We start from the raw sequence: 288,358 nt of genomic DNA on the forward strand, positions 1-288,358 counted from the left end.
GAAATTAAAGCAGGAGTTCCTCGGGGAAGTATTTTAGGTCCACTTTTGTACATTCTGTATACAAAAGACTGTCATGCTGTTTGGTGCTAATGGCCAAACAGCATGACTGATACTTTTGCTGATGACTCCGCAATACTATGCGTCGAAAAAACAGCTGAAAAAGCTGCACTTAACTTGCCACATGCAATAAACTCTGTAGTAAATTGGACTCAAAAATGGCGAATAAAACTAAACGGTGGCAAGTCCGTTTGTAAATTTTACAATTTTGCTGGTCGAGTAGTTTCGGAGATATGGATTTTGAACCATAAGTTTGCGGAACCACTCCCATTTCAAATTTTGTATACCATTTTGAGTGCAGCACTTCTGTACCATCTTTATAATGAATTAAAGCATTTTTAGTAATGTTCAAGACAACATTTGTATATTACGTGGGCGTGATTATAATCCGATTTACTTTTGTTTATACTGTATATTATATACTGTATATTTATACTGTATTAGTACACAAGGGAAAGTACGCTATGTATGGTCGGCAAAAACGAATCTCTTAGATATGTATTATGTGAAACTTTTTTTTAAACACATGAAATGTGTACCTGCACCTCATACAAATATTTATATGTGCATTTCTGCTTTTGTTTATATTTATCGGTAAATGTGGAATAAAAGGTTTATATATTGCCGTTACTATGCAACGAAAATGCATACTTTTCTCGTTCGTTGTACCGTTACATTAAGAATGTGCTTGTGAATTGGGTATTGCATAGTACATATTTATATGTGCAAAATCAATCTAGCTGATCTCTCTTACTGATAGTGTCGCACAATGCATGAAAGCGGTTCCAAAATGTGTGTAGACCAAGGCGACATCGACACTGTCTGTCAAATTTCTTCAGTAAAATGACATATAAATAATATTAAATTCTGTTTTATAGTTTAAAGAAAAGTTTGATATTTTTCGTTTTTTATATCATATATATTAATAACTAGCAGACCCGGCCACACGTTTTTGTGGCTAAGGTATACATTAAATTAAGTTGTTCCTATCTTGGCTTCGGCGACGATATTGATTACTCGAGGTTGATTTATGTTACCCAGCATGATGACAACTCACACTACTTTTAATTGTAAAGTGAGTGGTGATAGTACAGGCAATTTAAAATAGTTTGGGATAATTGACTACGTCATCCTGGTTTGTAGCTGTGTCAACTCTCTTGGACCGAAATTCTAAATTGTCGCATTAAGATCATCGATATCTTTTTTTTACCACCAATAAAGGACATTCAATCAGTCATTTATGGTTATCATATTGAGGTTTCATGTCAGGAAAACTTCTCTTTCGAGTCAATGAAGTGACGGAAGTCTGTTGGAAATGCTATTAATCTATCGAGGTGTTAACTGCGACCCTACCATTTCCAACTGATTCTACAATCGTAATTTGATATTGTTGCAAAAACACTCATGTGTTATTGTTAATCGGATTCTTTATGTGTCGACACCAATTAAATGATTTTAGGCATGCGATCAGGCCGTCAGTAACAGTTGATCCAGGAATAATTGGAAGAGTCTGGCGTAAATCACCCGCTAACAGAATCCTGGCTCCACCAAAAACGTTCATCGACAATCAAGATCTTTTAAAGTCCTGTACAGGCGATTTTGCCGACTGGTGTTTCGTTAATTTGCCATTTAGGAGTGATTTCAAGGCCGAATGTGTCGTTTGTTTGCTTACTAACAGGTGCCAAATTGGTGGTGAAAATGAGTGAAATTGGTTCTGGAATTACATCAGCCCTCATATACTATATATGATGATTTTCTATTGGACTTTATGCCGAATATATATGTAGGTCAAATTGTGTGATATCTTAATAAAATTACATCAATAAATTGCGAGAGTATAAAATGTTCGGTTGGTCCCGAACTTAGCCTTTCCTTATTTGTTACAAATTGTTTTGGGCTATCGACAAACCTTATACAATTGAACAATAACAAAAATATTTTAACAAAGCAACAATGACTACCTTCAAAATATTATTATTTTTTGTTTTCTATTTTTTTTTATTTTGTTGTCAACTCATATAAAGTTCTGTTATTGCAATCTTCCTCGCAATTTTCCATACTTACTCACTTTCTAATCTTTTTCTGGCCTTCCACGAATATTTCAAGACTAAAATTAGCCAGATCGTTTTGGCCGTTTTCGTTTTTTTGCGGGACAAACGAACAGAAATTCATTTTTAAATTATATATTATCAAGCGACAATTTTTTTTAATTCCGCACACGACCATTCAGTAAGGAGCCGACCGCGCGAGTTGTGTTTATGAACCCCGAGTTCATAAATTTAATATTTTATCCGTATATTGAACTTCGGTTCAATAATTCTTTTTCTATATGCAAAGACGTGACTTTCCTGATTGATAGTCAAAATTCTTCTGATCTTTTATTTCCCATATTTTCTTAAGCTAAGTTCTATTTTCTAATACAAAATATATTATTTCTTTTCTTATTATTATTTTGGCGCAACCACTTGTAGTTGCGACGATATTTGTCAAGTGGCCTACTTCTCACATTACATCAAGTGCATTCCCTCAAATGTTTATGTTGCACTATTTATTGTGACGTTAATTGCTATTTGTATTTGGTTATCGCAATATTCGATTGAACATATTAAATGTGCAGCGGAAATGCAATGTGATTCAATGTAAGTGCCTTGGTTTGTTTCGAGATATGATATGCATATTTCGTGTGGTCGCAACATTGTTGCGGTAACAAAAAAAGGGAAAATACTTAGGTAGACCAATTGACTTTAAGTGTTTTGGGGTAGGTGGTTAACGTTGACGTCGGCATTATTTCTTTGTTGCAGTTCTTATGAATTGCAGTTGCATTCATATCGGTCATGCCGATAGTGGTTGGCATCGACGTCGACGAAACTCGCGAGCGATCTTAACCCCCCTCCGCCTACAACTCTACAACGCATAGTTAGCCGCCGAGCGGATATTTTTCAAAATTTTTAACTCGTGATATCTTTTGAATGGAATGTCAGAATCTAATAATTCAAAAAGTTATATAAAGGTTTTGAAGCGATCTTAAATAATAAATCATTTATTATTGTAAAATACCGATAATCCCATTTTCACATTACAATTTAACAAGTGCGTCTCAACAGACAGGAAAATTCGAGAATTGTAAGTAAAAATTAGAAAAAAAGACTTAATAATATAATATAAAAATACCTTATTTAGGGAAAATAAGGCCATAATGGAACCTCTGGCTGAGCAAAAAGTATTCCAGCAGAAATTAATTCGTCAAAAGACAGTGAGTGCCCCCATAGCAATTTTTTCCCGCTGCATATTTGTATGGAAATTCGTGAAATTTTAATTTTAATTAATATTGACGAAACGTAATTTTTTCTTTATTTTGTTTAACATCCTGAGCGATAGTATAGTTTTAAGCCGCAATGTAGATGGGACACATGAAAAAAAAGGTTAAAGCTCTATGAAAAGTTTTATGCTGCCCTACTAGGTAAGTAATATTAGTTTTAAATCAATTAAATCTGCATATATAATTAATGCATTCTCTCCATACAATACATAGATTCGATTTCACAATTACCCAATGTAATTGATGCGGAGGATCACCTACGGAAGGTTATTAGGATGCAGAAAAAGAGAAATTTCAAAATGGTGTCCCTTTCAAAAACTCCATAATTTGATTTTCATTTTCATTCATTTTCATAAAAACATGTACACTTGTTCAACTGAAGTCATGTTATCTTTTTCATATAAAACATGTACTTATTAAATTGAACAAATGTGAACCTTTTTGACACAAAACAATAAATGTGTACCAGCATGTATAAATATATATACGACGTTTTTTCGTAAATAAATAAATTCCAAAATTAATTCAAAATTAATGTTTTTAATGAGGATTATTTTAGTTTTTAATTCACTAGTTTGAGACTATCTTAAAAATGTATACCGTAGGATACCTCACAACTGTCCACTGCGGAACCGGTGAAAGTCGAGTAGTGGGCGATAATTGCCACCGCCAATGACATCTCCTTGTTAAAGTGGACATTTGAACGCATTGCCTAGGTATTAAGCTAGAACTGGTACTGTCGTTAAAATAGGTAGTTCTTTCTTGGATCTAGGGTAGTCCTATTTTCTGCAGGGATGTTTATTCTTTTCTTCAATCATAAAATGTTTTACACCGCAATTGTGTAAAGCTACTGGCGAATAATCGCCATTGTAGTAGCCTTGGCTACTGAGTCTAGATTTTTTATTAGGATAAGCTATTTGTCTCAGTTGCCAAGAATACGCAGATAACAGCCCTGAGTTTACATTTTTCGCAATTATTTTGAAAGTATTTGGCAGCATTGTTCAAATGTGAGTGACAATTTTTGTAGTTAAAAATACAAATACTTAAACAAAAATATTTTATTTGAATCAAAATATAAAAAAGAACTATAATGAGTAGTTATTAATTATTTTTCCTAAGTCGGGAAGAAAACTTGAATGTCGCATTAATTCGACGGCTAATTAGAGATCGTTCCAGTCCTTTGGATATTTCACTTATGAAGTACGCTATGGATTAAAATGTTGTTACATGTTATGTTTACTATATTTTGTATATTTTCAAATAGATCAAACAAAGCATTTTCATACTTGTTGGCCGCATTTTAAATCCATCAACCGATCAACTGCCGTCTCAACAATTCTGAAGATTTGATACGATTCTTTGCTGAAGGTAGCTATCAGAAAGGTCAAGGGAATGACTTCGAAATTTCACAACTTAAATACAATGGCTGACTTCATAAACGCAGTTTGCAATGCAACATTGAAATGCCTAGTGTTCATAAACGTCATTAGCATATTTTTGGCATTGCCGTGTGTTCACTATCGCCTGGCAACCCTTTCTGATGCGCAACAGTTGTCAAATTTGTGCATCTGTTTTATTTTGGATGCTTTTTGGATTTTTGCGGTAATTGAAATGGCTGAGACATCGTAAGTAAAAACTTTTTCGCATTTTCTTTCTGTTATATGATTTCTTCGTTCTTATAGTGAAAAGAAGTGGAGCCATGAAAGGAAAAAGCTCCTTTTGGAAGTGCGTCTACGCCATGAACCGGATTTTTGTGCCAAAAAAAAGAAAAGGAGTGCTATTTGGGAGCAAATAATGCGGGAGATTAAGGAGGTCGAGGGCACATTTCCCTTTTCAAGAGATGAAGCAACCAGATGTTTTATAAATCTAATGGGCACATACAAAAGAATTAAGAAACGCAATAACACATCTGGCGAGAGTTCCACGAACTGGGAATTTTTCGATGTCATGGATGAGGTGTTTGGCAGCCGTAGTAGCGTTCAGGTGCCCAGTGAAATGCTTGAAAGTTCTCTAGAATCCTTGGTGGAAGATTTGACAAGCGATAGCCCGTTGGCACCCACCGATTCCCACGCGCCAATGAACTTAGATGCTACACCTTCAGAAAACACTACTCAAAGGTTTGCTATAAAACGAAAACGATGCGAAGTTCTGGAGTTTTTAAGTAAAGAGTCTGAGGCAGATGCCAAAGTGATGAAAAAACTCTTGGACATCGAAGCAGAAAAAATTGCGGTGGAGAAGGAGAAAGTAGCTGAGCTGAAGGAAATCCGTGCCTTATTTCAGAGAATTGTAGACAGGTCTCAATAAGTTTTCCATTTCTTGTTCACCTTAACAGATTAAAATCTTTTTAGATAAATACAAACAAAATAGAATACAAACAAAATACATATGTATTTATTGTTGTAATTGATCTCATGAAAAAGCGATATAATAAAAAAGTATTATTTATAAAAAGTATTTTTAATTGAAAAAGCAAAAGCAAAGAGAGATGCATTAGGCTGATAACAAAGTTGCCAATGCATCTCTCTTTGCTTTTGCCTCTCTTTGTCCTGGTAAAGTGACTTCCTCGAGTGTTTCAGAAGTGATGGCATTTGTTTCTGCGATTAAATCATCGGCGTTGTTCCCTTCATTTATAATAATAATATTGTGAATAATCATACAAGCCATTGTTATTAATTTTGGCAAACTTGGATTTTTAACTTCGATATACTTTAGAATTCTAAATTTCTTCTTCAAAACGCCAAATGCCTGTTCTACAACAACCCGAGTTGAACTTAAAATTGCATTGTACTTCGATTGCATTGGTGTCAGGAATCCATTATCGCGATAAGGAACCATAACACACATCTCCAAAGGATAACCTCCATCGCCCAAAAAATGGTAGTTGGGATAAATATTTATTTCTTTGTTAATTATGGCCTTCTTGATAGGGCCCTTTTGCCAAATTGAAGCATCATGGCATGCTCCCGGACACCCTATGAACACATCTATGAATTTCATACGGCTGTCGACAATAGCCTGGCAAAAAATGTTAACCAAAATTTAAAAATAATAATTTTTTCATAAAACAAAAGAAATATTTACTTGAGCAATGATTGAGTACGTCCCCTTTCGATTCCGGTAACTGATTTCATCTCTGATTGGCTGCGAAATGGGAATATGTGTACCATCGACGCACCCGAGTACAAAAGGAAAAGGATTGAAACGTAGAGTTGAAAATGCTTCGCTGGTTTGCTTTTGTTCAGCTTCACTTCTTGGAAATTTGATGACGTCTTTCTTTAAACGGCAGATCATCTTTATTATTTTTACAAAGACTTTATATGCGAGACCAACAGCTACTCCAAAACGATCGCTGACATCTCTAAAAGAACAATTATTGCTCAGCTTCCAAATTGCAATTTGCAAGACCTTTTCCAAAGAAATTCCAATTCGTCCAGTTGTGCGCGGAGGCCACCACAGCATTAACATGGTCTGCAAATTCTTTAAACCATATATGTTAATTATTTTATATTAAACATAAATTAAAAAATAAATACCTTGAATGTGCTCTTTTTCATACGAAAATGAGCATAAAAAACGTCATCCTGCATACATTTTATCGTTTTGCAGAAGTTGGACGTTTTTGGAATTTTCCTTTTTGGGCCACCACCGGTTAAAAAAACACGCCGGCGCTTTCGCTTATTTAATATTTTTTTAATGAACACCACGTTACTTGAATTTCTTTTTTCGCCAAATTCTAGGGCGTTTTCAAAAACAAAAGTGCACAATTGGTCAAGATTCATTTTTACCACACAAAGAAACACGACAAAGCAATATTGCGTTCACAAACGTTAATAAATGTCATTGCATTATTTGACAAATCAGTGTTACCATGCAGTGTTGCTTTGCATCGGTATCGCATCTGTTTGCAGTGTTGCATTGCAAACTGCGTTTATGAAGTCAGCCAATGTCAGCGATTCTTACAGAAGTGGCCACATTTATGTAACAGAAAATATGCCAAAAACATATAAAATTTAGCATAAGTGTATAAGAGCAAAATACATATAAAATAATGAATAATAAGCAATCAAACAGAATTTCCTGATGTATGAATGGAACATATGTTCACATTCCAGCACCTTAAAAAGTACTGCAACATCTGTATATTAATATCTATACCTCAGAAGTAAATAAAAATTTTCAAATTGCTCAAAAAAAACTATTATTATGAAAATATTAGCTTCTGCTATTCTTCTCCAGTCCTATGATGTGACCTGAATCGGCTTCAAAGCCATTCCATAGTTTTGCATTTTTTTAAATAATAGTTAAAAAGCAACTCATTCAATTATATATTAATATAAATACATTTTTTATTTGTATTTACAATTTCTTCGCACTCTGAATATATTATACTGCTTTACTCAAAACTACAATCTATAATGAAGAAACTGGTCTTGATCAGTAGCCTGCTTTTGACATATTTGGATACTATAATGAGGGTTGCTAGTAATAGATAATATGCAAAAAATGGCGAGGTGATCATATTCGCCAGTAGCCTCTCTTAATGTATTTTTCGGGCTACGATAGCCTGAAGGGGACTGAACTCAAGCTATTATCAATACATAATATGGATGTTAATTTTAGGTCAAAATGTTTGATATACATGTGTATATCAGTGATCGGCAGTCCATTGCCCGCGGAGCGCACACTGAGTGTACGTGTGAAACACACGTACTTGCAATCATTATTACACCATAGAACAAGAATGATAAAAGACAAGATTACGACATAGTGACGCTCTCACGACCCCCGAATGGGAATAGGCAACATAATAATTGTCAAATGGAAAACGGAAATGTAAAACATTGTGAACCAAATTGAATAATGTGCAGATAAAATATCACAATGAACGTGATTCTTAAAATCGGTATCTATAAAATGACCCAATATAATGATGCATATTTAAAATTAAAATTATATGTTTTGTTACAAAAAGTTCGACATTTTGCCAACTTTTTGGTTGGTTGGAAAGTGAAAACTTTATATACATATACCAATTTGTACTATTGTTGTTTAATTCCGCCATTGCGGACTTCTTTTTCAAGTTAATACATTTTTCACTTTAAATAATAATTAAGCACTTGCCTTGACTTCAGCTCTTTGTTTTGGTTTTATTGTTTTGTACTACCGTGCAATTTGTTAGTTTTTCTTTCGTTTTTTGTTTTGCTCCCGTGTTTGGGGGTCGTGAGTGCGTCACTCAACAGTTAAACTCAAGAATGATAGAAGACAAGATTACGACAGGCTGAAGCGTTCACGACCCACGAATGGGAATAGGCAACAGAAGAATTGTCAAATGGAAAACGGAAATGTGAAACATAGCGAACCAAATTGAATAATGTGCAGATAAAATATCACAATGAACGTAATTCTTAAAATCTTCATTTATAAAATGATCCAATATAATAATGTATATTTATAATTAAAATTATATGTTTTGTTACAAAAAATTCGCCATTTTGCCAACTTTTTTGTTGTTTGGAAAAGTGAAAAAAATTCTTTATAAACGACTGTTTTGTACTATTGTTGTTTAATTCCGCCATTGCGGACTTCTTTTTCAAGTTAATACATTTTGCACTTAGAATTTTAAATAATAATTAATCACTAGCCTTGACTACAGCTCTTTGTTTTGGTTTCATTGTTTTGTACCACTGTGCAATTTTGTTTTGCTCGCGTGTTCGGGGTCGTGAAAGTTGTCACTCAACAGGAACTAAAAACCCAAAAAAACTAACTGTAAACGCCTGTCGTAATCTTGTCTTCTATCATTCTTGGTTAAACTCAAAAAAGCTAACTGTATACGTAATCTTGTCTTCCATCATTCTTGACCATAGAAGCGATGTAAGGTCAGTTACTTGCTGACTTCACAGCGAGCAAGACGTATGGTGGGATTATACGTATGCATGTATGAACACAAAATATAATGCTTTTATATATATGTATTAGTATACTCTCGCAACAAATGTTGCTAAAGAGAGTATTATAGTTTTGTTCACATAACGGTTGTTTGTAACAACCAAAAGTAAACGAGTTAGATATAGGGTTATATATACCAAAGTGATCAGGGTGAAGAGTGGAGTTCAAATCCGAGTGTCTGTCTGTCCGTCCGTCCGTCCGTCTGTGCAAGCTGTAACTTGAGTAAAAATTAAGATATCTTGATGAAACTTCACACACTTATTTCTTGGCACCATAGGAAGGTTGCTTTCGAAAATGAGCAAAATCGGACCACTGCCACGTCCACAAAATGGCGAAAACCGAAAACACATAAAGTGCCATAACTAAGCCATAAATAAAGCTATGGAAATAAAATTTGGTATGAAGGATCGCACTATGAAGAGGCGTGTTTGGATGTAATTTTTTTGGGGAAGTGGGCGTGGCCCCGCCCCCTACTAAGTTTTTTGAACGGTTTGCGAGATATACCAATAGAGCTATATAAACCAAACTTTCTGTAGTCGTTTTTTTAGCCTTTTCCTAATACAGTCCAAAAATAAAAGAAATCGGATCATAACCACGCCCACCTCCCATACAAAAGTTAGGTTGAAAATTACTAAAAGTGGGTTAACTCATTAACGAAAAACGTCAGAAACACCAAATTTCACATAAGAATTGGCAGATGGAAGCTGCACTTAGATTTTTTTACAAAATGGAAAATGGGCGTGGCGTCGCCCACTTATGGGTCAAAAACCATATCTCAGGAACTACTCGACCGATTTCAATGAAACTTGGTTTGTAATAGTTTCCTTGCAGCCCAATGATATGTTGTGAAAATAGGCCAAATCGCTTCACAACCACGCCTACTTCCTATATACCAAAACTTTGAAGACATTCTGAATCTTTTACTTTACAATATATAAAGTAAGCACTAGTGAAGATATCGGTGTAGAACTTTGCACAAATACTATGATAATACTGTGGCAGCCCCATTCGAAAAATCGCCGAAATCGGATTACAGGTTTTTAAGGCCCCATATATCGAACACGAGGACCTCGGTGCTTCTAACCTAATATTATGGTTTCCAACTTTCAATGGACTTTATACAATATATATGACGAATATGTGGGTCAAATTGTGTATTCTATAATATTAATAAAGTTAAATAAATAAATTGCGAGAGTATAAAATGTTCGGTTACACCCGAATTTAGCCCTTCATTACTTGTTTTATTTCTATTTTGATTATTAATTTGTTTTATTATTTTTGCAGTTCATAAAAGCACAACTATTAGTTTTCCAAATTCATTCGCTATTTTAAATGTTAGTAATATAATTAATAATTGTGTGTTTAATACGAAGTGTACTATTGATTTTTTGTGCAAAAAATTTAAATTACATAAAGTTTACTGCTTTATAATTTTTTAAATTAAAATACCCAACATTTACTACGATTAATAATTTGTATATACTTAACGATTCTTCTCGACATGTTTCACGCAGCTCACGACTTCCGGTTTTAGACCAAGTATCCTCTGGGTAGCTAACAAACATCCGTTTGAAGGCGAGCTAAAGTGAGAAGGCGAGCTAAAGTGAGAAGGCGAACCCGCTTCTTCGGTTGTGCGTGGGGTTTGGGACCCACCACATAAAAACGGAGTACCAATGAAAAATCGAAAAAGAAAGCCTCGGATGAGACACCCCCCTTTTGATGACGACCCCTGCAAACGTTTTAAGGATAATTATATAAGGGTCTTTGATCTTGATCTTTTATGTATCTTTTTAATATTTCCTTGCTTTCTTCTTCATCATCCATTGGGTTTATTTCAATTATTTTTCTTCCATGGAGTATTTGCATTTGAGCTTTAGAGCTATATGTCAATATAATTTGAATTTTGTATATATTTACAATTTATTCTTTAATTGTAAAATGTTCAAGCAGTTCTTCCTCTGCTGAATGAATTGTTTCTGATAATTCCAGGTTTAATTCATTGTCGTTACCTTCTTTTATTTTTGGTGAGTTCTTAAGAAATCAGATACCACATTATTTTTTCCATTTACATATTCTATTTCAAAATTGTATTTCTGTAATAATAACCACCTCTGCTGGCATTGAGAGAAATCCTTTCCGTTATATTTATTAACTAAATATTTTATTGGACAATGATCTGGTATTATTTTAACTTTATTGCCATATATATATGGTCGAAAACAGAGATGTACAACTCTCATCTCACTAGAAGTGAGAGCGCAACATCAACCGTCAAAACAACGAAAACTTTGACAGTTTGTCGAGATGGGGAGGTTTTGACGTTTCGCAATTGGAAAAAAAGGGACGGCCAGATTGAAATGTTGCCAAAAAATAATGCGACGGAGAAATTAATAACCGCCGTGCAAGATCACTTATAAGAAAAAAATAAAAAGTATTATTTGCAAGTTGATACATATTAATTCACTTTATTTACCGCAGAAAGCCGGTTGGCGAGCTAAAGTGAGAAGGCAAAGCCGTTTCTGCGGTTGTGCGTAGGGTTTGGGACCTACCACATAAAAACGAAGTACCAATGAAAATCGACGAAAGCCTCGGTTAAGACACCCCTTTTTGATGACGACCTTGCAAACGTTTTAAGAATAATGATTTAAGACATGCACTTGGAATTTCCGGACCCTTAATTGGGAAAGTGCCTCTGCCCAGCTGGTTGATATCTTCATACGACTAAAGACTGAAATCACCGCCATCCAAGAAGTGCGTTGGACGGAAAGGAAGAAATTGGGTCCTTGTGACATCTACTACTGCGGCCATATAAAGCAGCGCAAATTTGGTGTTGGATTTGTGGTGGGAGAGAGACTCCGTCGCCGAGTCCTGGCACCCCGGTGGATGAACGTCTAGCCACAATCCGCATAAAAGCGAAGTTCTTCAACATATCGCTTATTTGCGTCCACGCCCCAACGGAAGAGAAGGACGATGTGACCAAAGATACTTTCTATGAGCGCCTGGAACGTACCTACGAGCGCTGCCCCCGCCACGATATCAAAATCGTTCTTGGCGATTTCAACGCTAAGGTGGGTAAAGAAGGTGTCTTTGGCACAACAATCGGAAAATACAGCCTCCATGACGAAACATCGCCAAACGGCCTTGTCTGATTGACTTCGCTGGGGCCCGAAATATGGTTGTCTGAAACAGCCACGAAATACTCTACTCGACTTACACTCCTGCTCTCTTAGAGCACTCATCAGCATCTTGGTATAATGGAACTATGGAACGGCATCTCAAACTCACTGCGTACCGCTGCAGCCGAGCAATTGGATTTCGGCAACGACAAAAAACGAGCTGGTACAAAACAGACTGCCTACCTCGCAACATTGCAAACGACCACAACATGTGCGGGATGGGATAGGTACCGAGAGCTGAAGAGGCAAGCGATACGCATTTGCAGACAAAAAAAAGAAAGAGGCCGAAATGCGTGAGTATGAAGAGCTTGAGAAGCTGGCAGGCAGAGGTAATGCTCGAAAATTGTATGCAAAAATGAAGCGACTTAACGAAGGTTTCAAGACCGGAGCATCCTCATGTAGAGACCAAGGTGGTAATCTGGTAACCAATGTCCAGGGCATACTGGGATTATGGAGGGAACACTTCTCCGACCTGCTGAATGGAAGTGAAAGTACAACACCAGGAGAAGGCGAACCCTATTCCCCAATCGAAGACGGACATCTGTTCCCATTACCCGACCATGAAGAAATTCGAATAGCAATTACCCGGCTGAAGAACAATAAAGCAGCGGGCGCCGATAGATTACTGGCCGAGCTATTCAAATACGGCGGCGAAGAACTGATAAGGTGCATTCATCAGCTTCTTTGCAGAATATGGTCGGAAGAAAGCATGCCTGACGATTGGAATCTCAGTGTGCTCTGCCCAATCCATAAAAAAGGAGATACCACAATCTGTCGCATATTACCGTGGGATAAGTCTCCACAATATCGCCCATAAGATTCTATCGAGCGTATTGTATGAAAGACTAAAACCCACCGTCAACAAACTGATTGGACCTTATCCGTGTGGCTTTAGACCTGGAAAATCCACAACTGACAGATATTCACCATGCGCCAAATCTTGGAGAAGACTCGTGAAAAGAGGATCGACACACACCATCTTTTTTCGATTTTAAAGCTGCTTTCGACAGCACGAAAAGGAGCTGCCTTTATGCCGCGATGTCTGAATTTGGTATCCCCGCAAAACTAATACGGCTGTGTAAGTTGACGTTGAGCAACACCAAAAGCTCCGTCATGATTGGGAAGGACCTCTCCGAGCCGTTCGATACCAAACGAGGTTTCAGACAAGGTGACTCACTATCGTGCGACTTCTTTAACCTGATGCTGGAAAAATTTATAAGAGCTGCAGAGCTAAATAGAGAAGGTACAATCTTCTACAAGAGTGTACAGCTCCTGGCGTACGCCGATAATATTGATATCATCGGAAGCAACAACCGCGCCGTTTGTTCTGCTTTTTCCCGCATGGATAAGGAGGCGAAGCGAATGGGTCTGGAGGTGAATGAGGACAAGACGAAATATCTCCTGACATCAAGCAAACAGTCGGCGCATTCGCGCCTCGGCTCCCACGTCACTGTTGACAGTCATAACTTCGAGGTCTTAGATAATTTCGTATACCTGGGAACCAGCATCAACAACACGAACAATGTCAGCCTCGAAATCCAGCGCAGAAAAACTCTTGCCAACAGGTGCTACTTTGGACTGAGTAAGCAATTGAACAGTTAAGTCCTCTCTCGACGAACCAAAATCAAGCTCTACAAGTCGCTTATCATTCCCGTCCTGCTTTACGGTGCAGAAGCTTGGACGATGTCAACATCAGATGAGACGACACTAGGAGTTTTCGAGAGGAAAATTTTTCGCAAGATTTATGGTCCTCAGAACATTGGCAACGGCGAATACCGCAGACGATGGAACGTTGAGCTGTACGAGTTATACGACGATATTGACATAGTTCAGCGAATAAAAAGACAGCGGCTTCGCTGGCTAGGTCATGTTGTCCGAATGCACGAAAACGCTCCAGCCCTGAAAGTGTTCGATGCAGTACCCGCCCGAGGAAGCCGAGGAAGGGGAAGGCCTCCACTCCATTGGAGGGACCAGGTGGAGAGCGACCTGGTTACATTTGCGATCTCCAGCTGGCGCCGAAATGCGAAGGAGAGAGAGAGGTGGCGCACTATCGTCGATTCGGCTATAACCGGCTAAACGGTTGCAACGCCAATCACATACATACATCCTGGTTTGTAGCTGTGTCAACTCTCTTGGACCGAAATTCTAAATTTTCGCATTAAGATCATCGAATATCGTTTTTTTTTTTCACCAATAAAAGATATTCAATCAGTCATTTATGGTTATCATATTGAGGTTTCATGTCAGGAAAACTTCTCTTTCGAGTCAATGAAGTGACGGAAATCTGTTGGAAATGCTATTAATCCATCGAGGTGTCAACTGCGACCCTACCATTTCCAACTGAATCTACAATCGTAATTTGATATTGTTGCAAAAACACTCATATGTTAGTTGTTAATTGGCGATTCTTTATGTGTCGAAACCAATTAAATGATTTTAGGCATGCGATTAGGCCGTCAGTAACAGTTGATCCAGGAATAATTGGAAGAGTCTGGCGTAAATCACCCGCTAAAAGAATCCTGGCTCCACCAAAAACGTTCATCGACAATCAAGATCTTTTAAAGTCCTGTACAGGCGATTTTGCCGACTGGTGTTTCGTTCATTTGCCATTTAGGAGTAATTTCAAGGCCGAATGTGTCATTTGTTTGCTTGAATTAAATTGCTACTATATATGATGATTTTCTATTGGACTTTATGCCGAATATATAGGTCAAATTGTGTGATATCTTAATAAAATTACATCAATAAATTGCGAGAGTATAAAATGTTCGGTTGATCCTGAACTTAGCCTTTCCTTATTTGTTACAAATTGTTTTGGGCTATCGACAAACCTTATACAATTGAACAATAAGAAAAATATTTTAACAAAGCAACAATGACTACCTTCAAAATATTATTATTTTTTGTTTTCTATTTTTTTTTTATTTTGTTGTCAACTCATAGAAAGTTCTGTTATTGCAATCTTCCTCGCAATTTTCCATACTTTCACTTTCTAATCTTTTTCTGGCCTTCCACGAATATTTCAAGACTAAAATTAGCCAGATCGTTTTGGCCGTTCTCGTGTTTTGCGGGACAAACGAACAGCAATTTATTTTTATATTATATTATTATCAAGCGACAATTTTTTTTAATTCCGACCGCGCGAGTTGTGTTTATGAACCCCGAGTTCATAAATTTAATATTTTATCCGTATATTGAACTTCGGTTCAATATGAGTTAAATTTATATTTAACTTAATATTTTATTCGTATATTGAACTTCGGTTCAATAATTCTTTTTCTATATGAAAAGATGTGACTTTCCTGATTGATAGTCCTAATTCGTCTGATCTTTTATTTCCAATATTTTCTTAAGCTAAGTTCTATTTTCTAATACAAAATATATTATTTCTTTTCTTATTATTATGTTGGCGCAACCACTTGTAGTTGCGACGATATTTGTCAAGTGGCCTACTTCTCACATTACATCTAGTGCATTGCCTCAAATGTTTATGTTGCACTATTTATTGTGACGTTAATTGCTATTTGTATTTGGTTATCGCAATATTCGATTGAACATATTAAATGTGCAGCGGAAATGCAATGTGATCCAATGTAAGTGCCCTGGTTTGTTTCGAAATATGATATGCATCTCAACAGACAGGAAAATTCGAGAATTGTAAGTAAAAATAGAAAAAAAGACTTAATAATATAATATAAAAATACCTTATTTAGGCAAAATAAGGCCATAATGGAACCTCTGGCTGAGCAAAAAGTATTGCACCAGAAATTAATTCGTCAAAAGACAGTGAGTGCCCCCATTGCAATTTTTTCCCGCTGCAGACAGAAGGAAATTTGAGGGCTGTGGAGGAACATATTTGTATGGAAAATCGCGAAATTTTAATTTCTATGAGCGCCTAGAACGTACCTACGAGCGCTGCCCCCGCCACGATGTCAAAATCGTGCTTGGCGATTTTAACGCCAGGGTGGGTAAAGAGTGTGTCTTTGGTACAACAGTCGGAAAATTCAGCCTCCATGACGAAACATCGCCAAACGGCCTGAGGCTGATCGACTTCGCAGGGGGCCCGAAATATGGTCGTCTGTAGTATCAGATTCCAGCATAAGAAAATACATCAAGCTACTTGGCTGTGTCCTGATCGAAACACGCGGAACCAAATCGATCACGTTGTGATAGACGGAAGACATGTCTCCTGTGTTTTAGATGTGCGTACGCTCCGAGGACCAAATATAGACTCGGACTATTATCTAGTAGCAGCAAAGATACGCACTCGCCTCTGTGCAGCAAAAAACGCCCGTCAACAAACACAAGGAAGGTTCGACGTCGAAAAGCTGCAATCGCAACAGACAGCCACGAAATACTCTTCTCGACTTGCACTTCTGCTCTCTGAGAGCACTCATAAGCATCTCGGTATAAGGGAACTGTGGAACGGCATCTCAAACTCACTACGTACAGCTGCAGCCGAAACAATTGGATTTCGGCAACGACAAAAAACAGCTGGTTCGATGAGGATTGCTGTCTCGCAGCGGAGAGAAAACAGACTGCCTACATCGCAACGTTGAAAACGACCACAACACGTGCGGGATGGGAAGATACCGAGAGCTGAAGAGGGAAGCGAGACTCATTTGCAGACAAAAAAAGAAAGATGCCGAAATGCGTGAGTATGAAGAGCTTGACAAGCTGGCCGACAGGGGTAATGCTCAAAAATTTTACGAAATGATCCGGCGACTAACTGAAGGTTTCAAGACCGGAGCACACCCATGTAGGACCCCCAGAGGTGAGCTAGTTATTGATGACCAGAGCATTCTGAATTTGTGGAGGGAACACTTCTCCAGCCTGCTGAATGGCAGTGAAAGTACAACACCAGGAGATGGCGAACCCGATTCCCCAATCGACGACGATGGAGCAGATGTTCCATTGCCCGACCGTGAAAAAATTCGAATAGCAATTACCCGCTTGAAGAACAATAAGGCGGTGGGGGCCGATGGATTACCGGCCGAGCTATTCAAATACGGCGGCAAAGAGCTGATAAGGTGCATGCATCAGCTTCTTTGCAGAATATGGTCGGAACAACGATTCCTGACGATTGGAATCTCAGTGTACTCTGCCCAATCCACAAAAAGGTGGACCCCACAATCTGCGCCAACTATCGTGGGATAAGCCTCCTAAATATCGCCTATATGGTTCTATCGAGCGTACTGTGTGAAAGACTAAAGCCCACCGTCAACAAACTGATTGGACCTTATCAGTGTGGCTTTAGACCTGGAAAATCAACAACAGACCAGATATGCACCATGCGCCAAATCTTGGAGAAAATCCGTGAAAAGAGAATCGACACACACCATCTATTTGTCGACTTTAAAGCTGCTTTAGACAGCACGAAAAGGAGCTGCTTTTATGCCGCGATGCCTGAATTTGGTATCCCCGCAAAACTAATACGGCTGTGTAAGCTGACGTTGAGCAACACCAAAAGCTCCGTCAGGATCGGGAAGGACCTCTCCGAGCCGTTCGATACCAGACGAGGTTTCAGACAAGGTGACTCACTCTCGTGTGATTTCTTTAACCTGATGCTGGAGAAAATAATACGATCTGCAGAGCTAAATAGAGAAGGTACAATCTTCTATAAGAGTGTACAGCTACTGGCGTACGCCGATGATATCGATATCATTGGAAACAACACCCGCGCCGTTAGTTCTGCTTTTTCCAGACTGGATAAGGAAGCGAAGCGTATGAGTTTAGTGGTGAACGAGGACAAGACGAAATATCTCCTCAACAAACAGTCAGCGCATTCGCGTCTTGGCTCCCACGACACTGTTGACAGTCATAACTTTGAAGTTGTAGATAATTTCGTCTACCTGGGAACCAGCATTAATAGCAAAAACAATGTCAACCTGGAAATCCAACGTAGAATCACTCTTGTCAACAGGTGCTACTATGGACTAAGGAGGCAATTGAAAAGTAAAGTCCTCTCTCCACGAACAAAAACCAAACTCTACAAGTCTCTCATCATTCCCGTCCTACTTTACGGTGCAGAAGCGTGGACGATGTCAACATCCGATGAGACGGCACTAGGAGTTTTCGAGAGAAGGGTTCTGCGGAAGATTTATGGTCCCTTAACATTGGCAACGGCGAATACCGCAGACGATGGGACGATGAGCTGTATGTGTTATTCGACGACATAGACATAGTCCAGCGAATAAAAAGACAACGGCTACGCTGGCTATAATCTATAATATATATAATTCTATAATATACCAAAAGAATAAAGAATTGATAACGAAGTGAATTTATGCCAAATATATAGGTCAAATTGTGTGATATCTTAATAAAATTACATCAATAAATTGCGAGAGTATAAAATGTTCGGTTGATCCTGAACTTAGCCTTTCCTTATTTGTTACAAATTGTTTTGGGCTATCGACAAACCTTATACAATTGAACAATAAGAAAAATATTTTAACAAAGCAACAATGACTACCTTCAAAATATTATTATTTTTTGTTTTCTATTTTTTTTTTATTTTGTTGTCAACTCATAGAAAGTTCTGTTATTGCAATCTTCCTCGCAATTTTCCATACTTTCACTTTCTAATCTTTTTCTGGCCTTCCACGAATATTTCAAGACTAAAATTAGCCAGATCGTTTTGGCCGTTCTCGTGTTTTGCGGGACAAACGAACAGCAATTTATTTTTATATTATATTATTATCAAGCGACAATTTTTTTTAATTCCGACCGCGCGAGTTGTGTTTATGAACCCCGAGTTCATAAATTTAATATTTTATCCGTATATTGAACTTCGGTTCAATATGAGTTAAATTTATATTTAACTTAATATTTTATTCGTATATTGAACTTCGGTTCAATAATTCTTTTTCTATATGAAAAGATGTGACTTTAGTGATTGATAGTCCTAATTCGTCTGATCTTTTATTTCCAATATTTTCTTAAGCTAAGTTCTATTTTCTAATACAAAATATATTATTTCTTTTCTTATTATTATGTTGGCGCAACCACTTGTAGTTGCGACGATATTTGTCAAGTGGCCTACTTCTCACATTACATCTAGTGCATTGCCTCAAATGTTTATGTTGCACTATTTATTGTGACGTTAATTGCTATTTGTATTTGGTTATCGCAATATTCGATTGAACATATTAAATGTGCAGCGGAAATGCAATGTGATCCAATGTAAGTGCCCTGGTTTGTTTCGAAATATGATATGCATCTCAACAGACAGGAAAATTCGAGAATTGTAAGTAAAAATAGAAAAAAAGACTTAATAATATAATATAAAAATACCTTATTTAGGCAAAATAAGGCCATAATGGAACCTCTGGCTGAGCAAAAAGTATTGCACCAGAAATTAATTCGTCAAAAGACAGTGAGTGCCCCCATTGCAATTTTTTCCCGCTGCAGACAGAAGGAAATTTGAGGGCTGTGGAGGAACATATTTGTATGGAAAATCGCGAAATTTTAATTTCTATGAGCGCCTAGAACGTACCTACGAGCGCTGCCCCCGCCACGATGTCAAAATCGTGCTTGGCGATTTTAACGCCAGGGTGGGTAAAGAGTGTGTCTTTGGTACAACAGTCGGAAAATTCAGCCTCCATGACGAAACATCGCCAAACGGCCTGAGGCTGATCGACTTCGCAGGGGGCCCGAAATATGGTCGTCTGTAGTATCAGATTCCAGCATAAGAAAATACATCAAGCTACTTGGCTGTGTCCTGATCGAAACACGCGTAACCACATCGATCACGTTGTGATAGACGGAAGACATGTCTCCTGTGTTTTAGATGTGCGTACGCTCCGAGGACCAAATATAGACTCGGACTATTATCTAGTAGCAGCAAAGATACGCACTCGCCTCTGTGCAGCAAAAAACGCCCGTCAACAAACACAAGGAAGGTTCGACGTCGAAAAGCTGCAATCGCAACAGACAGCCACGAAATACTCTTCTCGACTTGCACTTCTGCTCTCTGAGAGCACTCATAAGCATCTCGGTATAAGGGAACTGTGGAACGGCATCTCAAACTCACTACGTACAGCTGCAGCCGAAACAATTGGATTTCGGCAACGACAAAAAACAGCTGGTTCGATGAGGACTGCTGTCTCGCAGCGGAGAGAAAACAGACTGCCTACCTCGCAACGTTGAAAACGACCACAACACGTGCGGGATGGGAAGATACCGAGAGCTGAAGAGGGAAGCGAGACTCATTTGCAGACAAAAAAAGAAAGATGCCGAAATGCGTGAGTATGAAGAGCTTGACAAGCTGGCCGACAGGGGTAATGCTCAAAAATTTTACGAAATGATCCGGCGACTAACTGAAGGTTTCAAGACCGGAGCACACCCATGTAGGACCCCCAGAGGTGAGCTAGTTATTGATGACCAGAGCATTCTGAATTTGTGGAGGGAACACTTCTCCAGCCTGCTGAATGGCAGTGAAAGTACAACACCAGGAGATGGCGAACCCGATTCCCCAATCGACGACGATGGAGCAGATGTTCCATTGCCCGACCGTGAAAAAATTCGAATAGCAATTACCCGCTTGAAGAACAATAAGGCGGTGGGGGCCGATGGATTACCGGCCGAGCTATTCAAATACGGCGGCGAAGAGCTGATAAGGTGCATGCATCAGCTTCTTTGCAGAATATGGTCGGAACAACGATTCCTGACGATTGGAATCTCAGTGTACTCTGCCCAATCCACAAAAAGGTGGACCCCACAATCTGCGCCAACTATCGTGGGATAAGCCTCCTAAATATCGCCTATATGGTTCTATCGAGCGTACTGTGTGAAAGACTAAAGCCCACCGTCAACAAACTGATTGGACCTTATCAGTGTGGCTTTAGACCTGGAAAATCAACAACAGACCAGATATGCACCATGCGCCAAATCTTGGAGAAAACCCGTGAAAAGAGGATCGACACACACCATCTATTTGTCGACTTTAAAGCTGCTTTAGACAGCACGAAAAGGAGCTGCTTTTATGCCGCGATGCCTGAATTTGGTATCCCCGCAAAACTAATACGGCTGTGTAAGCTGACGTTGAGCAACACCAAAAGCTCCGTCAGGATCGGGAAGGACCTCTCCGAGCCGTTCGATACCAGACGAGGTTTCAGACAAGGTGACTCACTCTCGTGTGATTTCTTTAACCTGATGCTGGAGAAAATAATACGATCTGCAGAGCTAAATAGAGAAGGTACAATCTTCTATAAGAGTGTACAGCTACTGGCGTACGCCGATGATATCGATATCATTGGAAACAACACCCGCGCCGTTAGTTCTGCTTTTTCCAGACTGGATAAGGAAGCGAAGCGTATGAGTTTAGTGGTGAACGAGGACAAGACGAAATATCTCCTCAACAAACAGTCAGCGCATTCGCGTCTTGGCTCCCACGACACTGTTGACAGTCATAACTTTGAAGTTGTAGATAATTTCGTCTACCTGGGAACCAGCATTAATAGCAAAAACAATGTCAACCTGGAAATCCAACGTAGAATCACTCTTGTCAACAGGTGCTACTATGGACTAAGGAGGCAATTGAAAAGTAAAGTCCTCTCTCCACGAACAAAAACCAAACTCTACAAGTCTCTCATCATTCCCGTCCTACTTTACGGTGCAGAAGCGTGGACGATGTCAACATCCGATGAGACGGCACTAGGAGTTTTCGAGAGAAGGGTTCTGCGGAAGATTTATGGTCCCTTAACATTGGCAACGGCGAATACCGCAGACGATGGGACGATGAGCTGTATGTGTTATTCGACGACATAGACATAGTCCAGCGAATAAAAAGACAACGGCTACGCTGGCTATAATCTATAATATATATAATTCTATAATATACCAAAAGAATAAAGAATTGATAACGAAGTGAATTTATGCCAAATATATAGGTCAAATTGTGTGATATCTTAATAAAATTACATCAATAAATTGCGAGAGTATAAAATGTTCGGTTGATCCTGAACTTAGCCTTTCCTTATTTGTTACAAATTGTTTTGGGCTATCGACAAACCTTATCCAATTGAACAATAAGAAAAATATTTTAACAAAGCAACAATGACTACCTTCAAAATATTATTATTTTTTGTTTTCTATTTTTTTTTTATTTTGTTGTCAACTCATAGAAAGTTCTGTTATTGCAATCTTCCTCGCAATTTTCCATACTTTCACTTTCTAATCTTTTTCTGGCCTTCCACGAATATTTCAAGACTAAAATTAGCCAGATCGTTTTGGCCGTTCTCGTGTTTTGCGGGACAAACGAACAGCAATTTATTTTTATATTATATTATTATCAAGCGACAATTTTTTTTAATTCCGACCGCGCGAGTTGTGTTTATGAACCCCGAGTTCATAAATTTAATATTTTATCCGTATATTGAACTTCGGTTCAATATGAGTTAAATTTATATTTAACTTAATATTTTATTCGTATATTGAACTTCGGTTCAATAATTCTTTTTCTATATGAAAAGATGTGACTTTCCTGATTGATAGTCCTAATTCGTCTGATCTTTTATTTCCAATATTTTCTTAAGCTAAGTTCTATTTTCTAATACAAAATATATTATTTCTTTTCTTATTATTATGTTGGCGCAACCACTTGTAGTTGCGACGATATTTGTCAAGTGGCCTACTTCTCACATTACATCTAGTGCATTGCCTCAAATGTTTATGTTGCACTATTTATTGTGACGTTAATTGCTATTTGTATTTGGTTATCGCAATATTCGATTGAACATATTAAATGTGCAGCGGAAATGCAATGTGATCCAATGTAAGTGCCCTGGTTTGTTTCGAAATATGATATGCATCTCAACAGACAGGAAAATTCGAGAATTGTAAGTAAAAATAGAAAAAAAGACTTAATAATATAATATAAAAATACCTTATTTAGGCAAAATAAGGCCATAATGGAACCTCTGGCTGAGCAAAAAGTATTGCACCAGAAATTAATTCGTCAAAAGACAGTGAGTGCCCCCATTGCAATTTTTTCCCGCTGCAGACAGAAGGAAATTTGAGGGCTGTGGAGGAACATATTTGTATGGAAAATCGCGAAATTTTAATTTCTATGAGCGCCTAGAACGTACCTACGAGCGCTGCCCCCGCCACGATGTCAAAATCGTGCTTGGCGATTTTAACGCCAGGGTGGGTAAAGAGTGTGTCTTTGGTACAACAGTCGGAAAATTCAGCCTCCATGACGAAACATCGCCAAACGGCCTGAGGCTGATCGACTTCGCAGGGGGCCCGAAATATGGTCGTCTGTAGTATCAGATTCCAGCATAAGAAAATACATCAAGCTACTTGGCTGTGTCCTGATCGAAACACGCGTAACCACATCGATCACGTTGTGATAGACGGAAGACATGTCTCCTGTGTTTTAGATGTGCGTACGCTCCGAGGACCAAATATAGACTCGGACTATTATCTAGTAGCAGCAAAGATACGCACTCGCCTCTGTGCAGCAAAAAACGCCCGTCAACAAACACAAGGAAGGTTCGACGTCGAAAAGCTGCAATCGCAACAGACAGCCACGAAATACTCTTCTCGACTTGCACTTCTGCTCTCTGAGAGCACTCATAAGCATCTCGGTATAAGGGAACTGTGGAACGGCATCTCAAACTCACTACGTACAGCTGCAGCCGAAACAATTGGATTTCGGCAACGACAAAAAACAGCTGGTTCGATGAGGACTGCTGTCTCGCAGCGGAGAGAAAACAGACTGCCTACCTCGCAACGTTGAAAACGACCACAACACGTGCGGGATGGGAAGATACCGAGAGCTGAAGAGGGAAGCGAGACTCATTTGCAGACAAAAAAAGAAAGATGCCGAAATGCGTGAGTATGAAGAGCTTGACAAGCTGGCCGACAGGGGTAATGCTCAAAAATTTTACGAAATGATCCGGCGACTAACTGAAGGTTTCAAGACCGGAGCACACCCATGTAGGACCCCCAGAGGTGAGCTAGTTATTGATGACCAGAGCATTCTGAATTTGTGGAGGGAACACTTCTCCAGCCTGCTGAATGGCAGTGAAAGTACAACACCAGGAGATGGCGAACCCGATTCCCCAATCGACGACGATGGAGCAGATGTTCCATTGCCCGACCGTGAAAAAATTCGAATAGCAATTACCCGCTTGAAGAACAATAAGGCGGTGGGGGCCGATGGATTACCGGCCGAGCTATTCAAATACGGCGGCGAAGAGCTGATAAGGTGCATGCATCAGCTTCTTTGCAGAATATGGTCGGAACAACGATTCCTGACGATTGGAATCTCAGTGTACTCTGCCCAATCCACAAAAAGGTGGACCCCACAATCTGCGCCAACTATCGTGGGATAAGCCTCCTAAATATCGCCTATATGGTTCTATCGAGCGTACTGTGTGAAAGACTAAAGCCCACCGTCAACAAACTGATTGGACCTTATCAGTGTGGCTTTAGACCTGGAAAATCAACAACAGACCAGATATGCACCATGCGCCAAATCTTGGAGAAAACCCGTGAAAAGAGGATCGACACACACCATCTATTTGTCGACTTTAAAGCTGCTTTAGACAGCACGAAAAGGAGCTGCTTTTATGCCGCGATGCCTGAATTTGGTATCCCCGCAAAACTAATACGGCTGTGTAAGCTGACGTTGAGCAACACCAAAAGCTCCGTCAGGATCGGGAAGGACCTCTCCGAGCCGTTCGATACCAGACGAGGTTTCAGACAAGGTGACTCACTCTCGTGTGATTTCTTTAACCTGATGCTGGAGAAAATAATACGATCTGCAGAGCTAAATAGAGAAGGTACAATCTTCTATAAGAGTGTACAGCTACTGGCGTACGCCGATGATATCGATATCATTGGAAACAACACCCGCGCCGTTAGTTCTGCTTTTTCCAGACTGGATAAGGAAGCGAAGCGTATGAGTTTAGTGGTGAACGAGGACAAGACGAAATATCTCCTCAACAAACAGTCAGCGCATTCGCGTCTTGGCTCCCACGACACTGTTGACAGTCATAACTTTGAAGTTGTAGATAATTTCGTCTACCTGGGAACCAGCATTAATAGCAAAAACAATGTCAACCTGGAAATCCAACGTAGAATCACTCTTGTCAACAGGTGCTACTATGGACTAAGGAGGCAATTGAAAAGTAAAGTCCTCTCTCCACGAACAAAAACCAAACTCTACAAGTCTCTCATCATTCCCGTCCTACTTTACGGTGCAGAAGCGTGGACGATGTCAACATCCGATGAGACGGCACTAGGAGTTTTCGAGAGAAGGGTTCTGCGGAAGATTTATGGTCCCTTAACATTGGCAACGGCGAATACCGCAGACGATGGGACGATGAGCTGTATGTGTTATTCGACGACATAGACATAGTCCAGCGAATAAAAAGACAACGGCTACGCTGGCTATAATCTATAATATATATAATTCTATAATATACCAAAAGAATAAAGAATTGATAACGAAGTGAATTTCAAATTTTTAGATGCGATCGACTGAACAGAGTCGGGGGGGTGTACTATTTGCTGTGCATTTGCATACGAATTTGTATTATTAATTGTTCTATTTACCTAACTTTGTCTTATATACCGCCTCAATCGGACTTATCTGTATATATGCAGCATGCTTCTTTAATAAATAATGTTTTTTCAATTGCTAAGAATACTGATTACATAATTGTTCTAGGCGATTTCAATTTACCGTGTGTATCTTGGAAATCTGTTGACGATTGCATTACCCCTTTTTGCACTCGTTTAAGCTTTAATGAGTTTTTGGAAGAAATGTCTGAGATGGGTCTTAACCAAATTAACTTAATTCCGAACAAGTTTGTTAAATTCTTAGATTTGGTCTATGTTGATAATACTTCAACAGTTTCTGTGGTCCGATCTGATCCTTTAGTTTTGCCAGAGAACTCTTATCACCCTGCCTTGGAAATTAATATCGAAATCATAGACGAATTACTTGTATACAACAAACAGGACCTTTGTTCTCGGTTCAACTTTGCGAAAGCTAACTTCAAAAAGATTAATTGTGAACTTTCTAAATTGACTTGGTCTGATTACAGTGGTAATATTGAATTAAATGTATCACATTTTAATGAAACAATTTTTAATATTTTTGAAAGATTTGTTCCGAAATGTTTTATTACCAAAAGAAAAAGTTCAAATTTGTGGTATTCGAATGAGCTATGTAAATTAAAAAATAAAAAAGCTCGTGCTTTTAAACTTTATAAAAAAACTGGAGCTCTTGTTGACTATTTAAAATATTCTAAATTGCGTCGACAGTTTGAGGAACTTAACAAAAAATGTTATAAAAACTGCATAATCAAAGTAAAAAATAACATTATTCGTAATCCGAAATTGTTTTATGGTTTCGTTAACTCCAAACGCAGGATTTCCAATTTTCCGTCCACGATGAAATATAAATCAACAATGTCATGTGACAATTATATTATTTCTAACATGTTTGCAGAATTCTTCAAATCCAATTATTGTTCAAACTACCCTATTAATGTGCCATATCATCAAGTGTTATGTCCGAGTACTATAATTAATACACCAATTCTTTCTGAAACAGATGTCTTAAATTATTTAGTTACGTTAAAAAATTCGTTTAAATATGGCCCTGAGTTGCAAAACATCTCTCATTGAGAACGGTCATAGATCAGTGTATATTTATCTTCTTCATTACAACCAAAAAAAAAACGCGAAAACGAAAGTGAAAAAAAAACAATTCTTAAGTGTGACATCTGTTCATTACAACCAAAACAAAAACCTGTTTGGCTCGACAAAAACAATAGCTACAATAACACGTACCAGCTTTGCGATCGCTGGAAAGTACAACAACATGAGTGACGACGATGATGATGCTGGTATGGAATGGTAAAAAGTAAGAAAACGGCCCGCGAAAAGATCATTACAGAATTCACCAAATGTGACTAGAAAACAACCGGCACTGGATTATGGCGCATGCACTTCCAATAATTTTAACCAATTCAATATCTTAAATAACGATGTTGGAGAAACATTTATGAAGGATACAAACCCTGATGGCATAATAAATGATAAAAATACAACTGAACAAGAACGTGAGAGAATGGAAATTTTGGAAACTCCAAAACCTCCACCAATTTTTATCGGTGACGTCTGTGAAATGAGTGGTCTATTAAACTACCTTAAAACTAAAATTAAAGCCAAGGAATTCACGTATAAAGCACAACGCGATGGTAATGTCCGAATCATGGTTAAAACCGTCGATAAATATAGAGAACTCATCAAAATTATGAGAAATGATAATGTTAAATTTCATACTTTTCAACTAAAGCAAGACAGAGCTTTTCGTGTCGTAATCAAAAATCTCCATTACACTACGCCGTTGGAAACAATTAAAGCCGAAGTTGAGCTGCTTGGGCATGCTGTTCGAGGTCTTAATAATATAAAAAGTCGCATTACTAAGATGCCACTAAATATGTTTTTTTTAAGATCTTGAGCCAGATAATAATAACGCGGAAATTTACAACTTAAAATATATTGGAAACGCTGTTGTTAATATAGAATCACCAAAGAAGGTAAGCGATATCGTGCAATGTTTTCGTTGCCAGGAGTTCGGCCACACAAAATTATTTTGCAATAAAAAATTTAAATGTGTTAAATGTTCACTACAACCTCCAAGTGACAACTGCCCAAAAGACAAAAATATTCCAGCTAAATGTGCTAATTGTTTTGAGAACCATGCTGCCAGTTATAAAGGCTGCATAATTTATCAAAAAATTATGTCCAACAAAAAGTCTGCTACTAATGTTTTGAATAAGAGTCAATCTCAAAATAACCGAGCCAATTACAGCCAGCCAAATTTCATAAGTCCTAGTAATCAATTAAAAAACATTAACAACAACAACAACCAGCCAACTTATGCTCAGGTAGTGGGAAATGATAATATAAACAATCAAGGTGATGTATTGTCCAGAATTGAAAAACTTCTAGAAAGACAAGCTGAACAAATAAGTAATTTACTGAATATGATAATGCTACTTGTAAATAAATTATGTATGTAGATATTCGTATAGCCATATGGAATGCTAACGGACTTTCCAATCACTATAATGAAATAAATTTATTCCTAAAATCTCATAACATTGACATTATGTTAATTTCTGAGACTCACTTTACCAGGAAATCATATCTATATATTAAAGGATATGAAGTTATAAATGCTAATCATCCGTCTGATAAAGCACATGGAGGTGCAGCAGTGATTGTTAAAAACACGCCTAAATTTAAAAAACTAGATAACGTTAATTTAGTGAATATACAAGCTGCAGCTGTTCAAATTAAATGTATGCATATTGATGTATCTATAGCGGCGGTGTACCTACCTCCACGGTTTGCGTTTAAATTAGATGATTACAAAATATTTTTTCAAAGCCTTGGTAACCACTTTATTGCTGGAGGGGACTATAACGCTAAGCATCCTTGGTGGGGATCTAGACTGACTAACCCTAAAGGAACTGAGCTATTTAAATGTATAACAAAGTTTAATTACTCAACTATTTCTACTGGAAAACCTACATACTGGCCTAGTGATCCTCGAAAAAGACCGGACTTGTTAGGTTTTGTTGTGTACAACGGCATATCACAACACCAACTCCACATTAAGGAGAGCTTTGATTTAAACTCTGACCACTCACCAATGATAGTAACTTTTGGGACTACTGTGTCGAGTATTGAAAAACCATACAAGATTATTACGCAAAATACTGATATAGCAGCATTTAGAAACTGGCTGGAGAATCGAACTAATTTAGATGTACCCTTAAAATCTAGCGATGAGATTGACTTAGCAGTTGAAAAGCTTACAATTGCTATTCATGAAGCGGGATTTCTTTTCACTTCACAATCAAACGCTAATGAAGTTAAAAAACCATTTCTTCCTATTGAATTAAGACGGTTAATAAAAGAGAAAAGATTACTCAGGAAAAGATGGCAAATTAGTCGGAGTCCTCTTGACAAACAAATTTTAAACAAAGCAACCAACGACTTGAAGTCAAAACTGCGGGAAATAAAAGATCAAGAAACATCAGAGTATCTAAGGAATCTAGATCCCCATGCAAACAACCCAGATCATAACCTGTGGAAGGCAACTAAATATCTGAAGAGACCCACTATGAGAAATACGATTATTGAAAATAGTTATGGTCACAGGTGCAGAGATTATCAAGAGAAAGCTCAAGCTTTTGCTCACCATTTGCATTCAGTTTTTACACCAAACGTACTTCCAGATAATGAAAACACTGCTAAAAATAAAGAAATGGCTTCCAGCGCCTTACTATCTACTTATAAAATCATTTTTAAGCAATCGTAAGTTCTATGTCCAAGAAAAAGGTGCATCTTCTGAATTATATTTGATTGGCGCTGGAGTTCCCCAAGGAAGCGTCTTAGGACCTGTGTTATATACAATATTTACAGCTGATCTGCCGATCGCTAGTGGATTAGAGGTAGCAACTTATGCTGATGATACGGCCTTTATTGCCACAAGTTTTAATCCTAGTGATGCCTCACTTCACTTACAAGAACAACTTAATGTTGTCGAAAAATGGTTAAAGGATTGGAAGATAGAGGTAAATACACAGAAATCCGTTCAGATAACGTTTACATTAAGGACTGGGAAATGTCCCCCTGTAACATTAAATGGCTCTACAATACCTGAAAGTGAAACTGTCAAATACCTTGGTCTTTATTTGTACAGACGACTCACTTGGAAGACACATATAAAAGAGAAAACGAAGCAACTAAAATTTAACACTAAAAAAATGTTTTGGCTTTTAGGTCATCGATCACAACTGAGCCTTGAAAATAAAGTACGACTTTACAAGTCAATTCTGAAACCAGTATGGACATATGCAATGCAGTTATGGGGCACGGCGAGTACATCGAACATTGAAATCCTCCAAAGATATCAATCGAAAACTTTAAGAAGCATTGTAAGTGCTCCTTGGTATATAAGCAACTTCACAATGACTTAAATATACCTTTTGTTTAAGACGAAATTGGCAAAGCCTGTCGAAGATACCTAGATAGACTGTCTAATCATGAAAATTCATTGGCAATAAATTTACTGGACAACAGTATGGCTGTTCCCATATAGATTTTAGGTAGTTTTAAGAATATTTTTAGAAAATAATGTAATTGAAGAATATATTGATTAGTCTCATTGGTGAATAATCAATCCTGTTACTATTACTGTATTTAAAAAATTTGCTGATTGTCAATTGATAGATTGCAAATAAATTTTATACAAAAAAAAAAAAAAATAAAATATGGCGCTGATATGATTCCCTCAAGCTTTCTTAAAAATTGTGCAAAATATATCTATCTGCCCTTAACTAAGCTTTTTAACCTATCTCTTAAACAAGGTATTTTTCCATCAATGCGGAAAAACTCTTTTATATTACCTTTGCATAAAAGTGGAGTTAGATCATCTGTTGAGAACTATAGGGGGATAGCTAAAATGTCAGCTATACCCAAACTTTTTGAAGCTATTGTCACTGACCAAAGAACTTTCTTAATCTCTCCTTTAATTTCATTTTCTCAGCATGGATTTTGTAAAGGGAAATCTACAGTAACAAACTTGCTTGAATTTGTAAACATGTCAATGGGTTTTAGGGATAATAAGAATACTGATGTTATATATACAGACTTTAGTAAAGCATTCGATAGAGTAAACCACTCAATTCTTTTGCAAAAACTGGATCTTCTTGGTTTTCAACCAAGACTTCTTGAATGGGTATCCTCATATCTTACTAACAGAAAACAGAAAAAAAAAGTTTTATTTAATAATACATTATCCGATTCAATCAGTGTCACTTCAGGGGTTCATCTCGGCCCGATTCTGTTCTTGTTGTTCATCAATGATATACCTTCTGTAATTAAGTTTTCAGAAATTTTATTATATGCGGATGATGTAAAACTTTATAAGCCATATACTTCTCATAACGAAAGGACTGAGTTGCAATCGGATTTAAATAATTTAGTTACTTGGTGTCACAAAAATGATATGCCACTGAATCTTAAAATATGTAAAACGATGTGCTTTTCCCGTAGAACTGTTGATCTTTCTCCCTATGTAATAAATAACTTCGGTTTAGAGCAAGTTTTTAGCTTTGTTGATTTAGGAGTTACTATGGACCCTAAACTAAATTTTAATTCTCATGTAAATTCAATTGTCTGAAAAGCTAAAGGTGCTCTTAGCTTTGTTAAACGTTGGTCTAAAGAATTTAGTGATCCGTATATTACTAAAATTCTTTTTACAACATTGCTAAGACCTATATTTGAGTATGGTTCTGTGGTATGGAATCCTAGCTATCAATCCCATTCTGATAAGCTTGAGTCCGTTCAAAAACAATTTTTACTTTTTGCTTTAGGCCACTTACATTGAGATTCAAGATTGCATCTTCGTTAGTCGTTTAAAACTTATAAATCTTCCCACACTCACTAGTCGTAGAGAAATGCTAGGTATAATATTCCTAGTAAAACTTCTGAATGGTTTAGTTTGTAGTTCATTTCTTTTGTCTGATATTAAATTTAATGTCCCATTGCGTTCATCCAGGCAGTTTAGACCATTATTTCTAAAATCTACTAGAACAAATTTTGAGTTAAATGAACCGTCCCGCCGAATATGTCATGATTTTAATTCACATTCCAGCACATTTGATCCATCTGACTCAATATTTAGCATCAAAAAAATTATTTTGTCTTCTCTTAATAAGTAATATTCAGAAATTTTTAACTTTTTGTTTTTATAAATTTTTAAATCTCAGCTGTTGAAATGTTTCTTTCTGTAGCTGAGCAGTTTGAGAACCGGACGCTTAAAAATCTCTTGCCTTTCTAGACTCGGCAAATTCCGCTCGTATGCGGACTGCGCCCCACACGTCGGTTTCTGATTGCCATTCACTTGGGAGTGGCCAGGAACGATTCTTTTGCATATGACTCAAGCAGCTCACGACTTCCGATTTTAGACCAAGTATCCCCTGGGTAGCTAACAGACATCCGTTTGGAGGCGAGCTAAAGTGAGAAGGCGAAGCCCGCTTCTGCGGTTGTGCGTAGGGCTTGGGACCCACCACATAAAAAAATCTCCCCAATGAAAACAAACACCGAGCCTCGGATGAGAAACCCCCCTTTTGATGACGACCCCTGCAAACGTACTAAGGATCATGATTTGAGGGCATGCACCTGGAATGTCCGGACTATTAATTGGGAAGGTGCCTCAGCCCAGCAGGTTGATGTCCTCATACAACTAAAGGCTGACATCACCGCCGTCCAAGAAGTGCTATGGACGGGACAAGGACGGAAGAAGGTGGGTCCTTGTGACATCTACTACAGCGGCCATATAAAGGAGCGCAAATTTGGTGTTGGATTTTTGGTGGGAGAGAGACTACGTCGCCGAGTCCTGGCATTCACCCCGGTGGATGAACGTCTTGCCACAATCCGCATCAAAGCGAGGTTCTTCAACATATCGCTGATTTGCGCCCACGCCCCAACGGAAGAGAAGGACGATGTGACCAAAGATGCTTTCTATGAGCGCCTAGAACACACCTATGAGCGCTGCCCCCGCCACGATGTAAAAGTCGTGCTTGGCGATTTTAACGCCAGGGTGGGTAAAGGGGTAAAGAAGGTGTCTTTGGCACAACAGTCGGAAATTTCAGCCTCCATAACGAAACATCGCCAAACGGCCTGATGCTGATCGACTTCGCTGGGGCCCGAAATATGGTTGTCTGTAGTACCAGATTCCAGCATAAAAAAATTCATCAAGCAACATGGCTGTCCCCTGATCGAAACACGCGCAATCAAATCGATCACGTTGTGATAGACGGAAGACATGTCTCCAGTGTTTTAGACGTGCGTACGCTCCGAGGACCAAACATTGACTCGGACCATTATATAGTAGCAGCAAAGATACGCACTCGCCTCTGTGCAGCAAAGAACGCCCGTCAACAAACACAAGGAAGGTTCGACGTCGAAAAGCTGCAATCACAACCGACAGCCGAACGATTTTCTACTCGACGTAAAAAGAAAGAGGCCGAAATGCGTGAGTATGAAAAGCTTGAAAAGCTGGCCGACATGGGTAATGCTCGAAAATTTTATGAAAAGATGAGGCGATTTACAGAAGGTTTCAAGACCGGAGCATTATTATGTAGAGACCGAGGAGGTAATCTGGTAACGGATGTCCAGAGCATACTGGGATTATGGAGGGAACACTTCTCCGACCTGCTCAATGGCAGTGAAAGTACAACACCAGGAGATGGCGAACCCGATTCCCCAATCGATGACGATGGAATAGATGTTCCACTACCCGACCATGAAGAAATTCGAATAGCAATTACCCGCTTGAAGAACAACAAAGCGGCGGGGGCCGATGGATTACCGGCCGAGCTATTCAAATACGGCGGCGAAGAACTGATAAGGTGCATGCATCAGCTTCTGTGTAGAATATGGTGGGAAGAAAACATGCCTGACGATTGGAATCTTAGTGTGCTGTGCCCAACTCAGAACATGATGAAAAATCATTGATTTATGCACTATTATTATCAGAATTTAACGTAACCCAAGATTAACGACGTGGACGTAGCAGACATTTAATCCCTTTTTGTTTTTTTTTTATTTTTTAATTTTTTTGTATTTTTCAAATTTTTAATTTTTTTTGTTTGTTTGGTTTTTTATTTGTAGCTCATACAAATATTGCTGTCCCAAAATTCCCTTTGGGGGGTAAAAAGGTGATGAAATAAGGTGATGAAAAAAATCAAAGGGGGCATAAGTTGTTAAAAATTCCAAAAAAAAAAAATTTTTTTTCATTTTTTGCTATGAAATATTAATTTTAAAAATGTTTACGATATACAGTTTCAAAGTTTGAGAAATTCTGTACAAAAAATTCACATGGTGTTTTAGAATCTGTTCATTAGTTTTAAAGATATGGCGGTTCGAAAATTTTTTTACAAAAAACTTTGGCCCCTTATAATATGGCAACCCCGCGTTACACAGACCTAAAACCATATGTTTTATTTTAGGTTTTACATGTACTATAGATATATCATTGCCAAAGAAAATAAAGAACTTTTTTTTTCAAGTGGCTTTTTTTTCAGAGAATGCCCCATCTGTATAAGCATGCAAACATATCGACATAAATTTTGGCGAGCCTTAGATCAGAATTTGTGCTGAAAAATATTTTAAATCGACACAAGGGCTATGTTGCCATTTTTGTACCTAGGTTTTTGCGGTGTTGCAACTTTTCTTCTGGAGGGAATATTAGAAAAATCTTCAATTTATGATTTTTGTCATCATCGCGAAAAAGACGTTTGTTGGCATGGTATGTGCGTGGAGATGTGTATGGTGTTGATTTTATGAATGAAGCAAGTTTGCCATGTTGAATATGTTGTTGTTTTTGTAGAACAATGCTTTCGATTTTTATACTCTCGCAACAAAGTTGCTAGAGAGTATTATAGTTTTGCTCACATTACGGTTGTTTGTATCACCCAAAACCAAGCGAGTTAGATATAGGGTTATATATACCAAAGTGATCAGGGTGAAGACTGGAGTTCAAATCCGAATGTCTGTCTGTCCGTCCGTCCGTCCGTCCGTCCGTCCGTCCGTCTGTGCAAGCTGTAACTTGAGTAAAAATTAAGATATCTTGATGAAACTAGGCACACTTATTTCTTGGCACCATAGGAAGGTTGCTTTCGATGAGCAAAATCGGACCACTGCCACGCCCACAAAATGGCGAAAACCGAAAACAAATAAAGTGCCATAACTAAGCCATAAATTAAGCAATGGAAATAAAATTTGGTATGAAGGATCGTACTATTAAGGGGCATATTGGGATGTAATTTTTTTGAGGAAGTGGGCGTGGCCCCGCCCCCTACTAAGTTTTTTGTACATCTCGCAAACCAATAGAGCAAAAAAATTAAATTACATAAAGTTTACTGCTTTATAATTTTTTAAATTAAAATACCCAACATTTACTACGGTCGATCCTTTTTTCACGGGTCTTCTCCAAGATTTGGCGCATGGTGAATATCTGGTCAGTTGTTGATTTTCCAGGTCTAAAGCCACACTGATAAGGTCCAATCAGTTTGTTGACGGTGGGCTTTAGTCTTTCACACAGTACGCTCGATAGAACCTTATAAGCGATGTTAAGGAGGCTTATCCCACGATAGTTGGCGCAGATTGTGGGGTCTCCCTTTTTGTGGATTGGGCAGAGTACACTGAGATTCCAATCGTCGGGCATGCTTTCTTCCGACCATATTTCGCAAAGAAGCTGATGCATGCACCTTATCAGCTCTTCGCCGCCGTATTTGAATAGCTCGGCCGGCAATCCATCGGCCCCCGCCGCCTTGTTGTTCTTCAAGCGGGTAATTGCTATTCTAATTTCTTCACGGTCGGGCAATGGAACATCTGTTCCATCGTTGTCGATTGGGGAATCAGGTTCGCCATCTCCTGGTGTTGTACTTTCACTGCCATTCAGCAGGCTGGAGAAGTGTTCCCTCCACAAACACAGTATACTCTGGTCATCAACCACTAGATCACCGCTGGGGGCCTACAGGAGTGTGCTCCGGTCTTGAAACCTTCAGTTAGTCGCCGGATCTTTTCGTAAAATTTTCGAGCATTACCCCTGTCGGCCAGCTTGTCAAGCTCTTCATACTCACGCATTTCTGCCTCTTTCTTTCTTTTTCTGCAAATGCGTCTCGCTTCCCTCTTCAGCTCTCGGTATCTTTCCCATCCCGCTCGTGTTGCGGTCGATCGCAACATTGCGAGGTAGGCAGTCTGTTTTCTCTCCACTGCGAGACGACAATCCTCATCATACCAGCTGATTTTTTGGCTTTTCCGAAAGCCAATGGTTTCGGTTGCAGCTGTACGTAAGGAGTTTGATATGCCGTCCCACAGCTTCCTTATGCCGAGATGCTGATGAGTGCTCTCAGAGAGCAGGAGTGCGAGTAGAAAATCGTTCGGCTGTCGGTTGTGATTGCAGCTTCTCGATGTCGAACCTTCCTTGTGTTTGTTGACGTGTGCGCTTTTCTACACAGAGGCGGGTGCGTATCTTAGCTGCTACAAGATAGTGGTCCGAGTCGATGTTGGGACCACGAAGCGTACGCACATCAAAAACACTGGAGACATGTCGTCCATCTATCACAACATGATCGATCTGGTTGCGAGTGATTCGATACGGGGACAGCCAAGTAGCTTGATGGATTTTCTTATGCTGGAATCTAGTACTACAGATGACCATATTTCGGGCCCCGGCGAAGTCGATCAGCCTCAGGCCGTTTGGTGATGTTTCGTCATGGAGGCTGAATTTTCCGACTGTTGTGCCAAAGACACCTTCTTTACCCACCCTAGCGTTGAAATCGCCAAGCACGATTTTGACATCGTGGCGGGGGCAGCGCTCATAGGTACGTTCTAGGCGCTCATAGAAGGTATCTTTGATCACTTCGTCTTTCTCTTCCGTCGGGGCGTGGGCGCAAATCAGCGATATGTTGAAGAACCTCGCTTTGATGCGGATTGTGCCTAGACGTTCATCCACCGGAGTGAATGCCAGGACTCGACGACGGAGTCTCTCTCCCACCACGAATCCCACACCGAATTTGCGCTCCTTTATATGGCCGCTGTAGTAGATGTCACAAGGACCCACCTTCTTCCGTCCTTGTCCCGTCCATCGCATTTCTTGGATTGCGGTGATGTCAGCCTTTACTCTTACGAGGACATCAACCAGCTGGGCAGAGGCACCTTCCCAAATAAGGGTCCGGACATTCCAGGTGCATGCCCTTAAATCATAGTCCTTTATACGTTTGCCGTGGTCGTCATCAAAAGGGGGGTTTCTCATCCGAGGCCTGTGTTTCTTATTCACTGGTTATTCGTTTTTATGTGGTGGGTCCCAAGCCCTACGCACAACCGCATAAGCGGGATTCGCCTTCTCACTTTAGCTCGCTTCCAGACGGATGTCTGTTGGCTACCCAGAGGATACTTGGTCTAAGACCGGAAGTCGTGAGCTGCTTGAGCCACATGAAAAAGAATCGTTCCTGGCCACTCCCAAGTGAATGGCAGTCAGAAACTTTCCTCACTTACGTGAACTTCTACATATGACTCCATCCTCCACTTTCCTCACTTACGTGAACTTCTACATATGACTCCATCCTCCGCAATTGGACCTTCTCAATATTACACGTTCTCTGCACAAAGACAAACATTTTCAAAATACAAATAGCAATTACAACAAAATATGAAATGAGCATTAACTATCAAACAGTGCAATAGAGAAAACATAAAACTCCGTATTATTGTCCGACCGATACCCATTTTTGGCCGATGTCGATTAATCGGCCTGTTGGCAAAGATTCTTTCATCAACAACTTTATTTAGTAAATTAGTATAGTAACAAAAGAAAGACAATGATTTAAAAAAAAAGAATCTCAAAAACTTAGTGGGTTTGCACTCCGGGAGTGCAGGCAGAAGTGAGAACTTGAACTTGGGCACTTTTTTGAGTGAGCATTTTTAGGTGCGCTCGCGACATGTCCATTTTTGAATGGACATGAAGTATAATAATATAGAAACTATATTCGAAGGAAGTGGTTTTATTTAAATGAGTAAATATTAGTAAATAGTAAATACAAAATTTATCAATTCTCATCCATAATGTCAATGAGAATTGAGGTATATAAGGCAGGTCTCTGGTAGATGGACCAGCGATTTGAGGAGGTACACATTGTTGTACAAACGTTTGGTCAGTTGATAATTAATTTAACGTTCTTCGTTTATCTCTGTATCGTTTACAGTAATCTTTGTTCGCTTGTTTCGCCAAGTCTGACTTATGTGGGTGTTTCTCTCTGTAGCGATTCACATATTCTTTTCTTTTTTCCCCTTCATCCTCATAAGGTGAGTCATCTATCGAGTTTTTTCTTTTTCGCGCATCATTTCAATCATCCGCATCAATTTTCAAGACAAATCTATAATCAAAAATAAAAATGTAGCTTTAAAATATAATCGTAGCATATATATTTTTACGGGTTTTCCTACTTTCTCGCTTTCCCATAATTTTTAGCGATTTTCCGACCGTCCATTCACGTCCTTAATGAAATTCTCTACTAAATTGAGTATATTTTCGATTTTTCGGGTTTCCTACTTTTCCGGCTTTCCCATAATTTTTAGCGATTTTCCGACCATCGAAACACGTCCCTAGTGAAATTCTCTAATAAAATGAGTATATTTTCGATTTTTCGGGGTTTCCTACTTTTTCGGCTTTCCGATAATTTTTAATTCTTAGTAATTTAATTAATTCCTAATAATTCTGAAATGAGCATAGAGTTAATTTTCCTAATTTCCGAAAATTTCGTGATTTTCTGTAATTTTGTAAAAAATTATGAACTTCAAACTTTAAATGCAGCGCCTTTTAAAACGCTAGCGCCAAACTGAGCGTATTCTTGTAATGTAACTGTTGGTAAAACAGGAAGTTGTCTCCCTAGCCGAAGAAAGAGACAGCTGATATATGCCTATGCGTATACTAATAGTATTGTACAGTATTGTAAACTTATATGTACCCCACGTGTTTCTCATTTTTTAGATAATTTTATTTAATAACGTGTTGCATTTGTTTATGTACGTATCATATACGTAACAAAATTTAGCAAATAAAATAATAATTTACTTACGTGATGGCGAGTAGCAGTTCTAAAAATGTATACAGAATATAGTAACACTATAGTATACAAAAGCACTACAACAATGTTTTTATAAATTCTATTAACACTTTACATTTGTTTTTTTTTTTAACACAATACCATAGCAGCAACACAAGTCAAATGAAATATTTAAATAAATAAATTTGCCATTTAATATTCATTTATAAAATAAATATAAACAAGTTCTAAGTTCGCGTGTAACCGAACATTTTATACTCTCGCAATTTATTTATTTAACTTTATTTATATTATATAATACACAATTTGACCCACATATTCGTTATATATATTCTATAAAGTCCATTGAAAGTTGGAAACCATAATATTAGGTTAGAAGCACCGAGGTCCTCATGTTTTGGGGACCCAAACTGCAAAATTAAAGAATCAATTGTTAGGGGGTTCGAAGTTTTTTGGTATCAGTTTTCTATTATGCCTGGGTGGACTATAGAGAGATATAGAATATTGACCGATATCGCATTTTAACTGCAATTGTTACAACTTGAATTTTTTCAGTCTTCATCTGAGCTTCTTCGTAGTGTAAAATATTGCTTCTTTTTAATTATTACCACTATTTGTCACTCTTAAAAGCTGGGGAAGTATTACCATTTTATGAGAATCGCTTCTTTTTTAGTATCTACTCAGTTGTTTAGATAGAACATCAACTTCAACTACTTAACTTCAACTTCAATTACTTAATCTTCACGACTTAATAAATATAATAGGGGGATTCTCTTGCGCTTGCAATATTGCACGATTGCACGGAAATCAAAAATACTACACCAAAATATACAACAGCACGAGAACACCCCATAGCAGAAAACAAATTATTAGCGAAATGTTGCAATTATTTTGCTACAACTCATTGCAGGTTTTGGTGTAGCATATATTTCAGTCATTGCAAATTTTATTTTCAGTGTATTTTGTTGTTGTGGATTGGAAAACTTTGAAATCCGTGCACCGTGCAAGGATTTTGCAAGGGCAAGAGAATCAATCCTAATGTTTTAGTTCGATTCACACATGCTTACTTTCAGATTTCAGTTCCTCGTTTTTCTTATTAGCATCATGATTTTTTTTAATCTAAAGATCTAAGCCTTTCATTTATAAATAAGAATTTTTTCAATTCTCTATTGCAGAGGATTAGTAATTTTTATAGTTTAAAAACATGTAGTAATAATGATTTGTTGTAACTAACCAAGATCTTGAAACTTATGACTAGTCACTATTGGAACAGAATCTGGGGATTCCAACCCATATATCCCAAATAATATTCCATGTTTCCTTTTACATATTTTTGCACGATGATTGAAACGAGTCGATTGAAATGAATATAAACTAAAGAAATGGGACCTTCGGGCTCGGCACTACAGTGCTACAACATAATTTTAAAGGTATGTATGATTTTTATTTATAATTACACGTACATATTTGGTAATATGTGGGACTACAGATATTTGAAGTTTAAATCATTTTGCTTAATAACTAATAGATAATGATCCAGTTTGTCCGATACAACGTCCTTCTTCATCAAATGTCGCTAATGTTAGTCTCCATAACTTATTGCAAAGAATTCCGTTTCCATTGTTTTGAATAGGATAGGGCTCTGTAATGAAATAATTAAAACATTTTAATAATATGTTATTGCACAGAGTATAATAATTGTGTTTACCCAACTTTTGTTTGTAACACCTAATGACGAGCTAGACGAAATGGGCTGTTACCAAGACTATAAGATCTGGTTAAGTAACTCTATAAAGTAGTCGGCGAAAATCCCATGCTTAACCTTCCTGAAGGTGCCTACTGGTAATAGATGCCACAGTGTCGGGATAGTAGCAGGGCGAACTAGAAATTGCTCGCCATGCTGCAGTCGGGATGTTTCTAGCTAAGGTTTGACTCTATGGTTGGGTGTTCGTTGTTCCTAAATAACACAGTTAAGGCATGGTAGGTTTAACTCCCGATGATCAACGTGGCTGGGGACCCTCAAATAGCCCAGTCTCGAACGGAGCTTACGGATACCTGGCGCCCTCCGTAATAATATATCAAAAAAGCCGGAACAGTAATACCAAGAAGAGGGCAGCGTTTATAACGGACTCTAGTTAAAGTCTAAAAGTTAAAGACAGGAAAAGAGTTTGGTCTAGATAAAAACCCAGCACTAGTACAGGAAGTGCCGGCTAAACCAACTTCCAGGAAGCCAGCGACAACATCGAAACCAAGCCTAGTGTCCAAAACCAGGCTACTAAGGCCTAAGGTGAATTTGTTGGTAGTACTTTTGCTAAAGAATGGCCTATGTTACAGGTCGAAGACCCGAAAAAAGCTAAGTATGCAGATAAGCGCCGTGCTGCCTACCTACTTAGAAGGGTACATACGAAACCGTCAACCAGAGAGGAGCTCACAAAAGAGCTCCAGGAGTCAATCGTCTGCATGAAGGCGGTGTTGCCAAATTTTAGAATGGAATCACCAGCAACAGTGGTAAAGAGACAAAGAGTGGCTCTTTATCATCTACTAGGCACTAAGCTTTTGAAATAGAGAATACACAATAAGTATTAGACATAATCAGTGATGGGGACCATAACAATCAAACCAGAGCATCACAAAATGAGATGGTGTTAGTGGGCTTACTGTAGAACCAAACGAATCAGCGATCAATAATATTCAGTCTACTTGCAAAGATTGAGCGAGTAGGTCTATGCCGAACGATTGCACAATACGAATGTGTGCACGTGCTAATGAATGTAACAATTAATAATAATTTATATTTAATATAAATAATAGTTAAATTGGACAATGTAATAATTTAAAAAAAGTTATTTAATGTTACGTAACAATGAAATAATTATTTTCAATTCATATGTAAAATATATAACTTCGTCCGCATAAACCTGCTCAATCAACTGCTGATTGCAGACTGAAGTGCTGAACAAAAAGATGACGACACGACATGACGTAGCGACGGTCGACTACAAATGTCGCTGTGAAGCCAGCGTTTTGAACCTTTTGAAGACGGCAGCGACATATCAAACAGCAATTTCATTGATGCCGCACTGAAACCTCTTACTTCAATAAAATTTACATATTTAGTTCAAACTGAAATTTTTTGTGCACAAAATGTTTAAATATGTCGATTTATTTGTTTTAAATAATCGATTGTTATTACAAATGATATCATGTGTAGAAGTTCACGCAAGTGAAGAAAGTTTTTGATTGGCATTCACTTGGGAGTGGCCAGAAACGATTCTTCTCCACATGGTTCAAGCAGCTCACGACTTCCGGTTTTAGACCAAGTATCCTCTGGGTAGCCAACAGACATCCGTTTGAAGGCGAGCTAAAGTGAGAAGGCGAAGCCCGCTGCGTATGGTTTGGGACCCACCACATAAATACGAAGTACTATGAGCGCTGCCACCGCCACGATGTAAAAGTCGTGCTTGGCGATTTTAACGCCAGGGTGGGTAAAGAAGGTGTCTTTGGCACAACAGTCGGAAAATTCAGCCTACATGACGAAACATCGCCAAACGGCCTGAGGCTGATCGACTTCGCTGGGGCTCGAAATATGGTCGTCTGTAGTACCAGATTCCAGCATAAGAAAATACATCAAGCTACTTGGCTGTCTCCTGATCGAAACACGCGGAACCAAATCGATCACGTTGTGATAGACGGAAGACATGTCTCCTGTGTTTTAGACGTGCGTACGCTCTGAGGACTAAATATAGACTTGGACCATTATCTGGTCGCAGCGAAGATACACACCCGGCTCTTTGCAGCAAAGAACGCCCGTCAACAAACACAAGGAAGGTTCGACGTCGAAAAGCTGCAATCGCAACAGACAGCCACGAAATACTCTACTCGACTTGCACTCCTGCTCTCTGAGAGCACTCATCAGCATCTCGGTATAAGGGAATTGCGGAACGGCATCTCAAACTCACTGCGTACCGCTGCAGCCAAAACAATTGGTGTTCGGCAACGACAAAAAAAAAGCTGGTACGAAGCTCGCTGCGGAGAGAAAACAGACTGCCTACCTCGCAACGTTGCAAACGACCACAACACGTGCGGGATGGGATAGATACCGCGAGCTGAAGAGGGAAGCGAGACGCATTTGCAGACAAACAAAGAAAGACGCCGAAATGCGTGAGTATGAAGAGCTTGGAAGCTGGCAGACAGAGGTAATGCTCGAAAATTTTACGACAAAATGAAGCGACTTAACGAAGGTTTCAAGACCGGAGCATCCTCATGTAGAGACCAAGGTGGTAACCGATGTCCAGGGCATACTGGGATTATGGAGGGAACACTTCTCCGACCTGCTGAAAGGCAGTGAGAGTACAACTCCAGGAGATGGCGAACCCGATCCCCCAATCGATGACGATGGAACAGATGTTCCATTACCCGACCATGAAGAAATTCGAATAGCAATTACCCGCTTGAAGAACAACAAAGCAGCGGGTGCCGATAGAATACCGGACGAGCTATTCAAATACGGCGGCGAAGAACTGATAAGGTGCATGCATCAGCTTCTTTGCAGAATATGGTCGGAAAAAATCATGCCTGACGATTGGAATCTCAGTGTGCTCTGCCCAATCCATAAAAAGGGAGATCCCACAATCTGTGCCAATTACCGTGGGATCAGCCTCCCAAATATCGCATACAAGGTTCTATCGAGCGTACTGTGTGAAAGACTAAAGCCCACCGCCAACAAACTGATTGGGCCCTATCAGTGTAGCTTTAGATCTGCAAAAGCGACAACTGACCAGATATTCACCATGCGGCAAATCTTAGAGAAGACCCGTGAAAAGAGGGTCGACACACACCACGAAAAGGAGCTGCCTTTAGGCCGCGATGTCTGAATTTGGTATCCCCGCAAAACTAATACGGCTGTGTAAATTGACGTTGAGCAAAACCAAAAGCTCCGTCATGATTGGGAAGGGGCTCTCCGAGCTGTTCGATACCAAACGAGGTTTAAGACAAGGTGACTCATTATCGTGCGACTACTTTAACCTGATGCTGGAAAAAATTATAAGAGCTGAAGAGCTAAGTAGAGAAGGTACAATCTTCTACAAGAGTGTACAGCTCCTGGCATACGCCGATGATATTGATATCATCGGAAGCAACAACCGCGCCGTTTGTTCTGCTTTTTCCCGCATGGATAAGGAGGCGAAGCGAATGGGTTTGGAGGTGAATGAGGACATGACGAAATATCTTCTGTCATCAGGCAAACAGTCGGCGCATTCGCGTCTTGGCTCCCACGTCACTGTTGACAGTCATAACTTCGAGGTCGTAGATAATTTCGTATACTTGGGAACCAGCATCAACAACACGAACAATGTCAGCCTCGAAATCCAGCGCAGAATAACTCTTGCCAACAGGTGCTACTTTGGACTGAGTAGGCAGTTGAACAGTAAAGTCCTCTCTCGACGAACCAAAATCAAGCTCTACAAGTCGCTTATCATTCCCGTCCTGCTTTACGGTGCTGAAGCTTGGACGATATCAACATCAGATAAACGGACACTAGGAGTTTTCGAGAGGAAAATTTTGCGCAAGATTTATGGTCTTCAGAACATTGGCCACGGCGAATACCGCAGACGATGGAACGATGAGCTGTACGAGTTATACGACGACTTTGACATAGTTCAGCGAATAAAAAGACAGCGGCTACGCTGGCTAGGTCATGTTGTCCGAATGGACGAAAACACTCCAACCCTGAAAGTGTTCGATGCAGTACCCGGCGGAGGAAGCCGAGGAAGGGGAAGGCCTCCACTCCGTTGGAGGGACCAGGTGGAGAGCGACCTGGTTACACTTGGGATCTTCAACTGGCGCCGGACTGCGAAGGAGATAGAGAGGTGGCGCACTATCGTCGATTCGGCTATAACCGGCTAAACGGTTTCAACGCTCATCACATACATACATATCTATGTACAGTACTTTTCGTTTAATTGACCCTATGGTTAATTGGTTTCCCCGTATAATTGAACAGTGTTATGGGACATAAAATATAACATATGAAAGCACACGTAAATTTTCTCGGTTATTTGGTTTTCCCGCTTAGTTGGTTCAAAATATATGTCATCAAAATAAATTTCCTTGGTTAATTCCACCAAATAATATTGTTGAAAAAAACTAATCTTAAAGATAAAAAATTCAAATATTTGAAAAAATTTAAGTGCACATACATATGCATTATCCTTTAAGGGGTTAGGTGAGTTTCAGGGGTTGAAAACATGAGTATATTTACAATTTTTGGTTAATGTATACAATCATATATTAGGTTGCCAGGGAGATACATCCTAATATTTTATTCAGCATATTAAAGATACATATTGTGAAATTCAAATTCAAATTTTGAAATTCAAAAGAAAAAAATTTCAAACCAAAAAAAAATATTTTTTAAATGAATAATAGAAAATGCCGAATACTTTCTGCTTATGCAAAACAACTCATGGAAGCAATTTACTAATGATTTGTGCTCCAACTGACAAATTGCAAACAATTTTATCAATATATATTATATTGTTCAAGATAAAAAAGACGGGTTAATAAATACATGAATTGTTTACTATTTTATTGTCAAAAACGGGTATGTCAAATACTTAGTTCACTTTGTTGAATACACTTTGGTGAAATTAATATTTTCAAATTCAGAAAGCTCAGCCGTTGGTACCTCATTTTCCATGAAATCAACAAACCAAAAATATTTCTTGTTAATGAACGAAGGAAAAAATTAAATATTAAAAATTGAATTTTTGATAGATTTTGAACAAAAAAACTAACTTTTGTGGTCAAATTTACGCCATACACTGACTCAAAAAAATAGTTGTAATAAAGATGTTTAGAAATTTTTCAACAGAATCGCTTCATAACTTTTCAAGAAATTATGTACACTAACTTCAAAATTTGAGATAAACCCGATTAAAGTTTTACATTCATATTGATGTGGTCTGATGGTAGGATTTTCCTTCTATCTCTTGAAATTTTAATCGTATCTATTTCATGATTTTGGATAATATTTTAATATTGTACAATTTAATAAGACAAAAAAATTTCAAATTTTGAATCCCTAATCCCTTAATTCACCAGGTGGTCCAAATAAGAGTAATTCCTGTAATTGAGCAAACTGTTCATTTATACGGGATTCTTTTAATTGAACAAATTGTTCAATTAAGCGGGTATCTGTTAATTGATTCCATCGTCCATATGTTCAGCACTTGATTTTATCGTCGTTTATTTATCGTATTGTCCCATCGTAAGTGCTCGTTTTACGCTCTTCGTTCGTGCGTGTTAGTGACAATCGGTGTGTGTACGTAAACGATCACTTACTCTCTTTTAGCACATGGTTAGACTTTGCCCATGCTTGGACATAACGCTTATGTCGAAAGAACTCTTAAATAAGGTATCCCAATGGAGGTTTCTCGAAGAGCACTCCTTTTTGGATCACCGATATATTGAATACCAGTGAAGAATCCTTGAGTCTCCTGTTGGATACTCACTATAAACAGAATATAGTAATGGAGAGCAAGGTATGTTGGGCAATAAATAGTTTCAAACCTTTCAAATCCCCGGGGCCTGGCGTTACATACCCGGCACAGTTGCAGCAATCCCTGAACCACATAATGGAATGGTTGATAACTTTTTTCAAAGGTGCGTTGCATTTAAAATATAGAAAGGCCAAGGTAATATATTTATCAAAAGCGGGCAATAGCTCTCATACAAAAACAAATGTCAATAGGCCAATTAGTCTATCTTCTCTCTTTCTGAAGACTCTAGAAAGATTGATAGAAATACATGTAAGAAACAAGTTGTCACCGAAGGCAAATCCACAGAAAAAGCTCTTAACTCTGTAGTAGTGGAGATCGAAGTGGAAGTGAAAGAATACGCCCTCATAGCTCTCTTGGATATAGAAGAACATTCAGCCTGCAGCCATAGTGAGCGCGCTTAAAGATCTGGGCATCTCTGAATATGTTATTGAATTTATAGATCAGATGCTTTAAGCAGGGCATTATTTAAATGCTGAGAGCTTCAAGTGGTAAGGCCGATTATGGTGGTTTATTGGTCTGGTGGCTAATTGTTGATAAGAAATGTGGAGTAAAATGTTTGGGAAATTTACAAAGAGCAGCAGTATATGCATCAGCGGAGCTTTTAGAATTACGCCAAGTCAGGCACTGGACATTATTCTATACCTACAGCCTATAAATTTGTTCTGTAAGCAACCGGCCGCGAAGGCGGCAATCTAAGGAAATCCTCCATTTTAATCACTCATAATAAGGGACACTCTAATATATTCAGTAAGCTCCCATTCCTACCAAACGTCACTGATTTCCGTAAAATTCGTCCCTCAATATTGCGTTTCTCACTAGAGAGTAGTGAGACATGGGCGAGGTTGATGGATCCAAACTAGAGGAACGTTTGGGAAGTGGTGCCTTTTCAGAAAAATTAGATATCAAAGACGCCTTCCGACTTCCAGACTCATTGCAGTGTTTTTCATGCAGAGATTACTGCAATCAAAGAGGCCCTACTCCTTCTAACAAAGCGAATGCTAACAACACGAAATATATTTCATTTTACAGATTAGTATAAAAAATATAAATGGGGCGTGGTGTTACCTGTGAACGAATGTTCAAGACAAGTGTACCAATATAACAATAAAAATCGGTAATGGAATGTACTAAGCCGGTAAATTTGAAAATTCAATATACAATTTTTAAATGGTTTACTGAATAATTTATATAATGTTGCGTATAATGAACAAATCTTTTAGATCTATTCGATCTTTATCTATTAGAATAATGTTAATTTCCCATTTCCGTATGACGAGGTTAATAAGGTTTTAGTGCTTTGTGAGATATATAAAAATACTTATTAAGGGACACCCCCAAAGCAACAAAACAATTATCCCTGCGTATTTGGACTAAATTTTACATTTATATTTTCGTTTTAGTTCAGATAGCGAAGTTTATAGTGTAGGAAGGTAGGTATGCAAAGTAGAGGTCTCACGATGCACTTAGGTCTTTAGGCGGCTCATTGTGACTCCTCTCTGAACCATCCTGTGGTCTTGATAAACTTGTTCAATTTAACATGTTTTGATAACTGCAACCTCGGAGACATCGTCAAGAAAATCATGTACGATTATTGTTTTCTCTTCCGGTGCGAGGCCTTGCATCCACGTAGAAGATGTTCTACTGTCTTCTACTTCTTGGCAGCCTACCAATCAGATAATGTCCTATTAACTCCTACTAGAGTTCTTAAGTCGGTTTGTTTCCTAAAACCTAAAAGTAACCAGAGGCATGTATATTCACTCTTTATCGTAAATTATTTGTCAGGTGATACCTAGTCTGGCTGGTTCATCCGATACACAGTTTCCCGGAATGTCACTGTGTCCGGGAACTCATTGCAGGTTTGAACATTCATTCACAGGTAACACCACGCCCAATTTATATTTTTATACTAATCTGAGTGCAGCCCTCTTGTACCATCCTTTTAAAACTTAGTGCTTCTGTTTTTGAGTGAACGCCTTTTTAGTAATTTTGAACATAACCTTTCTATGGGATATGGGCGCAATTATTTATCGATACCTTCCATTTTCAAAATGAGGCTAGGAACTGATTATCCCATTATAGCCGAGTTGATAAAAGCGCGCCATTCTTCTCTTTCCCTCGCAATTCGGCGCCAGTTTGAAACCCCATGTGTAAACAGATCCCTCTCCACCTGGTTTTTCCAACGGAGTGGAGGCCTTCCTCTTCCTCTGCTTCCACCAGCGGGTACTGCATCGACCACTTTCAAAGCAGGAGTGTTTTCGTCCATGCGGACAAAATGACCAAGCCAGCGTAGCCGCTGTCTTTTTATTCACTGAACTATGTCAATGCCATCGTTTAACTCGTCTGCGATATTCGCCGTTGCCAATGTTCAGAGGACCATAAATCTTGCGCAAAACTTTTCACTCGAAAATTTCTGGCAGAACGGGAATAATGATCGAATTGAAGAGTTTGTTTTTGGTACGTCGAAAGAGGACTTTACTTCTCAATTGCCTACTCAGTCCAAAGTAGCACCTGTTAGCAAGAGTGATCCTGTGCTGGATGTCGAGGCTGACATTGTGTTGTTTATGCTGGTTCTCAGGTAAACGAAATTATCTACAACTTCAAAGTTATGACTGTCAAGTACGCTGATTGTTTGTTTGATGACAGGAGATATTTCGTCTTGTCCGCATTCACCATCAGACCCATTCACTTCGCTTCCTTATCCTGTCTGGAAAAAGCAGATTTAACGGCGCGCTTGTTGCTTCCAACTATATCAATATGATCGACGTACCCCAGCAGCAGTTGTCCCGTCAAACCCATTTCTAGGATGGCGGTGGTGCCAGCCTTTAGTCGCATGAGAACATCAACCTGTTGGGCACCTTCACAATTAAGGGTCCAGACATTTCAGGTGCATGTCCTCAAATCAAGATCATTAAAACGTTTGCAGGTTCGAAGTGGGATTTCCAGCCGAGGCCTTAATCGATTTTTCATTGTGGGATTCGTTTTTATATGGGGGTATTCGTTTTTGTATTAAGTATTATCATCTGCACCACATTTTACTTTTATAGCTACATTTATGGCTTAGTTATAACATTTTACAGCTTTTCTTTTACCGTCATTTTGTGGACGTGGCAAAGTTCCGCCCATCTGCAATCCCAACCGTATAATGGTGTCAAGGAATACGTGTACCAAGTTTAATCATGATATTTTAATTATTACTCAATTTATCGGTTGCACAGGCAGACAGACATCCCGATTTCAACACTACTTGCCACCCTGATCACTTTGGTATATATGACTCTTTATCTAACTCATTTAGTTTTAGGTGTTACAATGACCCATTATCTGAAATATAATATTACACTCTGTGCAACATGTTGCGATAGTTTACAAATTAATACGTAGCTTTATAACCTGCCGCGTGAAACTATCGCTTGTTTTTACCATATTAAATATATAGGTTAAATTTAAATCGTGTTCACTAGTTTAGACAATTAAAGTCGTTTTTCGGACAAATTTTATCAGATATGTAGTTGACTTTGGTGTACCCATTTTATATATATATAAACCCAAACGATTCCCTCCTCCCGCCCAACCGACGCGTGGGGCGCAATCCGCATACGAGCGGAATTTGCCGAGTCTAGAAAGGCAAAGCGTCCAGTTCTCAAACTGCTCTTCAGAAAGAAACATTTTAAAAGCTGAGATTTGAAAATTTATAAAAACAAAAAGTTAAAAATTTCTGAAAATTACTTATTAAGAGAAGACAAAATAGATAGAGTCAGATGGATCAAATGTGCTCTAGTGAGAATTAAAATCCTGACATAATCGGCGGAATGGTTCGTTTAACTCAAAATTTGTTCTAGAAGATTTTAGAAGTAATGGTCTAAACTGCCTAGATGAACGCAATGGGAATTAAACTTAATATCAGACAAAAGGAATGAACTCCAAACTAAACCATTCAGAAGTTTTACTAGGAATATTATACCTAGCATTTCTCTACGACTAGTGAGTGTGGGAAGATTTATAAGTTTTAAACGACATTATACGGGGAAGATTCAATCGTGAATCCCAACGAAAGTTGCCTAAAGCAAAAAGTAAAAATTGTTTTTGAATGGACTCTGGCTTATCAGAATGGGATTGGTAACTAGGATTACATACCACAGAACCATACTCCAATATAGGCCTTACCAATGTTGTAAAAACATTTTTAGTAATATACGGATCACTAAATTCTTTGGACCAACGTTTAACAAAGCTAAGAGCACCTTTAGCTTTTAAGACTATTGAATTTACATGAGAATTAAAATTTAGTTTAGGGTCCATAGTAAATCCTAAATCAACAAAGCTAAAAACTTGCTCTAAACTAAAGTTATTTATTACATAGGGAGAAGGATCAACAGTTCTACGGGAAAGGCACATCGTTTTAAATTTTTTAAGATTCAGGGGCATATCGTTTTTGTGACACCAAGTAACTAAATTATTTTAATCCGATTTCAACTAAGTATATGATTTAAAAAGTTTTACATCATCCGCATATAATAAAATTTCTGAAAACTTAATTACGGAAGGTATATCATTGATGAACAACAAGAACAGAATCGGGTTGAGATGACTACCTTGTGGAACGCCTGAAGTGACACTAATTGAATCGGATAATGTATTATTAAATAAAACTAGTTTGAGTTAACGAAACCATAAAACAATTTCGGATTACGAATAATATTATTTTTAACTTTGATTATGTAGTTTTTATAACATTTTTTGTTAAGTTCCATTTTTGTTAAGAGCTCCAGTTTTTTTATAAAGTTTAAATACTCAAGCTTTTTTATTTTTTAATTTATATAGCTCATTCGAATACCATAAATTTGAGATTTTTCTTTTGGTAATAAAACATTTCGGAACAAATCTTTCAAAAATATTAAAAAAATGTTTCATTAAAAAATGATACATTTAATTCAATATTACTACTGTAATCAGGCCAAGTCAATTTAGAAAGTTCACAATTGATCTTTTTGGAAGTTAGCTTTCGCAAAGTTGAACCGAGAACAAAGGTCCTGTTTATTGTAAACTAGTAATTCGCCTATGATTTCGATATTAATTTCCAAGGCAAATTTTGAAGTATTATCAATATAGACCAAATCTAAGATTTTACCAAACTTGTTCGGAATTAAGTTAATTTGGGTAAGATCCGTCTCAGACATTTCTTCCAAAAACTCATTAAAGCTTAAGCGAGTGCAAACAGGGGTAATGCAATCGTCAACAGATTTCCAAGATACACACGGTCAATTGAAATCGCCTAGAACAATTATTATCAGTATTCTTAGCAATTGAAACAACATTATTTATTAAAGAAGCGTGCTGCATATATACAGATAAGTCCGATTGAGGCGGTATATAAGACAAAGTTAGGTAAATAGAACATTTATTTATACAAATTCGTATGCACTTAAATTCAATTATTTCTGTATGAGGAACTTCTACTTCTTCGGAAGGAATTGAAGAATGGACAGCAAATAGTCCAAAATAAAAAGAAATCAATAATATTTCAAATATGTAGATATTATTTGCGAAGATCAAACGAGTAATATTTTGTTATATTTGAAGGCTAACAACAAAAATAGATAGAGAATGTTTTAATTATGACTTAATTTTCCACTTCAAATTTTAAACAAACGTTTGTTTTCGGTTGTTTGGTTTTCTCAAGTGTTTATCTCATATGTGACGACTCAGTACGGCGGAAACGAAAACACAAAATATAATCAGTTTTCAAAACTAATTGACTGAAAAAATATATTTTTGAATTACATGAAATTGCAAATTATTAATTTACACAAAAGGCCATTGACTGAGTCGTGCGAAATAAGCCATTAATTCGAATTTAGGGGATTTGTTGAAGAGGAAACAACAATGCAAACTATAAAGAATTGCGGAAAAATTCACCGAAACTCATCGGACGATTTAAATAGTAAACTGGGTATTTATTTGTTATGCTTTTGGTTTCTGTTTAACAATGTGCAGAAAGGAAAATAGGCTAAGTTCTTTTAACTTCACATTGTTATTCGTCACTTCATATTCAAGAACTTTGCTGCAAGTTTAAACTACAATCCAATCACAAATTTATTACGAAATCTACCTGCATCATATTGATCGCCCGTTTTTCCGCTCGCTCTAAGTTTTCGAATTTGTTCAGTAAAATGTGAGATGAGGGCGTCAATCATACTCGCTTGTTTAGAAAATATTTGCATCAGCTTGGACACATGAATTCCGTTTTCCATGGCATCGAACTGTAAGAAAAAAACGCAATGTAAATAGTCGGTTTGAAATTTGATCAACTATTCTATAAATTTTAGGTTTGAGAAAAGGTCGTATGCTATTTTATATAACTCCTAAGTGTCTTTCCTTGTTTAATATTTTTTACTTTCATAAACAAGATTAATCAAAGGCTATGATTCGCCTACAGATTCACGACGAAGATCGATGAATTAAAATCATTGCTGACACTCCATTCCATTTAATTTTTTAAAGAAACAAATTTGATATTGATAAACTTTAAACAACAAGATGCTGGCACAGGTACTATATTAACTACAAAAATTTTTTGACAGCCAAATAAATTGATCAATTTAAATTTAAATCGAGAAACGCATTTTTGCCGTTTATACTGCCGGTTACTCGATTTACGATCAGCTGTTATACATTTTTGTTTTTGCTTTTCATAAGACGTTGGTAATTCCATCAGCTGATTATTATTTTTCAGCAGCGCCATCTGCCGTCTAGTAGTATTAATGCTATTTTATAAAAAAAATTCAGCCAATCACAGACAAAGAACGTATATCGTACTTGTCGCAGTTGCTTTTGATTTTCAAGTCGATTTAAATTCAATTTAAAATAAATGGAGATTTTATTTTGTATGGTAAATCGACATCAATAAGCGTTTAAATCGAGCAGAGGCCGGTAAATTGATCTATTTGCTTCTGTCTAAAAACGCTATTACGCTTTAATAATCAAAAACTTTTCGTTCTTCATTCGCCAGAATGAAGTAAAAAAGACTCGAGTTAGCGTTTTTAGACAGCCAAATAAATTGATCAATTTAAATTTAAATCGATAAACCCATTTTTGCCGTTTATACTGCCGGTTACTCGATTTACGATCAGCTGTTATACATTTTTGTTTTTGCTTTTCATAAGAAGTTGATAATTTCATCAGCTGATTATGATTTTTCAGCAGCGCCATCTACCGTCTAGTAGTATTATGCTATTTTATCAAAAAATTCAGCCAATCACAGACAAAAAGCGTATATCGTACTTGTCACAGAGTTGCTTTTGATTTTCAAGTCGATTTAAATTCAATTTAAAATAAATGGAGATTTTATTTTGTATGGTAAATCGATATCAATAAGCGTTTAAATCCAGCAGATGCCGGTAAATTGATCAATTTGCTTCTGTCTTAAATGTTTTGATGACCGATCAATTTATAAGTTAATCAAACACTAACTTCCAGAATTACATATTTCTGTTCCAAAGTTAAAAAAAATTATAATAACTAAAAAACTTTATTGTTATAAAAGGGAAGATTTTCAAGAGTGCTCTCAACAAATATGATTGTCCCCACAATAACAAAACATTATTGTTTCATTACAAATGAGTCAATAAATTGTATATGGTTTGCTTTACATAGACTTTTAGTTAAAGCATCTGATGGCATATGTAAATTGTTAAATTTGTCGTTACAGGAAGATACCTTAGTATATGGAATATACATACTTATACATATTTACAATATAAGGATCGCAATTTCTTTGCTTTTCTGACTGAATGTAAGGTGTCTGGTCGTTACTGCCAAATAGCTCTCTATTGAGGTACGCTGATGATACATCCAGTTGATGCATATGCAGTCCTATTTCAGCTACCAATGTGAAAAAGTTTTCGTATGGTGGCATAACGTGCAACAGGTGAAAATCCTTCTTTGTAGTCAACGCCATACTGCTGACACCCTATAGCAATTATCCTCACTTTGTATCACTGAAGATACAAAAAGATTTTAGTTATTTTTTTTTTATTAAAGCATAAAAGCCCTAACTTTAGTGTCTTTAAACAGCCTTAATCCATAAATATAATACGTAACATCAAACGACATTCATAACAGTAAAGCATTTCGCTTAGGAGCACTTATATTTTTAAATCGCCGTATTCGGCACAAATATAACATGTGTATATTTATACTCTCGAAACAACATTGCTAATATAGTTAATAGTTTTGTCAAAGAAAGGTTGTTTGTAAGTCAAAACACTAAGCGAGCTAGATATAGGGTTATATATATCCAGGGTTCTCATTTACTACTCTGTAGCAGCAAAATATCTGGAATTATTGCTATGCTATCGCTACCGCTCTCACTTTCACTATAGCTGGAGCGGGAGCAAAAAATTATTCTGCGCTATGCTCTGGCGTAGCGGTAGCACAGCAGAGCTAATGAAAATTTTCATGTGCTACAGCTATCGCATGTGTTTGTTGTTTTTTTCTTTTTCTTCAGAAATCTTTTCGAAGCATTGCACAGAGCTGTGCAATATACATACATTGAAGTTCAGTAGTTTTCCGAAACAACGAACACATTAATTGTCAGGCCTGTTCGTATTATCGAATTTTTCGTTAATTCGAGTACTCACTTAGAGGTATGTTTTACAATAAAAATGGGTTAAATATCCGTAAATTGCAGTTTAATAAATTGTTTTATTAATTATTTGTTAAAAAATGAAAAATCATAACAAAACAATTGAAATCCAATAAATTCTTCACTTATACTTCCATTTGGAACTGATCAATAATTTTAAGCTTTTTTATAAAATTCAATTTGCACATTTCTTTAAATTTTTTTTCAAGTTTTATTTTTAATTCTGGTTCGATGTTATTTGATTTTTTCTCTTTCTTCATATGTCTTCTTCATGTTGTTCGTTAAACCGAGTACTTACAAATTTCCGATGTTCGTTATTTAAGGTACTCAATGTAACAAATTTGCTTGTTCGTTATAAGCGGTTTTCGTTAAAACGAATATTCGTTATTTCGGAAAACTACTGTACTTCAATATATATTGCACAGCGCTGTGCAAAGCTTCGAAAAGATTTCTGAAGAAAAAGAAAAAAAACAACAAACACATGCGAGAGCTGTACCACATGAAAATTTTCATTAGCTCTGCTGTGCTACCGTTCTCAATTTTTTGCTACCGCTATGCCAGAGAATAGCGCAAAATAATTTTTTGCTCCCGCTCCAGCTATAGTTTTTTACCTAACAAAACTCGGAGCAGAGTAGAGCACATACTTTTACAAATTAGAATATCTTGACGAAACTTGGTACACATGTTCCGTGAGAAGGTTGCTATTGAAAATGGAAGAAACACTGAAAACCGAAACTGTGTACTGTGTGTTGCTGCCAGTCTTGCAGCCCTTATATAGTCGATTGCTAGCAAGTTATCGTCACTCGAACATTCTGGCAACTACGAATATCGATGCTAGATACATCTGGCAAGTTATCGATTTCGAGTGTCAAATCTAGTTTGTTCTGGTACCATTTTCGTTACAATATGTTATGAAAATAGGCTAAATCGGTTCACAACCACGTTTACTTCCCATATACCAGAACTTTGATGTCAATTTGAATCGTTTACCTTACAATAAGTATATAATGTAAGCACTAGTGACGATATCGGAACAGAACTTTGCATTTATAGTCTGGCATCGACCTTCTAAAACATCGGACTATAAGTATTCAAGGCCTCATATAACGAACATGAGGACCTCAGAGCTTCGAATAATTATTTTTCCGACAATATAGGTAAGTCTCTTAGATACTTTGAAGAAATTTATAGGAAATGTTTTTCTTCTAAAAATATGTCTCCTTTCGAAAAATAAGTGAAATCGGGTCATAACTTCTGCCAACTCACATATACCTATTATTGGGGTTTCCAACTTTTAATGAACGTTATACCATATACATATATGATATATATCCTTATTTGTTTTTTATTTACCGCACCCAAAATTATCGAAATCGCAACTAAAATTGTTACTGTGATCTTGAACAGTTATTGCTACTGAACTGTGATTGGTACTTTTCGAACTGCTATTGCTACTGAACTGTGATTGGTAATTTTCGAACTGCAACTTCTACTCAACTGCTATTGCTACAGTGATCAAATTAGAATCACTGAACTGCTACCGGGAGCTGACGAAGGAAGCGAGATTTGCAGACAAAAAAAAAGAGGTCGAAATGCGTGAGTATGAAGAGCTTGACAAGCTTGCCGACAGGGGTAATGCTCGAAAATTCTACGAAAAGATCCGGCGACTAACTGAAGGTTTCAAAATCGGAGCACACTTCTGTAGGACTCACAGAGGTGATCTAGTCATTGATGACCAGAGTATACTGAGTTTGTGGAGGGAACACTGAACGAGGTTTCAGATAAGGTAACTCACTATCGCGTGATTTCCTTAACCTGATGCTGGAGAAAATAATACGAGCTAAATAAAGAAGATACCATCTTCTATAAGAGTGTACAGCTGCTAGCGTACGCCGGTGATATTGATATCATTGGAAACAACACCCGTACCGTTAGTTCTGTTTTTTCCACCCTGGATAAAGAAGCGAAGCGTATGGGTCTAGTGGTGAACGAGGACATGATGAAATATCTCCTGTCATCAAACAAACAGTCAGCGCATTCGCGTCTTGGCTCCCACGTCACTGTTGACAGTCATAACTTCGAAGTCGTAGATTATTTCGTATTCCTGGGAACCAGCCTCGGAATCCAGCGCAGAATCACTCTTGCCAACAGGTGCTACTTTGGACTGAGTAGACAATTGAAAAGTAAAGTCCTCTCTCGACGAACAAAAATTAAACTCTACAAGTCGCTTATCATTCCCGTCCTGATTTATGGTGCAGAAGCGTGAACGATGTCAACATCAGATGAGACGACACTAGGAGTTTTCGAGAGGATAATTTTGCGGAAGATTTACGGTCCCTTACACAATAAACGGCGAATACCGCAGACGGTGGAGTGATGAGCTGTACGTGTTATTTGACGACATAGACATAGTTCAGCGAATAAAAATACAGCGGCTGCGCTGACTAGGTCATGTTGTTCGAATGGGCGAAAGTGCTCCAGCTCTGAAAGTGTTCGATGCAGTACCCGCTGGTGGAAGCCGAGGAAGAGGAAGACCTCCACGCCGTTGGAAGGACCAGGTGGAGAAGGACTCGGCTTCGCTTGATATTACCAATTGACGCCAAACTGTCAAAAGGAGAGATGCGTGGCGCACTGTTGTGGACTAAGCTATAACTGCGTAAACGATGTCTACGCTAGTCAAGAAGAAAAAGAAGAAGACCTGCCAATGCTACAGCTATCGAATTAGAATCGAACTGTTATTGCTACAGTGATCGAATTAGAATTACTGAGCTCCTATAGGTACTGTGATCAAACAAAAACACTGAACTTATCTATAGCTACTGTGATAGAACTCAAATTATTGCGACTGTAATTCACTATTTACTATTATTGATCGCAGTTGCTACATGCGATTTTTCAATCACAGTGAAAAAATCACTAGCAGTAAAATATATCTCATGACTAGATGAAATCGGTCCAGGAAATATGCCAGCCTCCATATCTATATATAATTATTTTCATTATTCTATTGGACTTATTACCATTATATACGTAAGTGAAATTATGTATTCTTATATTAAAATTACATAAATAAATTGTGTGAATATAAAGTGTTCGTATACAGCCGAGCGATTTGAATGAAATTATTTGTGTGTCTACAGCTGTATTCGAGAATCTAATTGAACAAATTTTCTTTAGTATTGATTGGGAAGCGTTTCATAATTGATGTCACTACTGTTGGTGCACCAAATACTTTGTTTAATATCCTAATAGCGTGAAATATGGAAATATAGTCACTAGTAAATAATATGATAATAATTTTATACATAATTATAAATACGTATTCAAAAGATTGATTTAGTAGACATACTCACTTGAATAAATATGCAAGTTTGACAGTCGGGATCATTATTCACGCTAGGCTTGGCAAAGTCCCATGAAAAATCCTCATAACGTAGTCCGAGTAGTAAAGTCTTTTAATTAATTCAGAAATTAGTTACACATTACTGATTTGCGTTTTTTATGTATTAAATATATCATATATATAAATGGAGGTCTTGTACCATAAATAAAAATTATTATTATTATTTATTTTTAGCGTAATTATAATGATCCGCTTTAAATCATTGAGGTGGGTTTGTGGCGAAGTGCACTACCATACCAAGTTGATCCAATATAATTTCGTGCATAATATTAGATTGACATCTATTCATTCATGTTCGTAATTCCGTCTTCTTTAACTTAAACCAAGCAAACCATTACCGTGATGAAGAAAAAAACTCGAATTTGATCCATATTCCGTTTTTGACATTGTCAATACAAACTTTCAATTGTTGATCATATTGTGAAAAAGCGGTGAACATGATTGAGAACTATTTGCTGCACATTTTCTAAGTAGATTGCTAAATAAACAACTGTTGAAATAATTCGATGTAAGCAGACATAGCATGTATAGCAGAGAACTGCAAAAATCACTATTTTCTTGATTTACTCATACGCGAACTTTTTCATTCAACTCAACTCACTGAAAAAAAACAGAGTGATGAGTAAAAATCAACTCAATTTGCCGTACACATCATTCTTTGGATTTTGAGTCCTCGGTTCAAAATTTCTCACTCAATTCAACTCACTGAACAAAAGTCAGCGTTCAATAAAATGAGCCTGTGTTGACGAAAGCATCATTCGGTTCAATTTGAGTTGATCGATTATGAGTAAACAATTAGCGACAAGACGACACGATGTGAGCGTTACGACTGCATGACTGCATGTACCGTAACAATTTCTATGCAGTTTGTTGTTGTAGCTTGTCTTGTTCTTCTTCTCACATTTCATCTGTGCAGAAAAAGTGCCGCTTGCTGCGCGCATGAGTAAAATCATACGAGTTGATTTTTGAGAGTTGAGTGTTGTTCTTGTTCAAAACAATGATTGTTGAATCGAATGAGCAAGCGCCCGAAATCATTATATTGAACACGAGCCGAACAAACTCGGAGTGAAACAAAAAATCGCACACACACGAGTGAATTTAAAATCAACAACGAAAATGTGAGCTCAGGCAAGTTTGATCGGCTGATCCGAACAGTGTGATTATTCGGCTGTTGAGAGCGTACGAATGTTTTTCATTCAGCAAATGCCGTTCTCTGATGTATAGTATGTTGGTATTTTGGTGCAACGTCGATCTAATGGCTAAGAATCTTAACAAATCTAAAGTAATATACTTCTTGTGGCGAAGTTCTCATCCTGTCACATAGTTTTGAAAACTTGTTAAAGAATTTTGGAATTAAGTTTATCAAGTAGTAGTCACATATTTCACGATATAGTTTACATATATAACTGAAGTCATTACATTCAGTATACCGAACATCACATGAGTATGATAACTAAATAAAATAAGAATCGCAATCCCAATATTTATATAAAATATTAAGACAATACAAAATCTTTACAGGCAATACTTACGCACTCTAATGGATCTATAATAAATATTCCGCGTTCATTGACTGCTACTAGAACTCGTACATCTTTATGACTAACCAAACTCATTAGGCCACGGACAGGTTGCTCCACTTGGCCGTGGAAAATTGCAGCTCTATAAACAAACGGAAATTTTACTTAAAATTTAGTTATCATGAATTGTATACATACCCATAAAAAGGAAGTGCCCAGCAAAATTCCAAATACTTGCGCATAAGTTTTTTTGTCGTGGCAGTTAAAGGTACACGTTTGAATTGATCTAAAAGCTTAACCTCCGCCGAATTCTTTCGACTGACTGGTAACCAAGTCCAGCTTGTACTCCTTGCAATATGTTGTGGTAGAAATCTTAATTGGTTTTCTCTGAAAGTTTGGTATTTCATTGGTTAAAGATATGATAATATACATAAAGATAAGTAAGGTATGCTGCCTTAATGTACCTTAGATAACCAATTGTATGGGTATGGGAATTGTACGGACCCAACTCGATTCTTGCTTGTATACCGCCTAGCATTAAAGCATGCGATGCTTCCATTACATATCGACCAGTTAAAACATTATATTTGGCTTCTTCGTATAACAACTCTAAAATGCGATGGTCCCTACATAAAAATAAATAGCAATAAATTACTTATTAAAATGAATTTGAAAAAATAATCTTACTTAATTTTCTCTTCGTCACGTTTTGAGAAAAATACATTTCGTTTAAGCATTATCATTGGATCATCAAATTTTTTTTCAATAGGATTTCCGGTGCTGAATTTATCAAGTAGGGATTGCCATACTACTCTTACCGCAAAAGGTCGGTGATGTGATTTCAACTGGATATCTAAAAGTCCACTCGTCATCCATAATCCGAAAATACTTTGCGCTAATAGCTTGTTTGCAATTCCTAACTCTTCACATCCTAAAGCTGCAGCCAACATTACTTGCGTAGGACATTGAGATGTTCCTTCGATTTCCATATGTACAGCAATGCGAGACATCAAATATACGCACGTTGGTATTACCTAAATTTATTGTAATCTTAACATTGTTATTAAATTCGTGAATAGAATATATAATGTAGAGAAAGTATGACTATTCAGCAGTTATTGGTGACTGGCAGAAAGTAATAACATTTTTACTAGTTTCTTTAGGTAAGTTAACACAACTAAAGCTCCAGTTACCGATACTTGACTTGACCTAGAGAGACTTGATAACTGTCACATAAAAGATCCGTTTAATGGGCCTTGCATGTATTTGATTACCGAACGCATGACTTGACTTGAAAGTCTATTGAATTTAGAATTTCAAGTTAAGTTGACATTTCAGAGAGTGGCATCTTTGCTCTCTCCCTTTATTTTGACATTTCAGAGAGTGACAGCTCAGTTATTTCGCTCGCTTTTTTGATAGCACGCTTCATTTCATTTTCATCATTTCATTTTCATAATCTCATTTAATTTTCTATATTTAATTTGCCATTTGATAAATAATCCGAATAAACACAATGAATGATGAAAAATTAATAGAAGAAGTGCGGGCGCGTGAAATTTTATATAACAAGGCCTGCGTAGGCTACCGAGTGCCGAGCCGGAAGAGGGACGCGTGGGTAAGCTTGGTAAATGATTGAAACAACACTTCATAATGCTTAAATTTTTCTGTAAGGTTTTGAAGTTCTCGACCGATTTCTTTAAAATTATTGCGCGCCTGTTTAAAAACTTTAAATAATTCAATATCTGTCGGTCTACACTTTAAGCACGACCAGCGCAGACCCTTTCCATCGAGAATAGAATCTAAGATTCTACCTGTCAATCCAGCACATTTAAGATGGGCAAGCCCGTCACAAAGCCAACAAGAAACAAAACGATCAGAATCGCCTTTAATAGTACAATTCGGAAAATTGCAAGTCATTATGAAAAAAAAAATTTAAATTGAAGGAAAAAACAGAATAGTAAATAATAATAAAAATTAAAATATGATATAATAGTAAATAGAAAAACAATAATAGTTATACTGAATTAGCCGAGATCACAACCAATATAATAGTGAGCAGTTTGAGAAGCACTGAGCCACTTAAAAATAACACGCAAACAGCTGTGAGCAAAAATGAAAGAAAAAAAGACGAATCAAAAGAAAAAGAGCAAATTAAAACAAAAACAATATGCAATCGCACAAACAATTGCAAAGTAGGAAATAAAATTGATAATTGATAACAACAACAAATGATTTAAAAGACTCGGCACCAGAATTTAAGAAAATAGTTAAAATACAATTAAAATTTAAATATAACACAAAAGCAAATTAGCACAAATATTTAGCTTTAGATTACACTTATTAAAAGTAAACTTTCTTTAATTATATTAATAAATTTAAGCACAAATTCAAGAACCGAGAAAAAATTAAACTTCACAGTTTGACGTGTTAGTTTTGAATGTTCTCAGACTAATTTATCGTCGCCTTCGGAGTTGTCGTTTTCAACTCCGATCCGGAAAAGAGTAAAGAAAACAAACAGCGATGACGACGGCTGCTTCAAAGAAGCGTGCGAGCTATACAAAAGCATGTGTGCATGAGAGCAAAGGCTGCGAGGCGGTGAGGTCGTTTGGTGTTATGTTGACCTCTATCATGAACGATAATAACATAAAACAAATGAAAGCAATACAAGTTTTAACAAATTCATTATTTGCTATTAAATCCGAACCCGAATAATTTTTTTTTTAATTTTTAAATCATTTGTTTGATGTTTTATACATATATTGAATTAATATGTAAAAATGTTTAAAAGGCTTGTTACCTAGACGTAAGAAACAACGATGTATCTCATTTTTCAAAAATAGTTTTAAAATGTTTAAAACGCTTGTTACCTAGACGTAAGAAACAACAATGTACCTCATTTTTCAAAAATATTTTTAAGAATGTATTTGAAAAAAAATAAAACAATTTGTTTTTATAACTCTTTAATTTTGTGTCTTTGTCTTTTATTTTTTGTGTGTTATGTAGTTATGTTGGTAGTGATTAGTGATTGGAAGGTTGTTGTCATTGTGTAGTTGCAGAAAACATTCACAAATTTTTTTAAAGAATCATGGCGTTTTGATAGGGAAAAATTATCTTATTTTGTATGTACATTTATTTGATTATACAGCCTATGTCTTATTTACTAATTAGATACCGTCATAATTATGATTTTGTCGGTAAATAAAATATATACATATATAGAATTCATATGCCTGTGTAATCTTCCTAATACAGATAATTACCATCTTTTTCAGTAAATAAAACAATATTTATAGATATATCTATGGTGTATACGTATGACACAGGTATACTTACGTGCGGAATTATAACCAGTATATGAAAGGGGCAAACACACGATATTTGTAAAACGTTATAAAAATTATTATTAGGTTTATTAAATGGAAATTCTCTTTGATGAAATACAATTGGTTTGTTACAAGTTTAATAAAATTAATGAGGGTTACTAAGATTCACCACACACATACAAAGCGCGGAAAAATATGTTACTAAGTCATGTAAACATATGGTTTAATAAAATATCATAAAAAAGTTAACGTAACAAAAAGTATAGTACTTCATACTTGGATTACAATTTTACACATTAAATACGATATAAATAAATATAAATATAAATAAAATAAATATACACTAAATACGATTATCTTGAAATGAAACTGCTCCCTGGTTAATAAAATATTCTGCCAAAAAATCCCTTACACGGAATGCGATACAAGATGCATTGCCTCGAGTTGAACTTATTGAATGTAATGCACCTCCAACACTCTCTAAATCTTCACGCCATTCTCCCTCCCTTACTGCCCACCTCGTTTTAAAATTACAGATAGCGAATTTAAAGACTTCTTTGGAACGCTAGGTCATAGATTTCTAGCAGGTGGAGATTATAATGCAAAACACATGTACTGGGGGTCACGTCTTAATAATCCGAAAGGACGCCAGTTGTACCAAACCATTATGAACCACAATAACCTTGATATAATATCTCCTGGTAAGCCTACATATTGGCCCAGTGATCGTAACAAAATACCAGATTTAATTGATTTCGCTGTAACCAAAAATATAGATAGATCACTTGTGACAGTTGATACATGTACAGACTTATCTTCAGATCATTCACCTGTACTAATAAAGTTGTGTGAAGAACCCATATTCGTTGAGCCAAAGGTGGGTCTAACATCTCACAAAACGAACTGGTTAAAATACAAAAAATATGTGAGTAGCCACATTAATATTGATGTAAAAATAGATACAGAAAGAGATATTGATGAAGGTATAAGAGAATTTAATGATGTAATATCAAATGCAGCTGTCATAGCAACACCAAACATAAGCAATAAACCGATTATCCGCAGAAAACTCACTAATAATGAAATAGAAAAGCTTGTAAATGAAAAAAGGCGAGCTAGACGTGAATGGCAGTTAAATCGCTCCCCTTCTACTCAGCTGCAACTAAAATATGCTGTACGAAAACTAAAAACAGCGCTTAAACATGAGGAAGAATACCACACTCACAATTATATAAAGAAACTGTGTCCAAATTCAAACAAAGGAAATTCTCTTTGGAAAGCCCAAAAGTCAATGAAGCCTCCAGTCGACTCCAACTTGCCTATAAGAGGCTTGGGTGGAAACTGGGCAAGAAGTGACGAGGATAAGGCAAATTGTTTCGCAAATCACCTAGAAAAGGTATTTCAACCTAATTGCCCAAAGAACAGCTTTAAGCTGCCAATCATCTCCAATAGCGCTAACGAGTCGCTTGGGTCTATTCAAACGTCATCTTCTGAAATTATTAAAATCATAAAAGAGCTGAATCCTAAAAAGTCGGCAGGACACGATAAAATTACTCCAAAAATGCTAATTGAGTTACCAAATATTGCTTTAACAGTACTCTCCTTGCTCTTTAACGCTATTCTCAGTTTCGGGTACTATCCAAGTTCATGGAAAAAGTCGCAGATCATCATGATAGAGAAAACAGGTAAAGACTTGACACAGCCGTCTTCATACAGACCAATCAGTCTTCTACCCTGTCTTTCTAAAATATTTGAAAAAGTGTTACTATCAAAGATGTCTCCTTTCCTCCTTGAAAATAATGTAATACCAACGCACCAATTCGGTTTTCGTGCAAAACATGGCACTGTAGAACAAGTAAATAGAATTACTAACGAAATCAGAAGGGCGTTCGAGTATAGAGAGTACTGTTCTGCTATATTTCTAGATGTGGCTCAGGCGTTCGATAAAGTGTGGCATGACGGGCTTTTATATAAGATTAAAAAAAGCTTACCTCTCGAAATGCATAAAACCTTGGAGTCTTATTTAAAAAATAGAAAGTTTACTGTCAAAGTAGGAGACTTCATATCTGAAGAACGACCAATAAAAGCTGGTGTACCTCAGGGCAGTGTTTTAGGGCCAACTCTATACATAATATATACAGCAGACCTTCCAACAGCTAGTAATATTTTGACATCAACTTTTGCGGATGACACAGCTTTAGTGAGCCGAAACAAATGCCCAATTATAGCATCAAAAGTATTAGGAGCGCATTTGATTTTTGTCGAAGAATGGCTAGCAAACTGGCGTATAAATGTAAACGAACAGAAGTGCAAGCATGTTACATTTTCTCTAAGACCAAAAACGTGTCCGGCAGTTAAAATGAACAATATTTTAGTACCCCAAGCGACTGAAGTAATATATCTTGGTATTCACTTGGATAGAAGGCTCACGTGGAGAAAACACATATCGTGCAAAATAACCTGCATGAAGATAAGAGCAGCACATTTAAATTGGCTTTTAAATAAAAATTCAAAACTTAGCCTAGACAACAAAGTGCTATTATACAACGCGGTCATAAAGCCGATTTGGGTGTACGGCATCCAACTGTGGGGTACGACCTGTGCAACCAATATCGATATAATTCAGAGATTCCAATCAAAAATGCTTAGAACAATCACGTGCTCACCATGGTATATGCGTAATGAAAATATCCATAAAGATCTTGGTATTCTCATGGTAAAGAAAGAAGTAGAGAACAGCAGAAATAAATATTTGTCCAAACTCCGCGATCACCCAAACCCATTGGCTAATGCTTTATTACATTCTTGTAATCAATCATGTCTAAAAAGAAGAGATATGCCAGCACACTGAGGAGCAACGTTTCACCAAAACAACTCAATCAATTGGTTGAGCTTGTCTAGTTTTAATTAGAATTAAGATTTTATAACTTATTGTTAGGCTCCAAAGAGCAGATTCAATAAATAAAGAATTATATGAAAAAAAAAAAAAAATTCTCCCTCCAATATTCCATGGTCTGCGGTGTCTGTGTCTACAAATGTATCTGGACAATACCAACGATCATGGTCATTCAACATTACAAAATTGTGAAGAACCAAGCAGGTTAACACAATTGTTTCGCAGTTCTTTGGGCTAAAGTCTATGACCTTTCGTAGAACACGCCATCGAGCGGTTAAAATACCAAAGCTATTTTCGATTACTCTACGAGCTCGCGATAACCGGTAATTGAAAATTGCTTTGTTTCGTGGCAGCTGTGCACCGGGGTAAGGTCGCATTAAGTTTTCCTTCAACGGAAACGCTGCGTCGGCCGCAAAAAAATGTGGAAAATCTGTTGAGGATTCATTCCATAATGGAGCTCTTGGTGGTAGTGGCAATTTGTTTTCCAAGAGCGCTTTACCAAATTTAGATTGCTGAAAGACACCTTGAAATAAAATAAAAATAAGTAAATATCTATATATTGCAAATCTTTTAATGTACCTCCGTCACTTTGTCCTCCATAGCTACCAATGCTGGCAGAGGTAAACGTATACCTAGCGTCGCAGGATGCCATTAAAACTATACTATAAAACTTTTTATAGTTATAAAATAACGAGCCTGAATTTTGTGGACGAACAATAGCTACTTATATGCTTCCCGTCAATTGCTCCGACACAGTTGGGTATATTCCACAGTTTTAAAAAATCTGCAGCAATATCTTTATATTGTGCGGTACTTGGCTCGCTAAGGTATATCGGGGACAGATGTAACCAAAGTATTTCACACGTTTCAAGTACGATATTCCGCACTGTTGTTTTGCCTAACTTATGCATCGAGGCTATGACCTCAAAAGGTGTTCCATAAGCGAGGTACCTAAAAAATATTTGAGAATACAATTAAATGAATATGTTTCAAGGATTGTTTAACTTACATTAATGTTATAACCACTCGCTCCTCGACGCCAACTTGTTGTTTTGGTTTTTTTAAAAACGGACTAATTATATTCAAAAGAATATTGTACACTGTCCGATTCATCCGTGTTAAAAGAAATAGTTTTTGGTCGTCTTCTTTTAATTTTAAAAAGTTCTTCTAGAAGAAACCATTTGGGTTTCTATCCCGATTAGCTGGATGAACGGACCAGCGGCGTTTACGTCTTCTCAAAACTTTTCTTCTTTGAAGGCGAAGAATATTTAAATAAACAAGTTCTTGGAATAAATCACTATCCATTATTAAAATTTATTATTATTATTAATGTATTCGGCAAAACAATTTGTTTTATTATTTATTAAATTTTCACAAACTTCACAAATCAATTAAAATGTCACATTTGTGTGCTCTCTCAACATTCAAAAACAGCTGATTTCTACGTGTGTTTAGTATAACTGCATCTAAGTTTTCCAAGTCAAATTTTTCGAAGCTGAGTCAAGTCAAGTATCGGTAACTGGAGCTTAACCCAAACTCTTGTGTACGAGATTCCATTCCTACTTACACATAGCTCTCAGTCTATTCATTGCCACAATGAAGTAATATTCATTTCAAGATTATTAAAGTTCAATGCCAGAAATACATTTTATTAAAAAACAAAAACCGCTACAACTCTCGGAATCGATCGATATCTACAAAACATAAATTGTAAATTCTGTTAAATATATGTACAATATTTGTTAAACTTAGCCGCCAAAAATTCCGACGCCGCTGTAACTGCCCCCAAAGCTAATATACGAAGAAACTGGTTTACCGATTAACCGTGATGGGCAAAGATCTGTCTATTGTTTTTGTTTCCAATGTTTTCAAATTGTTTGCTTCGATTAACCATGATTACCTCTATTATCCGGGATGGCAGAATTGGTTTTGCCTCATGTATTCAGTAGAAAATTTAATGTATACATATACATATTTATATGTACACCAATGTTCACTTGTTAAATAATAAAAATATTAAACAACAAATATAATCAAAATTGTTATTCGATTACCCGTGAAAATCGATTAGAAGCAAAACGGATAAACCATCACGGATAGTCGACCATTCGACCGATCGACTGTATATAAATGATCAGGCTTACGTCAGTGCAAGCGTTAACTTGAGTAAAAATTGCGATATCTTAATGAAACTAGGTACACATATTCCTTAGCAGCCTGATGGGCGAAATCCAATGGTCCACGTCCACAAACCTTAAATTTCATGGTAGAGATGGTACAGAAGAGCTGCACTGAAATTGATATACAATGTTTGAAATGGGCCCACATATGGGTCGGTTTACAACCACGCCTACTTCCCATATACCAGAACAATGAAGTCGATCTGAATCGTTTCCTTTCCAATATATAAAGTAAGTAACCAGAGAAGATATCGGAACACAAATGCACAAATACTGCAATTAAAGTGTGGCATCGCCCTACTAAAAATCGCCGATATCGGACAATAAGCACATACATCGAAGAGCTTCGAATACATTTTTAACCGAAAATATAGGTAAATCTCTCAGATATTTTGAAGAAATACAGAGGGAATATTTTTCTTCTAATAAATATGCCTCCAAAAATTAGTGAAATCAGGGCATTACTTCCCCTAGCTCCCATATATCTAATATTAAGGTTTTGAAACTTTCAATGGACCATATACATATATGCTGAATATGGAGTCAAATTGTGTAATATATTAATAAAATACATCCGAACTTAGCCCTTAAGCATGTTCTGCAAATAGTTTTCGGGAAATATTTTCGCATTTTCCGTTTTCAAATCGTTTGACATGTTCTGTAAATCGTTCGGTTTTTGTTTTTTTCGAACATCATCAAATCGTTTTGTCGCACTGTTCTGCAAATCTGAATCGTTACAATTTTCCGATTTCATATTCGGCAAGATAACTATAGCGATTTTGAATCCAACTTAAATTTTTGTTGATAACAAGTAAGGAAAGGCTAAGTTCGGGTGCAATCGAACATTTTATACTCTCACAATTTATTGATGTAATTTTATAAAGATAACACAATTCGACTCATATATTCGGCATAAACTCCAATAGAATAACGAAAATCATCATATATAGTATATGAGGGCTGAGGTAATTCCTGAACCGATTATACTCATTTTCACCAACATGATAAAATATATCGAAGACTATACACTCACTTAATTTTGCTAAGATATATCGCATATTGAAGGATTTATAAATCCCAACGTATTTTTGAAAAACCTATAATTAGGAATATGGGATCTAGGAAAATGTATGACCCGATTTTTGGTACAGGGACAAACAATTATAAGAAAAAGATTATCTCTGAATTACATTAAAATATCTGAGAGATTTACCTATATTTTCGTTGAAATTTTACTCTTATTCACTGAGCTCTTCATGATCGATATCAGGGCCTTGAAAAGTTATAGTTGTGGACAATTTTTCCACAAGTTAAGCCACAGATGATATACAGTATTTATGTAGAGTTTAATTCCCCTATCTTCATTGGTTCCTGTAAAATCTTGGTACGTACATCGAGACACTTAAGCGGTATTTATTTAAGTGCCTTTCCCGCTTAAGTTTCTCAAAAGCCTTGCATGTTAAGAAGGGCACTTAAGCGGGGATTACTGTATTATAAAGTGAACGAATCAGATGAATTATAAGGGAAGTGGCGTGCTTGTGAACCGGTTTCGCCAATTTTATATACCGAATTTCATTGAAATTGGTCGAGAAGTTCCTAAGATATGGTTTTTGACCCATAAGTGGGCGACGCCACGCCCATTTTCCATTTTGTAAAAAAATCTGAGTACAGCTTCTTTCTGCCATTTCATCTGTAAAATTTAGTGTTTCTGACGTTTTTCGTTAGTGAGTAAAGTCACTTTTAGTAATTTTCAACATACCCTTTGTATGGGAGGTGGGCCATAACCATATTATCCGATTTCTTTCATTTTTGAACTGTTTTAAGAAGTTGCCAAACTAAACGACTGCAGAAAGTTTGGGTTATATAGCTTTATTCTTTTTTCTTTTTCGGTGAACTCCAAGAAATTTGCGTCTCTGCAAATTCTTAATATAACAATTTTTTTTAAGTGAAAACTTCTTATGGCGCGTTAGGCACTTGTGGGTGAGCATTTTCAGCCGTTTTCGCGACAGATGAGATTTTACACAGATATACATTGATTTGATAAACTTGATTTTTTATGTACAATTTCTCATGACGCGAACGCACCTAAAAATGCTTACCCTAAATAGTGCCCAACGCGCCAAAAGTTCAAGTTTTCACTTCTGCCTGCACTCCCGGAGTGCAACCCCACTCGGTTTTTAAATTATTAATTTATAACCGTTTTAACATTTTTGATAAGTTTTTCATAAGCTTTATAAATTAACTAATAATCGTTTTTAACATTTTTGAATAGTTTTTCTTAAGTTCAACCACATAACTACCGTTACGCTCATATTTATTTAATTGTTATACTCTCGCAACAAAAGTTGCTAAGAGAGTATTATAGTTTTGTTCACATAGCGGTTGTTTGTAAGTCATAAAACTAAACGAGTTAGATATACGGTTATATATATCAAAATGATCAGGATGACGAGACGAGTTGAAATCCGGATGTCTGTCTGTCCGTGCAACGGATAACTTGAGTAAAAATTGAGATGTCTTAACGAAACTTGGAACACGTATTCCTTGGCACCCTGAGGAGGTCGCTTTCGAAAATGGGTAAATTCGGACCACTGACACGCCCACAAAATGGCGAAAACCAAAAACCTATAAAGTGTCATAACTAAGCCATAAATAAAGTTATAAAAGTAAAATGTGAAATAAAGATTCGCTCTAAGGAGCGGCATATTTGGATGGCATTTTTTTAGGGGAAGTGGGCGTGGTCCCGCCTCCAAATCGGTTATTTGTATATATAACGCAAACCAATAAATCTATATAAACCAAACTTTCTGCAGTCGGTTCTCTTACGTACCCCACCATACACCATGAAAATAGTTGAAATCGGATAATAACCACGCTCACCTCCCATACAAAGGCTATGTTGAAAATTACTAAAAGTGGGTTAACTCACTAACGAAAAACGTCAGAAAAACTAAATTTCACAGATACGGGTATAATAGCAGAAAGAAGCTGAGCTCAGATTTCTTACAAAATGATAAATGGGAGTGGCATCGCCCACTTATGGGTCAAAAACCATATCTCAGGAACTACTCTACAGATTTCAATGAATTTCGGTATATAATATTTTCTTGACCCCTGATAACACGGACAAAAATCACTGCGAAATCGGTTCACAACCACGACTACTTTCCTTATAACTCAATTTTGAATTCTGATTCTTTCTTCAGATTCTTTCAATTTATACTGTATATAAAGGGAACCAATGAAGTTAGCGGAATAAAACTTTACACAAATAGTGCATACCATCTCTGGCTTCACTTGTGAAAAAGGCCCCAGATATCGAACATGTTGAACTCAGCGCCTAAGGGTAAATTTTAACAGAAGGAAAAGCTAAGTTCGGGGGCAACCGAACATTTTATACCCTCGCAATTTATTGCTATATTTTTAATAAGAAAACACACTGATACCTGAGAGTTTTACCGAAATTGAAATGGCATTGAAAAGTTATAGTCCGATTTCGACAATTTCCATACGTGTCATCAGGGCGTAAAGAAAATATTGTATACCGAATTTCATTCGAATCGGTCGAGTAGTTCCTGAGATATGGTTTTGACCCATAAGTGGGCGATAGCACGCCCATTTTACATTTCCTTCTACTATTATTTCTGTAAAATTTAGTATTTCTGACGTTTTACGTTAGTGAGTTAACCCACTTTAAGTAATTTTCAACCTAATATGGGAGGTGGGCGTGGTTATTATCCGATTTCAACTATTTTCATAGTGTGTGGTGGGGTACGTAGGAGAACCGATGCAGAAAGCTTGCTTTATATAGCTTTATTGGTTTGCGAGATATATACAAATAACCGATTTGGGGGCAGGGTCACGCCCACTTCCCCAAAAAAGTTACATCCAAATATGCCCCTTCCTAGTGCGATCATTTATTCCAAATTTTATTTCCAAATTTTTATAACTTTATTTATGGCTTAGTAATGACACTTTATAGGTTTTTGGTTTTCGCCAGTTTGTGGGCGTGTCAATGGTCCGATTTTGCCCATGTTTCGTTAAGATATCTCAATTTTTACTCAAGTTATCCGTTGCACGGACAGACGGACGGACGGATAGACAGGATTTCAACTCGTCTCGTCATCCTGATCATTTTGGTATATATAACCCTATATCTAACTCGTTTAGTTTTATGACTTACAAACAACTGTTATGTGAACAAAACTATAATACTCTCTTAGCAACTTTTGTTGCGAGAGTATAAAAATGGTTAAATCTCTCAGATCATTTAATATAATTCAGAGGAAATTGTTTTCTTCTAATAGTGTTCTGTTCCAAAAATTATTAAAATCGGGTCGTAACATCCCCTAGCTCCCATATACCAAATTATAGGTTTTTCAAAAATACGGTGGGCTTTATTCCGCATATATGTATTGTTTAATATGTGAGATATCTTAGCAAAATTAAGTGAGCATATAGTCTTGGATGTAGTGGACCTTGCTGTGAAAATGAATGAAATCGGTTCAGGAATTACCTCAGCCCTCATGTACTATATATGACGATTTTCGTTATTCTTTTAAACTTTATGCCGAATTTATGGGTAAATTTATGTGTTATGTAAATAAAATTTCTTCAATAATAGGCTTTCCTTAATTGTTTTATTTATTTTAAATAGTTCTTAATATATGCTGACAAAAATAATTAACGAAACATATTTGTTTTTTTGGTTAAAAAGCGTGGGTGCTTTGTATTATATTTTTCAAATATTGAGAAACTCACGATATTAACAATTATTTTTAATTTTTTAGTTTGATGTGGTTTAGAAGCGTTTTTTTTTTTTTTGGTTTTTAAACTGTATTTAATTTTTATCGAACTAATTTAATAATATTTATCAAAATTTACTTTTGATTTGCTATTTTTTCATTAGCAAGCACTTCAAAATTTACTTTTGAATTCGCGAGACTAGTTGTTTACCGACTGCGCCAAATATAATATGTTCTTTATACGGTGAATTCCAAATAAGAACTCTTCTTTACTGTTACATGAAAAGCTTACATTCTAGAATCTAGATCATACAAGCGAATGGAGGATGGAATTGGAGAAAAATAAGTGTAGACTTAAGGATTAAGTGTTGTAAAACGTATGGAATATGATAATAAGATGTGGAAACGTAAGTAATATAAAAATAAGATGTGTTGAATATCTTGATACGTAACAATATAAACAACTTTTTCTTTAAAACATTAGCCACTAAAGGGGCTGGTGTAGTATATAGTAGTATTCCGAAATAACGAACACATGAATTGTTAGGTCAGTTCGGTATATTGACTTTTTCGTTAAAATTGTTTGCTAGGTGCAGTGATCCTCATCAACATTGGGGTCTCTTATGCGAGGCTGTTGTTACTTTTTCATTGGGGCAAGTTTTTGTTTAAGAGATGGGTCCCAAGCTTCGCCTTCACATTTTAGCTACCCAGAGGATACTTGGTCTAAGACAAGAAGTCGAGAACTGCTTGAGCCATATGCAAAAGAATCGTTCCTAACCGTTTAAAGTTGAATAAATAAATTGCGACTGTTTAAGCTGTTTATGCAGTTAAGTCCCCTGAATAGCGGATAGCTGCCAATTTCAATTTGTTTAGAGCTTATACTTGCATGTAAAGTTGAGTTGACAATACTAACACATATTTGTCTACTTTGTCTACCAGGAAGCCAAATAATCTGTTCAGTGGAAAGTGCACATTTTCCTCTTACACGCAGTGTACCGACGACAGCAAATCCTTTTTGCAAGAGACATTTTGTTTAAACGCAAATTTTCAGAACCATACTTTTACCCAAGAATGATAGAATACAAGATTACGACATTAGTAACGTAACCAGGACAGTTATTGAAGAAGAATTGTCAAATCGAAAACTTTCACCTTGGTTAATTTCTTATTAGTGCCTTCTTTTCAAACTTTATGAAATAGAAAACCTGCAGAATGTGATCCCCAGTGCCAAGTTTTGTAACTTAGTTACATCAGTTTGTAATTTCTCCAAATAGCACAAAGGAAATGGGACTGGCGTTAATCTAAAGCCAAAAAATATTATTTTGCCAACAAAATATTAACCTATTCACGGCTTACACTACAATGTTTGTTAGAATAGAACAAAAGAGAGAGGATAACTGGGTTTTTTATTTCCAGATGTATGTACATAGTATATATAGTATGTATAAATCTCCTTACATATCTCTCTATGTTATTTGCAAAGCGATAACTTTAGTAAAATCTGCCAGATATATAATATAATTAGTCCACGTGCTCTATGGCACTGCAGATGTTGCTATTATGCTGTTAGTCGAAAAATTTACAATAATTAAGCAGATCGTGTGATTAAATTTTTTTTTAATACACTACATATTTTATAAACTGCTAAACTTGAGAGAAGTGGATATCGGGTAATAATTACGTTTTTTTATGATAAAGAGTTTGGATTACAGTGATCATGCTAAACGAACACTGATCAGAAACTTAACGCAACTGACAACTTGTCATGTATTACATTTAATATTGTAAGTTATGTAAAGACACTGAAGTTAAAGTCTTATATATAATATTTCGTTTAGTAAATGAATTAAAATTATAAAAAAACAACTAAATAAGTACAAAAATTCCAGTTTAATGTACTCACTTTCGCGCTCACCTTCACAGTCACAGTTCCTCTCATGCCAACCAATCGATAGTACACTTCGAATTAAACACACAATTATTAATTATATTACTAACATTTAAAATAGCGAATGAAGTTGGAAAATTAATAGTTGTGTTTTAAAATAATAAAAAAATTAATAATAACAAGAAAGGAAAGGCTAAGTTCGGTTGTGACCGAACATTTTATACTCTCGCAATTTATTTATTCAATATTATATAATAGACAATTTGACCCACATATTCTTCATATTTATGGTATAAAGTCCATGGAAAGTTGGAAACCCTAATATTAGGTTAGAAACACCGGGGTCCTCATGTTCGATATATGGGGCCTTGAAAACCGATTTCGACGATTTTTAGAAGGGCGATGCCACTCTTTAAATGCAGTATATTTGCAAAGTTCTGTTCCGATATCTTCACTAGTGCTTACTTTACATATTGTAAAGTAAACTATTCAGGCCGACTTCAAAGTTCTCGTATATATGAAATAGGCATGGTTGTGAATCGATTTGGAATATTTTCACAACATATCATTGGGAAGCTAGGAAGATATTATGCACCGAATTTCATTGAAATTGGTCGAGTAGTTTCGGAGATATGGATTTTGAACCATAAGTTGGCGGAACCACGCCATTTCAAATTTTGTATACCATTTTGAGTGCAGCACTTCTGTACCATCTTTATAATGAATTAAAGCATTTTTAGTAATGTTCAAGACAACATTTGTATATTAGGTGGGCGTGGTTATAATCCGATTTACTTTTGTTTATACTGTATATAATAGTAATCTGGATTGTAATGAACTAGTACACAATTTGAAGTACGTTATGTATGGTCAGCAAAAAGAATCTCTTATATATGTATTATGTGTAAACTTTTTTTTAAACACATGAAATGTGTACCTGCACCTCATACAAATATTTATATGTGCATTTCTGCTTTTGTTTATATTTGTCGGTAAATGTGGAATAAAAGGTTCATATGTTGCCGTTACTATGCAACGAAAATGCATACTTTTCTCGTTCGTTGTTCGTTACATTAAGAATGTGCTTGTGAATTGGGTATTGCATAGCACATATTTATATATGCAAAATCAATGTAGCTGATCTTTCTTACTGATAGTGTCACACAATGCATGAAAGCGGTTCCAAAATGTGTCTAGACCAATGCGATATCGACACTGTCTGTTAAATTTCTTCAAAACCCTCCTAATTATAGTACGGTGCGACGCACCGGACGAAAAACATCATTGATGATCGGTGCAAAAGGATGATTCGACGGCTAGCTGTTGCGGACTCGATAAGTAGCGGTCAAATAAGGACCAATTTAATACTGCAAATAACAAGAAATATAATTTTTCCAATTATACATAAAAATAAGTTTCTCAAACACACTTCCATGGTACCTAAACCAACACTAAAGAAAGGGGCAATAAAGCACATTTGAGGTTTGCAAATAAATATTAATTCTCTGACGAGTGATAGAATATAGTTTTTATTGACGAAAACAAAATTAAATTTGGCCTTGATTTCATAGGCTGCAATTTGCTGCAGTGGAAAGTAAGTGTTTTATATCCACTCAAATAAATGCTAATATTTATGTAGACCTTTTGAGCAGCGAGTTAATACAATTTGCTGGCAATATTTATGACACATAACTTGACATATCAGAAGAATAACGCTCAATCCACTCGAAGAACATATTTAAAGACCGGAAAATTCCCGTATTACAATGTGCACCACTGAGTTCGATCCTAAATCCTATTAAGGATCTCTGGGGGATCCTCCGTGCTCCTGCTTTGCAAAACGGAAAGCAGACGGAGACAGTAAGTCACCTAAATTACCCATAAAGCAAGAATTGGTCAATATTTACATAACTATTCCACAGTCATTCGTTTATTCAATGAAATTAAGCCACTTAGTTTTCAATTTAGTTTCAAAATATAAGGGCAATGCTACTGACTATTAAAAAAAAAACATTTCTTTCAGTTAAACTCAAATGTATAGGATTTACTGGTAAAAATAGTAAAATGACATATAAATAATATTAAATTCTGTTTTATAGTTTAAAAAAAAGTTTGAAATTTTTCGTTTTTTATATCATATATATTAATAACTAGCAGACCCGGCCACACGTTTTTGTGGCTAAGGTATACATTAAATTAAGTTCTTCCAATCTTGGCTTCGGCGACGATATTGATTACTCGAGGTTGATTTATGTTACCCAGCATGATGACAACTCACACTACTTTTAATTGCAAAGTGAGTGGTGATAGTACAGGCAATTTAAAATAGTTTGGGATAATTGACTACGTCATCCTGGTTTGTAGCTGTGTCAACTCTCTTGGACCGAAATTCTAAATTGTCGCATTAAGATCATCGATATCTTTTTTTTACCACCAATAAAGGACATTCAATCAGTCATTTATGGTTATCATATTGAGGTTTCATGTCAGGAAAACTTCTCTTTCGAGTCAATGAAGTGACGGAAATCTGTTGGAAATGCTATTAATTTATCGAGGTGTTAACTGCGACCCTACCATTTCCAACTGATTCTACAATCGTAATTTGATATTGTTGCAAAAACACTCATGTGTTAGTTGTTAATTGGCGATTCTTTATGTGTCGACACCAATTAAATGATTTTAGGCATGCGATCAGGCCGTCAGTAACAGTTGATCCAGGAATAATTGGAAGAGTCTGGCGTAAATCACCCGCTAACAGAATCCTGGCTCCACCAAAAACGTTCATCGACAATCAAGATCTTTTAAAGTCCTGTACAGGCGATTTTGCCGACTGGTGTTTCGTTAATTTGCCATTTAGGAGTGATTTCAAGGCCGAATGTGTCGTTTGTTTGCTTACTAACAGGTGCCAAATTGGTGGTGAAAATGAGTGAAATTGGTTCTGGAATTACATCAGCCCTCATATACTATATATGATGATTTTCTATTGGACTTTATGCCGAATATATATGTAGGTCAAATTGTGTGATATCTTAATAAAATTACATCAATAAATTGCGAGAGTATAAAATGTTCGGTTGGTCCCGAACTTAGCCTTTCCTTATTTGTTACAAATTGTTTTGGGCTATCGACAAACCTTATACAATTGAACAATAACAAAAATATTTTAACAAAGCAACAATGACTACCTTCAAAATATTATTATTTTTTGTTTTCTATTTTTTTTTATTTTGTTGTCAACTCATATAAAGTTCTGTTATTGCAATCTTCCTCGCAATTTTCCATACTTACTCACTTTCTAATCTTTTTCTGGCCTTCCACGAATATTTCAAGACTAAAATTAGCCAGATCGTTTTGGCCGTTTTCGTTTTTTTGCGGGACAAACGAACAGAAATTCATTTTTAAATTATATATTATCAAGCGACAATTTTTTTTAATTCCGCACACGACCATTCAGTAAGGAGCCGACCGCGCGAGTTGTGTTTATGAACCCCGAGTTCATAAATTTAATATTTTATCCGTATATTGAACTTCGGTTCAATAATTCTTTTTCTATATGCAAAGACGTGACTTTCCTGATTGATAGTCAAAATTCTTCTGATCTTTTATTTCCCATATTTTCTTAAGCTAAGTTCTATTTTCTAATACAAAATATATTATTTCTTTTCTTATTATTATTTTGGCGCAACCACTTGTAGTTGCGACGATATTTGTCAAGTGGCCTACTTCTCACATTACATCAAGTGCATTCCCTCAAATGTTTATGTTGCACTATTTATTGTGACGTTAATTGCTATTTGTATTTGGTTATCGCAATATTCGATTGAACATATTAAATGTGCAGCGGAAATGCAATGTGATTCAATGTAAGTGCCTTGGTTTGTTTCGAGATATGATATGCATATTTCGTGTGGTCGCAACATTGTTGCGGTAACAAAAAAAGGGAAAATACTTAGGTAGACCAATTGACTTTAAGTGTTTTGGGGTAGGTGGTTAACGTTGACGTCGGCATTATTTCTTTGTTGCAGTTCTTATGAATTGCAGTTGCATTCATATCGGTCATGCCGATAGTGGTTGGCATCGACGTCGACGAAACTCGCGAGCGATCTTAACCCCCCTCCGCCTACAACTCTACAACGCATAGTTAGCCGCCGAGCGGATATTTTTCAAAATTTTTAACTCGTGATATCTTTTGAATGGAATGTCAGAATCTAATAATTCAAAAAGTTATATAAAGGTTTTGAAGCGATCTTAAATAATAAATCATTTATTATTGTAAAATACCGATAATCCCATTTTCACATTACAATTTAACAAGTGCGTCTCAACAGACAGGAAAATTCGAGAATTGTAAGTAAAAATTAGAAAAAAAGACTTAATAATATAATATAAAAATACCTTATTTAGGGAAAATAAGGCCATAATGGAACCTCTGGCTGAGCAAAAAGTATTCCAGCAGAAATTAATTCGTCAAAAGACAGTGAGTGCCCCCATAGCAATTTTTTCCCGCTGCATATTTGTATGGAAATTCGTGAAATTTTAATTTTAATTAATATTGACGAAACGTAATTTTTTCTTTATTTTGTTTAACATCCTGAGCGATAGTATAGTTTTAAGCCGCAATGTAGATGGGACACATGAAAAAAAAGGTTAAAGCTCTATGAAAAGTTTTATGCTGCCCTACTAGGTAAGTAATATTAGTTTTAAATCAATTAAATCTGCATATATAATTAATGCATTCTCTCCATACAATACATAGATTCGATTTCACAATTACCCAATGTATTTGATGCGGAGGATCACCTACGGAAGGTTATTAGGATGCAGAAAAAGAGAAATTTCAAAATGGTGTCCCTTTCAAAAACTCCATAATTTGATTTTCATTTTCATTCATTTTCATAAAAACATGTACACTTGTTCAACTGAAGTCATGTTATCTTTTTCATATAAAACATGTACTTATTAAATTGAACAAATGTGAACCTTTTTGACACAAAACAATAAATGTGTACCAGCATGTATAAATATATATACGACGTTTTTTCGTAAATAAATAAATTCCAAAATTAATTCAAAATTAATGTTTTTAATGAGGATTATTTTAGTTTTTAATTCACTAGTTTGAGACTATCTTAAAAATGTATACCGTAGGATACCTCACAACTGTCCACTGCGGAACCGGTGAAAGTCGAGTAGTGGGCGATAATTGCCACCGCCAATGACATCTCCTTGTTAAAGTGGACATTTGAACGCATTGCCTAGGTATTAAGCTAGAACTAGTACTGTCGTTAAAATAGGTAGTTCTTTCTTGGATCTAGGGTAGTCCTATTTTCTGCAGGGATGTTTATTCTTTTCTTCAATCATAAAATGTTTTACACCGCAATTGTGTAAAGCTACTGGCGAATAATCGCCATTGTAGTAGCCTTGGCTACTGAGTCTAGATTTTTTATTAGGATAAGCTATTTGTCTCAGTTGCCAAGAATACGCAGATAACAGCCCTGAGTTTACATTTTTCGCAATTATTTTGAAAGTATTTGGCAGCATTGTTCAAATGTGAGTGACAATTTTTGTAGTTAAAAATACAAATACTTAAACAAAAATATTTTATTTGAATCAAAATATAAAAAAGAACTATAATGAGTAGTTATTAATTATTTTTCATGAGTCGGGAAGAAAACTTGAATGTCGCATTAATTCGACGGCTAATTAGAGATCGTTCCAGTCCTTTGGATATTTCACTTATGAAGTACGCTATGGATTAAAATGTTGTTACATGTTATGTTTACTATATTTTGTATATTTTCAAATAGATCAAACAAAGCATTTTCATACTTGTTGGCCGCATTTTAAATCCATCAACCGATCAACTGCCGTCTCAACAATTCTGAAGATTTGATACGATTCTTTGCTGAAGGTAGCTATCAGAAAGGTCAAGGGAATGACTTCGAAATTTCACAACTTAAATACAATGTCAGTGATTCTTACAGAAGTGGCCACATTTATGTAACAGAAAATATGCCAAAAACATATAAAATTTAGCATAAGTGTATAAGAGCAAAATACATATAAAATAATGAATAATAAGCAATCAAACAGAATTTCCTGATGTATGAATGGAACATATGTGCACATTCCAGCACCTTAAAAAGTACTGCAACATCTGTATATTAATATCTATACCTCAGAAGTAAATAAAATTTTACAAATTGCTCAAAAAAAACTATTATTATGAAAATATTAGCTTCTGCTATTCTTCTCCAGTCCTATGATGTGACCTGAATCGGCTTCAAAGCCATTCCATAGTTTTGCATTTTTTTAAATAATATTTAAAAAGCAACTCATTCAATTATATATTAATATAAATACATTTTTTATTTGTATTTACAATTTCTTCGCACTCTGAATATATTATACTGCTTTACTCAAAACTACAATCTATAATGAAGAAACTGGTCTTGATCAGTAGCCTGCTTTTGACATATTTGAATACTATAATGAGGGTTGCTAGTAATAGATAATATGCAAAAAATGGCGAGGTGATCATATTCGCCAGTAGCCTCTCTTAGCCTGAAGGCGACTGAACTCAAGCTTTTATCGATACATAATATGGATGTTAATTTTAGGTCAAAATGTTTGATATACATGTGTATATCAGTGATCGGCAGTCCATTGCCCGCGGAGCGCACACTGAGTGTACGTGTGAAACACACGTACTTGCAATCATTATTACACCATAGAACAAGAATGATAAAAGACAAGATTACGACATAGTGACGCTCTCACGACCCCCGAATGGGAATAGGCAACAGAATAATTGTCAAATGGAAAACGGAAATGTAAAACATTGTGAACCAAATTGAATAATGTACAGATAAAATATCACAATGAACGTGATTCTTAAAATCGGTATCTATAAAATGACCCAATATAATAATGCATATTTATAATTAAAATTATATGTTTTGTTACAAAAAGTTCGACATTTTGCCAACTTTTTGGTTGGTTGGAAAGTGAAAACTTTATATACATATACCAATTTGTACTATTGTTGTTTAATTCCGCCATTGCGGACTTCTTTTTCAAGTTAATACATTTTTCACTTTAAATAATAATTAAGCACTTGCCTTGACTTCAGCTCTATGTTTTGGTTTTATTGTTTTGTACTACCGTGCAATTTGTTAGTTTTTCTTTCGTTTTTTGTTTTGCTCCCGTGTTTGGGGGTCGTGAGTGCGTCACTCAACAGTTAAACTCAAGAATGATAGAAGACAAGATTACGACAGGCTGAAGCGTTCACGACCCACGAATGGGAATAGGCAACAGAAGAATTGTCAAATGGAAAACGGAAATGTGAAACATAGCGAACCAAATTGAATAATGTGCAGATAAAATATCACAATGAACGTAATTCTTAAAATCTTCATTTATAAAATGATCCAATATAATAATGTATATTTATAATTAAAATTATATGTTTTGTTACAAAAAATTCGCCATTTTGCCAACTTTTTTGTTGTTTGGAAAAGTGAAAAAAAATTTTTATAAACGACTGTTTTGTACTATTGTTGTTTAATTCCGCCATTGCGGACTTCTTTTTCAAGTTAATACATTTTGCACTTAGAATTTTAAATAATAATTAATCACTAGCCTTGACTACAGCTCTTTGTTTTGGTTTCATTGTTTTGTACCACTGTGCAATTTTGTTTTGCTCGCGTGTTCGGGGTCGTGAAAGTTGTCACTCAATAGGAACTAAAAACCCAAAAAAACTAACTGTAAACGCCTGTCGTAATCTTGTCTTCTATCATTCTTGGTTAAACTCAAAAAAGCTAACTGTATACGTAATCTTGTCTTCCATCATTCTTGACCATAGAAGCGATGTAAGGTCAGTTGCTTGCTGACTTCACAGCGAGCAAGACGTATGGTGGGATTATACGTATGCATGTATGAACACAAAATATAATGCTTTTATATATATGTATTATTATACTCTCGCAACAAATGTTGCTAAAGAGAGTATTATAGTTTTGTTCACATAACGGTTGTTTGTAACAACCAAAAGTAAACGAGTTAGATATAGGGTTATATATACGAAAGTGATCAGGGTGAAGAGTGGAGTTCAAATCCGAATGTCTGTCTGTCCGTCCGTCCGTCCGTCTGTGCAAGCTGTAACTTGAGTAAAAATTAAGATATCTTGATGAAACTTGGCACACTTATTTCTTGGCACCATAGGAAGGTTGCTTTCGAAAATGAACAAAATCGGAACACTGCCACGCCCACAAAATGGCGAAAACCGAAAACACATAAAGTGCCATAACTAAGCCATAAATAAAACTATGGAAATAAAATTTGGTATGAAGGATCACACTATGAAGGGGCATATTTGGATAAATTTTTTTGGGGAAGTGGGCGTGGCCCCGCCCCCTACTAAGTTTTTTGTACATATCTCGCAAACCAATAGAGCAAAAAAATTAAATTACATAAAGTTTACTGCTTTATAATTTTTTAAATTAAAATACCCAACATTTACTACGATTAATAATTTGTATATACTTAACGATTCTTCTCGACATGTTTCACGCAGCTCACGACTTCCGGTTTTAGACCAAGTATCCTCTGGGTAGCTAACAAACATCCGTTTGAAGGCGAGCTAAAGTGAGAAGGCGAACCCGCTTCTTCGGTTGTGCGTGGGGTTTGGGACCCACCACATAAAAACGGAGTACCAATGAAAAATCGAAAAAGAAAGCCTCGGATGAGACACCCCCCTTTTGATGACGACCCCTGCAAACGTTTTAAGGATAATTATATAAGGGTCTTTGATCTTGATCTTTTATGTATCTTTTTAATATTTCCTTGCTTTCTTCTTCATCATCCATTGGGTTTATTTCAATTATTTTTCTTCCATGGAGTATTTGCATTTGAGCTTTAGAGCTATATGTCAATATTATTTGAATTTTGTTTATATTTACAATTTATTCTTTAATTGTAAAATGTTCAAGCAGTTCTTCCTCTGCTGAATGAATTGTTTCTGATAATTCCAGGTTTAATTCATTGTCGTTACATTCTTTTATTTTTGGTGAGTTCTTAAGAAATCAGATACAACATTATTTTTCCCATTTACATATTCTATTTCAAAATTGTATTTCTGTAATAATAACCACCTCTGATGGCGGTGAGAGAAATCCTTTCCGTTATATTTATTAACTAAATATTTTATTGGACAATTATCTGGTATTATTTTAACTTTATTGCCATATATATATGGTCGAAAACAGAGATGTACAACTCTCATCTCACTAGAAGTGAGAGCGCAACATCAAACGTCAAAACAACGTAAACTTTGACAGTTTGTCGAGATGGGGAGGTTTTGACGTTTCGCAATTGGAAAAAAAGGGACGGCCAGATTGAAATGTTGCCAAAAAATAATGCGACGGAGAAATTTATAACCGCCGTGCAAGATCACTTATAAGAAAAAAAATAAAAAGTATTATTTGCAAGTTGATACATATTAATTCACTTTATTTACCGCAGAAAGCCGGTTGGCGAGCTAAAGTGAGAAGGCAAAGCCGTTTCTGCGGTTGTGCGTAGGGTTTGGGACCTACCACATAAAAACGAAGTACCAATGAAAAATCGACGAAAGCCTCGGTTAAGACACCCCTTTTTGATGACGACCCTGCAAACGTTTTAAGAATAATGATTTAAGACATGCACTTGGAATTTCCGGACCCTCAATTGGGAAAGTGCCTCTGCCCAGCTGGTTGATATCTTCATACGACTAAAGACTGAAATCACCGCCATCCAAGAAGTGCGTTGGACGGAAAGGAAGAAAGTGGGTCCTTGTGACATCTACTACTGCGGCCATATAAAGCAGCGCAAATTTGGTGTTGGATTTGTGGTGGGAGAGAGACTCCGTCGCCGAGTCCTAGCACCCCGGTGGATGAACGTCTAGCCACAATCCGCATAAAAGCGAAGTTCTTCAACATATCGCTTATTTGCGTCCACGCCCCAACGGAAGAGAAGGACGATGTGACCAAAGATACTTTCTATGAGCGCCTAGAACGCACCTACGAGCGCTGCCCCCGCCACGATATCAAAATCGTTCTTGGCGATTTCAACGCTAAGGTGGGTAAAGAAGGTGTCTTTGGCACAACAATCGGAAAATACAGCCTCCATGACGAAACATCGCCAAACGGCCTTGTCTGATTGACTTCGCTGGGGCCCGAAATATGGTTGTCTGTAGTACCAGATTTTAGCACAAGAAATACAGCCACGAAATACTCTACTCGATTTACACTCCTGCTCTCTTAGAGCACTCATCAGCATCTTGGTATAATGGAACTATGGAACGGCATCTCAAACTCACTGCGTACCGCTGCAGCCGAACAATTGGATTTCGGCAACGACAAAAAACGAGCTGGTACAAAACAGACTGCCTACTAAGCATGCCTGACGATTGGAATCTCAGTGTGCTCTGCCCAATCCATAAAAAAGGAGATACCACAATCTGTCGCATATTACCGTGGAATAAGTCTCCACAATATCGCCCATAAGGTTCTATCGAGCGTATTGTATGAAAGACTAAAACCCACCGTCAACAAACTGATTGGACCTTATCCGTGTGGCTGTAGACCTGGAAAATCCACAACTGACCAGATATTCACCATGCGCCAAATCTTGGAGAAGACCCCTGAAAAGAGGATCGACACACACCATCTTTTTTTCGATTTTATAGCTGCTTTCGACAGCACGAAAAGGAGCTGCCTTTATGCCGCGATGTCTGAATTTGGTATCCCCGCAAAACTAATACGGCTGTGTAAGTTGACGTTGAGCAACACCAAAAGCTCCGGCATGATTGGGAAGGACCTCTCCGAGCCGTTCGATACCAAACGAGGTTTCAGACAAGGTGACTCACTATCGCGCGACTTCTTTAACCTGATGCTGGAAAAAATTATAAGAGCTGCAGAGCTAAATAGAGAAGGTACAATCTTCTACAAGAGTGTGCAGCTCCTGGCGTACGCCGATGATATTGATATCATCGGAAGCAACAACCGCGCCGTTTGTTCTGCTTTTTCCAGCATGGATAAGGAGGCGAAGCGAATGGGTCTGGAGGTGAATGAGGATAAGACGAAATATCTCCTGTCATCAAGCAAACAGTCGGCGCATTCGCGCCTCGGCTCCCACGTCACTGTTGACCGTCATAACTTCGAAGTCGTAGATAATTTCGTATACCTGGGAACCAGCATCAACAGCACGAACAATGTCAACCTCGAAATCCAGCGCAGAATCACTCTTGCCAACAGGTGCTACTTTGGAGAGAGTAGGCAATTGAAAAGTAAAATCCTCTCTCGACCAACCAAAATCAAACTCTACAGGTCGCTTATTATTCCCGTCCTGATGTATGGCGCTGAAGCTTGGACGATGACAACATCCGATGAGACGACTCTTGGGGTTTTCGAGGGAAAGGTTCTTCGGAAGATTTATGGTCCTCTTAACATTGGCAACGGCAAATACCGCAGACGATGGAACGATGATCTGTACGAGTTATAAGACGACATTGACATAGTTCAGCGAATAAAAATACAGCGGCTATGCTGGCTAGGTCATGTTGTCCGAATGGACGAAAACACTCCAGCTCTGAAAGTGTTCGATGCAATACCCGCCGGAGGAAGCCGAGGAAGGGGAAGGCCTCCACTCCGTTGGAGAGACCAGGTGGAGAGCGACCTGGTTACACTTGGAATCTCCAACTGGCGCCGAACTGCGAAGGAAAGAGAGGAGTGGCGCGCTCTCATCGATTCGGCAATAACCGGCTAAACGGTTGAACGCCAATCACATACATACAACCGGTTTTCGAACTTTCAGTGCTAAATAATTATACATTAATTCAATTAATACATTCTTTTATTATTTTCCCTATTTCCCGAAATTTCTTCAAATACTTTAAAATTTCGTGTTTCCATTTGTATTTATTGTTTTAAGTTCTTATAAGTGATCTTCCACGGCTGATAAAAATGCCTCTTTCGTATAATTTTTTTGGCAACATTTCAATCTGGCCCTTCCAGTTTCCCAATTGCGAAACGTCAAAACCTACTAATCTTTTGACAGTTGGAATAGTATTGCGTATCTTTATCTCTGGCCATACGCGATGTTCATTCATTGCTGGTTCGACAACGACTGAATGATAGAGTGTAATGTACTGAACACAAAGACGACGGCTGATTGCAAATGTCGCTTTGAAGCCAGCGTCTTGAACATTTTGAAGACGGCAGCGACATATCAAACAGCAATTTCATTGTTGCCGTACTAAAATCTTTCACATCAATAAAATTTACATATTTAGTTTAAAGTGAAATTATTTGTGCAAAAATTGTAAAAATTGGCGATTTATTTGTTTTAAATAACTTTGAATAATTTTACATTTCACATATTAGTGGCAGCTCTACAGCGACCATTGTCGTCGGCAAAATTAGAAACATTTCTAATTTGGCGACAGCGAAGACTTCAACCCTTTTGTGGTGAAGTCGTGCTGTTGTCTAAAAATCAGTGCCGATAAGAACGCGTGTGTTTTAATATTTGACAGATGTCGCTCGTCGCTTGTCGTCGTCTATGTGTTCAGCACTTAAAGGTCCAGACCAGTGGTCGGCACGAGAGGAATTGTGACTATGTAGGTGAGCATGAAAGGAAAGATACTCAGTGAGAACTCTGGAACATTACATTTTGAGAATGTCGTCCATTTTTTCATAAAATATGCATTTTGGTGCTCATTTCTTCATTTTAATTATTTTATTATTAAACAAATATATTAAATCATAAAAGCCTAAACTTTACCAAAGAACGTATAATAATAAGAAGGAGCAAATGTTAGCTGTGCTAAAATGTTATTTGACATTAGGGAACATCGAAAAAATTTCGAACACTATAAAGGAACACACCATTCAAAAGGGGAAGCAAGCCAATGTTTACCACTCTATAAGGGAACTGAGCAATTGTGTACACCACAATATAAAGAAACATGGGAATAGAAAATGTATGCATCAGAGAAACTACACCACGCTATAAGGGAACTACTCTATAAAAATTGCCCACGCAGATGTTCTTTGATATGCGCATAAGGGAAATTAGTATAATGTGTATTGCAAACAAATAATTATTAATCGCACACGATTTACGAATTTGCCACTTCATCAACCATAAATTCGCACACAATTCTGTGATTTCTAATTAGATATTTTTCATTTTCTCTATTTTCTCTATTAATGAGGTGTAGTTTGTCGTGTTCCTTCATAAAGTGGTGGAGAAATTGCGTAGAGGATATCACAATAAATGCGTTGGTTGAAAATTGACTTTGGCGCTGTGTGCTTAGCAACCCAACATTTTGAAACTCCAAATATTTTGTTCGAGTTCAAATCCTGCATGAAATATGAATATATTTTTTGACTTTGTTTTTTTTTATTATATTTTATTTTATTTCCAATTAATTATTATTCATTTGATTATTGGTAATTTCGTCCTATAGATAATTATTATTTTTGCAATTTTTTTTTATTTAAAATGTATTTACATAAATTTGTTTATTTTAATTTAAATATTTTCTCTATTTATATATATATTTTTTTACTCCTATGATAAATAAATGAGAAATTTAATAATAAATAAATAAATGAAAAATAATAAAAAAATAAAACTGTCCTTCATATTCCGCATAATTGAAGTTATAATAGTATGCAATTTTTCACTTTTCTTCCACCTCATTTTGCTTACACGTAGCAGCGAAAAATAAAAATACAAACATATACCATAAGTCGATATACATATATTCATATGTATCAATCGTATGTATGTAGCATCATACACGTACGCGTTCTACTAAGTTCTTACATTTATACTTCTATATTCATTCATTCATAAGTACATATATTTGTATAAACACATAACCCAGGAATACCTTCATTTGCGCAATAGCAAACGCATCGGTCAGACTGACAAAAAACAAACCAACGCATATACAAACATACATACAAGTTAACACCACCGATAAGATTTGAACCACTAAACAAATGTGTCGAATATGTCATTGGCACATCTACTATTACACAGGGCTTAGCTTAGGCTACTGTGGGGGTCAGCACGGTGGTGGATAGCTGAACGGCCTACAGATATGCAGGTTAGCTGCGAATATTTAATAAGCAGTCCCCAACCAAAAGCGGCAGATATGGAGGGTATAGCTCAAAAGGCTGTAAATGCCCAGTGAAATTCTGTGACAGGGCGAATTAACACCGCCCTCAAACTAAGTGTTTTCAAAAAAAACCAAAAGCGTCTGTTTCGAAACGAGCGGCTTATTGGTCAGCGTCTGTCTCCAAGTTAGGAGCGGTGCAGGGTATAAAAAGCCCAGTGCCGGCGGTTTTAGGGAGTGAGCAAGCAGGCTCCCGGCCGTCGAGATCCAATGACTGCAATGATACGGTGGTGGCACACTTGGCCAGCGTATCAGATAATGCCACAAGCATGATTGAAAACGTAGCAGTAGACCCCTTTAAGCGAGGATCGAAATTAGCTCGGACACCCGAAAAGGCAATCTTTATGGGTAGGCCTGCACGAGCAAGATCGTCGCCACCTTCGTTACAACTAGGTAGTACGCCACCTGTGGAAACAGTCCAAATTGTTAGGGACTATATGGCAGATCTAGGAGAAAATATAAATAAGCTTATAAGTTTGATGCGTCCACCTCAACGGTAAATAAATAATAGCATGAGGGAGCTTCTAAGCGAAATTTCGAGAATGTATACTCGTGCGAAAGAGCAAAATACCAACTCCAAGAAAGCTGATCAAACTCCTACCCTTGCTAAAGGTGCTGCAGAGGCGACACCCAAAAGAATGCGGGCAGAAAAACAAACCCGAAAAACACCCCCAAAGAAAAGTAGAACCTCTCATGAAGTAGAGTCAAGCAATGTGGATGAAATCGTACACGGGAAAAACTCGAGCTTGAGCCCCTCTCGGGTTAAAAGAAAGGAAACTCCTAAAGATGGAAATTGGGTTACAGTTAAGTACAATAAGAAGACAACGAAAGAAAAGAGAAAGAGTATCCACAGGCCCCCTCCAAAACCGGATGCCCTGGTTATCGCAAAAACAGGTGACATGTCGTATAGTGATATACTTAAAGCGGTTAAGAAAGATATCACGCTACAACAATTGGGTGAGAACGTGTCTCGAATTAGGAAAACAGCTAAAGGCGAAATCCTTCTAGAGCTAATGAGAGCGCAAAAAGGAAGTGCTAAGGACTACAAGGAAGAAATATGCAAAGTTCTGGGCAATAAAGCGGAAATAAAAGTCTTGACACAGGAGAAAGTGGTTGAAATTCGTGACTTAGATGAAGTTACGACAAAAGAAGACATAACCCAAGCTATCTGTTCACATTTTGAACAGCTCAATTTTGTTGAAGGTTCGATTAAGAATATTGGGAAAGCATATGCAGGAACACAAACCGCAGTTTTAAGTCTTCCTGAACGAGAAGTGTTCAAATATCATTGAACATGCATTTTTTTATGCCTTAGCAAATCCGAGGAGCTACATATAAAACATAAATTTGTATACATAAATAAACACATAAACATATATGAATTAATATGCAATAAACATACATTATATGTTGCACGCATACATGCAACACACATACATTTCCCTGTAGTTCGGCTGGTGTCAAGCGATTACCAGAGCGCGAATTCTACTAGCGATTTCATGAATTACCGGTAGTTAGTCTTTTCGCTAATGATTTGTAATACAACGAGGCATCGAATCCGAAAAAACCCACCCCTAAAAAACGAAACTCAATGCGTATATGAAATTGCAATAACAACATTATTCCGATTGAACGGAAAGTGTGCGATTTACTGATAATATACAGTATATCCCCGGTTAAATGCCTGTAATATTTATTGAATGCGATGAGTATTGTCAAAGGGAAGTTTTGTAATATTTTTTTTTCATGTTTATTGTTATTGATAAGTATTTTTGTTATTAATAAGAAATAAATGTGACTTTCATTCTAAAAGAAAAAATATTAGATCGAAGTATTTGAGAAAAAGCTTGGTAAGTACCTCGAGGCACTTAAGCGGGATTCATTTAAATGCCTTCGTTTTAAGTGTCTCAAAGGCTCAAAGGTCTTGCATGTTAAGAAGGTGCACTTAAGCGGGGATTACTGTACAAGTGGACGACTAAATCTCTTAATTTTCAAATTTACAAGAAATTTTGCAATTGCCCGCAACAATGTGCGAGCAGATCAAAATTCAACAGAAATATAGTGTCCCGTCCTTTTCCTGCAGAAATTCGCAGGAATTGTAGTTCGATCGATCGCTCAGTCTGCCTTTGTTATTTTTACACTAAATTGTTTAGATCTTTAGTGTCAATTGTAGTTGAAGAACAGTCGAAAAAGGTCAATAAAGAACAGACATTCCTTAAATAAAAAAAATTAGTTTAGTGTTGTTATTGTGAAAAAATTAAAGTCGAATAAAAAATTAAAAAAGTGAAGTGTAAAGTAAATTATCAAAGATACATTAATACTATAATAATCAATCAATATAATATTAGCGTTAAAAAGTTTGCAAGTGAAATAAAACAAATAATAATAATAAAGAAGTTATAATAATAAAAAATAAAGACAAATGAAGATAACAAAAAAATTTTAGGTAAGAGACATCTGCGTCGTTAAAAGTTTAGAAGTGCTACTTTGCAGGATTTTATCGGAAAGAAGAACTACGTAAGTAATATTTTTTCTTTCGATTTCCTTATTAAAAATACGTTTCAGTAAATTTCGATTTTTTTTTTTAATTTTTACCGTTTCAACCCCTTTACTTTCTTGCAGATCAAATGTATGACTCAAATTGTCCAGGGTTCTGGGGTGGTGAAAAACCTGAAGAATATTATAACGGACGAATTGGCCATGCAGTACAATATTGATGGAGTGTTGGGCAAAAATTCGCTCAAAAGCTTTAAAATTTTTTTCGACGCCCTTATTGGTAAGAACAGGACAAGCTTTTTAATTAAAACAGTTAATAACAAATATATTTTAATTTATTTTAGAGTCCATTCCTACCGGGATAGACGCTGGATCGCCAGAGAATCAACCGCGCCAAGCCCTTCAGCCAAGCCTTTCGAATTAACGAAATCACTAACGATTTGGAGTCAGTCAAATCACTAGCCATTTTGAAGTAATGAAAACGCTAGCGATTCTGTATTAGCGATTTACTAACGATTTTGGAACTAGTCATTTCACCAATGACTGGTAATGCAGCGTCGCACCGCTCGATTACTCTCGTAGGACATTGCAATGTAAAAATCGTTAGTCAAATAACATTGCGAGTAATCGGGATGGAACTGGTTCTAATGATTAGGAATTAGTCATATCGTTAGCTCTTCCCCAATGGTACCGAACTACAGGGTTATATGAGGCACGCATGCATCTATATGCAACACGCATGCACTCAACTACTAATAAATAAACATATTTATATGTATGCACAAGATAACCTATTGGTTATAAAAATACATTGGGGCAATTGCTTGTGTGCATTTGAAATAACCCCTTATCGTGCAACATATAAAATATACAAATAGACATACTCACATACACTTATAATTAGTTCTTAAGATAATTCTAAAATTTTTATAGAAGTAAGTAAAAAACCCAAATAAAACTAGAATGAAATAATTTCTCAATAAGGCTAGACTATCACTTATTTTCCCCCACCAGCGGTAAGAAATATTTGACACAGCTAGTTTTAACATTTGAGAATGAATTAAATTCTCACTCAATGCAAGTCTTTCATTGCCCCCACCAGCGGTAAGGTTTGTTAGAAACTACATTGTTTTATAAATATTGGTAGGCCGGATGTTTTTTTACATTTGGTCCTATCGAGCCTATGAAAGAGCTCAGCCAAAACAAAAGCCCTGAATTTAATACATGCAAAATATAAGCCCAGTTAGTCATACAGGCAAAATAAAAAGTCCTGTTATTTATACAGGCACCATAAAATGCCCTGTTAGTTAGACAGGCAAAATAAAAAGTCCTGTTATTTACACAGGCAACATAAAAAGCCCTGTTAGTAATTCAGGCAAAATAAAATAATAATTGTAAGACGGGTGCATATTCCCGCATATTAACAATATACAAACAAGAATTTTTGTTGCGAGAGTATAAAAATAAGGTTCTCCAAAATGTGAAAGACTGAACCTAAATACCAAGATCTGGATCGAAAAACGTCCATGATTATGCGGAAAATTGAAATCTTTAAAAATAAAATGGAAAATCTAAGTTTAGAATTAACGATAAAGAAGTATCAACTAAGCTATTTGCAATCATTATACAATGATATTCAGAAGATGAAAAACAAATTAGATTTCAATGAAGAAATTGAAATCATATATGACCAAATAGGTGATGAATTTTTTCAAGAGCTTTGTTATTTTAATCGACAATTACAACAAGAAGAGCCAAAAAATACTTGTAGAAGTAATTTGGATAAAGAAGAATTTATAATAATTCCAAAATTCTCTTCATCTACCACAACAAAGCTGGTTAAAACAAAACCAATACAAAAAGAAAAAGAGGAATTGATAAATATTCCAAATTTAAAAAATAAATTAAACCTATCTCCAAACCTATCTTCTGAAGTTGAACGAACTAAATTTGATAAAACAAGTGATTCAGAAGAAGAAGAATTTATAATCGTTCCAAATCTCAATCTATTTTCTAAAACTAAGAAGAGACCAACTAAATTAGTTGAAGATAAGAAAGTAGAAGAAGAAGATTTTATAATAATTCCAAAATTCTCTCTATTTTCTGCAAATGAATTAGTTAAAAATATTAAAGTAGAAGAAGAAGAAGAGAAAGAAAGGAACGAAAACAAAATTACAGAATTACAAGAAGAAGCAAATAAAATTGAAAAGGAAGAGACTACTGAACACCCTACTTCTGAGGAAAAATCAACTGATGCGGTTGAAACCTCAGATGTAGACATACATAAAATTAAAAATGAAAAGGCTGAAACTGGAGATCAAGAAGTCGAGAGCAATATTCTCGCCAATGAGCAAATAACCTGGCATTTTTCTCCACCGGCAGACCCACATTTTGGAGAAATGTGGGAAGCTGGCGTTACCGATCAAACATGCAAACTTTCAACGTTATTAAAATGCGGGGACACCAACTACTGTACTACAACATTCGAAGACATCACTTCAATCGACATACAAATATATAAAATGCAAAGCGACATCAATCCGAAGCTGGACCCGATCGTGAAAGCCATAAAGGAAATTGCAGAAGACCAACTAACTACTCTTCAAGTAAGCAAAATAGACGACAAAGAAAAGCAGAAAAAGCTGCGAGAAGGCATTGAGAAGATCAGCAACAACGTACTAAAATTAATATTATTCAATATTTATAAAATTTATACAGTCCACTAATTTTATATAATAATTTCTTTCCCTCGGCAATATGTTCAAATATCATTGAACATGCATTCTTTTATGCCTTAGCAAATCCGAGGAGCTACATATAAAACATAAATTTGTATACATAAATAAACACATAAACATATATGCATTAATATGCAACAAACATACATTATATGTTGCACGCATACATGCAACACACATACATTTATATGAGGCACGCATGCACTCAACTACTAATAAATAAACATATTTATATGTATGCACAAGATAACCTATTGGTTATAAAAATACATTGGGGCAATTGCTTGTGTGCATTTGAAATAACCCCTTATCGTGCAACATATAAAATATACATATAGACATACACACATACACATATAATTAGTTCTTAAGATAATTCTAAAATTTGTATATAAGTAAGTAAAAAACCAAAATAAAACTGGAATGAAATAATTTCTCAATAAGGCTAGACTATCACTTATTTTCCCCCACCAGCGGTAAGAAATATTTGACACAGCTAGTTTTAACATTTGAGAATGAATTAAATTCTCACTCAATGCAAGTCTTTCATTGCCCCCCACCAGCGGTAAGGTTTGTTAGAAACTACATTGTTTTATAAATATTGGTAGGCCGGATGTTTTTTTACAAGAAGCAAAGCATCTTTTGGATGCAGGAAAAATTAAGATTGGATGGGTTGTCTGTAGAATCCGGGAAAGGACAAATTTAAAAAAATGTTACAGATGCCTGGAATATGGTCACGTGGCGAACAAATGCACTAACCCAGAAGACAGAAGCGAGAATTGTATTAAATGCGGTGAAAAAGGCCACTTTGCCAAAACCTGCACTAAAGAACCTTTTTGTGTATTCTGCAAAAACGCTGGAAAGGACAATACAAACAACCAAATAGGTAGCAAAAGATGCCCAGTATACATAGCAGCATGTAAAAATGGAAAATGAAACTTCTTCAAATTAACTTAAACCATTGTGAAGTAGCGCAAAAAATACTAAAACAAACGATATACATATGAGAAGAAAATTGATGTGGTATTAATCTCGGAGCAATATAAAAGCCTAAATGCAGGAACCTGGTTCTCTGATTGCACTGAAAAAGTGGCAATATGGCTCTGCTCCGACAAAGCGGTCCAGGATAGACCATTGGTCAATAAATCTTATTACGTAAGAGTAAAGGTTTGTGGCATTCATATCTACAGTTGCTACTTGCCACCTAGCTTATCGATTGTAGAATATGAAAAAATTCTTGACGACCTTGTTAGGGATGTACAAACCACAACGCCGAATCTAATTGCAGGTGATTTTAATGCCTGGGCTCTAGAATGGGGAAGTAGGCCCACAAAACAACGTGGGAATGCTTTGCTTAAAGCATTCTCAATACTTGACGTGGTACTGCTAAACACGGGAACCAAGAACACGTTTGAAAAGAATGGCTATGGCTCCATAATTGACATATCGTTTGTCAGTAGGTCATTAGCAGGAAAGACAGAGTGGCAGATATGTGAGTTATATACTCATAGCGACCACCAAGCCATCATGTTAGACATTGGCTTGAGTAACAAATGGAAAGGGAGAGGTATACGGGCGAAAAAATCGCAAACTAAAGGTTGGAAAGATGAAACCTTGGACGAGGATTTGTTTATGTTTATGATGGACGCAGAACTGAGCAACTTATATGACGCGAATGAACAAGCAAAACTATTGACTAATCTGGTTAGTAGAGCCTGCGATGCTGCAATGATTAGAAAAAAGTGCAACGGCTGCCGGAAGCCAGTATACTGGTGGAGTAGTGAAATCGCAGTTTTGAGAAACAGTTGCCATAAAGCCAGGCGGACATATCAAAGCAATAGAAATTCCGGAGAAAATGAGTTTCTAGAACTCAAAGTGGCTATCAGAAATAGTAAAGCAGCATGCTTTAAAGAACTGTGCGACAAAGCGGATGAAAATCCATGGGGTGGAGCTTATAAAGCAGTAATGGCAAAAGTCAGGAGTAATAAAGTACAAATGCCGACTTGTCCAAAACTATTAAAAAAAGTTGTAGAAACTTTGTTCCCAACACAGGATGTGCAACCAGAGGGAGACGTATGCACCAGTAGCATAGATATTCCCGTTTTTCTACCGAGAGATGACAACGAGGTAGTGCAAGCAGCTGAACCCTTCGGAAATACAAAAGTACCTGGGCTAGATGGCATCCCAAATAGGGCCCTAAAAATTGCTGTAAAAAACAAAACTGAACACTTTGTGGAATTGTTCAATAAATGTCTGCGGGAAGGAATTTTCCCAAAATATGGAAAAGACAGCGGCTGGTTATCTTATCCAAACCAAATAAACCGCCAGGTGAACCAAGCTCTTACAGGCCATTATGTATGATCGATACTACTGGCAAAATCTTCGAGCGAATAATATGTGATCGGATAGAAAAGCACCTTGAAGAAGTGAAAGGCTTATCAGACAACCAATATGGTTTTCGCAGGAGACGCTCGACAATTGACGCAATTAAGAAACTAACCGATATTGCAGACAAAGCCATCGAGGGCACTAGGTGGATGTACGGTTCTAAGGAATACTGCGCAGTTGTTACGTTGGATGTACAAAATGCTTTCAATTCTGCGTGTTGGACCCACATACTTCAAGCACTACATACGCTTAAAACGCCTATGTACCTCCTGTGTATTATAAAAAGTTACTTATCCAATAGAGTGCTGCTGTATGATACGGACGAAGGAGTCAAGCAATACAAAGTGACCGGTGGAGTACCACAAGGATCTGTCTTAGGCCCACTCTTGTGGAATATATTATATGATGGAATCCTTCGCCTTCCCACGCCTAAAGAAGTACAAATTATTGGCTATGCAGACGACATTGCAGTGACAATTGTGGCAAAAGAACTACAGCAACTTGAGACTATATGCACAACTGTCGCTATGAGACAGATAAAAAATTGGCTAACAGCAGCGAAGTTGAAACTGGCTGGACAAAAAACAGAAGCAGTTTTAATAACCAGTAGAAAGAAAACTGAAGTAATTACACTTAACATAGACGGGTATAACATTACGACACAGACATCTTTAAAATATTTAGGCATAATAATTGACTCAAGGCTTAACTTTAAATCAAATATTGACAAAGCCTGCGAAAAAGCTGCACGAGTGAACGCTGCTTTAACCCGTATAATGGCAAATATTGGTGGACCTAGTCAGAAAAGACGACTGTTATTAGCAAAAGTTACATTATCAAATGTAATGTATGCGGCACCGGTATGGGCAAACGCACTTATGCATAAAACGTATGTCAAGCCGATTAAATCTCTGTTTCGGCTTAGTGCACTTCGAGTTGCTAGCGCTTTCCGCACAGTGTCACACGAAGCCGCTGCAGTCATATCCGGCATAATGCCACCTGATCTAATGGCTCATGAGTTTAAGAGAAACTACGACAAAATCAAACATTTCGCAAGCAGTCTAACAGTTAAAGAGCGTGAAGAAGAAAGATGTCAGAGAATACATGAGTGGCAAATACAATGGGACACAGCGCCCAAAGGACGATGGACGCACAGGTTGATAAGAAATGTCGAAACCTGGTGTAACAGAATACATGGTGACGTTGACTTTTACTTGACGCAGTTCTTAAGCGGACATGGCTGTTTTAGAGAATATCTCTATAAATATGGCCACGATGATGCAGAAACGTGTACATTCTGCTTTAGCGGAAAAGAAAATGCTGAACATGTATTTTTTTAATGCCCAAAATATGAGGCAGAGAGAGTGTTTTTAGAATATGAAATTTCAGAGAAATTAACTCCAGAAAATGTAGTAACACACATGCTGAAGTCGAACCATGTGTGGAACTTAGTAAAACAATGGGCCGCAAATGTCCTCCTGGAGCAGAGAAGAGTAGAGCGAATACGAAATAGCGAGGCATGACGCCATATTTAGAATATAAATCCTAGAGAAGTACGTGCCAATAGGCTTGCTTGCTCTGCGATGTAATACCTAACGGTAGTTCCGCAGGGCAAATTCAAAAGTTATGATCTGAGATGTTTTTTTAGTGGGTTAAAGTCTCACACTACTGTTGATAGGGCAACAGTGTCTTTCGATGATTTTTTTCATCTCAAAAAAAAAAAAAAACATCTACTATTAAGAATCGTGTTACACACTCGTTGTACACATTAGATTGTAAGATGATCTTTTCAATTACCACACGTGGTCTTAAGTGGACATTCGTCACACACATTAAATTGTAAGATGAACCTTTCATTTACCACATGTAGCGCGTCTAAAGTGGAACATATGTTTATAAGATGAATATTAGATTGTAAGAGTATTTTTATTTAGTCTTAACATTTATGTCAACAGCAGAACTTTTTACGCACGTCAACAGCAACACACCCGGGTATGTACATACGTTTTGTATGGCAAATGGCATGCCGTTATAACCCGGCAGGTACACATTCAACTAATCGCTTGCGATTCAGATTTTTTTACTAATATACTCACACATTTGCGTTATATTGATAATATACGTATGCATGTGTTAAAAATGGTCATGGTTAAAAAAACCCTGGCCTACATTTCTACATAGGCAACCTTGATATAGTTTAACAAATATACATACATACAAGTGAACATATTTTCTGGATTATTAAGGGTCGCTGATGATGTGGTTAGTACTTATTGTTTTGTGTTTATAAGGATTACTTTAGGTTGCAAACATAAAAACTCAGGCATAAAATCGCTGACCGCTGCTGGATCAGCAAACAAGTGTGAAATTGCTAACCAAGCAAGCAAAAGCTCTAAACATTCGGAGGAGCCAAATAATTCGGAGACTGCGCATATTTTTAGCCAACTAGGTGGTAAAATAAAGGAGCTAGAATTAATGATGGCTGGTCAAAGGCACGTTAATCAGGCAATGCGCGACCTAGTCAGCGGTATTATGAGCTTACATGAAAGATGTGAGAAAATCGATAATAATTCGAAAAAGACTATGGTTGGGAGAGCTACTCAAGTATCCCCAATTTTTAAAGATAAAATTACCCCAAAAAGGCTGCGGGAGATGCCAGGCAATTTACCTCCAACAAAAAAATCAAAAAATGTGGTTGAAAAAGTGCAACCAAATTATAACGAGGTTGTGAAAATGATATCAGGAGATACTACGGCTAAACCCAGCGCAAATGAAAAATGGGTAGATGTTGTGAAAAAAAAGAGACCAAACGTAAATAAAATAAGATCGAAACCAGACGCCATCATACTAACGAAAAGGGATGGTGCGTCCTATGCAGATATTTTACGTAAAATAAAAAGTGACAGTGGCCTTGAGGAATTGGGTTCAAATGTAACTCACATTCGAAAAACTCTCAAAGGAGATTTGTTAATCGAACTAAAAAATCAGGACAAAAGAGCTGAAACTTTCAAAAGTGCCCTAGAAGGAGTGGTAGGAGAAATGGCAGTGATACAGCCAAAATCTCATAATGTCACTATCGTATGCAAAGACCTCGACGAAATAACGACCCCAGAGGAAATTTCCGAGGCCATGAAAAAAGAGTGTGGAATCCACGATATGGGGAAAGCCAACATCAAAAATATACGAAAGACCCGTAGTGGTACACAAATAGCTCTTGTGTGCCTGCGTGCTCAAGATGCTAAGGCGGCACTTAAGCTAGGCAAGATAAAGATCGGGTGGTCGGTCTGTCGCCTCCGGGAATATTGCCCTATTTCCCGTTGCTTCAGATGTTTCCAACTGGGCCACATGGCACGAAATTGCTGCAACCCGATCGACAGGTCTTCTTTATGCACACGGTGCGGAAGCACGGGACATGTAGCGAAGGTGTGCACTGCTACTCCTTGTTGCATGCTTTGTAAAGGGGAACACTCTGCCTTGAGTACGACTTGCCCCAAATATCAGGAGATGGTGAAGTCACTGAAAATATGAGAATATTGCAGCTAAATTTAAATCACTGCGCTGCAGCACAAGAACTGCTGAAACAAACCTTAGTAGAAGAGAACATCGACGTTGCCTTACTAAGTGAGCAATATTCACAGCGTTCGGAAAGCACTTGGGTCACAGACAAAACAGGCAAGGCAGCAATATGGTCTTGTAAAGGACAACCGTTTATGTCCTGCGCTAAAACATCATCAAATGGTTTCACATGGGCAAAGTTGAAAGGTATATATTTCGTAAGTTGCTACGCTCGTCCCAGCGCTTCAATTACACAATTCGAGGACTCCACGAGGCAGCAGAAGAACAAACCATCGTGGGCGTTTAATAATGGAATTCCTCAGCCAAGCAAACCTTACGATTATGAACAGTGGCACGAAAAATACCTTTCAAAAAGGAAATAAAGGTTCAATAATTGACCTAATGTTTGCCAACGAGGCACTTGGCCGACGCATTAAATGGAGTGTTGCGGACATATACACAAATAGCGACCACATGGCTATTCTGGCCGAAGTTTCGTTACACGGAGAGACGGAACTCCTCAGTAGGAACAGGTCTAAGAAAAGAGGCTGGAAACAAAAAGAGTTCGACCCGGACCTTTTTACGGCAGCCTGGCGCGCAGCAAATGTTCGATGCGAAGACGCAGCCCACCTGGTATCCGCAGTTCAGAAAGAACTGGTAGCAGCATGTGACGCAACTATGCGCAGGACAACTAACCACACCAAACGAAGGCCAGTATACTGGTCGAATGAAGAAATAGCCACGCTCAGAAAGCTATGTCACTTATCTAGACGTCGCCTACAGCGCAATCAGGGTGGAGAAAATGAAAACAGTCTCAGAGAAGCGTTTAAAAACCATAAGAAACTCCTGAAGTCAGCTATTACCCGCAGCAAACGAAATTGTTTTGAAAAGCTCTGTGAAGAGGCAAACGTAGACCCCTGGGGAACAGCATATAAAATTTGTATGACAAAATTCAAAAATAAGTCACAGGAAACCAAAAGTGCATCATTTATGAAGAAAGTCGTCGAAACACTATTTCCGACGCATGACCCGATCTCATACGCTGAACGACATGACGAAACGGCTGAGTCACCGCTATTAGTTACGGAAGAAGAGCTATTGGCCATAGTAAAAAAAATTAAAAACAACAAAGCGCCTGGAATAGATGGTATACCAAACAGAGCCTTAAAGGAAGCTATAACTTTGAAACCCACCCTGTTCACTAATATGTACAAAGCATGCATAAAAGAAGGAGTGTTCCCCGACCCCTGGAAAGTCCAACGCTTAGTTCTCCTTCCAAAACAAGAGAAACCACCGGAGGAACCTTCATCGTATCGACCCTTGTGTATGCTCGACACAATGGGTAAAGTATACGAAAACATTATACGAAACCGCTTGGAAGTTGCAATCCAGGAAGCCGGCGGATTATCTGAGAGACAATACGGCTTCATAAAACGCAGATCCACTATCGACGCACTAAAGGAAGTCGTTGACACTGCAAAAGATGCAGTCAGTGGAAAAAGATGGAAAGGTGGTACAAAAAAATACTGCGCACTGATTACCCTGGATGTTAAAAACGCGTTCAACTCCGCAAAATGGGCAAACATTATCAACATCTTATATGTAATGCGCGCCCCCCAATACCTCATTAACATAATAATAAGTTATTTTAAAAACAGAAAACTAATATTTGACACGGACGAAGGCACCAAGAGCTATTTTATTTCGAGTGGAGTACCGCAAGGATCGGTCTTAGGCCCCCTCTTATGGAACTTGATGTATGACGGGGTTCTAAGAATACAACAACCAAAGAGCGTGAAATTAATAGCATATGCTGACGACCTTATAGTGGTAGCAGTGGCCAAGCACCTCGATGACCTCAGGAGAAAATGCAATGAATGCATCAACGGTTTACGCCAATGGTTTTCTTCCATGAGTCTGGAACTAGCAGAGCATAAAATTGAAGTGTTGCTCATAAGCACAAGGAAAATTGAGGAAAGATTAACTCTTACTATTGGGGAGTGTGAGATTATCTCGCAGCCACAGCTGAAGTACCTGGGGGTAATATTAGACTCAAGGTTAAAATTCAAGGAGCACTTGGCGTACTCGTCGAACAAAGCAAACAAAATCTATAACGCCTTATCAAGAATGATGGCAAATACGGGCTGCGTGCGTTCCAGCCGAAGATTTTTAATTGCAAAGGCTATGAGCTCTGTAATTTTGTATGCGGCGCCAATATGGATTCAGGCGGTAGATGTTAAAGCGTATGCGAGACCAATAAACGCAATACATAGACTAACGACAATAAGAGTAATAAGTACTTTCCGAACCATATCTAGCGATGCTGCTGAAGTGTTGGCCAGCATTCCGCCTATTGACATCCAGGGAGATGAATTCGTGCGACTGCATATGGTAGCAGCGCCCCCCTCAGAGAATAAAAAGTTAGACGAGAGGAAAATGAGCATCTTGAAGTGGCAGCAACGGTGGGAAGCCTCAACTAAAGGACGGTGGACACACAGACTAATACCAGACATCCATTCGTGGATATATAGAAAGCATGGTGACCTTGATTTCCACCTGACCCAAATTTTAAGTGGTCACGGGTGCTTCAGAAGTTACCTATACAAATTCCGTAATGACGTTAGTCCGTACTGTCCGGTGTGTGCAGAGTCCGTAGAAGACTCTGAGCACGTATTTTTCTATTGCCCTCGATTTTTAGATATAAGGGAAAAGTTGATAACAACCATGGGTGGTAACTTGACGGTGGAAAATTTGACTGCACTTATGTGTCAGTCCTCTGATAATTGGAAAGCTGTTAGCGAAGCGGCAGCCATAATAATGACAGAATTGAGACATCTACAACAGGCTAGGCGTCAGTCAGTCCGCGCTATAGAGGAGACTTAAATTGTCTTGACACTCCCATGAAGTAATACTTAATCCGGTGGTTCCGTGGGAGTGTTTTGTGCTGGGAGTTGGTTAGGTTTAGCGGATTAAAGTTCCGCACTTCGGCTTTCGATGCTTCCCCCTACTATAAAAAAAAAAAAAAAAAAAGGCATAAAATCGCTAATACCTGCGTTAATCACTTGCGCTAAAAAGTATAAAATAGGGTTTACCAGTATTACGGATTTTATCATGCACATATGATTCGAAGTGAAAGGACGTTTCTGTTTATTTTGTGGAAATAAAAAAATAAAATCAAAGTGAAATGGCAGATGGTGAATGGCTTACCCCACGACAACTAAGCGCACTTTCGTACGAAGAACAGCAAGCATATATTCGTCAAACGATTGAAGAGAGCAAAGAAGAAATAAGTGACCACGATTCAGTAGTTGGTGACGAGGCTTTAGATGAATGTGTAGGTGATATTGGTGGTGATGACTCAGACTTAGAAGAGCCCACGTTACCAGAATATGACCCAGAGGACGACAGTGATTCTGATGAAGAACTTGAAGATGCACCAATTGAAACTGGGGAATATTTTACTGCCAGAGATGGTAATGTTTGGTCTTCGATACAACCACAACTTGTAAGATTCCGTACGCACAACATTCTAAGAAGTGCACAATCTACCAGTACGGGCAACGCAAGGTTTGACCATTTCAGAAACGTTCAAATTGATAATGTCGGACGAAATATGCGACATAATTATTCGTGAATCAAATCGAAAGGCAAGGCAATTCTTTGATGATCACAATGCAAAACATCCAACAAGAGAACCGAGATCATGGATTCCCATAACAGAAAGTGAATTTGATGCATATTTGGGAGTAATTTTGCTAAGTGGCGTTACACATTCTGGTTACGTGCATACGAAAGATTTGTGGAATACTAAATCCACGACGATTTTGGGAAATTAGCCGCTTCATTCGTTTTGATAATGGAAACACACGCCAGCAACGCAAACGAACTGACAAAGCAGCAGTAATATCGGACGTTTTTTTATGCTAAACAGCTGTCTTCGTAGATATTACGTAGCAGGAGCCAACGTCACCATAGATGAACAATTATATGCTTATCGTGGTGGAACTGGCTTCACGCAATACATACCATCAAAATCTGCCAAATATGGGATAAAAGTGTGGTGGGTGTGCGACTCCATTTCGTCCTATCCATTGCAGGTACTATAAATATTGTTGAAAGTATAAATAACTAAATTTAATTTAATTTTTCAATGCAGGGACAAATCTATACAGGAATGGCACCGTCTGGTGAACGTGAAAGAAACGTTGGTGAAAGAATAGTCAAAGATTTATGTATCAACCTTTTTGATGGAAGTGGAAGAAATATTGTATATGACAACTTTTTCACTTTGATGATAGACAATAATTTATCTAAATTGCGTACTTGCAACAAAAGGCGTACATTCAAGCCAGCAGCATTTGCCAACCCCAAAGGGACGTGAGGCTGAATTGTCAGTTTGGGTTCTATAATCACGTTACGATGTGCTCGCACGTGCCCAAGAAAAACAAGGCATTATTGTCCACTTCTCATTATACAACAGAAACGTCCGGTCCTAAGAAGAAGCCATTGCTTATATTGGACTACAACAAAACCAAAGGTGGAGTTGATAGCATGGACATGTGCTTGTCCAAATATAGTACCAAGCGGCGCACAAATAGTTGGCCTTTGGCTTTCTTTTATAATATTGTGGACGTTGCTGCGTTTGCTGCATACATAATATACGTTGACAACAACACTCACCTGAAGTCATATACAAGCCAGAAATAGAGAGAAGGGCGAATAACAGCAGAATATCCAGAGTTTTTTCAACGCGCAACGCCATCGAAGCCATTATAGGTAGGCCCATCCGAGTTGTGGATGCTGGAGCACATGAAGCGGAGGAGCGTGATAGTACGGGACGCCTAAAAGTAAAGGGGAATTGCTACATCTGCTCCAAACGACGCCCTACTCGTAAAGCATGCACATTATGCAACAACCCAGTGTGCGCAGAGCATTCCAAAGACTTGCCGCAATGCGATAAATGTAATTGAATTTCAATAATTTTAAATTTTTTCGTAGTTGTTTTAATATTTTTTTCATAAGTATTTTATAGTTTATAATAATTTTTATGCCATAAGTATTTTTTTCACTCAAAATAAACTATACTTTTCAAATATTATCATGCGTTTGTAGTAATGCGTTTTGCATGCGTTGTATAGTAACATATGGTATGGTATACCCAGGTATGTATGCTGTTCATGTAAGGGTGCAACTTTGTAAATGGGCTTTATCTACCAAACGGATGATCCAATCCTAATTTTATAATATTTGGGACTATTGCGTAAAACAGTTTTCGCTAGGATATCACGAAATTTCAAGTCGATCCGATTATCTAGTTCAGTGCTACAGCGTTTTGAAAACGTAAAACATACCCAGGTATGTTGCCGTTGACATAAGGGTTAAGATAGTCAGTCAGTTTGGATGACTCAACCATAACACCCAAAAAATGTAGTTTCTACTACACGACATTCCGGTCGAGTTCGGGAAGTTAATTGGTAATTCTGCCAAGAGACTTCCCCGAGCAAAGCACGATGGATTAATTGGCGATCCTGCCAGGAGGAGATGAATAATCTCCAGGAGAGAGAAAACTCTCCAGGAGCTGAAATAATCTCCGCTGGACCAAAAATCAAACAAAATAAAATATCATCGTAAATGATGTTATTTTTATAATAAATTCCTTTATAACCAGAAAAGGAGACAAAAATCTCCGGTTATTAAACAAAAACTTTCAAGTATCCGTGAAATCGGAGAAAAGATATAAAAACCCATAATAAGAGATGAAAACTCTTAAAAAAAAGAAAAAACTCAGTATGCAAAACCTTATGCGAAGGACTTACTGGAGTTTAGTAAATAAGAAAAAAATCCGTAAAAACGGAAGTAAATTATAAAATAACTCGAAAGGAGACAAAAATCTCCATGTTACTAAAGAAAAAAACTTAGTTCAAATGAAAAGATCCCTATAGTGGACAAAAACAAAACAAAATAAAAACATCATCATGAGAGATGATCGTTATAAATTTAATTCGGAGATATGAAATCTTCACATATTACCTAAATAACGTAATAAACAAGTATGCGTTAAAACGAAAAAAATAAATAAAAAAGTAACTAGAAATGAACACAAAAATATCCGAGTTACTAAAAATAAATAGAATAATTGCAAGCTAATCTGAAGCGCTGCCAACGAAGGACTCTGCAGTAAAGTATAGCACACGAGGGAAGTCGATCAGCAATGAAAGGATCAAGGACAATACAGCAAGGTACAGCACACGAGTGAAGTTACTCACGTCAATGAGCACAAACAAAAAAAATCAAGGAATATATTTCATTGAATCGGGACGAGATTTAAAAATTTATAAAAACAAAAAGTTAAACATTTCTGAATATTACTTATTAAGAGAAGACAAAATAGTTTTTTTGATGCTAAATATTGAGTCAGATGGATCAAATGTGCTGGAATGAGAATTAAAATCATGACATATTCGGCGGAATGGTTCATTTAACTCAAAATTTGTTCTAGAAGATTTTAGAAGTAATGGTCTAAACTGCCTATATGAACGAAATGGGACATTAAACTTAATATCAGACAAAAGGGATGAACTACAAACTAAACCATTCAGAAGTTTTACTAGGAATATTATACCCATACCATGTTGTAAAAAAAATTTTAGTAATATACGGATCACTAAATTCTTTAGACCAAAGTTTAACAAAGCTAAGAGCACCTTTAGCTTTTAAGACAATTGAATTTACATGAGAATTAAAATTAAGTTTAGGGTCTATAGTAACTCCTAAATCAACAAAGCTAAAAACTTGCTCTAAACCGAAGTTATTTATTACATAGGGGGAAAGATCAACAGTTCTACGGGAAAAGCACATCGTTTTACATTTTTTAAGATTCAGTGGCATATCATTTTTGTGACACCAAGTAACTAAATTATTTAAATCCGATTGCAACTCCGTCCTTTCGTTATGAGAAGTATATGGCTTATAAAGTTTTACATCATCCGCATATAATAAAATTTCTGAAAACTTAATTACAGAAGGTATATCATTGATGAACAACAAGAACAGTATCGGGCCGAGATGACTACCCTGTGGAACCCCTGAAGTGACACAAATTGAATCGGATAATGTATTATTGTTGTTTTCTGTTAGTAAGATATGAAGAAACCCATTCAAGAAGTCTTGGTTGAAAAGAAGATCCAGTTTTTGCAAAAGAATTGAGTGGTTTACTCTATCGAATGCTTTACTAAAGTCTGTATATATAACATCAGTATTCTTATTATCCCTAAAACCCATTGACACATGGTTTACGAATTCAAGCAAGTTTGTTACTGTAGATTTCCCTTTACCAAATCCATGCTGAGAAAATTAAATTAAAGGAGAGATTAAGAAAGTTATTTGGTCAGTGACAATAGCTTCAAAAAGTTTGGGTATAGCTGACATTTTAGCTATCCCCCTATAGTTCTCAACAGATGATCTAACTCCACTTTTATGCAAAGGTATTAAAAAAGAGTTTTTCCACATTGACGGAAAAATACCTTGTTTAAGAGATAGGTTGAAAAGCTTAGTTAAGGGCAGATAGATATATTTTGCACAATTTTTAAAAAAGGTTAAGGGAATCATATCAGGGTCATATTTATACGAATTTTTTAACGCAACTAAATAATTGGAGGATGGAGTCATGTGTAGAAGTTCACGTAAGTGAGGAAAGTTTCTGACTGTCATTCACTTGGGAGTGGCCAGGAACGATTCTTTTACATGTGGCTCAAGCAGTTCACGACTTCCGGTCTTTGACCAAGTATCCTCTGGGTAGCCAACAGACATCCGTTTGGAGGCGAGCTAAAGTGAGAAGGCGAAACCCGCTTATGCGGTTGTGCGTAGGGTTTGGGACCCACCACATAAAAACACCCCCTAATGAAAAGAAAAAAACAGCCTCGGATGAGAGACCTCAATTTTGATGACGACCACATCAAACGTTTAAAGGACTACGAATTAAGGGCATGCACCTGGAATGTCCGGTCCCTTAATTGGGAAGGTGCCTCTGCCCAGCTGGTTGATGTCCTCGTGAGAGTAAAGGCTGACATCACCGCAATCCAAGAAATGCGATGGACGGGACAAGGACGGAAGAAGGTGGGTCCTTGTGACATCTACTACAGCGGTCATATAAAGGAGCGCAAATTCGGTGTGGGATTCGTGGTGGGAGAGAGACTCCATCGTCGAGTCCTGGCACCCCGGTGGATGAACGTCTAGCCACAATCCGCATCAAAGCGAGGTTCTTCAACATATCGCTGATTTGCGCCCACGCCCCGACGGAAGAGAAGGACGAAGTGAACAAAAATACCTTCTATGAGCGCCTAGAACGTACCAATGAGCGCTGCCCCCGCAACGATGTCAAAATCGTGCTTGGCGATTTTAACGCCAGGGTGGGTAAAGAAGGTGTCTTTGGCACAACAGTCGGAAAATTCAGCCTCCATGACGAAACATCGACTTCGCCGGGGCCCGAAATATGGTCGTCTGTAGTACTAGATTCCAGCATAAGTAAATCCATCAAGCTACTTGGCTGTCCCCGGATCGAATAACTCGCAACCAGATCGATCATGTTGTGATAGATGGACGACATGTCTCCAGTGTTTTTGATGTGCGTATGCTTCGTGGTCCCAACATCGACTCGGACCACTATCTTGTAGCAGCTAAGATACGCACCTGTGCCTCTGTGTAGAAAAGCGCCCACGTCAACAAACACAAGGAAGGTTCGACATCGAGAAGCTGCAATCACAACCAACAGCCGAACGATTTTCTACTCGACTTGCACTCCTGCTCTCTGAAAGCACTCATCAGCATCTCGGTATAAGGGAGCTGTGGGATGGCATATCAAACTCCTTACGTACAGCTGCAACCGAATCCATTGGTTTTCGGAAAAGTCAAAAAAACAGCTGGTATGATGAGGATTGTCGTCCCGCAGTGGAGAGAAAACAGACTACCTACCTCGCAATGTTGCGATCGACCGCAACACGAGCGGGATGGGAAAGATACCGAGAGCTGAAGAGGGAAGCGACTGACGGAAGGTTTCAAGTCCGGAGCACACTCCTGTAGGACCCCCAGAGGTGATCTAGTTATTGGTGACCAGAGTATATTGAGTTTGTGGAGGGAACACTTCTCCAGCCTGCTGAATAGCAGTGAAAGTACAACACCAGGAGATAGCGAACCCGATTCCCCAATCGACGACGATGGAGCAGATGTTCCACTGCCCGACCATGAAGAAATTCGAATAGCAATTACCCGCTTGAAGAATAATAAGGCGGCGGGGGCCAATGGATTACCGGCCAAGCTATTCAAATACGGCGGCGAAGAGCTGATAAGGTGCATGCATCAGCATCTCTTTGTCGACTTTAAAGCTGCTTTCGACATCACGAAAAGGAGCTGCCTTTATGCCGCGATGTCTGAATTTAGTATCCCCGCAAAACTACTACGGCTGTGTAAGCTGACGTTGCGCAACACCAAAAGCTCCGTCAGGATCGGGAAGGACCTCTCCGAGCCGTTCGATACCAGACGACGTTTCAGATAAGGTAACTCACTATCGTGTGATTTCCTTAACCTGATCCTGGAGAAAATAATACGAGCTAAATAAAGAAGATACCATCTTCCATAAGAGTGTACAGCTGCTAGCGTACGCCGGTGATATTGTTATCATTGGAAACAACACCCGTACCGTTAGTTCTGTTTTTTCCACCCTGGATAGAGAAGCGAAGCGTATGGGTCTGGTGGTGAACGAGGACAAGACGAAATATCTCCTGTTGTCAAACAAACAGTCAGCGCATTCGCGTCTTGGCTCCCACGTCACTGTTGACCGTCATAACTTTGAAGTTGTAGATAATTTCATCTACCATTAACAGCAATAACAATGCTCTGAAAGTATTCGATGCAGTACCCGCTGGTGGAAGCCGGGGAAGAGGGAGACCTCCACTCCGATGGACGGACCAGGTGGAGAGGGACCTCGCTTGGCTTGGTATAACCAATTGGCGCCAAACTGCCAGAAGGAGGGATACGTGGCGCGCTGATTTGGACTCGGCTATAACCGCGTAAGCGTTGTCTACGCCAGTCAAGAAGAAGAAAAAATAATTTAAGACATCTTTTTCAGAAATAATTGGTGTATTAATTACAGTACTCGGACATAAGACTTGATGATATGGCACATTCATATGGGTCACATGACATTGTTGATTTATCGCGGACGGAAAATTAGATATCATACGTTTGGAGTTAACGAAACCATAGAACAATTTCGGATTACGAATAATATTATTTTTTACTTTGATTATGTAGTTTTTATAACATTTTTTGTTAAGTTCCGCAAACTGTCGACGCAATTTAGAATATTTCAAATAGTCATTTTTTTTATAAAGTTTAAAAGCTCGAGCTTTTTTATTTTTAATTTACATAGCTCATTCGAATACCACAAATTTGAACGAGTGCAAACAGGGGTAATGCAATCGACAACAGATTTCCAAGATACACTCGGTAAATTGAAATCGCATAGAACAATTATGTAATCAGTATTCTTAGCAATTGAAAAAAACATTATTTATTAAAGAAGCATGCTGAATATATACAGATAAGTCCGCACAAATTGAAAATTAACATCTGATACGCTAATCTTAAGAGAAGATATATTTCTTTCGTATTTAAAGTAAAATTTTCTGACATCAATATCGTTCGTTTTTAATTTCGACGAGATGTAAAACTTTATATCTTCGATTGTAGTATTCGAAGCAAATATCGAAACGAAAATTGATTTTCGTTGTGGTATTACTACCAAATTTTTTGCCATAAACTCAGAATTAATAGGAGGCGGATCCTGAATAGTTTTCTGCTTAAGGTTATCGGTAATTATTTTCGGAGGATTATGCACTTTTGAAGAGGAAGGCTTCTCTCCTTGAGGGCAAGGAGATGAGAGATTAATAAGGTCTATTTTCACTAGTCTATTTTCGGAAGAATGCAATAACAGAACTTTATATGAGTTGACAACAAAATAAAAGTAAAAATAGAAAACAAAAAATAATAATATATTGAAGGTAGTCATTGTTGCTTTGTTAAAATATTTTTGTTATTGTTCAATTGTATAAGGTTTGTCGATAGCCCAAAACAATTTGTAAAAAATAAGGAAAGGCTAAGTTCGGGTCCAACGGAACATTTTATACTCTCGCAATTTATTGATGTAATTTTATTAAGATATCACACAATTTGACCTATATATTCGGCATAAAGTCCAATAGAAAATCATCATATATAGTATATGAGGGCTGATGTAATTCCAGAACCAATTTCACTCATTTTCACCACCAAGGTAACGGGTATAGGGGCAACTTGGCACCTGTTAGTAGGCAAACAAACGGTACATTCGGTCCTAAATTGCAAATGAACGAAACACCAGTCGGCAAAATCGCCAAAAATAGCGCTATAATTTTCCAAATATTCAAGAAGTCGCTGGAGGTACTGCACAGGACTTTAAAAGCGCCAGACTCTTCCAATTATTCCTGGATCAACTGTTACTGACGGGCTAATCGCATGCCTAAAATCATTTAATTTGTGGCGACACATAAAGAATCGCCAATTAAAAACTAACATATGAGTGTTTTTGCAACAATATCAAATTGCGATTGTAGAAGCAGTTGGCAGTTGACACCTCGATGGATTAATAGCATTTCCAACAGATTTCCGTCACTTCATTGACTCGAAAGAGAAGTTTTCCTGATATGAAACCTCAATATGATAACCATAAATGACTGATTGAATGTCCTTTATTGGTGAAAAAAAAGATATCGATGATCTTAATGCGACAATTTAGAATTTTGGTCCAAGAGAGTTGACACAGCTACAAACCAGGATGACGTAGTCAATTATCCCAAACTATTTAAAATTGCCACTACTATCACCACTCACTTTGCAATTAAGAGTAGTGTGAGTTGTCATCATGCTGGGTAACATAAATCAACCTCGAGTAATCATTATCGTCACCGAAGCCAAGATTGGACCAACTTAATTTAATGTATACCTTAGCCACAAAAACGTGTGGCCGGGTCTGCTAGTTTATTTATATTTTATAAACAAGTATACACCTTAATATGTTCCCTAAAAGTTTAAGAGAAAATTTGTACCCAAATATGTATTTTCGTCAAATCCTTAAGCTCCAGTTATCCATGCTTGACTCAACTTCGTTTAGAAAATTTTGACTTGGAAAACTTAGATGCAGTTATACTTCACCTCAGCTGTTATTATTATAGTTTCTGGTTAGAGTTGCCGGATGTGCTGATTTATCTTTAAAATTAAGTTTTTTTAATTAAAATATCAACAAGATTGAAAATTTTAAAACTAGTATCCAAAAAATCTTCACTATCAAGAAATCGGAGAACATGTGAAGATTTTTTGGTTGAAAGAAAGCTTTTTAATAAATATATGAATATAGCTTTGAGCAGAGTAGCACAAAAGAAACGAGCACGCGTAGTTCAGTTTTTCGAGATTTAGAATTATTAGAAGATGTAATAAATTGGAGCCAGCCAAGCGTATAAATGATAGGTGAATAAATAATTTATTCAAATTGTATTTGAACATTTGTAATAAATTATTTATTGTATTTGAACATTTGTAATAAATTATTTATTACATAAATTCGCAAGATAGTTTTTTTCTGAGCAGATCACCACAAAGTCTGGCAGAGATTTGTAATAGTTAAGTTTCACATCGTACCAATTTGATTTGATTTGTTTATTGCACTTAAACTTGAACCAGTTTTTACGATATAAATAAAATAAAAGATTTTTTATTAAACCCTTTAAAAAAATAATTGTTGTAAAAAAAAGTATTTTTTTCTGAATTATCTTGACTTTTTTCTATATTTGAAGATTTATAAATATTAAATATAAGAATTTTAACATATTTAATTTTAACCGAAAACATTCAGACAACACTGGAATAGTGTCATAATGAGAATGAAAAGAGAAACAGTGAGAGAGAGAGCAGTTCAAATGTCAACGCAACTTAGAGTTCTAAATTCAAAATTCTTTCAAGTCAAGTCAAGCATTCGGTAATCAAATACATGCAAAGCCATTAAACAGATTTCCTATGCGACAGTTCTCACGTCCGGCTAGGTCAAGTTAAGTATGCATGGAGCTTTATTCTTTATAACATTTGTCAATGATGCCACTACCGAAAAAATTAGATTGGCCATTTTAGAAATAACTTTTGGGAATTTTACATTTTAGACATTATTATACTCTCGCAACAAAAGTTGCTACGAGAGTATTATAGTTTTGTTCACCTAACGGTTGTTTGTAACACCTAAAACTAAAAGAGTTAGATATAGGGTTATATATACCAAAGTGATCAGGGTGACGAGTAGATTTGAAATCCGGATGTCTGTCCGTCCGTCCGTCTGTCCGTCTGTCCGTCTGTGCAAGCAGTAACTTGAGCAAAAATTAAGATATCTTGACGAAACTTGGCACAAATATTCCTTGGCACCATAAGAAGATCAAGTTCGAAAATGGGCGGAATCGGACCATTGCCACGCCCACAAAATGACGAAAACCAAAAAAACACAAAGTGTCATAACTAAGCCATAAATGAAGATATAAAAGTAAAATTTGGAACAAAGGATCTCACTAGGAAGGGGCATATTTGAATGTAATTTTTTTGGGGAAGTGGGCCCCGCCCACAAATCGGTTATTTGTATTTAACTCGCAAACTAATAAAGCTATACAAACCAAACTTTCTGCAGTCGGTTCTCTTACATACCCCACCACACAGCATGAAAAGAGTTGAAATCGGATAATAACCACGCCCACCTCCCATACAAAGATTAGGTTGAAAATTACTAAAAGTGGGTTAACTCACTAACGAAAAACGTCAGAAACACTAAATTTTGCAGAAGAAATAGCAGAAGGGAGCTGTACTCAGATTTTTTTTTACAAAATTCAAAATGGGCGTGGCATCGCCCACTTATGGGTCAAAAACCATATCTCAGGAACTACTGGACAGATTTCAATGAAATTCGGTATATAATATTTTCTTGACACCCTGATGACACGTGTGGAAAATAGATGAAATCGGTTCACAACCACGACAACTTCCCATGCAACTCAATTTTGAAATCCATCTTATTTTTTCACTTTATAATGTAAACATAAGGAACCAATGAAGATAACGGAATAAAACTTTACACAATTAGTGCATATCATCTCTGGCTTCACTTGTGAAAAAATTGTCGAAAACGGACAATAACTCTTCAAGGCCCCAGATATCGAACATGTTGAATTCAGCGCCTAAGGATAAATTTTAACCGAAAATATGGGTAAATCTCTCAGATATCTCAATTTAATTCAGAGGAAATTGTTTTCTTCTAATAGTGTGTCTCTGTTCCAAAAATTATTAAAATCGGGTCATAACATTTCCATATACCTCATTGTAGGTTTTTCAAAAGTATCTTCTCCTAGCACCCATTTACCTAATTACAGGTTTTTCAAAAATACGGTCCGCATATATGTATTGGTTAAATTTCTTCAATAAATTGCGAGAGTATAAAATGTTTGGTTGCACCCGAACTTAACCTTTCCTTACTTGTTTTTAAATGCACTGTTCCCCATTAGGCATATATCATATATATACTACATTAAATATACTTATATAGTGAGTATAAATAAATAAGAAAACATAATTTTTATATTATACATTCATGCAACAAAATATATTAGCTGCCATCGATTGATCACTTCTCTACTCGCCTGTCAAAAATTTTACATGTGAAAGCAATTAAATTTGTTGCAGAAAACGTAAGACATGGACGGTGGTAGAAACCAAGGCGCTACTAAAATGCTACTTAGTCAAAGAAGTTGAAGAAGACAGTCCAAACAAATTAGCAAGCTGCCGAAAAGTGACAGTGATATACAACTTTTTTCTAGGTTGTACAATTTCTTCTCCACCAGTATTTGTTTCGAACGCCGCAATCTCATGTGCGATTTGAATTCATTCTCGCCATAGTCTTCAATGACTTCGCAAAAGTTTTGGCATTTATTGGTCTCCTCCCTATCCGATTCCTCAGAGCTTGATGAAGATTCCGAGCTGGAGCTAGATGGCATTTCATCTAAAAATGCTAGTATACCAGCACTCCCAATCATAAGATCTTCTTCATTTTGTTAATACTCAATAATAAACTCAATACATTACATATGTATGTTTAAACAACTTTCTTACCAAATTAAGATACTCATTGTTTTCCATTTTCGTTTTTAACATAAAATTATTCGATTTTTCAACTTTGAAAATTAAATTGTTTTTTAGCGAACTGTCAAAGAGTTCAGTGCGATAGCGTGCATGTACGATATACCACGATAATGTAAACTCACAATTTGACGTTTCGCAATACGAAGGCTGCTATATATATTTCTGGCCTAATAATGAAAATACGAATATTTATCAACGAAAATGGTTTTATTGTTTTTCAAAATATTCTCCATCAAGATTTATACACTTTTGCATGCGCTCAAACCAATTTTCGAAGCACTTTTTTTGAGCGATTGTCAGATTGTGCGGGATCCAACGAGAACAAACCCTTTTTACGGCCAGGTGTTCATACAATATCGAATGTATGCTGGTGGGAGAAATGCATAGGCATGCCTCTATCTGAAGGTATGTAACATACGGTCTTGCATTATCAGTTCACGTATGGCATCGATGTTTTCTGGTACAACGGCTGCTTTTGGACGACCTTCACGGAATGCGTCTTTGAGCGAGCGTCGGCCACGATTGAATTCGTTGTACCAGTTTTTCACAGTGCTATAGGATGGTGCTTCATAGCCATACAAAGATTTTAGTTCATCGATGCACTCCTGCCGCGATAATCCACGTCGAAAGTTGTTCACGAGTTAATTCCATTTTTTTGACCGAGAAGATTTTTTTATTTCCCTGTAAATAACACAATTCACGATTAAATGACAAAACGTTCTGAGTGATGTTATGCTAAAAAATGTCAAACTTTCCAATGGAAATGTCAGATTGCACCTGGCAACACTAAGTGTTGCCTAGGTCAGAAATATATATAGCAGCTCTCGTACAATCAGCAGAGACAATTCAATACATCACAGTACCAAAACTCAAGCAGAAGACATTACGAGAAACCACAAAGGTACAGACCTAACGTACAGGTGCAATACAATCAGACTGCACCCAGGCAACAGCACCAACCAATGGATGTAGATTCATCACAACAATACACGAGATCCGCACATCCCAATAGGAATCATTCCAAACCACAACAAAACAGCTATAACCGTCAATTACAATGACTACCTCAAAATAATCAATTTCGCGGAGACCCTCAAAAAAGAGAACGAAATCATCTCATAATTTCAACGTACAGCAGAAATTTCAACGTGTAAACCAGACACGCGACGAAGAACTACAATCGCTTACACCAGAATACGAGAACGACGATTACGAAACAGGCTGCGCTTCTTTAGGCGCATGAACGATTTGCGTGTCTGCAACGCCACTGCATGGATACTGGCAATTTTATTAACATCCTGATTGAGCAAAAAACAATTATATAAGTACAAAATGTAACTTAGGTAAGTCTATTCAAATTAAACCTGTAAAATTGAAAACTCTTCATGGTTACTCAATAACCAAATCAAAAAAAAATAATAATTACATTGTTAGAACATAATTTCACATTTTTTGAAACAGATGCATTAGAAGAATTTGACATGCTTCTGGGTGAACAGGGTCAAGAAAGAAAGGGCCAAGAAAGAAAGTGAATCAGTGCAAAAAAATAAATTATACGGTTAATAATGAAAAATATAGAGCAGAAATCGAAAAAATTATTCAAAGAAATGAAGACACAAATGAAGTGCTACCATATACTACCACGGTACAAGGTACCATTAGAACGAAATCCGAAGATCCTATTTGGACCAAGCAATATCCGTACCCTATGTCGGATAGCGATTTCATTAACAAACTTTTAGAAAATGAAATAATTCAACCCAGCAAAAGTCCGTATAACTCTCCCATTTGGACAGTCGCAAAAAAGGTACCGATGAATAAGGGAAACCTAAGCTCAGAATGGTCGTAGACTTTCAGAAGCTAAACACTTAAACTGGTACAGATAGATACCCCATACCTGTTGTGACTATGGCCATACAGAATTTAGGAAACGCAAAAGTATTTTCAACTCTAGACTTAGAGTCCGGCTTCCATCAGATACTTATTAATAAACCAGACAGTGAAAAAACGGCTTTTAGTGTAAATGGAGCTAAGTACGAATTTCTTCGTATGCCGTTCGGCCTGAAAAATGCCCCATATATTTTTCAAAGATGTGTGGATGATATCCTTAGACCATATATCGGGAAGTTCGCGTACGTCTATATAGACGATGTTCTCATTTATTCTTCCTCTCCTTTGGAATACTTAGGGCATATCATTAAATACAACAAGATTACAGTTGAACCAACAAAAATACTACTATTAAAAATTTCCCTATTCCTACAACACTGAAGGAACTCAGATCCTTTCTAGGTCTCGCAAGTTACTATAGAAAATTTATAAAGAATTTTGCAGCCATCGTCAAACCACTCACTACGTTCCCCAGAGGAGAGAACGGTGGTTTATCAAAGAATCAAAGTGCAAAAATAAAAATCACTTCAGACGAACCTGCACTAGAAGCACTGAACATAATAAAAGAAGAACTGCAAGCCCAGGTTAAACTCTTCCAAACAAATTTTAACAAACCTTTCGAATTAACCACAGATGCTAGCAATTACGGTATAGGAGCCGTATTATGTCAAAACCAAAAACCCATATCATTTATTTCACGAACGCTCAGTGAAACAGAACAGAATTACTCCGCAAATGAGAAAGAGTTACTCGCTTGTATGGTATAGCAGATTTAACAATATACACCGACCATCAATCTATAATATTCTCCATATCAGAAAAAACCCCAATACAAAATTAAAAAGATTGAAAAATTTCATTGAAGAAAGAATATGGTGCAAACAACAAACCCGGTCATCAGAACGTGGTCGCTGATGCACTTTCTCGTTAGCAAATAAACAACACTTTAAATTCTTATGACTCCCAACATTCAGCACAAAGCTCACCAACACTAAGACTCAAACGAGTAAAAAAACCAGTAAAGGAGTTTAGGAGAAACCAAATCATTGTAAAACGGTCAGATCAGAACCCCGTCGAAATATTCTCACAAAACATATTTTCCAACAGCCGGCACACGAAATACTTTAATACGAAAACTGAATTACTAGATAGACTAAAAAATGTAATTAGACCAAAGATAACTAATGCTCTGCAAATAGACGAGCAAATGTTATTTTACGTCGACGTTAAAATGACATTATCGACACATTTCAAACTGTATCGATTGTACTAGCGCAAAAATTGGTGGACGATATTACCGAAACCGAACAACAAGAACAGATAATACAAGACACACACAGACGTGCTCACAGAAACTACAAAAATAACGCACAGGAAATATCGCTGAGATACTACTGGCCAAACATACCATACAAACAGACTGCGAAATCTGCCTCACAAACAAGTATGAACGCCGACCAAATAGACAACCAATAGAATCAGCACCGATACCGAACAAAGTAGGCGAATGCATACACTTAGACTTATTTTTTATGAGTACATTAATTCAACCGACAAATACTCCAAATTCTGCCATTTCAGACAAATACCATCAAAGAAAGACACATACAAATATGTTGACGAGATACTGTCACAAATATACCCAAACGCAAAGTTTGTAATGACTGATAACGAGTCAACATTTACTGGCATATGTGCACAATAAATATACAATCGATTACAAATAACGCATACCAAAACTCCAGCCTATCATTCGACAACAAACGGTCAAGTTGAAAGGACGCATAGCACAATTATCGAACTCGCAAAAGTTTTAGCGAATCAACACAGTTCGGCTCCTGACGAACAGATATTTAAAGCAATCCGACAATACAACAAAACAATCCATTCGGTAACCAACCACAAACTCGAGGACGTGTTTTTCAATCAAAGGGAATATCCTGGCATCAAAGAGCGTCTTCAACAAAACGAACAGAGAGTTTTGCGATACCATAACCGCAATCGCAAACAGCTCAAATACAAATAAGGAGAGGTAATATATTCAAAAACGCATAGACGAAACAAAAACGGAAAAAATACGCGAAACATATAGTAAAAAAGACAGCGGAGAAACAATAACGACCAATAAAAGATTAATTATCCTTAAAGACAATATCAGAGCAAAAGCATGTACGGAATAGTATTTACCTTACTTTTCTCTATCGCATTTTACGTCAATATTATACATTTAAGCCATAGGAAATATGTACTAGTAGATACTGACCCTGCTTACATTTATCAATATTCAGCTTTCTTGTATCACATATCCAATCTCTCAAAAATATTGGCAGCATACGAAAGTATAATGAAATCATCATTCAATCTAGAAGACCAACCCCAAACTAAAATTTTAGAAAACAAAATCTAAACTCTGAAAACTCAACTCATTCCCAATATTTATAGCCCCAAAAGATCACTTAATCACCAGACCACGATGACTTTGTGGAAATCAAAACTTCACTTAATTTGCTAATAGAAAATAATAATAAGCAAAAATTAATTAATTCACAGTTCGAAAGAATACTCGAAAGCCTTGATCCTAAAGCAATAACCGAAAACATTGTTAAATCAGAAGTTTATAATGAACCCAAATCAATAACTAACACTATACATTTTGCAAAAACTAATAATTTCTACTCTGGCACATTAAATTTGAAAGACGTGAACAATTTAATAAACCATGAAAAGTTAGATCTTCCAATTATTAATATATTAGAATATGCGACATTCATATATGTTACCTACAGCAAACAATTATAACAATATACAAATATCCTATCCTTGAAACTAAACGTAGCTTATTTAATGTATATCCTTTAGCACATAAGCATGGTAAAATTAATTTAGACCTTAAGATCGCAAAGTGTAACGATTATCAAAGAATATCTAAATATATAAATTATATGGTTAACTTTATTTGTAAATCAGAACCCGCTGACAATCGCATCCTAGAGAATGGATACATTTTGATAGATTACCATATATGTGTACCATCTCGCAATTAACACTTTTTTTATTATTTTCCATGGAAAATTAAAATCCCATTTCCCGAAATTTCCTTTATTTACTTTAAAATTTCGCGTTTCCATTTATATTAAGTTCTTATAATATGTAGAATATAATGATTTGGGTTAATTAGGTTACACTTAACTTTAATCTTCTTAATTTGTTTAAATTGGTTGTATTTGTTTCCAAATATTTCACAACTTTTAATCCCACACAAATACTCAGTATACTGTCTTTGTCTCCATTGTGTAAAAGGTCACATTTTAAATTTCTCGTTGAGCTGTCAATAAGCTTCTGTAGTTACAAAGGCTCAGTTTTTCTAGAAGGCCTTTAACATCATTGCAATATACAAAATAGTTTTATTGAAAAAAAGGTAGAAAATCCTTTAGTCTAGTGCAGTAAAAAGTAATCTTAGTTCCTTGTTCGAGTAAATTCTTCTCCTTTCACCTAGAAGCTCAGAAGCTTCCTTTGAAATGTTGAGGTTTCTATTGAGGTCGTTTAACTAATTTTGATTAAAACGTTGATGTCGTCCCCAAATAATCACAGACACATTTATAACTTTCAGAAGAATGACAAGGAAAAATTCTCGTCGTGGCCAAGCTCTGGTAGCTGATGAAATGTGGGGTCCTGTACTTCTGAGCGAGCGACTGGGCGCCTTGTGAAGTCTAAATCTGGATAATTCCACTAGCTACCATTGTTTCGATTTATTAAATTCAGATTTATTAGGTAGACGTAACAGTCATTAAATTGATTTTTGAGTTCCCTCCAAGCCATGGGTACGTCAAATTTGAAACATTTTCTTTTTGCAGCAATCCCTTATCGTAAATATTCAGCACACGTTTTACAGACCATGTGTAGTGCCCAGGTTTTATCCTGTTCACCAAGTTTAACACCAACGTATGCACTATAAGCTCTTTAGAACCCAATAAAATGCAAATGAGCCCTAGTGTTTGATATTAGGGGTATAGTTCAGCACTGGGTTATTGTTAAAAAAAATCTAGTATTTTTTTTAATTTAAAGCTGTTTAAATAAATACATAGACTATTTAATGTTTTTTAAATTATTAATTGTATACTATACCAATATAAACAAGTAAGGAAAGACTAAGTTCGGGTGTATCCGAACATTTTATACTCTCGCAATTTATTGATTTAATTTTATTAATATAATACACAATTTGACTCAAATATTCGTTATATACGGTATTTAAGTCCATTGAATGTTGGAAATCCTAATATTAAATATATGGCAGATAGGGGAAGCTATGACGCGATTTAACTCATTTTTCGCACGGAGACATATTATTAGAAGAAACATATGCCCTCTGAATTTCTTCTAAATATCTGAGAGACTTAACTATATTTTCGGAAAAAAATTTGTTAGAAGCACTGAGGTCCTCATTTTCGGTATATAGGGTCTTGAAAACTTATGGACCGATTTCGACGATTTTTAGAAGGGCGATACCACTCTTTAAATGCAGTATTTTTGCAAAGTTCTGTTCCGATATCTTCACTAATGCTTACTTTATATATTATAAAGTACACGATTCAGATCGACTTCAAAGTTCTGATATGTGGGAAGTAGGCGTGGTTGTGATCCGATTTGGACTATCATTGAACCACGCTCATTTAAAATTTTGTATACCATTTTGAGTGCAGCTCTTCTGTACTATCTTTATAATGAAATTAAAGATTTCTTCTAAGTGGGTTTCCTTACTGAATTAAAGCATTCTTTAGTAGTTTTCAACATAATCTTTATATGGGAGGTGGGCGTGGTTATGATCCGATTTCCTTCATTTTTGGACTGTATAAGGTAGTACCAAAAAGAAACGACTCTAGAAAGTTTCCTTGATATAGCTTTAGTAGTTTACGACATATGTACAAAAAACTTAGTAGGGGGCGGGTCCACCCCCACTTTTCCAAAAAAAATACATCCGAATATGCCCCTTCATAGTACGATCCTTTGTACCAAATTTTACTTCCATAGCTTTATTTATGGCTTAGTTGTGGCACTTTACGTGTTTTCGGTTTTCGCAATTTTGTGGGCGTGGCAGTGGTTCGATTACGCCCATCTTCGAACTGAACCTTCTTATGGTGCCAAGAAATACGTCTTCCAAGTATATCTGATATTATCGAGGTAGAATCGAAATGAGCCATTTGAGGGATCATTCGAATCCCTTGTCTGCACCGGATTCAATGCGAGTTTTGCTAAAACGTTTCCACTTGTCGACTTGAGATGATTTATTTTTGTTTCAGGTTTGTTTCCATATGTCGGTTAAGTAAGCATGCATTTTCAGAAATACTTAACGAAATTATACCTTTGAGAAGAGACGCCAAGGCTTGGGTTTTTCATTGAATCTTCATATCAACGTTCAGTTGGGAAGGATATCGATATTGCTATGGGTAGAAGCACAATATCCAAAATTTTATCCGAAGTGATTAATGTTTTAGAAAATATTTTGTGTCCAAAATGGATTAAGTTTCAAATGTCTGAAGTGGATTCCAAAAAACCAAAACTTAATTTTTTCAGCTACGGTAAAATGATTTGTAAACGAACATCTTTTTTTTAACCGAAAAGGTTTTTTCAGTATAGATGCGATGATTCTATGAGTGATTTCTTATTCTGTTTCTAAACACCTTCTTGAGTTTCGGAAAAATGTAGTGGGCTTGCTGCTCTTAGGGTAACCACGGTTTCCTTGCTTGTCTGTGGACGTTCTTCCACCGATACACTAACTTTCTACCCCAAAACATCGAGAATCTTAAATGCTCTCAACGGCCGCGAAAATTCCACTAATCCTGGCAAAACAAATTACTGTATGTAAATATATGCTTATTGATATTTAATAGTATTATTTTTATTTTTATCGTTTATCTTGCCGAATATGATATCGGAATATTGTAACGATTCCGATTTACAGAACATGTCAAATGGTTTGAAAACGGAAAATGTGCCCTAAAACGATTTGCAGAACATGCATGTATATTTGGGTGTTGATTTAAATATAGTTAAAATCAAAAACCATGGGCACAAAAAAAATATTTTTTTATTGGCTTGTGTAATATATCATATAAATTAATGAATAATTAAAAATAATTGTTACAAATCCCATTATTTATTTTCCCCACTTACATTTTGCAAGGGCCTTGGTATCAATGATGTTGATTTGGATCCATTTATACCATTCATAATAATTGAATTATTACATGATGCACTTTGCAATCTAGAGTGATCTGATGTTATGTTTAATTTCTGGGCACCTTTTGCCAAAAGACCAGCACCTGCAAAAATCATCTGAATTAAAATATGGAAACAATATTTTAATACGTATTAATAATTTCATTATAATATACAAAGTAAGGAAGAGCAAAGAACGGATGTAATCAAATATTTTATACTTTCGCAAATTGTAAAGACCAGAGACCAAGAAATATATTCAGGTTTTAGCAAACCATTATTTAAAAAATAATCGTTGTTGGACGTAGTCGTGAACAATGTGAACAAAGAAATCACCTATCTTCTTTACTATATTTTGTTTCACTTCCAAAAAACTAGTTTCATTTCGAAGTAATTTCAACATATTTGAATTTGCTATAAGAGAAATGGATTCGTTTCTGCGATGTACAATAAGAGGTGGAGTTAAGATGTGTGAACGTTCCTTTGGAGGAGCAGTCACGCATACAAGGCGAGGTGTTGTACAGCACAGCTAAAGCCAACATAAAACGTCTGTGCGCAGCCAAAAGCATGAAAACTACTATTATTCATATGAAGGCAAACTTGTCAGACGGACAAAAATTATATTGTCTAAGTAACTGTTTGGGCGGAGAAGAATTGAATTTGATGGGAAACTTAGCGGTATACAGTAGAAACAAGTAAGGAAAGGCTAAGTTCGGGTGCAACCGAACAGTTTATACTCTCGCAATTTATTCAAGAAATTTTATTAAGATAGCATACAAATTAACCAATAAATTCGGCATAAAGTTTAATAGAATAACGAAAATCGTCATATATAGTATATGAGGGCTAAGGTAATTCCTGAACCGATTTCATTCATTTTCACCAGCAAGGTACACTTTATCCTATACGCTCAATTAATTTGGCTAAAATATCTCACCAACCAATTCATATATGCAGAATAAAACCCACCGTATTTTTGAAAAACCTATAATTAGGTTTATGGGAGCTAGGATATCTTATGACCCGATTTTAATAATTTTTGGAACAGAGACACACTTTTAGAAGAAAACATTTTCCTCTGAATTACATTAAATTATCTAGGAGATTTACCCATATTTTCGGTTAAAATTTATCCTTCGGCGCTGAGTTCAACATGTTCGATATCTGGGGCCTTGAAAAGTTATAGTCCGTTTTCGACAATTTTTACACAAGTGAAGCCAGATATGATATGCACTATTTGTGTAAAGTTTTATTCCGTTATCTTCATTGGTTCCTTATGTTTATATTATAAAGTGAAGGAATAAGATGGAATTCAAAATTGAGTTATAAGGAATGTAGTCGTGGTTGTGAACCGATTTCGCCCATTTATCCGTGTTATCAGGGTGTCAAGAAAATATTATATACCGATTTCATTGAAATCTGTCCATTAGTTCCTGATGTATGGTTTTTGACCCATAAGTGGGCGATGCCACGCCCATTTTTAATTTTGACTCTATATCTCACTCTTTTAGTTTTAGGTGTTACAAACAACCGTTATGTGAACAAAACTATAACACTCTCTTAGCAACTTTTGTTGCGAGAGTATAAAAATTATGCTTAAACTTGGGCTTATTTACCACCTTCTGGATTGACCTTGTACCTAGGACTTGCGAGGTATAGTAGACAGACATATCAAAATTCAAATATCAAATATTCGGATGAGTACTATTTGGCACGCAGTTTCTACTTTAAATAACGGCACTCAATTAAATCAAATTATCAGTAATTTTGGGGAATTTTTAGAGTTACCCACCGGCAAATCCTGTTCACCTAAATAATCTCTAACTATTCTACGCAACAACTGAAAGATAATCGGATAGCAGTTACATCGTACATTTACCATTAAAAAACAGGTTTGATTGGTGAATCATGAACAACAGCTATTCAAGCATTAACTGAGACGACAATGGACAAAGTGTTTTATATACCACATCGCAGGAGTATAAAGGTCACAAGTCAAATAACGAAACTATACGTCTTTTTCAACGCATCCATGAAGTCCTCATGTCCACGACGCTCTCATTGTTGGCCTGCAACTACAACACAATCTTTATTTCCTATTTTCGAAGTCATTGCATCAAGCCGCTGTCAACGTCTCTACTGAAAGCAAGGATGATATAGAAATCATAAATTCAGATCTATAGTATATAGATAGCTCAGCCACTGGTTCAGTTACGTTTCACGATCTCGCATTACTTCAAAATGGTGTTTCCACCGTTCCCTCTGAAAATAGTTTCGAACTACACAACAAGAACAAATTTTCAACGCCTGAAAGAACTAAAATTTTCTGGTTTTTTTCTTACTGAATTAAAGCATTTTTAGTAGTTTTCAATATAATATTTATATGGAGGATGAACGCGGTTATAATCGAATTTTTCATTTTCTTGTAGAGGGAATTATTATACTCAAGAAAGTTTGGTTGTTATAACTTTAGTGGTTCACGAGAGATGTACAAAAAACACTTTTCCAAACAAATTCATTATAATAGGCCCCTCATTTATGTGATCCTCTAAACCAAGCCCTAGCTTCATTTATGACTTAGTTATAGCGCTTTATAGATTTTTGGTTAACGCTGATTTGTGGGTGTGACAATGGTCCGATTTCGCACGGTTGGCAATACCAACCCTTTTATGATGCTACGGAATATGTGTACCAGGTTTTATCAAGAAACAAAATACGGTCCGTATGGAAATTTTAATTGAGCTAAAATATTCATCCCAGAAAAAAATTTTAAATGAGAAATTGTTTGTATTTGAAATAGGAGATAAACTAAATTATTAGCAAAACAAATATTAATGTTAAAAATGAATAAAATGAACTTTTTTAATTTGGTCACATTCTTAAAATTATAAATACAGTACTTTTCGTTTAATTGACCCTATGATTAATTGGTTTCCCCGTTTAATTGAACGGTGTTATTGGGCAAAAAATATAGCATATGAAAGCACATGTAAATTTTCTCGGATAATTGGACTCGGTTAATTAATTTTCCCGCTTAGTTGGTTCATAATATATGTCATCAAATATAATTTTCCTTTTAAATATCCCCGGTTAATTTCACCAAATAATATTGTTGAAAAAACTAATCTTCTAATCAACACTGTATAATTTTTTAATAATAAATTTTAATAACAAATATATGTACCTAAATACATATATTCATAGATACCTATGTTAGTACATAAAGTTGTTATTGCATTTTTTCCTAGAATGGTAAAAAATATTCAAATATTTGAAAAACGTTAAGTGCACATATGTATGCAGTTTCCTTTAAGGGGTTAGGTGGGTTTAAGAGGTTGAAAACATGAGTATATTTACAATTTTTTTATTTTTATACAATCATATATTTCATTCAGCATATTAAATATACATATTTAAACACTTACTTCAAAATTCGAGTTTTGAGATAAACCCGCTTAATGTTTTACATTCTTGAAATTTTAATCATATCGATTTCATAATTGTGGATAATATTTTAATATTGTACTATTTATTAAGACAAAAAACTTTCAAATTTTGATTCCCCCGTAATCGCTTAATTCACCAAATGGTCCAAATAAGCCTGTAATTGAACAAACTGTTCATTTAAAGGGGATTCTTTTAATTAAACAAATTGCTCAATTAAGCGAGTATCTGTTAATTGATTCCCCGGTTAATTGAAACGCAAATTTTGATGTGTAATTAAGCAAAAAGTACTGTATTCAACAAAATTTATAAAAAAGGTATTTTTTTTTAATTTTAGTCTATCTGATGGGAAATATCTCAATGAATACTTTGTTGCACTTTTCTTTTTTGCCTTAATTACCGCCCTAATCCTTCCTGGTATGATCGAAATGACCTTTTGCAATAATCCTGGAGGATTATAGGCCATCATACTACCTATTCTACAGGACGGAATGCAGTTTTTTGGTTCCTCGTCTTCTGTGCGGCTAACTTCTTCATAATCGACCACAGATTTTTGATCGTGATTAAATCGGGGCTGGTCCCAAGCCATGTCAACTGATTTATTCCCATATCAGACATAATATCGCGTACTTCCAAAAAAAAAAAAAACAAGAAAGGAGGTCAATCTTCTTTTGCACCAATCAGCTGTGAATTAATGGTTTGCAACAAAGGTTGCAAAGAAACCGCCATTCACAGTTGTTGGGCAATATTAGCAATTGCACAATATTGTCAGATGCACAATATTCTGAATTTCCCTATTCTACAAATACTTAACATGCGACAAATGCTATTTGCACAAGAAGAAATGAGCCGATAATTTTAAGCATTTTCAAATTAAAACTCTAAATGGTCTCACGAAAAAAAAATTGTATCGGTTAATAATGAGATTTCTGTCGGTAAAGCATTAAAATATTTGCTTAAATCCTTACAATTTATACCAAATATCTATATTGATATGTCCACAAGGATGAAATAATACATATAATGATGATTGTCATTCTAATTGAATCTGATAACATGTATATGGATCAATGTATGAGATATTTTAATGGAAAGATGATAACATGTTTAAAGGTTTCCGTCATAGCATGACTCAAACTTTACCTTCGGATTGTTGGGAATCAGATATACCTGCTGCGTTTATTATAAGGCTGTTTCTTGCATTAGAATTATCATCGATTTTGCTGAAAATATTACCAGAAATTCCGACAATACCGTTTCCAGGTATAGTTGTCAAACTTGTAGACATACTCGTAGGAGTTGACAAATTGTCGTTTTCATTTCGAAGAGCACTAACAACGCTAGAAACACTGGAAGAAGAAGCATAAGTGTTGCCAAGAGCGGTTTGAATTTGTGCTGTTGTAACCACTCGATGTACTGTGTACATCATTTGACCAGAAGCGACTGTAGTAGCCAAGGCTCCTCCACTGGAATCAATTGTTACAGCTGAAGACAAAGCAGTAATTGCATCGCAATTATTAATGGTCTGGTTTTCATAATATTGAGTTTGAGTAGATGCTGCAATCAGCCGCTCATTACTCTCATTTCTTTCGCCACAATTAAGTGTTTCCTCGTTACAGTCAAAGACACTATTCGACATACAAACCGATTTTTGATTGAGCTGCACTGAATTTCGTAAAGGGTGTATTTGTTGATGCCGCACTGGTTGCTGTTGGTGTTGCATCTGTTGACCAACACTTGTGAAATATGGCTGACTTTCTAACTGTGATGATGATAAAATAGATGCAGATCCAATTCGTCCATTTGTAGCTGCTGTAAAAATATCATCTTGACACCGGTAGTCCGATGTGTTGCAAACCATTCGAGACCTATAAAAAGAAGAATCGTAATAAAGATAATGTTATCAATAAGATAAACCAAAACTGTTAGAGCTTTTTTTGAGTATTAATAATATATTATACAGCTACTTGGTCCATTTTCAAGTAGTGTTTGAAAGTGTTAGAAAACTTACTATACTATACTATATAATATTGGTAGATATGTATGTATGTTCCTTGGCGCCTTGAGTAGGTTGGCATTATAGATTACCTAAATCGGACCATTGCCACGTCCACAAACTGGCGTTAAGTGTAAAACTATAATGTTCTAAACCAAAGCCACAAATGAATCTATTGAAATGAAATACCTATATCAACCAAACCTTTTTAAAATATGCCCATTTGTATAGTTTGACAATTGGTGAAAACTAATGAAAACTAATCCCACCCCCACACAAAGGATATGTTTAAAACTGCTGAAAGATAACTTAGAACGCACCTACGAGTGCTGCCCCCGCCACGATGTCACAATCGTGCTTGGCGATTTCAACGCTAGGGTGGGTAAAGAAGGTGTCTTTGGCGCAATAGTCGGAAAATTCAGCCTCCATGACGAAACATCGCCAAACGGCCTGAGACTGCTCAAAATATGGTCGTCTGTAGTACCAGATTCCAGCACAAGAAATTTATCAAGCTACTTGGCTGTCCCCTGATCGAAACACGCGTAACCAAATCGATAATGTTGGGATAGACGGAAGACATGTCTCCTGTGTTTTAGATGTACGTACGCTCCGAGGACTAAATATAGACTCTGACCATTATCTGGATGCAGCGAAGATACGCACCCGCCACTGCCCAGCAAAGAACGCAATGCTTGAAAGTTTTATGAAAAAATTATGCAACTTAATGAAGGTTTCAAGACCGGAGCATTCTCATGTAGAGACCAAGGTGGTAATCTGGTAACCGAGTCCAGGGCATACTGGGATTAGTGAAAGTCAACACCAGGAGTAGGCGAACCCTATTCCCCAATCAAAGACGATGGAACATTACCCGACCATGAAGAAATTCGAATAGCAAATACCCGCCTGAAGAACAATAAAGCAGCGGGGGCCGATAGATTACCGGCAGAGCTATTCAAATACGGCGGCGAAGAACTGATAAGGTGCATGCATCAGCTTCTTTGCAGAATATGGTCGGAAGAAAGCATGCATGACGATTGGAATCTCAGTGTGCTCTGCCCAATCCATAAAAAGGGAGATCCCACAATCTGCGCCAATTACCGTGGGATCAGCCTCCTAAATATCGTTCTATCGAGCGTACTGTGTGAAAGACTAAAGCCCACCGTCGACAAACTGTCAACGTATCTTAACACACAGTGTCACACCTTCAATTAGTATTTGTGTAAATTGATATTACAATATCTTCATTGGTTCTTGCTATAAATATTGTTATGAGAACGAATAAGAGGAATCTTAAATTATTTTATATGGAAAATAGTCAGTGATGGATTACCGTCTAGGCCCGGCACAATTTGGGGGGCGGCAAATTTTTCAGAATATCAAAATTTGTAATCTGATATAATGTAACGACAATACATTTTAAGGATTTATTCTGATTTTTATACTCTCGCAACCTGTTGCACACAATATAATAGTTTTGTTCACATAACGGCTGTTTGTGTCACCAAGAAATATAAGAGTTAGATATGGGGTTATATATACATAAATGATCAGGATGACGAGTGGATTTGAAATCCGGATGTCTGTCCGTCCGTCTGTCCGTCTGTCCGTGCAAGCGATAATTTGAGTAAAAATTAAGATATCTTAATTAAACTTGGTACACATGTTCCTTAACACCCTGAGGAGGTTGCTTTCGGCAATGGGCAAAATCGGTTCACTGCCACGCCCACAAAATGGCGGAAACCGAAAACCTATGCAGTGTCATAACTAAGCCATAAATAAAGTTATGAAAATGAAATTTGAAACATAGGATCCTATTAGGGAGGGGCACATTTGGATGTAATTTTTTTGGGGAGGTGGACGTGGTCCCGCCCTTAAATTGGTTTTTTGTACATATATCGGAAACCAATAGAGCTATATAAACCAAACTTTCTGCAGTCATTTTGTTTAGCCACTTCTTAGTACAGTCCAAAAATGAAAGAAATCGGATAATAACCACGCCCACCTCCCATACAAAGGTTAGGTTGAAAATTACTAAAAGTAGGTTAACTCACTAACGAAAAACGGAAGAAACACTAAATTTCACATATGAATTGGCAGAGCTGCACTCAGATTTTTCTACAAAATGGAAAATGGGCGTGGCGTCGCCCACTTATGGGTCAAAATATATCTCAGGAACTACTCGACCGATTTCAATGAAACTTGGTTTGTAATAGTTTCCTTACATCTCAATGATATGTTGTGAAAATAGGCCAAATCGGTTCACAACCACGCCTACTTCCTATATACCAGAACTTTGAAGTGGATCTGAATCGTTTACATTACAATATATAAAGTAAGCACTAGTGAAGATATCGGTGGAGAACTTTGCACAAATACTATGTTTATAGTGTGGCAGCCCCATTCTAAAAATCGCCGAAATCGGATCATAGGTTTTTTAGACCCCATATATCGAACACGAGGACCTCGGTGCTTCTAGTCTAATATTATGGTTTCCAACTTTCAATGGACTTTATACAATATATATGACGAATATGTGGGTCAAATTGTGTATTACATAATATAAATAAAGTCAAATAAATAAATTGCGAGAGTATAAATTGTTCGGTTACACCCGAACTTAGCCCTTCCTTACTTGTTTTATTTAAATTTACAAATAAATTTCTATGAAATAAAATGTAATTCATTTTCTGATTAACTTTTTTATTCGTGAGTGCAATACTGATAAAAAATGTTTTATAACAGAAATAATTGAATATTGATACGCTTTTCTGACGAATTTTCAAAGCTCTGTTGCCTTGATGTATCTTTAGTAAAGTTAATCTTACAAGTGAGCCGCTTCTAAAATTAATTATAACTATAAACGGTTTATCACAAAATAATGTAACGGATTTTAAAAATTCACGAAATTTTTATAATGATAAAACGAGGTTTTGATCCGTTTTTATCAGAACATTTAAAATTATATGCGCACCCTGGCCGTGGAAATGTGTATGTATGTGATTGGCGTTGCAACCGTTTAGCCGGTTATAGCCGAATCGAAGATAGTGCGCCACCTCTCTCTCTCCTTCGCAGTTCGGCGCCAGTTGGAGATCGCAAGTATAACCAGGTCGCTCTCCACCTGGTCCCTCCAACGGAGTGGAGGCCTTCCCCTTCCTCGGCTTCCTCCGGCGGGTACTGCATCGAACACTTTCAGGGCTGGAGCGTTTTCGTCCATTCGGACAACATGACCTAGCAGCGTAGCCGCTGTCTTTTTATTCGCTGAACTATGTCAATGTCGTCGTATAACTCGTACAGCTCATCGTTCCATCGTCTGCGGTGTTCGCCGTTGCCAATGTTCTGAGGACCATAAATCTTGCGCAAAATTTTCATCTTGAAAACTCCTAGTGTCGTCTCATCTGATGTTGACCTCGTCCGAGCTTCTGCACCGTAAAGCAGGACGGGAATGATAAGCGACTTGTAGAGCTTGATTTTGGTTCGTCGAGAGAGGACTTTACTATTCAATTGCTTACTCAGTCCAAAGTAGCACCTGTTGGCAAGAGTTATTCTGCGCTGGATTTCGAGGCTGACATTGTTCGTGTTGTTGATGCTGGTTCCCAGGTATACGAAATTATCTACGACCTCGAAGTTATGACTGTCAACAGTGACGTGGGAGCCAAGACGCGAATGCGCCGACTGTTTGCTTGATGACAGGAGATATTTCGTCTTGTCCTCATTCACCTCCAGACCCATTCGCTTCGCCTCCTTATCCATGCGGGAAAAAGCAGAACAAACGGCACGTTGTTGTTGCTTCCGATGATATCAATATCATCGGCGTACGCCAGGAGCTGTACGCTCTTGTAGAAGATTGTACCTTCTCTATTTAGCTCTGCAGCTCTTATAATTTTTTCCAGCATCAGGTTAAAGAAGTCGCACGATAGTGAGTCACCTTGTCTGAAACCTCGTTTGGTATCGAACGGCTCGGAGAGGTCCTTCCCAATCATGACGGAGCTTTTGGTGTTGCTCAACGTCAACTTACACAGCCGTATTAGTTTTGCGGGGATACCAAATTCAGACATCGCGGCATAAAGGCAGCTCCTTTTCGTGCTGTCGAAAGCAGCTTTGAAATCGACAAAAAGGTGGTGTGTGTCGATCCTCTTTTCACGGGTCTTCTCCAAGATTGGGCGCATGGTGGTCCAATCAGTTTGTTGACGGTGAGCTTTAGTCTTTCACACAGTACGCTCGATAGAACGATATTTAGGAGGCTGATCCCACGGTAATTGGCGCAGATTGTGGGATCTCCCTTTTTATGGATTGGGCAGAGCACACTGAGATTCCAATCGTCAGGCATGCTTTCCTCCGACCATATTCTGCAAAGAAGCTGATGCATGCACCTTATCAGTTCTTCGCCGCCGTATTTGAATAGCTCTGCCGGTAATCTATCGGCCCCCGCTGCTTTATTGTTCTTCAGGCGGGTAATTGCTATTCGAATTTCTTCATGGTCGGGTAATGGAACATCTGTTCCATCGTCATCGATTGTGGGATCGGGTTCGCCATCTCCTGGTGTTGTACTCTCACTGCCATTCAGCAGGTCGGAGAAGTGTTCCCTCCATAATCCCAGTATGCCCTGGACATCGGTTACCAGATTACCACCTTGGTCTCTACATGAGAATGCTCCGGTCTTGAAACCTTCGCTAAGTCGCTTCATTTTTTCATAAAATTTTCGAGCATTACCTCTGTCTGGAGCAACTGCACATCTCTGTTGTGATCGATCGTTATTTGTAACATACGAAGAGAGAACTGAGCAAATAGAACTCGCTGGAGAAAAATATGTAGAAGCTGAAGGAATTGGTGAAGTACACATTGAAAGTGATAAATTTTTGTTAAAGCTAAAACACGTTTTGTATGTCCCTCAGTTGCGATGCAATTTTATTTCTGTAAGCAAAGCTTGCGAACGTCGATATACTGTAGTATTCGAAGAAAAACAAACTTTTGTAAAAGATAGAAAAGGAGAAATAATAATTAGAGCGCAAAAAGAAGGTGGTTTGTTTATAGTGAATTTACAAACAAACAAGTGCATGTTTACAAATAGCAGAGACAGTGAAGCATGTATATGGCACAATCGTTACGGACATCTAAATTACGATAGTTTAAATGAAATTGTGAATAAAAAACTGGTATATGGACTAAAAATGAATACAATAACTAAAAACATTGATTGTGTAACGTGCGCTAAAAGAAAAAATTTGTGTAAAGCCATTTGCTCGTGCTTCTCAAAATCGTTCTGATAAAGTGTTGCAAATTGTGCACTCAGATGTATGTGGGCCAATGAATAAAAATTCAATTGGTGGGTCCAAATACTTTGTGACATTTATTGACGACAAGTCCCGATACATAAGTGTATATTTTTTAAAATCAAAAAGTGAGGTTTTTGCAACATTTAAGACTTATAAAGAAATGAGTGAAAAACAGACTGATAATAAAATAAAAAATCTTAGAAGCGATAATGGTCGTGAGTACCTAAGTGATGAATTTGAAAAATATTTGCGTGAACATGGTATTCAGCGGCAATTGACAGTGCCGCATACACCACAACAAAACGGTGTGGCAGAGCGTGCCAATCGCACGTTGATTGAGATGGCACGTAGTATGATTGTGCATAGTGGGTTAGACGAGTCTTTTTGGGCTGAGGCAGTGTCAACTGCGGCATATCTACGCAATAGAGCTGCAACAAAAACACTCGTAGATAAAACGCCCTATGAAGAGTTTGTGGGTAAGAAACCAAGTGTTGCACATCTTAAAATATTTGGTTCTTTAGCGATTGCCCTAAATAAGACAATTTCTAAAAAGTTTCGCGCAAAAGGCAAAGAAATGATAATGGTTGGTTATTCAGATACGGCTAAAGCGTATAGATTAATGGATCCAGATACACGTAAAGTGATAGTGAGCAGAGACGTCAAATTCTTAGAAAATAAATATATAGGCAGTAATGAAACCAGTTCTGACATTGTTGAGTTTGATGTTTGTGACATTTTGCCAGATGCAGACGAAGCGAGCAGTAATAGTGAAATCGGTGAAGATGAGCAAAGCGACGTTAACGTTGAAGTAAGCAGCGATAAGGAGTCAATAACGTATGGTCGGGGTAGACCCAGCGTGGTTCGCAGTGGTAATAACGGACGTCCTCGAAAAGAGCGACATGTATTGAATTTCACTAAAAGCATCGACGACAAGATCCCACAATCAGTAAATGAGGCGCTTACTGATGACTACGCGAAACATTGGCGGGCATCTATGCAGAAGGAGTACGACGCATTGGTCAAGAACAAAACTTGGTCATTAGTAGAGTTACCATTAAACGAGAAGGCAATCAATTGCAAGTGGGTTTTCAATATTAAGCGAAACGCAGATGGCAGTGTTGAACGATTCAAGAGTCGTTAGTGGCAAAAGGTTGTAGCCAGCATTACGGTATTAATTTCACCGAAACGTTCTCTCCAGTTGTAAGATATGCGACAGTGCGTATGTTGTTAGTACTAGGATGCGAGTATAAGCTATATTTGCATCAAATGGACGTATCTACGGCTTATATAAATAGCGATTTGCACGAAGTTGTCTACATGAAGCAACCAGAAGGCTTTGTAGATAAGAAGTTTCCACAGCGGGTTTTAAAATTAAATAAAGCCCTGTATGGTCTAAAACAAAGCGGACGTGAATGGAATATGAAGCTTGATGAAGTTCTGAAGTCATTCGGGTTTACACCGTGCATCAGTGATCCCTGTGTTCACACACGAAATGTTAATGGTAACTATAGTATAATCATGGTATATGTTGATGATTTGATTATAGGTTGCTCGAAGCTGGATGAAGTTGTTAAGATCAAAGAGCAAATCTCTAGCGTGTTTGACGTAGTGGACGGCGGTCCACTTAAGTATTTCCTTGGTATGGAAATTGAGCGCGAAGGCGAGACGGGAGCAATTACGATATGCCATAAAAAATACATCAGCGATCTGCTTTGTCAATATAAGATGCTAGATTGCAAGGCTGCAGTTACTCCGTTGGTTCCTGGTTTTTTTCAAGTCAGCTGTAATAGTCCAGACTGCAGGCGCGTAAATACAACTAATTACCAGTCATTGATCGGAAGTTTAATGTACCTGGCTGTACTTACAAGACCAGACATCCTGCACTCTGTTTGTAAATTATCGCAACAGAATATAGAACCACATTCTGAGCACGAAACTGGTGCGAAACATATTTTGCGATATTTAAAAGGGACAATCGATTTGAAACTTCACTATAATTGGACGGGGAAAGTGCTATGTTGATGCTGACTGGGGTTTCGATGCTGGCGACAGGAAGTCATACACCGGCAGTGCTTTTATAGCAGCAGGCAGCGTTTTTTCATGGGAATCAAAGAAGCAAAGTGTTGTAGCATTAAGCAGAACTGAAGCAGAATATATTGCTTTGTCAACAGCCGCAAAAAAAGCGGCCTACATTCGAAAATTACTCACTGAAATGGGTTTCCTAGTCAATGGGCCTATAGTTATCAATAGCGATAATCAGGGTGCATTTAGGAGTAAACATATTGACTTAAAATATCATCACGTTCGAGATATGTACAAAAACAATGAAATTAATTTGAATTATATTTGTACAGAAGAAATGTTTTCAGACATCTTTACAAAGAATTTGCAAAAAACTAAACATTGTAAATTTCGAAATAATATGGGTTTATATTAAATTAAATATTTATATATAGAGAAGGAGTGTTATAATATATTCGCTATTACTGTATTAAAGAGAGCTATATATAATATATGTCATAACTGTATTTGAAATTGAATTCAACTCTCTCAGTTATATTCCTGAATTTCATTTTGTACCATTTAAGTTAGTCGCAAATAAAACGTACTAGAAAGAAGACATACATATATTGTTTCAGTTCCTCTTAATCGGCTAAGGATCAATTCTCCACTTACAACAGATATTTATGTTGTTAATATTTATTTGTATTGTTTAACAATTATACTTTTATGAAATAAATATTATATCTTAATAAAATGAAAAGATCAAAGAAAAAAATTTCAGCCTTTAAAAAGGGCAGCTAATCAGACAGGGCCTAGGGCTCCAAAATACTTAATCCGCCACTGAAAATAGTGGTGGTTGTAAACCGATTTTGCCATTTTTACCATAATTGAACCAACTATAATATCAGGATATTATTTTATTTTATTTTTTATGTACATTATTTTGTACGTACATTGTACAAAATTCGAAACAAATTTTGTAAACAAAAACAATACAGTGAACCCTTCTTAAGGGCCTATATTTTAGGTCATCGATGTTTTCTCTCTGAATTTACATATAAACTTCTCCCTTTAGCGCCTTCGCTTAAGTGTCTCATTTCAATAAATTTAAAGGTATAACCATAAAATTATTTGGAAAAAGTTTGGTAAGTAACTCGAGGCACTTAAGCGGAATTAATTTAAGTGGCACAAAAATTTTGCATTTTCAACAGCGGCACTTAAGCGGGGATTACTGTATTCAAACTAAAGACGTCAAAGACTTAAAATTTATATGAATTCGTGTGACAACTTTCTATTATTTTGGTATGGCAACAAAAAAGTTAGGCAGAATAGTCAGAATACGAACAAGTCGATATTTTCGCCAAAGCGTTTGACATGGATGGTTTGACTCGCCAAGTTCATTCGCTTCGCCAGTGATAATACCAGCCATAATTATACTTTCGCAACAAAAGTTGCTAAGAGAGTATTATAGTTTTGTTCACATAACGGTTAAGTCATAAAACTAAACGAATTAGATATAGGGTTATATACATATATCAAAATGATCAGAATGACGAGATAAGTTGAAATGTTTATATGTCCGTCCGTGCGTCCGTCTATCCGTGCAACGGATAACTTGAGTAAAAATTGAGATATCTTAACGAACCTTGGAACAGGTATTCCTTGGCACCCTGAGAGGTTGCTTTCGAAGATGGGCAAAGTCGGACCATTGCCACGCCAACATAATGGCGAAAGCCAAAAACACATAAAGTGTCATAACTAAGCCATAAATAAAGTTATAACAGTAAGATTTGAAGTAAAGGATCGTACTAGGAAGGGGCATATTTGCATGTAATTTTTTAGGGGGGGGGCCCCGCTCCCAAATCGGTTATTTGTTTATATCTCGCAAACCAATGAAGCTATATTAACCAAACTTTCTGCAGCCGGTTCCCTTACATACCCCACCACACACCATGAAAATTGTTGAAATCGGATAATAACCACGCCCACCTCCCATACAAATGTTAGCTTGAAAATTACTAAAAGTGGGTTAAATCACTAACGAAGAACGTAAAAAACACTAAATTTTACAAAAGAAATAGCAGAGGGAAGCAGCACTCAGATTTTTTTACAAAATGGGAAATGGGCGTGGCATCCCCCACCTATGGGTCAAAAACCATACCTCAGGAACTACTAGACAGATTTCAATGAAATTCGGTATATAATATTTTCTTGACATCCTGATAACACGGATAAAAAATGGGCGAAATCGGTTAACAACCACGACTACTTTCCTTATAACTCAATTTTGTATTCCATCTAATTCCTTTATGTTATAATATATAATGAACCAAAGAAGATAGCGGAATAAAACATTACACAAATAGTGCATACCATCTCCGGCTTCACTTGTGAAAAAATTGTCGAAAACTAACTTTTCAAGACCCCAGATATTGTACATGTTGAACTCAGCGCCTAAGGGTAAATTTTATCCGAAAATATGGGTAAATCTCTCAGTTAACACAGGTCAACACTCAATTGTATAGTTAATTTGGGTGCGCTGAATTCAAATCTGTAATCAGTTTGTCTCTATCAGCTGATATAGCTTATACCCTCCACTTAACTTATGACCCGAAAAAAAAAATTCGTCAAAAAAATGTTTGCCTTAAATTTATCAACTGATTCTAGTTAATTTGGGCGCGCTGAATTCAAATCTGTAATCAGTCTAATGATCTGAAAAAATAAGTGGAGGGTATAAAAAAGCTATATCATGAAAACTAGAGCTGATAGAGACAAACTGATTACAGATTTGCATAATTTAATGTTATTTAGAGGAAATTGTTTTCTTCTAATAGTGTTCCTTTGTTCCAAAAATTATTAATATCGGGTCATATCATCTGCTAACTATGGGTTTTTAAAAAATATCATCTCCTAGCTCCAATAGACCTAATTATAGGTTTTTCAAAAATACGGTGAGTTTTATTCCGCATATATATATTGGTTAATATGTGAGATATCTTAGCAAAATTAAGTGAGCGTATAGTCTTAGATATAGAGTACCTTGCTGGTGAAAATGAATGAAATCGGTTCAGGAATCACCTCAGCCCTCACATCTATGTATATATAACGATTTTCATTATTCTATTAAACTTTATGCTGAATTTATGGGTAAATTTGTGTGTTGTCTTAATAAAATTTCTTCAATAAATTGCGAGAGTATAAAATGTTCGGTTACACCCGAACTTAGCCTTTCCTTACTTGTTTTTTAGATAATTTTAGTTAATAACGTGTTGCATTTGTTTATGTACGTATCATGTACGTAACCAAATTTACCAAATAAAGTAATAATTTACTTACGTGATGACGAGCACCAGTTGTAATAATGTATACAAAATATACACTATAGTATACAAAAGGACTACAGTTATAGTTTTAAAAAAATCTACATTTTTATTTTTATACTCTCGCAACCTGCTGCACAGAGTATAATAGTTTTGTTCACATAACGGTTGTTTGTGTCACCAAGAAATATAAGAGTTAGATAAGGGGTTATATATACATAAATGATCAGGATGACGAGTGGATTTGAAATCCGGATGTCTGTCCGTCCGTCTGTCTGTCTGTCCGTCTGTCCGTGCAAGCGATAACTTGAGTAAAAATTGAGATATCTTAATGAAACTTGGAACACATGTTCCTTGGCACCCTGAGGAGGTTGCTTAATAAAATTTCATCAATAAATTGCGAGAGTATAAAATGTTCGGTTGCACCTGAACTTTGCCTTTTCTTACTTGTTTTATAATCGAATTTTCTTCAGTTTACTCTTTTTTATTGACTCCATGCAAGAACGAGAAAGTGTGTGTTAAAAACTCATGTGTTTGTTTAGGTTCAATCCACACCGGATTAGTTAAAAACGTCTTTCTACAACAACCCATAGCTTCATATGTGCCAACCATCACCGAACAAGACGAAACAAATATTCGTATTCGAACCTTGACTTTTTCAAAGAGATGTTGTCGAACTTCTTATGTAAGTTCATACAGCCAACGCACACCAAATGCGACAAATTTGTCTCAAAACGTTTTTGTTGTCGAACAACACATGCTGAGCTATAGCGCAACCCACACCGAATGACAAGACAAGCAAAGCAAGACAAGACCGAAAAACCCGTTTCGGTGCTTACCGCTGCACCGTTTTTTTGAAGTGAAAACTTCTTAAGGCGCGATGGGCACTTTTGTGGGTGAGCATTTTCAGCCGTTCTCGCGACAGATGAGATTTTACACATAAAGTGCCATAACTAAGTCATACATAAAGCTATGGAAATAAAATTTGGTTTGAAGGATCGCACTATGAAGACGCATATTTGGATGTAATGTTTTTGGTGAAGTGGACGTGGCCACGCCCAGATGGAAGCTGCACTCAGATTTTTTTACAAAATGGAAAATGGGCGTGGCGTCGCCCACTTATTGGTCAAAAACCATATCTCAGAAACTACTCGACCGATTTAAATGAAACTTGGTTTGTAATAGTTTCCTTACATCCCAATGATGTGTTGTCAAAATAGGCCAAATCGCTTCACAACCACGCCTACTTCCTATATACCAGAACTTTGAAGACGATCTGAATCGTTTACTTTACAATATATAAAGTAAGCACTAGTGAAGATATCGGTGCAGAACTTTGCACAAATACTATGTTTATAGTGTGTCAGCCCCATTCTAAAAATCGCCGAAATCGGATCATAGGCTTTTAAGGCCCCTTATATCGAACACGAGGACCTCGATGCTTCTAACCTAATATTATGGTTTCCAACTTTCAATGGACTTTATACATATATATGTGGATCAAATTGTGTATTATATAATATAAATAAAGTTAAATAAATAAATTGCGAGAGTATAAAATGTTCGGTTACACCCGAACTTAGCCCTTCCTTACTTGTTTATATTTATTTAATAAATGAATATTGAACGGAAAATTTATTTATTTAAATATTTCATTTGACTTGTGTTGCTGCTATGGTATTGTGTTAAAAAAAAAAAAAACAAATCTAAAGTGTTAATAGAATTAATTAAAACATTATTGTAGTGCTTTTGTATACTGTAGTCCTTTTGTATACTATAGTGTATATTTTGTATACATTATTACAACTGGTGCTCGTCATCACGTAAATAAATTATTATTTTATTTGGTAAATTTGGTTACGTACATGATACGTACATAAACAAATGCAACACGTTATTAAATAAAATTATCTAAAAAACAAGTAAGGAAAGGCTAAGTTCGGGTGTAACCGAACATTTTATACTCTCGCAATTTATTGAAGAAATTATATTAAGATAACATACAAATTTACCCATAAATTCGCATAAAGTTTAATAGAATAACGAAAATCGTCATATATAGATATGAGGGCTGAGGTAATTCCTGAACCGATTTCATTCAATTTCACCAGCAAGGGACACTATATCCAATACTATACGCTCACTTAATTTTGCTAAGATATATCACATATTAACCAATACATATATGCGTAATAAAGCCCAACGAATTTTTGAAAAACCTATAATTAGGTATATGGGAGCTAAGAGATATTGTGACCCGATTTTAATAATTCTTGGAACAGAGACACACTATTGGAAGAAAACAATATCCTCTGAATTACATTAAATTATCTGAGAGATTTACACATATTTTCGGTTAAAATTTAACCTTAGGCGCTGAATTCAACATGTTCGATATCTGGGGCCTTGAAAAGTTATAGTCCGTTTTCGACAATTTTTTCACAAGTGATGCCACAGATCATATACTGTATTTGTGTAAAGTTTTATTTCGCTATCATTATTGGTTCGTAATGTATATATTATAAAGTGAAGGATTCAGATGGAATTCAAAATTGAGTTATAAAGAAAGTAGTCGTGGTTGTGAACCGATTTCATCCATTTTCCACACATGTCATCAGGGTGTCAATAAAATATTATATACCGAATTTCATTGAAATCTGTCGAGTAGTTCCTGACATATGGTTTTTGACCCATAAGTGAGCGATGCCACGCCCATTTTCCATTTTGTAAAAAGATCTGAGTGCAGCCTCCCTCTGCTATCATTTCTCTGAAGTTTTGTGTTTCTGACGTTTCTCGTTAGTGAGTTAACGTACTTTTAGTAATTTTCAGCCTAACCTTTGTATGGGAGGTGGGCGTGGTTATTATCCGATTTCTTTCATTTTTGAACTGTATAAGGAAACGGCTAAAAGAAACGACTGCAGAAAGTTTGGTTTATATAGCTTTATTGGTTTGCAAGATATATACAAAAAACCTATTTGGGGGCGGGGTCACGCCCACTTTTCCAAAAAAATTACATTCAAATGTGCCCCTCCCTAATGCGATCCTATGTTCCAAATTTTATTTTCATAACTTTATTTATGGCTTAGTTATTGCTCTTTATGTGTTTTTGGTTATCGCCATTTTGTGGGCGTGGCAGTGGTCCGATTGATTGGCGGAATCTTCGAACTTAACCTTCTTATGGTGCCAAGGAACACGTGTTCCAAGTTTCATTAAGATATCTCAATTTTTACTCAAGTTACAGCTTGCACGGACGGACAGACAGACATCCGGATTTGAACTTTACTCGTCACCCTAATCACTTTGGTATATATAACCCTATATCTAACTCTTTTAGTTTTAGGACTTACAAACAACCGTTATGTGGACAAAACCATAATACTCTCTTTTGCAACTTTTGTTGCGAGAGTATAATGAGAAACACGTGGGGTACATATATGTTTACAATAGTGTACAGTACTATTAGAATACGCATAAGTATATATCGGCTGTCTCTTTCTTCGGCTAGGGAGATAACTTCCTGTTTTACCAACAGTTACATTACAAGAATACAAGTTTGGCGCTAGCGTTCAAAAAAGCGCTGCATTTAAAGTTTGAAGTTGATAAATTTTTACAAAATTACAAAACATCTCGAAATTTTGGGAAATCCGGAAAATTAACTCTATGCTCATTTCAGCTAAGAATTAAAAATTATCGGAAAGCCGGAAAAGTAGGAAAACCTGAAAAATCGAAAATATACTCATTTTATTAGAGAAATTCACTAGGGATGTGAATCGACTGCCGGAAAATCGCTAAAAATTATGGGAAAGCCGGAAAAGTAGGAAAACCCGAAAAAATATATGTGCCACGATTATAGCTTTAAAAAAATCTACATTTGTATTTTTATACTCTCGCAACCTGCTGCACAGAGTATAATAGTTTTGTTCACATAACGGTTGTTTGTGTCACCAAGAAATATAAGAGTTAGATAAGGGGTTATATATACATAAATGATCAGGATGACGAGTGGATTTGAAATCCGGATGTCTGTCCGTCCGTCTGTCTGTCTGTCCGTCTGTCCGTGCAAGCGATAACTTGAGTTAAAATTGAGATATCTTAATGAAACTTGGAACACATGTTCCTTGGCACCCTGAGGAGGTTGCTTTCGAAAATGGGCAAAATCGGTCCACTGCCACGCCCACAAAATGGCGGAAACCGAAAACCTATACAGTGTCATAACTAAGCCATGTCCGTCTGTCCGTGCAAGCGATAACTTGAGTTAAAATTGAGATATCTTAATGAAGCTTGGAACACATGTTCCTTGGCACCATAGGAAGGTTGCTTTCGAAAATTGGCAAAATCGGACCACTGCCACGCCCACAAAATGGCGAAAACCGAAAACACATAAAGTGCCATAACTAAGCCATAAATAAAGCTATGGAAAAAAATTTGGTATGAAGGATCACACTATGAAGGGGCATATTTGGATGTAATTTTTTTGGGGAAGTGTGTGTGGCCCCGCCCCCTACTAAGTTTTTTGTACATATCTCGCAAACCAACAAAGCTATATAAACCAAACTTTCTGCAGTCGTTTTTTGTAGCCACTTCCTAATACAGTTCAAAAATGAAAGAAATCGGATAATAACCACGCCAGCCTCCCATACAAAAGTTAGGTTGAAAATTACTAAAATTGGGTTAATTCACTAACGAAAAACGGAAGAAACACTAAATTTCACATATGAAATGGCAGAGCTGCACTCAGATTTTTCTACAAAATGGAAAATGGGCGTGGCGTCGCCCACTTATGGGTCAAAATATATCTCAGGAACTACTCGACCGATTTAAATGAAACTTGGTTTGTAATAGTTTCCTTACATCCCAATGATGTGTTGTCAAAATAGGCCAAATCGCTTCACAACCACGCCTACTTCCTATATACCAGAACTTTGAAGACGATCTGAATCGTTTACTTTACAATATATAAAGTAAGCACTAGTGAAGATATCGGTGCAGAACTTTGCACAAATACTATGTTTATAGTGTGTCAGCCCCATTCTAAAAATCGCCGAAATCGGATCATAGGCTTTTAAGGCCCCTTATATCGAACACGAGGACCTCGATGCTTCTAACCTAATATTATGGTTTCCAACTTTCAATGGACTTTATACATATATATGTGGATCAAATTGTGTATTATATAATATAAATAAAGTTAAATACATACATTGCGAGAGTATAAAATGTTCGGTTACACCCGAACTTAGCCCTTCCTTACTTGTTTATATTTATTTAATAAATGAATATTAAACGGAAAATTTATTTATTTAAATATTTCATTTGACTTGTGTTGCTGCTATGGTATTGTGTTAAAGAAAAAAAAACAAATCTAAAGTGTTAATAGAATTAATTAAAACATTATTGTAGTGCTTTTGTATACTGTAGTCCTTTTGTATACTATAGTGTATATTTTGTATACATTATTACAACTGGTGCTCGTCATCACGTAAATAAATTATTATTTTATTTGGTAAATTTGGTTACGTACATGATACGTACATAAACAAATGCAACACGTTATTAAATAAAATTATCTAAAAAACAAGTAAGGAAAGGCTAAGTTCGGGTGTAACCGAACATTTTATACTCTCGCAATTTATTGAAGAAATTATATTAAGATAACATACAAATTTACCCATAAATTCGCATAAAGTTTAATAGAATAACGAAAATCGTCATATATAGATATGAGGGCTGAGGTAATTCCTGAACCGATTTCATTCAATTTCACCAGCAAGGGACACTATATCCAATACTATACGCTCACTTAATTTTGCTAAGGTATATCACATATTAACCAATACATATATGCGTAATAAAGCCCAACGAATTTTTGAAAAACCTATAATTAGGTATATGGGAGCTAAGAGATATTGTGACCCGATTTTAATAATTCTTGGAACAGAGACACACTATTGGAAGAAAACAATATCCTCTGAATTACATTAAATTATCTGAGAGATTTACACATATTTTCGGTTAAAATTTAACCTTAGGCGCTGAATTCAACATGTTCGATATCTGGGGCCTTGAAAAGTTATAGTCCGTTTTCGACAATTTTTTCACAAGTGATGCCACAGATCATATACTGTATTTGTGTAAAGTTTTATTTCGCTATCATTATTGGTTCGTAATGTATATATTATAAAGTGAAGGATTCAGATGGAATTCAAAATTGAGTTATAAAGAAAGTAGTCGTGGTTGTGAACCGATTTCATCCATTTTCCACACATGTCATCAGGGTGTCAATAAAATATTATATACCGAATTTCATTGAAATCTGTCGAGTAGTTCCTGACATATGGTTTTTGACCCATAAGTGAGCGATGCCACGCCCATTTTCCATTTTGTAAAAAGATCTGAGTGCAGCCTCCGTCTGCTATCATTTCTCTGAAGTTTTGTGTTTCTGACGTTTCTCGTTAGTGAGTTAACGTACTTTTAGTAATTTTCAACCTAACCTTTGTATGGGAGGTGGGCGTGGTTATTATCCGATTTCTTTCATTTTTGAACTGTATAAGGAAACGGCTAAAAGAAACGACTGCAGAAAGTTTGGTTTATATAGCTTTATTGGTTTGCAAGATATATACAAAAAACATATTTGGGGGCGGGGTCACGCCCACTTTTCCAAAAAAATTACATTCAAATGTGCCCCTCCCTAATGCGATCCTATGTTCCAAATTTTATTTTCATAACTTTATTTATGGCTTAGTTATTGCTCTTTATGTGTTTTTGGTTATCGCCATTTTGTGGGCGTGGCAGTGGTCCGATTGATTGGCGGAATCTTCGAACTTAACCTTCTTATGGTGCCAAGGAACACGTGTTCCAAGATTCATTAAGATATCTCAATTTTTACTCAAGTTACAGCTTGCACGGACGGACAGACAGACATCCGGATTTGAACTTTACTCGTCACCCTGATCACTTTGGTATATATAACCCTATATCTAACTCTTTTAGTTTTAGGACTTACAAACAACCGTTATGTGGACAAAACCATAATACTCTCTTTAGCAACTTTTGTTGCGAGAGTATAATGAGAAACACGTGGGGTACATATATGTTTACAATAGTGTACAGTACTATTAGAATACGCATAAGTATATATCGGCTGTCTCTTTCTTCGGCTAGGGAGATAACTTCCTGTTTTACCAACAGTTACATTACAAGAATACAAGTTTGGCGCTAGCGTTCAAAAAAGCGCTGCATTTAAAGTTTGAAGTTGATAAATTTTTACAAAATTACAAAACATCTCGAAATTTTGGGAAATCCGGAAAATTAACTCTATGCTCATTTCAGCTAAGAATTAAAAATTATCGGAAAGCCGGAAAAGTAGGAAAACCTGAAAAATCGAAAATATACTCATTTTATTAGAGAAATTCACTAGGGATGTGAATCGACTGCCGGAAAATCGCTAAAAATTATGGGAAAGCCGGAAAAGTAGGAAAACCCGAAAAAATATATGTGCCACGATTATAGCTTTAAAAAAATCTACATTTTTATTTTTATACTCTCGCAACCTGCTGCACAGAGTATAATAGTTTTGTTCACATAACGGTTGTTTGTGTCACCAAGAAATATAAGAGTTAGATAAGGGGTTATATATACATAAATGATCAGGATGACGAGTGGATTTGAAATCCGGATGTCTGTCCGTCCGTCTGTCTGTCTGTCCGTGCAAGCGATAACTTGAGTTAAAATTGAGATATCTTAATGAAACTTGGAACACATGTTCCTTGGCACCCTGAGGAGGTTGCTTTCGAAAATGGGCAAAATCGGTCCACTGCCACGCCCACAAAATGGCGGAAACCGAAAACCTATACAGTGTCATAACTAAGCCATGTCCGTCTGTCCGTGCAAGCGATAACTTGAGTTAAAATTGAGATATCTTAATGAAGCTTGGAACACATGTTCCTTGGCACCATAGGAAGGTTGCTTTCGAAAATTGGCAAAATCGGACCACTGCCACGCCCACAAAATGGCGAAAACCGAAAACACATAAAGTGCCATAACTAAGCCATAAATAAAGCTATGGAAAAAAATTTGGTATGAAGGATCACACTATGAAGGGGCATATTTGGATGTAATTTTTTTGGGGAAGTGGGTGTGGCCCCGCCCCCTACTAAGTTTTTTGTACATATCTCGCAAACCAACAAAGCTATATAAACCAAACTTTCTGCAGTCGTTTTTTGTAGCCACTTCCTAATACAGTTCAAAAATGAAAGAAATCGGATAATAACCACGCCAGCCTCCCATACAAAAGTTAGGTTGAAAATTACTAAAATTGGGTTAATTCACTAACGAAAAACGGAAGAAACACTAAATTTCACATATGAAATGGCAGAGCTGCACTCAGATTTTTCTACAAAATGGAAAATGGGCGTGGCGTCGCCCACTTATGGGTCAAAATATATCTCAGGAACTACTCGACCGATTTAAATGAAACTTGGTTTGTAATAGTTTCCTTACATCCCAATGATGTGTTGTCAAAATAGGCCAAATCGCTTCACATCCACGCCTACTTCCTATATACCAGAACTTTGAAGACGATCTGAATCGTTTACTTTACAATATATAAAGTAAGCACTAGTGAAGATATCGGTGCAGAACTTTGCACAAATACTATGTTTATAGTGTGTCAGCCCCATTCTAAAAATCGCCGAAATCGGATCATAGGCTTTTAAGGCCCCTTATATCGAACACGAGGACCTCGATGCTTCTAACCTAATATTATGGTTTCCAACTTTCAATGGACTTTATACATATATATGTGGATCAAATTGTGTATTATATAATATAAATAAAGTTAAATAAATAAATTGCGAGAGTATAAAATGTTCGGTTACACCCGAACTTAGCCCTTCCTTACTTGTTTATATTTATTTAATAAATGAATATTAAACGGAAAATTTATTTATTTAAATATTTCATTTGACTTGTGTTGCTGCTATGGTATTGTGTTAAAAAAAAAAACAAATCTAAAGTGTTAATAGAATTAATTAAAACATTATTGTAGTGCTTTTGTATACTGTAGTCCTTTTGTATACTATAGTGTATATTTTGTATACATTATTACAACTGGTGCTCGTCATCACGTAAATAAATTATTATTTTATTTGGTAAATTTGGTTACGTACATGATACGTACATAAACAAATGCAACACGTTATTAAATAAAATTATCTAAAAAACAAGTAAGGAAAGGCTAAGTTCGGGTGTAACCGAACATTTTATACTCTCGCAATTTATTGAAGAAATTATATTAAGATAACATACAAATTTACCCATAAATTCGCATAAAGTTTAATAGAATAACGAAAATCGTCATATATAGATATGAGGGCTGAGGTAATTCCTGAACCGATTTCATTCAATTTCACCAGCAAGGGACACTATATCCAATACTATACGCTCACTTAATTTTGCTAAGATATATCACATATTAACCAATACATATATGCGTAATAAAGCCCAACGAATTTTTGAAAAACCTATAATTAGGTATATGGGAGCTAAGAGATATTGTGACCCGATTTTAATAATTCTTGGAACAGAGACACACTATTGGAAGAAAACAATATCCTCTGAATTACATTAAATTATCTGAGAGATTTACACATATTTTCGGTTAAAATTTAACCTTAGGCGCTGAATTCAACATGTTCGATATCTGGGGCCTTGAAAAGTTATAGTCCGTTTTCGACAATTTTTTCACAAGTGATGCCACAGATCATATACTGCATTTGTGTAAAGTTTTATTTCGCTATCATTATTGGTTCGTAATGTATATATTATAAAGTGAAGGATTCAGATGGAATTCAAAATTGAGTTATAAAGAAAGTAGTCGTGGTTGTGAACCGATTTCATCCATTTTCCACACATGTCATCAGGGTGTCAATAAAATATTATATACCGAATTTCATTGAAATCTGTCGAGTAGTTCCTGACATATGGTTTTTGACCCATAAGTGAGCGATGCCACGCCCATTTTCCATTTTGTAAAAAGATCAGAGTGCAGCCTCCCTCTGCTATCATTTCTCTGAAGTTTTGTGTTTCTGACGTTTCTCGTTAGTGAGTTAACGTACTTTTAGTAATTTTCAACCTAACCTTTGTATGGGAGGTGGGCGTGGTTATTATCCGATTTCTTTCATTTTTGAACTGTATAAGGAAACGGCTAAAAGAAACGACTGCAGAAAGTTTGGTTTATATAGCTTTATTGGTTTGCAAGATATATACAAAAAACCTATTTGGGGGCGGGGTCACGCCCACTTTTCCAAAAAATTACATTCAAATGTGCCCCTCCCTAATGCGATCCTATGTTCCAAATTTTATTTTCATAACTTTATTTATGGCTTAGTTATTGCTCTTTATGTGTTTTTGGTTATCGCCATTTTGTGGGCGTGAGAGTGGTCCGATTGATTGGCGGAATCTTCGAACTTAACCTTCTTATGGTGCCAAGGAACACGTGTTCCAAGTTTCATTAAGATATCTCAATTTTTACTCAAGTTACAGCTTGCACGGACGGACAGACAGACATCCGGATTTGAACTTTACTCGTCACCCTGATCACTTTGGTATATATAACCTTATATCTAACTCTTTTAGTTTTAGGACTTACAAACAACCGTTATGTGGACAAAACCATAATACTCTCTTTAGCAACTTTTGTTGCGAGAGTATAATGAGAAACACGTGGGGTACATATATGTTTACAATAGTGTACAGTACTATTAGAATACGCATAAGTATATATCGGCTGTCTCTTTCTTCGGCTAGGGAGATAACTTCCTGTTTTACCAACAGTTACATTACAAGAATACAAGTTTGGCGCTAGCGTTCAAAAAAGCGCTGCATTTAAAGTTTGAAGTTGATAAATTTTTACAAAATTACAAAACATCTCGAAATTTTGGGAAATCCGGAAAATTAACTCTATGCTCATTTCAGCTAAGAATTAAAAATTATCGGAAAGCCGGAAAAGTAGGAAAACCTGAAAAATCGAAAATATACTCATTTTATTAGAGAAATTCACTAGGGATGTGAATCGACTGCCGGAAAATCGCTAAAAATTATGGGAAAGCCGGAAAAGTAGGAAAACCCGAAAAAATATATGTGCCACGATTATAGCTTTAAAAAAATCTACATTTTTATTTTTATACTCTCGCAACCTGCTGCACAGAGTATAATAGTTTTGTTCACATAACGGTTGTTTGTGTCACCAAGAAATATAAGAGTTAGATAAGGGGTTATATATACATAAATGATCAGGATGACGAGTGGATTTGAAATCCGGATGTCTGTCCGTCCGTCTGTCTGTCTGTCCGTGCAAGCGATAACTTGAGTTAAAATTGAGATATCTTAATGAAACTTGGAACACATGTTCCTTGGCACCCTGAGGAGGTTGCTTTCGAAAATGGGCAAAATCGGTCCACTGCTACGCCCACAAAATGGCGGAAACCGAAAACCTATACAGTGTCATAACTAAGCCATGTCCGTCTGTCCGTGCAAGCGATAACTTGAGTTAAAATTGAGATATCTTAATGAAGCTTGGAACACATGTTCCTTGGCACCATAGGAAGGTTGCTTTCGAAAATTGGCAAAATCGGACCACTGCCACGCCCACAAAATGGCGAAAACCGAAAACACATAAAGTGCCATAACTAAGCCATAAATAAAGCTATGGAAAAAAATTTGGTATGAAGGATCACACTATGAAGGGGCATATTTGGATGTAATTTTTTTGGGGAAGTGGGTGTGGCCCCGCCCCCTACTAAGTTTTTTGTACATATCTCGCAAACCAACAAAGCTATATAAACCAAACTTTCTGCAGTCGTTTTTTGTAGCCACTTCCTAATACAGTTCAAAAATGAAAGAAATCGGATAATAACCACGCCAGCCTCCCATACAAAAGTTAGGTTGAAAATTACTAAAATTGGGTTAATTCACCAACGAAAAACGGAAGAAACACTAAATTTCACATATGAAATGGCAGAGCTGCACTCAGATTTTTCTACAAAATGGAAAATGGGCGTGGCGTTGCCCACTTATGGGTCAAAATATATCTCAGGAACTACTCGACCGATTTAAATGAAACTTGGTTTGTAATAGTTTCCTTACATCCCAATGATGTGTTGTCAAAATAGGCCAAATCGCTTCACATCCACGCCTACTTCCTATATACCAGAACTTTGAAGACGATCTGAATCGTTTACTTTACAATATATAAAGTAAGCACTAGTGAAGATATCGGTGCAGAACTTTGCACAAATACTATGTTTATAGTGTGTCAGCCCCATTCTAAAAATCGCCGAAATCGGATCATAGGCTTTTAAGGCCCCTTATATCGAACACGAGGACCTCGATGCTTCTAACCTAATATTATGGTTTCCAACTTTCAATGGACTTTATACATATATATGTGGATCAAATTGTGTATTATATAATATAAATAAAGTTAAATAAATAAATTGCGAGAGTATAAAATGTTCGGTTACACCCGAACTTAGCCCTTCCTTACTTGTTTATATTTATTTAATAAATGAATATTAAACGGAAAATTTATTTATTTAAATATTTCATTTGACTTGTGTTGCTGCTATGGTATTGTGTTAAAAAAAAAAAACAAATCTAAAGTGTTAATAGAATTAATTAAAACATTATTGTAGTGCTTTTGTATACTGTAGTCCTTTTGTATACTATAGTGTATATTTTGTATACATTATTACAACTGGTGCTCGTCATCACGTAAATAAATTATTATTTTATTTGGTAAATTTGGTTACGTACATGATACGTACATAAACAAATGCAACACGTTATTAAATAAAATTATCTAAAAAACAAGTAAGGAAAGGCTAAGTTCGGGTGTAACCGAACATTTTATACTCTCGCAATTTATTGAAGAAATTATATTAAGATAACATACAAATTTACCCATAAATTCGCATAAAGTTTAATAGAATAACGAAAATCGTCATATATAGATATGAGGGCTGAGGTAATTCCTGAACCGATTTCATTCAATTTCACCAGCAAGGGACACTATATCCAATACTATACGCTCACTTAATTTTGCTAAGATATATCACATATTAACCAATACATATATGCGTAATAAAGCCCAACGAATTTTTGAAAAACCTATAATTAGGTATATGGGAGCTAAGAGATATTGTGACCCGATTTTAATAATTCTTGGAACAGAGACACACTATTGGAAGAAAACAATATCCTCTGAATTACATTAAATTATCTGAGAGATTTACACATATTTTCGGTTAAAATTTAACCTTAGGCGCTGAATTCAACATGTTCGATATCTGGGGCCTTGAAAAGTTATAGTCCGTTTTCGACAATTTTTTCACAAGTGATGCCACAGATCATATACTGTATTTGTGTAAAGTTTTATTTCGCTATCATTATTGGTTCGTAATGTATATATTATAAAGTGAAGGATTCAGATGGAATTCAAAATTGAGTTATAAAGAAAGTAGTCGTGGTTGTGAACCGATTTCATCCATTTTCCACACATGTCATCAGGGTGTCAATAAAATATTATATACCGAATTTCATTGAAATCTGTCGAGTAGTTCCTGACATATGGTTTTTGACCCATAAGTGAGCGATGCCACGCCCATTTTCCATTTTGTAAAAAGATCAGAGTGCAGCCTCCCTCTGCTATCATTTCTCTGAAGTTTTGTGTTTCTGACGTTTCTCGTTAGTGAGTTAACGTACTTTTAGTAATTTTCAACCTAACCTTTGTATGGGAGGTGGGCGTGGTTATTATCCGATTTCTTTCATTTTTGAACTGTATAAGGAAACGGCTAAAAGAAACGACTGCAGAAAGTTTGGTTTATATAGCTTTATTGGTTTGCAAGATATATACAAAAAACCTATTTGGGGGCGGGGTCACGCCCACTTTTCCAAAAAAATTACATTTAAATGTGCCCCTCCCTAATGCGATCCTATGTTCCAAATTTTATTTTCATAACTTTATTTATGGCTTAGTTATTGCTCTTTATGTGTTTTTGGTTATCGCCATTTTGTGGGCGTGGCAATGGTCCGATTGATTGGCGGAATCTTCGAACTTAACCTTCTTATGGTGCCAAGGAACACGTGTTCCAAGTTTCATTAAGATATCTCAATTTTTACTCAAGTTACAGCTTGCACGGACGGACAGACAGACATCCGGATTTGAACTTTACTCGTCACCCTGATCACTTTGGTATATATAACCCTATATCTAACTCTTTTAGTTTTAGGACTTACAAACAACCGTTATGTGGACAAAACCATAATACTCTCTTTAGCAACTTTTGTTGCGAGAGTATAATGAGAAACACGTGGGGTACATATATGTTTACAATAGTGTACAGTACTATTAGAATACGAATAAGTATATATCGGCTGTCTCTTTCTTCGGCTAGGGAGATAACTTCCTGTTTTACCAACAGTTACATTACAAGAATACAAGTTTGGCGCTAGCGTTCAAAAAAGCGCTGCATTTAAAGTTTGAAGTTGATAAATTTTTAAAAAATTACAAAACATCTCGAAATTTTGGGAAATCCGGAAAATTAACTCTATGCTCATTTCAGCTAAGAATTAAAAATTATCGGAAAGCCGGAAAAGTAGGAAAACCTGAAAAATCGAAAATATACTCATTTTATTAGAGAAATTCACTAGGGATGTGAATCGACTGCAGGAAAATCGCTAAAAATTATGGGAAAGCCGGAAAAGTAGGAAAACCCGAAAAAATATATGTGCCACGATTATAGCTTTAAAAAAATCTACATTTTTATTTTTATACTCTCGCAACCTGCTGCACAGAGTATAATAGTTTTGTTCACATAACGGTTGTTTGTGTCACCAAGAAATATAAGAGTTAGATAAGGGGTTATATATACATAAATGATCAGGATGACGAGTGGACTTGAAATCCGGATGTCTGTCCGTCCGTCTGTCCGTGCAAGCGATAACTTGAGTTAAAATTGAGATATCTTAATGATATCCCTTAGGGGGATGGGCTCATGTGTAGAAGTTCACGCAAGTGAGGAAAGTTTTTGATTGTCACTCACTTGGGAGTGGCCAGAAACGATTCTTCTCCACATGGTTCAAGCAGCTCACGACTTCCGGTTTAGACCAAGTATCCTCTGGGTAGCCAACAGACATCCGTTTGAAGGCGAGCTAAAGTGAGAAGGCGAAGCCCGCTTATGCGGTTGTGCGTAGGGTTTGGGACCCACCACATAAAAACACCCCCCAATGAAAAATCTACGAAAGCCTCGGATGAGACACCCCCCTTTTGATGACGACCCCTGCAAACGTTTTAAGTAGTTTTGTTCACATAACGGTTGTTTGTAACACCCAAAACTAAACGAGTTAGATATAGGGTTATATATACATAAATGATCAGGATGACGAGTGGATTTGAAATCCGGATGTCTGTCCGTCCGTCTGTCTGTCTGTCCGTCTGTCCGTGCAAGTAACTTGAGTAAAAATTGAGATATCTTAATGAAACTTGGAACACATGTTCCTTGGCACCATAGGAAGGTTGCTTTCGAAAATTGGCAAAATCGGACCACTGCCACGCCTACTTCCTATATACCAGAACTTTGAAGTGGATCTGAATCGTTTACCTCACAATATATAAAGTAAGCACTAGTGAAGATATCGGTGGAGAACTTTGCACAAATACTATGTTTATAGTGTGGCAGCCCCATTCTAAAAATCGCCGAAATCGGATCATAGGTTTTTTAGACCCCATATATCGAACACGAGGACCTCGGTGCTTCTAGTCTAATATTATGGTTTCCAACTTTCAATGGACTTTATACAATATATATGACGAATATGTGGGTCAAATTGTGTATTACATAATATAAATAAAGTCAAATAAATAAATTGCGAGAGTATAAATTGTTCGGTTACACCCGAACTTAGCCCTTCCTTACTTGTTTTATTTAAATTTACAAATAAATTTCTATGAAATAAAATGTAATTCATTTTCTGATTAACTTTTTTATTCGTGAGTGCAATACTGATAAAAAATGTTTTATAACAGAAATAATTGAATATTGATACGCTTTTCTGACGAATTTTCAAAGCTCTGTTGCCTTGATGTATCTTTAGTAAAGTTAATCTTACAAGTGAGCCGCTTCTAAAATTAATTATAACTATAAACGGTTTATCACAAAATAATGTAACGGATTTTAAAAATTCACGAAATTTTTATAATGATAAAACGAGGTTTTGATCCGTTTTTATCAGAACATATAAAATTATATGCGCACCCTGGCCGTGGAAATGTGTATGTATGTGATTGGCGTTGCAACCGTTTAGCCGGTTATAGCCGAATCGAAGATAGTGCGCCACCTCTCTCTCTCCTTCGCAGTTCGGCGCCAGTTGGAGATCGCAAGTATAACCAGGCCGCTCTCCACCTGGTCCCTCCAACGGAGTGGAGGCCTTCCCCTTCCTCGGCTTCCTCCGGCGGGTACTGCATCGAACACTTTCAGGGCTGGAGCGTTTTCGTCCATTCGGACAACATGACCTAGCAGCGTAGCCGCTGTCTTTTTATTCGCTGAAATATGTCAATGTCGTCGTATAACTCGTACAGCTCATCGTTCCATCGTCTGCGGTGTTCGCCGTTGCCAATGTTCTGAGGACCATAAATCTTGCGCAAAATTTTCCTCTTGAAAACTCCTAGTGTCGTCTCATCTGATGTTGACATCGTCCAAGCTTCTGCACCGTAAAGCAGGACGGGAATGATAAGCGACTTGTAGAGCTTGATTTTGGTTCGTCGAGAGAGGACTTTACTATTCAATTGCTTACTCAGTCCAAAGTAGCACCTGTTGGCAAGAGTTATTCTCCGCTGGATTTCGAGGCTGACATTGTTCGTGTTGTTGATGCTGGTTCCCAGGTATACGAAATTATCTACGACCTCGAAGTTATGACTGTCAACAGTGACGTGGGAGCCAAGACGCGAATGCGCCGACTGTTTGCTTGATGACAGGAGATATTTCGTCTTGTCCTCATTCACCTCCAGACCCATTCGCTTCGCCTCCTTATCCATGCGGGAAAAAGCAGAACAAACGGCACGTTGTTGTTGCTTCCGATGATATCAATATCATCGGCGTACGCCAGGAGCTGTACACTCTTGTAGAAGATTGTACCTTCTCTATTTAGCTCTGCAGCTCTTATAATTTTTTCCAGCATCAGGTTAAAGAAGTCGCACGATAGTGAGTCACCTTGTCTGAAACCTCGTTTGGTATCGAACGGCTCGGAGAGGTCCTTCCCGATCCTGACGGAGCTTTTGGTGTTGCTCAACGTCAACTTACACAGCCGTATTAGTTTTGCGGGGATACCAAATTCAGACATCGCGGCATAAAGGCAGCTCCTTTTCGTGCTGTCGAAAGCAGCTTTAAAGTCGACAAATAGATGGTGTGTGTCGATCCTTTTTTCACGGGTCTTCTCCAAGATTGGGCGCATGGTGAATATCTGGTCTGTTGTTGATTTTCCAGGTCTAAAGCCACACTGATAATATCATATCATCTCCTAACTATGGGTTTTTAAAAAATATCATCTCCTAGCTCCAATAGACCTAATTATAGGTTTTTCAAAAATACGGTGAGTTTTATTCCGCATATATATATTGGTTAATATGTGAGATATCTTAGCAAAATTAAGTGAGCGTATAGTCTTAGATATAGAGTACCTTGCTGGTGAAAATGAATGAAATCGGTTAAGGAATTACCTCAGCCCTCACATCTATGTATATATAACGATTTTCATTATTCTATTAAACTTTATGCTGAATTTATGGGTAAATTTGTGTGTTGTCTTAATAAAATTTCTTGAATAAATTGCGAGAGTATAAAATGTTCGGTTACACCCGAACTTAGCCCTTCCTTACTTGTTCTTATAACAGTTTCTCTCTGTACCTGAAATGGTAAAAATCGGGTCATAACTTCCCCCAGATCCCATATACCTAATTATAAGTAATATTAAATTAAGTGAGCGTATAGTCTTCGATACATTGTATCTTGGTGGTGAAAACGAGTGAAATCGGTTTAGGAATTACCTTAGTCCCCATATACTACTTATGATGATTTTCGTTACTCTATTGAACTTTATACCGAATATATGGGTCGAATTGTGTTATCTTTATAAAATTACATCAATAAATTGCGAGAGTATAAAATGTTCGGTTACACCCGAACTTAGCCCTTCCTCACTTGTTGATTACAGATTTGTCTTGTAAATGGATGCGGATGATTGCAATGATGCGCGAAAAAGAAAAAGAAAAACTCGATAGATGACTCCACTTATGATGATTAAGGAGAAAAAAGAAAACAAAAAAGAAAAGAATATGTGAATCGCTACAGAGAGAAACACCCACATAAATCAGACTTGGCGAAACAAGCGAACAAAGATTATTGTAAACGATACAGAGATAAACGAAGAACGTTAAATTTATTATCAACTGACCAAACGTTTGTACAACAAAGTGTATCTCCTCAAATCGCTGGTCCATCTACCAGAGATGTGCCTTATGTACCTCAATTCTCATTGAAATTATGGGTGAGTATTGATAAATTTTGTATTCACTATTTACTAATATTTACTCATTTAAATAAAACCACTTCTTTCGAGTATAGTAGCGCACCTAAAATGCTCACCCAAAAAAGTGCCCAACGCAGTTCAAGTTTTCACTTCTGCCTGCACTCCCGGAGTGCAATCCCACTAGGTTTTTCAAAGACAAAATCATTTTTATTTATGCTTTCATTTAATTTAATTTCAATTTAAAATAGATAAAAAATAGTATTTTTAAATGATGCAATAATGGGGCTTTTAATCTATATATATAAAAATGAATTGCTGTACGTTAGTCTCATTAAAACTCGAAAACAGCTGAACGGATTTTTCTTATCTTAGTCTTAAAATGTTCGTGGTGGTCTAGGGAAGGTTTAAAAGGTGAGAAAAAATCGTATAATTGCCGGGAAAACCCTAAAAACAGCCCTTTTCTATTTCCCATGCAAATGTTTTTTAAATAAAATTGAACTTAATTGCCGTTTAATAAAGTTCAAATCACTCACTGTTGTCTAAGCAATTTAGGTGTGTTGCTAACGTCAAAGAGTCAATTTGCAATTTATTCCCGCTGCACAAAGTTCAAATTCAATCATATCTATCAAAATAGTCTTCGCATGCTCTTTGGAGGATCTAATGTCGCGTTCCGAAACTAAACAAAAGTAAATCGCGAATGCATAGTCACAAAATGTAATAAATCATTAGTAGTACTGATTTTTCCGACTGAGAATCAATTTGTTCGGCTTCGTGAAACTTAATTTTAGCTAACTTCAGTTGTTACTGTCATTTTTATTTTTTAAAGTTTGATAAATTTTAAGTTTTGTCACAAATTAAGTTTCTGAACGCAACTATAATATTTGACATTCGATTTGCCAACCAACTAATATGTCAAGAATTATGGCACGAGAACTTTCTTTACTTTTGTGATACTTTGTAATAGTGACATTCCAAGTTGTGTACTCCTTTTTTTATTGATATTTTGTGATACTGACACTTGCGAAATTTTCTCACTTTGATTAATTACGTTACGATGCCAAGGAGAAGACGACCTGACTTAGGTCGTCGCAGTCAGTGCTAACCGCACTGATGACCAGAGAGAGACAGATCAAGAAAATAGTCGTATTGCTATGTCGGAATTGCGTTATTTAGTGAGTGACAATGAAGTAGATAGGCTTAGACTGCAACGAGTTCGTGCACATCAAACACAACAACAGCAAGCACGACATAATGAAATTGAGTGAATCCGCAGACGCAGTGCTTCTGTGATTCTTGACCGAGCTGCATTCCACTATGATCCGGCAATTGATTATTGTGCCGACAAATCGGTAACAATTGGGGAAATGATTATAATTTGTAAATATTGTAAGGCGTTAAAATACACTGGTGAATCTACTGGGTTATGTTGTGCTGGAGGCAAAGTAAAATTGCCACAATTGGTCCAACCACCAGATCCATTACGTTCTTTAGTTTCTGGGATTGTAAATGATTCTAAGCACTTCTTGGCCAACATCCAGAAATATAACAACTGTTTCCAGATGACATCATTTGGCGCTACACATATTATACAGGACAATTTCATGCCCACTTTCAAGGTATTATAATGAATATTTTTTTATAATATTCAAGATTGTATACTAAAATAAATATATCGGAAATAATTTATGGACAAATTTTAAAATATTACAGATACAAGGACAAAATTTTCACTTATTGGGGGCACTGTTACCACTACCTGATGCAGTTCATCAATTTTTACAAATTTATTTTATGGGCAATTCAGATGTGGAAGTTGATAATCGTTGTGCTCACAATCCAACAGTGAAGAGAACCATTGTCCAAGAATTACAAATGTTTCTTCATCAGAATAACAATTTAGCAAACATGTTCAAAATAGCATTAGATCGGATGCCATCTGATAGCCATAATATTATCATTCGAGCTGACAAAACACCTGCCGGTGAACACACAAGGAGGTTTAATTCACCTACCATTGATGAAGTGGCTGTTGTTATTGTGGGAGAAAATTTACAATCTAGAGATATTGTGCTTCATCGTCGGAAAAGTAATTTAAAACGTGTATCTGAAACACACAGAAGCTATGATGGATTACAATATCCTTTGATCTTCTGGCAGGGGGAAGATGGATACCATTTTAATATCAAAATGGTAAATCCAGTAACAGGTAAATAAATTGAGCAGGATTAAATAATATTTTTAAATTCAATTCATCTAATCTCAATCTTCAAAAGAAAGAGAGAGCTTTCAACCTATACGGACGTGTATTTTATGCGCTCCGTGATTATTCTCTAAAACCTAAAATTAAAATAAAATAAGTAAAAAACAAAACAACTTAAACAGTGCATTAAGCCAAGCGTTAGTCAATAACGCCGAAATTGTTAGCAAAACAAAAAAAAATCACAAAAATTAAAGTGTACAAACAATAATAAATACTAAATAACAAATTCTAAGTGCGAGAAAATAAACAATAAACAATAACATGAGCGCTGCGCAGCCTCACCAACAAGGCCGTAGGCATTCTCTGAATGCCTACTTTAGCTTTGTCGAGCCTGCAAAACCAGCTCCTACCAACAAACAAGGCAAAGGCGAGAAGGATGAGACATTTCAGCGAGCAACGGAGCAGCACCCTAAGCAGAGCTTAGCAACAACAATAGTAGCAGAGAACGGCAGCCAACAACGGCCAGCAACAAACACGAACGCATCAACATATAAGCAGGTACCTGCAAGCGAGCAGACAGCGAAGAAAACGCAAGGTGAGAATGCACAAATCAAAAAAGGTCCATCTGTTCAGATTGGCATTGACCGCTACGTCAATATTAAAAGGAAATTAAGTCCTGTGAAGTCAGCGGTCAATCCTAAAAAAATTCTAGGCGGCACGCCAACCACGAATAAACCTGACGTTTTAAATGGCAACAGATTTGCCGTACTAAGCAATGGTTCTGATGATGATGCGAAGGGTACCACCACAGTCGCGTATGCCAAACCGTACCAATATATTTGCGCGAGCGTAGCTCAAATACTCTTGTTGATAAATTAAGCGAAATTGTAGGTACAAAAAACTTTCATATAGTGCCTTTAAAAAAAGGCAATATAGATGAAACGAAAATACAGACATACACTGAGAAAAGTTTTATGGATGTTGTAAAGTTTTTGTCGGATAAAAACAAAAATTATTATTCCTATCAGTTGAAGAGCTCAAAGGGCCTAGCTGTAGTAATTAAAGGTATAGAGTCATCTGTAGACTCTAGTGAAATCAAAGAAGCTCTTGAAGAATGTGGCTTTGAAGTTAAAACTGTCCTAAACATTTTTAACAGAAACAAAGTACCACAACCAATGTTTAGAATTGAATTGATGCCGAATTCTAACCAGCTTAAAAAGAACGAAGTGCATCCAATATATAATTTAAAATATTTGCTGCACCGTAGAGTAACCGTAGAAGAACCACACAAAAGAAACGGTCCGGTACAATGCACCAATTGCCAAGAATATGGGCATACCAAATCATATTGCACTCTACGCAGTGTTTGTGTGGTATGTGGAGATTTACATCCCACTTCAAAATGTATCCTCAAGAAAGAGGATTTAAACAAAAAATGCTGCAACTGTGGAGGAAATCACACTGCCAACTATAGGGGTTGTCCTGTTTATAAAGATTTGAAATCGAAGTTGTCACAGGGAATTCAAGCACGACGTAACCAAATGTTACATACTCCCCGTACTGACATTATAGATATCACAGACCATATTCCGAAATCTAGTAATATTAAAAATAATACTGTACAAGGGAGCTATGCCAATGTTGTAAAAGGCAACAATGTACAAATGCAACCACCGCAAAATCCTCCAAATAGTGGTATTGAAACTATGATCATAAATCTTACGCAATGTATGACACAATTTATGTCTACAATGCAAAACATGATCCAAGATTTAATAAAATCACAAAACCAAATGCTGCAAACCTTATTAAGTAAAAAATGAGCATACTAAACATTTGTATATGGAACGCTAACGGTGTTAACCAACATAAACTAGAGATAATTAGATTTCTGTCTGAAAAAAATATAGATGTAATGTTAATATCAGAGACTCATCTGACAACAAAAACAATTTTAAAATACCGGGATTTAGACTGTATGTTACAAATCACCCGGATGGAAAAGCACATGGCGGAACGGCAGTATTGGTTAGAAATCGGTTAAACCACTTTACTCTGGGTTCTCATGCTACAGCACAGTTACAAGCTACAACAATATCGTTAAAAAATCGGGGTTGTGATTTAAATCTATCGGCTATATACTGCCCACCTCGTTTTAAAATTACAGATAGCGAATTTAAAGACTTCTTTGGAACGCTAGGTCATAGATTTCTAGCAGGTGGAGATTATAATGCAAAACACATGTACTGGGGGTCACGTCTTAATAATCCGAAAGGACGCCAGTTGTACCAAACCATTATGAACCACAATAACCTTGATATAATATCTCCTGGTAAGCCTACATACTGGCCCAGTGATCGTAACAAAATACCAGATTTAATTGATTTTGCTGTAACCAAAAATATAGATAGATCACTTGTGACAGTTGATACATGTACAGACTTATCTTCAGATCATTCACCTGTACTAATAAAGTTGTGTGAAGAACCCATATTCGTTGAGCCAAAGGTGGGTCTAACATCTCACAAAACGAACTGGTTAAAATACAAAAAATATGTGAGTAGCCACATTAATATTGATGTAAAAATAGATACAGAAAGAGATATTGATGAAGGTATAAGAGAATTTAATGATGTAATATCAAATGCAGCTGTCATAGCAACACCAAACATAAGCAATAAACCGATTATCCGCAGAAAACTCACTAATAATAAAATAGAAAAGCTTGTAAATGAAAAAAGGCGAGCTAGACGTGAATGGCAGTTAAATCGCTCCCCTTCTACTCAGCTGCAACTAAAATATGCTGTACGAAAACTAAAAACAGCGCTTAAACGTGAGGAAGAATACCACACTCACAATTATATAAGGAAACTGTGTCCAAATTCAAACAAAGGAAATTCTCTTTGGAAAGCCCAAAAGTCAATGAAGCCTCCAGTCGACTCCAACTTGCCTATAAGAGGCTTGGGTGGAAACTGGGCAAGAAGTGACGAGGATAAGGCAAATTGTTTCGCAAATCACCTAGAAAAGGTATTTCAACCTAATTGCCGTTTGAACCAACGACAACTACGATCAGAAGAATACATTCATCTCCGTGATGCTATAAATGCCGATGGCAATGTGAATAATGTAGGAAGAATGACAATTTTGCCAGCCACTTATATAGGAAGCCCACGCCACATGCACGAATATGCTCAGGATGCTATGTCATATGTTAGGCATTATGGCCGCCCAGACTTATTTGTTACATTCACATGTAATCCAAATTGGTCTGAGATCAAGAGGGAATTGTTACAAAGCCAAACACCAGTTGTTAGACATGACATAATTGCCAGAGTTTTTAAACAGAAATTAAAATCTCTCATGAATTTCTTCACAAAGCATTGTGTGTATGGCCGAGTCTGTTGTTGGATGTACTCTGTAGAATGCCAAAAGCGTGGATTGCCACATGCGCACATTTTACTCTGGTTAGTGGACAAAATAAGGCCAAATGAGATTGATTCCATAATTTCAGCTGAAATTCCAGATGAAACAGATGATCAATGTGGAATATTGTAACTCAGTAAAGTCGATAAAGTAAATATGTAAATATGTTAACAAAGGTAGCGATATGGCTGTCTTCGCTGTAACCAATGCAAATGATGAAATATCACAGTACCAGATGGGGCGCTATGTAAGTAGCAATGAAGCAATTTGGCGTATATTTTCATTTGCGATCCATGAAAGATACCCTACAGTAGTCCATTTGGCGGTCCATTTAGAAAATGGTCAACGAGTTTATTTTAATCAATCGAACGCGGCAGACAGAGCAGCACGTCCACCATCGACAACAATAACAAGTTTCTTCACAGACTGTCAAACTGATGATTTTGCTCGCACTTTGCTGTATGCTGACATGCCACGCTATTACATATGGATTGCATTATCGAAATCGTTTCAGCGTCGAAAACAAGGAACACCAGTTGAAGGAAATCCAAATGTATTTGCTTCAGACGCCCTGGGTCGCATCTACACAGTACATCCAAATAACGATGAATGTTATTATTTGCGATTGTTGTTGGTGAATGTTCGTGGTCCCACATCGTTCAAACAACTGAGAACAGTTAATGGACAGCTGTGTGCGACTTACCGTGAGGCATGCCAATTATTATATTTACTTGAGAACGATTCGCATTGGGATGATACGCTTAAGGATTCCGTAATATCTTCATCGCCGCATCAAATTCGTACACTGTTTGCGATTATCATATCAACATGTTTCCCTTCGAATCCAAAAGATTTGTGGGTTAAATATAGAGATGACATGTCTGAGGATGTTTTGCATCGCGTGCGCCGTGAAGCTTTGAATCCTACACTACAAATGACTGACGAAATTTACAATGAGACACTGATTATGATAGAAGATATGTGTTTATTGATATCTAATAAAGTATTGTCGTGTTTGGGAATGACAGCACCCAATCGTCATGTTCACGAGTTGCAAAGGGAACAACAGTACGACATTGAAGAATTGGCCGAAACAGTTCGTACAAATGTTCCACAATTAAATCAACAACAAAGAATTGCGTACGACACTTTAATAGAAGCTGTGAACAGTGGATCTGGTGGAATTTATTTCCTTGATGCTCCCGGAGGAACAGGAAAAACGTTCTTAATTTCATTGCTGTTGGCGAGGATCAGATCGGGAAATGATGTTGCTCTAGCATTGGCATCATCTGGAATAGCTGCGACTCTGCTAGAAGGAACTGCGCATTCTGCCTTGAAATTACCATTAAACATGCAAATCACCGAAACACCAATATGCAACATCGCCAAAAATAGCGCAATGCCAAAGATTCTACAGGTATGCAAATTAATTGTTTGGGATGAATGCACAATGGCCCATAAGAGGTCACTGGAGACACTGGACAGAACATTGAAAGATCTTCGTGACAACCAAAATATTTTTGGTGGGGCCATGATTCTGTTGTCAGGTGATTTTCGTCAGACTCTTCCATTTATTCCCCGATCAACTGTTGCTGATGAACTAAATGCATGCCTAAAATCATAGAATTTGTGGCAGTACGTAAAGACACTCCAATTAACAACTAACATGCGAGTATTTTTGCAACATGATGAAACTGCAAATATGTTTGCGAAGCAGTTGTTAGACATTGAAAATAATAAAGTTGCAATGGACACCTCGACCGGATTCATCACATTACCTACAGATTTCTGTCACATCACAAATTCAAAAGAGGAGCTTATTCAGCGAGTTTTCCCAGATATAGCGCAAAAGTTCAATAACCATAATTGGCTGGGTGAACGAGCAATATTGGCAGCGAAAAATAAAGATAAATTCACTGGAATTGCCTGGATTACCACCTCACAATTTGCTGTTAAAAGTAGGATCGGTTGTCATCATGCTGCGTAACATTAATCAACCTCGACTATGCAATGGAACAAGACTGGCTGTGAAAAAGCTGATGAATAACGTCATTGAGGCAACAATCATAAAGGAAAATACAAAGGAGAGGATGTCTTGATCCCGCGAATACCGATGATTCCAACGGATTTACCATTCGATTTTAAACGCTTACAATTTCCAGTACGTCTGGCCTTTGCGATGAAATAAATAAATCAATTTGGAGTATCCCTGTTTCGCGCATGGACAATTATACGTCGCGTGTTCGCGCGTCGGAAAACCGTCTTCTTTGTTTATTTACGCACCACAAAAAAAACAAAAAATATAGTTTATGAGAAAGCTTTAAATTGATTAACAAACTGTATCATGACAGTGTGTCACTGTTAATATCAAATTTAAACCTTATGAATAGCCAGTATTTCAGGAAACCTCTGTTTTTTTGGTAAGCAACATGTGTCGAAAATAATAATAAAATTTCATAATTCATTAAAAAAATGCATTTTTATTAAATACGTTTTGATGGTTTTAAAATTTAGGTATTTTCTTTATCGACTGAGGCAATACGAAGTCTGCCGGGTCAGCTAGTATAATTATAAAAATAAGCATAATTTATATACATTTTAAATAAATAAATTAATTAATTATGTACATATTGTTATAATTAATTTTTCCGCCGGAGTTATGCTTTTGCGATAGTTTGTATTTTACTTAAAAATAAATCTTTTATTAAAGAAAGCAAATATTCGAATCTTGACACCTGCATCCTTGTGAAATTTCGAAATTTTTCATCAGTTCATTAATCAAATTTTTAATAATATTTTCCGAATCGCTCTTCTGGTTGAACGGATGCACTCACCATAATCTTTTTAATTATTGAAAATAAGACTAGAGCAATTTCATCGTCCGAATCCGACGACATCTTTGCCTTTTTGATACCATTTTGTTTTTTTTTTCGTTTTATTTCTACGCAAACCGAGCGAGACAAAAATACAAGAATGATAGAAGACAAGATTACGACATAGTGACACTCTCACGACCCACGAAAGTGAATAGGCAACATAAAAGTTGCCTTCATATTAGACTTTTTTGTACTATTGTTGTTAAATTCCGCCATTGCGGTCTTCATTTTCAAGTTAATACATTTTTCACTTAGAATTTTAAATAATAATTAAGCACTAGCCTTGACTTCAGCTCTTTGTTTAGGTTTTATTGTTTTGTACCACCGTGCAATTTGTCAATTTTTCTTTCATTTTTTGTTTTGCTCGCGTGTTCTGGGGTCGTGAGCGCGTCACTCAACAGGAAATCAAAACCCAAGAAAGCTAACTGTAAACGAATGTCGTAATCTTGTATTCTATTATTCTTGCAAAAAAGATAATGTCTTGCTAGATCCCTTGGTGTGGGTTCGGTCAAAACACGTTTTCGTGTTTTGTTAGTTAAGCTTGTGGATGAACCGATTTTACATATTTTTAATCTATAGCACTGCACAGTGGTTGCGCCCATAGGACAAAATTCAAAAAATTCATGACAACAAAAATTTCCGAAAAGGTACCAAATCGTCTCTAAAATGTTTAAGCTTCTTCATGGCAAACCGGTTTTTACTGCAAATCTAACGGGACATTCTAAAAATAGAATGCAAAGCGTGATCAACTGTTCAATTTTGTAGCGAAACTGCGCTAAGTTAGCTTTTCGTGAAAACAAAATTGAATTTCAAAGTGGTCAAACGTTTGCTAGAGAGGTCCGATTTTGATTATTTAAAAATAATTTTATTGTTGCAGGTATTTACTTTAATAAATTCATCTTGTGAAATTAATTTTATTGATTTATTATTTGTTGTGTATTTTTGATTGCTTATACTTTTTTGTGTATTTTTTAACGTAATTTTCATGTTTAAATAGACATTTAGTTATGTTACCCCACGATCCCCCCTTTATGAGTGTTATCAGTGTATTTGTCAATGTTTTAAGGTAATACAAATGTTAGGTGTAGCTTTGCCCATATGTTTATATTCGTGAATAAACTTAAGCTGTCGTCTTACTGTTGCTCAAATTTGGTTTGGTAGAACAAAGCATTAAAAACAAAGGCTACGCAGTAGAGATGAGAAAACTTAACATTTGTATTGATTACATTTGCAAAAAAATTATTGCTTATTGGACTAAATACAATCGTTGTAAGGTTTCAATTGTTCAGTGGTTCCACCGTAGGCCAAAAATCAAAAAATCCATCTCTCGATTTTTTGACAAAATGTGAACCGATGGCCTCTAAATTGTCCAACTTCTTATTTTCAAACCGGGTTTTTCCAAAAATCTAACGGTACTTTCTAAAAAAAGAGTTAAACGCATGAACAACTGTATTTTTTAAAGCACATCAGACATTTTTTTTTAAATTCGCAGCAACAACGCACTTCAAATTGTTCTGGTAATTGTTCAGGTTAACGAATCAAGATTATTTTTAATGGCTTTTGAAGCTAAAGGTATTTATTTTAACTTGTGAAATTAATTAAGACTAACGTGATTTTTATTTTTTGGAAATTAGGCTGCGTCTTCAATGTCTTCAATGTGTTTACATAAAGTTTTAGTTGTGTTCCCCCGCGATCCCCCGTTAAATTTATTTTACATTGTCTTTACCAGAGTCTTAAGGTAACAAAAGTGTTAAAGTTAGGTCCGGAAATTTGCAGATGTTGAAGTCAAAATAATAATGGCCTTTGAATTAACTATTTTTAAGTTCAAACTCATTATAATTGGACTAAAAAAGCTTGGAAAGAAGGATAAACCATCTTTATTTCAATCTATGTACGGTTTAGTAGAGGATGCATTATAAGTTTTTGTTCTAATTATAATGGCTGTTGAAAATGAACTGTATTAAATTGGTTGATAATTTGCTTTTTTCCTACATGACTTTTTTATATGATATGTGGGGGTTGGATGGGGGAAACTATAACGACAAATCATGTTCAGCTTGTTTATCGCTTTCTTAAATGTTTTTACAAAGCCTTACTGAAAGTTTTGACGCTCCGACCATGACCATGAGAAGTATTTTTGCGCATGATTGCCATATAATGGCAATTACAGTTCTATGGGAGCTATAGGACCTAGTAGTCCGATGGGGCCAATTTTTTTTACTATATATTTAAAATAATTTTCTAGATTTTTGGTGAAAAGCGATATCTCAACGGGAAGTATTTATGACCGCACCTTCATACAAGCCCAACCACTGTGCACTCAATCACTGTGGGATCCCAAAGAAATTATGAACCAATATCCTGATATATCTCTTTTGGACAGAATATAATCGTATATGCAACTTCCAGATTTATAACAACGAAATGAACCTTTGAAATAATTCCATCTTCAATTAGGTATGCATTCATTACATCGAAGCAGAACGAAGATGTATTGATTTGTACACGATAAATTATCAAAAGCAAGAATGTTTGAAACATCCTCAGTATGATTTCAGTCAGACAGTTTGTAAGTATAAGTATGTAATTTTATACGAATCTTTTAGTTTACAATTTATTTTTTCTATGCGAATATGTTGATGATCAAATGATGGGATATCTAGTTAAGTGAAAGTAGAGACGATCAAATTATGACAAATTAAAAATTATTATAATAACGCTGAATTACTAAAAATAATCCCATGCTTAAAAGAAAGTGACTGTATTTAGTAATTTAAAGAAAATGAAATGACTGTCGATGGAGTTCTAGTTCTGGAAGATACATAGAAAGTGTTGTACTAAAAGTACGATTTGCCGAAATAAAAATACAAAATAGTAATATGTATGCACTTCAATTATTGAGTAAATGTATTACTGAATAAATTGTATGGAAATTGCTTTTTAATTTCTTTCCTTTAATTTTATATACTATGTATATTTTTGAGAACAATGAACTGAGGCTAAGTGAGTGCAACTTGGTTGGTTGAAACCGCAAGCGGCCGCACTTGAGCCATCACTAGGCCCATAGGGGTCCCGAGTGCTTCTTAACAAAATAAAACATTTTGGTTTTTTATTATATACGATTACCTTAGTTTTGTACTTACTGTTCTTGTGGTGTTAACTTCCGGCGATGATATTGCAAGGCTTCCACCGGAATCTGCATGAAATTAATATAGTTTACAGAATCATTAGTATTGTTTATAGTTCCTTTAGGCAGTTTGTGGTCTATTACAGCTTTATTGGAATGATTCTTCGGGACTGAAGTATCTTTACAAATGACACTATTTGGCGCTTGACTCATTGCACATCCTACTTGTCCTTTGGAAGTATTACATCCCACCATTGTACTCGTTTTCTCTTCATTAAGAATATATGACTTATTGGCTTCCATTTTCATGTTTGATATTAATTAGTAATTCCATAATTTAAATATTGAAAATCTACAAAAAGATTTCTGAAAAATATAAGAATAATACAACATTTTGATAACCTGTTATCGAAATTACAGAAAAATTGAAAAATCACCTCGCAAAATGTTACTTATGGCATAATCATTTTATTAAAATTGTTAGTTATAGAATAAATACATATATAATGGAGATAAATATAAGTATATAAAAATGGTTCTACTCCGATTCCAAACTATAACATAACAAGTAAGGAAAGGCTAAGTTCGAGTGTAACAGAACATTTTATACTCTCGCAATTGTAATTTTTTTTTTGTTTTAAAGAAAAGTAGAGAAGATAGTATTTTTGACAAGCCTGTGAATTTTATTTCTTACATTAATATGATTATATGTATGTACTATTAAACATAAAAGTAATAAATATAATCAACTATAACAATTATATACATTCTAGAGGTACTTTTTTACATAGATTCTAATCTGTATACATTTAACAACGTTCATTCAATGTATGTACATATTGTAACGAAAATGGCACCAGAACAAACTAGAATTGACAATCGAAATCTATACAGATGTATGTAGACATTGATATTCGTAGTTGCCAAAATGTTCGAGTGCTGATGTATGGTTTATAATCGACTATATAAGGGCTGCCGGACTGGCAGCAAGACACAGTTCTAATAAGAGAGTTGTCGAGTGAGGACAATTCTAAGGAAAGAGTTGTCGAGTAAAGTGTAAGCAAATTACAAGTTAAAGTTGTAAAGTAGAGTTTTGAGTAATAAAGTATTAAGTTATAAGGAATTATAAATAAAGATTAGTGTGTAGCCATTAAAGTGTGACTTTTATTTGACAATCCAGTGATCGAACTCAGGGTAGAGTTTTAGAGTAAACGACAGATTTTGGAAATCCGTTACAAAATTTTTGTATTATTTAGATCCGTGGTCATACTTTTACAAATTCTTATACATTAACCAAATTACAAATGATTTAAAGTCTCCTATTTAAAATATTATCATTATTATATCACATATATTTCTTAAAAACCTATCATTAAAACTGTGTTGGTATTTTCATATCATTATGCCTTAAAATAAGATAAGAAATTGCTAAGTCTGAAATTCGTACTGTCTGATAGCTATGTACTGTTTCATAAGTAATAGCATTAACATGGGAAGGATCCATGTTAGAAAATGCCCAAGCAATTTGTGTACCTGCTGGACTAGTTGAGTACTAAATTTTTTTTTTTTGAGGAGATTTCTTATTGTAGTCCTTGTGGACTTCAGACAAATATTAAAATCTCCAACGATTATTACTTTTTCATTGCACAATTCTGTTGTGAGGACTTCATGAAATTCTGCAATTAAATGTCTGACAGAAAAATGTGAATTCTATAAAGTACTAAAAGATTAATGTTGAAACATTTAAAGAAAACTGCTTCTAAAACTTTACTGCCTGAAGTTTCTTTATAATCTTTGGTTCTAAAAAGCTAGCAACAATAATCTTCGCATATATTATAATTACCCGTTTATTTCTGTTGTGCATGTCGGTGCTATCTATCCTCAGCTTGTTTATTAAAGTAAATCCAGTTATTTCAAAATTTTCACTAGGATAACTCCAAGTTTCTACGAAACATAAAATATCCGAAGTTAGCATCAGGTCGTCCCCTTTGATATCATTAATGTGAGTATAAAGACACTGAACATTATGAAATAAAATTTGAAATGCTGATGTTCGAGAAAGCATAAAATTGAAATTTGTAGTCAGGGCTTTAGATGTGTTCAATTCCATCAGTTCCCTATATGTATACTTCAGAAAATTTATTAGAGGAATCAAATTTCCAACTATAAAGAGACCTACTGCCGTAGTAGCTCGACTGCAAGAGACATATAGGCATTCTGGGTCGAGTATGAATAACAACTTTATTATATGTGGCCCCCCTGACTTTTGTGAATAGTTATTCCATCAGCTGGAACAACCGAAAATTGATTTCCTTCAATTATAATTTGCTCATAGGGATCATGTGTAGAAGTTCACGTAAGTGAGGAAAGTTTTTGATTGTCATTCACTTGGGAGTGGCCAGAAACGATTCTTCTCCACATGATTCAAGCAGCTCACGACTTCCGGTTTTAGACCAAGTATCCTCTGGGTAGCTAACAATCATCCGTTTGAAGGCGAGCTAAAGTGAGAAGGCGAACCCGCTTCTGCGGTTGTGCGTAGGGTTTGGGACCCACCACATAAAAACGAAGTACCAATGAAACATCGACGAAAGCCTCGGATGAGATACTCCCCCCTTTTGATGACGTCCCCAGCAAACGTTTTAAGGATAATTTAAGCGCAAATTTGGTGTTGGATTTGTGGTGGGAGAGAGACTCTGTCGCCGAGTCCTGGCATTCACCTCGTTGGATGAACGTCTAGCCACAATCCGCATAAAAGCGAGTTTCTTCAACATATCGCTTATTTGCGTCCACGCCCCAACGGAATAGAAGGACGATGTGATACTTTCTATGAGCGCCTAGAATGCACCTACGAGCGCTGCCCCCGCCACGATGTCACAATCGAGCTTGGCGATTTGAACGCTAGGGTGGGTAAAGAAGGTATCTTTGGCACAACAGTCGGAAAATCCAGCCTCTATGACGAAACATCGTCAAACGGCCTGAGGCTGATCGACTTTGCAGGGTCCCGAAATATGGTCGTCTGTAGTACCATATTCCAGCATGAGAGCACTCATCAGCAACTCGGTATAAGGGAACTGTGGAACGGCTTCTCAAACTCACTGCGTACAGCTGCAGCCGAAACAATTGGATTTCGGCAACGACAAAAAACAAGCTGGTACGATGAGGATGCCGTCTCGCAGCGGAGAGAAAACATACTGCCTACCGCGCAACGTTTAAAACGACCACAACATGTGCGGGATTGGATAGATACCGAGAGCTGAAGAGGGAAGCGATACGCATCTGCAGACAAAAAAAGAAAGAGGCATACTGGGATTGTGGAGGGAAGACTTCTCCGAACTGCTGAATGGCAGTGAAAGTACAACACCAGGAGATGGCGAACCCGATTCCCCAATCGATGACGATGGAACAGATGTTCCATTACCCGACAATGAAGAATTTCGAATAGCAATCACCCACCTGAAGAACAACAAATCGGCGGCGGCCGATAGATTACCGGACGAGCTATTCAAATACGGCGGCGAAGAGCTGATAAAGTGCATGCATCAGCTTCTTTGCAAAATATGGTCGGAAGAAAGCATGCTTGACGATTGAAATCTCAGTGTGCTCTGCCCAATCCATAAAAAGGTAGATCCCACAATCTGTGCCAATTACCGTGGGATAAGGATCCTAAATATCGCCTATAAGGTTCTATCGGATTGGACCTTATCAGTGTGGCTTTAGACCTGGAAAATCCACAACTGGCCAGATCTTGGAGAAGACCCGTGAAAAAAGGATCGACAAACACCACCTTTTTGTCGATTTTAAAGTGCTGCTTTCGACAGCACGAAAAGGAGCTGCCTTTACGCCGCGATGTCTGAATTTGGTATCCCCGCAAAACTATATGGCTGAGTAAGTTGACGTTGAGCAACACCAAAAGCTCCGTCATGATTGGGAAGGATCTCTCCGAGCCGTATCTCCTGTCATCAACAAACAGTCAGCGCACTAGCGTCTTGGCTTACACGTCACTGTTGACAGTCATAACTTCGAAGTCGTAGATAATTTCGTATACCTGGGAACCAGCATCAACAGCACGAACAATTTCAACCTCGAAATCCAGCGCAGAATCACTCTTGCCAATAGGTGCTACTTTGGAGAGAGTAGGCAATTGAAAAGTAAAGTCCTCTCTCGACGAACCAAAATCAAACTCTTCAAGTCGCTTATCATTCCCGTCCTGCTTTATGGTGCCGAAGCTTAGTCGATATCAACATCAGATGAAACGACACTAAGAGTTTTCGAGAGGAAAATTTTGCGCAAGATTTATGGTCTTTATAACCGGCTATACGGTTGCAACGCCAATCACATAATTCTTTGTCCGTAGTCGAGTATTTTTGCTCGTGATTATTTAGTGTTCTTGAAATGTAACATTTTGATTGGCCTTGCTGTGAAAGTACTGCTCCAATGGCATAGTCACTAGCATCAGTTGTGATATTGAATTCTTTATCATACTCATAAATTAGTATGTCGTCTAAATATACGACACATATTTTATTGATGTATTCTCTCAATATTTCATTCATTAATCTTTGAAATATAGCTGGGGCGTTTTTAACCCGAATGGCATTCGGACGTATTCATATAGTCCTGCCGGAGTAACAAAAGCTGATTTGTCGATGTCCCTTTCTGCCATTAATATCTGATTATAACCTTTTGCTAAATCTATTGGGCTAAAGTGCTGTGCTTTGTCCCATTTATCCAGTATATTTGGTAGAGGATAATTATCGTCTTCAGTCAATTGATTTAATCTCCTATTATACTAACCTGAATTTCTGAATTCCCCAATTATGTATCTTGTTTGGTACTATTAAGATTGGTGAGCTATATCTACTGTGAATTTTTCTAATTATTCCTTGCTATTCTTCATGTTTGGGAGGTAATCTATATATTCTAGAATTTATTTCCTATTAATAAATCATACGTTTTATTAGAATCTTACCTTAATATTTGGTGTTTTATTTCTAGTATAAACTAGAAAGTTTAATTTTAGATGAGGATTAAGATTGCCTTCATCTAATCCAATAAATTTATACATTTCATTTGACATTTCTGTCAATGACGTAACCGATTGCACTACATATGCAAATGTCCCTGATGCTAATTGTTTTATTCGCTGAATTAACATTCACGAAAAAATGTCGGTCATTGTGTCACCATTTTCGCTTAGTGCTCTATATTCTGTTATAATATCTACGATTTCCTTTATTCTTTTACATAATTCCGCTATACTTTTTACCCTAACGCTGCCGTTACAAGGGAAAGAACTTGCTTTCAAGTTGATCACAAGAACTAATTGGCATAAATTGAAAGCCATGACGTAGGCTGCAGGCAAATTGATATTCAATTATTGTTACAGAGAAGCTGTCGTCAAGGAAACTGCTTCTTTTCTTCTTATTCTTCTATTTCTGAGGCTCTCTTTGTGCATTTCATAAATTTTAAACTTCTGTCTTGAGCAAACATTTCAATTAATAATTTCTGCAATTTATGGTAATCCGCTTCGGATACTTATTTTCCCAAAATTTTCCCGTTTTCTTTTATGTATCTTTTTAAAATTTCCTTGTTTTCTTCTTCATCATCCATTGGGTTTATTTCAATTATTTTTCTTCCATGTAGTATTTGCATTTAAGCTTTAGAGCTATATGTCAATATAATTTGAATTTTGTATATATTTACAATTTATTCTTTAATTGTAAAATGTTCAAGCAGTTCTTCCTCTGCTGAATGAATTGTTTCTGATAATTCCAGGTTTGATTCATTGTCGTTACCTTCTTTTATTTTTGGTGAGTTCTTAAGAAATCAGATACAACATCATTTTTTCCATTTACATATTCTATTTCAAAATTGTATTCCTGTAATTTCAATAACCACCTCTGATGGTATTATATTTATTTATTATTATTATTTATATATATGGGGGATGGGGTCATATGTAGAAGTTCACGCAAGTGAGGAAAGTTTCTGATTGCCACTCACTTGGGAGTGGCCAGGAACGATTCTTTTGCATATGACTCAAGCAGCTCACGACTTCCGGTTTTAGACCAAGTATCCCCTGGGTAGCTAACAGACATCCGTTTGGAGGCGAGCTAAAGTGAGAAGGCGAAGCCCGCTTGTGCGGTTGTGCGTAGGGCTTGGGACCCACAACATAAAAAAAAATCTCCCCAATGAAAACAAACACCGAGCCTCGAATGAGAAACCCCCCTTTTGATGACGACCCCTGCAAACGTACTAAGGATCATGATTTGAGGGCATGCACCTGGAATGTCCGGACTCTTAATTGGGAAGGTGCCTCTGCCCAGCTGGTTGATGTCCTCATACAACTAAAGGCTGACATCACCGCCGTCCAAGAAGTGCGATGGACGGGACAAGGACGGAAGAAGGTGGGTCCTTGTGACATCTACTACAGCGGCCATATAAAGGAGCGCAAATTCGGTGTTGGATTTGTGGTGGGAGAGAGACTACGTCGCCGAGTCCTGGCACCCCGGTGGATGAATGTGTAGCCACAATCCGCATAAGGTAAGGTAGGAAGGGGCATATTTGGATGCAATTTTTTTGGGAAGGTGGGCGTGACCCCGGCCCTACTAAGTTTTTTGTATATATCTCGTAAACTACTAAAGTTATATTAACGAAACTCTAAGGAGTCGTTTTTTCGGACATTTCCTTATATAGTCCAAAATTGGAGGAAATCAGTTTATAACCACGCTCACCTCCCATACAAAAGTTATGTTGAAAACTACTAAAACTGCTTTAAATTAGCAAGGAAAAACACCAGAAACCTTAAATTTCATTATAAAGAAGGTACAGAAGAGCTGCACTCAAAATGGTATACAAAATTTTAAATGGGCGTGGTTCCGCCCACTTATGGGTCAAAAACCATATCTCCGAAACTACTCTACCAATTTCAATGAAGTTCGGTTTGTAATATTTCCCTTGCATCCCAATTATATGTTGTGAAAATAGGCCAAATCGGTTCACAACTACGCCTACTTTCCATATTCCAGAACTTTGAAGTCGATCTGAACCGTTTACTTTACAATATATAAAGTAAGCACTAGTGAAGATATCGGAACAGAACTTAGCACAAACACTACATTTATAATGTGGCATCGCCCTTCGAAAAATCGTCGAAATCGGACCATAAATTTTCAAGGCCCCAAGTATCGAAAGCGTTCGATGCAGTACCCACCGGAGGAAGCCTCCACTCCGTTGGAGGGACCAGGTGGAGGGCGACCTGGTGACACTTGGAATCTCAAACTGGCGCCGAACAGCGAAGGAAAGAGAGGAGTGGCGCGCTCTCATCGATTCGGCTATAACCGGCTAAACGGTTCAACGCCAATTACATGCATACATACATAATTTGCTCATTTCTTTTATATTGAAGAGATCTAGAAACTTTTTTAATTGGAGTCCAAGAACTTTCTAGAGTTCTTTTTGTTCTTGCTATCAAACCAACAGCATTAACTACTCGAGTTTGAATTATTGATATATCATCATTTGTCAGAGCCAGATGACATACGGTTTAACGCAATAGCAAAAGCCTGACCCTCCCTTTGCCTCATAATTTGCGTTAATTCAAAATATTTGAAAAACTCCACAAAGGGGAACCAACTAAAATGCTGTAAGCATTTATCATTAATACTGTGATGCAAAATCTGCTAAGCAAACATTTTCTAACAGATCCGATCGTTGCACATAACGGTCTAAAAGTCCGGTCCGGTCCGAAGTTTTTGCTTTACTGTGTAATTTCCGGCATTAACTTCTGATATGGCTTCATTAATAGCCTAGAAACGCCTCTGTTAGATTTATTGATATAGTTAATTATGTATGAACAACAAGCATATGCATCCAATATATATTGAATATCCATATTTGTCTTATGGAGTTCCAAAATAAGAAGATTGTAGGCATTTATAAAGCGATCCTCTATTTTTCTTTTCAGTAATATTTTCGGTTTTGATAAACTATACCTTAAAGCCAGCAAATAATTATCAAAAGACATATTTATTCGACTATCAGACAAAAAATTATCAAAATCATTTAGTTTTGAAATGTCTTCGGAGTTAGGTTTGAATTCAAAATATTTTGAATTCTAGAAAAGTGTTCCTTATGAATGTCAAAATTTTGGGCTGTTTCGGAAAGAGGTAGCAATATTTGTTTGGAAGACATTGGAGGATGGTATTCCAAATCGACAAAATAGTTGTCCTCTTACTTCTTTAGTACATGACCGACTGTGGTTATGCTTTTTATAACCTAATTATCTTTCCAAGTGGCTCACTGAACCATCTGTAGAATCGTAATTGTCAAAGAAATCAATGACTTCGGGGAATGTATCAGGATTTGGAAAGTTGGCATCTTCGAAAGCAACCTTCCTATGGTTCCAAGTTTCATGAAGATATCTCAATTTTTACTCAAGTTACAGCTTGCACAGACGGACAGACATTCGGATTTCAAATCTACTCGACACCCTGATCACTTTGATATATATGACTCTATATCTCACTCTTTTAGTTTTAGGTGTTACAAACAACCGTTATGTGAACAAAACTATTGTTCACTTTGTTGATAGCAACTTTGTTGCGAGAGTATAAAAATGTAGAGCAGAAAAAAGTTTAATACAAATAATTTTTATAATTACAAAGATCTGATATTTCATATGAAAGTACACGATCTATCCTCATTGTGTCCATTGCAAAGAGAGTAATATAGTTTTGTGTACATAACGGTTTTTTGAAAACACCTAAAACTAGAGTGACGAGTGCTCGAGTGGAATTCAAATTCGGATGTCTGTCACTCCGCCCGTCGGTGCAAGTTGTAGCCTATATCTTACCTTAATATTTGGTGTTTTATTTCTAGTATAAACTAGAAAGTTTAATTTTAGATGAGGATTAAGATTGCCTTCATCTAATCCAATAAATTTATACATTTCATTTGACATTTCTGTCAATGACGTAACCGATTGCACTACATATGCAAATGTCCCTGATGCTAATTGTTTTATTCGCTGAATTAACATTCACGAAAAAATGTCGGTCATTGTGTCACCATTTTCGCTTAGTGCTCTATATTCTGTTATACTATCTACGATTTCCTTTATTCTTTTACATAATTCCGCTATACTTTTTACCCTAACGCTGCCGTTACAAGGGAAAGAACTTGCTTTCAAGTTGATCACAAGAACTAATTGGCATAAATTGAAAGCCATGACGTAGGCTGCAGGCAAATTGATATTCAATTATTGTTACAGAGAAGCTGTCGTCAAGGAAACTGCTTCTTTTCTTCTTATTCTTCTATTTCTGAGGCTCTCTTTGTGCATTTCATAAATTTTAAACTTCTGTCTTGAGCAAACATTTCAATTAATAATTTCTGCAATTTATTGTAATCCGCTTCGGATACTTATTTTCCCAAAATTTTCCCGTTTTCTTTTATGTATCTTTTTAAAATTTCCTTGTTTTCTTCTTCATCATCCATTGGGTTTATTTCAATTATTTTTCTTCCATGTAGTATTTGCATTTAAGCTTTAGAGCTATATGTCAATATAATTTGAATTTTGTATATATTTACAATTTATTCTTTAATTGTAAAATGTTCAAGCAGTTCTTCCTCTGCTGAATGAATTGTTTCTGATAATTCCAGGTTTGATTCATTGTCGTTACCTTCTTTTGTTTTTGGTGAGTTCTTAAGAAATCAGATACAACATCATTTTTTCCATTTACATATTCTATTTCAAAATTGTATTCCTGTAATTTCAATAACCACCTCTGATGGTATTATATTTATTTATTATTATTATTTATATATATTATTATATTATTATTTATATATATTTATTAACTAAATATTTTATTGGACAATGATCTGTTATTATTTTAACTTTATTGCCATATATATATGGTCGAAAACAGAGATAAAGAGATGTACAACTCTCATCTCACTGGAAGTGAGAGCGCAACGGCAAACGGCAAACGTCATAACCACCTAAACTTTGACAGTTTGTAGAGTAGAAGAGGTTTTGACGTTTCGCAATTGGAAAAAGAGGGACGCCCAGATTGAAATGTTGCCAAAAAAATAATGCGACGGAGAAATTTATAACCGCCGTGCAAGATCACTTATAAGAAAAAAATTAAAAAAGTATTATTTGCCAGTTGATACATATTAATTCTCTTTATATACCGCAGAAAGCCGGTTGGCGAGCTAAAGTGAGAAGGCGAAGCCGTTTTGATGACGACCCCTGCAAACTTTTTAAGGATAATGATTTAAGGGCATGCACTTGAAAGGTTGGACCCTTAATTGGGAAAGTGCCTCTGCCCAGCTGGTTGATATCCTCATACGACTAAAGGCTGACATCACCGCCATCCAAGAAGTGCGTTGGACGGGACAAAGACGGAAGAAGGTGGGTCCTTAACATCTACTACGGCGGCCATATAAAGGATCGCAAATTTGGTGTTGGATTTGTGGTGGGAGAGAGACTCCGTCACCGAGTCCTGGCATCCCGGTGGATGAATGTGTAGCCACAATCCGCATAAGGTAAGGTAGGAAGGGGCATATTTGGATGCAATTTTTTTGGGAAGGTGGGCGTGACCCCGGCCCTACTAAGTTTTTTGTATATATCTCGTAAACTACTAAAGTTATATTAACGAAACTCTAAGGAGTCGTTTTTTCGGACATTTCCTTATATAGTCCAAAATTGGAGGAAATCAGTTTATAACCACGCTCACCTCCCATACAAAAGTTATGTTGAAAACTACTAAAACTGCTTTAAATTAGCAAGGAAAAACACCAGAAACCTTAAATTTCATTATAAAGAAGGTACAGAAGAGCTGCACTCAAAATGGTATACAAAATTTTAAATGGGCGTGGTTCCGCCCACTTATGGGTCAAAAACCATATCTCCGAAACTACTCTACCAATTTCAATGAAGTTCGGTTTGTAATATTTCCCTTGCATCCCAATTATATGTTGTGAAAATAGGCCAAATCGGTTCACAACTACGCCTACTTTCCATATTCCAGAACTTTGAAGTCGATCTGAACCGTTTACTTTACAATATATAAAGTAAGCACTAGTGAAGATATCGGAACAGAACTTAGCACAAACACTACATTTATAATGTGGCATCGCCCTTCGAAAAATCGTCGAAATCGGACCATAAATTTTCAAGGCCCCAAGTATCGAAAGCGTTCGATGCAGTACCCACCGGAGGAAGCCTCCACTCCGTTGGAGGGACCAGGTGGAGAGCGACCTGGTGACACTTGGAATCTCAAACTGGCGCCGAACAGGGAAGGAAAGAGAGGAGTGGCGCGCTCTCATCGATTCGGCTATAACCGGCTAAACGGTTCAACGCCAATTACATGCATACATACATAATTTGCTCATTTCTTTTATATTGAAGAGATCTAGAAACTTTTTTAATTGGAGTCCAAGAACTTTCTAGAGTTCTTTTTGTTCTTGCTATCAAACCAACAGCATTAACTACTCGAGTTTGAATTATTGATATATCATCATTTGTCAGAGCCAGATGACATACGGTTTAACGCAATAGCAAAAGCCTGACCCTCCCTTTGCCTCATAATTTGCGTTAATTCAAAATATTTGAAAAACTCCACAAAGGTTAACCAACTAAAATGCTGTAAGCATTTATCATTAATACTGTGATGCAAAATCTGCTAAGCAAACATTTTCTAACAGATCCGATCGTTGCACATAACGGTCTAAAAGTTCGGTCCGGTCCGAAGTTTTTGCTTTACTGTGTAATTTCCGGCATTAACTTCTGATATGGCTTCATTTAATAGCCTAGAAACGCCTCTGTTAGATTTATTGATATAGTTAATTATGTATGAACAACAAGCATATGCATCCAATATATATTGAATATCCATATTTGTCTTATGGAGTTCCAAAATAAGAAGATTGTAGGCATTTATAAAGCGATCCTCTATTTTTCTTTTCAGTAATATTTTCGGTTTTGATAAACTATACCTTAAAGCCAGCAAATAATTATCAAAAGACATATTTATTCGACTATCAGACAAAAAATTATCAAAATCATTTAGTTTTGAAATGTCTTCGGAGTTAGGTTTGAATTCAAAAAAATTTGAATTCTAGAAAAGTGTTCCTTATGAATGTCAAAATTTTGGGCTGTTTCGGAAAGAGGTAGCAATATTTGTTTGGAAGACATTGGAGGATGGTATTCCAAATCGACAAAATAGTTGTCCTCTTACTTCTTTAGTACATGACCGACTGTGGTTATGCTTTTTATAACCTAATTATCTTTCCAAGTGGCTCACTGAACCATCTGTAGAATCGTAATTGTCAAAGAAATCAATGACTTCGGGGAATGTATCAGGATTTGGAAAGTTGGCATCTTCGAAAGCAACCTTCCTATGGTTCCAAGTTTCATGAAGATATCTCAATTTTTACTCAAGTTACAGCTTGCACAGACGGACAGACATTCGGATTTCAAATCTACTCGACACCCTGATCACTTTGATATATATGACTCTATATCTCACTCTTTTAGTTTTAGGTGTTACAAACAACCGTTATGTGAACAAAACTATTGTTCACTTTGTTGATAGCAACTTTGTTGCGAGAGTATAAAAATGTAGAGCAGAAAAAAGTTTAATACAAATAATTTTTATAATTACAAAGATCTGATATTTCATATGAAAGTACACGATCTATCCTCATTGTGTCCATTGCAAAGAGAGTAATATAGTTTTGTTTACATAACGGTTTTTTGAAAACACCTAAAACTAGAGTGACGAGTGCTCGAGTGGAATTCAAATCCGGATGTCTGTCACTCCGCCCGTCGGTGCAAGTTGTAGCTTGAGTAAATCTTTAGTATATCTTGATCAAACTTAGTACATGAGTTTCTTGGCATTATAGGAATGTTGCTTTCGTAGCTGGTCCATTGACACGCCCACAAAATGGCGAAAACCAAAATCATATGAAGTGACATAACTAAGTTTTTTAGGTAAAATTTGGTAAATTTGGATTTAAAACCATATCTCAGAAACAACGCGATGTAAGTTTAAAATAAGAAATTGCATGAATTGTAACTGTTTTTTACGTTAATCAAATATCTAAATATTAACAAGTAAGGAAGGGCTAAGTGTGGGTGTACCCGAACATTTTATACTCTCGCAATTTATTGTTGTAATTTTATAAACATCTGAACTGAAAAAGATCTGAAGAACTGCGCCAAGCCCTTCAACGTAAAAAAAACGCGTAATAAAAAGATCATTTAGTAAATAAGGAAAATAAATAATTAATAAATAACAATATAATGTAAGATAGTACATATTTTAAAACACGTTAAAAAATGATCTTTGTTTAATAAATTAGTTTAAACTAATGGTGAAAACAAAACTACTAAGTAAGAAAATAAATTAAAAAATACATATAATTGAATTTAATAAATCTATTGCTTTGAATTTCATAAAAATTTCTTTTATTTTCGTAAAATTGAACCAAAAGAATCGCTAGCGAGTTTGAATTAATGAAATCGCTAACGATTTTGAATTAGTCAAACCACTTGTAATTTCGAATTAACAAAATCACTAACGATTTGGAGTCAGTCAAATCACTAGTCATTTTAAATTAATGAAAACGCTAGCGATTCTTTATTAGCGATTCACTAACGATTTTGGAACTAGTCATTTCACCAATCACTGGTAATGCAGCGTCGCACCGCTCGATTACTCTCGTAGGACATTGCAATGTAAAAATCGTTAGTCAAATAACATTGCGAGTAATCGGACTGGCACTGGTTCTAATGATTAGAAATTAGTCATATCGTACCGAACTACAGGGTATACATGCATTAAAATGCAACACACATACATTTATATGAGGAACGCATGCATCTATATGCAACACACATGCACTCAATTACCACTAATAAAAACATATTTATATGTATGCACAAGATAACCTATTGGTTCTAAAAATACATTTAGGCAATTGAATGCAAATGCTCTGAAGATCAAAAACTGGCTCACGAAAAAAATGCTCCAACTAGCAGGGCTATTAATTACAAGCAGGGAAAAAGTAGAAAATCTTACACTTAACATTGACGGATACTACATAACGACCCAACAGTCGCTGAAGTATATAGGCGTAATATTAGACAACCGACTGAAGTACAAGACGCACATGGAGAAGGCATGTGAAAAAGCGGCGCGAGTAACAGTGGACCTGCCAAGAATGATGGTAAATATTGGCAGACCAAGAGGGCACTCCTGGCTAAGTAAGCTAGTCGGCGCTAACGTATGCGGCACCCATATTGGAATCAGCAATGCAAAATAAAACATTTTCAATGAAAGCAAGTTCTGTAACTAGGCTAAGTGCAATTAGGGTTATAAGATCATTCCGTACAGTATCGCACGGATCAGCTGCCATCATAGCGGACATCATGCCCCCAGATATTTTGCCAATGGAAATTAAAAGTGTGTACGTAAAGTCCACAGATATTGGAAGACAACTCACAACAGAAGAACGGAACGAAGAGTATAAGTTAACTCAAGTAGTTCATCCACAGACGGAGAACTCACGCGTGGCTTGAGTGAACAAAATTCTATCTCTTGTCAGCCTGCGTTGGTCGCTTGATTCTATTAATAGTGCAACAATGCAAAGTCATGTAGCTAATAGTAAGCATATGCTCTAGATATACATTTCTTTAGATTTAAGTTTCAGTTATAAATTGTAGCTCATAGGGTACAGCAGTAGCTCACCAAATTACAATAAAATAAAAAATACAAAATAACATGTTTTGTTTAACTTATTTGACTTATATACGAGTGGCAGAGTCGATGGGATAGGTCGGACAAAGGAAGATGGACGTACAAGCTAATCGGGAATGTGCAATCTTGGTTGGAAAGAAAACACGGCGAGACGGAATACCATCTAACACAATTTCTGACCGGACATGGGTGTTTCAGAAATTATCAGTTTAAATACGGTCACGATAATGGAATAGAATGTTCGAGGAAAGCGAGCAGCACATATTCTTTACCTGCCCGAAATACGATCTTATAAAAGAACGGGTGACGCCAGAAAATATTGTGCACCACATGATTAAATGTAAGGACGTGTGGAATACAGTGAAAACATGGTCCGTAATTGCTCTCCAGGAATTGAGCAAAGAAAGAAATGCAACGCAGAAGCGAAAATAGAATAGCTAATGAAGAGTAAACCATAAAGGTGAGTACGAAGAGCAGCTCTGGCTTAGCTTGGTCCTGTGAAGAAATGCCTAATGGCGGTCCCAGTGTAAACAGTAGCCGAAGTTAAGGGTTTAGTACGTAGGAATATTGTTACTCAAGTCCACTATAGTAAGACAAACTAGCTGGGCGTGGCGACGCGTGGTCCCATGGACTATGAAAGATTCAACCTTCGGAAAAAACCCCATACTATGCAGCATAATCAATATCAATATGCAGCATACATACAAACACACACATTAACAAATAGATTTAGATAACTAAAATAATTTTAAAATTTGTATAGAAATAAGTAAGTGAAAATCAAAATAAAATTAGAATGAAATAGCTCTCACTCAAGCTGGGTTTTCCAAATATTTTCCCCTACCCGCGGTAAGAGGTATTTGAAATCAGCTTGTTTTAAAAAGTTACGTTTTATTGGAACTTGGAACTACCTTAAATATGCATTAAAAATAACTGTGGTAGAACCAAGTCTGCTCGAGTATTTTAAGAATAAGCGAAACGAACTTAAGAAAACAAAACTTAGGACGAGGAGGCGATTGGTTCTTCTCCAGAAACCAAACAAACCAGCCAAACCTACCGGTCGCTATGTGTTAGATTGGAACAGCACCTAGAAAAAGAATCAGAAAGAACCAATAAGTTTTCCGAAAACATAGGTCAACGATAGATGCAATTAAGCAGTTAACTGATGTTGCGAGTAAAGCTATAAAAGGAACAAAATGGATGTATGGATCTTAAGAATACTGTGCGGCATATTGGCCTCATATTATAAGAGCTCTGGAGCAAAAACGAACCCCGCACTATTTGGTGGATATTATTTCAAGCTATCTACCAGACAGAGTGTTATAATACGATACCGGTGAAAGACCACAAAACTATGCGATAACGGGCAGAGTTCCCCAATGCTCAATCATGAGCCCACTACTATGGAACGTACTATACGACTGTGTGCTGCACCTTCCCCTCCCCAAAGAGGTCCAATTAATTCGATATGCAGATGACATTGCAGTAATGGTAGTTGCGAAAGAAATATTTTAAATAGAGAGTATCTGCAATCAGGCCGCGACAAAAACTAAAAAATTGTTATGGAATGCAAGGCATATATTATTAGAGTTTAACTTAATACTAATATTATAGTACACAAAAACCAAATACAGCCAAAAAAGAATTCCCTTCAATTAAAAATACTTCCTTTTTCGCGTCAAAAAAAGTAAATAATTAAAAAACGATAAAATCTATGTACATGAACTAAATTTACAATTGTACCACGCAGTGCCGACCAGGTACTATGTAAATAATATTTTTCGGTTATTCGACAATGAAATTATAGTAATATAAATTATATTTTTTGTATTTCACTTATATTTATTACTTATTATTTGGTTATTATTTTCAATAATTACAATTTCTCTTTCCTTTCTTTGGTATCCACTTTTAGAATAATCGATGATAGCTTGTAGCATTCAATATGCCATTGACATTCTCCAACAACTAGCGCCCGTGTTTTTCCATTCAAAAGTATCATCATTTATGCAATTAATGCAAAGGTGGTGAAATCTTTTTGTTTTGCGTTTTCAAGTTGAGGAATGCGAGGAATGGTCGTTATTTCTATTTATTTCTTAGTTTGTGCAATGTTGCTGGCTGCCTGTATCTTACAACCAAGCATCAAAACTAACGTAACCCAGCATATACAAATGGGGAGCAAAATCGATCATCCGAAAGTGATCTCCAACTTGACTTGACTTTGTCTAAGGAGTGGTATTATGTTTTGTTTTCGGATGAGAATAAAGTTAATTTCGCACGCTCAGTAGTGAAAATGCTTTGCTCGGGTCATTACTCCCCCTAACCCTCATATTGCTTTTAACTATAGTCTTTTAAACATACGGTCGGCTTTATACCATATATGTACATATATCGGTTAATAAGTGAGATATCTTAGCAAAGTAGATTGATTGCGAAAGAGAAATCGGTCCAGGAATTACCCATTATATCATATGTACATATGTATGTATAATATATATAAAAGAAAGTCGTGTTAGATACACTGTTTATAACTAGAACAGCTGAATAGCTTTCTCATAAATTTGATTTGGAGGTAGCATAGGACCGGGAGAAGGATATAGGATTCCCGTGGGGTAACGTGAATAAAATATGGTATGAAAACGTAAATGGCATTCTTAATTAGGAAGCATTTTATTTCTTTAGAACAATTTATATCTATAATTATCCATTTTATCTTCGGAGTATTATCCCAAGCTTATTACTGAATTTCTTTCGTAAATGTGTCATCATCTAGCCCTAGTTGTTAAATTGTTATGATATGTGAACAGTAAACTCCTGCAACGATTCACTCGTTTGGCATTTCAAGCCACTCGCAAAAAACCATACGACTTGAACGGCATAACATTAACTCTGCATATGAGTTGAAGAGCTTGTAAACAAAGAGCGAGAGTACGCACAATGCACTGCACTGAAGAGAGATAGGCATTTGCTTCATTGATTAGGCAATTGATTCGAAAACACTAGAAAGTCATACATACATATGTAATTAGAAGGAATTTTTGAAGTGAAAACTTCTTATGGCGCGTTAGGCACTTTTGTGGGTGAGCATTTTCAGCCGTTTTCGCGACAGATGAGATTTTACACAGATATACACCAGATTGAGTATTAATGAAATTAGTGCACTAACTCATGAGCCAAACAAATTAGTGCTCATAACTCATAGTCACGATGAAAATAAACTTGAATGAGTTCGGTACACTGATCGGAACGAGTGGAATTGTGACTTCGTAGCTGAGCACGAAAGTTAAGATACCTAGAGAGAATTTTGTCACATTAAATTTTTCATTATTTCATTGAATATGCATTTTCGTGCGTCTTTATTCATTTTCAATATATTAATATTCAAAGAAATATATTAGAACCTAAAAGTATTAACTTTACTGTCATTAAATAACTTAAAACATTAATATACACAATATCAACGAACAAAACACATCGTTAGTCAATTCCCACAGGCCACATTTGCCTAGCGGCGGCACAGACTTCGTCAGTTTTACTTTCGTCATATTCGTATCACTTTGTTCATTCAGCTATACTCTTGGTGTTTTTTGGTGGTATGGCTCATTTTGGTTTAGCTTGACGGAATTATTGTCTCATGAGACAATTGAGCACTTCAACGAAACGTATCAAGAGAAACTTACTCATTATTCATACTCTCGCTTTATGTTTAGTGGATATTAGTGTTTGTTTTTTTTTTTTTATACGAGGAGGAAGCATCGAAAGCCTGAACCCCATGTCTGTGGGGAACTTTAATCCTAAATCTCCTACCGTCCTGTACCGTTCCCCCCGGTACCACCGTCAAGTATTACGTCGGGAGGATGGTTGAGTTACACTCATGCGTACGTGATGGTCAAAATGCATTCAGTCAAAAGATGCATTTACTTGGCCCCACCTTTGTTGGTCTATTACCCCGCCTCGTACATTGTTCGTTGTCAAAGTCGTAGTTGTTCGTTGTATTTAACAGTTCACTTCTCCACCGCTGTTCGCTGACTCGTTTTGATTTCATGATTCTGGCAGCAGTTTCACAAACTGCTTTCCAATTCTCTAATGATTCGACCATTTGGTTTACAAGGTTATCAGGAGTAGGGTCTATACCAAGTGAATTTTTCAGATGTTGCCTCTCATGGTTATATTTCGGGCAATGTAAGAATGTTTGTTCTACATTTTCCACGGTTGCGCCTCCGCAATAATCGTATATATCGTTAGTTTCGTGCCCGAATCATTTCAAATATGCTTTGAAGCAGCCATGTCCTGTGAGGATTTGAGAAGGTGGAAATCCACTTCTCCATGCGTTCTAGTTAACCATGGTTCAATGTTGGGGATCAAACGAAAAGTCCAACGCCCGTTTCCGCTGTCTTCCCAGCGTCCCAGTTGCCGGCAATTTATTGTTTCAGTCCTAGCACTTCTTTTTAGTGCCGTGTGCGGTAAACTACCATTCATCACATACTGAAACTCCTTTTCTAAGAGGTCTTCCGATACTGTACGAAAAGCGGAGCATACTCTCAGTACGCAAGTTGCATATAAAGAAAAAAGGCCACGGCGATATGTTTTTATTTCGAGGGCTTTCCCCCATATTTGGGCTCCGAACAGCGAGACGGACTTGACTACGCCAGCTAGTAGTCGTCTTCTATTTTGCTTTGGCCCACGAGTATTGAGCATTAAACGGGTTAAAGCTCTGCACACTTTTGTAGCTTTTTCGCATGTATAAGTTACGTGTTCTTTAAAGGACATCCTTGCATCAAGAATAATACCGAAGTATTTTATTGCTGGTTGTGTAGTAAGGTTTACCCCCTTTGTGCTGAACGTGGCAACTTCGCGGACTTTTCTGCCGGTACTAAGTACCGCTTCGGTCTTGCTCTCTGTTAGGGTCAATCCGTGAGTTTCGAGCCAGTCACCTATTAACGCTATTGTCCTGTTGGTTATCATTAGTGTTTGATGAGTTTTGACTTATATGCACTAATACTATTTTTTATGTTACTCAACCAATGACTCAAAAAATGGAATAATTGCAGTTCTCTGATATACACCGCGTGTATTCTTATAATATAAGTATGTATACTATACGCAGTCTTTGTATGGGAATTCGTTCGTGCCCGCGCGACAGACAAGATTGAGAATTTTTTGAAGTTATACTTCTTATACGAGTTCGGAACAGTTGCGATAATTGTTGCGCAACAGCAACATTATGCATAAACATACATATGTACATGTTTATATGTCATTGAACAAACACACAAACTTACATTTGTATATGCGTGCACGTAAGTTTGTGAACCACCAAAAATCAAAAGCAATAATCTACAAAAACAAAAAGCGCCAAAAAATTATGTCGATATGTTTGCATTCTCATACATATTCATACATATTTACGACAAGCCGATTTTCTACCAACAACGCAATGTAGCGTCGCGCAGGCGGCCATCAATTTTACAGAGTCGTTTCAAGTGATCCTTCCGTAATTATAAATGCGCAACATATGTATTGGATAGTATTGACTTACTATTAGCAAATATAAATAATTAAATGTATTTAAATATTCTACTAATATATGATGCCAAATATTAATGCACTACAATTGATTTTAGTAAGCATCAAGACATAAAACAATCCATAATAATATGAGTTGGGGACATGGACCTCTTTGCCTTCGAAAACGCGCCACTGATTACAAGTCTGTGACAAAAAAATACTATTTGCGGTAATTCGTTGTCCGTGGCAACGAAGATTTTACAAGAAATGTATTACAAAACATACATACATATGTACATGTTTATATGTTATTGAACAAACACACAAACTTACATTTGTATATGCGTGCACGTAAGTTTGTCAACCACCAAATTTACATTATCCCAGTGAACAAACAGAAAAAATTTTATCATGGCATTGGAAGCAATGACAGGTCATGTCGCGCTTTGCGAGATGAATTCATGAAATTACGTCGAAATCCAATTGTCACCTTAGAAAAAGAATTATTCGAGTTTCTTAGCACAAGAAAATGTTTATCAATAATATCATTCAATTGTCAAAGTCATCGTGCTCATGTTGATGATTTCTCAGATAGAGTGTTTAAACAGTCAAACATCTTGATGTTATCAGAAACATTCATGAACGACAACGAGCCTCCTGTATCCGTACCAAATTTTGATTTCTTTGTAAGATTTCAACGATGAATGAATGAAACAAGAAATTCAGGCGTTGCTATTTATCACAATGAACAAGACAAATGTCATATTCTCACTCCTTATTTAGATATAAAGGCTCCGTACGCGAGTGATGCTGATGTGACGATATCAGCATCAACAAGAATTGGCGATTTGTGTGCGGTAGAATGCAAAATGAACCGTAGCGATAATCATAATAATAAAAAATTGAATTTAATTGCCATTTATATATCACCAAATTAATCGATGAGAGATATAAAATCGTTCATCGGTAAAGCTTTATTACCGTTGTCAACTGCAGGTTCGCAAGCTTTTGCAGATATTATCGGAGAACCAGTAGAGTATAGCGAACAACCGGAACTCCTTGCTGGAGATTTTAATGTAAATTTCTCATTGCCAGAAGCTGAACCATTACTGGCATTCCTCAGAGAGAAATTTTCATTACAAATGATCAATGGAAGAAATGATCCTACGACAAAAGGAGGTACGATTATTGATGCGGTATTCGCGAGAAATATAGATAAAATAGATGTAAGACATTTCATATCGTATTTTAGTTATCATAATCCAATTGTAAAAATTATAGATATCAATCCTTCAGAACCCAGAAATGATAATTGATTTGGACTTTGGTTTATAAAATGTGAATTTAAGAAAGTGTCTCTCGCTAGTTTTCTTTCATACAAAATGATATGCAAATTAATTCCCGTATCGCGGGAATTTATAAAAAAATATAATTTTCTATCTGCAAAGCGCAGAGAAATAAAATACGTCATATCGGTACGATTGCCGGAGACAAAATCTATCCTTTATTTTCAAGTTACTAATATTTATACATTTTCTTATTATTTACTTAGGGTTATTACATATTGAAGCTGAGTTAGAAACAAAGAAAGTGTCAATTTACATTAATATCATATTCAGCATTTTTAGGCAGAACGTTAAGTGTTCTGTTTTAATTTTATTATGCCTTCTTGTGAGGTCTACAAATATTGTTTGTATAAGAATGGATTATTCTAATGCGAACGGAAAAAGTATATCGAATTCTTAAATAAGCAAAGATTTTAATTTACGATCCCGCACAAGTACAAAGTGTAAAGATTCAATATTGTTTACAGTTATGTTCAAGTGGCTGTGTGGAGGCTGTCGTTAACTCCCCCCTTCCTAAGATGAATCGTCCCCGATTCACTATTATTTTATGTTAATTTATATATTTGATCTAAAAGAGCATTATATGTGACTTCTTGTAGTTGCACATTTTCTATTGGTTTGGGAATTTCGCGAGATTTTTTTAATTTTAATATTATGTAAATTATGAAAAGTATTCCCAAGATTAAAATGATGTACCAAAAATATGAATAGACTTTGATATCCTTATTCCGTTCTGCTAAAATGTTTATATTATCTAATTTTAACAGTTTATTAGTTGTTTCAATATATTCTAAAATTTCAAAATTATTGATATGGTTGTTTTTAAAATAATTCCAGATTTTTGTTTCTATATTTTCATAAGTTTGATTATTAATCACTGTATTATTTTCAAATGTTATTAAATATGTTCCATTTAATGTTTGATTGTCTACAATATTTTTTCCTGAGATTAATATTGCTCCTGGTTTTATTTCTTCTATTTTCAAATTTTTCTCTTTTAATTTTTTACATTTTCCTTGTTTTTTATTTAATATTTCTGATAAACATGTACTTTTTTTATTTAATTTGCAATATGTTTTTGTAATTTCAGTTTTACAATTTTGTATATTAAAAAAATTATTATTACAATACGTTATGTTCTGATCAATTATAAGCTTACCATCTAATTGAGCTATGGCTCTTACATCATAGTATTTACATGTTAATTCTATTTTAGGGTATTTGATATAAAGTATAATTATATCTCCTTTTTGTGCTATTTTAAATTTTGAAATGTCCATTAAGTCTGTAATGGTCATTGTACCATGTTGGTAATATGTTATATTTTTTAATTCATCAAAATGTAAAATTGTTGGATTTAAAATTCCTATTTTCCCAAATGTTATTGTATTTATTATATTTTGTAGTTCATGTATAATGTATTGATTTCTTCTTCTTTTGATTTTTCTGGCTGTGTTATCACCTTTAATATTATTTATTGTATCAGTTAATTCTGTTATTACTTTAAAAATTTCTGAATTTGTAGTAAATTGTTTATTGTTATTTATTGTTAGATCATTTAATCTATAATTTATTTTTATGAAATCGTCATGGTCTGGAGTTCCTGCTATCCATTTCCAAAGTGTACCTAATTCATTTATTCCTCTTTTTTGTCTAATATGGTTTTGTTTTAACTGTCCTAATAAAGTTTCAATTAACAATATTTCTGATTCTGTTTCTTGAGTGGTAATTTCTAAATTATCATTATTATCTATTCTATACTTCATATTGTTATAAAAACTTCTTTTTTCCTCTGCTATTATATTTTCAAAGATTGTTAAATTAATGATGTGAAATATATCTCCATATTCTTCATAAATGGAAACGTCTCCATTTTCAATAAGTACGTAGTCCTGTCGGGTATAATCTATGATATCAGCTGTCGTTAAGCCAATTAATAATGTGAAAATTGAAAGGATCATTTTGAAAACCTATAAATAATTATGATTTTATGTTATCTTTATGTATAATTCTATTTCTATTATTTATTATTATCTTATTTCCCAAGTTTTCTTTAACTTGTTGTTTCTTATACCTAGGTTCTAATTTATTTCTTTCTCCTATTATTTTTTCATAAATAATTTGTCCAGGATGATATTGCTTATCTGTCCTATGTTTATTATGAGACATTAGCATTTTTTCTTGTGCTTGTTTTAAAGTGGTTGGTAAATTTTCATGGCTTACCTTATTATAAAGTACTTCATTTGGTTTAAATTTCGTTACTGAATGTATTGTTTTATTGTATTGTTGCGCTGCTCTAAGTACTGTTTCTAAATTACTGACAATATTGTATTCTTCTTTTATACATCTGGCTATTTCAATTATAGTTGAATGAACTCTTTCAACTTGTCCATTAGTTGTGCTATGACGTGGATCACAAAAGTAAATTTCAATATTTAACCTTTGCATTAAGGATTTAAATGTTGGTGTGGTAAAGCTTGGTTCATTATCTAAAGTAATTTGTTTTACATCTGTGAAGGTTTGTAGTAATTCTAAAACCTTTTCTTCGATATTTGACTTGTCTTCTATATGCTTCAATATTAAAATTTTTGAATAGGCGTCTACACATGTGATAAATTTTAGTTTTTGTGCGTAAAAAATGTCTAAGTGAAGCTGTTCTCCTTCTTTCTCTGGAATTGGGGCTTTACCTATTGGTATTTTCTTAGGATGGCGATCATATTTATTTTTATTGCATATCATACAATTTCGAATGTATTCTTTCATTCTTTTCCTCATTTCGGGCCAATAATACAATTTCTCTATTTGTTTAAGATTTTCATTATAGCTTCGATGAGCTCTATTATGGGTTTGTTCGATTAATCCGGACTGATCTTCTCTATTAATAATATCCATTGGAAAAAGTTTGGTAAATACAAATTTGTTTTGAAAGGTTTGTTTTAGAGCTTCTTGGATTTCGTGCAAGTCTTCAACAGTGCAGTGAATCGCCGTCACTAACTTTGGTTGAATATATTCTTTCAAAATCGTCATTAAATTTTCTATTGTATCATACTCTATTAAATGCCTTTTATTCCCAAATGTTTCGATTAACTCATGAATCGTGAACCTATTTTTACTTAGTATAATTTGCTGTTTAAACTGATTTAATGGTTTTTGTGTTTCCTTTATTTGATTGTTTTCACTACTCTGTGCTGAGTGTTCTGAATCTTCCGATTCGTTTGTTAAGTGGTTTAATTGAAGACGGGAAAGTGCGTCTGCTACTACATTGGTTTTACCGGGTTGGTATACAAATTTAGGAGAGAATTCTTCTATAATTGCGTGCCATCTTTTCATTTTTGGATTCGGGTTACGGGGTGATAAAGCAAATGTTAATGGTTGATGATCAGTATGTATTTCCAAATTGGTTACACCGTAGAGGTAATTTCGTAGATTTTTTAGTGCCCAAACAATGGCATAAAGCTCCTTCTCATTAGTTGCGTAATTTCTTTCAGTTTTATTAAGAGTTTTTGAGATGAAGGTAATTGGTTTACCTCCTTGTGATAGTACCGCACCCATTGCAAAGTTAGATGCATCGGTAGTTAATACAAATATTTTTGAGTAATCAGGTTGTGTTAATTCCATTTCTGAAGCCAAATGATTCTTTAATTTATTTAATACAGATATTCCTTCGTCATCTAGAAATTCAAATTCAAATTTTTTTGATTTATTTTTAGAAATCCTACCATTTTCTCCCGATAGGTATTTTGTCAAAGGTTTGGCTATCGCTGCATAGTCTTTAACAAATTTACGATAATATCCTGCAAGCCCTAAGAAACCTCTTAATTCCCGCAAGTTTCTTGGTATTGGATAATTTAATATTAATTTTATTTTATTTGGGTCTGTTTTGATAACATTTTTAGCTACTATTTACATAACCCAAAAACTCTATTTCTTTCGCGAAAAATTTTGATTTTTCTAATGAAATTTTCATATTAGCATTTTTTAAAATTTCTGTAATTGTTTCCAAATCCTTTAAGTGTTGAGTTATATTTTTTGAAAAAATAATTTTATCATCCATATAAACGTGACAAATTTTTCCAATATGTTCTCGCAATATGTCATCCATTGCTCTCTGAAAAATTCTAGGAGCATTTTTTAAACCAAAAGGCATTCTCAAAAATTCATATTTCCCATTATTAACGGAAAAGGCTGTTTTCTCAATATCATTCTTTGACATTAAAATTTGATGAAATCCTGATTCTAGATCGATGCTTGAAAAATATTTTGCTTTGCCTAAATTAGACAATATTACGTTAGTATCCGGAATAGGATAACGATCGGAAATTGTATGCTCATTTAGCTTTTTGTAATCAATTACCATTCTAAGTTTTGGTGTTCCATTCTCATTTGTACCCTTTTTTGGTACCACCCAAATAGGTGAATTATACGGACTTTTACTCGGTCTTATGATATTTTCATTAATCAATTTTTTTATTTCTTCATTAATAAATGAATTTACAGATAAGGGATATGGATATTGTCTGCTCCATATCGGATCCTCATTCTTCATTCTTATTTCCGCTTTTACTTTTGTCATAAAGGGAAAGTTTGTATTAATTCTTGAATGCATGTGAGCAATTTTTTCTTTTATATGTGTTTTAAGATCTCTCAATTCTTCATCTTGATTTTCATTGTTTGAACTTTCGGAATTATTTTCCGAATAATAATTGTCATTATCACCATTCATTTCTGAGCCACTTTCACCCAATATTGAATAGTTATCGTTCATGTTGCCGGTAAATTCATCGGCTGGCGCTTTAGAGAATTTTTCCTCTAAAATAATTTTGTTTAGATAGTTTTCCTTTTCTATATTGTCGGTAAATACATCGACTGGCGTTGTAGAACTTCTTCGTTCCACAATATTTTTTGTATATTTATTATTTTCATTCTGCTGGTATAAATCTTCAGCTGGCGTTTTAGGATCTTTTTGTCCCAAAAAAATTTTTTTTAATATAATATTGCCGGTAATTGTTTCGGCTAGTTTTACGGAATCTTTATGTTCCTTACCTTTTTTATTTATACCAATATTTTTATCGGTTGGTTGAGCGGAAACTTTTTGTTCCTTGACTTTTATATTTTCTCCATTTTTATTTTCAAAATAAATGTTCATACTGTTTGCTTCATTTTTATTATTATTTTTTTCCATATAATTTATTTTCCCATTGGGCACATCGATAAGTGCCTCAATTTTTTTAAGGAAATTGTATCCCAAAAGGAGATCCGATTCTAAACCTTCTATTTCGTAGAAAATTCCTTCGACCCCAAATATGGTTATTATATGATAATACTTTATTATGGAATAGCCGTTCACGGTTTTTATCCGTTTATAAATGGCTAGTTCGTTTTTGTTATTATAAACCCCAGGCTTAATGTAGCAAGAGGTTGCTCCTGTATCGACTAGAGCTTTTAAACTTTTCTTTATTTTTGAGTCGTAGAGTTTTAGATAGGGGAGTTCATCCCCTCCTTGTCTAAAAAATGACTCTCATTCATGTTGTTTATTTTTTGGGTTTTTTCTTGTGGGCGAAAGCTATAATTGCTTCCCTTGGTCGTTTTATTCCTTGGTTGTTTTTATTTGAAATATACCTGTTTGATTGGTCCATATTGGCTTGATGGCTTGTACTGGCTAATGGTTTTCCAAAATTTTGGTATTTATGGTTATTGCTTTGTTGGGGCTTTTGGTAAGTTTCCCTTCGGTATAATCTAGACATAGATGGATCTATGTCCATTGGTTCTGGTTTTGGCATGTTGTTCCTTTGAGGAAATCGTAAATTATTACTTGGATATAACTGTTTTACTCTTGTCCTTTCATTTGCAAAATTTTGTGCAAATCGAGCTCTCTGATTATTGGACTCTAATTCCTGAGCTTTGGCCAATGCATCTGGCAAATCTTCCGGACAGAGGGAAAATATAATATCTCTTAATGGAGCGTTAAGTCCAGTTATAAAGATTCTAAGAGCCTGGTCTCTATTCTTTTTATTCAATTCTTTTGTTATTGGTGCGGCCCCTCCATAAGTCATAATGGTTTTATTAGTCATCAACGTTAGTTTTTTGTTGACTAAATTATAATATTCAATGACTGTCATTGAGCCTTGTCGTAGAACACTCATTTCCTGTTCTATGATATGTATTGGACGTTTGTCCGAATATGCAAAGTCGAGACGCGCGATTATTGCGTCAAAATTTAACACAGTACCATGGTTGGTTAATGTGTCATTTGCTTCTAGTGTAATTTTGTTACGCATAATCGTAAGGGCTGCGAAGTACTTTCGGCTACCTCTTATATATAGGCTCATAGCGTTATGTGCTGCTTCTCGCCAGCTAACATAAGCGTTTATCCTTCCCGCAAATTCTGGTAAGGATTTTATAACATCCAGTGACTCATGACACTGAATATTGTCATTTATTATTTCCGTCTGAAAATCTGGTACTCTGTGTGATTCAATTTCAACCTGAGTTTTTAATCTGTCTATTTCTTGCCTTAATGTAATATTACTTTCCGCAATCAGGCGCGTAATTAGATCTACCGTTAATCCTGCCTCATTAGCCATGATTAATTAATATTATTTTTTCTAAAGTTTAGAGAAAGAATTTTATTATTATTTTATATTTGTATAATCTCTTCTAGGAAGAGATGCTCTTCTATTCTGGAGGGTCCTTTTTTGTAGGATTCGCAGAATTGAGCTAAGTTATGAGGTTCTTTTAAATTTGTTATATGGATGGTCGAGCCTTAATTTATATTTTTACTTATTTTTTATATAATTTTATATCATTGCGGTCTTTTTGATCTCTGTATCATAGCTATAGTTTCAGTTTCTCTCGTATCCCTATTATAATAATCTTCTAATGTGGCGTTTGGCTTTTTCCCTATATAAGAGAACACTTTGTTCATGCAATCTATCTTTTGTTTTTGTTGATAGTAATAATTAAAAACAAAACCTTCTGTATTCTCTTTATTTCCGTAATCGTTTAAATTGTCTACTATTTTGTTTATTAAGTCGTAATTCAGATGATCGGGTAGGGCGTCTGAGTCAGTCATTTCTTTAAAACAAATTTTATATAATTAGTCGTATAGACTTTAAACATTTTTATGATTCTCTGGAGGGTCCCCCCGAAGGTGGTGAATCGCAGAGTTTTTTTATTTGTTATAAGCTGGAGGGTCCCCCCGAAGGTGGTGAATCGCAGCTTTATTTTATTTTATTATTGGTTGTACAAACCATAAATTATGTTTTATTTTTTTCTGGGGCACTTTTTCTCTTTGTGATCCCCACCGCAATTTTTGCAGTAGTATAATCTAATATACTTAGGTTTAATTTGGGTGTTCCCCATAAATATATATATATATAATTTTAATGTTATTAATCTTACTGTTTTCTATAAATTTTCCGGAACTTCCCACGTTGTCTTTTCTCCAATGTTGTCCTCTGAGTATAATTGTTTTCTTCAATGTTGTCTTCTGAGTATAATTGTTTTCTCCAATGTTGTCCTGCACTGCTCACGTTGTTTTTAGTGTTTTTTTTTTTTTTTTTTTTTTTTTTTATCGGTACTTTTTATTTAAAATATATTTTATTTTAACATTAATTATTATTTTTTGTTTACGCGGCACGACCCGTGTTATATTAAAGATTTAGTTAGTTTACGTGATATAGCACGTTTTGGTTTTAACTTTTTAATTTTTAATTTTTCTCACTTTTATTGTTATGCTTTTTTTTGCATATTTATTACTTTTCTCACAAGGATTTTATTTTTTCGTTATTTGTCCTTTATAAGGATCTTTTATGTGTGAGTTCAATTTAATGACCACGATCACGTATCCTTTCCTAAGGATATTTTGTTTTTCGTGGCCCCACGTTGGGCGCCAATTAATTCCCGTATCGCGGGAATTTATAAAAAAATATAATTTTCTATCTGCAAAGCGCAGAGAAATAAAATACGTCATATCGGTACGATTGCCGGAGACAAAATCTATCCTTTATTTTCAAGTTACTAATATTTATACATTTTCTTATTATTTACTTAGGGTTATTACATATTGAAGCTGAGTTAGAAACAAAGAAAGTGTCAATTTACATTAATATCATATTCAGCATTTTTAGGCAGAACGTTAAGTGTTCTGTTTTAATTTTATTATGCCTTCTTGTGAGGTCTACAAATATTGTTTGTATAAGAATGGATTATTCTAATGCGAACGGAAAAAGTATATCGAATTCTTAAATAAGCAAAGATTTTAATTTACGATCCCGCACAAGTACAAAGTGTAAAGATTCAATATTGTTTACAGTTATGTTCAAGTGGCTGTGTGGAGGCTGTCGTTAACTTGCATTTCTTGGAATATCACTAAGAAGTATAACTTCATCCGCGCGTAGGGACTTCACGCACTCTTTTTTACCATACATATGTATGTATGCTAATACAATATATTAGTGGTACTCATTTAACGTCGTAAACGTATGGCAACATTGCAAAATTGTAACAGCTGTTAATTTTTACATGCATTTTATTTTACGACAATCTTCAATGGCATTTATGGCATGCTTACAATTAATTCACAATAAGCTGATATTGCCACAATACACAGTGGTTCCGCCGTAGGCCAAAAATCAAAAAATCCATCTCTCGATTTTTTGACAAAATGTAAACCGATGGCCTCTAAATTGTCCAAACTTCTTATTTTCAAACCGGGTTTTCCCAAAAATCTAAAGGTACTTTCTAAAAAAAGAGTTAAACGCATGAACAACTGCATTTTTTTAAAGCACATCAGACATTTTTTTTTTAAATTCGCAGCAACAACGCACTTCAAATTGTTCTGGTAATTGTTCAGGTTAACGAATCAAGATTATTTTTAATGGCTTTTGAAGCTAAAGGTATTTATTTTAACTTGTGAAATTAATTAAGATTAATGTGATTTGTATTTTTTGTGAAATTAGCGTTTTACATCACCTATTTTTTTGTACCTTTTTTCTGCGTCTTCAATGTGTTTACATAAAGTTTTAGTTGTGTTCTCCCGCGATCCCCCATTAGATTTATTTTACATTGTCTTTACCAGAGTCTTAAGGTAATAAAAGTTTTAAAGTTAGGTGCGGAAATTTGCAGATGTAGAAGTAATCGTCAAAATAATAATGGCCTTTGAATTAACTAATTTTAAGTTCAAACCCATTATAATTGGACTAAAAAAGCTTGGAAAGAAGGATAAACCATCTTTATTTCAATCTATGTACTGTTTACTAGAGGATGCATTATAAGTTTTTGTTCTAATTATAATGGCTGTTGAATGGCAGTGAAAAAATGAACTGTATTAAATTGGTTGATAATTTGCTTTTTTCCTACATGATTTGTATATATGATATTATTCTTACAGGTTGAATGTGTGGGTTGGATGGGGGAAACTATAACGACAAATCATGTTCAGCTTGTTTATCACTTTCTTAAATGTTTAAACAAAGCCTTACTGAAAGTTTTGACGCTCTGACCATGAGCCTGAGAAATATTTTTGCGCATGATTGCCATATAATGGCAATTATAGTTCTATGGGAGCTATAAGACCTAGTAGTCCGAAAGGGCTTTTTTTACTATATATTTAAAATAATTTTCTAGATTTTTGGTGAAAATTTCAAAGCGATATCTCAACGGGAAGTATTTATGACCGCACCTTCATACAAGCAGAACCACTGTGCAATATTGCCAAAAGAGCACTCATTTAACTTGTGTTGCCATATTACAAATTTACCATTTTTATATAATTGCGACGTTAAATGAGTACCACTATTATTACGCTGAATCATTATTTGGTGCATGAAAAATTAATTGTTATCTATTGACTCCGCTTTTCTGATATTAAGTGCATATCTTTCATATCTTTTGAAAAATGAATGATTCGCATGATTCCCTTCCTTTTTTACGTTCTTACGAGTTAAACGCTCATCACTCGAAAGACAATGGAAATAGGTATAATACAAATCACTCATGTGTCAAAATAAAAGTACCAACATCATTGCTAATCAACTCTTGCTCGCACTTAGGGTTGAGTGAATCAGCTTGTGCAGGCCTTTAGTGAAGAGTTTATATTAGTCTGATGAATTTGTATGAACACAGTCCAAACCGTATTTTTGTTGAATAGCTTCAAAGTAAGATCTCTTTTAATTACTGTTTCACTTAGTGTGAAATATATTGGGGAGTGATCAGAGATTTTACCCAACTTCTATTTCGATCAAGTTTCGAGTCATTTTCCTAGTAATAAAGTTGGGCAGTAAGTCGGTGCTTCGGTCGATACAAACTCACACCTGCTGCCTGGAATAAATCTCGCCCTTTAGCTGTCGTTAGGCGCGATCCGCAGTTATTTTTTTTATTGACAATGGGTGGTTTATTTGATGTACTGGGCAAATTTATGGTGGCTTTTTGTTTCTTTAAGATTTTGTTACGAAGGCTTTGAAGCTCCTTGGCAACAATGCATCCTCAGTAGTTTGGCTTTCGTCACAATCATATCATTTCGGTTTTTCACAATATGGTTTAAGGCAATGCCTGGTAATGATCTAAGCAGAAGCATAATTGGATGAAATTTTTTTTGTGAAAGTGGGGGCGACCCACTACTCGGTTTTTTGTATGTCCCAATCTACATAAGCTATATCAGAGAATATGAAGTAATATAGAATGCGCATCTCGTACAACGTACACGTTGTATGGCGGGTCATACTGGTACAACCCGCTATTTTGCTGTTAAGTTCACAGAAAATTCGCTCATTTCGCTGTTAACTTTACAGAAAATTCAATGCACAGAAGCCATAACTGTAGCCGAATGACTCCTCGTTTCCTTGCTTCGTTTCTCACATTTTTACACGTAAAACAAAAAAAATCTTAACAAGTAAGGAAACACTAAGTTCGGGTGCAACCGAACATTTTATATTCTAAATAAAGCTCATCGTATTTTTGAAAAACCTATAATTAGGTATATGGGAGCTAGGAGAAGATACTTTTGAAAAACCTACAATGAGGTATATGGAAATGTTATGACCCGATTTTAATAGTTTTTGGAACAGAGACACACTAATAGAAGAAAACAATTTCCTCTGAATTAAATTGAGATACCTGAGAGATTTACCCATATTTTCGGTTAAAATTTATTAATAGGCGCTGAGTTCAACACGTTCGATATCTGGGGCCTTGAAAAGTTATGGTCCGTTTTCGACAATTTTTTCACAAGTGAAGCCAGAGATGATATGCACTAATATAAGATGGATTCAAAATTAAGGAAAGTAGTAGTGGTTGTAAACCGTTATGTGAACAAAACTATAATACTCTCTTTAGCAACTTTTGTTGCGCGAGTATAAAAATGATGGATATGAGGGAATATAAATAAACGTACATATGTATGTGATATGATTTATATGTCAGCTGTAAAATTAAATTTATACATAAATATGTATTAATAGTTATAATCATATTTTTTTAGTCATTGCGACAAAAATGAAAACAAACATATAGTTTATTATAAATTTTATATAAATTAATTAATTGTTTCAATTTTAAATAAAAAATAAAATATTAACATCTATTGACCAGCAATAATTTTTAATATTCTTTGTTTCGAACTTCCTTTTAAAAGTATTAATAATATAAAATCTAAAATTTCTAGTCTAGGTTACAGCACTCCCCACTGAACCAATCGGGAGTAGAATTTTCGCATGATTCTAACATGAAAGCCTTTATGCCTAATTTCTCAGGCTCTAATTTAAAAATTTGTTGAAAACCTATGACATGTTTTACACTAGCACTCATAAGGGCTTCCGATGGAGCAACGAGATTACCGAAATCTGTAAGTGATTGATAGTTTTTGTGAAAAATGAACAGTTCACTAGGAGCAGTTAAAACTTCATCTTTTTTCCTTAATTCCTCGCAACATTTTTCACATTTTAACCTTGGGATGATTTTGTATGCCACATATCCAACAAAACATCTAATTGATACCAGATCTAAACTAATATCTGACTGGTTACAAAATGAGTCTTCCAAAAAGTAATTCTCATGCAATTGGTCGTTAAATTCGAAATCATATAGCAGGCTGTTATCTTCTTCCTCATTTACAAGCAACTCCGGTTCATTGTTAGAAACGCTGGTAATTACCTGATCCATTGAATCCTGCGTCTCTTCACAGTTGCTAAATGAACTATTTTTTATAATTTGAAAGCCAACAACCTGGCTAAAATATTATTCAGCTCAGCTACAGAGGGGTTGGTATTATTACCGCCTTTTTGTCTTAATACAGCATATATATTTTTATACTCTCGCAACCTGTTGCACAGAGTATCATAGTTTTGTTCACATAACGGTTGTTTGTGTCACCAAGAAATATAAGAGTTAGATATGGGGTTATATATACATAAATGATCAGGATGACGAGTAGATTTGAAATCCGGATGTCTGTCCGTCCGTCTGTTCGTCTGTCCGTCTGTCCGTGCAAGCGATAACTTGAGTAAAAATTAAGATATCTTAATGAAACTTGGAACACATGTTCCTTGGCACCCTGAGGAGGTTGCTTTCGAAAATGGGCAAAATCGGTCCACTGCCACGCCCACAAAATGGAGGAAACCGAAAACCTATACAGTGTCATAACTGAGCCATAAATAAAGTTATGAAAATGAAATTTGGAACATAGGATCCCATTAGGGAGGGGCACATTTGGATGTAATTTTTTTGGAAAAGTGGGCGTGACCCCGCCCCCGAATAGGTTTTTTGTATATAACTCGCAAACCAATAAAGCTATATAAGCTTTCTGCAGTCGTTTCTTTTAGCCATTTCCTTATACAGTCCAAAAATGAAAGAAATCGGATCATAACCACGCCCACCTCCCATACAAAAGTTAGGTTGAAAATTACTAAAAATTGATTAACTCACTAACGAACACTAAATTTCACATAAGAAATGGCAAATGGAAGCTGCACTGAGATTTTTTTACAAAATGGAAAATGGGCATGGCGTCGCCCACTTATGGGTCAAACACCATATCTCAAGAACTATTCGACCGATTTCAATGAAATTCGGTACATAACACTTTCTTGACACCCTGATGACACGGGTGGAATATGGGCGAAATCGGTTCACAACTACGTCTACTTCCCATATAACCCAATTTTGAATTCCATCTGATTCGTTCACTTTATAATGTATTCATAAGGAACCAATGAAGCTAGCGGAATAAAACTTTACACAAATACTGTATTTGAGCTGTGACATCACTTGTGGAAAAATTGTCAAAATCGAACCATGACTTTTCAAGGCCCCTGATATCAAACATGAAGAACTCAGTGCCTAAGGTTAATTTTTCACCGAAAATATACAGTATGTCAACTATTTGATCATATACATTTAAAAATACATTATATTTTGTTCTTTCTATGTTAAAAGAAACTACTGAATAAAAAAAGTTAGTTCACTAAGTAGGCCCATGAAATTACAGTTAGTAAGTGCAGAATTACTGGAAATATGCCGCTAGTTTTCAGGGAATATTAACAAATGTAGACAAAGGCATGTGATCAATTAGTTGACTTTGTGAAGTAAAGAAGTATTGAAGCCGTAATATTGCTCTGCGATTCAAGTTTTTCTTCTTATTCTATAATTAAATATTGTGGGATCGTTAGAATTTTTTTTTTTTGTAAAACGTGAGTATTTTTCATAGTTTTTCTTTGATATTTTCGTAAATTTGGCTTTACTATAGATGAAACAACTAAATGCAACAAAAATAGAAGAAATCAAAAGGCTTATTGATTTAAACACAACGCATAGGGAAATTGCAAGACTCGTTGATGTTTCTGTGGGCGTGGTTTCAAAAATAAGACAATCATTGAGTCCTTTATGCAAAAAAAACCCTCCTGGACGAAACCCAATTTTGAATGGAACACTGGAAAGGCGCATTGTTAGAATGATAAAGTTTGGTGTACATGAAAATGCGGGTCAAATCAGGCGTGAATTACCCCATAGGGATTAAATAAATGTGACAAGTGAAGCTATCAGGAAGAAATTGCGAAAAAACGGGTTACACGGGCGTGTCAGAGTAAAAAAACCACTGTTGACAAAACGACACCGTATATTGAGGCTTCAATTTGCAAAAAAATATAAAATATAAACCCAAAACGATTGGATGCGGGTCATATGGTCCGACGAAACAAAAATAAACCGTTTCGGAAAAGATGGGCGGCAATGGATTTGGAGAAAACCTCGTGAACCTTTGACAAGCCGTATTGTTCAACCAACGGTGAAATTTGGAGGAGGTAATGTAATGATGTGGGGGTGTATGAGGATGGAGGGGGTGGGAGAGTGCGTAAGAATTGCCGGACGAATGGATGCCAACCAATATGTTGATGTTCTTCAACGAGGTTTGTACAGGAGTCTAGAAATGTGGGGCAAGGATGTGTCGGATGTCATCTTCCAGCAAGATAATGATCCTAAACACACTTCTCGTGTAGCTAAAGCTTGGCTTCAAAACAATGGGTTTGAAGTACTGGCCCCCTCAATCGCCAGACCTCAACCCAATCGAACATGCTTGGGTTGAGGTCAAGCGTGCGATTTCTGATACTCCAGGTGAGTGTCAGAATCTTAACGATTTATGGCAGAAGGCTCAAAATTCCTGGCAAAAAATTAGCGGAGATTTCTGCAAAAAGCTAGTCGAGTCCATGCCCAAACGAATTTAGGCAGTAATTAAAGCAAAAGGTGATCATATTAAATATTAAGTAAAATATTCGTTTGTGTCAACTAATTGATCAAATGTGCAGCGGAGAAGTTTTTAACAAATCTTTTAAATGAAACATGCGTTTTGAAAAAAAAAAGTATTAACTTGAATTTATTACCTTTACTTGTTTTGTATATGAAATAAAATTGGATTGTCATTACAAATAAAAAAGTTCTAAACAAAAATTCTTTTCTGGTACCCAGGTGTGATCGAATAGTTGACATACTGTAGGTAAATCCCTCAGATATTTTAATGTAATTCATTCCCTCTGAATTTTTTTCTTATAACAGTTTCTCTCTGTACCTGAAATTGTAAAAATTGGGTCATAACTTCCCCCAGATCCCATATACCTAATTATAAGTAATATTAAATTAAGTGAGCGTATAGTCTTCGATACGTTGTATCTTGGTGGTGAAAACGAGTGAAATCGGTTTAGGAATTACCTCAGTCCCCATATACTATTTATGATGATTTTCGTTATTCTATTGAACTTTATGCCGAATATATGGGTCGAATTGTGTTGTCTTTATAAAATTACATCAATAAATTGCGAGAGTATAAAATGTTCGGTTACACCCGAACTTAGCCCTTCCTTACTTGTTTTCTAATTTGTCTTGGTTTAAAGATTTTGTCATAATGAAAAATTAGTCTAAATTATCTTTTAATACTTCTTCGAAGATTAGAAGAGCAGATTTTTATGATAATTTCATTCCATCTAAAAAATATACTCTTTTTTTTTCGTCGACAAATTTAACTTCCTCTAAGTAGCATAAGAATACTTGAATAAATTTATGTGGTTCTTTGTCAAATTTTGTCAATTTTTTAAATAAATTCAGCCTTTGATAAAGCTACCGCTTGTGGACTTTGCTTGAAACCCGATGTATCGCAAATAGTTTTAATAGCAGCTTCAACTGTTTTGCTAAACACTTGCGTTGCAAATTTAACTCGCATTTTTTCAAATGAGTTTGGAAATATGTGTTGTCTAGTCAACTTTGGGCACATCTTGGTATTGCAGTTTTCCTCTCGTTCCCACAACTCTTGTATGACTTTAAAACTTACAATGCCATCGGGCGTTTTTAGGTCACACTTCAGCAATCCATTCCGTAAAGACTTAATCAAATGTGGGAAATCAAACATACAGTAAATGTTTTTCCCTTCAAAATTAAAATAAGGCTTTTCTGTACTAACCCCAAAATTAGAAAAGCATTTTCGATTTGAAGATCCCTGATCGCAAACTAGTACATTTATATTTATGCCAAAGCTACTTATCATTCTCAGAATTTCTTTTATAATTCCACATAAAATATTTGAGGTTAATCCGTTCTCAGAAACAAAATAATTTAAAATTGAACTCCAATTAGAAAACATTGATTTCAGCATAAAAACGCTTACCTGCTTACCAATTTTATTTGTTCTCTCGAAGCCTGTACATTCAAATCCGTCAATCAAATCCAGTTTTGAATTATATCTTAATTCCTTTCGAATTGCCATTTCGTCCATCAAAAGTACTAAGTGATTTTCATTTTTTTCTTTTAATTCTAAACACATACTCTTGATGGAATCGAAGGCGACATTTTTGATACCAGGTTGAAGGAATTTTATTGGAGCCCAGCGATTTAAAGAGCTTATGTGTGGCAAATTTAAATTTAATTTATTCCTTAGAAAGGAATAAGTTGACTGTGAAATATAAAATATATTTTGTGCCAAATATTTCACATCAGAATATTCCTTTGATCTCGTGCTTACCAACAGCTTGCAAAATGTTTTGGACTCAGAACTTATATTTTTTAAAGAGTCAATTGAGTTTTGCAACATCCTTAAATTTGCCTTTCTAGATTTAAAAACAGGGAGTTCCTTTGTTCTCAGCTTTGCTTTGATTTTTCTAAATTTCTTCAATAAATCGCTGTATTTTTTTCTATAAAAATTAGATATTCTTGTATTTTTTTCACAGTTATTGCACATAACATCATCCCAGTGGGTCGCTTCGAGGGAATATCTGGTTCCACAAGGTCTTCTTCAGAAAATAAATGATCTTCAACCAAATTTAATGTAGGAATTGCATCATTTTTTTTTTAATTTTTTCCCGATGAACGTGCTGCTGAAGTGATTATGACAAATATAAAGTTTTTTGTCATAATCTTCATTTGCAACATTGCATTTTTCCCGCCAAATTTGACCGAAAATAAGATCGGCAGCGGGAAATTTAAATAATTTTAAATTGGGCGAGTATCTTTTTGATTTTTGGCAACTGCGCACACAACATTTAATTCCCGACCTTGCACTATTTTTATTTGTCCATGTAGTATTTTGAATTGCGACCATGCCGTTGCAATTTCAATATAAATACAAAAACAATTAAAAATTTGGAGTATGTATACAAATAAGTTTATTTGGAACAAGCCACGTAAAAATATTTGTAAAAATTTTGAATTGGGATCAACCACGTCAAAATATATGTAGATATGTATCCAAACAAAAATCAAAATTTGTTTCAAGCGCAAGGGAGCATACATCCATTCACGTAGAAGATCAATCGCATATTAACATATGCACACATCAGAGAACTGCAAAAATCACTATTTTCTTGATTTACTCATACGCGAAATTCTTCATTCACTTCAACTCACTGAAAAAAACAGAGTGATGAGTAAAAATCAACTCATTTTGCCGTACACATCATTCCGAAGATTTTGAGTCCTCGGTTTAAAATTTCTCACTCAATTCAACTCACTGAACAAAAGTCAGCGTTCAATAAAATGAACATATGTTGACGAAAGCATCATTCTGTTCAATTTGAGTTGATCGATTATGAGTAAACGATTGGCGACAAGACGGCACGATGTGAGCGTTACGACTGCATGACTGCATGTACCGTAACAATTTCTATGCAGTTTGTTGTTGTAGCTTGTCCTGTTCTTCTTCTCACATTTCATCTGTGCAGAAAAAGTGCCGCTTGCTGCGCGCATGAGTAAAATCATACGAGTTGATTTTTGCGAGTTGAGTGTTGTTCTTGTTCAAAACAATGATTGTTGAATCGAATGAGCAAGCGCCCGAAATCATTATATTGAACACGAGCCGAACAAACTCGGAGTGAAACAAAAAATCGCACACACACGAGTGAATTTAAAATCAACAACGAAAATGTGAGCTCAGGCAAGTTTGATCGGCTGATCCGAACGGTGTGATTATTCGGCTGTTGAGCGCGTACGAATGTTTTTCATTCAGCAAATGCCGTTCTCTGGCACACATGCTCTAACCAGAGCATATTCAAAAACAAAAGTCAATTCAATGCTAAAATTCTTTTGAAATATACACTGCAAAGCGTCATTGCTTCTGCATTTTTGTTTTTACTCGTAAATACAAAAACAGACTTGATCGCAAATACAAACCATTGCTTCTTTCAAAAAGCCAACAACAAAAAACACGACAAATTACGAATAGGCAACAAGAATTTACGAATAGGCGCGACGTCGGCGGAATGTAAAGAATATGAAATTTAACATAATTCCGTTGTTCAAGTTCTGCTAACCAAATTCCCCCTGATGCTTACCGCCCGCACCCGAAACTGAAATTTTGTCATTTGCCATGATGCGCATTCTATATTTCTTCATATTCTCTGGCTATATAAGTCAAACTTACTAGGCATATTTCTCTTTAACATCTGATTATACACCATGAAAATGGGTGAAATGGGATAATAACCCAAGAGGTTAGGTTTAAAACTTCTAAAAATTCGTTAACTCACTAACGTCAGAAACACTAAATTTTACAGAAGAAATTGTAAAAAGGAGTTACACTCAGAGTTTTATAAAAAATTGAAAAATGTCGATATCCATATATTTGGAACTGTTCGACGTATTTTAACGAAATTCGGTTCATAACATTTTTGTACCATAATTTTGAACTGTATCTGAATAGTTTACTTCACAATAATTAGGCAATAGTGAGGATATAGTAGGAACAAATTTTGCACAAATACTGAATTTCTAGTCTGACATCGCCCAAATCGAAAAAGGTCTCCGATACCCATAAATAGGAAAACGTAATGTTGTTTTGCGATCGCAATATAATATAAAAAATCACAGTGATTTAAAAATAGCAATCACTGAAATCACAGTAATTTAAAAATCGCAATATTGTTCATCACTAATACAAATATCAATAAAAATTCGACCAATTTCAATTAAATTTTGAATAAGACATTTTTAAATTCAATGGAATGAATATACTATCAAATGGTTAAAATGAGTGATATCGGTCCCCGAATTATACCTGCAGCTATATACTGTTATTTTTAAATCACAGTACCTAAAAGTCAATTTAAAAGTTTTTGGCGGCTTTCGCCATTTTGTGAGTGTGGAAGTGGTCCGATTTCACCCATCTACGTAAGCAACCTTCTTATGGTTCCTGGACGCACGTGTGCGCCAAATTTGATCAAGATATCTCAATTTTTACTCAAGCTAGCACAGGTGGACCGACAGACAGAAATCCGTATTTGAATTCTACTTGTCTGATCACTATGGTATATATAACTCTATATTTAACTTGATTGATGTTTGGTGTTACATACAACCGTTATGTGAACAAAACTATATTACTGTCTTTGCAACATGTTACGAGAAGATAAGCATTAAACTATTACCGTCATGGATATTATACAACGATATACGAAAATAATTCACAAGCATACATACATTTTATTACACATAAATGCATTCACAAATAATCATATACATATGTACATCGCATTATTATATACTTGCACATATTATTCCAAATGTTGTATTTAAGAATGCTTGGAAGTTCTAATTAATGTGTAAATAACTGTAAAGCACTTTGTTTACTCTTTCATAACATGAACTTCAACAATGATAATATTATACCGCTCAGGTCTCTTAACGAATTATTGATTTTAGATGTTATTGGGTGCACGACATTCAATAAATTGAAATATTCACATCACGTTTACGGAGTATTATTATATATGTATTTCTTTAACTTTGCATGTAAGTGTGGATAGAAGTATTATATTTATAGATATATGTATATATCTTTAAAACACTTTAACTTAAATTATGAATAACTACGTTATATTAACATTGTTTTTACCTGCTTACGTAAAATATTTTGTATGGGTTGTATTCCTTTCCTTAATTTAGTCACCCTTAATCCTTACTAGAAAGAGACAAATACGTGGTTTAATTTGGCAACATAAAAGTACGTAGCATAAGGTTAAAACAGCCCAGAAGGTTACTTTACTCGAAATCCATTACATTGAAGGAATGAAAAATAATACACACACACATTGCACAGATACGTAAGAAAATTCATCCCTTTCGAACGAATATCCTACACGTAAATATGTAACCTCTGATTTGTTGACATTTTTCCCAACACTGAGGCGTACTTGGGTTGTGTGCAACGCTTTTTTGCTACTCTTGTGGTACTTCGGCTCTTGTGTTAGCAGTTAATTTTCATAGAAATTGTAAAGCCAGACGAACTATACTTAAATAAACAGTAAACAACATTTTTTTTATTATTGTGATCATTTCAAATTATTTTGCATTCTTATTCTATGTTATTGTGACATTAAATGATATATATTAAGTTAGTTATTTTTTACTATTTCTTAAATATTGTTTTCAAATAAATACATCCCTGGGTTAGTAACAGTGCTTTTGGCGCTTTCAAAATTTAAAAGATTTAATATTACTATTCAAGAATATGATAGATATGTTTTTAGTAGTATTCGATGCTACCGAGGACATTAAGAAAGTTTATCAGATCAAAAACATTCTTAATACTGTTGTCAAGGTTGAGCCTATCAAAGCCTCTAAATTTATCCCTCAGTTCAAAAACTGTCAAGCTTTTTCAAGCTTTTGGAGCAAAAAATTGGGCACAAAAAGAATGGTAATACAGTTGAGGAAAATGTCAATGCTCAGGCGAAAAATCCCGTTGCGGACAAAGGAAGGAAGGAAGTAAGACCCCTCCCATCAACTTCTAAACTTACATTTGCGCAAATGGCTAAGCAATGTCAGTCAAATACAGTTAAAAAAGTAGTCCGTTATCCCAAATTCTGGATAAACTAAACGAACAAGAAAAATTATTTAAGTCCATAAATCAGCGGCTCAGCGCTCTTGAATACCATATACAATTTATTGATGAACAGTAACTCTTTGAAAATAATGCTATAATGAATTGGAAGTTATTCTAAACGACAGAAATATTGATACATGTTTGTTGTCCGAAACACATTTTACGAACCATTCATCAAAAGTATTAATCAAAAGTATTATTAAACATTTCGAAGAAACTCAGATTAAGACTGAAGAAATCCAAGCTACAGCAATTTCAGTAAAAATGCACAATCAGTCATTATATTTAATTGCTCTATATAGTCCGCCCAGGCATAATATCAAAACTGATACTTCTACGAGTTTATTACAAAAATATGACGGAAGGTACATCATGGGTGGTGACTTTAATGCAAAACACACTCATTGGGGATCACGTTTAACAACAACCAAAGGTCGATAACTACTGAAAGCTGTACAAGTTATTGGATGCAATGTCATTTCGACAGGGAGACCCACGTATTGGCCTGCAGATAGTAGGAAATTACCAGATCTACTTGACTTTTTTGTCATCAACAAAGTATCCCAAAATGCATCTTAGATGGTATCCATAAAAAACCCAAACTTCGACGAAGATGGCAGCAAACTAGGTTGGCTGCTCTCAAATCTGTGCTTAATAGATGTACAGGGGAACTAAGAACAAAAATTATACAGTTTTAAAACTATTTCTTCAAAACGTATTTGTCCAAACTTACTGTATAATAAATCTACCGATTATTCGCTCTGGAAAGCTGCAAAGAATATTAATAAACAAATAAAATATGTCGCACCAATAAAAATATGCACAAAAAGCTGCCGTATTTGCGAATCATTTGAGAAACACATTTACACCTAACGATGGACATGAGCTAAACTGTGAAAATAGTTGGTTGGATCCACTCGTCAGCATTTCTCCAGTTAATGCTCATGCCAATGTTCTTATGTCGGAAACACCTTATACCCGTACATCAGTTCGGTTTTCGTGATCATCATTCAACAATTGAAAAGGTGTGCACCGAATTGTTAATTTCGTTGAAAATGCTATGGATAAAAGGAACGTTTGTTCGGCGTCCTTTTTAGACGTGTCTGAGGCTTTTGATAGAGTTTGGCATTCGGGTATACTGCTGAAATTGAAATGCATGTTACCCAAACAATATTGCGAAATAATTGCTTCCTACCAAAAAGATAGACACTTTCGCATAAAACAAGAGGATGCAATCTTGCAACCGATAGAAGCGGGTGTTCCCCAGGAAGCGTGTTGGGGCTTGCTTGCTTTTTACAAGTGATATTCGTGATCTTGGTGTGAATTCAGTTGTAAACGAAATAACCAAACTTGCAAAGACTCGCGAAATGAGGCTTAGACAGCGTGTAAATGAAGAGGCATCCAGAAAACCGACTGAAATGTAAGAGGCCTTCAGAAATAGCACAGCAACTGTAGCAAATGAGAGTATTATAGTTTTGTTCACATAACGGTTGTTTGTAACACCCAAAACTAAACGAGTTAGATATGGGGTTATATATACCAAAGTGATCAGGGTGAAGAGTGGAGTTCAAATCCGAATGTCTGTCTGTCCGTCCGTCCGTCTGTGCAAGCTGTAACTTGAGTAAAAATTAAGATATCTTGATAAAACTTGGCATACTTATTTCTTGGCACCATAGGAAGGAAATGAGCAAAATCGAACTACTGCCACGCCCACAATATGGCGAAAACCGAAAACACATAAAGTGCCATAACTAAGCCATAAATAAAGCTATGGAAATAAAATTTGGTATGAAGGATCGCACTATGATGGGGCATATTTGGATGCGATTTTTTTGGGGAAGTGGCCCCGCCCCCAAATCGGTTATTTGTATATAACTAGCAAACCAATAAAGCTATATAAACCAAACTTCTGCAGTCGTTTTTTAGCCACTTCCTAATGCAGTCCAAAAATGAAAGAAATCGGATAATAACCACGCCCACCTCCCATACAAAAGTTAGGTTGAAAATTACTAAAAATGGATTAACTCACTAATGAACACTAAATTTCACATAAGAAATGGCAAATGGAAGCTGCACTCAGATTTTTTTACAAAATGGAAAATGGGTGTGGTGTCGCCCACTTATGGGTCAAAAGCCATATCTCAGAAACTACTCGACCGATTTCAATGAAACTTGGTTTGAAATAGTGAAAATAGGCCAAATCGCTTCACAACCACGCCTAATTCCCATATACCAGAACTTTGAAGACAATCTGAATCGTTTACTTTACAATATATAAAGTAAGTACTAGTGAAGATATCGGTGCAGCACTTTGCACAAATACTAATAATTAATAGTGTGGCAGCCCCATTCTAAAAATCGCCGAAATCGGACCATAGGTTTTTAAGGCCCCATATATCGAACACGAGGACCTCGGTGCTTCTAACTTAATCATATGGTTTCCAACTTTCAATGGACTTTATATATATATGACGAATATGTGGGTCAAATTGTGAGTTATATAATATAAATAAAGTTAAATATATAAATTGCGAGAGTATAAAATGTTCGGTTACACCCTTAGCCCTTCCTTACTTGTTTTTTAGATAATTTTATTTAATAACGTGTTGCATTTGTTTATGTACGTATCATGTACGTAACAAAATTTACCAAATAAAATAATAATTTACTTACGTTTACACTATATACAAAAGCACTACAACAATGTTTTTATTAATTCTATTAACACTTTAGATTTGTTTTTTTTTTAACACAATACCATAGCAACAACACAAGTCAAATGAAATATTTAAATAAATACATTTTCCGTTTAATATTCATTTATAAAATAAATATAAAAAACTCTCAATCTCGTCTGTCGCGAGGGCACGAACTATTGCCCATGCAAAGACTGCGTATAGCATGCAACGTTCTCGCATACCTATATCTCTGAGTATACATATAGGTATGTAAGCGAGCACGAACGAATACCCATGCAAAGAGCGCGTATAGTATACATATACATATTATAAGAATACACGCGGAGTATATCTGTGTAAAATCTCATCTGTCGCGAGAACGGCTGAAAATGCTCACCCACAAAAGTGCCCAACGCGCCATAAGAAGTTTTCACTTCAAAAAACTATTCAAGAATGATAGAATACAAGATTACGGCGCAATGACGTCACTATCATCGGAATGAGAATATGATTCATGCATGAATTGTCAAATGGAAAACGGAAATGTAAAACATAGTTAGACGAAATACAGATTCGCACTCACGTTTTACTTGCGCAATCACCAAAACTTTAAATAAAACGAGTATTAAATTCGTGATTTTCACCCACAAGTTATTTTCAACTTATAATATTTATTAAAGACGATTAGTGATTAATTAGCAATTACAATTGTTAGAAAAAAAAACGGTGATGGCTTGTGCTCGACGGCGTGCTGTTATCGGTTTGATGTTTTTTTTTTTGTAAATTCTTGTAAATCTTCATAACGATATTGATGGCCAGTACCATCAATTATGCACCATTCACTGTACACCCTCAAGATCTCTCTCTGCTTTCATTCGCGGTGCAGGTATTATAAATGATATTGCACTTTAGCAAATGATTATGTCGTCATTTCTTATCTTATCGTCTTCTCATACTGTATCCCACGCAGTCTGAGACGATAACATACAACTTACAATGTCCGCGCCACATATAGGTAGGGGTTTTCCTAATTTCTCGGACATGATTCGCCTTTCATTTCGAAAACGGACACAGTCCACCACCAGACGATCTGCTGTTTCTATACAGTTTTCACAGTACACGCAGTAGGGAGATACAACGTGCTTGAATTTGTACAGGTATTCTCGGAAGCAGCCGTGGCCGGATAAAAACTGGGTAAGGTAATAATTCACCTCGCCATGACCCCGCTTTATCCAGTCTCTAATATTGGGTATCAGAGAGTGGGCTACCTTCCCTTAATTGAGGTATTCCACCTTTTCTGCCATTGACAGAGGCATTTCTCATCGACTTTTGCCATTTATTGTGCATGCTGGTTAGAAGCTTTGTGGTGTCTTATATCACGGAGTAGTGCACAACGCTCTGCGGCTATGTCGAGATAACATTTATTGCATCGTCCGATACTGTTCTGAACGCACAGCAGGTTCTTAGTGATGCCAATCTGTGTACCGAGTCGACTCCTCTCATGTACGAAATATGTTTAGTCGCAGAGAACCAAATTGGCGCCGCGTATAAAATGATTGAATTACTAACACAAGTTAACAGCTTTCTCACTTGTTGCCTGAGGCCTCGCATATTGGGCATTATTCTAGATATTGCCGACACCGTTAAAATTTTTTTTTTTTCAATATTTCCTTATTTATTCAATCTGCTTGTTTTTAAGCCTGACAACAAGTTATAAAATCTTAAATCTATTTAAAAGCTAGACAAGCTCAACCAAGTGATTGAGCTGTATTGGTGAAACGTTGCTCTTTAGTACGCAGGCATTTTTTTTTAGGCGTGTTTGATCGCAGGAATGTACTAAAGCATTAGCCAATGGGTTTGGGTGATCACGGAGTTTAGATAAATATTTCAATCTGCTGTCCTCTACTTCTTTCTTTACCATAGGGATACCAAGATCTTTATGGATATTTTCATTGCGCATGTACCATGGTGAGCACGTGATTGATCTAAGCATTTTCGATTGGAACCTTTGTATTATATCAATATTAGTTGCACAGGTCGTACCCCACAGTTGAATGCCATATATCCAAATCGGCTTTATGACCGCATTGTATAAAAGCACTTTGTTGTCTAAGCTAAGTTTAGAGTTTTTATTTAAAAGCCAATTTAAATTTGCAGCTCTTATCTTCATGCACGTTATTTTACTAGATATATGTTTTCTCCACGTAAGCCTTATATCTAGGTGAATACCAAGATAGGTAACTTCATTCGCTTGAGGCACTAGAATATTGTTCATTTTTACTGCCGGGCACATTTTTGGCCTTAGGGAAAATGTAACATGCTTGCACTTTTGTTCATTTACATTTATACGTCAGTTTGCTAGCCATTCTTCGACAGAACTTAAGTGGTTCGCTAATATTCTTGATGCTATAATGGGGCATTTGTTACGACTCACTAAAGCTGTGTCATCCGAAAAAGTTGATGTCAAAACATTATTAGCAGTTGGAAGATCAGCTGTATATATGATGTATAGAGTTGGGCCTAAAACACTGCCCTGTGGTACTCCAGCCCTTATTGAACGTTCATCAGATATAAAATCACCTACTTTTACAGCAAATTTTCTATTTTTTAAATAGGACTCCAAGGTTTTATGCAATTGGAAAGGTAAAATTTTTTTAATCTTATACAAAAGTCCTTCATGCCACACTTTATCAAACGCCTGAGCCACATCTAGAAATATAGCAGAACAGTACTCTCTATGTTCGAATGCCTTCCTAATTTCGTTAGTTATTCTATTTACTTGCACTACAGTGCCATGTTTTGCACGAAAACCGAATTGGTGCGTTGGTATTACACTATTTTCATGAAGGAAAGGAGACATCTTTGATAGCAACACTTTTTCAAATACTTTAGAAAGACAGGGTAGAAGACTGATTGGTCTGTATGAAGACAACTGTGTCAGGTCATTTCCCGGTTTATCTATCATGATTATCTGCGACTTTTTCCATGAAATAGGTTAGTATCCGAAACTAAAAATTGCATTAAAGAGCAAGGAGAGCACTGTTGAAGCAATATTTGGTAACTCAATTAGCATTTTTGGAGTAATATTATCGTGGCCTGACGATTTTTTTGGATTAAGCTCTTTTATGATACTAACAATTTCAGTAGTTGAAGTCTTAATAGACCAAAGTGACTCGTTTGTGGTATTGTGGATGATTGGCAACTTAAAATTGTTCTTTGGGCAATTTGATTGAAATACCTTTTCTAGGTGATTTGCAAAACAATTTGCCTTATCTTCGTCACTTCGTGCCCAATTACCATTTGACTGTCTTATAGGCATGTTGGAATCTACCGGTGGCTTAAAAGACTTTTGGGCTTTCCAAAGAGAGTTTTGCTTGGTAGAATTTGAACACAGTTTCTTTATATAATTTTCAGTACTGTATTCTTCCTCGCGTTTAAGCGCTTTTTTAACTTACGTACAGCAGATTTCAGTTGAAGCTGAGTAGAAGGAGAGCGATGTATCTGCCATTCGCGTCTAGCTCGCCTTTTTTCGTTCACAAGCTTTTCTATTTCATTATTAGTCATGTTTCTAAAAACCTTAATGTTTCTTTTTGGTGTTGCCAAGACAGCTGCATTAGTTACTACATTATTAAATTCTACTGTATATATTAAATACTGTTATCAATATCTCTTCCTGTATTTATTTTTAAATCTATGTTCAACCAGTTTGTTTTATGAGTTGTTAGAGAAACTTTCGGCTCAACTATCATAACTTTATTAGTACAGGAGAATGATCAGAAGATAAGTCAGTACATGTATCTACTGTTATTAGCGATCTATCTATGTTTTTGACTACAGCAAAATCTATTAAGTCTGGTATTTTGTTTCTATCACTGGGCCAGTATGTCGGCTTACCAGGAGATATTATATCAAGGTTATTGTGCTTATTTATAATAGTGTAGTACAGCTGCCGTCCTTTCGGATTAATAAGACGTGAGCCCCAGTACATGTGTTTTGCATTGTAATCTCCACCTGCTAGAAATCTTGGACCTAGCGTTCCAAAAAAGTCTTTAAATTCGCAATCTGTAATTTTAAAGCGAGGTGGACAATATATAGCAGTTAGATTAAGGTCAGCACCCCGATTTTTCAAAGATATTGTTGTAGCTTGTAACTGGGCTGTAGCATGCGGTTCTAAAGCGTGGTGGCTTAACCGATTTCTAACCAATACTGCTGTTCCACCGTGCGCCTTTCCATCTGGATGATTTGTAGCATGAAGTCTATATCCCGGTATAAAGAAATTGTTCTTATTTGTTGAATGAGTTTCTGATAGCAGCATAACATCTATGCTTTTTTCAGTCAGAAATTGTGTTATCTCCAGTTTGTGTTGGTTTATACCATTGGCATTCCATATACAAATATTTAGTATACTCATTTTTTAGATAATAAGGTCTGTAGCATTTGATTTTGTGATTTGATTAAATCTTGGATCATGTTTTGCATGCTAGACATAAATTGTGTCATACATTGAGTAAGGTTTAGAATCATATTTTCAATACCTCCATTAGGTGGATTTTGGGGTTGTTGCATTTGCACAACGCTGCCTTTTAGCACATTTGCATAGCTTCCTTGGATAAGACTATTCGTAGAATTACCAGGTTTCGAACTCTGGTCTGTAAGTACTATATTTTCGTTACGAGTGATATTCATCATTTGGTTACGACGAGCTTGAATTCCCAGCGATAATTTTGATTTCAAGTCTTTATATACAGGGCAGCCTCTGTAGTTAGCAGTGTGATTCCTCCACAATTACTGCATTTTTTATTTGTATCCTCTTTTTTAAGAGTACATTTGTTGGGTGTAAATCACCACATACCACACAAACGCTGCGTAGAGTGCAATAAGACTTGGTATGCCCATACTCTTGGCAGTTGGTGCATTGTACCGGACCATTTCTTTTATGAGGTTCTTCTACGGTAATTCTACGATGTAACAAATATTTTAAGTTGTATATTGGATGGGTTTCATTCCTTTTAATTGGGTTAGAGTTTGGCAGCAATTCGACTTTAAACATTGGTTGTGGTACCTTATTTCTATTGAAGATATTTACTACATTTTTAATTTCAAAGCCGCATTCTTCAAGGGCTTCTTTGACATCATTAGATTCTACCGAAGACTCTATGCCTTTTACAACAACAACTAGGCCTTTCGAGCTCTTCAGTTGATAAGAATAATAGTTTTTATTGTTATTTGAAAAAAATTTCACTATATCCATAAAACTTTTCTCAGTGTTGGACTGTATTTTAGTTTCATCCATATTGCCTTTTTTCAAAGGGACTATATGAAAATTGTTAGTACCTACAATTTCACTTAGTTTCGCAACAAGTACATTAGAGCTACGCCCTCGCAAATATATTGGCGGCGGCTTGGCATTCACGACTGTGGTGGTACCCTTCGCATCGTCGTTCGATCCATTGCTTAGTATGGCAAATCTGTTGCCATTTAAAGTTCCTGGCTTATTTGCATCAAGCGTGGCGGGTTGGAATTTTTTGGAATTGACCGCTGACTTTAAAGGACTTGATTTCCTTTTAATATTGACGTAGCGGTCAATACCAATCTGTACAGATGGTGTTTTTCTTTTTGGTACATGCTCACCTTGCATTGTTTTTCCCTTTGGTGTCGCTCGTTTGCTGGTACCTGCTTGCTTGCTATTGTCTGCTGTTTTGTTGTTGTGCACTTGCTGTTTTGTTCTGCTTCTGTTGATCCCTTCTACTGATCGGCAGAGCGCTTCGATGACTCATCTTTTTCACCGTAGGATTGTTTTTTTGTTGGAGCAGATTGTGTAGGCTCAACAAAGCTGAAGTAGGCATTCAGAGAGCCTGTGATCCAAGACAACTTCCAGATATTTGAGATATGGGCTCGATTTTATGATATGCCCATCAATAATGATCTCAATGGTCTCAACTCTCTTACAACAATACAAGCACCCAATCTTCAAAATAACTTATCACAATACGAATAAGGTAGTCAGGGACATTTAACTTTGTCAAAGCTTTAATAATCTGAGTCCAGTTCGCTGAATTTAATTTTTTATGTCAAGGGTGATAACAATACAGTATTCCTTATCCCCTCATTGCCACATAGTACCTTCCAATGCTTTCTTTGCTATTTTTGTGACAGTTTTTATAGCATCTACAGTGCTTCGTTCTTTCCGAAAACCGAACTGCATTGGGTTCAGCCCGGAAGTTCCCTTGTTATATTGTTCGAGCCGGCTACATATTATTGTTTCTAGTATACTTTTCCGGCCGTATCAAGCATACATAGCGGGCGATACGACGAGGGTTCTCCTGGAGGTTTGTTACCCTGGGGAAGTATAACGAGGCGTTGGCGTTTCCAGCATTTCGGAAAGACTCCTTCCTTCAAGAACTTTGTATATGTTTTCCGAAACAGTAGGGGTTTTCCATGTATAACCAGTTTGGTAATGAAATTTGGTATCTCGTCTAAACCTGGTGCTTTCCTAGTCTTTATTCTTGACATCGCAATTTTAATTTCTTCAGGGGACACTTCCATGATTTCCTCCGGGTTTATTATAAGATTAGGAATTTGCTTTGGTTCTCGTCTTCGGAATAAAGTATGGACTATTCTGCCAAGTATAGTGGGGGATACAGGTGGGCTTCTTGATCTCCCTATTTTGTTCATAAGAAGCTGGTAGGCTTTTCCCCAGGGGTCATTTTCCGCTTCTGAAATAAGCTGGTTAAAATCATGTTTCTTGCTGCTGACTATGGCTTTATGAAGTTCTCTTATTTTTTCCGAAACTGGGCGAGGAGTTCCTCACAATCTTCTCTTCCTCTAGTCCGTTGTTGCCTACGTCGAAACCTTAGGCATTCAGCCCTCAGTTGAGCGATTGTTTCAGTCCACCAGTACAATGGAGCTTTGTTTCCTCCATGTTTTCTTCTAGGCATCGCGGAATCGCAAACCATTACTAGTGATTTTGTTATATGCTTTGTTTGACTTTCAGCATCACCTTGTGAGTCCTCTTGTATTTGGCTTATAGCATATTCGAGCATTTCCAGGTCACAGATTTTTGTTTTCCAGCTGTTTCTCATTTCTCATACAAAATTCCTCTCTTGATAATCCGAGATTATAAAATTATCTCGTTTTATACAACTAGATTTTCGGTGTTATTCCTAGTTTTATCGATAATTTTGCGAAGAAGAGGAGAAATGTTAAATGAAAATTTAAACAAAAATGGCCGACAGCGAGAGAAATATGTGTAATACAACAACAAATGCAACACATTTGACAATTGATAATCTCATTTGGCTAAACGTTTAGATTATTGAACGAGCTTAGAACGAGATTATTTTAATATGTAAACATACTATTACATAGATATTGCTACTTCGCAGGTGCAGTATGCACGATTCGTACCGCCCGCTATAGGTGCACCTCATTCGGGACCACGCCCAAGTATGAGTATTTATACTATACTGGACTTGCGAGACGGTACGCCTACGTAGTAAACCCTAACTCCGTCTCCTGTAGCTTTACTGGGAGCCCTGTGGAACCCCCGCTGTTCGCTTGCTATTCACGACTCTAGCTTCACTACTTCTTTGCTGTTCTATTCTCCTTAGACTCTGGAGTACCAAGGCTGTCAACTTTTCCTTTAAATACGACGCTTATCTCGACTGCAGCATATATGGCACAATGTTCTCTGGAGTTATTTGGTCTGCTTTCCAGGAACAGCCGCGTGTTTGACTATTTTTGACAGTGAAAAAAGATGTGCTCAGCATTCTCGGTACTATTACGACAGAGATAACAGTCTATTCCCTCATCGTGTCCATACTTGTACAAATACTCCCTTTAACAACCATGCCCCGTAAGGAACTGTGTCAACTTCGCCGTGCTTATTTTCCACCCATGCTTGTACATTTCCAATTAATCGGTGTGTCCATCTACCCTTGACTGATGAATCCCAGCGTGATTGCCATCCATTTAAGCTAACTTGTCTTTCTTCTTTGCTCTCTGACAACGGTAGTTTCCGGCCTATCCTCTTGCGTCTGTCGTATATTCTCTTCAGTTCACTTGCCATTATGTCTTGTGGCATTATACCAGATATAACGCCAACAGCTTCATGTGAGACTGTGCGAAATGCACTGGCTATCCTGATGGCACTCAGCCGGAACACCGGTTGTACCATTCTGACACGGCATACATAAAAACTGACTGGCATAACTAAATCGCGCGTCAATCATTACACCAAGGTATTTCAACGATGGTTGCGTTGTAATACAGTATGAGTCTATGTTAAGGGATATATTTTCCATTTTCTTCCTGTTTGTGATACGTACGGCTTCCGTTTTTTGTCCAGCAAGTTCGAGTTTATAACTTGTGAGCCACTGTTTTATGTTTAGTGCAGTATCACTGCGTATGGCTTGGATTAGGCGAAGTTCTTTCGCTACTATCGTCAGCGTATCCGTTTATCTGGACTTCAGTGGGACACAGTACACCACCATAAAGTACATTTCATAATAGTGGGCCTAATACGGAGCCTTGTGGCACCCCCCCCTGTCACCATATATTTTTTGGACCTTCATCCGTATCGTATAAAAGCATTCTATCAGTCAGGATGGGATCATGTGTAGAAGTTCACGCAAGTGAGGAAAGTTTTTGGAGGATGGGATCATGTGTAGAAGTTCACGCAAGTGAGGAAAGTTTTTGATTGTCATTCACTTGGGAGTGGCCAGAAACGATTCTTCTCCACATGGTTCAAGCAGCTCACGACTTCCGGTTTTAGACCAAGTATCCTCTGGGTAGCCAACAGACATCCGTTTGAAGGCGAAGCCCGCTTATGCGGTTGTGCGTAGGGCTTGGGACCCACCACATAAAAACGAAGTACCAATGAAAAATCTACGAAAGCCTCGGATGAGACACCCCCCTTTTGATGACGACCCCTGCAAACGTTTTAAGGATAATGATATAAGGGCATGCACCTGGAATGTCCGGACCCTTAATTGGGAAGGTGCCTCTGCCCAGCTGGTTGATGTCCTCATACGACTCAAGGCTGACATCACCGCCATCCAAGAAGTGCGATGGACGGGACAAGGACGGAAGAAGGTGGGTCCTTGTGACATCTACTACAGCGGCCATATAAAGGAGCGCAAATGTGGTGTTGGATTTGTGGTGGGAGAGAGACTCCGTCGCAGAGTCCTGGCATTCACCCCGGTGGATGAACGTCTAGCCACAATCCGCATCAAAGCGAGGTTCTTCAACATATCGCTGATTTGCGCCCACGCCCCAACGGAAGAGAAGGACGATGTGACCAAAGATGCTTTCCATGAGCGCCTAGAACGCACCTATGAGCGCTGCCCCCGCCACGATGTAAAAGTCGTGCTTGGCGATTTTAACGCTAGGGTGGGTAAAGAAGGTGTCTTTGGCACAACAGTCGGAAAATTCAGCCTCCATGACGAAACATCGCCAAACGGCCTGAGGCTGATTGACTTCGCTGGGGCCCGAAATATGGTCGTCTGTAGTACCAGATTTCAGCATAAGAAAATACATCAAGCTACTTGGCCGTCTCCTGATCGAAACACGCGGAACCAAATCGATCACGTTGTGATAGACGGTAGACATGTCTCCTGTGTTTTAGACGTGCGTACGCTCCGAGGACCAAATATAGACTCGGACCATTATCTGGTCGCAGCGAAGATACGCACCCGCCTCTGTGCAGCAAAGAATGCCCGTCAACAAACACAAGGAAGGTTCGACGTCGAAAAGCTGCAATCGCAACAGACAGCCACGAAATACTCTACTCGACTTGCACTCCTGCTCTCTGAGAGCACTCATCAGCATCTCGGTATAAGGGAACTGTGGAACGGCATCTCAAACTCACTGCGTACCGCTGCAGCCGAAACAATTGGTTTTCGGCAACGACAAAAAACAAGCTGGTACGATGAGGAGTGCCGTCTCGCAGCGGAGAGAAAACAGACTGCCTACCTCGCAACATTGCAAACGACCACAACACGTGCGGGATGGGATAGATACCGAGAGCTGAAGAGGGAAGCGAGACGCATCTGCAGACAAAAAAAGAAAGAGGCCGAAATGCGTGAGTACGAAGAGCTTGAGAAGCTGGCAGACAGAGGGAATGCTCGAAAATTTTATGAAAAAATGAAGCGACTTAACGAAGGTTTCAAGACCGGAGCATCCTCATGTAGAGACCAAGGTGGTAATCTGGTAACCGATGTCCAGGGCATACTGGGATTATGGAGGGAACACTTCTCCGACCTGCTGAATGGCAGTGAGAGTACAACACCAGGAGATGGCGAACCCGATCCCCCAATCGATGACGATGGAACAGATGTTCCATTACCCGACCATGAAGAAATTCGAATAGCAATTACCCGCTTGAAGAACAGCAAAGCAGCGGGGGCCGATAGATTACCGGCAGAACTATTCAAATACGGCGGCGAAGAACTGATAAGGTGCATGCATCAGCTTCTTTGCAGAATATGGTCGGAGGAAAGCATGCCTGACGATTGGAATCTCAGTGTACTCTGCCCAATCCATAAAAAGGGAGATCCCACAATCTGCGCCAACTACCGTGGGATCAGCCTCCTAAATATCGCATACAAGGTTCTATCGAGCGTACTGTGTGGCTTTAGACCTGGAAAATCGACAACTGACCAGATATTCACCATGCGCCAAATCTTGGAGAAGACCCGTGAAAAGAGGATCGACACACACCACCTTTTTGTCGATTTCAAAGCTGCTTTCGACAGCACGAAAAGGAGTTGCCTTTACGCCGCGATGTCTGAATTTGGTATCCCCGAAAAACTAATACGGCTGTGTAAATTGACGTTGAGCAACACCAAAAGCTCCGTCATGATTGGGAAGGACCTCTCCGAGCCGTTCGATACCAAACGAGGTTTCAGACAAGGTGACTCACTATCGTGCGACTTCTTTAACCTGATGCTGGAAAAAATTATAAGAGCTGCAGAGCTAAACCGAGAAGGTACAATCTTCTACAAGAGTGTACAGCTCCTGGCGTACGCCGATGATATTGATATCATCGGAAGCAACAACCGCGCCGTTTGTTCTGCTTTTTCCCGCATGGATAAGGAGGCGAAGCGAATGTGTCTGGAGGTGAATGAGGACAAGACGAAATATCTCCTGTCATCAAGCAAACAGTCGGCGCATTCGCGTCTTGGCTCCCACGTCACTGTTGACAGTCATAACTTCGAGGTCGTAGATAATTTCGTATACCTGGGAACCAGCATCAACAACACGAACAATGTCAGCCTCGAAATCCAGCGCAGTATAACTCTTGCCAACAGGTGCTACTTTGGACTGAGTAGGCAATTGAACAGTAAAGTCCTCTCTCGACGAACCAAAATCAAGCTCTACAAGTCGCTTATCATTCCCGTCCTGCTTTATGGTGCAGAAGCTTGGACGATGTCAACATCAGATGAGACGACACTAGGAGTTTTCGAGAGGAAAATTTTGCGTAAGATTTATGGTCCTCAGAACATTGGCAACGGCGAATACCGCAGACGATGGAACGATGAGCTGTACGAGTTATACGACGACATTGACATAGTTCAGCGAATAAAAAGACAGCGGCTACGCTGGCTAGGTCATGTTGTCCGAATGGACGAAAACTCTAGAGCCCTGAAAGTGTTCGATGCAGTACCCGCCGGAGGAAGCCGAGGAAGGGGAAGGCCTCCACTCCGTGGGAGGGACCTGGTGGAACTGCGAAGGAGAGAGAGAGGTGGCGCACTATCGTCGATTACCGGCTAAACGGTTGCAACGCCAATCACATACATACATCAGTCAAATAGCTCTTTACGATGCACGATAGATAGCTTGGTACCTTTTTAAGTTCTAGCGCGCGTATTATATGTGGCCGAACTAAACGCATTTTTAACATCGAAGGTAACGATTGCACAGTCCATACATCAACCTTTCTCCTTCTATAGCTTTCTCTGTTATACTTGTGACTCTTTTGAGATCATCAATAGCCGAGCGCTTTCTATGGAAACCATATTGGTTTTCAGATAAGCCGCGAGTTTCATCTTCCAGGTAGTTTATAGCGTTTCCACAAGGTTTCGAAGTAGCGATGGACAGGTGGACGCTTGTCTTTTACCACCTCTAATCATAGACATCACGAGTTTATACGCTGCACCCCACGGGCTTGTATCCACTTTGTCGCATAGTTCCATGAAACACATCTTTTTGCTCTTTTTAATCGCTTTTTTAAGCTCGTTGCGTTTTGTTTTGAATATTTCGCGCAGTATATCACTATCGTCATTGCCCATGCTCCGCTGGAGACGGCGCCTTGTTTTATGGCTTTCACTTGTCAGTTTGTAAATATCATTATTCCACCAATATGCTGGCTTTCTCTGAGTGGTTTGCCTTTTCTTGTTGATAGCTGCATCGCATGTTTTGCTAATGTGTTTTACCACGAAATTTGCTTGTTGATCCGTATCGTCACATTCTTCGAGGGTTTCATCAATCATAAGCTTGAATATTTCCTCATCCAGGGTTTCAATCTACCACCCTTTTACTTCCACCTTTTTGTGGCAACCGTAACCCCTCTGAACTCGCATGTGTTTGCTAATATTTATCATTATCGCAAGGTGGTCACTCTGGGTATATATATCACATACCCACCAATCTGCGAAGGCTTTAAGCAATGCACTACCTCTATGGTTTGTAGATTTGTACCCCATTCTAGGGCCCAGGCATTTAAGTCCCCTGCGATTATGTTGGGTTTAGTTGTCATTGTCTCTTTTACCAGGTCGTCAAGTATTTTTTTCATGTGATCTCTTCTTTTAGCGTTCTGATTTGAGCCTGATCTCCTAGTAACTTCCCTATCTCTTCTCTGAATCATTTTGTGCTTCCCTTTTGTGTTTTCTTAAGCTCCATTAATATCTTACCTTTAGCTGTCTTCTTTATACGTTAGGCCGTGTGAAAAAAACCAACAAAGCGGCTAGCAAAAACGAAAACTACAGAAAATTCTAAGAAAGATTTGCCAAGAAACCATGGGTCTAAAATTAATTCCCAGTTCGCGCAGAGTGACTTTAGATTTTGAGGTCAGACTTAATAAATTTTACTCAAAAACCTATACTTTTTCATAAGCAGCGATCTGGAAAATTGTGCAGCATACAGATATTCCCATATATTTTTTTTTTAATTTTTTTAATAAAATTGTGGAAAATACGGTGGATCGAAAATAAAATTTTATTGTTGTAATTAAGTTTTCAAAAATTAAATGTTTTTGTGGTGCAGACATTGGTTATTTTTACTGATGACTGGGAATCCTTTCTAGTTTTAGTTTTTTTAAGTTTTAAAGTCTTTTTTGGATTCCATGCGTGGTGTTGTAGTACGACTTTCTATAGTTACGGTCATGATATCATCTCTATTCTTTGAAATAGCGCGTCGGGAAACTGTTGACAGAAGCTGTACACAACGTTCAGTTGCTTGGGTATGACATGGAATCCCTGGGTCGGGCAGCGGCGGATCATCAGACTCAATAAACTGCAACAAGTGTTCGTATGGAATGTTTGCTGAGAATGAAGGCTTAGACAAAACACTGTCATCATCTAGGTCAACCAGATCAAAGTGGTCTGAGCATTCAATTTATTGCGTGCGGATCACAAACTTTATCACGATAATGTAGTATATTTTTTATGGCTCTTTCGCGAACACTTTTTCTCTTATCATAAAGCATTGCCAGTAAAATATTTTCAGTATGAGCGAATTTTTTCAAAATATCTGAGAGACTTACCTATATTTTCGGTAAAAAAAAAAAATTAGAAGCACTGAGGTCTTATGTTCGATATATGGGGGCTTGAAAATTTAGGGGTGGTTGTGGATCGATTTGGCCTATTTTCACAACATATCATTGGGATGCCAGACAAATATTATGAACCGAATTTCATTGAAATTGGTAGAGTAGTTTTGGAGATATGGTTTTTGACCCATAAGTGGGCGGAACCACGCCCATTTAAAATTTGATATAATAAATTGAATACAACCTTCTGTACCATCTTTGTAATGAAATTAAAGGTTTGTGGTGTTTTTCCTTACTGAATTAAAGCTTGCGCTTCTGTGGTTTGATGCTCATGACCTTTGTTTTTGCAATGTTGATTCTTAAGCCGGTTTGTGCTGCAGCGCAACCTACCGCTTGGAGTTTTGCTGACATATATTAGTGTTTATGTGACAGAAGACATTTGTCGGCAGCATAATCCAGGTCCAGATTGCGGTGGTTGTTACTGCCAAATCAACTCTTCGTCGCACTGGTGCCACAGTCCATGAAGACTCGGACCAGGAAAGCGCCGTGAGTATAAACACGGAAAAGGAAGATGAACTTATTCGCTCACCGGAGCTATCGACCGAGGGTTCCAACTCTGGCAACAAGAGAGAGCTCCGGAGGAAGCCAAGCAAGGTGGGGTTGAAGACAAAAACGCGATATAAGGCGGCGGTCGGTATTTGCAGCCGACTCGAAGGCAAGCCTAACTTGAAAGAAGAGGAAACAAAAAGGTTGGGCCAGAGAAGAGGCAAAGAACGGCTCACTTCGCCACTCGTAAGTGGTGAAAATTCTAAGAAAGATTTGCCAAGAAACCATGGGTCTAAAATTAATTCCCAGTTCGCGCAGAGTGACTTTAGATTTTGAGGTCAGACTTAATAAATTTTACTCAAAAACCTATACTTTTTCATAATCAGCGATCTGGAAAATTGTGCAGCATACAGATATTCCCATATATTTTTTTTTTAATTTTTTTAATAAAATTGTGGAAAATACGGTGGATCGAAAATAAAATTTTATTGTTGTAATTAAGTTTTCAAAAATTAAATGTTTTTGTGGTGCAGACATTGGTTATTTTTACTGATGACTGGGAATCCTTTCTAGTTTTAGTTTTTTTAAGTTTTAAAGTCTTTTTTGGATTCCATGCGTGGTGTTGTAGTACGACTTTCTATAGTTACGGTCATGATATCATCTCTATTCTTTGAAATAGCGCGTCGGGAAACTGTTGACAGAAGCTGTACACAACGTTCAGTTGCTTGGGTATGACATGGAATCCCTGGGTCGGGCAGCGGCGGATCATCAGACTCAATAAACTGCAACAAGTGTTCGTATGGAATGTTTGCTGAGAATGAAGGCTTAGACAAAACACTGTCATCATCTAGGTCAACCAGATCAAAGTGGTCTGAGCATTCAATTTATTGCGTGCGGATCACAAACTTTATCACGATAATGTAGTATATTTTTTATGGCTCTTTCGCGAACACTTTTTCTCTTATCATAAAGCATTGCCAGTAAAATATTTTCAGTATGAGCGAATTTTTTCAAAATATCTGAGAGACTTACCTATATTTTCGGTAAAAAAAAAAATTAGAAGCACTGAGGTCTTATGTTCGATATATGGGGGCTTGAAAATTTAGGGGTGGTTGTGGATCGATTTGGCCTATTTTCACAACATATCATTGGGATGCCAGACAAATATTATGAACCGAATTTCATTGAAATTGGTAGAGTAGTTTTGGAGATATGGTTTTTGACCCATAAGTGGGCGGAACCACGCCCATTTAAAATTTGATATAATAAATTGAATACAACCTTCTGTACCATCTTTGTAATGAAATTAAAGGTTTGTGGTGTTTTTCCTTACTGAATTAAAGCTTGCGCTTCTGTGGTTTGATGCTCATGACCTTTGTTTTTGCAATGTTGATTCTTAAGCCGGTTTGTGCTGCAGCGCAACCTACCGCTTGGAGTTTTGCTGACATATATTAGTGTTTATGTGACAGAAGACATTTGTCGGCAGCATAATCCAGGTCCAGATTGCGGTGGTTGTTACTGCCAAATCAACTCTTCGTCGCACTGGTGCCACAGTCCATGAAGACTCGGACCAGGAAAGCGCCGTGAGTATAAACACGGAAAAGGAAGATGAACTTATTCGCTCACCGGAGCTATCGACCGAGGGTTCCAACTCTGGCAACAAGAGAGAGCTCCGGAGGAAGCCAAGCAAGGTGGGGTTGAAGACAAAAACGCGATATAAGGCGGCGGTCGGTATTTGCAGCCGACTCGAAGGCAAGCCTAACTTGAAAGAAGAGGAAACAAAAAGCTTGGGCCAGAGAAGAGGCAAAGAACGGCCGGGCTCACTTCGCCACTCGTAAGTGGTGAAATGATTCAAATCCAGTGTCTGCGAATCGTATTGAGGAGCATATTACTGAAAAGAGGCAGGAGTTTTAGAAGGTGAAAAGAAGGCACCGACGAAAAGGAGGAAATTCAAAGACGCAGCCGAGAAGCTAGACGTCAGGCATACGAACGAGAAGCCGCCAACGTCCAAAGCAGCAGCGGCGGCCAATGAGATTGCGAAACGACCCTTGATCGTTGCGCCCATTGACCGCAGCAACACGCTGGGACAGATGTCACAAAAGCGGTGGAAAGCAGTGGAGATGAAGCCGTTAGAAGCCCTCTTCGATAGGATGGACTCCGATCCAAGCGCACCCAAGCCAGCTTTCGATGGAGCTGGGTGGCTTGGTGGGGTAAAGGTCCTGAAATGTTAGGATGCCCCGTCGTTGACATGGGTGAAAGAGGCTGTAAAAGCGCTTCCGAACCTATGGGAAAACGCGAGATTGGAGGTGGTGGACCGTAGTAGCATTCCTTCGGTGCCCAAAGCGAAGGTTATTATTTTATGGTAGACCCTGATCTTGCTCTGCGGCTGCTACAAAAACAAAACCCGGACGGGCGCTAACCAATTGAGGTGAGGAACCTACTTATATAGGACCCACATCAAAAAAACGTTCTTGATATTACTCTCTTTACAAGTAGAGGTGCATTGGTGGAGAACTGGAAAATGTTAAGTTCACCATCATTTGGCCATAGGTTAGGAATGCAAACATCGTGAAATGAAACATCGATGGTTCGATGTATCGATGTTTCTTCAAAACCTATCGAAATCAAAAACATCGGCCATTAAAACATCGAAACATCGATGTATTTTTTAACTTATTTTAAATTTAGTGTGAAAAGATAAGGGATATAGAAGCAGAAGCATAAATAAATGAAATGTAGTACATCTTAAGTTGATACATTTTATTTCACTTAGCATTATATGTCTGTTAAAGTTTTTTCTCAATAAATAACAGAATTTCAAAACAACGACATGGAAAGTTTTTTCACTGTCATTTCTTTTCGATTTTACTTCTGCGTGATAGTTGCCCTGGGTTTAGAAAGCGGTCGTTTACTCGGCACTGAAGTGGCCACAATGTGTAAATATTAATAAGATTATTTATGCAACTCCGGGAACACAGTGTTCATGTCAACCCAAACTCTATTGGCTTCTGATTGGTAGGGGTAACAGCCGAGATACACTTTCTTTTCAACCTTCCGTCCCTGTAATTGTAGACAAATTTGACAGCTTACATTTCACCTTTTGGTGGACCAAATGCTTATTTTGGTTCCAAATATCAAACTAGTATTGTATTTAACACTCATCCGAAGATTCTGTTGTATCAGCGCGATTCTTTGAATTTTTTATGAAACAAAAAAAGTATATCTTTTAGCCATAGCATTTTTAAAATGCATTAATTTGAATCTCTGATCTAACGCAGTAGCCTATGCCAGAATTATATTGTATAAATAAATCGTAAAAGTAACCGCAGTATTGTCCAAGCGCACATTCCCTTAACGAATTCTCCGTTTTTTACAAAAATCGAATTCCAATGTAATAAAGCGTATCCAAATAGAGGGTTTCGAGTTAATACCCGAAAAAGTGTGAAGTAACATCGATGCTTTTTGACGAAAACATCGATGTTTCAAAAACATCGATACATCGTTTGCGTCCCTATCATAGGTACATCTATTTTTCCATTCGATCGAAAGCTAAAACAAGAAGTGTAGGTAGAAGGGATCCCATTAGGGCAAACTGGGACTTCTACAGACGGATATTATTGTGTAAGAGACTCAGACCTTGCACTTTTAACTCTTATGAACAACTAGAAGAGGGCGTAAACTTATTTACGATTGCTCTTAACAAGGCATTTCAATCCACATGTCATCAATTACGGCTGAAGCGCAACACGGGAGGGGCCCTGGTGGAACAAAGAACTCGGGTCCTGCAAGGTATGGGAGATGTTCAACTGGGCCAAACTAGCAGAGAATGAGGAATGCGAATATAAAGATCATCTACGAGACTACAAAAATCTAGTGCATAGGACCAAACGACAGTCCTGGAAAATCTTTTGCGGCAGTTTTGAAAAGACCAATGAGGTGGCAATACTCAGGAAGCTGTTATCCAAGAGCCCCGCTCCACCGGATCTTCACAAAAATGACGGGGAATGGACGCACAACTGTGAGGACTCATTAAAAGACCTTGTTAGAGTCCACTTCCCAGGTTGTAAGAGCACGATCATTCCTGAGTATGTAGAGGAATGTCCTATGAACTTTCCTTTTTTATTTATTTTTATTACAATTGTTTCTAGTATTCAGTGATTAAATACTAACAACAATTCAATTCTAATAACTTAAAAATAATAATTAAAAGCTAAATGTTAGAGAAATTCATTTGCTGCTACAGTCTGAAGGCCTCTTACGTTTCAGTCGGGTTTCTCGTTCAGCAGTGCCGATGAATGCTGCCAATACAGTTTTAACTTGAGTTGAGTTGAGCTCCATAGGCCCAAAATGGCTTTAGTACTTGATTATATATAAACAGCTTGTTTTCGATTGAAAGCGTGGATCTCCTACCGACTAGATGGTAAAACTTAGCAAATTTTAAATGAAGCTCACACCTTTTTTTCTTGACCTGCTCTTTCCAGCGAAGCATTAGAATTATTGTGATGTGGTATAGGATTACCATTTATATAAATGGGATGGTATGATGTTTTTTTTTAAGTAAAGTCTACTAGCATTGATTTGGATTCGTTCAATTTAATACGCCACTTAGAATCTCATTTAGTAAAAAACGCTCCCCTGGGGATCACAAGCTTCTATCGGTTGCAAGTTTGAGTATGCATCCTCTTGTTTTATGCGAAAGTAACTATCTTTTAGGTAGGAAGCAATTATTTCGTAATATTGTTTGTGTATGAGTATCAATTTCAATTTCAGCAGTAGACCCGAATGCCAAACTCTATCAAAAGCCTCAGACACGTCTAAGAAGGCCGCCGAACAAACGTTCTTTTTATCCGTAGCATTTTCAACGAAATTAACGATTCGGTGTACCTGGTCAATTGTTGAATGATGATCACGAAAGCCGAACTAATGTACTGGTATAAGGTGTTTTCGATCTATTATTGATTTGAGCCTTTTATGAGAACATTCTCGAAGACGTTTGATAGAGTTGGCAGCAGCGATATTGACCTATAAGATGTGACATCATGTAGTGATTTACCCGGCTTAGGTATCATAATAACTTCAGATACTTTCCAAAGCGATGGATTATATAATTTTTTTAATTTGTTTATAATTTTTTTATATAATTCTTTGGTAGATTGCGCAATATTTCTCCGGTTGTTAAATCAAACCCAGGACCCTAGAACCCTAGTTTGCTGCCATCTTCGTCGAAGTTTGCGTTTTTTATGGATACCATCTACGATGTATTTTGGGAATTTGTTTGAGATTCACACGAATATTCGGTGTACTGTTCCATGCAGCATTTTGTGAAAGATTCAACTTCACAATCTAAGTCAGCATCTGTCGATATGCGCTTTAGTTTAAAATCGACTTAATTCAGATAAGTATTAAATTTATGCCAATCAGTATAGAGCAGTGATCGGCAGCCCATTGCCCGCGGACCGCTCTCTGAGCGCACACTGAGTGTACGGGTGAAACACACGCACTTGCAATCATTTTTACACAATAAACACGATGTCAGGTCAGTTGCTTGATGACTTCACAGCGAGCAGGACACCATACGTGTACGCAACTTTCGTAATAGATGCCGAACGATTTACAATTTTTGTTTTAAAATCTTTATTATCTTTACAATTCGGTTGGTTCTTAAGAACTAACTACATTCTTTAAAAACTACTTATATTTATATGGTTCTTAAATTTTCAAATGCAGACTCAGCACAACATCAGTTGAACTCATTCATATGTTTGTGAAATCAATTAAGTCAACGAAATCGATCGTTACACCAAAATTATTAAAATAAACAAAAACGGAAGTATCGAATTACTATTGCAGTGTTCAATGAATTTTTTTTGTTGTTATATACAAAACAAAATTAATTAGGTGACATTATTGTTGTGTAAGCAAACAATTGAGTTTGTTAGTTCGAAAATTAAAAAATTTGATTGGTCTGCAGTTTTATTGCGTAAACAACTAAAGCTGTTTGTTTGTCATTTGTGCCAATTTATTGGAAGCGAGTTGAACGACTCATTGGAATGAGAAGTGGACGTAACTCCTCCCCCATTTGACTGAAAACTCTCCTGAGTTTTTATAATAAATTCTGTTTTGTTATTTTTACCTTTTTTGTAATAATAAAGAAATGTGAGCATTGTTATAAAAGTTATGACACTGCAAGCTAAAGCAAGTCCGCTAGAAGTATACTAGAAGTATACAGGCATTGTGAAACTTTCATGGAATTCATTATTATAGTTGTAAAAGATTATTCCATTTATTTCTATTTTACAATTATTGAACGTGATTAAAGCATTACATTTTAAAGTTAATTGTCTTTCATTACATGTATTATTAACTACTGAGTTGACATGGTTTTTCAAAATTAGCAAGCCTGGTCGTATTTCCTTAGTTTCAAACTTATGATTTTTGATTCTTAAACAAGTTTTTGTAAATATACATAATTGTGATATTTTTAAATTTTTTAATAAAGATTCATTGTTATAATCATACATAGTTCCATTAATTTTTATGACTTCTTGGGTTTTAAACAAAAGCTCTTCATGTTGGTAATTTGGTATTGGTATAATTAAAGATCTTTTTACTTTAATTATTTCGTTTGGTATTTGAATAACAAAAATTATTTCATTATTTTTAGATTGAGCTGTGCTAACTTTAATATTTTAAAACATCTATATTGTAACGAACTATTCCTTCTCCAGTTAGTATATTGTTATTCATTATATTCATTTTTGCAGACATAAGGATGTTTTGTATGTGTTCAACATTGTCTAATAAAATTTTAATTTTTAACATAATCACTTGTAGCGATTTCATTAAATTTTCTTGTAAATTTTTCCCTGTCTTCATCTATAGCTTCTTTAAGTTTTGCAATTGTTATATTAAATACGTTATTTATTTCTATATTTTGGTTTGAGTTTTCTATTAGTGCATGGTTATTCTCGTCTATTGTTTGAAGATGTTGTTCTATTTCTTTTCTGTCGCTATCGTCCATTGTACCATATAGCCATTTCATACCTGATCCTATGATATTAATTAATCCTCTTCGTTGTCTATGTGGGTTAATAGTTATTAATTTCGATTTAACCTTATTTAATTATTGTATCAAAAATGTTTTTCTTCATTATCTGTAATTTGTTCGATATTATGTTCAAGAGTTTCAGTAACTTTAATAATTTCTAACGGGTTGATAATATGAAGTATTGTGCTGTAATTGACTGTTATCTTTGCGTCTTCAAGAGAAATTTCAGTAAAACCGTTATACCATCAACGTTTTCCACCATTAGGGTTGCGTTGCTCAATATCAGAAATGTCATTATTGTTGTAATCGTCAGTATTGATTTTACCTGAAAATTTGGTAGTTCTTTTAATATTAGTTGTGTGAATGTTGTCGATTGCCATTTTTTTGTATCTGGGTTCCTGTTTGTGTCTAACAGCTTTATAGTTTTTTACATATCCCTCTCTGTCGGTGTGTTGATAATTTTCTCTTCTAGTGTTAAGCTTTTCGATTTGTTTTTCTTTTACTGTTTTAAGTCGTTCAAATATTTCATTTTTATCATAATTACTGTTTGTAATATCTATTGGCTTTTTCTCCGTGGTTGAATGTATGGATTTGTTATACCATTCGGTGCATTTATATACTTTTTCCTGAACTATTATTCTAAACCTTTCGCCTAAAGTATTATGAAATCTTTCGATATCAGCATTGCCAGTGTGAGAATTAGGTTTTGTAAAATGGATTTCTATTTCTTCTCTTCTTAGGAAATCCTTTACATTAGTTGAGTTAAATTCATTATCGGCAATTATGCGTTTTGGCTTTGGTTTTAAGGAAAAATATAAACGAATTTTTTCTATTATAGTTATGCTGGTTCTGTCTTCTAAATAAATTGCAGTAGCTAATTTAGAAAATTTATCTATGAACGTCAAGAAACTGTGCTTTTTTATGACATATGTGTCCATATGGATTATTTCATTTGTATCTGTAGCGGTTTCTGTTAAAAAATATTTGGGTTTAATTGGTCGTCTATCGTATTTGGCTCTACAACAAACATCGCAATTATTAATGTATTTTTGGATAAGTTGTTTTAGATTTTTATAGTAAATTAAATTTTTTAGTCCTTGATAATTTTCTTTAATCCCGCTATGCCCTGTCTCTTCTTTGTGATACTTTTTAATATATCTAAATGTTTCTTCTTCATTTCTCATGTCTTTCGCATGATATGTACATCTGTAAAATTTTATGTTATTATTGAACATTTCTCTTAGTTTTAATTGAACAATATTATAATCGCTGTCCGAGATACCTGAGTATATGCCTACTTTTCCCGTTTTAATAAATCTTCTAAAAATATCGCTCATAAATCCACTTTTTATGTCGTCTAAACTTATGTATATTTTTCGTTTATTTCCAATTATTTCGATTTCTCTGGTTTTACTTTCCGTTAAGATAATTTGTGTGTGAAAACGATTGACAACTGTGTATAATATAACAAAGTGGTCATTATTTTCTTCTTGTTGATAATGTATAGTTGCTCATATACTCATATTGTCTACTTCGTTTTCTCTTGTGCCAATGATTTCTGGATTTTCAGATTCTATTGTTAAAATTTCTCCGGTATCGGCATTTGATCGACTAAGAAAATCAGCTAATGTATTTTCTTTTCCTTTAATATAGCCAATGTTAATATCATATTCACCTAGTTTAAGCAGCCAGCGTTGCAACCTGGGGTTTATATCTTTCCCTTTATATTTTGTTTGCAACCATTTAAGTAGCTGATGGTCAGTCATAAGGTCAAAATTTCTGCCATATACATATGGTCTGAAATAATTAATGCCCCATACGAGTCTGTGGTGGAATATTTTTTTTCATATTCATTTAGTGTTCTACTAGCATAGCATATTGGATGATTTTCTTGTGTTAAAACTGCGCCAATCGCAACTTCACTTGCATCTGTACACAATTTAAATTTTTTCTTAAAATCGGGGTAACGAAGAATTGGTGTGTCAATTAGAAGTCGTTTTAACTTATAGAAAGCATCTGTATATTGTGGGTAATTTTTTCTTAACTTAATATCCTTTTTTAAATACTTTGTCATTCCATGTGCAATTTTCGCATAATCTTTAATGAATTTTCTGTACTATCCTAGAAAAGACTTAATTTGTTTAGGGGTTTCGGGTAACTTTATATTTTGGATTACTGCTATTTTGTTTGGGTTGGGCTTGATCCCATCAGTGGTTAGAATATGTCCTAAAAATTCTGTGGATTTAGCAAAGAAATTACATTTGTCGATTTGAATTTTTAGATTATGTTTTCGTAGCGCATTGAAAATTTTCTGGATATTTTGTTCGTGTTCTTGTATTGTGCTACTAAATATTAGGATATCGTCTAAATAAACAACACACGTTTTATTTATGTAGTCCCTTAATACAGAATTCATGAGCCTCTGAAATGTGGAGGGGGCGTTTTTGAGTCTAAAAGGCATTCGGACGAATTCGTAGTGTCCTAGGGGTGTGGAAAAAGCTGTTTTTTCTGTCCTCTTCTTTAATGAGAATTTGGTGAAAACCCTTTGCAAGATCAATTGTTGTAAAGTATTGTACACGGCCCAATTTTTCCAACATATTTTCTATGTTTGGTATTGGAAATTTGTCACTGACGGTTATTTCATTTAGGGCTCTGTAATCAATTAAAATCCTCCATTTTTTCTTTCCAGAAATGTCCAATTTTTTCGGAACAATCCATAAAGGAGAATTGTATGGAGATAACTTTCTCTAATGATACCCTGGCTCAGCATATCTCTCATTTGCCTATTAATTTCCTCTTCATGGATTTGGAGATATCTGTCTTTTGTGGTTACTATCTCATGTTGTATTTCATGAGTATGGGTTAGCGAATGCCCCTCTTCAAAAAATAAATCTGAGTTTTGGTTTATCAGTTTTTCCAACAAGGATTTTTCCTCTAAATTCATATCTTCCCTTGTTAATTTTTCTAACACTTCTTCATTGGGTGGTGAAATATTGAACGATTGTATCTCGTTATATTGAAATGGACAACTTTCAATGAATCTAGTTTTAATGTTATTTATTTCGACGTACTCTTCATGTAGATTATAATTGCTGAGAGTGGTTTTAAAATATTTTGACCTATTATAGCATCAAATTTTTTATTCTTAAAAGTAGTCAATTTTCAACACATAAAATTTTTTTCATTAAATTCGATTGCAAAGGAGTTATGATTTCCTCATTAATACTAAAAATTCCGTTAATAGTGTTAAAAGTTTATGGTTGTATAAGTCGTTTGCGTTGATATTGTGGTAAAAGATTTTTATTGAGTAAAGAAGTGGTGGATCCCGTGTCAAGTAAGCACCTAATTCTTGTGTTATTTATTGTTATTGTGATTATCGGTAAACTATATTCTCGGCCTGATATTGAAAATTTACCTCTTCACCATCATTAGTTTCAATGGGGTCTACTTCCATTTGTGTTACTCTATTATTTTGGCTTTGCCTAGTTCGTTGTGAATTTGGAAATTGTTGACGAAATGACCCTGAGTTATTATTTGAACTATTATTATTTTGACGTAACTGTCCAGAGTTATTATATGGGTTATTACTGTTTTGACGTAACTGTCCGAAGTTATGATTGTTGTTATCCGTAAATGTTTGTAAGTTATTGTTTTGGGGAACCCTATGTTGTGGTAAGTATTGTGACTGTTGTCTATTGTTTGGTGTAAACCTTTCTGTATATTCGGTCTACTGTCTAAGACACGTTATGTTTCTACTATATATAATACTTGCTAGATTTGGCTCAATACCGTTTAAAAATGTTTTTAGAATTAGCGACTCATTTATTGAAGGCTTAAATTCTGGAGGTTTATTATTATCTTGTTCGTATTTAGTATTTAATTTGTCTAAAATATTTCTGAGATTATAAAAATAATTGCTTACATTATAATTCTTTAAGTTTACTGCTTGGTGATACAGGTTATGGTACGTTTCCTTTATGCCGAAGTTTTTAATGAATTCTTCCTTGATGTCTGGCCATGTGGCTTCTTGTCCCAATGTCCTTATTGTTGCTAGGGCCGGTCCTTGAATTTTATGTCTTACATACCTCTCAATTATAAATCGTTGCATTGGAATGTTGTTGTTGAAAAGGGGGAGAATTAGTTCTACCTCCCTTATAAAAGATGATAAGTCGTAGTCTTTGCCCGTATACTCTTTTATTCTTGACGCTTCTTTTATTAACTCCGAACCCGTTAAGTGAAGGGTTGATTCAGTTGCCATGTTTCTTCTTTTCTTTTTTTTTTGTTCACTTAAAACTGATTAATACCGACCGATTAATTATTATTAATCGTTGTAATTTTTATTATTAATCTTTAGATTAATACCGTGGTAATCTTATGATTACTTGCGAGGATTATCGACTGCGTAATAATTTTTATTATTAATCTTTAGATTAATACCGTGGTAATCTTATGATTACTTGCGAGGATTATCGACTGCGTAATAATTTTTATTATTAATCTTTAGATTAATACCGTGGTAATCTTATGATTACTTGCGAGGATTATCGACTGCGCCACTTTCATAATAGATGCCGAACGATTTACAATTTTTGTTTTAAAATCTTTATTAACTTTACAATTCGGTTGGTTCTTAAGAACTAACTACATTCTTTAAAAACTACTTATATTTATATGGTTCTTAAATTTTCAAATGCAGACTCAGCACAACATCAGTTGAACTCATTCATATGTTTGTGAAATCAATTAAGTCAACGAAATCGATCGTTGCACCAAAATTATTAAAATAAACAAAAACGGAAGTATCGAATTACTATTGCAGTGTTCAATGAATTTTTTTTTGTTGTTATATACAAAACAAAATTAATTAGGTGACATTATTGTTGTGTAAGCAAACAAATGAGTTTGTTAGTTCGAAAATTAAAAAAATTTGATTGGTCTGCAGTTTTATTGCGTAAACAACTAAAGCTGGTTGTTTGTCATTTGCCCCAATTTATTGGAAGCGAGTTGAACGACTCATTGGTATGAGAAGTGGACGTAACTCGCACGCATGTATGAACACAAAAGACAATTCTTTTATATATATTATTATATTTCTATTTAGATTATTAATTTTTTTATTATTTTTGCAAGTCAGTTCATAAAAACACAACGATTAATTTTCCAACTTCATTCGCCATTTAAAATGTTTGTAATATAACTAATAATTGTGTGTTTAATTCGAAGTAGTACTATCGATTTTTGTTTTGCAAAAAATGTAATTTACATTAAGTTTACTGCTTTATAATGTTTTCATACACATTTCTACGCAGTAAAACCAATTGATTGTATGTGTTAAGCTGACGTACACTATAAAAATTATTGTTAGGAAACCAGTATTGGTCCTAATTTCACCAGTTCTAAAAAAGTACGGGACCAGTAGAACAGAAATCTTGGTCAGTTGAGAAGCTCTCAACACGCATACACTCTCACAAAATAAATTGTTTGATTGTATAAGTTTGCCGACCGCTGGTATAGAGGATGGAGTCATATGTAGAAGTTCACGTAAGTGAGGAAAGTTTCTGACTGTCATTCACTTGGGAGTGGCCAGGAACGATTCTTTTACATGTGGCTCAAGCAGCTCACGACTTCCGGTCTTAGACCAAGTATCTTCTGGGTAGCCAACAGACATCCGTTTGGAGGTGGGCTAAAGTGAGAAGGCGAAACCCGCCTATGCGGTTGTGCGTAGGGTACCCACCACAAAAAAAAGGAAGCACAGCCTCGGATGAGAGACCCCAATTTTGATGTCGACCACTTCAAACGTTTAAAGGACTACGAATGAAGGGCATGCACCTGGAATGTCCGGACCCTTAATTGGGAAGGTGCCTCTGCCCAGCTGGTTGATGTCCTCGTAAGAGTAAAGGCTGACATTCGAATCACTCGCAACCAGATCGGTCATGTTGTGATAGATGGACGACATGTCTTCAGTGTTTTTGATGTGTGTACGCTTCGTGGTCCCAATATCGACTCGGACCACTATTTTGTAGCAGCTAAGATACGCACCCGCCTCTGTGTAGAAAAGCGCACACGTCAACAAACACAAGGAAGGTTCGACATCGAGAAGCTGCAATCACAACCGACAGCCGAACGATTTTCTACTCGACTTGCACTCCTGCTCTCTGCTTACGAACAGCTGCAACCGGAACCATTGGCTTTCGGAAAAGTAAAAAAAAAAACAGCTGGTATGATGAGGGTTGTCGTCTCGCAGTGGAGAGAAAACAGACTGCCTACCTCGCAATGTTGCGATCGACCGCAACACGAGCGGGATGGGAAAGATACCGAGAGCTGAAGAGGGAAGCGAGACGCATTTGCAGACAAAAAAAGAAAGAGACCGAAATGCGTGAGTATGAAGAGATTGACAAGCTGGCCGACAGGGGTAATGCTCGAAAATGTTACGAAAAGATCCGGCGACTAACTCAAGGTTTCAAGACCGGAGCACACCCTTGTAGGAACCCCAGAGGTGATCTAGTTATTGATGACCAGAGTATACTGAGTTTGTGGAGGGAACACTTCTCCAGCCTGCTGAATGGCAGTGAAAGTACAACACCAGGAGATGGCGAACCCGATTCCCCAATCGACGACGATGGAGCAGATGTTCCATTGCCCGACCGTGAAGAAATTCGAATAGCAATCACCCGCTTGAAGAATAATTAGGCGGCGGGGGCCGATGGATTATCGGCCGAGCTTTTCAAATACGGCGGCGAAGAGCTGATAAGGTGCATTCATCAGCTTCTTTGCAGAATATGGTCGGAAGAAAGCATGCCTGACAATTGGAATCTCAGTGTACTCTGCCCAATCCACAAAAAGGGAGACCCCACAATTTGCGCCAATTGCCGTGCGATAAGCCTCCTCAACATCGCGTATAAGGTTCTGTCGAGCGTACTGTGTGAAAGACTAAAGCCCACCGTCAACAAACTGATTGGACCTTATCAGTGTGGCTTTAGACCTGGAAAATCAACAACAGACCAGATATTCACCATGCGCCAAATTTTGGAGAAGACCCGTGAAAATAGGATTGACATACACCATCTCTTTGTCGACTTTAAAGCTGCTTTCGACAGCACGAAAAGGAGCTGCCTTTATGCCGCGATGTCTGAATTTGGTATCCCCGCAAAACGAATACGGCTGTGTAAGTTGACGTTGAGCAACATCAAAAGCTCCGTCAGGATCGGGAAGGACCTCTCCGAGCCGTTCGATACCAGACGAGGTTTCAGACAAATTGACTCACTCTCGTGTGATTTCTTTAACCTGATGCTGGAGAAAATAATACGAGCTGCAGAGCTAAATAGAGAAGGTACAATCTTCTATAAGAGTGCCCGCGCCGTTAGTTCTGCTTTTTCCAGACTGGATAAGGAAGCGCAGCGTGTGGGTCTGGTGGTGAACGAGGCCAAGACGAAATATCTCCTGTCGTCAAACAAACAGTCAGCGCATTCGCGTCTTGGCTCCCTCGTCACTGTTGACAGTCATAACTTTGAAGTTGTAGATAATTTCGTCTACCTGGGAACCAGCGAGAAAGAGGCAGACCTACACTCCGATGGAAGGACCAGGTGGAGAGGGACCTGGCTTCGCTTGGTATAACCAATTGCCGCCAAACTTCCAGAAGGAGGGATACATGGCGCGCTGTTGTACACTCGGCTATAACTGCGTAAGCGGTGTCTATGCCAGTCAAGAAGAAGAAGTATATTTATTTGATAAAGAACATGTACCGAGCCGAATTACTGGTTTTTCACATAAAGTTAGTAACACTGGTGAATGATCAGAGTTTAAATCTGAGCTATCTTCAATACGTAAATTGATTTTCGATACTTTGTTATGATAAAAAAGTCAAGAATATCTGGTAATTTCCTACTATCCGCAGGCCAATAAGTGGGTCTCCCTGTCGAAATAACATTGCATCCAATAACATGTATAGCTTTCAGAAGTCCTCGACCTTTGGTTGTAGTTAAACGTGATCCCCAATGAATGTGTTTTGCATTAAAGTCACCACCCATGATATACCTTCCGTCATATTTTTTTAATAAACTCGTATAAGTATCAGTTTTGATATTATGCCTGGGCGGACTATATAGAGCAATTAAGTATAATGACTGACTGTGCATTTTTACTGAAATTGCTGTAGCTTGAATTTTTCAGTCTTAATCTGAGCTTCTTCGAAATGTTTAATAATACCTTTGATTAAAACCGCACTTCCTCCTCGTGCTGAGTTTGCTGGGTGCGGAGTGTGGTATAAGTCATAATTTTTGAATTTTAAAAATGAATGGTTCGTAAAATGTGTTTCGGTCAACAGACATACACTAACTTCCAATTCATTTTTACTTTTGGAAAGACCATTGATGATCCATAGCATTATTTTCAAAGAGTTACTGTTCTTCCATAAATTGTATATGGTATTCAAGAGCGCTAAGCCGCTGATTTATGGACTTAAATAATTTTTCTTGTTCGTTTAGTTTATCCAGAATTTGGGATAACGGACTACTTTTTTAACTGAATTTGTCTGACCATGCTTAGCCATTTGCGCAAATGTAAGCTTTGAACTTTCCTGAACACATTATCACGGCTGACAAGATTGAATGGGCAATTCGCTCGTTCAGTCCATTCAAATCCCCAGGTAAAGATGGAACGCTATAAAATATACCACGGTTAGTTGTCCCGTGGTTAAAACCAATTTTTAGAGGATGCCTAAGGTTCGGGTATGTGCCGCACTTGTGGAGAGAGGCTAGGGTAGTGTTCATTCCAAATGTAGGTAAGAACAACCCAACCTCCTCAAAGGAGTATAGGCCAATAAGCCTAACCTGTTTCCTTCTGAAAACATTAGAGAATAATAGATGGTCGCAGCGCCCCCTAGCAGCCTATCCAATGCACAACATGCGTATACTAAAGGCAGATCTGTAGAGACTGCACTCCATTCACTAGTATTTAATATCGAAAAGGCCCTGGAATATAAGGAGTATGTTCTCGGAGTTTTCTCCCTTCTGAACGGTATCGAGTCTACAGGCGTTAAACCTGTCATACGACGGTGGGTAAAAAGCCTCTTGACTTCTAGAAGGATAACGGCGGAATGGAGCAATGCCAAAACGACCAAGGAAGTTGGTAGGGGCACTCAACAAGGCAGAGTACTACCTCCGCTCCTTTGGACACTGGTCGTGAATAATTTGTTGAAGAACTTTTAAGGTAAAGCCCCCAAGATAATAGCGTATGTGGACGACATAGCTATATTAATAACGGGAAAGTGTCTGCATACTATTACTATTATGACCAGTACACTCAATATTGTCCTGAATTGGGCAACACAAGCAGGCCTAGGGTTGAATGCGGAATGCAATAGTGAGACCAATTCTGCTCTATGGTGATATTGTTGGTGCTATATGGTTGGCGTAAGGGTGCATGCATATAATTATACAGCAAATATGGAATTTGTACTTCTTTTCATCGTGCAAGGCAATCCTTTTTTTCATCGTACTCCTTTTTCTCTTTCACATACATATGTATACATATACATATGTACACATATAATATTTATGTTTTGTTAATTTTTATTAACTATTATTTCATTTAATTATTCACCTTTTAATAACACTTTTATTAAACAATAAACGTATTAGAAACCTCAACGCGATAATATTTGCAACTTGTACTTATTGTAGGAGATGCTCTGCCGTTATTATTCTGCTTTATTTTTGCTACGATCTCTCTAAATTACATTCCCACCCTTATTTGTCGCTAATATTCTACTGAGAGTACATATTGAGCACAACGTACTCTAGATCAGTGGTCGGGAACAGAGAGCAGCTTCGGGTATGTTCGAGTGTGTTCAATCACACTAGCTTAAATTCGGTACGAGTGTGTCGTAACACTCTTCAAACACGTGTTCGATCGAGTTTGGAACCCGAAGCGAAAATAACGCAAACGAACAATCACGACGGTCCTATCTTCGAGTGCAAGCAGCAAACTCGGATTTTATGTATATTATATTTTCGGGTGTGTCGTGCACGTGTTGATTGTGATCGACACACTCGAGTGGCACTCGAAGACCAGAAAATAATAGATAAACATACGTACACACATATGTATGTATGTTGGCGTCGGGATGACGCGTTCTGTCTTAGCTTTTTTGGTTGAATAATTTGAATATTAGACGTACATAGTACATATTATAAAAGAATAATTCAATTTAAGAATAGAATTCACTCAAAACGTATTTTATTTATTAATTCATAAATCATAAATAAAAAACATTTCATTGCACTTAAATATTTTAATTTTTTTTAAATCACAAATTAGACCAGATAAGGTGTTTGTGCCATTGGAAATGTTCTCACAACCCGAATTTTCTATCGTTGTCATTATGAATTATAAAAAGTAAACAAAACAAACAAAACCAATAATCGTTGACAATCACTACGCAATAATAGCATGACTGCCAATTACTGCCCCACATCGACAAAGCCTGTGAGAAAGCGGCAAGGGTTACAGCGGCCCTATCGAGGATAATGGCCAACATTGGTGGTCCAAGCCAGAGCAGACGATCACTTTTGGCCAAAGTGAGTCAGTCTGTACTAATGTACGCGGCACCTATATGGGGAACAGCTCTGCAGCGAAAGACATATTTGGAAAAGACGAGGGTTATAGTCCGGTTAAGTGCAATTAGAGTTGCCTGTGCCTACAGGACTGTTTCACACGAGGCAGTTAGGGTTATAGCGGGCTTCATGCCTCCCGACATTCTGGCAATGGAATTAAAGAGAATATATGATAAAACCAAAACTATGGGTAGACGCCTGACGACCGAAGAGAGGAAGGCAGAAAGAGAAAAGAGCCTCCATGAGTGGCAGAAACGCTGGGATGAGACAACGAAAGGTAGGTGGACACATACGCTTATTAGAAACGTCAAGGAGTGGATAGAGAGGAAGCATGGTGAAACGGACTTTTATTTGACTCAGTTCCTAACAGGACACGGCTGTTTTAGGGAATATTTACAAAAATATGGACATGACGATGGATTAGACTGTCCATACTGTGGAAATGGATGTGAAAACGCACTACACATATTTTTTGAATGTCCGCGTTATGAAATTGAGAGATCCCAACTAGAGGAACTCCTAAAAGTGCGCCTGACTCCAGGAAATATCGTACCGCATATGCTACAATCGCAACTCGTATGGAACCGAGTGAGCGAGTGGACAGCAAAAGCTGTAATAGAGTTAAGAAGGAATGAGTGGCAACGTAATCGAGAGAGACGGATGGAGAGCGAGGAATAGTAGAGCCAACTGGATAAAGCTTACCCTTGCGATGAAATGCCTAGCGGTGGTACCGTAAGGGAAAAAACGAAAGCGATAGGAGACGGAGTTTAGGGTTTAGTACGTAGGCGTCCTGCTTCATAGTGAATAGGATGAATCGTGCATGCCGTTTCCGATATAACGGTATCTTTTGAAGATTCCCCCTCCGAAAACAAAAAAAAAAAAAAAAAATTACATACATACATATTCTGAAATTTTGTGCACACTCGTGTGTGACTCGATCACATTCAATACGATCGGGTTAGAGTACCAGCTCGTTCACAAACGAGTGTCAACTCGGCACTCTGTTAAAACAAGCATATATGCTTGTGTTTCGAGTGTCGCGAAAGGCTCGTTCGTTTTGAACATGTCTCCAAGCGATCAATACGTGTATTCATACCGAAAAGTTTGGTCAAACAAAATCAGAGTGGACATTCGAGTGTGCACGAAAATGATATACCCGTTGCAGCTCTCTGGTCGGGAAACTCAAGTGCTGAACACAAAGAAGACGACACGACACGACGTAGCGACGGCTGATCACAAATGTCGCTTTGAAGCCAGCGTCTTGAACATTTTGAAGACGGCAGCAACATATCAAACAGCATTTTCATTGTTGCCGTACTAAAATCTTTCACTTCAATAAAATTTACATATTTAGTTTAAAGTGAAATTATTTGTGCAAAAAATTTGAAAATGGTAGATTTATTTGTTTTAAATAATCGATTGTTATTATAAATGATATATCAAAGCTATTTTACGTTTCTGCTGGCAAAATAACGTCATATTTGTTATAACTTTTAATAATTTTACATTTCACATGTTAGTGGCAGCTCTACAGCTGCCCATTGTCGTCGCCAAAATTAGAAACATTTTTAATTTAGCGACAACGACAACTACAAGCCTGTTGTCGCGTAGTCGTGCTGTTGTCAAAAAATCTGTGCCCATAAGAACGCGTGTATTTTAATATTTGACAGATGTCGCTCGTCGCTTGTTTCGTGAGAGTGTATGAGTGTTCAGAGCTACTCCACTGACCAATAGTATGTTCTACTGGTTCCGAACTTTTTTAAGATTAGTTAAATTAGGACCAATACTGGTTTTTATAGAAAGTTAAACACAATTATTATTTATATTACTAACATTTAAAGTCGCGAATGAGGCTGGAAAATTAATAGTTGTGTTTTTATGAACTGACTTTCAAAAATAAAAAAAACAAGTAGGGAAAGGCTAAGTTGGGGTGTAGCCGAACATTTTATACTCTCGCAATTTATTGAAGAAATTTTATTTAGATAACACACAAATTTACCCATAAATTCGGCATAAAGTTCAATAGAATAACGAAAATCGTCGTATATAGATATGAGGGCTGAGGTAATTTCTAAACCGATTTCATTCAATTTCACCAGCAAGGTCTACTATATCCAAGACTATACGCTCACATAATTTTGCTAAGATAAAGCCCAACGAATTTTTGAAAAACCTATAATTAGGTACAGTATGCTAAATCCATATTCGTACACCCTACTTTTTCAGCGAAAATAGAAATTTTCAAACAAATTTTGAAAATAAATACTAGATTTGATTGAAAAGTGACTGCAGAATGCCAAATCTATTGAATTTTATATACAATTTAATCATTTTTCCACAAAAACTAAAAATATAGCATAAACATACGCAAAATCCGTATTCGTACACCCCTAACTGATACCTGTAATCAATAGCACATAGTGAGATATAACTTTTATACTCTCGCAACAAAAGTTGCTAAGAGAGTATTATAGTTTTGTCCACATAACGGTTGTTTGTACGTCCTAAAACTAAACGAGTTAGATATAAGGTTATATATACCAAAGAGATCAGGGTGACGAATAAAGTTAAATCCGGAAGTCTGTCTGTCCGTCCGTGCAAGCTGTAACTTGAGTAAAAATTGAGATATCTTAATGAAACTTGGAACATGTGTTCCTTGGCACCATAAGAAGGTTATGTTCGAAGAACACCACCTGGCGATATCCGAAAACACATAAAGAGCTAAAACTAAGCCATAAATTAAGCTATGAAAGTGAAATTTGGTACAAAGGATTGTTCTGGGAAGGGGCATATTTGGATGTTTTTTTTTTTTTTGGAATGTGGGCGTGGCCCCGCCCTCTGCTAAGTTTTCTGTATACATATATCTCGTAAACTACTAAAGCTGTATCAACCAAACTCTCAGCAGTCGTTTTTCAGGCATTTCCTTATATAGTCCTAAAATGAAGAAAATCGGATTATAACCACGCCCACCTCCCACACATAGGTTACGTTGAAAACGACTAAAAATGCTTTAATTCAGTAAGGAAAACCAACAGAAACCTTAAATTTCATTATTAAGAAGGTACAGAAGACCTGCACTCAAAATGCAAAATTGTAAATGGGCGTGGTTCCGCCCACTTATGGGTCAAAAACCATATCTCCGAAACTTCTCGGACAATTTCAATGAAATTCGTTTACAATATTTTCCTTGCATCCCAATGATATGTAGGTAAATCTCTCAGATATTTTGAAAAAAATCGAAGGGAATATTCTTCTTTTAATAATATGTGTCCGTGCCGAAAATACGTGAAATAAGCTCATAACTTCATCTAACTCCCATATATTTAATATTAGGGTTTTCAAACCTTCATTGGACTTTATACCATATATATGAGGAATATGTTGGTCAAATTGTGTGTTATATTGAATAAATAAATTGCGAGAGTATAAAATGTTCGGTTACACCCGAACTTAACCGTTCCATACTTGTTGTTTAATAACTTCGTACAATCGCCTTTGCATAGATTTCCACAACTTTTTCGCAAGTTTTGGGGATAACTTATGGCACTTCCTTTACAAAGTTATTCCCGTCCCTAATGTAAAGTTTTAATCCATTTTCAACGACAGACTAAAAATTTTCAATTGACTTTATATCTGGGCTTTGCGGTGTTGTTTTAAGATAAAATGGCATAGTAGAAGATCCAAAGACGAGTATCCGGTGGAGATTCGTTCATGTTTTGGGGATGTTTTGCTCAAGCTGGTTTAGGAAAACGTATACTAATCACCGGAATAATGAATGCCAAAAAATACATTGATATTCTAAGAAGAAATTTCAACCAGAGTGCAGATAAACTTGGATTGGGGGTCGATATCTGTTTCACCAAGATAATGACCCCAAACATACTGGATACTCGTCTTTGGATCTTCTACTACTGTCCATTTTACCTTAAAACAACACCGCAAAGCCTAGATATAAAGCCAATCAAAAATTTTTGGTCTATCGTTAAATATCGGTTGAAAATTTACAATATAAGGACGGGAATAACTTCGTAAAGGAAGTGCCAGAAGTTATCGCCAAAACTTACGAAAAAGTTGTGGAAATCAATGCAAAGGCGATTGTACGAAGTTATTAAACAAAAATTATATCTCACTTAGCCCTAATTTTAATGTATGCTAATGATTACAGGTATCAGTTAGGTGTACGAATACGGATTTTGCGTGTGTTTATGCTATATTTTTAATTTTTGTGGAAATATTATTACATTTTATATGTACTATTTGCTGTGCATGCGGACATGATTGAATTTAAGTGCATACGAATTTGTATTAATAAATGTTCTTTTTACTTAACTTTATCTTATATACCGCCTCAATCGGACTTATCTGTATATATGCAGCATGCTTCTTTAATGAATAATGTTGTTTCAATTGCTAAGAATACTGATTACATAATTGTTCTAGGCGATTTCAATTGACCGTGTATATCTTGGAAATCTGTTGACGATTGCATTACCCCTGTTTGCACTCATTTAAGCTTTAATGAGTTTTTGGAAGAAATGTCTGATATGGGTCTTAACCAAATAAACTTAATTCCGAACAAGTTTGGTAAATTCTTAGATTTGGTCTATGTTAATAATACTTCAACATATTCTGTGGTCCGGTCTGATCCTTTAGTTTTGCCAGAGGAATCTTATCACCCTGCCTTGGAAATTAATATCGAAATCATCGACGAATTACTAGTTTACAATAAACAGGACCTTTGTTCTCGGTTCAACTTTGCGAAAGCTAACTTCAAAAAGATTAATTGTGAACTTTCTAAATTGACTTAACCTGATTACAGTGGTAATATTGAATTAAATGTATCACATTTTAATGAAAGTTTTTTTTTTAATATTTTTGAAAGATTTGTTCCGAAATGCTTTATTACCAAAAGAAAAGCTCAAATTTGTAGTATTCGAATGAGCTATGTAAATTAAAAAATAAAAAAGCTCGAACTTTTAAACTTTATAAAAAACTAGAGCTCTTATTGACTATTTAAAATATTCTAAATTGCGTCGACAGTTTGCGGAACTTAACAAAAAATGTTATAAAAACTACATAATCAAAGTAAAAAATAATATTATTTGTAATCCGAAATTGTTTTATGGTTTCGTTAACTCCAAACAAGTGATGAGCGATATTGCTATTTTTGAATCACTGTGATTTCAGTGATTGCTATTTTTAAATCACTGTGATTTTATATTGCTATTGTGATCACAACAAAAAAAAAACGAATTTATGAGAATTTATACTCCACATTTTTTTTTCATTTTTTACATTTACATTTTTATTAATTTTAACAATATCCAAAATTTACCTGCTTTTGTAATCACTATTAACTAATTAATAAATTTTGGGTACATTTAACTGCTTTTGTAATCACCGTATCCAAAATTATCAAAATCACAACTAAAATATCTACTGTGATCACTGAACAGTGATTGCTACTTTCGAACTGATATTGTTACTAAACAGTGATTGCTCCTTTCGAACTGATATTGGTACTGAACAGTGATTGCTACTTTCGAACTGATATTGGTACTGAACTGTGATTGTTACTTTCGAACTGATATTGTTACCAAACAGTGATTGATACTTTCGAACTGGTATTGCTACTGAACAGTGATTGATACTTTCGAACTGGTATTGCTACTGAACAGTGATTGCTACTTTTCGAACTGCTATTGTTACAGTGCTCGAATTAGAATCACTGAACGCTATTCCTACAATGATCGAATTAGAATTATTGAACTGTTATTGCTACAGTAATCGAATTAGAATTACTGAACTCTTATATGTAATGTGATTGAACAAAAGCACTGAACTTCTCTATAGCTACGATGATAGATCTCAAATTACTGAACTGAAATTGCGATTGTAAATCACTAAAATTTACAAAAATTGATCACAGTTGTTATATGTGATTTTTCAATCACAGTGAAAAAATCACCGGTAGTGAAATATCGCTCATCACTACTCCAAACGTATGATATCAAATTTTCCTGTAGGGATGAAATATAAATCAACAATGTCATGTGACAATTATATTATTTCTAATATGTTTGCAGAATTCTTTAAATCCAATTATTGTTCAAACTCCCTTATGAATGTGCGATACATCAAGTGTTATGTTCGAGTACTGTAATTAATACACCAATTATTTCTGAAACAGAAATCTTAAATTATTTAGTTACGTTAAAAAATTCGTTTAAATATGGCCCTGATATGATTCCCCCAAGCTTCCTTAAAAATTGTGCAAAATATGTCTATCTGTCCTTAACTAAGCTTTTCAACCTATCTCTTAAACAAGGTATTTTTCCGTCAATGTGGAAAAACCCTTTTATAATACCTTTGCATAAAATTGGAGTTAGATCATCTGTTGAGAACTATAGGGAGATAGCTAAAATGTCAGCTATACCCAAACTTTTTTAAGCTATTGTCACTGACCAAATAACTTTCTTAATCTCTCCTCTAATTTAATTTTCTCAGCATGGATTTTGTAAAGGGAAATCTACAGTAACAAATTTGCTTGAATTCGTAAACCATGTGTTAATGAGTTGTAGTGATAATAAGAATACTGATGTTATATATACAGACTTTAGTAAAGCATTTGATAAAGTAAACCACTCAATTCTTTTGCAAAAACTGAATTTTCTTGGTTTTCAACCAAGACTTCTTGAATGGGTATCCTCATATATTACTAATAGAAAACAACAAGTTTTATTTAATAATACATTATCCGATTCAATTTGTGTCAATTCAGGGGTTCCACAGGGTAGTCATCTCGGCCTTCCGTAATTAAGTTTTCAGAAATTTTATTATATGCGGATGATTTAAGACTTTTTACCGGAAGGACTGAGTTGCAATCGGATTTAAATAATTTAGTTACTTGGTGTCACAAAAATGATATGCCACTGAATCTTCAGTTTAGAGCAAGTTTTTAGCTTTGTTGATTTAGGTGTTACTATGGACCCTAAACTAAATTTTAATTCTCATGTAAATTCAATTGTCTTAAAAGCTAAAGGTGCTCTTAGCTTTGTTAAATGTTGGTCTAGAGAATTTAGTGATCCGTATATTACTAAAATTCTTTTTACAACATTGGTAAGGCCTGTATTGGAGTATGGTTCTGTGGTATGGAATCCTAGCTATCAATCCCATTCTGATAAGCTTGAGTCCGTTCAAAAACAATTTTTCATTTTTGCTTTAGGCCACTTACATTGGGATTCAAGATTGAATCTTCCCCCCTATACTAGTCGTTTAAAACTTATAAATCTTCCCACACTCACTAGTCGCAGAGAAACGCTAGGTATTATATTCCTAGTAAAACTTCTGAATGGTTTAGTTTGTAGTTCATTCCTTTTGTCTGATATTAAGTTTAATGTCCCATTTCGTTCATCTAGGCAGTTTAGACCATTACTTCTAAAATCTTCTAGAACAAATTTTGTGTTAAATGAACCATTCCGCCGAAGATGTCAGGATTTTTATTCTCATTCCAGCACATTTGATCTATCTGACTCAATATTTAGCATCAAAAAAACTATTTTGTCTTCTCTTAATAAGTAATATTCAGATATTTTTAACTTTTTGTTTATATACATTTTTAAATCTAAGCTTTTGAAAGGTTTCTTTTTGTAGCTGAGCAGTTTGAGAACTGGACGTTTAAAAATCTCTTGCCTCTCTAGACTCGCAAATTCCGCTCGTATGCGGACAGCGCCAAATGCGTCGGTTGGGCGTGAGGAGAGTAATCGGTTGGGTTTATATATTAAAAACAAGAAAAAAAACGTTAACTTCGGCTGTACCGAAGCTAATATACCCTTCACAGGTGCATTTCTTTTAGTAACTACATATGTGTTTAAGCAAATCTAAAGACGTAAGAAAAAGTAAGTAAAAAAAAGAAAACATTTTACTAATTCTTTTTAGCCGGGTTGTTTGCTAGAAACATTAAGGTTATTTAATTAAGAAAATAGATCTTTTAGTCGTTTATAGTTATTTAAAGTTTTAAAAAGATTTATTATTAACATAAACTTAATGGGAAAAAATTAATAATATTTATATATTAGTACATATTTATCATATATATATTTACAGTTTGCTTTATAAAAACACAGAACTAATATAATATATTTTTATATTTCTTTAATACATATTTACAGCCCTATTCTGTGCACTTTACAAATTCAACAAATTTCTAATTTGTAAAAAATTGAAATTTATCAAGCATTTCGTATTCTGTGTCTAGAATAAAAAGCTCTTTTCTTTATAAGTTGTTAAGAAGTAAAATGCTCTTGACAAATAAAATATCTCGCTGTGGATAGTTGCGAAAGTGAATTTGTTGCAATGGAGATATTTTACTTTTGTCGTTATTTCTATTCAAAGAGGAAAAATATGAACATGTGGATGGCTCGCGTTATTGAGCCGTTTTTATAATATATTAAGAAGTTTATTTTTCCATTTTTTGTATAAAAAAATGAGGATAATGAGGGTAACATTGACGAAATTGTTTTCTATATATTGCATGCCTATCAAATTTTTGCCAACAAAGAACAAAGTTTAGATTTCGTAGTCCCCAAGGAACTTTTCTGAAGCTAAACTTAACAACCAACTAAATCAAAATTGCATTCCAAACAGTTTTAAATATATTATAAAGGACATATGTATATGTATTATATTATGAAGTATTCTACGGCTTTGCGGGTAGGGATGCAAACATCGTGAAATGAAGCATCGATGGTTCGATGTATCGATGTTTCTTCAAAACCCATCGAAATCAAAAATATTGGCCATTAAAACATCGATACATCGAAACATCGATGTATTTTTTAACTTATTTTAAATTTAGTGTGAAAAGCTAAGGGATACAGAAGCAGAAGCATAAATTAATGAAATGTTGTACGTCTTAAGTTGATACATTTTATTTCACTTAGCATTATATGTCTGTTAAAGTTTTTTCTCAATAAATAACAGAATTTCAAAACAACGACATAGAAAGTTTTTTCACTGTCATTTCTTTTCGATTTTACTTCTGCGTGATAGTTGCCCTGGGTTTAGAAAACGATATTAATAAGCGTATTTATACAACTCCGGAAACACAGTATTCATGTCAACCCAAACTCTATTGGCTTCTGATTGGTAGGTCCAAGATACACTTTCTTTTCAACCTTCCGTCCCTGTAATTGTAGACAAATTTGACAGCTTACATTTCACCTTTTGGTGGACCAAATGCTTATTTTGGTTCCAAATATCAAACTAGTATTGTATTTAACACTCATCCGAAGATTCTGTTGTATCAGCGCGATTCTTTGAATTTTTTATGAAACAAAAAAAAGTATATCTTTTAGCCATAGCATTTTTAAAATGCATTAATTTGAATCTCTGATCTAACGCAGTAGCCTACGCCAGAATTAAATTGTATAAATAAATCATAAAAGTAACCGCAGTATTGTCCAAGCGCACATTCCCTTAACGAATTCTCCGTTTTTTACAAAAATCGAATTCCAATGTAATAAAGCGTATTCAAATAGAGGGTTTCGGGTTAATACCCGAAAAAGTGTGAAGTCAAATTTGTATATAAAACATCGACATAAAACATCGTTGAAATTGACATCGATGCATCGATATTTTTAGATTCAAGACATCGATGGCTAACATCGATGCTTTTTGACGAAAACATCGATGTTTCAAAAACATCGATACATCGTTTGCATCCCTATTTGCGGGGGAGCAAAAGACTATGGAGGATCTGGGATGGAAAAATGAATATATAGGCTCTGCCATTTAATTATCAATCAACTGTCATCTATATAGAGTAAATGGAGTTGTGAAACCAAACCAAATACTTGGCATCAGGTCTGAAAGGCTTCAGTCGATATCTCGACATCAGAATCGGATAGATAGGCTGATAACTCTTTGGTCAATCATAAACCAAACTTCTATCAACGAAGCCACACTGAAGAAGGCTCGGTTAAAACAAACACTCATCCAAATAACGGCCTTTTGCATGAAAAATAGTGCCAGCTTCGGAGCATGGAATATTTGCGCACCCTAAGAAAAGTCTAGACCAAAAGCAATGGATTTATTGTGGAATTGAAGTTAAATTATTAACTATTTTGCAACAAATATTGAAATGTATTTCAAAACTTACGTTAAAAAATAATTCAAATCAATTTTTCAATTCAATTCGAATATAATTGGACAGAATCAGCTGTTTCTGTTTACATTATTTTGATTCCCACACGTGTGGGGAAAAGCTATGCGTACTGAAGCTTTTTATTTTATCAAAATTGCCACAGAACACCAAAAAAGTTCTTACTTGATAAAAATCTGTACAAATTTTAAACTTTTTTGTTATTTTGTCAAGTGCAAATATTACTCATTACATTACATTACATTACATTACTCATATCTATGACTTACACCTAATATTATTATACTAAGTTATATTAATTTTGAATCTAACATATGTATATCTACATATCTAACAAATCTATTTTCTAAAACTTAAAAATATTCCGTCATGATCACTATATGGTGTTTGATATGTGATACATGAGGTCATTGTTGGTCCATGTTTGTCCATACCCAATCTATAGCTGTTTGCTGTTTTGTTGTGGCGGCGTTGTCCAATGCAGATTGAAATCCCAACTGTTGTAATCGAGCCTCTAAATCGTCAATTGCTGTGAGACGACATGTGTTAAAGTCTCCAAGGACTACTGATGGTCCATTAAACTGCTCATTTATCTGACGGATATTATTCACCACTTGCTCTCTAAATTGTGGCAGTCTATACGTGGGGTTCCTGTATACAAGTGACAAAGAAACTGTGGAATTGTTTACGTTTAATAGTTGGTAAACGTTTGCTGAACCTGTGACGTTCCTTGATAATGATCCTTCTGATAGACCTGGGCACCGATCCATCAATGCGGGCAATAACATTATAGCCCTCTATTGGAAACTCTTCTTAAGACAAAGCCCAAGTCTCAGCAAAGCACAGAATATCAGCAGAACAAATCAGTTTATCTGATCTGATATCCGCAATATTCTTGTTTAGACTCCTTACATTTTGGTAATAAATATCAAGGCGTTGTTCCGATTTTTCAGCTAAAAATCTGTAGTATGTCCTCAACGCACCTTCTGTCCTCAATCTATTAGGTTGAGTTTTAATGAATTCCTGATGTCCAGATGGGTTCGGAGGAGAAAATTTCCCGATTATATATAATCTATTGGCATTTGTGGCTCTGCTACATCCTACATATAAAGCTGACCTGCTAATTCTACCCTCTAGATGAACCCCTACTTGAGCGTACGTTCCACCTTGGCTTTTATGTATCGTGATGGGTTCAGCTGGAATGACAGGGAACTGTCTACGTTTTATAGTTATTTGTTAATTTCGCTTGTATTGGAATGATCGGACCACTCTCATCTGCATTGCGACTATGCGGCTTCTTGGAACGTGCAAAGCTTCCAACTCTTGGTTCTGCGAATTTCATCCATAGTCGCACCACTGTGCTTTCACGTCCAGACGATTCGGTATTCACCTGCATTAGTTCCCATGTAGCACCATTTACTAATCCATCACTTGTGCTTATGTTGATTGTTACCGTATATTTTATCGATGTTTTGAGCTGCAATGTATGAGTCACACAGGGAATGTTTCTGATGGCTTGAAACCCTTCACAGCTATATGTTTGTTCTGCTGCGTTCTGTCAAGGAACTTGACTTAATTGTATCCTTCGCAGTCGAAATAAACTAGTCGGTCATCGTGTTCGCCAGTTTTGTTGAATTGAAATTATTTGCTCCAGCATTTGAATAAAAGAGATGGATGGCTTTATTGGGTATCTCGTTAGAGGTCTTTTCCCTGCTTTTGATTAATTGGATGTCAGCGTGTGTCATATTTTCCTCTGACATGTTGTTTAAAGCGATGGCAAATTCTTGATCTTCATGCTGACGCATTATTTCGTTGAGTTCGAAGTATCTAAATTGATCCCAAAGTGGTGTTCTTGTAATTGCACTGTAATGATCATTGCCATTCGGCGCAAATATCCACCGATCTCCTACTGGTGGCAACTGTTTTAAGTCACCAAACACCATAATTGGAATGCTTCCAAAGTAAGCACTGCTCCTAAAAATTTGCTTTAGGATACAATCTAAATACGCAAACATCTTTGCTCCAACCATTGAAATTTCATCAATTATTATAAGCTTAATATCTATGAGATTAGCATGAATAGTGTTCAATGTGTCACTATTGAGGGGCCGAAGATCGGCGGAGGACTGGTCGACGGGGAGTGAAAAAACGGAATGAAGTGTTAGACCTCCAATTCCAAATGCTGCTTTGCCAGTGTGTGCGCAGAGTAAGGCTTTGGCTGTTTCGGGGTTAGTTCCTAGTACACTGTTAGCACGCAATGTCAACGACTGATATATAGTAGTTATAAGCCGGCTTTTGCCCACTCCTGCACCACCTCTGACATATTCGTAGAATATTTTCTTCTTACTGACATTGTGCATTACATGAGCAAAATATTATCTCTGCTTGTTAAGAGATTGTACCATAGCCAGTAAATCTTCTTCTAATAGTAGATGTGTTAGTTTAATTAATCAAACCGCCTCTTCCACACTATTGTTGTCCTCGTGAAAAACATTAACATCTCCTACTTGCCCTGGAACAGCTAGAGCTCTGAATTCGGGATCCAAAAGTTGAGAGGCAGCTCTCTCATCGGCTATTTCTTCCGCTGAAACATGCCGGTTTTCCAGAATCCGTTCAAGCTGGTTGGTTAAAAATTTGTCATATTTGATCTTATTCTGCTCAATTTGCTCCTTGTGTGCGTCGCAAACACTCTCGACATCATTACTTAAGAGCTCGCCCTCCTCATTTCTCCATGGGTGAAACATCATGATGATGGAGGATGGAGTCATATGTAGAAGTTCACGTAAGTGAGGAAAGTTTCTGACTGTCATTCACTTGGGAGTGGCCAGGAACGATTCTTTTACATGTGGCTCAAGCAGCTCACGACTTCCGGTCTTAGACCAAGTATCCTCTGGGTAGCCAACAGACATCCGTTTGGAGGCGAGCTAAAGTGAGAAGGCGAAACCCGCCTATGCGGTTGTGCGTAGGGTTTGGGACCCACCACATAAAAACACCCCCCAATGAAAAAGAAAAAACAGCCTCGAATGAGAGACCCCAATTTTGATGACGACCACTGCAAACGTTTAAAGGACTACGAAATAAGGACATGCACCTGGAATGTCCGGACCCTTAATTGGGAAGGTGCCTCTGCCCAGCTGGTTGATGTCCTCGTAAGAGTAAAGGCTGACATCACCGCAATCCAAGAAATGCGATGGACGGGACAAGGACGGAAGAAGGTGGGTCCTTGTGACATCTACTACAGCGGCCATATAAAGGAGCGCAAATTCGGTGTGGGATTCGTGGTGGGAGAGAGACTCCGTCGTCGAGTCCTGGCATTCACTCCGGTGGATGAACGTCTAGCCACAATCCGCATCAAAGCGAGGTTCTTCAACATATCGCTGGTTTGCGCCCACGCCCCGACGGAAGAGAAGGACGAAGTGATCAAAGATACCTTCTATGAGCACCTAGAACGTACCTATGAGCGCTGCCCCCGCCACGATGTCAAAATCGTGCTTGGCGATTTCAACGCTAGGGTGGGTAAAGAAGGTGTCTTTGGCACAACAGTCGGAAAATTCAGCCTCCATGACGAAACATCACCAAACGGTCTGAGGCTGATCGACTTCGCCGGGGCCCGAAATTTGGTCGTCTGTAGTACTAGATTCCAGCATAAGAAAATCCATCAAGCTACTTGGCTGTCCCCGGATCGAATCACTCGCAACCAGATCGATCATGTTGTGATAGATGGACGACATGTCTCCAGTGTTTTTGATGTGCGTACGCTTCGTGGTCCCAACATCGACTCGGACCACTATCTTGTAGCAGCACCCGCCTCTGTGTAGAAAAGCGTACACGTCAACAAACACAAGGAAGGTTCGACATCGAGAAGCTGCAATCACAACCCACAGAACGATTTTCTACTCGACTTGCACTCCTGCTCTCTGAGAGCACTCATCAGCATCTCGGTATAAGGGAGCTGTGGGACGGCATATCAAACTCCTTACGTACAGCTGCAACCGAAACCATTGGTTTTCGGCAAAGTCAAAAAAACAGCTGGTATGATGAGGATTGTCGTCTCGCAGTGGAGAGAAAACAGACTGCCTACCTCGCAATGTTGCGATCGACCGCAACACGAGCGGGATGGGAAAGATACCGAGAGCTGAAGAGGGAAGCGAGACGCATTTGCAGACAAAAAAAGAAGGAGGCCGAAATGCGTGAGTATGAAGAGCTTGACAAGCTGGCCGACAGGGGTAATGCTCGAAAATTTTACGAAAAGATCCGGCGACTAACTGAAGGTTTCAAGACCGGAGCGCACTCCTGTAGGACCCCCAGAGGTGATCTAGTTATTGATGACCAGAGTATACTGAGTTTGTGGAGGGAACACTTCTCCAGCCTGCTGAATGGCAGTGAAAGTTCAACACCAGGAGATGGCGAACCCGATTCCCCAATCGACGACGATGGAGCAGATGTTCCATTGCCCGACCGTGAAGAAATTCGAATAGCAATTACCCGCTTGAAGAACAATAAGGCGGCGGGTGCCGATGGATTACCGGCCGAGCTATTCAAATACGGCGGCGAAGAGCTGATAAGGTGCTTGCATCAGCTTCTTTGCAGAATATGGTCGGAAGAAAGCATGCCTGACGATTGGAATCTCAGTGTACTCTGCCCAATACACAAAAAGGGAGACCCCACAATTTGCGCCAATTACCGTGGGATAAGCCTCCTCAACATCGCGTATAAGGTTCTGTCGAGCGTATTGTGTGAAAGACTAAAGCCCACCGTCAACAAACTGATTGGACCTTATCAGTGTGGCTTTAGACCTGGAAAATCAACAACGGACCAGATATTCACCATGCGCCAAATTTTGGAGAAGACCCGTGAAAATAGGATCGACACACATCATCTCTTTGTCGACTTTAAAGCTGCTTTCGACAGCACGAAAAGGAGCTGCCTTTATGCCGCGATGTCTGAATTTGGTATCCCCGCAAAACTAATACGGCTGTGTAAGCTGACGTTGAGCAACACCAAAAGCTCCGTCAGGATCGGGAAGGACCTCTCCGAGCCGTTCGATACCAGACGAGGTTTCAGACAAGGTGACTCACTCTCGTGTGATTTCTTTAACCTGATGCTGGAGAAAATAATACGAGCTGCAGAGCTAAATAGAGAAAGTACAATCTGACTCTATAAGAGTGTACAGCTACTGGCGTACGCCGATGATATCGATATCATTGGAAACAACACCCGCGCCGTTAGTTCTGCTTTCTCCAGACTGGATAAGGAAGCGAAACGTATGGGTCTGGTGGTGAACGAGGACAAGACGAAATATCTCCTGTCGTCAAACAAACAGTCAGCGCATTCGCGTCTTGGCTCCCACGTCACTGTTGACAGTCATAACTTTGAAGTTGTAGATAATTTCGTCTACCTGGGAACCAGCATTAACAGCAATAACAATGTCAGCCTGGAAATCCAACGCAGAATCACTCTTGCCAACAGGTGCTACTATGGACTAAGTAGGCAATTGAAAAGTAAAGTCCTCTCTCGACGAACAAAAACCAAACTCTACAAGTCTCTCATCATTCCCGTCCTACTTTACGGTGCAGAAGCGTGGACGATGTCAACATCCGATGAGACGGCACTAGGAGTTTTCGAGAGAAAGGTTTTGCGGAAGATTTATGCAACGGCGAATACCGCAGACGATGGAACGATGAGCTGTATGTGTTATTCGACGACATAGACATAGTCCAGCGAATAAAAAAACAGCGGCTACGCTGGCTAGGTCATGTTGTTCGAATGGATGAAGGTGCTCCAGCTCTGAAAGTATTCGATGCAGTACCCGCTGGTGGAAGCAGAGGAAGAGGGAGACCTCCACTCCGATGGAAGGACCAGGTGGAGAGGGACCTGGCTTCGCTTGGAATAACCAATTGGCGCCAAACTGCCAGAAGGAGAGATGCGTGGCGCGCTGTTTTGGACTCGGCTATAACCGCGTAAGCGGTGTCTACGCCAGTCAAGAAGAAGAAGAAGAAACATCATGACAGTTTCTCTGAAAAAATCAGCTCTTGAATTTTCAACCCTAAAACGTTTCCAGCGCAGAATAAGTGCTTGCTTCCTTTTCCTTAAAAATCCTGCTCCATCTTTTAATGCCATTGGAGGTGCAGTGGTTGTGTCATCCTCGATTGTCGAAATATCTTTCTTTAATATGACCAACAGCTCCGGCCATTTTGTCTCTGCAGCTGACATTGTTATGAAGAATGTTGGCAAACCAAACTGACGGATCATGGCTAAAACTTTTTTCTTTTCAGCCTCCCAATGTGCAGGTGAGGATCGAAGTCCTTTGAGGATATGATAGCCGTCATCATGCTGGATAAGGTTGCTGACAAAGTTTTCATTCCTCACATTTGCAGCAGTTATATTTCTTGATACAGACTTTTTCCGCAGGCAAATAGAAATTGAATTTTTGATGCGCTCCAACTCGTAGAACTTATAAATATACAAAAGGAAATCCACACACGCGCAACGTCGACCATAGCGTCGTATTTCAGATCGCGCAATTTTGCTATAAGTTGCCGTGGATGTCCTCTTCTTTCCGCAGTAAATTGTTGGATACGATAACTCCTGAGCATCATCGTCGGTTGTAACATCCCTTGGGCATCTACCTTGCCCTGGTGCCATTGCAACTTGTTCATTGTCCATCAAAGTATCCTGGCCACCTGGATTTAATTCCTCTTCTATTTCCTGTCGGGCATTAAGCAGGTATCTTACTGCTGCCTCATCTGCAGGATCCGCAATAAATGGTACAGTTTCCTCGTTTCCTACATTTGTCAGCCAATCACTTGACATTTGAATATTGTGCTTGACGTAGAGCTCTGTACCCAGCAGATAATTCAGTGCCTGCAATATTTTTGCTGGTCGCACTGTCTCCGTCATAAAATTTTGCTGATATTCCATGCGACGTTTCAGGTGCACTTGAATAATATGGCTGTTATCAAATCTTCGTGGCAGCATGGTGACTGTCTCTACAACAGAAATCGCAATAAGTTCACGACGTCTTCTGATATTCCTCCTGGCTTGCCATTCGCTCTCCAACTGACGATTTGCTGGATCTGACCTATAGAATCGTACTCTTTCCAACGTTGATTCCTGCTCGTTTGCAAGTTGTTGCCTCGTTTGTTGGCGTGTCACTCACCTTTGAGAAGAATTTAAAATTTGTTCACGACGTCTTCTTATTGGATTTTCTCGCCGGATTCTCCTCAATGCTGCATCTCGTTGCCTTTCTTCTTCTCTAGTTATTGGATTCTGGCGTCGTACAGAACGTTCTATTGTGTCGCGCTCCTGTTCCTGAGCTCTATACTCCGGATTCAAACGCCTATTTAAATGTTCCGCGGTGTTGCGTTCCTGCTCCGCTGCTCTGTAAAGCAAGTTTTGTCATCTGTTGGAACGTGCAGAACTGTCCCGGATTCTCTCTTCATTACGGAACTCCAAATTTGAACTGCGTAATTGTGCAATATAGTCGGCGTTCCTCAGCCGATTTATTTCCAAATTTTGGCTATATTGTAGTCGGCTTCGATTCAAAGCATTCCGACGTCTTTGTTCCTGCGACTGCCTAGATACCCTTAGCATTTTTATAAATTAATTTAAAATATTTATACCAATAAAAAATATACAAAAAATTAAGAGTTAAAAATTAGTGAATAATAAATAAATAATAACATATATTTCAAAAAATAATGGATATTTTTTAAAAAAGGATTTTTTTCGATAAATTTGAAAGTGTTGTTCAAAGTTTAAGCTGCATGCGTAAACTGAAGTAATCTGTTGTGTTTACACCCTTTTTTATAATTTTTTTTTAGAATCCTATATTTAAAGTCCTTCCTGTGTTTTATCTGGTTATACCTTCCAACTTTGTTTTCTACCTAGGTTTTCTTTTGTTCCTATCTATCTGCTATAGCTGCATGCGTAAACTGAAGTAATCCGTTGTGTTTACACCCTTTTTTTATAGTTTTTTTTTATAATCCTATATTTAAAGTCCTTCCTGTGTTTTATCTGGTTACACCTTCCAACTTTGGTTTCTACCTATCCTATCTATCAATTAGTAACATATAGTTTAATGCGGAAGTTTTCCATACAAGCCCTTGATTCCGATCGTTCGGTTTGTATGGAAGCTATATGCTATAGTTAACCGATCTGAACAATTTTTTCGGAGATTAAATTATTTCTATAAACAATAACTCACACCAAATTTCGTGAAGATATGTTGTAAAATGCGGAAGTTTTTCATACAAGCCCTTGATTCCGATCGTTCAGTTTATATGGCAGCTATATGCTATAGAGGTCCGATATCTTTATAACTTTATTTATGGCTTAGTTATGACACTCTATAAGTTTTTTGTTTTCGCCATTATGTGGGCGTGGTAATGGTCCGATTTTGCCCATCTTCGAAAGCAACCTCCTCAGGGCGCCAAGGAATATGTGTTCCAAGTTTCATTAAGATATCCCAACTTTTACTCAAGTTATCGGTTGCAGGGGCAGACGGACGGACAGACATCCGGATTTCAACTCCACTCGTCATACTGATCATTTATATATCTATAACCCCATATCTAACTTGTTATTTCTTGGTGACCCAAACAACCGTTATGTGAACAAAACTATAATACTCTCTATAGCAACTTTGTTGCGAGAGTATAATAAATAATCAAAATGGATATAAAATAATATATATAGAAGCATTGCATTTTGTGTTCATACATGCATGCGTACAATCTCACCATATATCTTGTTCGCTGTGAAAACAGCAAGAATGATAGAAGACAAGATTACGACAGGCTGAGCGTTCTCACGACCAACGAATGGGAATAGGCAACGGAAGAATTGTCAAATGGAAAACGGAAATGTGAAACATAGTGAACCAAATTGAATAATGTGCAGATAAAATATCACAATGAACGTAATTCTTAAAATCTTCATTTATAAAATGATCTATATAATCATGCATATTTATAATTAAAATTATATGTTTTGTTACAAAAAGTTCGCCATTTTGCCAACTTTTTTGTTGGTTGGAAAAGTGAGAAAAAAATCTTTATAGACGACTTTTTTGTACTATTGTTGTTTAATTCCGCGATTGCGGACTTCTTTTTCAAATTAATACATTTTTCACTTAAAATTTTAAATAATAATTAAGCACAAGCCTTGACTTCAGCTCTTTTTTTGGTTTTATTGTTTTGTACCACCGTGCAATTTTGTTTTGCTCGCGTGTTCGTGGTCGTGAAACTTGTCACTCAACAGGAACTCAAAACTCAAAATAACTAACTGTAAACGCCTGTCGTAATCTTGTCTTCTATCATTCTTGTGAAAACAGCAAGCAACTGACCTGACATCGTCTATGGTGTAAAAATTATTGCAAGTACGTGTTTTTCACAATGGGTTGTCAAATGGAAAACGAAAAAAAAGATAAAATATCACAATGAACGTAATTCTTAAAATCTTCATTTATAAAATGATCCAATATTATAATGCATATTTATAATAAAAATTATATATTTTGTTACAAAAAGTTTGCCATTTTGCCAACTTACTTGTTGGTTGGAAAAGTGAAAAAAATTCTTATATACGACTTTGTTGTACTATTGTTGTTTAATTCCGCCATTGCGGACTTCTTTTTCAAATTAATACATTTTTCACTTAAAATTTTAAATAATAATTAAGCACAAGCCTTGACTTCAGCTCTTTTTTTGGTTTTATTGTTTTTTACCACCGTGCAATTTTCTTTTGCTCGCGTGTTCGTGGTCGTGAAAGTTGTCACTCAACAGGAACTCAAAACCCAAAAAAGCTAACTGTAAACGACTGTCGTAATCTTGTCTTCTATCATTCTTGATTCATGATCATAAGTCGTAGCAACAGCAAGTGTCGACCGTCGGCAGTCGCAGTCGCAAAAATTGATGTACTCGACTGTTTGTTGATTTTGATTTCTGTTGCTATTGCTTTTGGTGAGCAGCAGCTATCGTCGATTTTTGGCAGTCGTCGGCAGTCGCAGCCGCAAAAATTGATGTACTCGACTGTTTGATTCTGTTGCTATTGCCTTCGGTGAGCTGCAGCTATCATCGACTGTTTGCTTCATGTGATTTTACGGTAAATTTTTTGCTATTTGATTTTTGCCAGTGGTTTTTAGCAGTGGTTATACATATATATTATTTTATTTCCATTTTGATTATTAATTTTTTTATTATTTTTGTATAATAAGTAAGTTCATAAAATCACAACTATTACTTTTCCAACTTCATTATCTTTTTTAAATGTTAATAATAATTAATAATTGTTGTTAATTTGAAGTAGTACTGCCGATTTTTTTTGCAAAACATGTAATTTACATAAAGTTTACTGCTTTATAATTTTCATACAAATTTATAAGCAGTAAGAACAATTGATTGTATGTGTAAAACGAACGTACATTATAAAAACGATTGTTAGGGTGAGTTGAGTATCATCAAATATTAAAATACACGCGTTCTTATGGGTACAAATTTTTTGACAACAGCACGACCACGCGACAACAGGCTTGTAGTTGTCGTTAAATTAAAAATGTTTCTAATTTTGGCGACGACAATGGGCAGCTGTAGAGTTGACACTAATATGTGAAATATAAAATTATTTAAAGTTTGTGCCGCGATGTCTGAATTTGGTATCCCTGCAAACCTAATACGGCTATGTAAGCTGACGTTGAGCAACACCAAAAGCTCCGTCAGGATCGGGAAGGACCTCTCCGAGCCGTTCGATACTAAACGAGGATTCAGACAGGGTGACTCACTATCGTGCGACTTCTTCAATCTATTGCTGGAAAAAATAATACGAGCTGCAGAGCTAAATAGAGAAGGTACAATCTTCTACAAGAGTGTACAGCCCCTGGCGTATGCCGATGATATCAATATCATCCGCGCCGTTTGTTCTGCGTTTTCCAGACTAGATAAAGAAGCGAAGCGTATGGGTCTGGTGGTGAATGAGGACAAGACGAAATATCTCCTGTCATCAAACAAACAGTCAGAGCACTCGCGTCTTGGCTCCCACGTCACTGTTGACAGTCATAACTTTGAAGTTGTAGATAATTTCGTCTACCTGGGAACCAGCATTAACAGTAATAACAATGTCAGCCTTGAAATCCAACGCAGAATCACTCTTGCCAACAGGTGCTACTTTGGACTGAGTAGGCAATTGAAAAGTAAAGTCCTCTCTCGACGAACCAAAATCAAACTCTATAAGTCGCTCATTATTCCCGTCCTGATGTATGGCGCTGAAGCGTGGACGATCACAACATCCGATGAGACGACTCTTGGGGTTTTCGAGAGAAAGGTTTTGCGCAAGATTTATGGTCCTGTAAACATTGGCAACGACGAATACCGCAGACGATGGAACGATGAGCTGTACGATTTATACGGCGACATTGACATAGTTCAGCGAATAAAAAGACAGCGGCTTCGCTGGCTAGGTCATGTTGTGCGGATGGAAGAAAACACTCCAGCTCTGAAAGTATTCGATGCAGTACCCGCTGGAAGAAGCCGCGGAAAAGGACGACCTCCACTCCGGTGGATAGACCAAGTGCAAAGTGACCTGGCTTCACTTGGTGTTTCCAGTTGGCGCCAAAAAGCAAAAAGGAGGAATGAGTGGCGCGCTCTGGTGGATTCGGCTATAATCGCTTAAAGCGGTTCCTACGCCAAATATAAATATAGCAGAAACGTAAAATAGCTTTGATATATCATTTATAATAGGTTAGGTTAGGTTATACTGGTAGGCCAATACGCCTCACATAGACCTATTTAGGTCCTTTGCGATACCAGATGGAGTGCCGTCACGTTGTCCACGAGGAGTAATCATCCTTTAGGATGCCTGCGCTTGACGCGAATTTTAAAAGTTTTTGTGGCTTCACTTTTGATACTTCTTCCAGACTCTCATAATGTGAGGCCCCCAAGTAGCGAAGTCGTTGTCTTGACAATGCAGAGCAGGAGCACAGAAGATGCTTCATTGTTTCTATTGCACCTTGCTCTTGACATTTCCTGCAGTCTTCCCGATCCGTAAGTCCCATTTTGTAGGCATGTGCCGCCACCAGACAGTGACCTGTGTGTATTCCCACCAAGCTCCTGCAGTCCCTTCTATCGAGTGACAGAATGAGTTTGGTGTATTTCTGGTCTACGGCTTTACACATGGCTTTAGCGGTTTTACACCCCGGTATATTTGTCCACCGTGTTAGGATTCTCCTTTTCATGCCCCTGTCCAGATCATCGTACAGACAGTGCATGGGTTTGCCAATGTCGGTCGCGTTTCCGGAAGACAGTTTTACGCCACTCTTGGCAATTTCGTCTACAATCTCGTTGCCTTCATTGCCTTTATGCCCTGGCACCCAGTGGAAGTGAAGACACGTGTTCCTAGCAGCCCTTTCCACTGCCACCCTGGTATCCAAAACACTTTTGGCCGAAATGCAAACCGAGGTTGTTGCCTTGATTGCAGCCTGACTGTCTACGTAGATATTGACTTTGGAGTAGCCGGCTTCTATGTTGAGTGCTAGCTTTGCGGCTTTCCCAATAGCAAACACCTCCGCCTGAAAGATACTGCGGTGGTTCGGAAGTTTAAAAGGCTGCCTTACACCTAACTCCTGACAGTATATTCCCGCACCTACTCCGTCCTACATTTCCAAACCATCCGTGTAGATATTCAATGTGCTACGCGAGGTTATCATTCCCTTACGCCAGCCGTCTTTCTCCAGGTTCACTCGGAATCTTCTTTCACAGTTCATGAGTGGGGTTAAGTAGTCGGTACTTGCCAAAACTCCCCTACCCACTGAGCTGTGCCCATAAGTTTTATACGTAAATTCTCCTGCCGCCAGTAGTCGTCCCGCCGAATTTGCCGCATAGGTTTCGGCAAAGAGATCTATCGGCGGCAGGTTAAGTATCCATTCAAGAGCTGCCGTAGGGGTGGTTCTTAGAGCTCCCGTTATGCAGAGCGCTGCGAGTCGCTGAACCCTTTCCATTGGCTTCCGGTAGGTTGATTTCTTTATGCCTGTCCACCACACAATAGCACCATAGAGCAGTATTGGTCTCACTATTGCTGTGTAGCACCAGTGCATGAGAGAGGGAGAAAGACCCCAGGTAGCGCCAAGCAGCTGCCTGCATGCATAAAGAGCATTACTGGCCTTTCTTACCCTTTCTTCCACATTGTGCTTCCACAGCAACTTACTGTCCAAGACGACTACTAGGTACTTAGTGCGGTCCTTCGGTGATATTTCTGTTCCGTTTAGCGAGGGGAACCTCCATTGAGGGATTTTGTATTTCCTTGTAAAAACATGCAGATCGGTTTTTTCCGCATTTAACCCTAGGCCTTGTGTTGCCCAAGTTTGGACAGTATTGAGCGTGTTGGTCATAATGCTGCTAATAGTATGCAGACACTTTCCTGTTATTGCTATTGCTATGTCGTCTGCGTCATATGCTACTATCTTGGGGGCTTTACCTTCCAAGTTCTTCAATAGATTATTCACGACCAGTGTCCAAAGGAGCGGAGAGAGTACCCTGCCCTGCGGAGTGCCCCTACCAACTTCCTTGGTCGTTCTGGCATCGTACCCACCGTCGTATGATAGGTTCAACCCCTATAGACTCGATACCATTCAAAATGGATTCGATTGAAACGTTATTGAATGCACCGGAAATGTCCAGAAAAGCTCCGAGAGCATATTCCTTATATTCCAGGGCTTTTTCGATGTTAAAAACCAGTGAATGGAGTGCAATTTCTACAGATCTGCCTTTAGTATACGCATGTTGTGCTTTGGACAGGCTGCCAGGGGGCGCCGTGTCCCTAATATGCACGTCTATGATTTTCTCTAATGTTTTTAGAAGGAAAGAGGTTAAGCTTATGGGCCTAAACTCCTTTGAGTAGGTTGGGTTGTTCTTACCTGCCTTTGGAATGAACACTACCCTAGCCTCTCTCCACGAGTGCGGCACATAACCGAACCTTAGGCATCCTCTAAAAATCGTTCTTAACCACGGCACAACTAATCGTGGAACATTTTGTAGCATGGCTGGGATGATTCCATCCCTTCCTGGGGATTTGAATGGACTGAACGAGCGAATTGCCCATTCAATCTTGCCATCCATGATAATGTGCTCAGGAAAGTTCATAGGATATTCCTCTACACACTCAGGAGTGACTGTATTCCTACAACCTGGGAAGTGCACACTAACAAGGTCCTCTAATGAGTCCTCACAGTTGTGTATCCATTCTCCGTCATTTCTGCGAATCAGACCCGGTGGAGCGGGGCGCTTTGATAACAACCTCCTAAGTCTTGCCACCTCATTGGTCTTTTCAAAACTTCCACAAAAGCTTTTCCAGGAATGACGTTTGGTCCTACGCACCAGCTTTTTGTAGTCTCGTAGAAGATTTTTATATTCGCCCCAGCATTCTTCATTCTCTGTTATTTTGGCCCAGTTGAACATCTCTCGTACCTTGCGTCTGCAGGATCCGAGTTCTTTGTTTCACCAGGGGGGCTTTGTGTTGTGCTTCAGTCGTAATTGAGGACACGCGTTCTCTCTAGTTCTTTATAAGAATTGAAAGTGCAAGGTCTGAGTCTCTTACACAATAGTATCCGTGTGTAGAGGTCCCAGTTTGCCCTTCTGGGATCCCTTCTACCTACACCTCTTATTTTAGCTTTCGATTGAATGGAGAAGTGGATGTACCTATGATCAGAGAATGATGGTGCCTCTAACACCTTCCAATTCTCCACCAATACACCTCTACTTGTAAAAAGAGCGATGTCTAGAACGTTTTTTGATGTGGGTCCTATGTAATATGTTTTTATTATTATTATATAGTTTTTTGACTTTAGCCCAGAGACCACGTTACCCGAAGCTATCCATGGTTCCTGGACTAAAGCCACGTCGTAGCCGTCCTTCTCTAAATTGAGAAGGAGCTCGGCTGAGGCGATGATACTCTTGTGGAGGTTCACCTGAAGTACCCTCAGCTCCTGATCTCGCTTCCTCAGATTGCTGGGTAGGTGCCATCTCCACCTCCTGTAAGACCAGTGAAGTCGCCATGATCTCTTCAATGCCGAGATCCTTCTCTACTTCACCTTTTTCGAGAGTGTTCTCGTTGCCGTCCGCGGGGTGGCGCTTTTTGAGGCGAAGGTATTCGCTATCAACGCCCCATGCCATCTTCCCGAACCTCGCGTAGAGTATGTATTCCGCCGCTTTCTTGATCAGGAGGATATAGCTTTGGCCTCCGCCCTCGTTCGAAGATTTCGCCACGCTTAGTATCCTCCAGTCGCTAGTCGGCACGTCCGGGTTTTGTCTTTGCAGCAGCCGCAGAGCATGATTCGGGTCCACCACTCTAGGTATTATAACCTTCGCTTTGGGCACCGAAGGAATGCTGCTACCGTCCACCACCTCCAGTTTGGCGTTTTCCCATAGGTTCGGAAGCGTTTTTACCGCTTCTTTCACCCATGTCAACGACGGATCGTCCTTGCACTTCAGGATTTTGACCCCGCCAAGCCACCCAGCTCCATCGAAAGTTGGCATGGGTGCGCTTGGATCGGAGTCCATCCTCGCGAAGAGGGCTTCCACAGCTTCATCTCCACTGCTTTCCACCGCTCTTGTGACATCTGTCCCAGCGGGTTGCTGCGATCGATGAGCGCAACGATCAAGTGTCGTTTCGCAATCTCATTGACCGCCGCCGCTGCCTTGGACGTTGTCGGCTTCTCGTCCATATGCCTGACATCTAGCTTCTCGGCTGCGTCGTTGCATCTTCTCTTTTCGTCGGTGCCTTCGTTTCACCTTCCGTAGAGCGCTGCCTCTTTTCCGCAATATGCTCCTCAATGCGATTCGCAAGCGCCGGATTTGAGGCATTGCACCAATTTCGAATGGCGAAATGTGCTCGGCCGCTCTTTACCTCCTCTCTGGCCCAAGCCAACATTTCTCTTCATCCTCATTCAGGTCAGGCTTGCCTTCGAGTCGGCTGCAAATCCCGACCGCCGCCTTATATCGGGCCTTTGCCTTCAACCCCTCCTTGCTTGGCTTCTTCCGGGGCCCTCTCTTGTTGCCAGTGTTGGTACCCTCGGTCGAAAGCACCGGAGAGCGGAGAAGTTCGTCCTCCTTTTCCGTGCTTACACTTACGGCGCTTTCCTGGTCCGAGTCTTCATGGACTGTGGCACCGGTGCGACGTAGAGTTGGTTTGGCAGTAACAATACAACTACCGCAACCTGCTCCCGTTGCAGTGGAGGTGCGGCCGCTGGCGACACAGCTTGGATTCTCACTGTGCCCGCCGGTGGTAGCAGCCACGTCTCCCACCGACGTTTGGGCTAATATCCTAGCCCGCTTTTTTCCTCATTATTGTCCTCCATATTGAGTTTTGGAAATTCGGGGGACTCTACCTCTAGCGCTTTATACCTATCGCCAGGTACCTCATAAGCAATGGCCAGTGTAGACCCTCATCCACCCCCTCATGAGGTTGCATATGGAGCTGACCACCATAACGAGGTGGATGAGGGATTACACCAGCCTTAGCTAGGTGACGCCTGCTTGCAGTGCAGTGGCTTAGCTTGTCCATGGACAGCTTGAGACCACCACCGTACAAGCAACGCCACCCATTGCCCAGTCGACACCCGCGCGGAGGGTATAGCTACGAGGATTTCCGTCGACCATTTATAATAACAATCGATTATTTAAAACAAATAAATCGACCATTTTTACATTTTATGCACAAATAATTTCACTTTAAACTAAATATGTAAATTTTATTGAAGTGAAAGATTTTAGTACGGCAACAATGAAATTGCTGTTTGATATGTCGCGGCCGTCTTCAAAATGTTCAAGACGCTGGCTTCAAAGCGACATTTGTGATCAGCCGTCGCTACGTCGTGTCGTGTCGTCGCCTTTGTGTTCAGCACTTGAATGTACGTGTGAAACACAATTATTACACCATAGAAGCGATGTCAGGTCAGTTGCTTGCTGACTTCACAGCGAGCAGATGTATGGTGGAATTATACGCATGCATGTATGAACACAAAATACAATGATTTTATATATATTATTTTATATCCATTTTGATTATTTATTTGTTTATTATTTTTGCAAGTCTGTTCATAAAAACACAACTATTAATATTTCAACCTCATTCGCTACTTTAAATGTTAGTAATATAATTAATAATTGTGTATAACTTTTTACATAATAATGTTTACTGATTTATAATGTTTTGACACACATTTATACTCCTTAATAACATTTGATTGCATGTGTTAAACTAACGTGCACTATAAAAACGATTGTTAGAAAACCAGTATTGTCCTAATTTAACTAGCCTAAAAAAGTTCGGGACCAGTAGAACATAACTCTTGGTCAGTTGAATAGCTCTCAACACTCTCACGAAATAAATTGTTTGAATGTATGAGTTTGCCGACCACTGCCCTCCAGTTCGGCTCACCAGTGAAACACAAGTGAGTTCACTACCTGCCGGTAACCACCACTGGTTACCCACCATAATACCGCCAATGCAATTCACTCATGAATTTAACACGCCGATGTCATTGGCGGTAACCAGTGTACACTATTCACAAGTGATTCACCACCTATACTTCACTAGATACTTCATAACATATCACTAACTATATTTCACTAGCTACCTCACTACATACCATCTTCTATATTGCACTAGTTAATTCACCACTTACAACTTTCTATATTGCACTAGTTACCTCACAATTTTTACAAGTTATCTCACTACCTACCACCTTAAATATTGCACTAGTTATCTCACTACATACCATTTGCAATATTTCATTACCTACCACTTTATATTTTTCACTAGTAATTTTACTACTTACCTAGTTCATACCAATAATCATTTAATAATACAGGATACAATTTTTATATGTCAATATTCATATCATCTTCGGATTTATTTTTATTGAAGTTATACTTCTTATATAAGTTCGGAAAAGTTGCGATAATTGTTGCGCAACAGCAACATTATGCATAAACATAAATACATATGTACATGTTTAAATGTCATTGAACAAACACACATACTTACATTTGTATATGCGTGCACGTAAGTTTGTCAACCACCAAAAATCAAAAGCAATGTTCTACAAAAACAACAAGCGTCAAAAATTTATGTCGATATGTTTGCTTGCTCATACATATTCATACATATTTACGACAAGCCGATTTTCTACCAACAATGCAATGTAGCGTCGCGCAGGCGGCCATCAATTTTTCGACACATCGGGCTTTACAGAGTCATTTCAAGTGATCCCTCCGTAATTATAAATGCGCACAATATATATTCTGGATAGTATTGACTTACTATTAGCAAATATAAATAATTAAATGTATTTAAATATCCTACTTATAAATGATGCCAAATATTAATGTACTACAATTGATTTTAGTAAGAATCAAGACATAAAACAATTCAAAATAATATGAGTTGGGGACATGGACCTCTTTGTCTGCGAAAACGCGACACTGACTACAAGTCTGTTCAAATAAAATTACTATTTGCGGTCATTCCTTGTCCGTGGCAACGAAGATTTCACAAGAAATGTACTACAAGTGCACATATTTACACACATACAGTCACTCACATTGAAAGTCGGGCAAGCGCAAAACAAAATTTCAGCTTATAATAAAATTGTAATGAAAAATGATATTCAACTAGGGATGCAAACGATTTATCGATGTTTTTGAAACATCGATGTTTTCGTCAACAAGCATCGATGTCTCGAATCTAAAAACATCGATGCATCGATGTCACTTTCAACTATGTTTTATATAACTTTTATTTACACCTTCACACTTTTTCGGGTATTAACCCGAAAACCTCTATTTGGATAACCTTTATTACATTGGAATTAGATTTTTGTAAAATACGGAGAATTCGTTAAGGGAATGTGTGCTTGGACCTGCGGTTACTTTTATGATTTATTTACACAATTTACATAATTCGATACTGCGTTTGATCAGAGATTCAAATTACTTCATTTTAAAGATGCTAGGGCTAAAGGAAATACTTTTTTTTGTTTCATAGAAAATTAATCGCGCAGATACAACGGAATCTTCGGATGAGTGTGAAACAGAATAATCGTTTGATGTTTGGAATCAGAATAAACATTTGGTCCACCAAAAGGTTAAATGTAAGCTGTCAAATTTATCTACAATTACACGGACGGAAGGTTGAAGAGAAAGTGTATCTCGGCTGTTACCCCTACCAATCAGAAGCCGATAGAGTTTGGGTTGACATGAATACTGTGTTTCCGGAGTTGTATAAATAGGCTTTTTAATATTTACACTTTGTAGCCTCTTCAGTGCCGAGTAAACGACTGTTTTCTAAGCCCAGGGCAACTATCACGCAGAAGTAAAATCGAAAAGAAATGACAGTGAATAAATTTTCCGTATCGTTGTTTTGAAATTCTGTTATTTATTGAGAAAAAACTTTAACAGACATATAATGCTAAGTCAAATAAAATGTATCAACTTAAGGCGTACTACATTTCATTTATTTATGCTTCTGCTTCTGTATCGCTTAGCTTTTCACACTAAATTTAAAATAAGTTAAAAAAGTTCGAAAATACATCGATGTATCGATGTTTAAATGGCCGATGTTTTTGATTTCGATGGGTTTTGAAGAAACATCGATGTTTCATTTTACGATGTTTGCATCCCTATATTCAACTCGATCTTTACATTTAAAAAAAAATACTCACTTAAACTTCACTGACTGGTTTACGATATTCAAATGACAAATCTTCAGGCTTATAATTAAATTTCGAATATATATAACGGAACATTTACCGTTAAAGTTTCTAGAAATACAGTTTGCCCGACTTTCAATGTTAGGCGAAAAAGTGGCCTTAGTACAGTTTTTGTTACATGCGTTAAGTTTTATGTTTCTTTGAATATATAATTTTGTTGTTTTTTAACAGTAAGACTTTTTTTAATAAAATACAAAAAGACCGAGTTAAATATCTTTTTTCATTACAATTTTATTATAAGTAGAAATTTTATTTTGCGCTTGCCCGACTTTCAATGTGAGTGACTGTATGCATGTAAACAAATTTGCGAACATTATGCGTATGGTTTATTTGATTTTTTTCCTTTGGTTTCTGTTTCATTTCTGCGAATTCTCAACTAGTTTATGAGACTTTTGGTTGAAATTCTCTGCGTTTGCCGTTGAAAAGTTAAGACTATGCTTCACAGGATCATTTCTTGTAGTCAGTCTTCATGTACTTTCTTTGCAAATCGAAAGTATTACTCTTGGTTGGTGACATATTCACATGTGTATGTATTACATATTCACATGTGTATGTATTTTTTTGTTTTTTTTTTATAGTAGGAGGAAGCATCGAAAGCCGAAGTGCGGAACTTTAATCCGCTAAACCTAACCTACTCCCAACATTGGACTCTCCCACGGAACCACCGGATTAAGTGTTACTTCGTGGGAGTGCCGAGACATTTTAAGTCTCCTCTAAGAAACGGACGGACAGACGCCTACCCTGCTGTAAATGTCTCAGTTCTGTCATAATAAAAGCTGCTGCTTCGCTAACAGCGTGCCATTTATCGGAGGACTGACACATAAGTGCAGTCAAATTTTCCACCCGTAAACTACCTCCTAAGGTAATTCTCAGCTTATCCCGTATACTTAAAAAACAAGGGCAATGAAAAAATACATGTTAACAGTCTTCTAACGACTCTGTGCACATCGGACAGTACGGACTAGTGTCATGACGGAATTTTTACAGGTAGCTTCTGAAGCACCCGTGACCACTTACTATTTGGGTCAGGTGGAAATCAAGGTCCCCATGCAGTCTATTTATCCACGAATGAATGCCGGGTATTAGTCTATGGGTCCACCGTCTTTTGGTTGTGGTTTCCCACCGTTGCTGCCACATTGTGATGCTCCTGTTCCTTTCTTCTACATTTCTTGTATATGAGTGGGGCGCTGGAAATTCATGCATTCGCGCGAATTCTTTTTCCTGGATGTCTATGGGCGGCATACTAGCTAGTACTTCAGCTGCTTCGCTGGATATTGTTCGGACAGCACGTGTTACTCTTATTGCTGAGAGTCTGTGCACTGGTTTATCGACTTGACATACGCTTTTATGTCTAGCGCCTGGATCCATATTGGAGCCGCATACAGGATTACAGAGCTCATTGCTTTTGCAATTATACATCTTCGGCTGGAACGCAAACAACCTTTATTTGCCATCATTCTGGATAAGGCCTTATTTGCTTTTCTAGAAGTGTACGCTAAGTGCTCTTTGAATTTGAGTTTTGAGTCCAATATTACCCCTAGGTACGTTAGCTGTGGCTGTGAGGTAATCTCACAGTCCCCTATAGTGATGGTTATTCTTTTTTCAATTTTTCTAGTGCTTATGAGCAATACCTCCGTTTTGTGCTCAGCCAATTTCAAACTCATGGAAGAGAACCATTGACGCAGACCATTTACGCATTCATTGCATTTGCTGCGGAGGTCATCTATGTGCTTAGCCACTGCTACCACTATTAGGTCGTCAGCATATGCTATTAATTTCACTGTTTTTGGTTGTTATATTTTTAGCACTCCATCATACATCAGGTTCCATAGAAGGGGACCTAAAACCGATCCTTGCGGTACACCACTCGAAATAGAGTAGCTCTTTGTGCCTTCGTCCGTGTCGAATATCAGCCTTCAGTTTTTAAAATAACTAATTATTATTTTTATGAGGTATTGAGGGGCGCATACATCATATAGGGATTTTATTATGTATGCCCATTTCGCTGAGTTGAATGCGTTCTTCACATCCAGGGTAATCAGCGCGCAGTATTTTTTTGTACCACCTTTCCATCGTTTGCCACTTTCCGCACACTGTGCGGTGACGACAACTTCTTTTAATGCGTCGATGGTTGACCTCTGTTTTATAAAGCCGTATTGACTCTTTGATAGTCCGCCGAAAACTTGGATTGCAATATCCAAGCGGTTTCTTATTTTACTTTCGTACACTTTTCCCATTGTATCAAGCTTGTACAGTGGTCGATATGATGAAGGTTCTTCTGGAGGTTTCTTCGGTTTTGGAAGTATAACCAGGCGCTGGACTTTCCAGGGATCGGGGAACACCCCTTCTTGTAAGCATGCGTTATACATTTTGACAAACAGGGCAGGTCTTGAAATAATAGCTTCCTTTAAAACTCTTTTAGGTATGCCGTCCATCCCAGGTACTTTGTTGCTCTTGATTTTTTTCACTATGGCCAATAGTTCTTCTTCCGTAACTAAGGGCGGTTATTCCGCCGCTTCGGTTTGTCGCTCAGGATATGAGATCCGATCATGCGTTGGAAATAATGTTTCCACGACTTTTATCATAAACGCTGCGCTTTTAGGTTGCTGCGTCTTATTTTTAAACTTTGACATACATATTTTATAAGCACTTCCCCATGGGTCTATGTTTTTCTTCTTCGCAGAGCTTTTCAAAGCAGGATTTTTTGCTACGGGTAATGGCTGATTTGAGTAGCTTCTTATTGGTTTAAATGCTTCTCTGAGGCTGTATTCGATTTCTCTATCCCGGTTGCGCTGTAGGCGCCGTCTAGCTGAATGACAGAGCTTCCTCAGCGTGGCAATTTCATCATTCCACCAATATACTGGTCGTTGCTTGTTATGGTAATTCGTTCTTCTCATTGTTGCGTCGCATGCTGTGACCAGTTCCTTACGCAGTGCGGATACTAAATGGGTGGCATCATCGCCTGTTGCGTTTGCTGTACTCCAGACTATATTAAAGACTTCAGGGTCGAACTCTTTTTGCCTCCAGCTTCGCTTTTGAGAAGTGTTTCTCCTCAAGGGCACCGTGTCTCGAGAGAACAGTACTTCTACAATGATTGCCATGTGATCACTATTTGTGTACATGTCTGAGACCTCCCACTTAATGCACCTGGTAAGTGCGTCATTTGCAAACATTAGGTCTTCTTCAATCTATTGCTGGAAAAAATAATACGAGCTGCAGAACTAAATAGAGAGGGTACAATCTTCTACAAGAGTGTACAGCTCCTGGCGTATGCCGATGATATTGATATCATCGGAAGCAACAACCGCGCCGTTTGTTCTGCGTTTTCCAGACTAGATAAAGAAGCGAAGCGTATGGGTCTGGTGGTGAATGAGGACAAGACGAAATATCTCCTGTCATCAAACAAACAGACAGCGCACTCGCGTCTTGGTCACTTTTGACAGTCATAACTTTGAAGTTGTAGATAATTTCGTTTATCTGGGAACCAGCATTAACAACACCAACAATGTCAGCCTTGAAATCCAACGCAGAATCACTCTTGCCAACAGGTGCTACTTTGGACTGAGTAGGCAATTGAAAAGTAAAGTCCTCTCTCGACGAACCAAAATCAAACTCTATAAGTCGCTCATTATTCCCGTCCTGATGTATGGCGCTGAAGCGTGGACGATGACAACATCCGATGAGACGACTCTTGGGGTTTTCGAGAGAAAGGTTTTGCGCAAGATTTATGGTCCTTTAAACATTGGCAACGGCGAATACCACAGACGATGGAACGATGAGCTGTACGATTTATACGACGACATTGACATAGTTCAGCGAATAAAAAGACAGCGGCTACGCTGGCTAGGTCATGTTGTACGGATGGAAGAAAACACTCCAGCTCTGAAAGTATTCGATGCAGTACCCGCTGGAGGAAGCCGCGGAAGAGGACGACCTCCACTCCGGTGGAAAGACCAAGTGCAAAGTGACCTGGCTTCACTTGGTGTTTCCAGTTGGCGCCAAAAAGCAAAAAGGAGGAATGAGTGGCGCGCTCTGGTGGATTCGGCTATAATCGCTTAAAGCGGTTCCTACGCCAAATATATATATATATATATATATATTTATCAACGCAAGGTTTGTTTGGCTAAGACATTCTAGAATTATACGCCCGCGGTGGTTTGTACATTTACTACCCCAAGCAGTAGACCATGCATTAAATTCCCAAGCTATAATTATCGGCGATTTCCCTCTGGTTTCTAAGAACAGGTACAGGAAAAAGTCTTCAAATTCTTTAATTGACGCGCTAGGGCGAGCATAGCCACTTACAAAATATATACCCTGAATATTCGCCCAGGTGAAACCATTATGATCTTCTCTGGAGCAAGACGCGAACGGTTGTCCTTTACAGGACCATATTGCTGCTTTGCCACTTATGTCTGCGATCCATGTGCTTTCCGCTGAGTGTATTGCTCACTTAGTAGAGCGACATCGATGTTTTTTCTATTATTATTTGACTGAGCAAATCTTGTGCTGCAGCGCAGTGATTTAAGTTAAGTTGCAGTATCTTCATTTTTGTAGAGTCGTCACCATCTCTTGGTACTTGGGGCAAGTCCTGCTCAGGGCCGAATGTTCTCCTTTGCAGAGCATGCAACTACCTTTGCAACGTGTCCTGCGATCCCGCAATGTGTGCAGAGAGAGGACCTATCAATCGGGTTGTTGCAGCTGCGTGCTATGTGACCAAGTTGGAAACACCTAAAACAGCGAAGGATAGGTGAATATTCGCGGAGACGGCAGATCGACCAACCGATCTTTATTTTCCCTAGCTGAAGGGCTGTCTTGGTATCCTGAGCACGGAGGCATATGAGAGCAATCTGTGTGCCACTTCGGGTTTTTCGCATGTTTTTAATATCAATATTTTTCAATCCGCATTCCTTTTGTAATGCGTTGCAAATTTCTTCTAAAGTATTTACCTCGTCCAGGTCTTTGCACATGATGGTAATATTGTGTGTTTTTGGCTGAATTGCAGCCATTTCACCAACTACTCCCTCTAGGACACTCTGTAACGTTTCAGCTCCCTTTTCTCCTTGATTCTTGAGCTCTATTAGTAGATCGCCTTTAAGTGTTTTCCTTTTGTGGGTTACATTCGCATTATTTTGCGTAGAATTTCAGCATATGACGTACCTTCCTTTTTTGTTAATATGATGGCGTCTGGTTTGGACCGTATTTTCTTCTCAATCGGTCTCCTCTTCTATCTTTCTGGTCTTTTGTTACCTCATTATATTAAGTCTGCGCGTTTTCGATCGCGCTTTTTGGCTTTTTGGTTGGTGGTAAGTTGCCCGATATATTTCTACGCCTCTTTGGGGTATTCACCTCTTTGAAGATAGGGGATACCTGCGACGCTTTGCCTACCATCACCTTTTTCGATTGGTTCTCAGTGCTTTCAGCTTCGTCATACAGGCATGTAATACTGCTGACCAGATCGCGCATAGCTTGGTTTATATGTCTATGTCCAGACATCATGCTTTCCATTCTTTAATTTTCCTACCAAGTTTTAATTAATTAAATTTCGTTGATTCTGCAAGGGTGGAAACCTCAATTTCGCCAATAGGTGGCGTTCTCGTAATTTTAGAATTCCTCCAAAAAGGATTCTATGGAGTACGCCCACAACTATTTTCAGTGGCCATACTTTGGTACGAAAATCGTTGGGAACACCTGTCAGTGGGTATGTTCAGTCAATGTCGCTAAAACACCTACGTTTTGAATGGTTAGCAACGCCAAAACCAAAAGAAATAGAAAAAAGAAAGAAACAAAAGGGGAAAAGAAAATAGGGGAACAGCAGATCAATAAAAACAAACGGCAGATCAAATTGAGTGCACGCGTTATTTTAGTGGCTGTTTTAGGGGAAAAATAAAAATAAAAAAATCTGCGAATTTGCCACCATAAATATGTCCAGGTTAGTGCGAGAAATTAATATATTTCTAATGTGTACTTATCTATTTGTATAGATTTAGTGTCCATCTAGGTGTTCCAGTTTCTAGAACGCTGTGGTGCAAGAATATTGCGATGTTGTTGAGGAAAACTAGGAGTAACTAACAGAAATCCTAGGACCGCGCAAAAGCACGTCCACTTCACTTCACTTCTAAGTGTGTATCAGAGACCTGCAGAAGTGCACCGCCACTCAAAATACATTGCGTGCTTACTCGCATATTTCTCATACTTGTGTATCAAAAACACTTAGCCAAATATGTCGCGGTGGTTTTAACACTCACAGAATTTTTCCAATTAGCTCAAAGCGGTTAAAAAAACACTTAACTCTCTTCTGCTTATTCATGTTATTACTTAAGCTGAGCGACAACACAAAAAAAGCGGTTTGAGTAAATGACATTCTCGAATTTTAGCGACTCTCTGAGTATTGAGTTCATTTAATACTTTGCTGTTCTTTGCACGCTCGTTTTGTGTGTTTTGTAATTTACACGAGTGGCAGATCGAGCAGCCGAAGACGCTGTCATCCATGTGCTAAACCCCTGTAAGAAACAGCTGAAGGTCAAATGATCAACAAAACAATAATTAGTGTGTATATGCATGGACAAGAAATAATAATCGCTTTTTTCCAAAAGCAAACTTTGACTATATTAAAAAGGGATATAAATATTTCAATTTTACATGCTAAAAAATTTTTTAATTCTAATTATCGTACGAACAGTCAAAAGGTTGACATTGTTCTTGCAGGAAATGTTCCACAACGAATGACACACTTGCGTCAGCATTCATAAAACAACAAAAAAGTTTGCAGTTCTTAATAAGCAACGCACAAAAAACTGACGCACGACAAAAAAAGAATACACGAACAACAATACAATAGTAAACACTCAAGTACACGCGCTACTGGTGATGAGTGTGTCTTGCTTTTTCCTTTGCTGGTCTTGAGTATGATCACCACTTGTCAGTGAAAATCAAAAATAAGAATGTGTAAAACAAATACAATTAATATGCAATAGCAAGTATACGACTGGCTCAGTAGCTTCTCCACTCATAGTTCTTTGAGTAGATGATAGCTCACAATGCATGTCTATGAGTGTGAGTGGACACCGCCATCGCTTTTCAAGCAAGTTTACTCTAAGTACGGAAATTAGGCACTCATGCAGTTCTCTGGTACAGACTTATCTTTCGATCATTCACCCGTACTAATAAAGTTGTGTGAACAACCCATATTCGTTGAGGCAAAAGTGGGTCTATCATCTCACAAAACGAACTGGTTAAAATATAAGAAATATGTGAGTAGCCACATTAATGCCGGTATTCTCCGAGCAGTCTCAAGTCTCTAATAGAGACGAATCTGTGGTGTAATCTCTATAGTGACTTTTTGGTATTCTGACGCGTTTGTCTCATCTCTAGTTGAGAAAAATCAGTCTCTAATTTATTATCTGCTTTAAACCAGGTCACAGAAAAACAAGAGCGCAATAATGGATGTTGAAATTGGTATAATTTATGTTATAATGAAAAAAAACGACAGGAAGAAGAGAGGTAATGTATTAATATTTGTAATTTTGCAATAATGAATAACAAAGTGCTTATCATCTAGCTACACTCGTTGGCGCAATCTGGCCATTTTGCGCAACAAAGAAGATCCCTTTCAATATGAAGAAATTGCATTTAGAAAGTTCTTTCGATTTCCAAAATCTTTGTGCTGGGAAGGATAAAGCTGATAAGAGAAGACTCTAATGGAGCCTTTAAGTGGCTTTTGGGTGATTCAGGATATCCCTTGGAGCCATGGCTTCTGACACCGGTGACAAGCCCTGAAACACCAAATGAACAAAATTTTAATATCAAGCATATAAGAGCAAGAAACGCGATTGAAAGAGCATTTGGAGTTTTGAAATCACGCTTTCGATGCCTTTCTAAAGAACGTGTACTGCGGTACAACCATTATAAAGCTGCATTATTTATTTAAACATGTACCATATTTCACAATATGCTAAAAAACGTGGCATATTTATAGATGAAACCGAAATATTGCCAGAACGATCACCCCCTGAAGAAGTGGAAGCAATCTCTGAAATCCGTTCAGGGGAGTATTGCTCTCGAGGCAGAACAGCACGTCAGAGTTGCATTAATACATTAAATAATTAAAATTCTACCAATATTTACATCAATTCAATTCAAACATCATTTATAAACTAAAAAAATACAATACATTTTAAAAAGAAAACAAATAAATATTTCATCTAATTATTAAAAAAACATAACATTAAAAAAAGTAAAAGTTAGAAATATTTACATAGACACATTTTTAATTTTCAGTTTTTTGTATTTATATTTATTTTGGGTAAGCGTCACCATGGCTGTCGCTAAATTATTTAGCGATTCGGAGTATTTATTTATGACCTCTAAAGTTTCAGTCCGGAAAGCTCTTTCCTCCTACCCTTTTCTTTTATCATGGTCATTACATTTTCAAACATATCGTCCGTCGTTATTCGTTTTGTTCGGGACGAGGATGGAGTGCGGTCAATTGGCGCGTCCGTAGTCGTCACCAGCGGGGATGGTGTAGGAGTAGCACCAAACAATACTTCTTCCTAAATATAAAACAAAAAAACGTTTATAAATTCTCCATACTATTAAATTGAATTTCTTACCTCTGTTCCAATGGTTGTTAATTCAGCCAACCCATCAACTGCGAATGACCCTAATGTGTCCAACGCCCGCTGCTCAGTTTCGGTCAGGTCAATTTTTGAGCTTGGGCCGCCACCTGTTACCATCTTGTGCGCCTTTGCCTTCCTGGCCCGTGACCGAATCTGGTTCCTCCAATGGCTCAGATTCTATAAAACATGGTACATAAATACATACATATCTTAATATTTATGATTAAAAATTACCTCTCTCCATTTGGTGGGGGTCCGAGTTGGGCCTTTAAGGACATTTAGGAGAACAGAAAGCTCCGACCAAAGCTCTTCAACCCTTTTCGGCCGCGATGGGTCGTTCTTGTTCACTTTTATTTCGGGGTGAACCCGCACATAATTTAAGTAACAATCAATTTGCTCCCGCGTCGTGCGCAACGTTTTATTCCGATCTGTAAAAACACACACATTGTACATATGTATATGGCTAAATGAGCCTCAATCTCATACCATTCCCCACATTCATCATACGCATCACTCACACGCACACTCACCACACTCACCACCTCACTCAAGAGAACACTGCGCACCAATGCACACAACTACACCCATACACGACTACTACACGATGACACCACACTGCACATCCGAACACAACAAACAAAAGGGACGTACAGCAAATATTCTCCGCCCTCCGTCGTATTTTAAATAAATAAAATTGTCATAATCATTTTTTATAAATTCAAATTGAAGAAAAGAAAAAAAATCATATAATATAATATATAACAACAGAATATACATCAATATGCGCTTCCTTATTTAAAAAAAACCATTTACCAATATTCCTTACGAAGGTGAGTGAAGAAACAAAGTAAGTACTTTAAAATTATACATTTCATTCGGAAAATGAAAGCAAAACTCTTTGACCCACTGCGGCCATCACCATTGAACATAAAGGTGATATATTCAAACTAAGAGCACTAATAGACCAAGGATCTCAAATATCCTTCATATCAGCAAAAGCTCAAAATCGGATAAAATTGCCAACCAAACATTCCAATTTCCAAATTTCAGGAATGGGCGGAAGAGTAGTCCAAAACTCTAATAAAATCTGCCCCATTACCCTAATTTCACCCCTAGCGAATAAGCGCATTCAAGCAGTAGCTATAGTCTTACCGCAACTTACAAACATGCTTCCTAGATACAAAATACAGAGCAAGCATTGGGATTCTTGGCCACTATCGCCCATGCGCAACATCATTGCCCCGGAAAGTCGGAAAATAGAAACCTATCTTACAACATTGGATGATACGGACATCCTTGAACGATTTTCATCGTTCCCTCGAGCCCTCAGAGTAGTTGACTATATACTAAAATTCACAGAACGACTCAAACTTAAAGTAAAGGGGGCAACTTCCACTCAATGCGATACATTGACGCACCTAGACTTACAAAAGGCAAAGGTCGCTCTTATCGCATCAACTCAAATGCGCTACTTCAGCCGCGATATATCGTTACTAAGAGAGTCAGAAGCGATTGATAAAAGGAGTTCACTCTTAGTTCTGAACCCATTTCTGGACACGAAAGGTCTGCTTCGTGCAAATGGCCGGCTTGTAAATTCCTGCCTAACCTATAATGAACGTCATCCCATAATAATCCCAGAGAAATCATCATTTGCCACATTAGTCATTAGTTACATCCACATCCTAATGCTGCACGCCGAACTTCGCCCCATGTAACAGATGGTTCGCCAAGAGTACTATATTCCCCGTCTCAAGCCCCAAATAAAAAAGTGCATTTTCAAGTGCAAGATTTGCACCATGCACAAGCAGAAAATGCGAACGCAGATTATGGCAGCACTTCCACCTGAACGCTGCAATTTCGCTCTGCCTTTCACCACTACAGACGTGGCTTTCCATCAAAAATCATGAGCGATAATGGTAAAACATTTATCGGAGCTCAAACAGCAACAGAAAAACAGTATGTGGACTTCATAAAACAAGTCTCACCTGACATTGTACAGAAATATGCTCCGCAAGGCATCAATTGGCAGTTTATTCCACCAAGTGCTCCACATATGGGTGGCCTATGGGAATCCGCTGTAAAAAGCTTCAAATCTCATTTCAAGAAGCTAGCTGGTACATACAAATTTAATTATGAAGAATTTATGACATTGCTTATTCGAATTGAAGCCGTTCTCAACTCACGGCCTCTCTCTGGCCTCTCCCAAGATCCATCAGACCTTACAGCCCTCACTCCAGGGCATTTTCTTAAAGGAGCGCCCATACTGGCCACACCTGAGCCAGACGTGGCGTGGCTTTCCTTATTAAACAGATGGGAAAGAATTAAAATTCTCCATCATGAATTCAGTCTTCG

General features: G+C 36.9%; 3 protein-coding genes and 1 long non-coding RNA gene across 8 annotated transcripts; 2 read left to right on the forward strand and 2 right to left on the reverse strand.

The window, feature by feature from the left end:
• The first annotated feature begins 4,794 nt into the window (after positions 1–4,794).
• LOC128924172 (uncharacterized) lies at positions 4,795–5,833 on the forward strand. Its single transcript, XM_054236152.1, has 2 exons — positions 4,795–5,001; positions 5,059–5,833. The coding sequence occupies exons 1-2, from the start codon at positions 4,799–4,801 to the stop codon at positions 5,678–5,680; spliced, it is 825 nt and encodes a 274-aa protein (XP_054092127.1). The 5' UTR covers positions 4,795–4,798; the 3' UTR covers positions 5,681–5,833.
• Positions 5,834–5,851: 18 nt separating this feature from the next.
• LOC128924171 (putative nuclease HARBI1) lies at positions 5,852–7,270 on the reverse strand. Its single transcript, XM_054236151.1, has 3 exons — positions 6,910–7,270; positions 6,458–6,853; positions 5,852–6,391 (listed from the first exon to the last, which is right to left on the reverse strand). Exons 1-3 carry the CDS (start codon positions 7,153–7,155, stop codon positions 5,867–5,869), a joined length of 1,167 nt encoding a protein of 388 aa, XP_054092126.1. The 5' UTR covers positions 7,156–7,270; the 3' UTR covers positions 5,852–5,866.
• A 32,227-nt stretch (positions 7,271–39,497) lies between these two features.
• On the reverse strand, positions 39,498–211,932 carry LOC105220208 (FERM domain-containing protein 8). Of its 5 annotated transcripts, none has more exons than XM_054228184.1 (12): positions 211,828–211,932; positions 170,489–170,710; positions 170,361–170,413; positions 128,687–129,411; positions 124,055–124,203; positions 60,990–61,336; positions 60,767–60,928; positions 60,501–60,689; positions 60,315–60,444; positions 58,733–58,831; positions 52,845–52,995; positions 39,499–40,818 (listed from the first exon to the last, which is right to left on the reverse strand). In XM_054228184.1, exons 2-12 carry the CDS (start codon positions 170,651–170,653, stop codon positions 40,691–40,693), a joined length of 2,298 nt encoding a protein of 765 aa, XP_054084159.1. In that variant the 5' UTR covers positions 170,654–170,710; positions 211,828–211,932; the 3' UTR covers positions 39,499–40,690. The 5 variants fall into 5 exon arrangements, with proteins under 5 accessions (XP_054084171.1, XP_054084175.1, XP_054084178.1 ...); XM_054228190.1 differs by lacking the exon at positions 211,828–211,932 and adding an exon at positions 199,368–199,499; XM_054228196.1 differs by lacking the exons at positions 170,361–170,413; positions 170,489–170,710; positions 211,828–211,932 and adding an exon at positions 166,495–166,711 and having other exon boundaries at positions 39,498–40,818.
• LOC128920556 (uncharacterized) lies at positions 91,857–92,993 on the forward strand. The gene is made up of 3 exons (XR_008470647.1): positions 91,857–92,072; positions 92,178–92,331; positions 92,396–92,993. It is a non-coding gene; the product is annotated as an uncharacterized LOC128920556 (long non-coding RNA).
• Positions 211,933–288,358: the final 76,426 nt, after the last annotated feature.

This window comes from Zeugodacus cucurbitae, chromosome 2 (assembly GCF_028554725.1).
Source record: "Zeugodacus cucurbitae isolate PBARC_wt_2022May chromosome 2, idZeuCucr1.2, whole genome shotgun sequence".
Taxonomy (NCBI): domain Eukaryota; kingdom Metazoa; phylum Arthropoda; class Insecta; order Diptera; family Tephritidae; genus Zeugodacus; species Zeugodacus cucurbitae.

Excerpts from the sequence above, each read along its gene's own strand:
- LOC105220208 (XM_054228184.1), bottom strand. The coding sequence starts at position 170,653 with ATGAAAATGGAAGCCAATAAGTCATATATTCTTAATGAAGAGAAAACG. Across the intron at positions 124,204-128,686 it reads TGATTCCCAACAATCCGAAG|GTGCTGGTCTTTTGGCAAAA; the intron begins GTAAAGTTTGAG and ends TGATTTTTGCAG. Across the intron at positions 60,929-60,989 it reads CGTGACGAAGAGAAAATTAA|GGACCATCGCATTTTAGAGT; the intron begins GTAAGATTATTT and ends ATTTTTATGTAG.
- LOC128924171 (XM_054236151.1), bottom strand. The coding sequence starts at position 7,155 with ATGAATCTTGACCAATTGTGCACTTTTGTTTTTGAAAACGCCCTAGAA. Across the intron at positions 6,854-6,909 it reads TGAAAAAGAGCACATTCAAG|AATTTGCAGACCATGTTAAT; the intron begins GTATTTATTTTT and ends TATGGTTTAAAG. Across the intron at positions 6,392-6,457 it reads CGTACTCAATCATTGCTCAA|GCTATTGTCGACAGCCGTAT; the intron begins GTAAATATTTCT and ends ATTTTTTGCCAG.
- LOC128924172 (XM_054236152.1), top strand. The coding sequence starts at position 4,799 with ATGGCTGACTTCATAAACGCAGTTTGCAATGCAACATTGAAATGCCTA. Across the intron at positions 5,002-5,058 it reads ATTGAAATGGCTGAGACATC|TGAAAAGAAGTGGAGCCATG; the intron begins GTAAGTAAAAAC and ends TCGTTCTTATAG.